The 288,358-nt window shown below is 46.0% G+C and overlaps 1 protein-coding gene across 1 annotated transcript; it reads left to right on the top strand.

Moving 5' to 3' along the window:
• The first annotated feature begins 60,157 nt into the window (after positions 1 to 60,157).
• LOC120940522 (C-C chemokine receptor type 3-like) lies at positions 60,158 to 235,031 on the top strand. Its single transcript, XM_040353439.1, has 3 exons — positions 60,158 to 60,350; positions 184,225 to 184,377; positions 233,505 to 235,031. The coding sequence occupies exon 3, from the start codon at positions 233,510 to 233,512 to the stop codon at positions 234,530 to 234,532; it is 1,023 nt and encodes a 340-aa protein (XP_040209373.1). The 5' UTR covers positions 60,158 to 60,350; positions 184,225 to 184,377; positions 233,505 to 233,509; the 3' UTR covers positions 234,533 to 235,031.
• The last annotated feature ends 53,327 nt before the right edge of the window (positions 235,032 to 288,358 follow it).

Genomic DNA, 288,358 nt, shown 5'->3' with positions numbered 1-288,358 from the left:
GGAATATAAATTGAACACCATTGTATTTGCCTGCTGCATTTTGCACAACTTTCTACGCAGGCACTCCCAGACGTACCTACCCGACAGCGTTTCTGAGGCAAGACTACTCTCAGATCCTCTCCCTGGGCTGGACACTGGTCGCGCTGGCTTTGCCACCCAATCAGCTCGTGCGGTACGCGACAGATATGTTGAGTACTTCATGGGTCGGGGGCCATTGCTATGCCAGATGATATTTCTTTCTAATTCGGCCCCCAAAAGAAAGAAATATTCACACAACTAATAAATAATTAGACCATTGGACTTTATACAGTTGTTTGTCATTACTGCTTTTTCTCTTTTTATCTGTCTTCCTGCTTCTCCCCAAAAATAGTGCAGTTCTAGTGCCAAATGTATGGTTCAGGTTTTAGTAAATCAACACAATCGCACATTATTCACTCATCTCCAAACTGGGTATTCAGCATATAAAGAAAAAAGCCACTCATTTTTAGGATTTTGTCAAAGCTTTATTTCTTTTCAGCTTGTTCATTATCCTTTTTTTTTTTTATTGTATAAAAAAACATGCCAATAATCTTTTGGTTTCTTGGCTATTTTTTTTTATTTTGTGTATGTTTTTTATAAAATCTTTTAATATAATTTTTTTTTTTTTTTTTGGTCATAACAATGTCTTCAAACTTTTTTTGGGTTCACATACAATGTAGTACAATTGTACCATTTTTCACAAAAATTGGCTAAGTTCAAAATGTAGACTTGCCCAAATATTTTTTTTTTTGGTTTTTGGTTTGAAGAATTTTTGTCCACAAATTTTTATTTTTTAGATTTTTAACGTTATTTTTTAATCCGTTTTTTTTTTTAGGTAAAATCTCTAATCAAATATTTACGCTAGATTTGTTACCAAATGTTTTAATTTTTTTTTTTCTAATATTTATTTTTCACAAAATATTTTTTGCGATTTTTGGATGTGATTTTTACAAATATTTTGTAAAATAGTTTTGTTTTCAAATATAGCTAACATTTTTTGGATCTATTTGTTACCAACTTTTTGATTTTGATGGTCAATTTTTTTTTTTTTTGCGGCTTGTTGATTTTAACCCTTTTTTTTTTGTGAAAAACGATAAAATGGAACAAAAATGTTCAATAAAAATGGGTCACTTTTACATTCACAATAAACAGTCATGGTGTAAGTTCACACCGGAACACGCCAAAATTTGAAGATGCACACATTCAGTGTAATTCGCCAAATGTCAGTTCTTCAACATAGAAACACAGACAAATGGCAACATGTGCTATTTGCCATCATGGCTGATCAATGTCTGTGTTTTGTGGGAGCAAACCCTTCCTCGAAAACTACTTGAGAATCGAGGAGGGGGTTGTACCCACAAAGCACATATATTCGATATTCTGTGATGGCAGATAGCACATGTTGACACACTGTGTGTGCATCTTCAAATTTTGGCGTGTTGCTGAGTCAAAAATTAAAACAGGTTGGGGGATGGGCCATTTGTTTTACTAGTGTGACTAGGAAGCCATCACAGCCATGCCTACTAATGGCATGGCTGTGATTGGCCAGTGCAGCATGTGACCCAGCATGTGACCAGCCTCTATATCAGATAGAGGCACACAGCACAGCTCGTCACTTTGCATTAGCTAGTGTAGGGAGAGGCTGCTGCTGATTGAGGGACAGTGTCAGAGAGGTGTATCCTGCTTCAGAAATCTACACAAGCACTCTTTATTTCTGTGAGATCTGCATCTTATAGTTTAGTGAGAGGTTCCAGCTATTTGCTATAGGGACAGGCTGCTGTTGATTGATGGACAGTGTCAGAGAGGTGTATCCTGCTTCAGAAATCTACACAAGCACTGTTTACTTCTGTGAGATCTGCATCTTATAGTTTAGTGAGAGGTTCCAGCTATTTGCTATAGGGACAGGCTGCTGTTGATTGAGGGACAGTGTCAGAGAGGTGTATCCTGCTTCAGAAATCTACACAAGCACTGTTTATTTCTGTGCGATCTGCATCTTATTGTTTAGTGAGAGGTTCCAGCTAGTTGCTATAGGGACAGGCTGCTGTTGATTGAGGGACAGTGTCAGAGAGGTGTATCCTGCTTCAGAAATCTACACAAGCACTGTTTATTTCTGTGAGATCTGCATCTTATAGTTTAGTGAGAGGTTCCAGCTATTTGCTATAGGGAGAGGCAGCTGTTGATCGAGGGACAGTGTCAGAGAGGTGTATCCTGCTTCAGAAATCTACACAAGCACTGTTTATTTCTGTGAGATCTGCATCTTATAGTTTAGGGAGAGGTTCCAGCTAATGGCTATAGGGACAGCAATCTATAGGTGACTCTGTATATTTCACCAGCACTGCACCTGTCCCCACCTGTGATATACTGTGTGTGTCCACCCCTTCGCTGCCCACCCCCCTCCTTACCCCTTTGCTGCCCCCCCTCCTCTCCTCTCCTCCATTTTTCTTTTTTTCCCGCCTTTTCTTGTTCACCCTTTCACTGCCCCCCCTCCTCTCCTCTCCTTCAAACTTAATCCTCCATTTTTCTTTTTTTTTTCCGCCTTTTCTTGTTCACCCCTTCACTGCTCCCCCCTCCTCTTCTTTACCTTAGTTACTTTCCTCTCTTTCTTTTTAACATTCTCTCCCGTTTTGCATAATTAATATTTCTGTTGGGGAGCTGGATTTTAGCCCATTGCTGGTGCATTAACTAAGGGAGGGTTGAGCATGGGGTCCCGACTTACTAGGCCAGCTGAGGGTACACTAGCCTATGACCTTGTGCTTCAGCGGGAGGGACAGCAGGGCGTGAAAGGCTGGAGAAAGTTAATGAAGCTTGGTGCAAACTATAGACCTATATCTCTAATTGGGGTCAACGTAAAAAATGTTGCTAAGATTCTAGCTAGCCGCCTACAACCATTATTGCCTCAATTAATAAATTTAGACCAGGTTGGCTTTGTCAGCGGTCGAGAGGCAAAAGATAACACGCTTAAAGCCCTCCTGCTGATGGACTTTGCCCGCACTCAAGATATCCCTCTTTGCTTGCTAACGGTTGACGCCGAAAAGACATTTGACCATGTTAGTTGGAAGTTTTTACGATCCTCCCTTCAACAGATTGGCATGGGTCCCTATATGATAGCACGGATTATGTCCTTATATCTATCACCATCGGCTAGAATTAGGGTGAATGGATCCCTATCCCCTGCTTTCCCTATTTTTTTTATGGAACACGTCAGTGACATCCCTTATCACCCCTGTTATATGTGTAGCACCCCCTTACTTTCAGTATGGGCACTACGCTTAAGTCAGTGGGGGAATGGGAGAGTTATTTTGCTCCTATTCGTAATTGGTTACATTTTGGGCTGCTGTCATTTCAGAACTGACCTGTAGGTCAGTCTGCGCTCCAGGGATGCGATCCCATCCTTGGGCGACAGTTGGCACTAGAGGGGTTCTTTTCCCCAGCAGCCAATTAGAGGAGTTTTCCCTCACGGAGCATGCTGGGGGAGGGTATATCTGGGGCGGATGCCATTTTTGTGTGTTCTTCACGGGTTCCTGGTTCCAGGTGCGGCACCCACCTTCAGGGTGTGTGCACATCGCGGGCCCCACCACTATAGCCTACCTGGCCTGGGGTCACGCGCTACGTGGAGGTCCAGACTTTGGGCCCTCCTTGCCTGGAGCAACTGATGCTACTAAGGGGCCCCAATGACTTACTGGGTCCCCCATCTACTAAGGAGATCCCAGGATGTATGCCGTTAGGTGGGGCTTGAGGAGAACCCGAAGGCAGGTTGTCCAATAGGGCTTGAACGAACCATCGGGGATCTGGTGACCGGGACACTGACAGGTACACTTCAACTGTCACCCGGTGACCCTAATTTAATCTACTGGGAGGATTCGCGCAATCCATTTAGCTCATTCAAGTACTAGGCCTGTGGCAGAGGTCCTTAGAGCCGGGTCTGTGGCAGAGACCTGTTCCTTCCAGCAACCTAAAGTGACAGAAAAATAGGTGAACTAAAGCGCTGGCCAACCGTGAAAATTAATATATAACCAGTGAACAAATATAAACAAATTGCTGCTCAAATCTAAAATGTGCTAACAACAAATAAAGGTATGAATAAAAGGTGATGAGCGCAAACTGCAAAATTAACAGTGAATAACAAGACAGTCCTTAGGGACTGATAACAATCTATTTATAAACCAAATCAAAAGGCTGTGTATTAAGGTGAAAAAACACCCAAATAAAAAACCAAATTCAATAATAAAGTCCAAAATTTAAGTGAATATCAAAGATGGACAAGTCTTCTGTCCTTGAATCATCAATGTGAAAAATCTGGATACACTTCGCTAAGCCTGGGCTCACAGAGCGCTTACCTCCAGTCACTGGGTAATGTGCATCAACAAAATCCTCCAAGGCCTGGGGCAGGATCCAAACAGTGGGTAACTTGTATTCCACAGAGTCTTCCAAGTGCTGAGGTGGAATCCAGGAACGTTCTCTGTGTCTACTGCCAGTACAGGTCCAGGCTAAAAGCGAAGTCAACTCAGCAGGATAGCCACACCATATATCAGGAGCAAATATGGAAATAAAAAGCTCTCATAGTGAAGTATGTAAGCACTTGTATGTTTAATAAAGGTAAAAATGTGCTTACATCAAGAAAAATAGGTAAAAAACGCCAAACAGCAGCACTTCCGGTGGACGGTCAGGGTATCGCGTCACTTCCGGTCACGTCTAACCTTACGCGTTATGTCACGTCACGTGACTTCATCAGAGGTTACTGAGTGACTATCGAATGCTGTCTTATATAGGTACAAAGAGGAAATGGATCCGCGGCCATTTTGGATTACAAAACGCCATTTGAACAATACTAAAATGCGGCCATTTTAAAGAAGGGCAAAGAAAAGGGAAAGGATTTAATCTATATTTAAATCGGTTACCGTAAAGTTAATACGGACCAGAAAATATTAGATTAAACGAGCAATCATCTAAATACATAAATAGAGTATCAAAATGCCAAAATGTGTATTGAATAGATAAAACATATTAAAAACTTGTCAACATAAAAATAATGTTAATATGACAAGATAACAGACTACGGATAATTGCAATTAGTTAATAAAGGTAACTAAACCAATAATTGACAATATCCTAAAAGTATGTGTACAATTGATTAATAGTCTGAATTTTAGTAACCTTTCAAGATGAAATTTAAAAAATTTAAAATGTTAAAAATTATATCAAATTGATGAATGTGACCAAATTGGGTACTGGACTAGACTGGAGTGAGTGATATCCCTTACGTTTACATCACAAATCAAAAAACCCCTCCAATCAATTAGTCATACAAATTCATTATATATCAATACATGGAACTTAAAACAACTAAAAATTACTTAAAAAACAGTTCACGTCGAACTCTACATTTAACCCATTGGGCACTAATGTGTTTAAGGAGTGGATCCACTGAGATTCCTTCTGGCTGATAGTCCTAACCAGAAGGGCTCCTCTCCAGGGTTTTTTAAATTTATCTATCCCCCAAAACGATAACTGTTTAGCATCTTTATTGTGTTTCTCCGCAAAGTGCCTACTCACGTTGTGCTTAGGAAAGCCATTTTCAATATTGACAATGTGTTCCTTTATTCGAACCATTAGGGCTCTCTTTGTTCTTCCTACATACTGTAAATTGCAGGAACACTGCAGAACATAAACCACCCCTTCAATATGACAACTGATGAAGTCATTTATAGTGTGACATTCATTTGTGTGGGTGGAAATAAACTCAGTCCTTTTCTTTTGAGGACCTTTAGAATGTTTACAGGCATAACAATATTTACAGGGAACGAAACCCTTAGTGTTAAAAAACGTATAGCCACTCTTGGGTGGAGGGTCAACCACATTTTTTACCAAGATGTCTCTTATAGTGGGAGCCCTTTTATACACAATATTAGTTTTTTCTGGCAGTATAGATTTTAAATGCCTATCTCCTTTCAAAATATGCCAGTGTCTTTTAACTACTTACCCCCCGGACCATATTGCTGCCCAAAGACCAGAGACCTTTTTGCGATTCGGGACTGCGTCGCTTTAACAGACAATTGCGCGGTCGTGCGACGTGGCTCCCAAACAAAATTGGCGTCCTTTTTTTCCCACAAATAGAGCTTTCTTTTGGTGGTATTTGATCACCTCTGCGGTTTTTATTTTTTGCGCTATAAACAAAAATATAGCGTCAATTTTGAAAAAAATTAATATTTTTTACTTTTTGCCATAATAAATATCCCCCAAAAATATATAAAAAAACATTTTTTTCCTCAGTTTAGGCCGATACGTATTCTTCTATATATTTTTCGTATAAAAAAAACGCAATAAGCGTTAATTGATTGGTTTGCGCAAAAGTTATAGCGTTTACAAAATAGGGGGTATTTTTATGGCATTTTTATTAATATTTTTTTTTAGTAGTAATGGCGGCGATCAGCGATTTTTTTCGGTACTGCGACATTATGGCGGACACTTCGGACACTTTTGACACATTTTTGGGACCATTGGCATTTTTATAGCGATCAGTGCTATAAAAATGCATTGGATTACTATAAAATGCCACTGGCAGTGAAGGGGTTAACACTAGGGGGTGGGGAAGGGGTTAAGTATGCCTGGGTGTGTTCTTACTGTGGGGGGGGGAGTGGCCTCACTAGGGGAAACACTGATCCTCTGTTCATACATTGTATGAACAGAACATCAGCATTTCCCCCGCTGACAGGACCGAGAGCTGTGTGTTTACACACACAGCTCCCGGTCCCCGCTCTGTAACGAGCGATCGCGTGTGCCCGGTGGCGATCGCGCCCGCCGGGCACACGCACGGGAGTCGGGGGCCAGCAGAGCCGACCTGCCGCCGTAGAATGACGGCGGCTGGTCGGCAAGCAGTTAATTAGTTTTTCCACATCCTTATGCTGAATATTGTAATCCAAAATGATGGCAGGGGCCATCATATCCCGCTGTTTCTTCATGTTTCCCTGTAGCATCATGTTTCGATCTGGACCCGCAACAGATTGGATTTGTTCATCGATAAAGTTATCTGAGTAACCTTTATTTTTGAATCTTGCACCTATAAACTCTGCTTGAGTCAAAAAATCTGTATTATTTGTGCAATTCCGTTTAATACGAACCAGCTGCCCCTTAGGGATATTAAGCAACCATGATTTATGGTGACAGCTATTTACTGACAAATAGCTGTTAGAATCAACACTTTTAAAGTGTGTTTTAGTAATCAATTTATTAGATGATATATTAATATCAAGATCTAAAAAGTTTACTGATTGATCACTAATACTAAACACCAAATTAATGTTTTGATCGTTCTTATTTAATTCTGCACAGAAATCTTCAAAAGTTTCCTTGGTACCTTTCCAAACCATAAGCACATCGTCAATGTATCTTTTGTAGAATACTAATTGAGTGGGGGTGTTTGAATATATAACACTCTCCTCCCACTGTGCCATAAAGGCATTAGCAACTGAGGGCACAAATTTTGCGCCCATGGCTATGCCAGTTCTTTGGTTATAATACGATTGATTGTACCAGAAATAGTTAGACTTCAAACAGAATTCCAAGCATTTGATGAGGAACTTGCGTTGCTTGCAAATCAGCATAGTATAGTTCCTTAGAAGCCATTTGGTGGCACTACAAGCTTGGTGATGTTTTACTATTGTGTATAAAGAGGATACATCCGCCGTGGCAATCCACGTTTGTCCCTCCACAACGGGTACCTCTTCCAATAGTTGCAAAACATGTTTGGTGTCTCTTAAGTAGGCTTTGGTTTGCTGAATGGCTGGTTGCAAAAATTGGTCAAGGTATTGACCCATCCTAGCTGTGAGTGAGTCAATACCATTCAATACTTGCATGATCACAATACACCTGGCAAAAAGTACAAATAGGTAGAGCATTCTTCACATCTAAGTGATGTGTGAAAGCATTGTGAGAAGTAAATACCGTTTTGGGGACACAAGAAACATAAGTAGCGTTAAAAGGGTGCAAACAACAGACAAAACCCCAATCCCATGGCTCTCAAGTTTCTAGGCCTCTGCTGATCCCATGTTGTAATTTCTTACCTTATTATTTCTAGCTCCTCGTGAAGCACGCTGAAATAATCTCCGCGTAACCTACGTACTCACGTAGGTTCCCTTTTATACACTCCGCGTGTGCGTGACACACCGCCTTCGTCACCTTTGCCATGCCCCCTAATCAATGTTAACTCTAAAAATATGGCGTTAACTGTGTAACTTCTGTCAAATGTTCTAATAATCTCCGCGTAACCTACGTAATCACGTAGGTTCCCTTTAATACACTCCGCATGTGCGTGACACACTGCCTTCGTCACCTTTGCCATGCCCCCTAATCAATGTTATCTCCAAAAATATGGTGTGAACTATGTAACTTCTGTGAAACGAGCGAATAATCTCCGCGTAACCTACGTAATCACGTCTTATTCATTCTCTACGCTCCGCGTATGCATGAACCGCCGCCCTCGTCCCCGCCCATGACGGGACATTTCCTCTTTTCCACGCCCCTAATCTCTGTGGGAAGGAAAGATGGCGATGTCACACAAGCGTGCACGGAGCTCTCAGGCCGCAAGTGAAGTGACAGAGGCAGGAACGTCGCGATCCAGGCCAAAACGTTATAAGGCCACTAATATGGCTTTTGCCGAAATGGTGGAGCTGGTCGAAATAATGCGGAGGAAGGACTATGATGGGCAATATGGCCCATACAAGACCCCAAACCGCAGGAAGGGGAAAATTATGGACAAGGTGGCAAGGAGAATGCAGAGGATGTTCGGGATCACCAGGTCCAAGGAGCAGCTACGGAAGCGGTGGTCCGACTTGAAACTCAGGGAGCCACATCAATTAAAGAAAATTAAAAAAATCCTCAAGAAAAGTAAGTTATTTATTTGTTTGTGGGGGGGGGTGGGGCCAATTTTATTAGTTTAATGTTTGGTCAGGTACATTTCTACATCTGTATCCTTGGCCTGGTTGTACTTCTGAACACATGTTGAAATAGAATGTTTTTTTAAAATATAATTTGCTTGGGCAACAAATGTTAATAGGAAACCTCGTTCACATCAGATTGCTTCTCACAAATACGATGTTGGCCCAGGAACAACACACCTGGACATGCCTCTCTGGCCAAAAACATTGTGTAAAAATATATTTTTATAAAATTCGAATCCTAGAATGGGAAATGCAAACAGTGCTACTAAGCAGGTGTTTTCATATCTGGAATCCAGAGCACCTGTGTCTCCCCCTAAATATTACACTAAAATTTGTATGGTCTCAGCTCCAAATTTTAAGGGGGGGACATCCATGTGTGTCACGTTGCTAAAAAGGGACTGAATCAGAGCTTGGCCTAGAAGTCATCCAAAAATGTAGGTTTGGGGTGATAAGACCCAAAAAAATAATCAATTAAAGCCTCTAAACTTCTATGCAATGTGTGCGATTTCTGCTCTACAATATCTGTGTGCTGATGAGTAAACATATTGGGGCAGATTCAGGTAGATCTGCGGATCTTTAGATCCGCTAGATCTACCTGGTTTACGATCCGCCGGTGCAATTTAGCGAGGCAAGTGCATGATTCATAAAGCACTTACCTCGCAAACTGCACCGTCGGATCCTAACTCCCCCCGGCGGAATGCAAATTCCGCGGCTAGGGGGAGTGTACAATTTAAATCAGGCGCGTTCCCGCGCCGATTTAACTGCGCATGCGCCGGGGCGAAAAAGCCTAGTGCGCATGCTCCAAATGACGTCGCTACGACGTCATTGTTTGCGGCGGGTACGTCGTTTGCGGCCATCGGTATTCCCGATCGCGGTACGCAAACGACGTAGAAAATTTAAAAATCGGCGCGGGAACGTCGGCCATACTTAACATTAGCTACCCCTCATAGAAGCAGGGGTAGCTATCCGCCGGAAAAACCCGAACGCAAACGACGTAGAAAACGAGCGACGGGCGGGCGTACGGATGTGAATCGGCGGTTTTCCTCATTTGCATATGCGACGGGTAAAAAATTGCGACGACACCTAGCGGCCGGCGGGAGATTACAGCCTAAGATTCGACTGGTGTAAGTCACTTACACCAGTCGGATCCAAGGGAGATCTATGCGGAACTGATTCTTATGAATCAGTCGCATAGCTCCGACGGTGGGATCTCACAGATCCGACCATCGGGTCTCATAGATACGACGGCGGATCAGGAGATCCGCCGGCGTATCTATTGATGAATCTGCCCCACAGTTTTTGTGTTATTTATAGGGGAAAGAAGACGCCAGCATTTTGAGGAGGCAGAGAGGGCCAGACACGCCCGGAATCTGCCATCTGGCCATGTGGAGGAGGAGGAGGATGTGGAGGAGGAGGAGGAAGGAAGAGAGGAGGATGTGGAGGAGGAGGAGGAAGGAAGACAGGAGGATGTGGAGGAGGAGGATGTGGAAGGAGAGGAGGAAGGAAGAGAGGAGGATGTGGAACGAAGAGAGAAGGATGTGGAAGGAGAGGAGGAAGGAAGAGAGGAGGATGGAGTCATTTTGAATCTAGTCGTAGTTGAAAATGAGGAGGAATTTGATGAAGATGAGTTGTGCGAATTTGAAGATGGTGGATTGATGGAAGAAGAAGAAGGAGGAGTGCTGGAAGATGAGGGGGAAGTGTTTGAAGATGGAGGAGTTATTGAAGATGGAGAAGTGGTGGAGGAGGAGGAAATTCGCACACCATCAGGTCAGTGTCACCCCAGCTTTATAGGGCAAAACAGATGTAGATAGGGTTGCCACCTCATCCCTTTAATCCCGAACACATATGGATTACACATGTTCTGTGGCTAATGTAATGCAGATATGGCACCAGGTGAGTTAAATTACCACCTTTTAATCAGCCACAGAACCTGTGTAATTAATATGTGTTCTGGTTTAAAGGGATGAGGTGGCAACCCTAGATGTAGATAGGCCGGTAAAATTGATATTTTTTTTAAATTCATTTTGTAGGGGATGAAGATGCTGTTCCGCATTTTTCTAGCGCAAGTGCGGGAATAATTATCCAGTAAGTGATGGAGTGCAGCAGTGAAATGGAGAATATGCGGCAACAGATGGTTCTCATGGAACAGAATGTCAAGACTGTAATTGGAGAGTGCTGCACAGAGCTGGACAATATGCGGCAAAGAATGCTGATTATAGAACAAAACTATAAAAACATCATTGACATGATGGGCCGTGTCAAAGACTGAACACACATTTGTGCAGCGCGCCATAAAATAGCCGAACTCCGAACCCGAACCCAAACTTTTTCCAATTATTTGGGTTCGGGAGCAAAAAAAACCAAAGTCCGTACCGAACCCAAACTTTACAGTTCGGGTTCGCTCAACCCTACTTGTAGTATATGTATACCAAGTCCCTATTTCCTATAGGGACAGCAACCTATAGGTGACTCTCTGTATATTTCACCAGCACTGCACCTGTCACCACCTGTGATATACTGTGTGTGTCCAGTACATACTTTAGGGAGAGGTTCCAGCTATTTGCTATAGGGACAGCAATCTATAGGTGACTCTCTGTATATTTCACCAGCACTGCACCTGTCACCACCTGTGATATACTGTGTGTGTCCAGTACATAGTTTAGGGAGAGGTTCCAGCTATTTCCTATAGGGACAGCAATCTATAGGTGACTCTCTGTATATTTCACCAGCACTGTGCCTGTCACCACCTGTGATATACTGTGTGTGTCCAGTACATAGTTTAGGGAGAGGTTCCAGCTATTTGCTATAGGGACATCAGTCTATACGTGACTCTCTGTATATTTCACCAGCACTGCACCTGTCACCACCTGTGATATACTGTGTGTCCAGTACATAGTTTAGGGAGAGGTTCCAGCTATTTGCTATAGGGACAGCAATCTATAGGTGACTCTCTGTATATTTCACCAGCACTGCACCTGTCACCACCTGTGATATACTGTGTGTGTCCAGTACATAGTTTAGGGAGAGGTTCCAGCTATTTGCTATAGGGACAGCAATCTATAGGTGACTCTCTGTATATTTCACCAGCACTGCACCTGTCACCACCTGTGATATACTGTGTGTGTCCAGTACATAGTTTAGGGAGAGGTTCCAGCTATTTCCTATAGGGACAGCAATCTATAGGTGACTCTCTGTATAATTGACCAGCACTGCACCTGTCACCACCTGTGATATACTGTGTGTGTCCAGTACATACTTTAGGGAGAGGTTCCAGCTATTTGCTATAGGGAAAGCAATCTATAGGTGACTCTCTGTATATTTCACCAGCACTGCACCTGTCACCACCTGTGATATACTGTGTGTGTCCAGTACATAGTTTAGGGAGAGGTTCCAGCTATTTCCTATAGGGACAGCAATCTATAGGTGACTCTCTGTATATTTCACCAGCACTGTGCCTGTCACCACCTGTGATATACTGTGTGTGTCCAGTACATAGTTTAGGGAGAGGTTCCAGCTATTTGCTATAGGGACATCAGTCTATAGGTGACTCTCTGTATATTTCACCAGCACTGCACCTGTCACCACCTGTGATATACTGTGTGTCCAGTACATAGTTTAGGGAGAGGTTCCAGCTATTTGCTATAGGGACAGCAATCTATAGGTGACTCTCTGTATATTTCACCAGCACTGCACCTGTCACCACCTGTGATATACTGTGTGTGTCCAGTACATAGTTTAGGGAGAGGTTCCAGCTATTTGCTATAGGGACAGCAATCTATAGGTGACTCTCTGTATATTTCACCAGCACTGCACCTGTCACCACCTGTGATATACTGTGTGTGTCCAGTACATAGTTTAGGGAGAGGTTCCAGCTATTTCCTATAGGGACAGCAATCTATAGGTGACTCTCTGTATAATTGACCAGCACTGCACCTGTCACCACCTGTGATATACTGTGTGTGTCCAGTACATACTTTAGGGAGAGGTTCCAGCTATTTGCTATAGGGAAAGCAATCTATAGGTGACTCTCTGTATATTTCACCAGCACTGCACCTGTCACCACCTGTGATATACTGTGTGTGTCCAGTACATAGTTTAGGGAGAGGTTCCAGCTATTTGCTATAGGGACAGCAATCTATAGGTGACTCTCTGTATATTTCACCAGCACTGCACCTGTCACCACCTGTGATATACTGTGTGTGTCCAGTACATAGTTTAGGGAGAGGTTCCAGCTATTTGCTATAGGGACAGCAATCTATAGGTGACTCTCTGTATAATTGACCAGCACTGCACCTGTCACCACCTGTGATATACTGTGTGTGTCCAGTACATACTTTAGGGAGAGGTTCCAGCTATTTGCTATAGGGAAAGCAATCTATAGGTGACTCTCTGTATATTTCACCAGCACTGCACCTGTCACCACCTGTGATATACTGTGTGTGTCCAGTACATAGTTTAGGGAGAGGTTCCAGCTATTTGCTATAGGGACATCAGTCTATAGGTGACTCTCTGTATATTTCACCAGCACTGCACCTGTCACCACCTGTGATATACTGTGTGTCCAGTACATAGTTTAGGGAGAGGTTCCAGCTATTTGCTATAGGGACAGCAATCTATAGGTGACTCTCTGTATATTTCACCAGCACTGCACCTGTCACCACCTGTGATATACTGTGTGTGTCCAGTACATAGTTTAGGGAGAGGTTCCAGCTATTTGCTATAGGGACAGCAATCTATAGGTGACTCTCTGTATATTTCACCAGCACTGCACCTGTCACCACCTGTGATATACTGTGTGTGTGCAGTACATAGTTTAGGGAGAGGTTCCAGCTATTTCCTATAGGGACAGCAATCTATAGGTGACTCTCTGTATAATTGACCAGCACTGCACCTGTCACCACCTGTGATATACTGTGTGTGTCCAGTACATAGTTTAGGGAGAGGTTCCAGCTATTTGCTATATGGACAGCAATCTATAGGTGACTCTCTGTATATTTCACCAGCACTGCACCTGTCACCACCTGTGATATACTGTGTGTGTCCAGTACATAGTTTAGGGAGAGGTTCCAGCTATTTCCTATAGGGACAGCAATCTATAGGTGACTCTCTGTATATTTCACCAGCACTGCACCTGTCACCACCTGTGATATACTGTGTGTGTCCAGTACATACTTTAGGGAGAGGTTCCAGCTATTTCCTATAGGGACAGCAATCTATAGGTGACTCTCCGTATAATTGACCAGCACTGCACCTGTCACCACCTGTGATATACTGTGTGTGTCCAGTACATACTTTAGGGAGAGGTTCCAGCTATTTGCTATAGGGAAAGCAATCTATAGGTGACTCTCTGTATATTTCACCAGCACTGCAACTGTCACCACCTGTGATATACTGTGTGTGTCCAGTACATAGTTTAGGGAGAGGTTCCAGCTATTTGCTACAGGGACAGCAATCTATAGGTGACTCTCTGTATATTTCACCAGCACTGCACCTGTCACCACCTGTGATATACTGTGTGTGTCCAGTACATAGTTTAGGGAGAGGTTCCAGCTATTTGCTATAGGGACAGCAATCTATAGGTGACTCTCTGTATATTTCACCAGCACTGCACCTGTCACCACCTGTGATATACTGTGTGTGTGTCCAGTACATAGTTTAGGGAGAGGTTCCAGCTATTTCCTATAGGGACAGCAATCTATAGGTGACTCTCTGTATAATTGACCAGCACTGCACCTGTCACCACCTGTGATATACTGTGTGTGTCCAGTACATACTTTAGGGAGAGGTTCCAGCTATTTGCTATAGGGACAGCAATCTATAGGTGACTCACTGTATATTTCACCAGCGCTGCACCTGTCACCACCTGTGATATACTGTGTCTGTCCAGTACATAGTTTAGGGAGAGGTTCCAGCTATTTCCTATAGGGACAGCAATATATAGGTGACTCTCTGTATATTTCCCCAGCACTGCACCTGTCACCACTAGGGATGAGCTTCGCGTTCGATACGAACGTATGTTCAACTCGAACATCGGTCGTTCGATCGTTCGTCGAAACTCGAACAAAACGGGTCGTTCGCGCCAAATTCGAATGACGCAAAACGTCCCATAATTCACTGCGGCGTTGAGCGCTGATGATTGGCCAAGCATGCTGTATGTCCCGCATGCTTGGCCAATCACAGCGCGCAAAAAACGAAGAGCCATAATTGGCCAAAGCCAGGCTGGCTTTGGCCAATTATGGCTCAGGGGGGGGTTTAGTACACGCCCCACACTATAAAAGGCAGCCTGCAAGGCAGCCTCGTGTAGTGTGTTCCGGCTTTGTTACAGAGAGGAGCAGTCAGACAGTTAGAGAGAGAGAGAGATAGATAGAGAGACAGATAGGTAGATTCACACACATTGGCCTAACTTTAGGGCGGCCTAGCCTAGCCTTTTTAGGCTACACCGCCGTAAATTAGTTAGGCTAGTAGTGATTCACAATCTACTTACCTGCTAATCTACGGCGGTGTAGCCTCATAGGTGGAATAACTTTAGGCCGCCTAAGGCCTTACGGAAACGACGTTAATCGACTGCGGCGGGCTCGCGTTCGGGAATCGTCGTAAAAGCTCATTTACATAATCTACGCCGGCCGCAATGGAAGCGCCACCTAGCGGTCAGCCAAAACATTGCAATCTAAGATAGGACGGCGCAAGCCATCCTATCTTATATATGTTTAAGTGTATCTCTGTTAGAGAATACACTTAAACAAACGCCGGCGTAGATTCAGAGTTAGGTCGGCTTATCTACTGATAAGCCGGCCTAACTCTTTGTGAATCTACCTAACAGTGTCTTTTCTACCAGATAGATAGATAGATAGATAGATAGATAGATAGATAGATAGATAGATAGATAGATAGATAGATAGATAGATAGAGCAGGAAGGCTAGTCAGTATAGTTAAATCTACAGTTTGTAGAGAATATATTCACATCCCTAGGAGTTGTCAATATATTTATAAACTGTATAGCTCAGCAAGATCTGCTATTAGTATCTGTCAGGCAGGAGATTGTGCTTGATGCAGTGCTCTAACGTGTTGTATTGCCTGCATTAGGGTTTAGCTTAAACATAGTACTCCGTGTTATTCAACGTGTGCTAGTTAATTGCACATACACGCATTACCTGTTACTGCACGTGTGCTATTTATTTGCACAGAAACGCAGTCGCTGTTAATGCAAGTGGGCTATTGAATTGCACAGAAACGCAGTCGCTCTTACTGTGCGTGTGCAGTTTAATACCACCTAAATGCAGTTGGTGTCACTGCGTGTGTGCTGTTACATACTACCTGAATGCAGTTGTTGTCACTGCGTGTGTGCTGTTACATACCACCTGAACGCAGTTGTTGTCACTGCGTGTATGCTGTTACCTAGCACCTGAACGCAGTCGCTCTTACTGCGCGTGTGCAGTTTAATACCACCTAAACGCAGTTGGTGTCACTGCGTGTGTGCTGTTACATAGCACCTGAACGCAGTTGTTGTCACTGCGTGTGTGCTGTTACATACTACCTGAATGCAGTTGTTGTCACTGCTTGTGTGCTGTTACATACCACCTGAACGCAGTTGGTGTCACTGCGTGTGTGCTGTTACATAGCACCTGAACGCAGTCGCTCTTACTGCACGTGTGCAGTTTAATACCACCTAAACGCAGTTGGTGTCACTGCGTGTGTGCTGTTACATAACACCTGAACGCAGTCGCTCCTACTGCGCGTGTGCTGTTTAATACCACCTAAACGCAGTTGGTGTCACTGCGTGTGTGCTGTTACATACTACCTGAACGCAGTTGTTGTCACTGCGTGTGTGCTGTTACATAGCACCTGAACGCAGTTGTTGTCACTGCGTGTGTGCTGTTACATACTACCTGAACGCAGTTGTTGTCACTGCGTGTGTGCTGTTACATACCACCTGAACGCAGTTGGTGTCACTGCGTGTGTGCTGTTACATAGCACCTGAACGCAGTCGCTCCTACTGTGCGTGTGCAGTTTAATACCACCTAAACGCAGTTGGTGTCACTGCGTGTGTGCTGTTACATAGCACCTGAACGCAGTCGCTCCTACTGCGCGTGTGCTGTTTAATACCACCTAAACGCAGTTCGCGTCACTGCTTGTGTGCTGTTACATACTACCTGAACGCAGTTGTTGTCACTGCGTGTGTGCTGTTACCACCTGAACGCAGTTGGTGTCACTGCGTGTGTGCTGTTACATAGCACCTAAAACGCAGTCGCTCTTACTGCGCGTGTGCAGTTTAATTCCACCTAAATGCAGTTGGTGTCACTGCGCGTGTGCAGTTTAATACCACCTGAACGCAGTTGGTGTCAATGCGTGTGTGCTGTTACATAGCACCTGAACGCAGTCGCTCTTACTGCGCGTGTGCAGTTTAATACCACCTAAACGCAGTTGGTGTCACTGCGCGTGTGCAGTTTAATACCACCTGAACGCAGTTGGTGTCACTGCGCGTGTGCAGTTTAATACCACCTGCGTGTGTGCTGTTACATAGCACCTGAACGCAGTTGTTGTCACTGCGTGTGTGCTGTTACATACTACCTGAACGCAGTTGTTGTCACTGCGTGTGTGCTGTTACATACCACCTGAACGCAGTTGGTGTCACTGCGCGTGTGCTGTTACATAGCACCTGAATGCATAAATATGTCTGGAAGGACAAAGAGAGGCAGAGAGTCACAAGGGCAAGCAGGCTCTGCATCTAGAGGTAACGCTGGTGGTGGATGTGGTGCATCCTCTTCAGCACTAGTGTTGAGCGGAATACGCCATATTCGATTTCGCGATATTTCACGAATATATAGACTAATTTTCGTGAAATATTCGATAAAATCGAATATTCGTGATATTTTATCAAAAAAATTTTTTGAGAAATTTCGCTAATGCGAATGCGAAATTGATTGCGAAATTCTCGTCCGCGCATGCGCGCGAAGAACACGCGAAAACGAAGATCATTTCCTGGATCTTTGCCAGTCGATTTTCGGATCGCTATTTTTTGCTGCCCAGCGAAGCGAAGATGGTGGGGAGTAACTTTTCATCCAGTGAGGAAAAACTGCTGATTAGTGTAAGTAATTTCACCACTGTTATTTCATTATCTTTAACTGCATTTTAGACTAGTTTAAAAGTTAGGATATAAGATTGTCAGGGCTCCATTCCCCGCTCCATTGAGCTCCCGCGCATGCGCGGGGCAACTGGGCACTGGCGCACGTCCGGGTGCAATATGTGTGCGGTACAGCGGCGCGCCGTGTGCGTGGACGCGCGCACGAGCGTGCACGTGACAGCTCTGTGGCCAATCAGAGGACTGACTCTCCTATTTAAACTGGCCTCATCCCCTGAACAAGTTGCTGGCTTGTCTTCAGCTCCTATGTGTTTACCTGTTGCCATACCTGCCTGTTTTGACCCGGAATTCCTGACGACTCTCCTCTCACCTGGAACCCCTGACCCTTTGGCTAACGTGACCCGGATTGCTGTTGTCTCCTGCCCCTTGACCTTGGCTTGCTCTCACGGACTCCCTCTGAACTCTCCTGCTCTTGACCCTCGGCCTGTGACTCGGATTTGCCTCTGTTTCCTGTGGACCCTACCAGACTTACCTACCAGTTCCTGCCTGACCAACGCTTGTCTCCAGTCTTCTGCACCTGCCCTGCTTCTGTCAGCTGCACCAGGTCTGCCTACCAGCTCCCGGCACCGGTGCCTCCTTGTGCCGTCCCTCCTCTGTCCCAACTCCAGGGAGTGGTCTGCACAGGGTCGCAAAGGTGAGCCGCCCTCAGCATCTCGGTCTCGGTGAGTACAGGTCCTGATAAAGATCAGATATTAGTATTTCCCAAACAGTGTGTCTCCAGCTGTTGCAAAACTACAACTCCCTGCATGCAACTGGCTGCAATAACCCCGCCCCCTCTCCCCCAATGTGAATGTACAGGGTACATTCACATGGGCTGGGGCTTACAGTGTGCTTCTAGCTGAAGCAAATTTGGCGCACATTTGGCGCGGGAAACTACTGTGAACCCCACGCCCCTCTGACTGTACCCTAAAAACACTACACCACACTAAATAAAAATTAAAAAACACAACATATACACATACCCCTACATAGCCCCCCTCCCCTCCACAATAAAAAAGAAAAACGTCTGGTACGGCACTGTTTCCTAAACGGAGCCTACAGCTGTTGCAAAACAACTCCCCAGTATTACCGGACAGCCATTGACTGTCCAGGCATGCTGGGAGTTAAAGTATAATTGTGGTACAGCTGGTGACGGTGAGCTACATGGTGTATCAGAGCATGCTGGTAGTTGTAGTTTTTAAATAACATCAACTCCATTATTTATTCAAAATTAATTCATCAAAAAGTCAAAAGAAACAAACATTATTGTTCATATATAAAGATAGGGATGAAAAAAAATTATCTATTGTACAGGCCCAGTATAAGGGTCAAAAAATAATTATAGCGGTCAGATGAATAGCAACTCATTTCTCCCCTATACCTGTATCCTGTGATGTTACTCATATATACACAATTATGCAAATGATAACGGCTGCTATATTTATGCAAAAAAGGTGGCGACCAAAATGGCAAGATTTAAAATCTGTCATGTTACCCCTGTCAGTGATTAATAAGGCGAGAATGCTTCCAATTGTTGAATACCATACATTTACGTCATATATCCATAAGGGTTTAAACAAAAGTATTATAATATACTTTGTTCTTCATCTTGCAGAGGTTCCTGCAACAGGGATATGATCAAACCCGGAGCCAGCAGGACAAAAAAAAAATAGTCCGCTCCCTATTTTTACGTAAAGTTCATGGCCGCACACATGACCACATGGCCATCCTAAAAAAGTGGTCTGACCTAAAGAGGCGCCACATGGCCTGGGTCAGACAGATCCGAGATGAATTTCATCCAGGTAAGTTATTGGTGACAGTTATGTAAGGTCATATGTAATTAACCTTAGGGCAGATGTTGTTAACCCAGACGCCATGTTGTGGTAACATATATCACCACTAGAGTTGAGCGGACACCTGGATGTTCGGGTTCGGACCCGAACCCGGACTTTGAAAAAAAGTTCGGGTTCGGGACCGAACCCGAACCCGGACTTTGACCCGAACCCGAACCCCATTGAAGTCAATGGGGACCCGGACTTTTGACTACAAAGATGTCTCTAAAAAACTAAGGGAAAGTGCTGGAAGGCTGCAAATGGCAGCAAAATGTCGGGAAGAGCATGGCAAGTACTCTGGAAATAAATGTGGATAGGGAAATAACTCAAAATAACCTAAAAAATATAAAAATAAAAAATATAATGATTTTGACCTTGGAGGACGAGGTCCATACAGTTTTGTTCAAAATTATTCAACCCCCAATGCTGTAAAGGGTTTTAGGGAATTTAGTGTACATTTGTAATTGTATTCAGAATGAAATCCTACAAGGACTTCATAAAGAACCATATGCACCTAAAATTATATCAATTGGTTTTGTAATACTGTAGTAAATGCAAAATTCAAGGCAATGGGCACTGTTGAAACGCTACCTGGTCGTGGCAGAAAGAAGATGCTGACTTTGACTGCTGTGCGCTACCTGAAGCGTAGAGTGGAGAAAAGTCCCTGTGTGACTGCTGAGGAACTGAGAAAATATTTGTCAGATGTGGGTACTGAAGTTTCTGCTCAGACAATACGGCGCACACTGCGTAATGAAGGCCTCCATGCCAGAACTCCCAGGCGCACCCCCTTGCTGTCTCCAAAGAATAAGAAGAGTCGACTGCAGTATGCCGAAAGTCATGTGGGCAAACCACACACATTTTGGGATTGTGTTGTGTGGACTTATGAATCAAAATTACAACTGTGTGGGCCCATGGATCAACGCTATGTTTGGAGGAGGAAGAACAAGGCCTATGATGAAAAGAACACCTTGCCTACTGTGAAGCATGGCGGGGGGTCAATCATGCTTTGGGGCTGTTTTGCTTCTGCAGGTACAGGGAAGCTTCAGCGTGTGCAAGGTACCATGAATTCTCTTCAGTACCAAGGAGATATTGGATGACAATGTGATGCAGTCCGACACAAACCTGAGGCTTGGGAGACGTTGGACCTTTCAACAGGACAATGATCCCAAGCATACCTCCAACTCCACTAGAGCATGGTTGCTGATTAAAGCCTGGAACATTTTGGAGTGGCCATCGCAGTCACCAGACTTAAATCCGATTGAGAACCTCTGGTGGGACTTAAAGAAAGCAGTTGCAGTGTGCAAGCCTAAGAATGTGACTGAAGGTGGAAGCGGCGGTGTAGGAGGAGGAGGAGGAGGAGGTAGCCAACACAGCAGGTTTTGGTTTTTAACTGATTTATTTTTTAAATTAGGGTAAACCCCAAAATAGTTAGACAGATCTAGGGTTGCTACCTCATCCCTTTAAACCTGAACACAGAGTTACACAGGTTCTGGGGCTAATTTAATGTCGATAGACTCGATAAGGCACCAAGTGAGTTTCATTAACAGCACCTTAATCAGCCAGAGAACCTGTGTAATTAATATGTTTTTGCTTTGAAAGCGATGAAATGGCAACCCTAGAAAGCTCAGAAAAAAAAATGGCTGGGTAAGGCCGGCCCGGTGTCTATTCTGCACAAGGTACGGACAACTCCTCTGGGATCCATGCCTGGTTCATTTTAATGAACGTGAGCTTGTCCACGTTGGATCTGGACAGGCGGCTGCGCTTGTCTGTGATAACGCCCCCTGCTGTGCTAAATACACGTTCAGACAATACACTGGCCGCAGGACAGGCCAGCACCTCCAAGGCGTAAAGGGCAAGCTCAGGCCATGTGCCCAATTTGGAGACCCAGAAGTTTAAGGGGGCACAGCCGTCATTCAGTACGTGTAGGGGTGTGCTCACATACTGCTCCACCATGTTGCTGAAATACTGCCTCCTGCTAAAACGTTCCATATCAGCTGGTGGTGCTTTTTGTTGTGGCGTGCTGACAAAGCTTTTCCACATTTCGGCCATCCTAACCCTGCCTTCTGAGGTGCTGGCGGTGCCCCTGCTGCGTTGGCGACCTCTTCCTCCTACTATTTTGCCTTCGCCTTCTGCTTCCACTGTGGCCCCGCTGCCAGGTGGGAATTGCACCAGCAGCGCGTCTAACAGTGTGTGCTTGTACTCGCGCATCTTCCGTTCACGCTCCAGTGAGGTGATTAAGGACGGTACATTGTCCTTGTAACGGGGATCCAGCAGCGTGACCACCCAGTAATCAGCACCTGTCATAATGTGCGAAACACGCCGGTCGTTGCGGAGACACTGCAGCATGTAATTGCTCATGTGCGGCAGGCTGCCCAGAGGCAACGAAAAGCTGTCCTCTGTGGGAGGTGTATCACCTGTTTCCTCTGTATCCCCCCAGCCACGCACCAGTACTGGCCATGAGCTGGTCTGGATGCCATCCTGCTGTGAACATGGTTCCTCCTCCTCCTCCATGTCTTTCTCCTCCTCATCCTCCACCGCGTCATCCTCCAGAACTGTGCCCTTGCTAGACAATTGTCTACCTGGCCTTTGTTGGTGCACAAACCCACCCTCGGAGCCACTTGTGAATGACTGCCCTGAAAGCCTTTCAAATGATCCCGATTCCTCCTCCTCCTCCTCCTTCTCCTGTGCCACATCCTGTTCCATCATCGCCAGTAGGGTTTTTTCAAGGAGGCATAGAAGTGGGATAGTCACGCTGAGAGCGGCGTCATTGGCACTGGCCATGTTGGTGGAGTACTCAAAACAGCGCAGCAAGGCACACAGGTCTCGCATGGAGGCCCAGTTATTGGTGGTAAAGTGGTTCTGTTCCGCAGAGCGACTCACGCGTGCGTGCTGCAGCTGGAACTCCACTATCGCCTGCTGCTGCTCGCACAGTCTGGCCAGCATGTGCAAGGTGGAGTTCCACCTTGTGGGCACATCACATATGAGGCGGTGAGCGGGAAGGCCGAAGTTACGCTGCAGCGCTGCCAGGCGAGCAGCAGCAGGGTGAGAACGCCGAAAGTGCGCACAGACGGCCCGCACTTTCTGCAGCAGCTGTGGCATATCGGGGTAAGTTTTCAGGAAACTCTGCACCACCAAATTCAGCACATGCGTCAGGCAAGGAATGTGCGTCAAACCGGCTAGGCCCAGAGCTGCTACGAGATTTCGCCCGTTATCGCACACCATCAGGCCCGGCTTGAGGCTCAATGACGTCAACCACTCATCGGTCTGTTGTTCCATGTCCCTCCACAACTCCTGCGTGGTGTGTAGTTTTTCCCCCAAACAGGAAAGTTTTAAAACTGCCTGCTGGCGTTTACCCATGGCTGTGCTGAAGTTGGTGGTGAGTTTCTTAAGCTGACTGGATGAGGAGGCGGCAGAGGATGAGGAAGCGGAGTAGAAGGAGTTAGGAACAGGAGGCAAACTGAAGCGCCCTGCAATCCTCGGTGGTGGAAGGACATGCGCCAAACTGCTATCGGCCTCAGGCCCAGCCGCCACTGCATTTACCCAGTGCGCTGTTAGGGAGATATAACGTCCCTGACCGTGCTTACTGGTCCACGTATCCGTAGTTAGGTGGACCTTAGGCGTTGCGCAGTGCACACCTGATTTTGTCCCCCACTTGGTTGTGCAGGGAAGGGATGGCTCGCCTGGAAAAGTAGTGGCGGCTGGGCACGGCGTACTGTGGGACAGCCAATGCCATCAGGCTTTTAAAACTCTGCGTCTCCACCAGACGGAATGACAGCATTTCAAAGGCCAGTAATTTTGAAATGCTGGCATTCAGGGCCAGGGCTCGGGGGTGGGTAGAGGGGTACTTCCTCTTATGCTCCAGTGTTTGGGAGATGGAGAGCTGAATGCTTCCATGGGACATTGTGGAGATGTTTGGTGACCCAGGTGGTAGTGTTGCTTGCCGGTCCTCTAATTGAGGGGTGGCAGGTGGCACTGTCACTACGGAGGTGGATGAAGAGGCAGAGAGGCCCGAGACTGATGCAGAAGAGGAAGCAGGAAGAGCCAGAGACCTTTCTTGGTTTTTGCGGTGTCTACTCCACTGCAGCTCGTGCTTTGCACTTAGATGCCTGGTCATGCAGGTTGTGCTCAGGTTGAGAACGTTTATGCCTCGCTTCAGGCTCTGATTGCACAACGTGCAAACCACGCGTGTCTTGTCATCAGCACATTGTGTGAAGAACTGCCACGCTAGGGACCTCGTTGGAACTCCTTGGACCTGGCTTTGGTGTGCTCGGACCCTTGCTGGGTTGGGCAGTAGCAGGTGTACTGTCTAGGGGACGGACGCTCTGCTTTGGCACCCTGCTCCCTCTTCTGCTGTGCTGGTGGCTCTGTGCGACCACCGCCTCTTCCTCCGAACTACATGGGTCACCTGCACGAGGTTGATTCCATGTCGGGTCGAGGACCTCATCATCCTGCACATCATCTTCCACCCCGTCTTCACCACTGCCCTCCTTGTCGCTCTGCACAATTGCAAAAGCACCAGCAGTTGGCAACTGTGTTTCATCATCATCATCATGCAAGACGTGCTGTGATGGCCCCCCCCCCATGAACTCATCCTGAAATAGAAGTGGTTGGGCATCAGTGCACTCAATCTCTTCCCCTTCTGGGCCTGGGCTAGTTGGATGGCCCTGGGAACACATGCTAACAGACTCATCAAAAAGAAGAAGAGACTGCTGCATGCTTTGGGGCTCAGACTGCTTGGCTGATTTGCAAGGGGGTGAAGTGAAAGACTGATGGTGGACATCGGCTGCAGGCGCCAACTCTGAACTTTCAGCACAAGACTGGTTGGAAAACAATGTGAAGGAACTGGAGGCACTGTCAGCAACCCAATCTACTACCGCCTGTTCTGCTCCTGGCCTCAACATTCGTAGAGCTGGATTAGGCCCGACCAAATACCGCTGCAGGCTCTGTCGGCTACTCGCACCTGAGAAAGGTGTTTCACTTGTGCTTGTAGCTGGCACAGATCGACCACGTCCTCCCCCTCTAACAGGAGCTCCACCAGCAGCACCACGCCGGCGGCCACGTCCCTTATTTGACGGTTTCCCTTATATTTCTCAAATTTAGGGTCTTGCCCTAATTTTGAGACATTTCAAATACAAAAAAGTGTAAGCTGGTGAAATAGGCAGAGATTCACCTATATATTTATCCACCTATAGCAAGAAGCAGGAAGCCAGCACTAAACAATGTACTGCACAGACAGTATATCACAGGGGACAGGTAGACTGTGCTGGTGAAATATACAGAGTCACCTATAGAGTGCTGACTGCCCCTACAGAAAATATATTTCAGGAAACTCTCCCTGACTATGGAACTTGACAGGAACACAGAATAGCACAGATGTGCACAGGTGGTGTGGCAGATGTACTGTTGATGAAATACTTGTCACCTCACCTATACAGTACTGACTGTCACTGGCACTACAGAACTAATATGTCAGCAAACAGTGCCTGATAAGGAACTTGACAGCAACACAGAATAGCACAGATGTGCACAGGTGGTGTGGCAGATGTACTGTTGATGAAATACTTGTCACCTCACCTATACAGTACTGACTGTGACTGGCACTACAGAACTAATATGTCAGCAAACAGTGCCTGATAAAGAACTTGACAGCAACACAGAATAGAACAGATGTGCACAGGTGCTGTGGCAGATGTACTGTTGTTGAAATACTCAGTCACCTTTAGTGCTGACTGCCCCTACAGAACAAATATTTCAGCAAAGTGTGCCTGCCTGCTAAGGTACTTGACAGAAACACAGTATATCACAGGTGGGGTGGCAGGTGTACTGTTGTTGAAATACTCAGTCACCTTTTGTGCTGACTGCCCCTACAGAACACATATTTCAGAAAAGTGTGCCTGCCTGCTAAGGTACTTGACAGAAACACAGTATATCACAGGTGGGGTGGCAGGTGTACTGTTGTTGAAATACTCAGTCACCTTTAGTGCTGACTTCCCCTACAGAACAAATATTTCAGCAAACTGTGCCTGCCTGCTAAGGTACTTGACAGAAACACAGTATATCACAGGTGGTGTGGCAGATGTACTGTTGATGAAATACTTGTCACCTCACCTATACAGTACTGACTGTCACTGGCACTACAGAACTAATATGTCAGCAAACAGTGCCTGATAAGGAACTTGACAGCAACACAGAATAGAACAGATGTGCACAGGTGCTGTGGCAGATGTACTGTTGTTGAAATACTCAGTCACCTTTAGTGCTGACTGCCCCTACAGAACAAATATTTCAGCAAAGTGTGCCTGCCTGCTAAGGTACTTGACAGAAACACAGTATATGACAGGTGGGGTGGCAGGTGTACTGTTGTTGAAATACTCAGTCACCTTTAGTGCTGACTGCCCCTACAGAACAAATATTTCAGCAAACTGTGCCTGCCTGCTAAGGTACTTGACAGAAACACAGTATATCACAGGTGGGGTGGCAGGTGTACTGTTGTTGAAATACTCAGTCACCTTTTGTGCTGACTGCCCCTACAGAACAAATATTTCAGAAAAGTGTGCCTGCCTGCTAAGGTACTTGACAGAAACACAGTATATCACAGGTGGGGTGGCAGGTGTACTGTTGTTGAAATACTCAGTCACCTTTTGTGCTGACTGCCCCTACAGAACAAATATTTCAGCAAACTGTGCCTGCCTGCTAAGGTACTTGACAGAAACACAGTATATCACAGGTGGGGTGGCAGGTGTACTGTTGTTGAAATACTCAGTCACCTTTAGTGCTGACTTCCCCTACAGAACAAATATTTCAGCAAAGTGTGCCTGCCTGCTAAGGTACTTGACAGAAACACAGTATATCACAGGTGGGGTGGCAGGTGTACTGTTGTTGAAATACTCAGTCACCTTTTGTGCTGACTGCCCCTACAGAACAAATATTTCAGCAAACTGTGCCTGCCTGCTAAGGAACTTGACAGAAACACAGTATATCACAGGTGCACAGGTGCTGTGGCAGGTGTACTGTTGTTGAAATATTCAGAAATAAGATGATGCAGATATCAAATTAATAAAGTGTGCCTCTTGATATTTCTGGATCAGTAGAACAGCATAGACCTAACACTTTCCCTCAGAACAATCAGGAACCTTCCCCTCACATAAGTGCAGCAGTGACAACGAGCCAGATACAATAAGATGATGCAGATATCAAATTAATAAAGTGTGCCTCTTGATATTTCTGGATCAGTAGAACAGCATAGACCTAACACTTTCCCTCAGAAGAACAATCAGGAACCTTTCCCTCACATAAGTGAAATCCAGCCAGATACACCTAACTTTCCCTATGCAGCAGATTCCACCAGCCTTTCCCTATCTACAGTGAAGCAGAGTGACGATCTGTGCTGTGTGCCTCTATCTAATATAGAGGCACGTCACATGATGGGTCACATGCTGCACTGACCAATCACAGCCATGCCATAAGTAGGCATGGCTGTGATCAGTTCCCAGTCACAGTTGTAACACGAATGGCGATTGGCTGCCGTGCAGCACGCCGAAACATACCCGAACACCGAACCCGAACCCAGACTTTTTCCAACTATTCGGGTTCGGGTCCGGGTTTGGGAAAAACCCAAAGTCCGTACCGAACCCGAACTTTACAGTTCGGGTTCGCTCAACCCTAATCACCACCCAAGGTATTCATAGTACTGTTGAAAAAAGACATTATTCCATCAAGTTAAACCATGGAATTAAAGTGGTGGTGTGGTGGGTTAAAGGGGAAGGGGTGGTATTTTATAACTCAATTACCACTAAATTCCTGTGCTAGGCGTGGGGTTATCATAGTAATACCGTGTACTCCATCAGGCCCTTTTTTTAACATGAGATTGTCAGAATAATACAAAGGAAACACAAACAGCTCATTTTACCATGGTGGCAGCCCAGCTCACACTCAGTCCCCTGTAGTGCCAGCAAGACCCTTTAATATAACATTATCCCATTGGTTAACTGTCTATATAAATAAATTTGTATTCATATACAATACAGCAGAGTACACAGAACTTGCATACGTTATTAGAAATCATTTTTACATATATGAACATTGTGTTATTATAGGAGCTCCCCTACCATCTGTGCGTCCCAAGCGCACAAGGCGACAGGCCACAGAGGAGGAGGAGGAGGATGAAGAGGAGGAGGAGGAGGATGCACAGGAGGAGCAGGAGGAGGATGCACAGGAGGAGAGGGATGAGGAGCAGCCAGGGCCCTCCCAGTGTTTACCACCCCCAACTCCTGTTGAGGAGCAAGAGGAGGAGCTGCAACCCCCCCCCAAACTGCTGGTGAATCGGGGGTCCCCCCCAAACTCCTGGTGAATCGGGTGATGGAGAAGAGGAGCAGGAGGATGAGACGGTTCCTGTGAGCCCCAGGCAGGAGGGTAAATATGTGCACAAAGATTAATAACATTTCAACAATAAGATGTAGATATAAAAATGGACAGCATTTAATCCTAATTTTTTTTTCTTATATCCTAACAGTTTTAAAAAATATGGAAGAAAACCACAGTCTCATCCAGAGGACCAATGACAAAATCCGCTCAAATCGCCGTAAAATGTGGATATTAGACCTCCAAAACCAACAGCTGGAGCAACAGCAGAGGAAGAATTTGGACGCGATGGCTGAGCTTCACAAGCTCATGCAAAAATATATGTACATTTTTTTTTCTTGTTATAAAAAATGTTATTCTTTTAAAATGTTTCAACACATCTAACTTCACATCTAACACATCAACATCAACATCAACATCAACACATCTAACTTCATAATAACCAAAAACATTTTATACTATTATTTTATTTAACACAAACCTAAGACAAACTAAAATACATGGACACAGACACTACTAACACAAACTAAACTGTTGAAAAATTACTATAACAAAAGCTACAATATATATATATAGAGAGAGCAAGAAAGAGAGAGAGAGTGCTGATTTGCTCTTGCAGACAGGCTAATGGTTGCAGTATAAAGGCCGCAAACCAGGGTTTAACATAAAGTTCAGTGTTTTAGTCACACTTGCTGTTACGATCCGGTCTGGTAGCTTGTAGCGGAGGCTGTTGGTGGATCCGCTGTGCCAGAGAGGTCATGAAGCATTACTCAGCATGAAGGCAGCAGCAGTAGTATTAAAATATAATGTAATTATCACACAGGCAACATTTACAAGCAGTAGTGGTAATAGTACTAGATAGCATCTAAACACTTGGGTAAGACTTGACAGCAGCAGTAGTGGTAATAGTAGTATATAGTGGCAAATAACTCGTGACATAGGTGTCGTGAGCAGCAGCAGTAGTAGTAATAGTAGACAATATAGTGTCAAATCACTCGGGCAAGAGGTGCCATGAACAGCAGCAGCAGCAGTGGTAATAGTAGTATATAGTGGCAAATAACTCGTGACATAGGTGTCGTGAGCAGCAGCAGTAGTAGTAATAGTAGACAATATAGTGTCAAATCACTCGGGCAAGAGGTGCCATGAACAGCAGCAGTGGTAATAGTAGTATATAGTGGCAAATAACTTGTGACATAGGTGTCGTGAGCAGCAGCAGTAGTAGTAATAGTAGACAATATAGTGTCAAATCACTCGGGCAAGAGGTGCCATGAACAGCAGCAGCAGCAGTGGTAATAGTAGTATATAGTGGCAAATAACTCGTGACATAGGTGTCGTGAGCAGCAGCAGTAGTAGTAGTAATAGTAGACAATATAGTGTCAAATCACTCGGGCAAGAGGTGCCATGAACAGCAGCAGTGGTAATAGTAGTATATAGTGGCAAATAACTCGTGACATAGGTGTTGTGAGCAGCAGCAGTAGTAGTAATAGTAGAAAATCTAGTGTCAAATCACTCGGGCAAGAGGTGCCATGAACAGCAGCAGCAGCAGTGGTAATAGTAGTATATAGTGGCAAATAACTTGTGACATAGGTGTCGTGAGCAGCAGCAGTAGTAGTAATAGTAGACAATATAGTGTCAAATCACTCGGGCAAGAGTGGAGGGAGAGCCAAGGAGAGGGAATGAATGACAAGGGACCCTTCAGCGCCCGGAACCGACGGCGGGTGCCAGAAAGTCACCGCCGATCCAGGACTCATTCATCTTGATGAATGTGAGTCTGTCCACGGAGTCTGTGGACAGACGGGTCCTCTTGTCCGTGACCACCCCACCTGCCGCGCTGAATGTCCGCTCAGATAGTACGCTGGAGGGGGGCAAGACAATAACTCCAGCGCATACTGAGCGAGCTCGCGGCAGGTGTCCAATCTGGCAACTCCATGGGGTCGTCGGTGCTCATACTGTCAGAAGCACCGACGGACCCCATGTAGTCTGCCACCATGCGGGCCAGCCGCTGGTGGTGACTGCTGCTCCTGCTGGTACTGGGTCGCTCAGATTGGAAGAACATCCTCATCTCACCCATTAGGTCCCCTGCTCGGCTGCTGCTGCTGCTGGGTGCAGCCACCTGCTGGGTGAGATGAGGGGGGACAACTGGAGGCCGGGGAGTTGCCTGCTCCAACCGGCTGACTATGCGTGCCTGCAGTTCCTCCATCCGGTGCTGCCTCTGGCTGGCTGGGAGGAACTGCTCCAGTTTCCCCTTGCATCTTGGATCTAAAAGGGTGGCCATCCAAAATTCATCCCTCTCCTTGATAGACTTAACCCGGGGGTCCCTCCTGAGGCATCTCAGCATGTGGGCAGCCATAGGGAAGAGCACAGCCCGCTGTGACTCCTCATGGCTGCCCGGGTCCATGACGTCTGACTCTTCATGCTGGAGGCGCTGCTGCTCGCGCTCAGAGATGCACAACCCCCGGACTATCGGTGCCCCCAACACTGGCTCTCCCTCCTGACCAGACCCTGACTCCAGGACGTCACCAGTAACCTCCTCATCATCATCATCATCCTCCTCCTCGTCCTGGGCCTGGTCTTGGTGGAGCAGTGTTGCCTCCTCCTGCTCCACCAAGGCACTCTCCCCAGCTTCGAGCAGGCGATCTAGTGCCCTGTCCAGCAGGAACACTATAGGGAGCACGTCATTGAGGACGACATGCTCCCTGCTGATCATCTTGGTCGCCTGCTCGAAAGGGGCCAACACATGGCAGACCTGGTGTATCTGCCCCCACTCCGCACTGGTGATGTACGGGAGTGTTTGTGATGGCCTGGCAGTGCCTTGCTCCAGCAGGTATTCCTTCACCGCCCTTCGCTGCTCCCACAACCTCTCCAGCATGTGGAGGGTGGAGTTCCACAGCGTCACACTGTCCACAATCAGCCTGTGAAGGGGCAGGCTGTTGTCCCGCTGCAACTTGGACAGGGACGCGGTAGCGGTTGGGGAGCGCCTGAAGTGGCTGGCAATCCTACGTACACTTAGCACAATGTCACTCAACCCGGGATAGGTGCGCAGGAACTTCTGCACCACGAGGTTGAGGACATGTGGCAGACAGGGCACGTGGGTCAGACTGCCAGCCTGGAGGGCGGAGAGTAGGTTGCTGCCATTGTCACAGACAACCATACCTGCCTGGAGCCTTCGGGGTGTCAGCCACTTCTGCACCTGAGCCTGAAGTGCGGTCAGCACTTCTTGTCCAGTGTGTCTCCGGTCCCCTAAACTAACAAGCTGGAGCACGGCCTGACAGCGCACGTTCCCCACACTTGAGTAGCTACGGGGGCGCTTGCTGCGAGGCTCAGCAGCTGCAGAGACAGTGGCTTGAGGAAGACCAGCAGTCCTCCCCTGGACACCCCGGGGCGGCACCACAAAATCTGATGCCGCCGATCCCTCCCCGGCGCCTCAGAGGGAAACCCAATGGGCCGTGAAGCTGATGTACCGACCCTGCCCATGCCTGCTGGTCCAGCCATCCATTGTGAGATGCACCCTGTCGCTGACAGCGTGATCCAGCGACAGGGTTACATTCTGCACAATGTGCTGGTGTAGGGCAGGGACACCAGTCCTGGCAAAGAAATGGCGGCTGGGGACACGCCATTGGGGTTGGGCCTGCTCCAACATCTGCCTGAAAGGGTTGCAGTCAACAATGTTGAAGGGAAGCAGATGTTGGGCAATAACCCTTGCCAGGAGCCCATTGAGGGAACGCACACGTCGGTCTCCAGGGGGGAAGGGAGTGGTGCTGTACCCTGCACACTTGTGGTGGTGGCGCTGCTACCACCACCACACTTCATCTGGTCATACTCCCGCCAGTAGTTGATTCGCAGATGCTGGTTCAGAGCTGTGGTACCCACCCGAGCCAAGCACTTCCCTCTCTTCACCCTGGCACGACAGATATGGCAGATGGCTATGGTCTGGTTATCTGCTACCAGGGTGAAGTAGGCCCAGACAGGTGACTTCAGCGCCGCCCTCCTGTCAGATGGGGTGACGCTGACTTGCACCTGCTGGGACTCGGTGCGCACAGGTGGAGCTGCCTGCTGCTGCTGCTGCTGCTGCTGCTGCTGACACCTCTTGCTGCCATCACCAGTGGAGACCCTGACGCTGGTCTCCCTGGTGACCTGGCGCACCGTTTCCCCAGGGTGCCTACCTTCCTCGTCGTCACTGCTGCTGTGAACGGACAAGGCAGGTGGCACCCATGTTGGGTCACCCTCCTCTTTGCCCCCAGATATGTCAGACCCAGGGCTGAAATGTGGTGGTCTGAGGGAAACAGCTGACATGGAGCCGCTAGCCTGGCTCCGCTGTCCCCTCTGCGACGCCTGGGTCTGACTAGGTGCGGGTGTTTCCTGCCCAAAAACACCAGCACCACTTGGAAGGGATGTCTCTGGGATACTGACAGCAGGTACCCCATCCTCCTCCTCCTCCATCATCCCTTCAAAAAGGTCCTGACTATCAGGACAGAACTGGATGTCTGCCTGATGCAGGGCCTCCCCCAAGATATCCCTCTCACTGTCGCTGTCAAACAGTAAGAGGCTGGACTCTTGGGGGCTGGGGGCGGGTCCTAAAGGCACCGGTGTACTGGTGGTGCTACTGGGAGTCGGGACTGACGACTCAGTGGCACTGCTGTGCCCCATATAGTCCAACACTACTGGAGCCTGAGAAGGCAATATCGGGCGGCTGCCCGAGGGAAAAAACTCGCGGATGAGGCGGACTCCCCTTCCACCTGATCCACTACCACTAGTAGGGGCGCGAGAGGTACCCCGTGCTGGCAGCGACCCAGCAGTGGGAGTAACTCCCCTACCCCTGCTGCCACGGCCACGTATGCTGCTCATACTTGCTGATGTGGGGGGGGTAAACTTTATTGGGGGGGGGAAATGTGAGAAAGGAGTGTTTTTTGTTTTTTTAGCAAGACAGGCACGCAGACAAAGACGCAGACAAAGACGTAGACAGCTACTAAACTAGAATAAAACTACTACACCTAAAACTTTTTTTTTTTTACACAGACAAAGACGTAGACTACGCTACGGACAGCTACTAAACAGGAACTAAAATACTACAGCTAAAACTTTTTTTTTTATTTTTTAGACTGAAGGACGCAGACAAGGACGAGGACTACAAATACTAAACTAATATGCACTAAACACTAACTCTACTTACACAAACTTATATGACTAAACTAAAGCTATTTTTTTTTTTTTTTTTTTTTTTTTATACACAAAACACAGAGACTAAACACACACTAAACTAAGCTACCTTAAAGAAATGTACACTTACACTAACTACACAGAAATCTATCTAACACTAAGCTACACTAACCTGGACAAAACAACACAAATCTGAGCTTTTAGAAAAGCTGTTGGGTCTTTTGCTTTGAAAAAAGCAGTTGATTATACAAGCAGGAAACTCAGAACTGAAAGCACTATAGGAAGCACAATGCTCTAAGCTCTAAGATCACAATGATGGTGGCTTCACATGTGGACTCTCTGATCAGAAGTGCATTCTTTGATCAAAAGTACCGGAGTTAAAAACCAGGAGTTGGCTATTATCTGCTTCTGCTTGCAGATTTTTTTTCCCCTCTTTTTCTCTGACACTTTTTAAACAGCTTTTTTTTCTTTTTCCTTTCTGCTAATTAAGGGGAGGGTTTAATTGTTCACAGGTGTGTGTTTGTTCACAGGTCTTCACAGGTGAGTATAAAGTGGCTGTACAAGCTCCCAGAGGAGCTGGCTCCCAATGATGGTGGCTTCACATGTGGACTCTCTGATCAGAAGTGCATTCTTTGATCAAAAGTGCCGGAGTTAAAAACCAGGAGTTTGAAACAGGAGGTAAGACAGGAGTCTTCATTATTTTTTTTCAATCACTGATCCAGAACAAGCTTGCAGCTAATAAAGTTGGAACTCTTGCTATATAGATTCAGCGGTGCAGCAGACGCTCTCATCTTAGTCTGCTCACCCCAGGGATAGTGAGAGCAGGATGCTCTCAAACGAGTCGGCTCTCCCCAGGGATAGTGCAGCCAGGCAGGGTCCTCCCAGCTCTCAGGTGCTGCAGACACAGCTCAAAAAAACAGGACTAAGCCCCCCCCCCCCCACACCCCCCTAGCCAATTGATCCAGGGTTGCACCGATCGCCGTTAAGGGGTCAGGAAGGAATTTTTTCCCCCGATTGCTGCAGATTGGCACAGCACGCCTGGGGTTTTTCGCCTTCCTCTGGACCAATCGGGTAGAGAAGACTCAACGAGTGACGGCTCACTTGGACAGTCTTCCACCCATCACGTCCGGCGTCTCGCGGCTCTTCCCGCATCCGCGCCAGACCAGGCCTCATTCGTGGCCGCCGCAATTAGGAAAGACTGACGACAATGTGACTGGCGACAATGGCTAATCTGCGATACTCTGCGGACTCTATTCGGGGTCTGAGACAATTCGCAACAGCATTACCAGCCGTCACCAAAAAGGCCTTAAAAATAGAGCAACTTTTGAGATTCGATCGACGATTGACCATCAAAAATGTAAACTATTTAACCCAGCTCAAGCACATATCATGTGCTTTGATCAACACAAGATCGGCAGTAAAACACCGATTAGAAATCCACGATTTCTTAATACAAAACGATCTAGACTGCCTCTTTATTACAGAAAGCTCGACAAATTCTCGGAGAATTGGTGCCAGAAAACTATCGCATTATAACGGAAAACAGAATAGGGCAAAGAGGAGGAGGCCTGGCGGTGATCCACAAGAATCACATTACAATCACTAAGCCAGCCCTTCAAAATCCTCTTCCATTCATGGAAACCCTTACTCTTCAACTTAAAATTTCCCCCCAGGAGACTGTTCACATTCTCCTCTGCTATAGGCCACCTGGGCCAAAATCGCAGTTTTTGCCATCTTTAACGGAGTTTATATCCACTTATACCCTTAACAGCAAACACCTTTTGCTGCTCGGGGACTTTAATCTGTGGGCCAACTCCGCACAGGATCCCATTGCGGACGCCTGCATCGATCACCTGGAGGGATTAGGGCTACAGCAACTTATATGCGGGCCAACACATGCTTCAGGTCACACACTCGACCTAATTTTCAGACAAAATCTGAAAATAAGCATTTTAGAAAATGAACCATTGCCATGGACAGACCACCATGCAATCAATTTCATAATCTCCAAAATTCCCCCAGTGATAAAAGCACCCAAGCCGGTGACAATACACTGGGCTAGATCTCAGAAGAAGCTCCATTCGGAACTCTTTAAATCTACCTTGGGAAACAGAATCAAAACAATCCATCCACATCAAACAGCCGCAGATACACTGGACGCCATAAATGCAGCCCTGCTACAGTCAGCCGATTTAGTAGCACCGAAACGCAAAGCCTGCATCCGAAAAAGAAAGTCTGGCTGGTTCAACAACCAGCTGTCGCTTCTGAAGCAAGAGCGCAGAAGGGCGGAAGCCGCCTGGAAAAGAAGCCCTGCAGAGGATAACCTCATCATCTACAAGGCAATAACAACACAATATCATAAAGAAATCTTCAAAGCCAAGAAACATCATTTTTCTATGGCGATTAACAGCGCCCTTAACCGCCCCCGCGAACTCTTCAAGATGGTCACCCAGACCATGAATCCAGGATGTCTTGAAGTCCCCAACTCAGACACCCAAGAGTTCTGTAATGAACTATCGGATTTCTTCATCAACAAAATTGAAAGAATCCGGGAAAGCATCTTGCAAAACAATACCCCCCTCAACCCCACCGTCAATCAACCACAAAACACCCACAGAAACGCTCTACAATCAACAAAGTTCACTCTGGAACCGATCTCCATCGATACCACAAAAAATATCATTGGTGCTTTGCGGAACAGCACATCGCCCAATGATATCATCCCCACCAAACTGCTGAAGGAATGTGCCGACATCCTGGCACCACCCATCACACAGCTTATAAACCAGTCATTTAAGGAAGGCACAGTGCCATCCCTGTTGAAAGAGGGCACAATCCAGCCCATCTTGAAAAAACCTAACCTGGATCCCAAGGACCCAACTCACCGCCGTCCCAAAACAGGCCTAAATGTTCTCTCCAAGATAATGGAGAAAGTAGTGGTACAACAGCTGCAACAGCATCTAGATACCCACAATCTACTGGATCCATTACAATCAGGCTTCCGTCCCGGACACGGGACAGAAACGGCCTTACTCAAAATATGGGACGATGCCCTCGAGGCCGCAGACGAAGGAGAATCTTGTCTCCTGGTTCTGCTGGACCTAAGCGCAGCCTTTGACACGGTAGACCACAAACTGTTACTGATGCGACTGGCCGAGGTAGCCAGAATCGCAGAAGGTGATTTACCATGGTTTTCTTCCTTTCTTGAAAACCGATCACAAACAGTTAAATTGGGTTCTTTCACGTCGGAAAAGCGCACGGTGTGATGTGGAGTCCCCCAAGGATCCCCCCTGTCACCAGTGCTTTTCAACATCTATCTTCGCCCTCTCTTTGATATTATCAGTAGCCAAGAACTACTCTATCACTCTTATGCAGACGATACGCAATTGTATTTTCGCATCTGCAACAAAAAGGATCATCATCTCAGTTTAGAGAAATGTCTCTCTTTGATAGAAAACTGGATGACAAAGAGTTATCTTAAACTCAACAGTTCAAAAACAGAACTCCTTATGTTTCACGCCAGCCGAAAGAGTCAACTGGCAACAACCTGGACACCGCCGCCCATTCTGGGCCAAATCATCACCCCTAGCTCCAAAGTCAAAAGTCTCGGGGTCATCTTCGACACCTTCATGACAATGGACGCACAAATAGGGTCAGTAGTCAGCGGAGCGCACCATCTGTTGCGCCTACTACGCAGACTTATTCCATTTATCCCCAAAGAAGACGTAGCAGTCGTGGTGGGAACAATCATGAATTCCAGACTGGACTATGCTAACGCCCTGTACCTCGGACTCCCAAAGTACCAAATCTCCCGTCTGCAAGTCGTTCAGAATACAGCCGCCAGACTGGTGACTGGGAAAAAAAAATGGGAATCAATCTCACCTTCGTTGAGAACCCTTCACTGGCTGCCAGTAAAAGACAGAATTGCATTTAAAGCACTCTGCCTGACACATAAGTGCATCCATGGGAAGGCTCCGCAATATCTTTGCGACAAGATAGAACCTCACAATTCGAATCGCGTTCTGCGATCCACCGACCAAAATCTGGTCAGGGTACCAAAAACCAAATACAAGTCCAAAGGAGAAAAAAGGTTTGCTTTTCAGGGTCCTAGACTATGGAACGCTTTACCAACCAGCATTCGGTTGGAGGAAAACCACCTGACTTTCAGAAGACAGATCAAAACTCTGCTCTTTTGATGTCATGAGACACGAACAACTAGCGCCCAGAAGCGATTCAGTTCGCATGCGCCGCGCTTTATACGTTTTTCATTCATTCATTCATTCACAATACACTGGAAAAACGCACAGAAACACTCCACTCTCTCTAGCCACCTTGTGAATCTGCACTGAAATACTGCTGGGAGTGATCTTATATACTGGTCGTGCAGGCAGGTTCCTATTGGTTGCTATGGAGGTTGCTAACCTCTGACAACTGTGGTAGGAGAACTCTGATTGGCTCTGATGCAAAAGAAGGGCGGAGAAAGTATTCGAATATTCGCAATACGAATATTCGCAAAAGCGAATATTCGTCAACATAAAAGGATCGCCTCAGCTACTCGGCCCAGGGTCTCTAATCCTACCAGCAATGCTTTTAGACGTCGATGGAGATCACTAGGATGTGATCTGTTTTAAAAATAAATTTGAAAAAATATGAATATTCGTAATAGCGAATTTTGGCCGCGATATTCAAGTTATTCGCGAATACTCGAATATGCAATATTCGTAACGAATATTCGCAATGCGAATATTCTTGAGCAACACTATTCAGCACGTGGCCGTGGCCGTGGCTGCTCGTCCTTCTTTTCGGGAGCTGGCCGCGTTAAGCCTCAACATGCAGAGAAATTAGTGGAGTGGATGACCAAGCCGTCCTCATCCTCCTCATCCTCTCTCACACAGACTGATCATAGTTTGTCTGGCAAAGCAGCTGCCAAGGCGTCCTCTTCCCTCTGCACAATGGCTTCACACAATCCTTCCCTAGTCCCACCATGTCCTCCTGAGGAGTCCCCCGAACTGTTTCAACACAGTATTGGGTACATGCTGCATGAAGATGCACAGCATTTTGAAGACTCCGATGATGGAACACAGATAGAGGAAGGCATTGATGTGAGCCCAGGGAGAGGGGGTGGCCAAGAGGGACAACAATCTGGGATCGATGTTCCCCCAGCTGGAGCATACTGCCAGGTTGTCGACAGTGATGATGAGGAGGGAGGGGATGATGAGGTCACTGACTCTACCTGGGTGCCTGATAGGAGAGAGGAGGAGGAAAAGGAGGAGGAGGAGGAGGACGAGGCACAGGCACATCTCCAAAGAGGCAGGATGCCCTCCAGGGGTCAGCTTAAGGGCAGCACACCAACTGCGTTACGTGGCACTGCTGTGTCTCAACGGTACAGCAAAAGTTCTTTGGTGTGGGCCTTTTTTGAAACATGTCCATCAGATCGTACCTTTGCTGTTTGCAACATATGTCTCAAGCGTATCTCGCATGGACAAAACATCACCCGCTTGGGCACCACATGCTTGTCCAGACATATGTCGAGCTGCCATGCAGCTCAATGGCAAGCATACCAGAAAGACCTACACCAAAGACCAAAGCGTAACTCCCCTTTCCCTTCTGTGACCTCCAACCCCATTAGACCCCCAGTCCTCTCTGAAGTCTGCACTGAAGTTTTAGAAATAGGTGTGTCACAACCTAGTAGTGGTAGTACATGCGGGCAATCTACTGATAGTACCAGACAAATTAACCTGCCCCAGCTGCTGCAGCGCCGAAAAAAGTACACTCCCAGCCATCCTCATGCCCAGCGGTTGAATGCTAGCTTAGCAAAATTGCTAGCACTTCAACTGTTACCTTTTCAGTTGGTATATTCTGCCCCCTTCCGTGAGTTTGTGGAATTTGCAGTACCTCAGTGGCAAGTACCCAAACGCCACTTTTTCTCACGGAAGGTGATTCCGGCTCTCTACCGTCATGTGGAAGGCAATGTCCATGCCTCGCTGGACAGGGCGGTCAGTGGTAAGGTGCATCTTACCGCTGACTCATGGTCCAGCAGGCATGGACAGGGTCGTTACCTGTCTTTTACGGCCCATTGGGTGACTCTGCTGGCAGCTGGGAAGGACGCAGGGCAAGGTACAGTAGGTTTGGAGGTTGTTCCGCCACCACGCCTCCAAAACACTACTACTGCTTGTGACACACCTCTCTCCTTCACCCCCTCCTCTTCTTCTTCCTCTGTGGCCTCTTCCTGTGGTGATGTTTCCTCAGAACCAGCCGTGCTCCGTAGCCGTACGAGGGGCTATGCAGGCCAAGAGATGCCATGCGGTGCTAGAGCTAGTGTGCTTGGGAGACAGGAGCCACACTGGGGAAGAGGTTCTTTCAGCTCTGCATGGGCAGGCTCAGAGGTGTGCCCTGTTTTGCGCATGTTCTCAATTTGGTGGTGCAGCGGTTCTTGGGCAGGTACCCGGGCTTACAGGATGTCCTGAAGCAGGCCAGGAAAGTCTGTGTGCATTTCCGGAGGTCATATAATGCCAGTGCTCGGCTGACAGACCTCCAGAGGGCATACAACCTGCCCAAGAACCGCCTAATCTGTGACATGCCCACCAGATGGAACTCTACGTTGGCCATGCTGCAGCGGCTGCACAAGCAGCAGAGGGCCATCAATGAGTGCCTGTGCCAATATGGCAGCAGAACTGGCTCAGGGGAGCTTGTTTTTTTTTCACCATGCCAGTGGGCCTTGATCAGGGATGCATGCACTGTCCTGTCACCATTTGAGGAGGCCACGAGGATGGTGAGCAGTGACAGTGCATGCATCAGTGAGACTGTCCCGCTTATTCACATGTTGGAGCACACCCTACGTGGAATAATGGACAGGGCCCTTGAGGCAGAACAGAGGGAGAAAGAGGAGGACTTCCTTACCTCTCAAGGCCCCCTTTATCCAGATACTGTTCCTGCTTGCCCACCTAGAACACAGGAAGAGGAGGAGGATGATTGTATCAGCAGCATGGAGGTGGAGCCTAGCAGTCAGCATCAACAGCAGCAGTCTTCAAGGGATCATTTACAGTCCCAAGGAACACGTGGACTTTTACGTGGCTGGGATGAGGTGGCTGCGGATCCTGTCGTCCTCAGTGACCCAGAGGACTCTGCCCCGAATGCCTCTGCAAACCTACGCTGCATGGCCTCCCTGATCCTGCAAAGCCTGCGTAAGGATCCTTGTGTACGTGCTATCAAGGAGAGGGATCATTACTGGCTGGCAACTCTCCTTGATCCACGTTACAAGAGTAAGGTAGCGGACCTTATGTTGCCATCGCAGAGGGAGCAGAAGATGAAACTTCTGCGGGAGGCCTTACAGAAGGGTCTGTACAATGCGTTCCCAGAACCGGGGGGGGATTACCAAAACCTGGCCCTGGGCAACGTCTTTCTGAGGCTTCGGTGAGTCAGAGAAGGAGCGGTGGAGAAGGTGGCCGTCTGACCGATGCGTTCAGACAATTTTTTAGTCTGCAGCCCCAAGGTCTGACCGGTTCCAGCAACCATCGCCAGCGTCTGGTTTACATGGTCCGGGAATACCTAGCGGCAAGATCCGACTTGGACACCTTCCCCACGGAAAATCCTCTGGCTTACTGGGTCTTGAGGATGGATCACTGGCCAGAGCTTGCACAGTACGCAATTGAGCTACTGGCTTGCTCTGCATCCAGTGTTCTTTCAGAACGCACATTCAGTGCTGCTGGAGGCTTTGTGACCGATCACAGGGTGCGCCTCTCCACCGACTCTGTTGATCGACTGACCTTCATCAAAATGAATCAGGCTTGGATCAACACCAGCTACCAAGCACCTGATGCTGATGTTTTTTGTTGAAATGTCAGATCCCTTTAAGACTGCCGATGCTGAGTGACTGTCCTGTTATGCTGCTGATGGAATATCCTTCTCCTCCTCACTTTTCTTGCTGATAGCTAGTAAGAAATTTTTGTTTTTCTGTGTTGTGCCTAAGGCCTAATTTTTCTGCCCCTGTGTAACAGGGGCGCCTGATAACAATTTTTGATGCAATACTTTGCACGTGGCTCCTTGTTGCGCTCCAATTACAGATCTTGGGAGGGGTTGCAGTGTTGTGTTGTGCCTACGGACACATTTTTGTGCCCCTGTGTAACAGGAGCGCCTAATAACAATTTTTGATGCAATACTTTGCACGTGGCTCTTTGTTGCGCTCCAATTACAGTATGTTTGAGGGGTGCCCTTTTTTCTACAATTTTGCTTTCACAAAAAAATAATGGCCCCCCCTACCACCCCTAAAATAATCGAGATATTCTTGCCACACAGCACGTGCGCAAGCAGTATTAAATTACTTTGTTCTTATAATAGTTTCATGTTGTGCAGGGACATTTCTAAACACGTGCCACTACTATAGACACACAGCAGGTGTGATATTTGAAGGAATTTTTCAAATTTTTTTTTCACTTTAAGCATCATTAAAATCGCTGCTCCGGAAAAACGGCCGTTTTAAAAAAAAAAAATTCCATTGATACATGTTCCCTGGGGCAAGACCCGGGTTCTGAAAGACGTTTTTCAACATTAAATTGAATATTGGTCTTTAAAATGAGCGTTTTTGAATTCGAACGTTCGAGTCCCATAGACTTCAATGGGGTTCTAAATGTTTGTGCGAACCCGCGGTCTGTTCGAACGTTCTGGTGCGAACCGAACCCGGATATGTTCGGCTCATCCCTAGTCCCTAACACACATTCATACATATTAGCAACGCTGTATCCTGGCCTATTGGCATGGTTATATTTTCTTAGGCCTCTCAATAAAACTCTCTGAAATTTGTGCTTAAACTAGAACTATAATCAACACTTTTTATTTTCTTTCATTTCGGATAGAGGGAGGGAGGGTTATAGCCCCTGTCAGTTTATTTTGGACCATCCCTGTCCAATTGGGGAGATTAGCCTTTACTTCCTGCCCCATAGCCAAACAGGAAGTGAGAGAAAAACTATGCAAATTAAGGGAATCCAGTGCCCCCTCCCCCCCAGAACTAGTGTGTGTGTCCCCTGAAAATTCCTGGGCGGGTCATACAAAAACAGGGTGTGGCCTTGACAGGAAGGGTGGGTAATTTTTCTATTAGGAGGTGCAGAAATGTAGTGAGGCCTAGGGCATTACAAAACCTAAATATACTACTGCATATTAGGGCTTATTTAGACCGGATCCGATTTACAGCATGTTTTTATAGTGTGGGAGGAAACCCACGCAGGCACAGGGAGAGCAAACTCCAGGCAAATGGTGTCACGGGCGGGATTCGAACCAGCGACCCTTTTGCTGCTAGGTCAAAGTGCTATACACTACACCACTGTGCTGAACGAACATGATTGCAGCTGAAAGCATGAGATCTTTTTTTTTTTCCAATACCATGCTTTCCAGCCTTATTGACCCTGCCTCTCTCCATAAAGAGGACCTGTCACACACTAGTCCTATTACAAGGGATGTTTACATTCCTTGTAATAGGAATAAAAGTGATCCAAAATAAAAAAAGGGACAAAGTGCAAAAAGAAAAATATTAGGTAAAATAAATAAAAAATAAAAAACGCCCCTGTCCCTAGTAGCTCGCACTCAGAAGCGAACATACATGTAAGTCCCACACACATGTGAGGTATTGACGCGTGCGTTAGAGCGAGAGAACTAATTCTAGCCCTAGACCTCCTCTGTAACTATAAACTGGTAACCTGTAAAAAAAAATCAAGCATCGCCTATGGATATTTTTAAGTCCTGAAGTTTGGCGCCATTCCATGAGTGTGTGCAATATTAAAGCGTGACAAGTTAGGTATCTATTTACTCGGTGTAACATCATCTTTCACATTATCCCTAAAAATTGGGCTAACTTTACTGTTTTGTTTTTTTTAATTCATGAAACCCCAAAAAAAGGCGTTAGAAAAATTATTGCGCAAATACCATTGGAAATCAAATAATAAATTACCGCCACTTTATTCCCTAGGGTGTCTGCTAAAAATATATATAATGTTTGGGGATCCTGAGTAATTTCCCAGGAAATAAATATAATTTTTACATGAAGGAGAGAAGTGCCAGAATAGGCGCGGTATGGAAGTGGTTAAAGTGAAACAATAAAAGTGAAATATTCCTTTAAATTTCATACAGGGGTGGAGGGGGGGGGGGGGTACACGCATGTTTCCCGTGCTTAGAACTGTCCCTGTACAAGATGTCATTTCTGAAGTGAAAAAAAAAGTAATTTAAAAGTACTCATGGCTATAAAGAATACAGTCATTGCTCATTAAAACTAAAAAAAAAAAATGTGTGGGGGTTCCCCCAAATTAAATTACCAGGCCCTTCAGGTCTGGAATGGATATTAAGGGGAACCCCGCTGTAAAAAAAAATGACGTGGGGTCCCCCTAAATATCCATACCAGGCCCTTCAGGTCTGGTGTGGATTTTAAGGGGAACTCCACCTCAAATAAAAAAAATGGCGTGGAGTCCCCCTAAAAATCCACACTAGACCCTTATCCGAGCACGTTAACCTGGCCGGCCGCAGAAAAGAGGGGGGGCAGAGTGCGGCCCCCCCCCCTCCTGAACTGTACCAGGCCACATGCCCTCAACATGGGGAGGATGTCTGCATGTTGATGGGGACAAGGGCCTCATCCCCACAACCCTTGCCCGGTGGTTGTGGGGGTCTGCGGGTGGGGGGCTTATCAGAATCTGGAAGACCCCTTTAACAAAGGGGACCCCAATATCCCGGCCCCCCCTATGTGAAATGGTAATGGGTACACTGTACCGCTACCATTTCACCAAAAAAAGTGTCAAAAGTGTTAAAAATGACAGTAGCCGGTTTTTGACAAATCTTTTAATAATATCTTCTTTCCGCGGTTCTTCTTCTTCTTTCATTCGGGTTTCTTCCTCTGCTTCTTTCTTGGGTCTTCTCGTCCACATCTTGCCCGACGTCTTCTCCCATCTTCTTCTCCATCCGTCGGCCTTCTCGTCCACATCTTCTTGTTGTTCTGGACGCTGCGCTTGAAATTGAAGACCCCGCCGTGTGTCGCTCCTGGGACCCCGCCCCCCTCTGACGCCACAGGTAAACTCATATGAAAGTCCGCGTGTGGTATATGTGCGTCAGAGGGGGGCGGGGTCACATGAGCGACACACGGCGGGAACTTCAATTGGAAGCTCGTCCACATAGTGCGGGGGCTTCTTCTTCTCTGGACGGCACGCTTGAAATTGAATTCCCCGCCGTGTGACGCTCTGTGACCCCGCCCCCCTCTGACGCACATGACTTTCTAATGAGTTTACTTGTGGCGTCAGAGGGGGGCGGGTCCCAGGAGCGGCACACGGCGGCAAATTCTATTTCAAGCGCTGCGTCCGGGGAAGAAAAAGATGTGGACGAGAAGGCCGACGGACGGAGAAGACACCGGGCAAGATGTGGACGAGAAGGCCGACGGAAGGAGAAGAAGATGGAAGAAGACGTCGGGCAAGATGAGACGAGAAGACCCAAGAAAGAAGCAGAGGAAGAAACCCGAATGAAAGAAGAAACGCGGAAAGAAGATAAAAGATTTGTCAAAAACCGGCTACTGTCATTTTTAACACTTTTGACACTTTTTTTTGGTGAAATGGTAGAGGTACAATGTACCCCATTACCATTTCACACAGGGGGGTGCCAGGATCTGGGGGTCCCCTTTGTTAAAGGGGTCTTCCAGATTCTGATTAGCCCCCCGCCCGCAGACCCCCAAAACCACCGGGCAAGGGTTGTGGGGATGAGGCCCCATCCTCCCCATGTTGAGGGCATGTGGCCTGGTACGGTTCAGGAGAGGGGGGGCCGCACTCTGTCCCCCCCTCTTTTCTGCGGCCGGCCAGGTTAACGTGCTCGGATAAGGGTCTGGTGTGGATTTTTAGGGGGACTCCACGCCATTTTTTTTCATTTGGGGTGGAGTTCCCCTTAAAATCCACACCAGACCTGAAGGGCCTGGAATGGATATTTGTGGGGACCCCACGTTATTTTTTTTTACGGCGGGGTTCCCCTTAATATCCATTCCAGACCTGAAGGGCCTGGTAATTTAATTTGGGGGAACCCCCCACACATTTTTTTTTTTTATGAATGAATCCTGTCAGAATTGTCAGAGCCAACAATTCATTATAGCCGCGTGTGAATTTTAAATGTCTTTTTTTTCTTTCAGAATGTCATTTTGTGCAGGGACAGTTCTAAGTGCGGGAAAAATGCGCTATTTCACATGCTGACTTTACACCCCCCCCCCCTAGGTACAAAATTTAAAGGAATATTTCGCTTATATTATTTCACTTTAAGCATTATTAAATTCACTGCTCCCGAAAAAACAGCCGTTTTAAAAAATAAAAAAAGCATTGATACATGTCCCCTGGGGCAGGACTCAGGTCCCCAAACACTTTTTAGGACAAAATTTGCATATTAGCCTTTAAAATGAACACTTTTGATTTCTCCCATAGACTTCTGTAGGGAGTTCGGCGGCGGCTTTACATATCACTTGCAATGCGCCGGCTGCTACGCTGGTTCATGCGCCTAATTAAGGCTTCACCCGGCGCACTAATTAAGGCATTAACCAGCGCAGCGCACAGAGAATAGTAAATCAGCCCCTATGTCCTTCTATTTTATTTTATTATCACTCACTTTATATTTTAACGTTTACTTTTAACGTTAATTTTTACTATTTTTATTTCTATTATTTTTATCTTTTATACTTTAACCCTCATGCTTATAGGTGATCTTAATAATAATGTGCATAATTTTATTTGTTATTAAGTTTTATAAGAATATTTATCCTGTTTTACTGTTTTATGGTATGTGATTAATATTGCAATCATGATCTATGTAATTTTATTATGGAGTTTTCATCATATGTGCCAACTTTTTAAGTGTCCATTACAGGTGTTATGTACAGGTTGTGGGGACAAGGGCCTCATCCCCACAACCCTTGCCCGGTGGTTGTGGGGGTCTGCGGGTGGGGGGCTTATCAGAATCTGGAAGACCCCTTTAACAAAGGGGACCCCCATATCCCGGCCCCCCCTATGTGAAATGGTAATGGGGTACACTGTACCTCTACCATTTCACCAAAAAAAGTGTCAAAAGTGTTAAAAATGACAGTAGCCGGTTTTTGACAAATCTTTTATCTTCTTTCCGCGTTTCTTCTTTCATTCGGGTTTCTTCCTCTGCTTCTTTCTTGGGTCTTCTCGTCTCATCTTGCCCGACGTCTTCTTCCATCTTCTTTTCCTTCCGACGGCCTTCTCGTCCACATCTTGCATGTGAAATAGCGCATTTTTCCCGCACTTAGAACTGTCCCTGCACAAAATGACATTCTGAAAGAAAAAAAAGACATTTAAAATTCACACGCGGCTATAATGAATTGTTGGCTCTGACAATTCTGACAGGATTCATTCATAAAAGAAAAAAAAAGTGTGGGGGTTCCCCCAAATTAAATTACCAGGCCCTTCAGGTCTGGAATGGATATTAAGGGGAACCCCGCCGTAAAAAAAAAAAATAACGTGGGGTCCCCACAAATATCCATTCCAGGCCCTTCAGGTCTGGTGTGGATTTTAAGGGGAACTCCACCCCAAATGAAAAAAAATGGCGTGGAGTCCCCCTAAAAATCCACACCAGACCCTTATCCGAGCACGTTAACCTGGCCGGCCGCAGAAAAGAGGGGGGGACAGAGTGCGGCCCCCCCTCTCCTGAACCGTACCAGGCCACATGCCCCCCCCCCTAGGTACAAAATTTAAAGGAATATTTCGCTTATATTATTTCACTTTAAGCATTATTAAATTCACTGCTCCCGAAAAAACAGCCGTTTTAAAAAATAAAAAAAGCATTGATACATGTCCCCTGGGGCAGGACTCAGGTCCCCAAACACTTTTTACGACAAAACTTGCATATTAGCCTTTAAAATGAACACTTTTGATTTCTCCCATAGACTTCTGTAGGGAGTTCGGCGGCGGCTTTACATATCACTTGCAATGCGCCGGCTGCTACGCTGGTTCATGCGCCTAATTAAGGCTTCACCCGGCGCACTAATTAAGGCATTAACCAGCGCAGCGCACAGAGAATAGTAAATCAGCCCCTATGTCCTTCTATTTTATTTTATTATCACTCACTTTATATTTTAACGTTTACTTTTAACGTTAATTTTTACTATTTTTATTTCTATTATTTTTATCTTTTATACTTTAACCCTCATGCTTATAGGTGATCTTAATAATAATGTGCATTAATTTTATTTGTTATTAAGTTTTATAAGAATATTTATCCTGTTTTACTGTTTTATGGTATGTGATTAATATTGCAATCATGATCTATGTAATTTTATTATGGAGTTTTCATCATATGTGCCAACTTTTTAAAGGGGTGGTTCCCCCTAAAACACATTGCTAACAATAGATTCCTAAGACCCGTTACACTGCGGGTAGGCTGGCTTTTTTTTTTTTTTTTTTTTAGTACATACCGATATCTCCCCGTCTCGTTCCTTGTCGGTGGGCGTTCCTAGTTGATTGACGTTCCTCGGAGGGGCGCGTACGTGACGTCACGACTTTCCGAAAGAAGCCGAACGTCGCTGCGCATGCGCCGTATAGAGCCGACTCTATACGGCGCATGCGCAGCGACGTTCGGCTTCTTTCGGAAAGTCGTGACGTCACGTACGCGCCCCTCCGAGGAACGTCAATCAACTAGGAACGCCCACCGCCTAGGGACGAGACGGGGAGATCTCGGTATGTACGAAAAAAAAAAAAAAAAAGCCAGCCTACCTGCAGTGTAACGGGTCTTAGGAATCTATTGTTAGAAATTAGTTTTAGGGGGAACCACCGCTTTAAGTGTCCACTACAGGTGTTATGTACAGGTTGTGGGGACAAGGGCCTCATCCCCACAACCCTTGCCCGGTGGTTGTGGGGGTCTGCGGGTGGGGGGCTTATCAGAATCTGGAAGACCCCTTTAACAAAGGGGACCCCAATATCCCGGCCCCCCTATGTGAAATGGTAATGGGGTACACTGTACCTCTACCATTTCACCAAAAAAAGTGTCAAAAGTGTTAAAAATGACAGTAGCCGGTTTTTGACAAATCTTTTAATAATATCTTCTTTCCGCGGTTCTTCTTCTTCTTTCATTCGGGTTTCTTCCTCTGCTTCTTTCTTGGGTCTTCTCGTCCACATCTTGCCCGACGTCTTCTCCCATCTTCTTCTCCGTCCGTCGGCCTTCTGGTCCACATCTTCTTGTTGTTCTGGACGCTGCGCTTGAAATTGAAGACCCCGCCGTGTGTCGCTCCTGGGACCCCGCCCCCCTCTGACGCCACAGGTAAACTCATATGAAAGTCCGCGTGTGGTATATGTGCGTCAGAGGGGGGCGGGGTCACATGAGCGACACACGGCGGGAACTTCAATTGGAAGCTCGTCCACATAGTGCGGGGGCTTCTTCTTCTCTGGACGGCACGCTTGAAATTGAATTCCCCCGCCGTGTGACGCTCTGTGACCCCGCCCCCCTCTGACGCACATGACTTTCTAATGAGTTTACTTGTGGCGTCAGAGGGGGGCGGGTCCCAGGAGCGGCACACGGCGGCAAATTCTATTTCAAGCGCTGCGTCCGGGGAAGAAAAAGATGTGGACGAGAAGGCCGACGGACGGAGAAGACACCGGGCAAGATGTGGACGAGAAGGCCGACGGAAGGAGAAGAAGATGGAAGAAGACGTCGGGCAAGATGAGACGAGAAGACCCAAGAAAGAAGCAGAGGAAGAAACCCGAATGAAAGAAGAAACGCGGAAAGAAGATAAAAGATTTGTCAAAAACCGGCTACTGTCATTTTTAACACTTTTGACACTTTTTTTTGGTGAAATGGTAGAGGTACAATGTACCCCATTACCATTTCACACAGGGGGGTGCCAGGATCTGGGGGTCCCCTTTGTTAAAGGGGTCTTCCAGATTCTGATTAGCCCCCCGCCCGCAGACCCCCACAACCACCGGGCAAGGGTTGTGGGGATGAGGCCCTTGTCCCCATCCTCCCCATGTTGAGGGCATGTGGCCTGGTACGGTTCAGGAGAGGGGTACTCTGTCCCCCCCTCTTTTCTGCGGCCGGCCAGGTTAACGTGCTCGGATAAGGGTCTGGTGTGGATTTTTAGGGGGACTCCACGCCATTTTTTTTAATTTGGGGTGGAGTTCCCCTTAAAATCCACACCAGACCTGAAGGGCCTGGAATGGATATTTGTGGGGACCCCACGTTATTTTTTTTTTACGGCGGGGTTCCCCTTAATATCCATTCCAGACCTGAAGGGCCTGGTAATTTAATTTGGGGGAACCCCCACACATTTTTTTTTTTTTATGGATGAATCCTGTCAGAATTGTCAGAGCCAACAATTCATTATAGCCGCGTGTGAATTTTAAATGTCTTTTTTTTCTTTCAGAATGTCATTTTGTGCAGGGACAGTTCTAAGTGCGGGAAAAATGCGCTATTTCACATGCTGACTTTACACCCCCCCCCCCCAGGTACAAAATTTAAAGGAATATTTTGCTTATATTATTTCACTTTAAGCATTATTAAATTCACTGCTCCCGAAAAAACAGCTGTTTTAAAAAATAAAAAAAGCATTGATACATGTCCCCTGGGGCAGGACTCAGGTCCCCAAACACTTTTTAGGACAAAACTTGCATATTAGCCTTTAAAATGAACACTTTTGATTTCTCCCATAGACTTCTGTAGGGAGTTCGGCGGCGGCTTTACATATCACTTGCAATGCGCCGGCTGCTACGCTGGTTCATGCGCCTAATTAAGGCTTCACCCGGCGCACTAATTAAGGCATTAACCAGCGCAGCGCACAGAGAATAGTAAATCAGCCCCTATGTCCTTCTATTTTATTTTATTATCACTCACTGTATATTTTAACGTTTACTTTTAACGTTAATTTTTACTATTTTTATTTCTATTATTTTTATCTTTTATACTTTAACCCTCATGCTTATAGGTGATCTTAATAATAATGTGCATAATTTTATTTGTTATTAAGTTTTATAAGAATATTTATCCTGTTTTACTGTTTTATGGTATGTGATTAATATTGCAATCATGATCTATGTAATTTTATTATGGAGTTTTCATCATATGTGCCAACTTTTTAAGTGTCCACTACAGGTGTTATGTAGTAAAGATAAGAGACATTACACATACAGGATAAAGGTCGCTCTAGTTTGGGTGGGTTTACACCCTACCCATATGTCATTGACTAAGAATAACTAATAATGCGGATAAAGGGGTTTAATTGGTTTTTCAATTTTATTTCTATTCTCACAGTGTGCCTATGCAGTATTAACATTTCTCCCATATTTTGTGAGATAATGTATGCGCATTGTTAATTGCCTTCTTCATCTTAAATCACTTACTAGATTATGATTTCAGATAACAGAAGATATATTTTAAAACCAAATTTCCAGACTTGCGATTCAGTGTACGATCCAATGTCTGCAATATATTGTTAATTTTATATAGATGGAACATTCTCTTCTGTATACAGAATGCCGTTGTCTGCAGTACCTGCTACAAATGTGAAAACACACTTTGCCAATACTGGTCTGCAGACTATTAGTGATTGTGGTCAATCACTGAGTCTACACAGGACGAAATTTCACTTCCGCCCATATCGGATCATGCCTTGGCTAGTGCGCATGAGCGTGATGTAGCGCACATGTGATCGGATTGACCCAATGGGCGGGGACCTTGCACTCCAAGGTACGTCCGCGACGCAGGGCTGCCTGTGTTCTCTCAGTCTAAACAGTAGGACGCACAGTGGGCATGGTGACGGCGGTGAGATCACTTCCGCCCATACCCTGACTTGGGTCTCAGGTTCACAGTGCGCCTGTGCGATAATATGCGCGCATGTGACCTGAATCACCCAATGAACGCGCAATAGGCGCTCGGCATTGTTGTATTTATATAGGTCAGGGATAAGCTTAGTCACGCCCTCAGTTGAAGTCTAACCAATGACGAAATGCGTCAGGGCATGGCGCTTATCCTCTGACCAGAGACGCTGTACAGCCCCCAGGAGCAGGAACTGTAGATTTTTGGCAGACATCTGCATCTTCACAGGCTCACAGGGAGAGGCATACAGGCACAGTACCGATAACGTTTTTATGCTTGAATACTTTTACATTATGGTACGCACAATTTATAAAGGGGATGTTTGGGGCTTAATAAATTAGTCTTTTTCCATTATATGTATGCGGTTTTGAACTTAACATACCTGCTGGTGGAGAGTGCATCTTCCGGGATATACACAGATATACTATCCAGGCCCTTTTATTTCAATCTTGTGGTGAGTGCATCCCCAACAGGGGAGTAAATATCCCCCCACGTGGTGAACACCCCCCTTGGTGAAAGGAGCACTTGTTTAAGGACTAGTCTGTGTGTGATCCATCTGCACTATCATCGAATGCCTATATTTTCACTTGATCTATAGAAGAATTTCAAACGTTGGTTTGAAAGTAGCGCTGCTACAGTTCTACATAAAACTTTGGGACTTTAAGTTTTAATTGTTTTAGTTTTACTGTTTTTATGATCGTTGTTATATTTTTTTAGCAGCTGCTGCAACTCATGCATATCTATTAATCTGTCGCTGATCACCTTGAATATACGTTCTTAAGCCCTGAGCTGTGCTATATTGAAGGAAGGGCGTTAGTAGCACTATTTTTGAACTAATTATAATCATGTGATATAAAAGGGAAAACCTCTTAGGAGGAACAAAAATCCTGTAAGGATGTTTCCAATCAGCATACCCCGCCTGTTCCAACAGTGGGTGTAAGGGGAAAGCCTGTGCGGCCTAAAAATGCCTCAGGGGCCCTGGAGTCTGGATCAAAATCCTCTGCGACTGAAAGGCCAACGAGATATCTTCTTGTCCAGATTGCTCAGAAGCAGACTCATCTGCCATGGCCCTCTGCAGAATCCTGCGCTTTTAGCTCTTCCCCCATCCTCAACCCATTCCAGCTCCAAACTAGGAGGCTCAGGAGAGGGGGATCTGTCATGCTTCTTGCCACCCTGCGGTATGGCGGCAATCATGCAAGCAATCCTGTGCTCTAACCCGGCTAGGGCTGAGGACAGGTTATCCTTGGTGATAAAGGGTGAAACAACAGTGTTGACTGTAGGCACAATACCAAATAGGTGCAGCGGCTCAGAAGCCTCTGGTCTTTCAGGGAATACAACTAGGTTCATCGGGAGCTACTGAGGACATAGGTGTGCGCTTCCCTGTAGTGTTAGTCCTGCTTCTCTTTTTTTAAGACATTTACAAGCCACAAAAAGAGAGTACCTGGGTGTAGTATTAAAAAAAACTCAGAAGGGAGACTCTTTGATAGGGCTCAACAAGCCCCTATGCAACAATCCTGCTAACCACCTTAGCCTGCCAAGCAACACCTGGAGACTAACGTGACCCGGGTAAGGATAAATGAACCACTGCAAATGCCTGGTTCAGAGCCTGCTCTGTGTCCCACAGCTGCCTTCTGAAAGCACCCCATGCTTGGCATACACAGCTTAAATAAGCTGGCTGTGCCCCTGGATGTTATGCACATGAATGCAAACGCACGTGCGTGGTCCCGGCAAACGGACGCGGCTGTATTCGCATATGATGCAAATTTAAGTGCACCCAGATTAGGCTATGGCGCGGCACACAATGCCTATGTCGAAGCCGCGTTTGCTAAATGCAAAAAGGCAAAAAAGGCAAAATGGCAAAATGGCGCACCGTCGTGCGCCATTATACAGGTAAAAAACAGCCAGACACAAGCAAAAAGGGTACGTTTTGCAAACACCCACAGCTTGCCCAAAACTCTCCCGCACACAGGTGTCCAGTCTCTAGCTTGACTGATCGTTCCAATCACTGGGACACCCCACAATACGTAAATAAGGAGGTTTCACTTACCCGTCCAGGCGCAGGACTGCTTAGAAACGAAGAGCCCGATCTTCACCCATCACACCGGGTTCCTGTCACTTGAGGACCTTCAAGGACTGGGTACCCTTTTCATGTTTAGGCCCCTTGGACCTGTACAGCACGCTGCATGAATGCCTTAGCACTCTGGTGTCCAGGATTCCACTTGGCAGGGTCCAGCACCCAGAGGTTGCATTACAGGCAAAACCTTGCAGGATCTTGTGTCTTCTTTACGAGGCTCGGGTACCATTTATCTAAGCATATACAGCCTGTGTCAAATTGATCCGATCGGTCAATCCCTTGATTCATTTAAGAACCGTTTGTGGGACTAGAGACCTGGAGCTCAGCGAGCTCAAACAAACATGCCCATCCACCTTGCAGACACTGTTAAAAAACGGATGTACTTCCTGTATGGGAGGGGTTGTATAGGGGATCACCTCCTGTCTAAGACTTTGTCTACCAGTGTCCATTCACTTATAGATGGCGTTTAACACAGTAGGTAATGAATATTAGCCTAACTCTTTGTCCCATGATGAAAATATAAGGATAGTAAAGAAGGGTGAGACAGTCATCTGGGAGATTTTTGTTCTGGACATTCATCGTATGAGCGCATATTACCAGAAATATTAGCTCTGGTTATCGTCCAGAAGCAGCAGCTTTCTGCCTCTCATATAGGCTGCAGACAGCTGGGCTGAATAGTGCACCTGTGTCTTCAGCCCGCTAAATGCCCTGTGTATAGGGGACATAACAGGTTTGTTGTTTTTTGCCAACAAAATATCTTATGAAAAATGTACCTTACCAGGAGCCGTGCAGCGTGGGCGGAGGAGGACGGTGTATGGCCTCTGGCAACCCTCGATGTGCAGAGGTGTCCCGGTTTCGGAATTCTTCTGTGCCCAGGCGTGGAGTAGGCGCCATTTCCTCATCCCCTTGGCGGCTTCGGCGGGGGGGGGGGGGCGTGTTCCTGCAGCTGACGCCGCTTGACCCGGAAGACGCAGGCGCGTCAATTCCGGGGCGGGGTGACGTCATCGGCGTGCGCCGGGGAGCTGGTCATTCCCCTTAAAGGCGCGGGAATTTCAAACAGGCCGGCGGTGCTATAAATGTGGATACGGCTGCAGGGGACAGCATAGGACGCCACAGTGTGCCAGGATGCTGGAAGAGGATGATATATCGTCGGGCCAGGAGGCGAAAGCACCAGCAGGATGCAGGTAGGCACCAGTGTGGTGACCTTTGTATTCGTTTATGTGGGACAGCAGCTAGATGGTGGTGGCACTAGCTTAGCTGGGGCTCACAGAGGTAGTGTCACCGGGTGTGCACTAGAAATGATGGTGGAATGAACTCTCACCGCCATGGGGCCCCTGTGTTTTCTCTTTTTGTACAGGTGAAAACACCTAAAGAGCCAAAGCCCATTCCCAAGAAGCGGTGTGCTAAGTGTAATACCAAGATGCCTGTGGAATACACTGAACCGCTATGCCAGACTTGCATGGACAAGCTGGTACAAAAACAATCTGACGCAGTTTATGCAAAAATTTTTGGATCCGTGAGGGAAGATATGGCTAACACCTTTAAGGATCTCAAAAAATTTATCTCAGAAGTCAAAACCCCAGTAGTTCCTTCTGGAAGTCCCTCTCCCATGGCTTCTCCCAGATCTGAAGTCGCATCAGGGTCGCATGAGTCTGTGAGGGAGCGAGCAGGCAGAAGCGCAACTAGCGTTTTGGCCAGTGATGACTCTGAACCAGAACAGGAGGAGGGGGGTGAAGAAAGAAGGAAGGCACCCAATTATAAATTGTCGCTGGAAGAGGTGGATGATTTACTTGGGGCCATTTATGAAACCCTAGAAATCGAACACGAAAGGGAGGAACCTTCCAAACATGATCTAATGTATCAGGGTCTGAGGAAGAAAAATTCCAAGGTGTTCCCAGTGCATCAGGTGATGTCAGACACAGTGATAAATGAGTGGAAAGATCCAGAGAAAAAAACATTCTTTGCAGCAAGCCACAAAAAACGTTTCCCTTTTAGTGACAATCCTAAAGAAGTGTGGAACAAAAATCCAAAACTGGATGCGCCACTTTCAAAAGTGTCAAAAAATTCTGCATTGGCCTTTGAAGACATGGGGCATTTAAAAGAGGCTATGGACAAAAAGGGGGATATTATCCTTAAAAGAGCCTGGGAAACAAGTGTTGCTAGCTTAAAACCTGCGCTAGCTACCACCTGTGTGGCAAGAAACATGGAATTCTGGCTAACCCAGTTACAAGAACATATAAAAAATGGCACACCTAGAGAGGAAATTTTGCAAACACTTCCAGTACTCTCTAAAGCTGTCTGTTATATTGCAGATGCTTCTGCAGAATCCGTAAAACTGGCAGCAAGGTCAGGTGGACTAGCTGTCGCAGCTAGGCGTGCGATTTGGATGAAGACCTGGACAGGTGACGCTGCATCCAAAAATAGACTTTGCAACTTGCCTTTCACAAGAGACTTGCTATTCGGGTCAGGCCTAGATGAGGCTTTGGAACGAACAGCAGATAGGAAGAAGTCCTTTCCTACGGAAAAGCGAAAATTTCCACAAAAAAGATTTTTTCAGGGGAAAAGAAATCGACCACAAGAAGGTAAAAAAGAGTACCCAAAGAAGAATTGGACAGGCCAAAAGGGAAACCAAAAGAGTAACCCACTCTTTGGCGCTGCTAACACAGCCACCAAACAATGACAACCAGATGCCAGTAGGGGGAAGATTGGCTGCCTTCCTACCACAGTGGCAAAAGGTGACAGCCAATCAATTTATTTTAGAAATAATCACAAAAGGTTACTCGCTGGAGTTCAGTTGTCCTCCCCCAGAGAGATTCCTATTGACGAAGCTTCCCAGAGATTCGGAAAAAGCAAGAGCTCTACCTCTGTTGCTGGGGGAAATGGTGGATCAAAATGTCCTTATCCCAGTTCCAGAGAAGGAAAAAAGAAAGGGTTTTTACTCTCACGTATTCATAGTCAAGAAACCCTCTGGGAAGTTTCGTCTAATACTGAATCTCAAACCTTTGAATCAATCGATTCAATACAAAAAATTACGCATGGAATCCATTTTCTCTGTCAAGAACATTCTGCAACCAGAAACATTCATGGCGACCATGGATCTCAGGGACGCATATCTTCACATTCCAATCAGAGAAGAATCCCAGAGATACCTAAGGTTAGCTGTAGAAATAGACGGGAAGGAATACCACTTTCAAAGCAGAACTCTTCCGTTCGGGCTGTCCTCATCACCAAGGATATTCACCAAAGTGTTGGCAGAGGTTCTAGCCCCTCTAAGGTTAAAGAAGATGACAGTAATTCCTTATCTAGATTACCTACTGTTCGCAGCTCCATCAGAAGCACAGCTGATAAGGAATCTCAACGAAGCCCTGGGTTGGATCCTAAACTTGGAAAAGTCAAACCTTTGTCCCACCCAAAACATTCGGTTCCTGGGGTATCTGCTCAGTTCCACAGAACAGAAAACATTTCTTCCACAGGAAAAAATTCAAAACCTCATCACGAGGGTAGGTTCCATTCAGAACAATCTACCGATCACAATCAGAGAACTGATGTCAGTCCTGGGACTGATGACGTCATCAATTCCGGCAGTCCAATGGGCAAAATTTCACCTAAGACCTCTTCAGATTTTCCTCTTAAAAAATCAAAGAGGAGATCTGGACAGATCCGTGCTGCTCCCAACCCCAGTAAAAAGTGGAGAACCCACACAAATCTAAACCAGGGTCTGGATTGGTCGTTTCAAATATCCCAGAAGTTGACCACAGACGCGAGCAGTTGGGGTTGGGGAGCTCACCTGGCAGGGCAACCTGCTCAGGGGAGATGGTCCCCAGAGGAAGCCAAAGAATTCTCAAATTGGAGGGAACTCATGGCGATAGCCAAAGCCATAGAGGTTTTTCAGACCCAGCTGAGAAGTCATCACGTCTTGGTACTCTCGGACAATGCCACAGCAGTGGCTTATCTAAACAAACAAGGGGGCACAAGAAATCTTTCCCTGAGTTACATCTCCAACCAGATATGCCGGTGGGCAGAAGGGAACTTACTTTCACTAAGTGCAGTTCACCTAAAAAGGGAGGACAACCAAGTGGCGGATTTCCTCAGCCGCCAGGAGATCTCCCAGGAGGAATGGGTATTGCATCCAGAGGTGTTCAAAGAGATTACAGTCCGCTGGGGAGTCCCAAGCATAGACCTATTTGCCTCACGGAAGAATGCTCAGGTGAAGTATTTCTTCTCGCTAAACCAGCAAGACCAACCGCTGGGAATAGATGCTCTCCAGAACCCCTGGAACTTCAAAATGTGCTATGCCTTCCCTCCAGTTCATCTGATCCCAAGAGTGATAAAAAAGTTTCTACAAGAACAAACGAAACTCATACTAGTTGCACCATACTGGCCCAAGAGAGCCTGGTTCTCTCAGCTCCTCAATCTCTCAGCAGAAGAACCATGGCTTCTACCTCACAGGACAGACCTGATGTGTCAGGGTCCGTTAACCGGCCTAAAACAAGAACATTTCAAGTGGGCGGCCTGGTTACTGAAGAGGACCTCTTGAGATCAAAGGGACTCTCAGAAAGGGTAGTAAAAACGCTTCTGAGTGCCAGGAAGCCAAACACCAGAGCCATCTATAGAAAGGTTTGGAGAAAATTCAACAGTTGGTGCACGGAGAATCAAAGACAGAGAATGGACACTCCAACTGTCCTTGAGTTTTTACAACAAGGCGCGGATAAGGGACTAGCGCTTAGTACGCTGAAGGTGCAGGTGGCAGCACTTTCAGTGTACCTAGAAAGGACACTACAAAAGGACCCATTGGTCTCTCGGTTTTGCAGAGCATTGGCAAAACATAAAAAAACAAAAATTAAAAATTGTCCCACATGGGATCTATCGGTGGTACTTAGGGGGATCATCAAAAATCCATTTGAACCACTTCAAGAAACATCCTTGAAATTACTAACCTTAAAGACGGTTTTTCTTGTGGCCATTACCACGGCAAGAAGAATTGGAGAAATTCAAGCCTTATCAGTAAAAGAACCTTTTTTAAAGATCTATGATGATAGAATAGTTATTCAAACTGATCCGGGATTTGTGCCAAAAGTGGCATCAACTTTTCACAAATCCCAGGATATTGTGTTACCTTCTTTTTGTACTTCTCCAAAAAACGACAAGGAACAAAATTTAAGTTTTCTAGACGTCAGACGGTGTCTACTTCAATATCTAGAAGTAACCAATGAGTTTAGATTATCAGATACTTTATTTGTTTTGTATGCCGGCCAACAAAAGGGCAAACAGGCATCCAAAAATACGATCGCCAGATGGATTAAGGCAGCTATCCTGGAGTGCTACAGTGTGATGGAAAAAACACCTCCAGAAGATCTTAAAGCTCACTCTACAAGGGCTTCAGCAGCCTCGTGGGCAGAAAAAGCAGGGGCCACTCCAGAACAAATATGCAAAGCTGCAACATGGTCAAGATTTTCGACTTTTGTACAACATTACAGGCTGGATCTGATTTCCAGCCAGGACCAGGCTTTTGGGAGGAAAGTCCTCCAGGCTGTTGTCCCGCCCTAGATCTGGTGAGTTCTTGATTATCCTCTCAAGGGCTGACTTGGAAGACGACTGGGGAAAAAGCAGAGTTAGATTCTTAACGGTAACTCTGTTTCCAGTAGTCTTCCAAGGCAGCACGATCCCATCCTTAAATGTCTAACCTTGTGGGGTTGTGTTGTGTATTCTATATCATTTCAGATTCCGGGCTTCGGTTCTCGGGGATGACTGACCAGGGACCTGAGGGACCGCCTCTTAAAGGGAGGAAAAAGAATTATTGGCAACGTGTTTCCTAATTGTGAGGAGGAGCTCCATCTCTCAAGGGCTGCCTTGGAAGACTACTGGAAACAGAGTTACCGGTAAGAATCTAACTCTGCTTTTTCCGGCGTATGAGATGACTTTTTGGATGCAAAAAAATGCATCCTAAGTCAGGGGTCGTCTTGTACGCCGGTGACAGTCTCTGTCTGCTGCGAGCATCCATGATTAGAAAGCCGCTCCTTCTCCTCAGAGTGTCCTGTGATAGGCGGAACACAAATCTTCCCAGCAGCGCCTCTGTTCTGTGTTCCTCCTATCACAGATGCCTTCACATCCTCGGACGAGAGGACGTCCGTGATAGGCGGAACACAGAACAGAGGCGCTGCTGGGAAAATTTGTGTTCCGCCTATCACAGGACAGTCTGAGGAGAAGGCGCGGCTTTCAAATCATGGACGCTCGCAGCAGACGGAGACTGTCACCGGCCTGGAAGTCAGAATCAGCAAAACGTGAGTGATGGCACTGTTGGCACAGTGGGGGGAAAGTGATGGCACAGTGGGGGGAAAGTGATGGCACAGTGGGGGCAAGTGATGGCACAGTGGGGGCAAGTGATGGCACAGTGGGGGCATATTATGTAATGGCACAGTGAGGCATGTAATGTAATGGCACAGTGAGATTTGAAAAAAGCCTGTTTCTGTCAGCGGTTCTGGCTACCCCTCAGCTTCCAGAAAGACTAGTAGGAAGGGGGTAGTCTTATATGGCGAGTATATCCCCAAACCAACATTTTTCCTGGAAAATTAGGGGGTCGTCTTATACACCGGCAAATACGGTAGGCACTTACATGCTTGTCTATTTACTATAGAAACCAATTATGTTTCTTGTATAATTTTCCCAGTGAACTAAAGATACATCAACCTTTGAGAATACTGTATATATTAATGATGAACTCATTTGTATGTAATTTATGTTGATTCTATTAAGAATTTGTTTTAGTTTAACCAGGAATAACCTTGAAAACATAGAATTTGCAGAAGCTTTACAAATGAATAGAAAGAGGAAACATAGTTTCAGTGGAGAACTGAAATTATAGACACAGCACATTTTACATAAAAACAGGATATTTGCAAACCGTTCTTTAAAAATAATTTACTCTGATATAAAGGAGAAGACAGATGCATAGACCTGGTGTCACAAATATTCAGATGAGAAAATATATCACCATTAACAGAGATCCCAAGAAATGAAACTAAAATTAAAGGTATGCATTTCCTAATTGCTGATCAACATAGGGCAAATATTTACTTTTGAACACATAATAAGTTAGCTAGATTTATCCCCGTTAAAAAGATCTATTTGAATGCTCATTAGGATGTATCATTTAGGATGTATCATTCACCCCCATCAAATCATTCTCTGCAGCTATTACCCTTTGTACCACCACCCCCTCCCTTTAGAATGTAAGCTCTACGAGCAGGGCCCTCCTGTACACTTTGTATTGAACTGTACTGTAATTGTGTTGTTCCCCCTATACATGGTAAAGCGCTGCGTAAACTGTTGGCGCTATATAAATTGTGTATAATAATAATAATAATAATAATAATAATTTAGGCTCATTATTGTTTATCTTCAATGTATAGCTTACAGTCAGAAGAGAAACTTGATTCCAGCATAATACAATACCTGTGGTTCCAAATCACAAGAGGGAGTATAATACATGCAAGGTTTTGCTAGTCCTGCTAAAAACAACATTGTTAAGCAACAATGCCCGTTTAGCATTAAGCATGTACTTTAAAAATCTACAGGTTGTAACAGAAAAAGGCAGGGAAAAAGTAGATATATTTTGTTTAACAAAAAGTTAATAACTATACTTTAATTTTAGCTGCAGTCTAATATGAAACATATTTATAAAGCATAGAATCTGACATTCAGCAAACATTCTCTGCAAGTGAATTTTCCAGGTACATGTATTTTAAAAGTGATATGACAATGATTAAATCTCCACCAGAGATATTTAAAAACCAGTCACATTCACTGGTTTATAAATAGACCAGGCGTCTTTTAATTTTGTTAAGCAGAAATTCACTCACAAATGTTCCCATATGAACAACTCAATAAAAGCTTCAGATTAACAAGTAAATTCAGTTTATCAAAGGTCACTATACGTATTTCACTGTGAATCCTGATCTTAAATGTACAGTAAAACCTTGGATTGCGAGCATAATTTTTTCCAGTAACATGTAATCCGAAGAACTTGTATATCAAAACGAGTTTTCCCCATAAGATTCGTTCCACAACCAATTATTCAGAAGTCCTTCAGTTTATAGTCCATATAAAAAGATTATAGCAGTGTGATAGGTTGTGTAACCATAAAATGTTCATCCACAAATAGAAGCCTCCACAAGGGGATTAGAAGCATAATCCAGCAGGAGCTACAGAGTATAAAAGAGAAGAGAGGCACCTCTAAATGTAGCAATATGTTGCTAAATGTTGTACCTTCATAAATGTAACCATATTTGCTACACTTCGAGGCATCTCTCTTCTCTTTTATACTCAGTTGTGATATGACGCTACTTGTCTATCAAGACAGCGCTTGTATATCAAGTCAAAATATTTTTTTTACATTTTGATTGTCTTGCAAAATGCTCTTAAACCAAGTTACTCTCAAACCAAGGTTTTACTGTATTCGTGTTTTCTAGCATCACTTGCTACTTACCTCAGGGAGAATAAAGATAACAGCAAAATCAAACATATATTTGATATTGTCTATTGAATGGCAGTTGGGAGTTTGCCTCTTTCTCTGATCTCTGATGAAGAGACTCATACCATTATCTGAGATAAGTTTAAATTCACAGATTTTAAAATTTTCTGCATATGTTCTGTTAACCACTAGCCGACCAGCCACCGTCATTATACGGCGGCAGGTCGGCTCTCCTGGGCGAGAGCCCGTAGCTATACGTCCGCTCTTCGAGCGGCCACTAGGGGGCGCGTGCGCGCCGCCGGAGGCGCGCGCGCACGCCCCCCGCTCGCCCCCAACTCCCGTGCGTGTGCCCGGTGGGCGCGATCGCCGCCGGGCACACGCGATCACTCGTTACAGAGCGGGGACCAGGAGCTGTGTGTGTAAACACACAGCTCTCGGTCCTGTCAGCGGGGGAAATGCTGATCTTCTGTTCATACAATGTATGAACAGAGGATCAGTGTTTCCCCTAGTGAGGCCACCCCCCCCCCCCACAGTAAGAACACACAAGGGACATACTTAACCCCTTCCCCGCCCCCTAGTGTTAACCCCTTCACTGCCAGTGGCATTTTTATAGTAATCCAATGCATTTTTATAGCACTGATCGCTATAAAAATGCCAATGGTCCCAAAAATGTGTCAAAAGTGTCCACCATAATGTCGCAGTAACGAAAAAAAATCGCTGATCGCCGCCATTACTAGTAAAAAAAATATATTAATAAAAATGCCATAAAAATACCCCCTATTTTGTAAACGCTATAACTTTTGCGCAAACCAATCAATAAACGCTTATTGCGATTTTTTTTTACGAAAAATATGTAGAAGAATACGTATCGGCCTAAACTAAGGAAAAAAAATGTTTTTTTATATATTTTTGGGGGATATTTATTACAGCAAAAAGTAAAAAATATTAATTTTTTCAAAATTGTCGCTCTATTTTTGTTTATAGCGCAAAAAATAAAAACCGCAGATGTGATCAAATACCACCAAAAGAAAGCTCTATTTGTGGGAAAAAAAGGACGCCAATTTTGTTTGGGAGCCACGTCGCACGACCGCGCAATTGTCAGTTAAAGCGTCGCAGTCCCGAATCGCAAAAAGTGCTCTGGTCTTTGACCAGCAATATGGTCCGGGGGTTAAGTAGTTAAACCGCAACAGTACTCAGCTTTACAAAGTGAGGTAATAGCAACCCTTTGTCATTTTAACCTAGTGCTTTTATAATCCTGTTTAGCTAGTTAAATTTTTTTGATAAAAACGAAGTAATCACACAGAATTACTTGCTCTGAGTAAGTTTTACTCTCCTGACAGACTCCATGGCAGCCTACGTGTGGGTTAATCCCGTCCCCTCATACCTCATAGAACCCCTCTCCCATAAATCTTTTTTTATTTTTTATTCCAACACAGGTGTGAGTTTGTTTATTTATTTTTTGCATCAAAAAGCTTTTATTGAGCAAATCAATAATGTACATGGTATACAAACAGCGTATAGTTACAGCAAAACATCAAGTGGTCACGAATAGAATGCTTGAGGGAAAAGAAAAAATAAATAAAAAAAAACAGAAGAGCAGACACTGCGACAACGCTTACATCTAAAATGTCCCGGGGTGCTAACATGTTGCATCGGATCAGCCATCTCTCTATCCCCAGTACCCCCCCCCCCGCTCCCCTGATCCCACCCATGGGCAAGAGATCCCTAGATACAGGTTGCAGGTGATTTCAGCCATTTGTCCCATATTTTTTCATATTTAGTTGGGCAGCCCCTATGCGAATAAACCAGTTTTTTGTACGGCAAAACATTGTTGACTTCTGTCAGTCAGTGGGACAGCTCTGGAGGGTCTGGTCTCATCCACACCCGTGCTATAACCTTCCGGGCCACAAAGAGTGTCTCATGTAAGAATACCTTGAGAAATGTATTCATTTCCGCATTTGGGAAGATTCCTAACAGGCATGGCTTTGGCTGTAGGGTTATGGGGGATCCCATCTTGTCGTGAAGGAACCTCACCACCTGTTCCCAGAAAGCCTGAATCTTAACACACTTCCACACCAGGTGGAAGAAGGTGCCCGTGTCCTGACAGCACATCGGGCAAGTGGCGGGAAAGTCTCTTCTGTATTTAGAGATCCTAAGGGGTGTAAGGTATGCTCTGTTTATAATAAAGGTTTGTGTGAGGCGGTCTGATAGCTTTGGGGATACGAGTTTACATGCATCCAGAGCATCGCTCAACTCGTCATCTTCCATTGGGCCCACCTCCCCCTCCCACCTGGATTTCAAGGCATAGACCGACGTAGTCGCGCTTGGGAGTGTAAGCATGGTGTGGAATTGGGTAATTAATTTTTTGGGGTCTGGATATTTAATCGTTGCCATTAGAGGGTTATCGGCCAGGGTCAAGTCATCCTGAGGGAACTGGGCCTGAAAAGCGTGTCGTAGCTGGGCGTAGCGAAAAAGCATATGGTCAGGTAAATTGTATTCAGTTTGTAACACATTAAAGGGTTTCAGCTTTCCACCTCTGGTGACGTGTGACACATAATATATCCCTCTAGAGCTCCATGCCTCAGTGTCCCGGATGCGCTCCAACTCCGGCATGGCAGCGTTGTGCCACAAGGAGGTGTAGCCATGCAGGGATGAAATGTTAAGCCTGTCCGAGACCACGCTCCACACCCTCCTGTAGTGATACAGCAGGGTGTGACGGTCCCCTGTAAGTCTCACCCCCCCCCCGCTATTGTCACCAAGTGCCAAGTGGACTGGGTCCACGCAGGGCACAGAACCTAATCCTGTCCACCTTGTCCACATGAAATAATTGCGCCAGCTGAGCAGCCAAGTAGTATGCATTGAAATCAGGTAGCGCCAGTCCGGCTAGTTCAGTCGGGTTCTTGAGTCTATGCCAGGGGAGTTTATGTCTCGTGGCGCCCCATATGAATGGCTTGAGGAGGGCTTCCAACAATTTGAAGCATCTGAGCACAAGATACACCGGAGAATGCCACACCATGTCTAGGACCTTAGGTAGCAGAACCATTTTCACCAAATTTATGCGACCCTCGCCAATGGGAGGCGAGCCCATTGCCTGGGTCCTCTGTTTTAGCATATCGAACAGTGGCGTGACATTCAGTGGGATATAGTCTGCCGGGTCTCTAGGGGTTCGGATTCCCAAATACTTAATTTCAGCGACTTTCTGCAGCGGAAGGAGGGCCCCATCTCTGGTCACCGGGTAGCTATCGAGTGGTAGTATCTGGGACTTGTCCCAGTTGATCCTGAGAAAGTGCCAAAGCGCTCTCAGGGCCAAAGCCAATGAAAGGGAGTCAGTAGAGTCGTCTAGGTACAGAAGAGTGTCGTCCGCGTATGTGCTTATCTTCTCCTCCACTCCCCCCTTCTGCAATCCCGTTATTGCCAGAGGTTCCACCACCAGCGCATATAGCAGCGGCGACAGGGGGCAGCCCTGCCTCGTGCCTCTGTGCAGGGGGAATTGGCCCGAGGGCCATCCGTTGGCCAAGACCCTAGTCACCAGAGCCTGGTAAAGGAGTCTCACCGAGTGAATAAATTTGGTGCCCAGTCCGAATTTTGCAAGACATGTCCAAAGGTACCGCCACTCCACCGAATCAAATGCCTTGGCAGTATCCAAGGCGACGATTATTCTAGAACCCAGGTTGTCATGGTTTGCCTGAAGGATAATAAAGAGCCTCCTGAGATTAAAGGAGGTGTTCCGACCAGGCATAAAGCCCGCCTGATCAGCGTGCACTAGGGAAAGGATTACGGTATTGAGGCGGATGGCAAGCACCTTGGCCAATATCTTGATGTCCACCTGTAATAGGGCGATGGGACGATACTATTCTGGCAAGTGGGGGTCCTTCCCTGGCTTGGGGGTCAGCTTCCCTCATCGAGGGCGGGAGTTCGGAGCTATCAGAAATGGAATTATAGAGGGCGAGAAGTCTAGGGACCAGTGTATCAGCGTAGGTAGAGTAGAACTCTGATGGCAAGCCATCAGACCCCGGTGCTTTGGATTTCAGGAGGCCAGCCAACGCATTGGAAATTTCCTCTGCCGTCAGTGGCTCCTCAAGTGTCTGAGTCTGCTGTGCGGTCAGTCGGGGGATTGGTAGGTCAGCAAGAAATTCCTCCGACAGGGAATCTCCATCGGGGCTACTGTGTCATATAGGGAGGAGAAGAAGTCACGAAACATAGCGGTCACCTGCTCCAGATCAGTCACAAGGTCGCCCCCGGGAGAGTGCAGGGAAATCACCACTGGGGGTCTCTCCTTGCAGTGTACCAAATAGGCGAGTAGTTTCCCTGCTCTCTCACCATGTTCAAACGTTCGTTGTTTAAGAAAGAAGAGCTTCCTTTTCGACTTCTCATAGTGCAGTTGGTCAACTGCCCTGGTACAGAGCTTAAGGTCAGCAGCTAAGTCGGCGGTCGAGTTGGCAGTGTACTCCGCCACCGGTGCGGCCGGGGCTCCAACCATCCTGTCTAGCACATTATTAAAATCACCCAGCCAAATTGCTGGTGTATCAGGATGAAGGGCCATATAGTCAAATCCTGCAACCAAAATAGTGGAGTGAAACGGAGGTGGGACATAAAATGCCATTATTAGAAGCAGATCCCCATACAGCTTAGCTTTCAAGAAGACATACCTGCCCTGCGGGTTTATCACTGAATCCTGGAGTTCAAAATGAGCCGTTTTGGCAATTAACAGTGAAACCCCTGGAGTGAGAGGTGTGGACTGAGTGGAATCCCCAGCCCACTCACGGCCGCCTGAGTGTCCTCTGGACTGAGCCCTCCGCATGTGTCTCTACCAGGGCCACCACATCTGCCCTCAGTTTTTTAGACACTGCAAAAATCGCAGAACGCTTGATCGGATCTCTCATCCCACGGACATTCCAAGTTAGTAACTTCAGCGTGGCCATGGGACAAGACAGGAGGAATAAATAACTCCAGGACTCAGACAACCCTCAATTACATTCATTAACACACCAGGACCATGTATACACATATCAATGCATGTCAGTACAAGCACATTTGAATACCATTCAGAGACTGTTTGCTCAATTAAAATATAAAGTAAGAGAAAAATAACGGAAAACATTTGAATCTGCCCAACCCCCCTCACTGCCCTGCACTGTCCCCAACTGGTGCGGGCTTAAACCCTCAACTGCCAACATGGCAAGAGCAGCACCCAGATCATAGCAGAAAAACTGAGTTTCAAAAATGAACAGGAGGTCACCAGCACAGTCCTAGATGGTATCCAAACAGACCTCCCAGGGAGGGCCCGTGCAGTGGCACCCCTCCAGTCCCGATTGTGGGGCGAAATTTCGCTGTGTGCTATGCCACAGTGTAGGACTGTGCTCGCTGTCCGTTGCCAGCCCTTATGTAGAGCGCCTCCCTCCGCCGGGGGAAGGAGAGTTGATGAGAGAAACAAATAAAAGTCCTTCAAAAAAAGAAAAAAGAAAAGAGTCCAGCAATAGAAAAATAGGATGAGTGATCGTCCCCCCATCCGGGTCCAAGGGCAACCCGTCTCCCCAGTAAAGGATCAGACTGCGTGGGCGAGGGGAGATCATAACCCTGCAGACACCATACACCCCTCGGGGGGTCACAGATTAGGGGAGGGTCACTCCTCTCGTGGTCGCATGGCCGCGGGGCCCCGAGTGTCAGAGAGCAATGTCAGAATGCTATTTGAAGCCCCCGCCACCACGTAGGGGGAGAGGAGGCAACATGCCAGGGATGGAGAGGGGACAGCAGGTGTCGGGATCAGTCACCCCAAAGGTGGCCAGCAGGGAGAAATGGGGGGGGACCCCCAGGGCATGAGGTGGATCAGGGATCACGGGTTCCCCGTGAGAACGGGCAAAATAAACTGCAGGACCAAGGCACTAGAAACATCAGCGTAGCAAACAGTATGGTACTTATCTGCGTCTTTCTTGTCGCTCCAGCCAGGTCAAAACCTCCTCCGGGTAATCGAAGAAGTGTGCTCGGTCCTCACCCTCCACACGTAAATGGGCCGGGAATAACATGGCGTATTTCACGTGTTTGACTCGTAGACGCCGTTTGGCTTCCATGAAGGTCTTCCTTCTGCGCTGGACCTCAGCCGAGAAATCCGGGAAGACAGCCACCATTTTGTTGTCAAAGGGAATATTGCCCCCCTCTCTGCTCAGCATCCCTATGCCTGTAGTTGAGAAATTTTCCTATGAATGTGCGGGGGGGGGGGGTGCCCCGGGTGGCGGCGGCCTGCCCGTCACCTGCGAACATGGGGGAGAAGGCCTCTCTGCCATAAGTGTCACATAGTAGTTTTTCCAGGAAGTCTTGCGGGTCTCTCCCCTCTACCCCCTCAGGAAGGCCGATGAACCTAAGGTTACATCTACGGGTTCTCGAGGTCGTCTTGTTTCTGCAGTAGCTGGTTAATCTGCAGCTGCATGGCTTCCGAGGAGTGTTGGAGGGGGGGGGGGGGAGGGAGTCCTCGACAGTGCCCAGTCTCACCTCTGCCTCGGTGACTCTCTCCCTCAGCTTCTGGATGTCCTGCCTCACTAGGGAGATATCCACCTTTACCTCCTCTATCTTAGCAGTGAGGGTGGTCTGACATGCCACCACTGCTTCTTCGCAGGAGGTGCTATCACCAGTACCTTGGCTATGTCAGCGCCGACCGCCGCCTCCCCGTCCTTGTGGCGCCACCATCTTGTCCCGGGGAGCCCTTCTCCTGGCGGAGATATTGCTTGATTTTGAAGCCAGCTGACTTGGTCGCCTTCGGCGGGCCATGATCACTGTGTTGCCCGGGGTCTGCTGGAGACTTTCAGCGCTTGGAATCGCGGGTGGAATGCCAGGATATAGCGGTAAGGATGATCGTCCGGCCACGCCCCCCTCCCATAAATCTTTGCTCCTTTTTTGTCCTTCTTATAGGACCAAGATGAAGCCTTACCTTTTCATTAAGTTTTCTGTAATCCAGGCATGGCAGTGTGCACAGTGATACGTTGGTGGTTAGCTGTGATCCTCTCTGAAGTCCAGCAATCCTAGCTATTAGCAGGCGATATGCCATGAAGAGCTTACTAACCTGGCCATTGGCAGACAAGTGGCAATATGGCCAAACGTCCCAGCTATTAGCGGGAGACCTTGTAAATGCCCCGGTCATGCAGTGGGTCGAGCGAACAGTTCCCCAGGTTCTGGTCCAGATCGTGCCGTGGTGGTGGTAATATACAAAGATATTCATTTTATATGGCAGCAATATCTCTGTGTTTTGTGTGTCTCCTTATTTGCTATCAAGCTCCAGTGATTGGCCATGGTGGCTTAAACGCAGCTGTGTTTCAGCTCGCCATTTCAGAAAGTCGCCTGGGACTTGTCTGCGCATCTGCAAGCTGCGAACAAAGATACTGTGCTTGGCTTGTGTAGGCGCGGTTTTGCCAAAATGGCCGGGTCGCACATGCACTCGGCTGCCGGATGGCAAAGTTTTCCAGCGCAGGGGCGCTGCGGAGCGGTGACGTCATCAACCGCAGCAAATTTAAATAGCTGTCAAAGGGGCTTATGCGGCAGTTTTCACAGGCACTGGCCTACGGTTTACAAGGTAAATTGTTTGCTGCAGGCTCCCTGGGTGCTGGCTGCTGGCTATGTTTGTTATGTGTTCTCTCATGCCTGTTGTCACTCCTGTTTCTCATAAGGCTTTGGAAAAATGGAAAGAAACTGCGCTAAAAAATACCAAAAAGATGAGAAAAAAGGCAAAAGAGAACTGCAGCGTGGTCACAGTCTAATCCCTCTAGGTGCTGCGATTATCATGTAAAGAATAACTACAAGAAATAAACATAAGAAAAATATAAATCGCGCTACCTTAACCACCCTTCTTGCCGGACACAAGCGTATGCAAGTGGGTGATCTACAGTTATATAAGTGAAAGGCTGGCTGCCATGTCAGGAGCGACCTACAGTAGGTGAACCCGATTTTGTGTCAATCTCGCTCTCTTTCTCGGCGAGATTGAGCACCTACGAGCCCCATCGCGGGAGCCAGCGCCGAGCTGGCTTGCCGCGATGGAGACAGAGCCGTCATAGAAGCGACGGGAGATCCGACTTGGATTCCCGCCAATTCTACACGTGTGCGGCGTTTGCTATGAATCCTGAGGGGGAAGTCCCCGCCGGATTTTAAATAAAAATCCGGCATGGGTCCCCCCCTCAGGAGCATACCGGGCCCTTAGGTCTGTTATGGGTTGTAAGGAGAGCCCCCCTACGCCGAAAAAAACGGCGTAGGGGGTCCCCCTACGATCCATACCAGACCCGTATCCAAAGCACGCTACCCGGCCAGCCAGGAAGGGAGTGGGGACGAGCGAGCGCCCCCCCCTCCTGAGCCGTACCAGGCTGCATGCCCTCAACATGGGGGGGTTGGGTGCTCTGGGGCAGGGGGCCGCACTGCGGCCCCCCCACCTCAGAGCACCCTGTCCCCATGTTGATGAGGACAGGGCCCCTTCCCGACAACCCTGGCCGTTGGTTGTCGGGGTATGCGGGCGGGAGGCTTATCGGAATCTGGGAGCCCCCTTTAATAAGGGGGCCCCCAGATACCGGCCCCCCACCCTAAGTGAATGAGTATGGGGTACATCGTACCCCTACCCATTCACCTGCAAGAAAAGTGGTAAAAACACAAATAAACCACACAGTGTATTAAAATATTTTATTAGTCTGCTCCGGAGGCCGCCCCCTGTCTTCTTTATTAGCTCTTTTACCAGGGGGGGCTTCTTCTTTGACGTCTTCGGGTGGGTGGGGGCCGCCGTCTGGTTCTCTTCCACCGCCGGGGGGGGGTGGCTTTTAAAAAAGCCCCCACCCCCCCGGCGGGTTTCCTCCGGCGTCTTCGGCGGGGCTCTTCTTCTTACGCTATCCCGACGGGTCTTCTCCGCTATCCGGGGGGTCTCGCCGCTCTCCGCTGTTGACTCGGCGCACCCCGGTTCTTCGTCTCGCAGTCCGGTCCCTTCTTCCGTGCTGTACGTCTTCTTCCGCGCTGTGACGTCATGATGCACGGGTGTTTGACATACTACCTGCTATCTAATGGACTTTCTGCTGTTAATATTTTGGACTATTAACTCTTTCATAGCCAAAGTTTATATTTAGCTAATGTCTTTTTAATTTAGGTGTTCTCCGTTTGTTTTTGGTTTTCACTTGTAAATCACCATCACCATCACTGGTCTGGGATTTTGAGGTGGCTGCATGCTGCACCCTAGTGGCCAATATAGGTCGCTCCTGACATAGCAGCCAGCCTTTCACTTATACAACTATAGATCACCCACTTGCATACGCTTGTGTCCGGCAAGAAGGGTAGTTGAGGTAGCGAGATTTATATTTTTCTCATAAGGCTTTAATGGTTCATTTCAGTTTCAAGTTGCCTTGCCATGGATCTGTCACCGCCCCCTGTGGCCAACCTTTGCGTGGCAGGTAGAATTTCGTTATTTTCTGCCTGTGATGCTTAGGTTCACTCATTCAGGAGCTCTTAACCCTTTATTTTTCACTCAGCCCTTCTAGGTCTGAATACCTAGATGACCCTGGTGCAGGATTTGAATTTGCCCTAGTACCACAGCTGGTCAAAGCTGTCAAAGAAGCTTTGAGATGGGAAGAGCCAATGGAGGCACCCTCCAAACAGAGAAAATATTTTAAACACCTCAAAAAATAAAGCCCTAATTTCCCCTTTTTGGGTGAACTCGGAAAAATAATGATGAATGGGGTGGTGTTGAAAGAAAGAATTCCCTGTTAACAAAGGTATCAAAGATGTACCCATTTAAAAGCGAAGATGTAAAACAGCTCCTCTTATTGACGCTCCTCTTATTGACGCAGCCCTAATGTGATTGGTGAGGCCCATCAACAGGGTCTACCAGAGGATCTGGAAAAAAATTTGCAGACTTGCAATGCAGGGTCTTGCAAAAATCCAAAGATAAATGATATCCTGGGCTTCCTACAATTGGGCTTGGATCTCTCCTTGTCAGTCAGCTTGCTGCAGGTTCAAATTCAATTTCTGCCTTTATGGGCTAGACACTAGGGATGAGCTTCGTATTCGAGTCTAAATCATGTTCGACTCGAACATCGTATGTTCGATCGTTCGTCGAATTATGAACGTTTTGGGCCGTTCGCGCCAAATTCGAGTTGCATTTCAGGGCCCATAATTCAATTGCTGGCTGATGATTTGCCAAGCATGCACTATGACCCGCATGCTTTGCCAATCACAGCTTGCAAAAAACAGAGCCATAATTGGTCAAAGCCAGGGTGGCTTTGGCCAATTATGGCTCAGGGGGTGTAGTACACACCCCACACTATAAAAGGCTGCCCGCCTTGTGTAGTGTGTTGCGGTGGTTAAAAGAGAGAAGACAGAGAGAGAGAGTGTCATTTTTAGTAGGTAGAAAGAGCAGGCAGGCAGGCAGGCTAGTCAGTTAAAGTTACGCCGTGTAAGTTCTGTGATGCGCCGTCGTATCTATGCGCCGTATTCAGGGAACAAGATACGCCTGAATTTTGCCAAGATACGACCAACGTAAGTCTCCTACGCCATCGTATCTTGGGTGCATATTTACGCTGGCCGCTAGGGGCGCTTCCGTTGATTTACGCGTCAAATATGTAAATGAGCTAGATACGCCGATTCATGAACGTACTTGTGCCCGTCGCAGTAAGCTACGCCGTTTACGTAAGGCGTACGTCCGGCGTAAAGTTTCCCCTGCTATATGAGGCGGTGCCAATGCTAAGGTATGGACGACGGAACAGCCGTCGGATTTTACGTCGTTTTCGTAAGTCGTACGTGAATGGGGCTGGCGTAGGTTACGTTCACGTCATTGCCATTGAGCAGTCATATCTTAGGGCGTAAATTCGACGTGATTCTGAGCATGTGCGCGCATGTGCCGTTCGTACAGCGCTTCATTTACATGGAGTCACGATTCATTTCAATACAACACGCCTACTACAAGCCTACTTTGAATTAGGCGGGCTTACGTCGGCCAATTTACGCTACGCCACCGTAACTTAGGGAGCAAGTGCTTTGTGAATACTGTACTTGCCCCTCTATGTTACGTCGGCGTATCGCATATGAGATGCGCTACGCCCGCACAGAGATACGCCGATCTCTGTGAATCTGGCCCACAGTGTGCAGAGGATATATATGCATCCCAGGTGTTGTATATATATTTTTGGGGCCAGATTCACAAAGAGATACGACGGTGTATCTACAGATACACCATCGTATCTCTGATTTTTACTGGTCCTATCTATGCACCTGATTCATAGAATCAGATACGCATAGATAGGGCTGAGATCCGACAGTGTCACACTGTGTTACACTGTCGGATCTTTTTTTGGATTTAAAAATGGCGCCGGGGGCGTTCCCGCTGATTTACACTGAATAATATGTAAATCAGCGAGATACGCGAAATTCACGAACGTACGCGGACCCGACGCTGTGTTCTTACGTCGTTTCCGTAGCGCGGTACCCGTCGTATACTTACCCCTGCTAAAAGCAGGGGTAAGTATTGTTAAGTATGGCCGTCGTTCCCGCGTCGAATTTGAAATTTCCTACGTCGTTTGCGTACGCCGATTCATGAACACGCGCGTCGCAAGTCCCGCTCACGTCGCAACCACTGACGTCCTATTGACGTCAGTGGGAGCAATGCACGCCGGGAAATTCCCCGGACGGCGCATGCGTATTTAAATCGGCGCGGGAGCGCACCTGATTTAAATAGTACACTCCCCCAGCCGCGGAATTAGAATTCCGCCGGGGGAGTTAGGATCCGCCGTCGCAAGTTTGGAGGTAAGTGTGTTGTGAATTTGACACTTTCCTCACAAACTTGCGATGGCGGATCTTAAAACACATAGGTTACACGGATCTAAAGATCCGCTAACCTTTGTGAATCTGGCCCATACACTGTATAGTTTAGCTAGATCTGCATTTCCTAATTTACTGGCAGGCAGGTGATTGTGCTAGCTGCAGTATTGTCACGTGGTGTACTGCCTGTGTCCTCTGCAGTGTGCACCTAAAGCTACGTGGTGTGTACTGCCTGTGTCCTCTGCAGTGTGCACCTAAAGCTACGTGGTATGTACTGCCTGTGTCCTCTGCAGTGTGCACCTAAAGCTACGTGGTGGTACTGCCTGTGTCCTCTGCAGTGTGCACCTAAAGCTACATGGTGTGTGTACTGCCTGTGTCCTCTGCAGTGTGCACCTAAAGCTACGTGTTGTGTACTGCCCGTGTCCTCTGCAGTGTGCACCTAAAGCTATGTGGTGTGTACTGCCCGTGTCCTCTGCAGTGTGCACCTAAAGCTACGTGGTGTGTACTGCCTGTGTCGTCTGCAGTGTGCACCTAAAGCTACGTGGTGTGTGTACTGCCCGTGTCCTCTGCAGTGTGCACCTCAAGCTACGTGGTGTGTACTGCCCGTGTTCTCTGCAGTGTGCTCCTAAAGCTACGTGGTGTGTACTGCCTGTGTCCTCTGCAGTGTGCACCTAAAGCTATGTGGTTTGTACTGCCTGTGTCCTCTGCAGTGTGCACCTAAAGCTATGTGGTGTGTGTACTGCCTTTGTCCTCTGCAGTGTGCACCTAAAGCTATGTGGTAGTGTGTAGAGGATATATATGCATCCCAGGTGTTGTATATATATTTATACACTGTATAGTTTAGCTAGATCTGCATTTCCTAATTTACTGGCAGGCAGGTGATAGTGCTAGCTGCAGTATTGTCACGTGGTGTACTGCCTGTGTCCTCTGCAGTGTGCACCTAAAGCTATGTGGTGTGTACTGCCTGTGTCTTCTGCAGTGTGCACCTAAAGCTACGTGGTGTGTACTGCCTGTGTCCTCTGCAGTGTGCACCTAAAGCTACGTGGTGGTACTGCCTGTGTCCTCTGCAGTGTGCACCTAAAGCTACGTGGTGTGTGTACTGCCTGTGTCCTCTGCAGTGTGCACCTAAAGCTACGTGGTGTGTACTGCCCGTGTCCTCTGCAGTGTGCACCTAAAGCTATGTGGTGTGTACTGCCCGTGTCCTCTGCAGTGTGCACCTAAAGCTATGTGGTGTGTACTGCCTGTGTCCTCTGCAGTGTGCACCTAAAGCTACGTGGTGCGTACTGCCTGTGTCTTCTGCAGTGTGCACCTAAAGCTACGTGGTGTGTGTACTGCCCGTGTCCTCTGCAGTGTGCACCTCAAGCTACGTGGTGTGTACTGCCCGTGTCCTCTGCAGTGTGCACCTAAAGCTACGTGGTGTGTACTGCCTGTGTCTTCTGCAGTGTGCACCTAAAGCTATGTGGTTTGTACTGCCTGTGTCCTCTGCAGTGTGCACCTAAAGCTATGTGGTGTGTCTACTGCCTTTGTCCTCTGCAGTGTGCACCTAAAGCTATGTGGTGTGTGTACTGTCTGTGTCTGTGCTATTTTTCTCAATGATTTTCATCCATATTGCACGGACCAGACATTACATTAAAGCCGCAAGCAGTTTTAAATTACTTTTTTCTTATAGTAATCTCATTTTGTGCAGGGACAGTTCTAAACATGTGGCTCTTCACAGGGGTATGATATTTAAAGGAATTTTTCATTTTTTTTTTTTTTTTTACTTTAAGCATCATTAAAATCACTGCTCGGGTTCTCAAGACGTTTTACGACAATAACTTGCATATTAGGTTTTAAAATGAGCACTTTTGAATTCGAACGTTCGAGTCCCATAGACGTCAATGGGGTTCTAAATTTTTTCGCGAACGGTCGGTCCGTTCGAAGGTTCTGGTGCGAACCGAGCGGTGGGGGGTGTTCGGCTCATCCCTAGTCCTGGACAATGTGTTGCTGAGGCTTCGGTCAGTCACAGAAGGAGCGGTGGAGAAGGTGGCCGCCTGACCGATGCGTTTAGACAATTTTTAAGTCCGCAGCCTCAAGGTATGATCGGTTCCAGCAACCATCGCCAGCAACCTGTTTTACATGGTGCGGGAATACCTAGGGGCAAGATCAGACTTGGACACCTTTCCCACCGAAAATCCTCTGGCTTACTGGGTCTTGAGGATGGATCACTGGCCAGAGCTTGCATAGTACGCAATTGAGCTACTGGCTTGTCCTGCATCCAGCGTTCTTTTAGAACGCACATTCAGTGCTGCTGGAGGCTTTGTAACCAATCACAGGGTGCGCCTCTCCACCGACTCGGTCGATCGACTGACCTTCATAAAAATGAATCAGGCTTGGATCACCACCAGCTACCAAGCACCTGATGATGATGTAACAGAATATTTTTTTTTTAAATGTCAGATCCATTCAAGACTGCCTATGCTGATGCTGAGTGACTATCCTGTTATGCTGAGTGACTATCCTTTTCCTCCTCAATGATCATGCTGATAGCTTGTAAGAAAATTTTTGGTCCTGGGCACCGCCACCAGTGGCTAAGGCCCAATTTGTGTGCCCCTGTTTAACAGGGGCGTGTAATTACAATTTTTGATGCAATACTTTGCAGTGGGCTCATTCCTGCGCTCCAACTAGAGTATCTGTGAGGGGTTGCAGTATTGTGGCACCAGCACCAGTGGCTAAGGCCAAATTTTTCTGCTCCTGTTTAACAGGGGCATGTAATTACAATTTTTGATGCAATACTTTGCAGTGGGCTCATTCCTGCGCTCCAACTAGAGTATCTGTGAGGGGTTGCAGTATTGTGGCACCAGCACCAGTGGCTAAGGCCAAATTTTTCTGCTCATGTTTAACAGGGGCGTGTAATTAAAATTTTTGATGCAATACTTTGCAGCGGGCTCATTCCTGCGCTCCAACTAGAGTATCTGTGAGGGGTTGCAGTATTGTGGCACCAGCACCAGTGGCTAAGGCCAAATTTTTCTGCTCCTGTTTAACAGGGGCGTGTAATTACAATTTTTGATGCAATACTTTGCAGTGGGCTCATTCCTGCGCTCCAACTAGAGTATCTGTGAGGGGTTGCAGTATTGTGGCACCAGCACCAGTGGCTAAGGCCAAATTTTTCTGCTCCTGTTTAACAGGGGCGTGTAATTAAAATTTTTGATGCAATACTTTGCAGTGGGCTCATTCCTGCGCTCCAACTAGAGTATCTGTGAGGGGTTGCAGTATTGTGGCACCAGCACCAGTGGCTAAGGCCAAATTTTTCTGCTCCCTCTCCTCTGCCAGACCCCCGTCCTCTGCCAGACTCGCCCTCCTCTCTGCCAGACCCCCTCCTCTCTGCCAGACCCCCCTCCTCTGCCAGACCCCCCCTCCTCTCTGCCAGACCCCCATCCTCTCTGCCAGACCCCCTCCTCTCTGCCAGACCCCCTCTCCTCTCTGCCAGACCCCCTCTCCTCTCTGCCAGACCCCCTCTCCTCTCTGCCAGACCCCCTCCTCTCTGCCAGAACCCTCGTCTCTGCCAGACCTCCTCTCCTCTCTGCCAGACCCCCCTCCTCTCTGCCAGACCCCCCTCCTCTCTGCCAGACCTCCCTCCTCTCTGTCAGACCCCCCTCCTCTCTGCCAGATCCCCCCTCTCTGCCAGACCTCCCTCCTCTCTGTCAGACCCCCTCTTCTCTGCCAGATCCCCCCTCTCTCTGTCAGACCTTCCTCCTCTCTGTCAGACCTCCGTCCTCTCTGTCAGACCCCCATCTTCCCTGTCAGCTCCCCATGTGGCAACATGTGGCAAGTGAAAATCCGTAACATGTGTCAGGTGACGTGGCAAGTGACAATCCGCAACTTGTGGCAGGTGACATGGCAAGTGGACAATCCGCAACTTGTGGCAGGTGACGTGGTAAGTGACAATCCGCACCATGTGGCAAGTGACAATCCGCAACGTGTGGTAGGTGACTTGGCAAGTGACAATCTGCATCTGGTGACAGGCGATGTGGCAAGTGACACACTGAATCTGGTGACAAAGAACCAGTGGCAAGTGACACGCTAAATCTGGTGACAGGGTTGGTGGCAAGTGACACGCTGAATCTGGTGACAGGGGACGGGTGGAAAATGACACGCTGAATCTGGTGACAGGTGGCAAGTGACACGCTGAATTTGATGACAGGTGACGGTGGCAAGAGACACGCTTAATCTGGTGGCAAGTGACACGCTAAATCTGGAAGCAGGTGACGATGGCAAGTGACACGCTGAATCTGGTGGCAGGTGACGGTGGCAAATAGGGATGAGCCGAAACATACCCACGTTCGGTTCGCACCAGAACGTTCGAACAGACCGACCGTTTGCGCGAACATTTAGAACCAATATGGATAAAAATCATTGAAAAAAATAGCATGAGTTTCCCCGCCACCACTCCCCCCAGGTCATTACAAGACCCAGTGCCGATCCTGACCTCCCTGGGGCCCTAAGCAAAATGACATGGCACATTAAAAATTAGAATCGGGGGGGGGGGCGCGCTGTCGACAGTGACATGTCACATTAACGAAAGTTGAGAAGTGGGGGGAGGGGGTGTTCTGCTGTCGTAAATGACTCAGGCCAGCCAGCGAGTTTAGAAGCGGGGTGAGGGTGCGAAAATGACTTCTCACCAGGCGGGGCCTCTAGTAATTTGGGGGGCCCTTTGCAGCTTTGCGTGGCCCTAAGCGGCTTGCATAGTGCACCTATAGGGAGGATCGGCCCTGACAAGACCCTTTGGCCCTATATACTTTGAACAGCAGTATACAGGCGGTGCAAACAAGACAAGGACTGTAGGTTTGTTATGTAGAATCTGAACCATGTCATACTTTGCTGCTGCATATTGCACAATTTCCTAAAGAGACCCTCAACAAACTACATGACACTTGTGCCTGGTGATGAGGCTATTGATGTTCCAGTGGTGGCCCGTGAGCCTGTGGCCATACAGGCTTGGCCCCCCAAAGAGCACGTGCTGTGTGGCAACAATATGTTGATTATTTTAGGGGTGGTGGGGGGCCATTACAATGCCAGATCTTGGCTCAATAAATTATTTTTTTGGGAAAGAAAAATTCTAGAAAAAAGCGGGGGTTGCCATTCGGGGTCCCCTTTGAACAAATTCTGTGAAGAACTCCTGTTCTCTGAAGGCCTCCATTATTTCTGCAAGTCAAAATTTAGCAAAAAAAACTGATGTCAGTCAAGCCTTAGCTTTCTCCCCATATCTAACCCACAAACTCATCCACTGATCATAAAGTCCAAAAATCAAGTTTCGTATCGTCATATTGCACGATCATTTTTCTGAAGTTTTCTACCGACTGTGAACGACGTTCTCATTCACGCAATATCCCTTTATACACTGCGCATGTGAGAAGCTCTGCACGTTTCCCCGCCCATGACGATCATTCTAGTGATTGCCACGCCCCTTTTTAGTCGGTCAATGCAAGACGGTGAAGAGTCTGAAGACATGATGGAGGAGAGACAGCAAGCTGCAACCAGGCAGGAGAGAGGCCAGGCACACACCAGGAGGAGCAGGAGGTACAAAGCCACCAACATGAGATTCGACGAGATGGTTGAGATGGTGGCTATTCTAAAAAAGGAGGACTACGCTGGCAAAAAAGGGCCTTACAAGAACCCCAATAAACTCAAGGCCCAGATCATGGATAAAGTACCGAGGACTATCCATGCAAAATTCGGGGTGCAGAGGTCCAGGGAGCAGTTGCGCAAGAGATGGTCTGATTTGAAAATCCGAGAGCCAGAGCAGCTGGAGAGAATTCGAAGAGTCCTCAGAAGACGTAAGTAATTTTCATGTGTACGCTGAATATTTGTTTTTATTATTTTGCGGCATGTGATTTTTATTGCAGGTTGTGTGTGATATATATAGAGTTCAAGAATAGATGTCTCAAGGTTCATGTTTGTGGGCATAATAATTGGTTGGTCATTCTATTTAAGATCTTTTTATGTGAGACCAATTTTTTATTTAATGTAGATGTGTTATTAACTAGATTTAAATAATCCAACTTAAGTCAATATACAGTAAAAGGAGAGTATGCTCAGCACAGCAGTTGATTACACATATGGACTCAGTAGCACAATGGTTGGCATGGCCAATCCGCACTATAGGCTCACTATGCAAGCCGCTTAGGGCCCCACAAAGCTGCGAAGGGCCCCACAAATAACTAGAGGCCCCCCGCCTGGTAAGAAGTAATTTTCGCCCCCTCACCCCGCTTCTCAACTCGCTGGCTGCATGCGCCGGCCGCGAATGAATCCCAGTGCGCATGCTCAAAATGACGTCGGCATTTTCGACGTGAACGTAAATTACGTCCATCCGTATTCGCGAACGACTTACGCAAACAACGTAAAAAATTCAAAACTTGGCGCGGGAACAACGGCCATACTTAACATTAGCTACGCCTCCTATAGCAGGGGTAACTATACGCCGGAAAAAGCCGAACGCAAACAACGTAAAAAAAAAGCACCGGGCGGTCGTTCATTTCTGAATCGGCGTAACTCCTCATTTGCATATTACTCGCGTATACAAACGGAAGCGCCACCTAGCGGCCAGCGTGAGATTGCAGCCTAAGATCCAACGGTGTAAGTCACTTCTATGAATCAGGCGCATAGATACGACGGCCGGACTCAGAGATACGACGGCGTTTCAGGAGATACGCCGGCGTATCTCTTTTCTGAATCCAGCCCTGTGTCTCTATCTATCTCTCTCTCTCTAACTGTCTTACTGACTTATTTTCTTTAACAAAGCCGGAACACACTACACGCGGCCGCCTTACAGGCCGCCTTATATAGTGTGGGGCGTGTACTAAACCCCCTGAGCCATAATTGGCCAATTATGGTTCTTCGTTTTTTGCGCGCTGTGATTGGCCAAGCATGCAGGGTCATGGTGCATGCTTGACCAATCATCAGCGCGCAGTGCCGCAGTGAATTATGGGCCAACGCGCGTCACTCGAATTTGGCGCGAACGACCCGTTTTGTTTGAAATTCGTCGAACGTACGAACAGACGATGTTCGAGTCGAACATACGTTTGAGTCTAACACAAAGCTCATCCCTAGTGGCAAATGACACGCTGAATCTGGTGGCAGGGGACAGTAGAAAATGACACGCTGAATTTGATGACAGGTGACAATGGCAAAACGACACGCTGAATCTGGTGGCGGGGGACAGTAGAAAATGACACGCTGAATTTGATGACAGGTGACGGTGGCAAGCGACACGCTGAATCTGGAGGCAGGTGACGTGGCAAGTGACATGCTTAATCTGGTGGCGGGGGACAGTAGCAAGTGACACGCTGAATCTGGTGGCAGGTGACGGTGGCAATTGACACACTGAATCTGGTGGCAGGTGATGGTGGCAAGTGACACGCTAAATCTGGAGGCAGGCGACGGTGGCAAGTGACACGCTGAATCTGGTGGCAAGTGACACGCTATATCTGGTGGCAGGTGACGTGGCAAGTGACACACTGAATCCGGTGGCAGGTGATGGTGACAAGTGACACACTAAATCTGGAGGCAGGTGGCAAGTGACATGCTGAATCTGGTGGCAGGTGACGTGGCAAGTGACACACTGAATCTGGTGGCAGGTGATGGTGGCAAGTGACACGCTAAATCTGGAGGCAGGTGATGGTGGCGAGTGACACACTGAATCTGGTGGCAGGTGACGGTGGCAAGTGACATGCTGAATCTGGTGGCAGGTGATGATGGGGCAAGTGACACGTCACCTGCCACAAGCAGTAAGACATAGAAAAGACACCTCATCAGACCAACGCTTCACAGAGCAATCCGCACACACGGTCAAGCATATCGGGCGTGTGTCACAGGAGCTCTTTACAGGCAGTCAGTCTGAGCATAGTGGTGGAGTAGGCGCTCCTCGAGTCTGCTCTCACCCAGGGACCAGATCGTTTAGGCAGGCAGGCAGGTTCCATCAGCCCCTTGCTGCGACTCCTACAAACCAGGACCAGCGGTCTCTTCCTCCCCCTGGATCTCCCCGCTTTACTCCGCAGACTTCTCCTCCTGGGAGCCCAACAAGGTAAGCCCCTGTTTTTCAGGGCCATCCGCCCTCCCGGACACCGCTGGCGGCCGTCCTCCTCAGAACAAGCCGCGGCAGCGGCCTAAATCTCCGCGGAGTAATAGAGCCATCTCCCACCACCCTCCCTGCCTCAGTTCTCTCGGTTCCCCAACCTCTATAATCCCTTACCTTGTCCCTCACGCCCCCCCGCCACCTCCTGGAAAGATTTGCGGTGGCCGCATCCAGGAAAGACAGCGGCTTCACCCGCGGCTTAGTGCCACGCCGCACCTACAGCCAGCAATCCCCCCTTAAACAGCTCAGAATTACCTAAGAGGATCCCCCTCCTCTCACAGATACCTCCGACCCTTTCACCATTCCCGTTAGTGGCTTGTTGAGGCCGCATACCTAGATAGGAAAGTCTGCGGCTTCAGCCGCGGCCTAGCATGGACCCTTGCGTCTACCCAGCCAAAGCCTCACCCTTAATTCACAAAACAACCAAAATCCCCCAACCCCCCTAGGTCTCCCCCCCGCGGTTTCTCCCCCGGATACAGGTAGATCGCCTGGGGCACCGATCCTCAGGGAGCGGCCATCCTGGTGCACCTGAAATTGGGGTACCTTTACCTCTCACCCCAGACCCAGGCCATAACCCAATAACTACCAATTGGGTGCCCCCCCCCACACCCCCTCTCCCTTCAAGGTCACCACTACTCGTCTTTTTCAGTATTTGATCCAGGGCCACGTCCGATCACCCCTAGGGGGGTCAGGAAGGAATTTTTTTCCCCTGCCACGGCACATTGGCATAGCACGGACAGGGGTTTTTCGCCTTCCTCTGGATCAAATGGGGGGGTAGGATTCAGTGAATCGTCCCCCCAGCATCGCTGGAAACCCCCCCCCCTTTATAGGCATCTGCCCCCCAGCACGTCAGTAACCATGACTACACTGAGTTACTCGGCAGCAGCCATCTGGGAACTAAAGTCCTTTGCCTCTATATTACCGGCCGCCACCAAAAAAGCCTTAAGGATTGAACGACTGTTTAGACTCGATCAACGATCGTCAGTCAAGCACTACACCTGCTTATCTAAACCAAAGCACATATCATGCGCTCTGGTCAACACAAGATCTGCATTAAGACACTGAGTAGAAATTCATCAGCTCATCCTACAATGCGATTTAGACTGTCTCTTTATTACAGAAAGCTGGCTCACAGCTGACTGTAACACCATTCTAGATGAACTGGTGCCAGAGAACTATCGCATAATAACAGAAAACAGAGTGGGGCAAAGAGGAGGAGGCCTGGCAGTGATCCATAAGAGTTGTCTCTCGATCACTAAACCAGTCCTTCAAAACACACTTCCATTCATGGAAACCCTCTCCCTACAGCTTCAAACAAATCCCCAGGAGACCATCCATATTCTACTCTGCTATAGACCACCGGGTCCAAAATCGCAGCTCCTCACATCCTTGACAGAATTCATTTCCACTTATACACTAAACAGCAAACATCTTTTGCTGCTTGGGGATCTCAACCTTTGGGCCAACTCCCCACAGGATCCAGTTGCTGTCGCCTGCATTGACCACTTGGAAGGACTAGGTCTGCAGCAGCTAGTATGTGGGCCCACACATGCTTCAGGTCACTCGCTCGATCTTATTTTCAGACAAGATCTGGAAGTAAAAATTCTGGAAAATGAGCTGTTACCATGGACAGATCACCATGTAATCAAATTCATGATTACCAATAATGCCCCTTTAACAAAAGCATCAAAACCAGTGATAACACACTGGACAAGATCTCAGAAGAAGCTCCATTCGGAACTCTTCAAAACAACATTAGGGAATAAAGTAAAAGCAATCCATTCACTTCAATCAGCCACGGAAACCCTGGATGCCATTAACACAGCTCTACTACAGTCAGCCGACTTGGTAGCGCCCAAACGCAAAACCTGCATCCGGAAATACAACTCCAGCTGGTTTAATGACCAGCTGTCGTTGCTTAAGCAAGAACGTAGAAGAGCGGAGGCAGCTTGGAAAAGAAGCACTACAAATGAAAACCACGTCATCTACAAGGAAAAAACTAAAAAATACCACAAAGAAATTTTCAAAGCCAAAAAAAAATAATTTTTCCAAGATCATCACCAATGCCCTAAACTGTCCCCGCAAACTCTTCAAGTTAGTCACTCAGACCATGAACCCAGTCTGTCTGGAATTCCCCAATTCTGATACCCAAGAATTTTGCAATGAATTATCGGATCACTTCGTTAATAAAATTGAAAGGATCCGTGAAAGCATTCAGCAAAACAATATCCCCCTCAATCCCCCCCTCAGTCAACCACCCAATTCCCACAGAAATCAGTTGCAATCAACAATGTTTACTCTAAAACCTATCTCCATCGAGGCCACTAAAAATATCATCAGCGCCCTGCGTAATAGCACAGCACCTAATGATATTATCCCCACCAAACTGTTCAAGGAATGTGCCGACATTCTGGCACCTCCCATCAAGCAGCTGATTAACCAGTCATTCAGGGAGGGCATAGTGCCCACCCTGTTGAAACAAGGTATAATCAAACCCATCCTAAAGAAGCCCACCCTGGACCCCAAGGACCCTGAACATCGTCGTCCCATAACATGTCTGAACGTCTTCTCCAAGGTAATGGAGAAAGTGGTGGTACAACAGCTGCAACAGCATTTAGACACCCATAATTTGCTCAATCCTTTTCAATCGGGTTTCCGTCCAGGGTACGGAACGGAAACAGCATTGCTCAAAATATGGGATGATGCTTTCGAGGCCGCAGACGAAGGAGAATCTTGTCTTCTAGTACTGTTGGACCTCAGCGCAGCTTTTGACACAATAGACCACAAACTATTGCTGACTCGGCTAGCTGAAGTAGCCAAAGTGACTTATCTTGGTTCTCCTCCTTCTTGGAAAACCGATCACCGATCACAAGTCATGCGGAGTCCCTCAAGGATCCCCTCTGTCCCCGGTGCTGTTTAATATTTATCTTCGCCCCCTTTTTGAAATCATCAGCAGCCAAAAGCTGCTCTACCACTCTTATGCGGATGACACACAATTGTACTTTCGCATCAGCAACAAAAGGGATCATCATCTCGGTCTAGAGAAATGTCTCTCTATCAAAGAGAGACATTTCTCTAGACCGAGATGATGATCCCTTTTGTTGCTGATGCGAAAGTACAATTGTGTGTCATCCGCATGACAAAGAGTTATCTTAAACTCAACGGTTCAAAAACAGAACTTCTCCTGTTTCACGCCAATCGAAAGAATCAACCGGCAACACCCTGGACACCTCCACCCATTCTGGGCAAAATCATCACCCCTAGCACCAAAGTCAAAAGTCTCAGAGTCATCTTTGACACCAACATGACAATGGATGCACAAATAGGGTCAGTAGTCAGCGGATCCCACCACCTGCTGCACCTACTACCTACCACCTGCTGCACCTACTACGCAGACTTATTCCATTTATTCCCAAAGAGGACATAGCAGTCGTGGTGGGAACAATTGTTAACTCCAGACTTGATTATGCAAATGCCCTCTACCTCGGACTCCCAAAGTACCAAAACTCGCCTGCAGGTCGTTCAGAATACGGCCGCGCGACTGGTGACTGGGGAAAAACCTTGGGAATCAATCTCACCCTCACTGAGAAGCCTTCACTGGCTGCCAGTGAAAGACAGAATCACTTTCAAAGCACTCTGTCTGACGCATAAATGTATTTTGGGAAATGCACCTAAATATCTATGCGAAAAAATAAAGGCTTACGACCCCAATCGCGTTCTGCGATCCTCCAACCAAAATCTACTCCAAATCCCCAAAACCAGATGTGACGAACGCGAGTGTCAGATCCCCGCCCTCCGCGCCAACTTGCGACGAAGGACAGGCCGACCTCACACCACGCTGTCACTTACGTAACAATGCCACTCTCAGCTGCGCCCAGCACAAAGATTTCCCTGCTTGCGGGACCACAATCTAAGTGCTAGTAGCCTGAGAGCGATTGTCACTGGGCTAATGACACAATTAACCCTTTAACTGCCACCACCAACATTGATAAGGAAGCGTTGGTACTCCCGTCAATTAACAATACCAATTAGGATTTTAGAATAAGCGTCTGCAACACACACTGTCACCACAGGCAGGTCTGCTCAGAGGCCTTACTCTACACCAGTAGCGCTCTTCAAAAGGCAGAGGTTCGTTCATAGCTTGCATTAAGAGTTTTAGAGACAAGGTTAACACTTTTCAACATAAAAGGTTTTTTTACGAAAAGGGCAAACTTGGTGCAATAAAGTGTTACAGAAAAATATGTTTTAAAGAGATAACGACAATATACAGCGACAAAGTAATAGGGTAGAATTGAAGAAGAAGAATACTTGCAATTAATGTCCAAGGTTGATCAGAGTTCGATCGATGAACTGGGTAATCGGTTCTCAAACTTGGCAGATGCTCTTGCTTGGATGGTAAAAAGAGCACTCCCTTAACTTGGCATCTCCTCTTTTCTGTCCCATCAAAAAGGGGTGTTGACACGACCAGTAACCAATTGTCTGGTCATCTGATTTAGGGGCTGGTTACTGGGAGGGTCCACATTCACGCCCATAACCCAGGTACACTTTGTGATACATATTCATATCTCTGCAGTTCTAATAGTTACAGACTACCAACATCCGTGTTATTGTAGAGTGTGATATTTGCTTTAAGAAAAGTCCAAACGTGACAAGTCTACCATGGTTAATCTACCTATGATGAATAAATGGGGCCAGGGGCCTTCCGTATGATTGATCATATTCATGTCTGGGCTCGAAACGTTACAAATTATCTGAGGAAACTAAATATGTCTGTTGTTGGGCTGTGCTATGAGTTAGCTGGAAGTTATGAAACATGTGTAACGTTCATACTTATTCCTTAGTCTTCAGCGTTTATGAGTCTAAGGCATTTACGACAGGGGTCTGTGGACTCTCTGAGGTGAGAGGACGACAGTTTTACGACAGGCCAGGAACCCTGCCAGGAGACATTAAGAAACCTAGGTTGCTCTGTTTCTCGGAGGAGATAACAGATCTTTTGAAGTAGAATGCCTATGAATTCCTGAGAATAAGGGAGGGAGGGAGTGAGTTTCTTTCCACTGCTTATACTGTTTTAAAACAACATGGCTGCTGTATGGTTCTTACACAACAGCTAGTCGCGTGTCCAGCGCGCAATATCGTTACACCAGATACAAGTCCAAAGGAGAAAGAAGATTTGCTGTCCTGGGCCCTCGACTTTGGAACACTTTACCAACCTCCATTCGGTTGGAGGAGAACCACTTTGCCTTTAGGAGAAAGATCAAAACCCATCTCTTTTAAGTTTAAAGGAGAACTGGTCAAAAAAGCGCCCAGAGGCGATTCAGTTCGCATGTGCAGCGCTATATACGTTTTTCACTCACTCACTCACTCACTCACTCACTCACTCACTCACGCTAAATCTGGAGGCAGGTGGCAAGTGACACGCTGAATCTGGTGGCAGGTGACGGTGGCAAGTGACATGCTGAATCTGGTGGCAGGTGACGGTGGCAAGTGACACGCTGAATCTGGTGGCAGGGGACAGTAGCAAGTGACACGCTGTAAAGTAGGAATATTGTACTTTCATTCTTGAGAGTAGGTGCGTAAATTGGGGCAGGCTTGTAGGGGCCCCATAGCATTACTTTGCCCAGGGGCCCATGATGCTCTTAAGATGGCCCTGAGCGGGCTCATTCCTGCGCTGTAACTAGAGTATCTGTGAGGGGTTGCAGTGTTGTGGCACCAGCAACACCACCACCACCAACAAAGGCCCAATTTGTCTGCCCCTGTTCAACAGGGGCATGTAATTACAATTCTTGATCTAATATTTCACAGCAGGGCCCATTCCTGTGCCCACCAAGAGTAACTGTGAGGGCTTACAGAGTTGTGGCACCAGCACCACCACCAACAAAGGCCCAATTTTTCTGCCCCTTTTCAACAGGGGCATGTAATTACAATTCTTGATCTAATATTTCACAGCAGGGCCCATTCCTGTGCCCACCAAGAGTAACTGTGAGGGCTTACAGAGTTGTGGCAACAGCACCACCACCAACAAAGGCCCAATTTTTCTGCCCCTTTTCAACAGGGGCATGTAATTACAATTCTTGATCTAATATTTCACAGCAGGGCCCATTCCTGCGCCCACCAAGAGTAACTGTGAGGACTTACAGTGTTGTGGCACCAGCGCCAGCACCAAAGGCCCAATTTTTCTACCACTGTTTAACAATGGCATGTAATTATAGTTCTTGATATAATAATTCACACAGCAGGGTGTTCCAGCGTCCACCAAGACTAACTGTGAGGGCTTACAGTGTTGTGGCAACACCAACACCTAGGGCCCAAATTTCTACAGAGTATATACGGCAGGCCCCTACTTTCAAACATCCAACTTACAAATGACTCCTACTTGCAAACGGAAGGAGACAACAGGAAGGGAGAGGAAATCTACCCCTAGGAAGGGAAATTCTCTTCTGTAAGAGGTGTCTCCTTCCACTGATGCTTTATCACCAATCCTTGTTTCACTAAAAAACCCACATTTTTAAAAAATCATTTGTCATTGGGACAGAAAGTGAATTGTAATCTTCTGAACAGATGCACACAGACAGCACAACAAATGTTACAGGGGTGATAACCCTTCTCTGTTTTAACAAAAGCTTAAAAATAGATTTTATGGCTGAAGCTACACTTTAAAAAAGTACCAGTTCACAATTACAAACAGATTCTACTTAACAACAAACCTACAGTCCCTGTCTTGTTTGCACCGCCTGTATACTGCTGTTCAAAATATATAGGGCCAAAGAAGCTTGTAATGACCTGGGGGGAGTGGGGGGAAACCCATGCTATTTTTCTCAATGATTTTCATCCATATTGCAGGGACCAGACATTACATTAAAGCCGCAAGCAGTTTTAAATGACCTTTTTCTTATAGTAAACTCATTTTGTGCAGGGACAGTTCTAAACACGTGCCACTTCACATGCATACTATAGACACCCAGCAGGTATGATATTTAAAGGAATTTTTCTTTTCTTTTTTCACTTTAAGCATCATTAAAATCACTGCTCCAGAAAAAAATGACCATTTTTAAAACTTTTTTTTCCATTGATACATGTTCCCTGGGGCAAGACCCGGGTTCTCAAACCCGTTTTATGACAATAACTTGCAAATTAAGCTTTAAAATGGGCACTTTTGAATTTGAACGTTCGAGTCCTATAGATGTCAATGGGGTTCTAAATGTTCGCACGAACGTTCGGTCCGTTCGAAGGTTCTGGTGCGAACCGAACGGGGGGTGTTTGGCTCATCCCTACTAGACACCCTCTTTACTCAGCAGTTTTTCAGAGGAGCAAGACCTCAGAAAAAGCCAAGATTCTCTAAATGGGCCTTTCATCTTGTTTATCTTTCTGGGAGTCCTAAACCTGTGATTTACAACCTGGGAGATGGCACAGATAGGCATCCAGTCTCTTGTAAAGACATAAGCCATTCTGGTAAAAAGGGCCTTATTCCCAGGTTTTGAACTGTGACTCAACTTAAGACACAAAATGGTGTCTCTTCTGCCAAATATATATGGATATGGGAAACATGAAAAATATGTAATATGCGTAATATAAAAAGGCCTGTACGTATAGTCTTTTAACCCCAAATGTCCTGACAAATCCCCCCCACGTTCCTTCATAGTGTGGCGAATAGCCAAAGACATATTAAGGACCGTGTTCGAAGAAGTATCACAGTTGTTTAAAAGATATGGTCACATTATTATTTTTCTTTATACTTGAAGAACGTTCCTTTCTTCATCCATATGATAAAGAATGTCCTTGTATGACTTGGATCTTCCTTGATGAGTTCAAGTCTTTATAAAAACAAAATGAACTGTTGCAGTGGTGGTGTCACCCCCCCCCCATTTCAAATGTAATAAAACAAAACTGATAAACCAGCAATTGAAGAAGCTCTTCAGTGAATCCATTCTTGTAGTGTTACAAGCTGTAAATGGATTTCAATATCCCTTCTTTCAAACAAGGGACTTCTGCAACAAATCTTTCTTTCCGACAATACGAATCCTGGAGCATCTTGCTTCACGACTCCTGATGAAGGATTCAATGTGGCGCCGGCATCACAGATTAACTTCATCTAGACGATCGCGGTGTCTTTTGGTGGTTAACTTCGCCTTTACCAATCAAAGATCGGGTCTGGAGTGTGGTTTGGTGACGGCTCCCTCCGGAACGGGATGCCAAGGATTAACATCATCCATACGATCGTTGCGTTTTTGGTAGATCACTTCACTTTTACCAATCAACGATGTGGTCTGGATTGTCAATCATTTTCTTTTTGAGTAAATAGACAGTATGGGCCAGATTCATGAAGCACTTACACCGTTTTTTTGGTAGATGCACGGCGTAAGTGCAGATTTGCGCCGGCGGATCGCTGCGCCTTACCCAGAGAACCAGATTACGCCTCCAAATAGACTTCATCGCCTCGGTGTAACCTTTCCACGCCGGCGCGGCGTTGGCACAGATTTACGCTAGTCGGATCTGGCGCGGCCATGGTTTTTGTGTTTTAAATATGCAAATGAGGTTTTTGGGCCGATTCATCAACTTAAAGGGGTTGTAAAGGTTCATTTTTTATTTTCTAAATAGGTTCCTTTAAGCTAGTGCATTGTTGGTTCACTTACCTTTTCCTTCCATTTCCCTTCTAAATGTTTTTTTTCTTTGTTTTCTTTGTCTGAATTTCTCACTTCCTGTTCCTCCTCAGTAAGGTGTTCAGTAAGCTGTTCTAAATGACTGTCCACCGCTCTGATGATGGTGGAAAGCTTACTGGAGAGAAACAGGAAGTGAGAAATTCAGACAGAGAAAAAAAACATTTAGAAGGGAAATGGAAGGAAAAAGTAAGTGAACCAACAATGCACTAGCTTAAAGGAACCAATTTAGAAAATAAAAGATGAACCTTTACAACCCCTTTAAAGCTTGACCGGCGCAGGCTACTCCCGGTGAGCGGAGCTGAAATTTCCGGTGCAAAGTTACACCTCATAAAAGCAGGGGTAACTTTGCACCAAACTTGCAGAGGTCAGCTGGAGAGCAGCTAAAGCAGCAGCGTTACAAACGAACTGAGCAACAACACTTGCTGAACAACACATAGAGGCGGTCCCCATGTTGGGAGAGGCCCTCAATAATTACAGCCCTCTCCTCTGGGCTGAAATTGGTCATCCGCCCACCTGAGGATTCCTCATCAGCAATAACTGCCCCACCACAATGCAAACGACCTAGCTTATAAAAAAAAAAGCTTCAGTACATTTGCACCTGCAGGGCGGAAGTCTGGGCTGATTCATGGACTGGGCTTTGGTAGTGGGTCGGCGTAGCTCAGGGATCACGCCGGGGCGCAGTTCTGAGCATGTGCAGATTGGGGCATTTACCCCTGGATGTCACTGAGCATGTGCGGTCTAAGATGCGCCCCGGATATGGACAGCCGCACTCCAGTAACTTGAAAAAAGACGTGCCCTTTATTGGGTACAGGAAAAAATGCACTACAGATATCAGCACACAGTGGGATAAACAGCTGACGCGTTTCGCATTGAGTGTCAATGCTTAATCATAGCTATAGATGAAATAAAAAATAACAGGTATACATATACACACAGAAATCTATGCTTAATTGGACCCACCCAGCATGTGATTGACTACAGCAATTAGCCAGTATCCAACACACATGCGGGGGGGTGGGGAGAAAAGGCATAGGTGAAAAAAAGCACACATGAAACAAACTGGCTTGCAAAGTGAAACAAATCTGTAAATACAAGTGTGGACAATAATAAATGTGACCAAAAAGGCAACACATAATTATGTAAAAATATAAATAGTAATCAAAGACATATTAAAAGCTGAGGTATGACAGGGATGTGGTGTAAATATAAATGTGAATAAAGAAAGTGAGTTGATGATTAATGAAAATGTATTATAAGCATGTGCTAAATGAAGACCGACAAGCCCATATAATCGAAGCATGTGATGTCACTTATATTTAAAGCAAGGACAGAATGATGTGAGCAAGGAACCAATTGCAATATGTATTATAATAGAAAAGATTGTGATTATTATGTTATGTTAATAAGTATGTATAAAATGTGAAAAGTATACATGGGTATATATACACAAATATATGTGTAAAAGATATATATGTATAAAAAGTGTCATAAAACTAATAATGAACCGGTAAAAGATTATATAAATGCAAAGGTGCCCAGTAGTGTGTGGTGTTGGAAAAAAGTAATAAGTAAAAGAATAGACAGAATTTCGAAAGGTACATCACTAAAGGGATGTATCACCTCCCTCAGTGTATGTGTATATGTATAGAGGTCCATTACCGTGTGCTGTGGAAAAGCCCAACAAGGGCAATAAAAAATATATATGTAAATAAATACATATATATATATATGCACAGAACGTATGAAGGCCGTACACATAAGGAGAGGGGGGGAAAGGGGTACCAAATGAAATGTGTCTTTGGAAGTAGTGAAATTTTCCAGATAAATAAAACCATGTTTTCTTCATTTTTGAAATTATAAGTAAAATATTAAATGATAATATTATTTATTTTACTTTAAGTCTTTTCTCATACATTACCTTCCAGCATTCTTGGTTGGAAACTAGGATGACAAGTATACAATTTCATATTTCATACCATACCCAAACCTGTCCTCAATTCACTGATATTGGCAGATACTCTTGACCTCATCACAGTCTCCATTTTATTCTTGTGCGAGACTTAGGCTGCAAACCGTAGGCCTCAGGAGATGAACCTTGGAGCGACACCATTGGTCTTCCTGAAATGAAATTTCAAACACCCGCCTCCCTCAACTGGTTAACCACTTAACCCCCGGACCATATTGCTGGTCAAAGACCAGAGTACTTTTTGCGATTCGGCATTGCATCGCTTTAACTGACAATTGCGCGGTCGTGCGACGTGGCTCCCAAACAAAATTGGCGTCCTTTTTTTTCCCACAAATAGAGCTTTATTTTGGTGGTATTTGATCACCTCTGCGGTTTTTAGTTTGTGTGCTATAAACAAAAATAGAGCGACAATTTTGAAAAAAAATTATATTTTTTACTTTTTGCTATAATAAATATCCCCCAAAAATATATAAAAAAAAAAATTTCCTCAGTTTAGGCCGATACGTATTCTTCTACATATTTTTCGTAAAAGTTATAGCGTTTTTTTCTGTACTGCTACATTATGGCGGACACTTTTGACACATTTTTGGGACCATTGGCATTTTTATAGGGATCAGTGCTATAAAAATGCATTGGATTACTATAAAAATGCCACTGGCAGTGAAGGGGTTAACACTAGGGGGCGGGGAAGACGTTAAGTATGTCCCTGGGTGTGTTCTTACTGTGGGGGGGGTGACCTCACTAGGGGAAATCACTGATTTTCTGTTCATACATTGTATGAACAGAGGATTAGCATTTCCCCCCCTGACAGGACCGGGAGCTGTGTGTTTACACACACAGCTCCCGGTCTCCGCTCTGTAACAAGCAATCGCGTGTGCCCGGCAGCGATCGTGCCCGCCGGGCACGCGCACGGGACTCGGGGGCACGCACGCCCCTAGTTGCCTGTGAGAGAGCCGACGTAGAGCTACGGGCTCTCGCGCAGGAGAGCCAACCTGCCGCCATAGAATGACGGCGGCAGGTCGGCAAGTAGTTAAGAACACATCTGAACTCTGGGATATGCTTTTCAAACATTTTGCTATTCAACAAAAATATCATCCACCTATGTTAAACTTTTTCTTGAAGGTATATTAGGCCTTGGCCTTATGTAAAATAACAAACAAAGACAAAATCAAAACATGAATTTATCTGACCAAGTTACATTCTGTTTCAGTTGCACTATTTCTTACCACCTTTAATTGCCAGCTTGTATGGGTCTTCTGGACTTACCTGACTGTTCCACCATCATTGAGCATGATTTAGTGTGGTGAAGTACATAGGGCCAGATTCACGTAGAGCGGCGCATATTTAGTTCGGCGTAACGCATGTCAGTTACGTTACGGCGGCTCAATTTTGTGTCGTAAGTGCCATATCCACAGAGTATTTGCGCCCAAATGTGCGCCAGCGTACCGTAAATTCCGAGGCGTAAGGCGGGGTAATTGAAAGTGGGAAGGAAGTGGGCGTGCTCCATTGAAATGAGCCGTGACCCCATGCAAATGAAGGGCCGGCCGTACTGCGCATGTGCGCACGAATCTGCACCTCACTGGGCATGCTCAGAACTCGGCCCGGCGCAATCAGTGAGATAGGAAATAGGCCAAGCATACTTAGTGAGATACGCCCTGTGTATAAATAGCCCCACACAAACGCCCTTCCATTGCAAAAGTACATCCCTGTGTTCCCCTTCCTAAAGCAAGGTGCTTTTGTTCTGTTGTTTGTTGGTGTTTGTTGGTTAGTGTAGTAGTGTTAGAGTAAAGATTTATTGAAGTAGGAGATTGTAGTAGCTGTGTTTTTTTTCTGAGTGTTTTTTGTGTCTGTTTTTTCTGTGTGTTTTTTTGATTTTGTATTAGCTGTCTGCTTGTGTTGTTTGATTTTGGTGTCTGTTTTTTGCTGTCTGATTTTTGGGTTTGTTTGTTCTGTGTCTTTTTGTGTCTGTTTGTTCTGTGTCTTTTTTTGTCTGTTTGTTCTATGTGTTTTTGTGTTTGTTTGTTCTGTTTGATTTTTGTGTCTGTTTGGTGCTGAGTGCTGTGTGGTGATATGGCACCAAAGAGAAGAAAGCTCAACTTCTCGGTGCATGAGAAGCAAATCCTTGCTCGGGCGATCACCCGATATGGGTGATATTTGCATGGCCCTGAGAGCCGTGACATCACCCCGGCCAGGAAGAGGGCGATCATCCAGAAGATTACGGATCAGATCAATGCGGGGGGGGGAGACGAGGACCACCAGTGGCATTGCAAAGAAGATCAATGATCTGAGGAGCCTGGTCCGTGACAGGGGCACTGGCGGGGGCCCACCTTGCACTGTCAGGTGGACAGAGGAGGAGCGTGCGGTGGCCCAGTGCTTCCACAGCCAGCAAGTGGTGGGCCTGCCTGGCTTTGACAGGTAAGTTATTTTATTTTTTCTATCTGGCGAGTAGCATGTGTGGGGGGGGGAGGGAATATGTGCCAAGTGTGTGGATCCTCCAACCTGTGTATGTTTTGTGTCATCCACAGATGGCCAGGAGGTTGCTCGGCCATCAGGCCAGTCTGCACCATGCCCCAGACTTCAGGCTGCTGAAGAGCCCCAAGAAAGGCAGGAGTCCCCAGGGCAGGGGAGTGGACACAACTCACCTCATGAGGAGTTTGAGGGGGAGGAGGATGAGGGGGGGAGGTTGTGGATGATCGGATGGACCTTGCCAGGGAAATCCTTTTGTCTTTGGATGATGCTCCCCCTGTGGCTCCCCCTGTGGCTGCCCCTGTGGCTGGCAGCAGTCAGGCCTCCATCAGGGGTAGCCCCTCCCACTCCTCCCCCAACAGGGCTCCCCCCCAGGGGGCTCCCCTCCTCCCAGGCCACAAGCCTCATCTTCAGGCAGAAAGGCCACCCAGAAGACAAGGGGGTGGCCGAGGTTCTGCCTGAAAATCTGCGGAGGGACCAGGCCCGTCAGACCCAACATCTGGGTCAGGTCACCTGGACTTTGGCCCAGATGGAGGACAGCCTGGCCGCCATTAAGGAGTCGGTCAATGATGTGGGCACGAACTCGTTGGCGGTCATAACTTGCTTTTGTGACCTGCAGACCGCCACAGCAGGCGTGGCCCTGGAGGTGAGTGCTCTGACCCAGGCTGTCAACGCCAATACCCAGGCTGTCCAGGCCAATACCGCAGCCCTCACTGTGGGCCTGAACAGGATAGCCGTGGCCTTGGAGGGCAGGCCAGCTGGTGGGCAGAGCCCAGGGGATGCTCCTCCTTCCCCTGCTTCCCCCCCATGAGTCTCCCCTGAGGGCCCGTGGCCATGGCCAGCCCAGGCGTAGCTCACGCCGACGGTAATTTAGGATGTTCTTTTGTTTTTTTTAGGAATTTGTACTGTGATTATAATTTGTTTTATGTGTGTGAATGATGTATGAATGTGGGGGTGACATTCCTGCTGAAAAAGGGTGTCACCCTCATTTTTGGTGGAGTAGGGATCCCCAGGACCAGGGAGAAGTGATCCCAGGTCCATGTGAATGGTGTATGAATGCACAGTGACATAATTGGAGCCTTGGCGTGGTGTTGCTGCTCCCTAGTACCGTGTGGGGTACTTGGGTCTAATCCAATTCAATGTGGATGTGGGGTGTGTGTGCTAGGGACCACAGTGGTGTGCATGCATGCATTCTCATTGTGCCATGTTTAATGTGTGTGTTTACTGTGCAAAGATGCCTTCTGCGAGGCGTCTCCTGGCTTCTGTTCCATCAGTAGACGGGGGACCCTCAGTCAGGGGGGGATTGTCGGGTTCAGGGGTCAGGTCATCACGTAGGTCAATCTCCAGGCCCCTTCTCACGGCGAAGTTGTGCAGCATGCAACATGCACCGATGATCTGGCACACAAAGTTTGGGGAATACAACAGGGTACCCCCAGACGTATCCAGGCATCGGAAACGGGACTTCAGGAGGCCAAATGTGCGTTCCACCACTGCACGGGTACGTATGTGTGCAGCATTGTAGTTTTCGTCTCCTGGGGTTTGGGGGTTCCGGAATGGAGTCATGATATGGGGTCCAAGTGCATATGCAGAGTCACCTGGAAGGGAAAAGGCAGGAGGATGTTAGTCATGCATGTGCCCCTCGTGATGTCTGCATCATGGGGGGGGACAGTCATACCTGACACCCATGTCACTCACCAACCAGCCAGCTGTCCCCATACATGTTCTGTTCAAATTGTCTTGGGATGTCGGATTTGACGGTGTCAGGAATGCTGGTAGATCAGACTGTGTGACCGCACAGAGGAACCAAACAAGGTGAGTAGTGAAATAAAGGTGTTTATTTACAAATGTGTGAACCACCAGTGCACAATAAAACGACAAAACAGTATGTACAAATAAAGGGGAATACCGTATTCATAAACGAGCCAAGCCAAGGTCATACACATGGGAGGTCAGTAGATGGGTAAGGATGGGGACAGGAATCAGGACACAGGGAGGACAAGTCCAGGCAGGGATCAAGGATCAGGTCCAGGGATCAGGTCCAGAAATCAGGGTCAAATACAAGCTCAGGTCCAGGAGGTATGACGATACCAGGGCGAGGAGTGATTACACACGCCGGGTATTTATAGAGGCGTGCTGATTGCATTCAGGTCACACCTGAACGCAGGAAGGGCTGTGTGCTCCACACTGCTAAGAACGCCCCGCTGGTGGACGCCAGTACTGCAGCCCAAGGATAACATAGCAGTAACACCAGCAGGGGGAACCTTCCCTGACAGTACCCCCCCCAAAGGAGCGGCCTCCGGACGCTCCAATTAGATGTTGCTGGGGAAAGTCCGTGGTGTCAAGCTGGGCAGCAGATAAAGTCACATCAGGTTGGGCCGGATGAAAGTCCATGACTTTTAACAGGGCAAAGTGCAGCTCAAGCTGGGCAGCGGGTACAGAAATCTTAAGTTGGGCAAAAAGTACATCAAGCTGGGATGCAGATAGGGGCAAATCAAGCTGGGCAGCAGACTCCGGGTCGTCGAGCTGGGCAGCAGGCTCCGGGTCGTCGAGCTGGGCAGCAGGCTCCGGGTCGTCGAGCTGGGCAGCAGGGTCCGGGTCGTCGAGCTGGGCAGCAGGCTCCGGGTCGTCGAGCTGGGCAGCAGGCTCCGGGTCGTCGAGCTGGGCAGCAGGCTCCGGGTCGTCGAGCTGGGCAGCAGGCTCCGGGTCGTCGAGCTGGGCAGCAAACTCCGGATCGTCGAGCTGGGCAGCAGGCTCCGGGTCGTCGAGCTGGGCAGCAGGCTCCGGGTCGTCGAGCTGGGCAGCAGGCTCCGGGTCGTCGAGCTGGGCAGCAGGCTCCGGGTCGTCGAGCTGGGCAGCAGGCTCCGGGTCGTCGAGCTGGGCAGCAAACTCCGGGTCGTCGAGCTGGGCAGCAAACTTCGGGTCGTCGAGCTGGGCAGCAAACTCCGGGTCGTCGAGCTGGGCAGCAGGCTCCGGGTCGTCGAGCTGGGCAGCAGGCTCCGGGTCGTCGAGCTGGGCAGCGGGCAGGGACACAACAGGCAGGGCAGATGGCACTGAAACAGGCAGGGCAGATGGCGCTAAAACAGGCAGGGCAGATGGCACTGAAACAGGCAGGGCAGATGGCACTGAAACAGGCAGGGCAGATGGCACTGAAACAGGCAGGGCAGATGGCACTGAAACAGCAACTTCAGGCTGGCAAACTGGCACAGCAACTTCAGGCTGGCAAACTGGCACAGCAACTTCAGGCTGGCAAACTGGCACAGCAACTTCAGGCTGGCAAACTGGCACAGCAACTTCAGGCTGGCAAACTGGCACAGCAACTTCAGGCTGGCAAACTGGCACAGCAACTTCAGGCTGGCAAACTGGCACAGCAACTTCAGGCTGGCAAACTGGCACAGCAACTTTAGGCTGGCAAACTGGCACAGCAACTTCAGGCTGGCAAACTGGCACAGCAACTTCAGGCTCGCAAACTGGCACAGCAACTTCAGGCTGGCAAACTGGCACAGCAACTTCAGGCTGGCATACAGGATCAGGCTGGCAAACTGGCCGCATAGCAGGTAGAGGTTTGGCAGAATCAGGTTCAGCTGGCATGCAAGCAGACTGGAGCAGGTTGGTTGGTGTGGAGACAGGTTGGGTTACTGGCAGGATCATCTTGGTTGGGAAAAACTTTCGTTTTTTCTTGGGCTTAGCCACAGAAGCTCTGTAGGTAAGGGGTGCAGCGGACTGGAAAGGAGGATTGGGATATGGCAGAGTAGAGGGAACAGTAGCTGGAGGAAGTTTTTGTGGGTTAGTAGGCGGCTGAGAAGAGACAGGTGGGTTGTATACAGGATAGGTACAGGGAGCAGAGACTGGATATTGGTATCTGGTGGGAAGCAGTGTATACTGAGCTTCAACTGGGGTTGCCATTGGTGATGGACAGATGGATCTTTGGGAAGGTGAGTGGTTAATGGCAGGGCTGGAAACAGGTGGATTTGCTGGAATCAGGAGATCTGACCAGGCCTGCAGCACAGGCTGAACAAAAGCAGATTCACACACACCTTGTCTAATCAGAGACTGCACTGAACTAATGCACTCAGACAACTTCTGCTGGGGACAGGAGGAATAATGTTCATCAAAAGAAACTGGATCATCCTCTAATAACCATATCAAGGATTCAACTTGGTCATGACTGAAGGGGGGAGAGAAATCGTCACTGCCATCAGGAATAAATGACAGAGCTGGCTTTACACACAACCGAATTAATGCCTGAACATCATCATAAGACATATAACCCTGATCCACCATGGAATGGGCTGATCGGATGGCTTCCATCAGCTGGTCACTTGTCCATCCCTCAAAAACCTGGCGACAATACTCCTCATCCTCCTCTGCCAGCAGAGAATAGTAAATGATTTCATTGAAATCCATCTTTAGAGCCACACACTACACCAGTATGGTTCCTCAAAGCAATCACGTCTGATCAAGGGAAGGCCCTGGTATACTGTCAGGAATGCTGGTAGATCAGACTGTGTGACCGCACAGAGGAACCAAACAAGGTGAGTAGTGAAATAAAGGTGTTTATTTACAAATGTGTGAACCACCAGTGCACAATAAAACGACAAAACAGTATGTACAAATAAAGGGGAATACCGTATTCATAAACGAGCCAAGCCAAGGTCATACACATGGGAGGTCAGTAGATGGGTAAGGATGGGGACAGGAATCAGGACACAGGGAGGACAAGTCCAGGCAGGGATCAAGGATCAGGTCCAGGGATCAGGTCCAGAAATCAGGGTCAAATACAAGCTCAGGTCCAGGAGGTATGACGATACCAGGGCGAGGAGTGATTACACACGCCGGGTATTTATAGAGGCGTGCTGATTGCATTCAGGTCACACCTGAACGCAGGAAGGGCTGTGTGCTCCACACTGCTAAGAACGCCCCGCTGGTGGACGCCAGTACTGCAGCCCAAGGATAACATAGCAGTAACACCAGCAGGGGGAACCTTCCCTGACAGACGGTATATTATGGCTGGATCCTGGGTGTTTGGCACGGACGTGCCATATGAGGCATTGGGCATACACTATCACCTGTACATTGATTGAATGCCAATGCTTCCGATTGCGGTACATGTGCTCTGTCTCATGGGGGGGCTGTAGTGCCACATGTGTGCAATCAATGGCCGCCACGGTGCGTGGGAATCTGGCAATTTTTTAAAAATCTGTCATTGTCTTCATCCGCAGGTCCTCCTGGGTGGGTTTGATGATTTGGTTGGCCATGCGTCTCAGGATTGCGGGGATAACCTGGTGCACACATCTGCTAATGGAGGATTGTGACATCCCAGCCGACAATCCACTTGTACGCTGAAAAGAGCCAGTGGCAAAGAAATGGAGTGTTGCCACTACCTTGACCAGTGGCTCCAGTGCATGTGAGCATTGTGTTGGGCTGGTGATGTCATCCTGCATGGTTCTGGTTAATTCCATGATGGCTTCAGGGGTGAATCTGAAGGTGCAATACACCTCAGAAGCAGCCATGCCAAAGACATCTAGGCGTGTGCGGTATATCCTCTCCTGTGCCCTCCTCCTCCTCCGTTCCCTCCTCCTTCTGCGTTCCTCTAAAGTCACTAGTATGGCTATGAGCATGGATGCCCCAGGCATGTTGGCAGACAGATTGTTGTCCTGCAAGTGTGTGTGCTCAGCTCTTCCCTAACGGTGTTGCTTTAGCTGACCTTTACACGGCTGGTGCAAAGTTAAGGCACCATTTATAAGGTGTAACTTTCCGCCGTGAAACTAGCAGATGCGCACAGGGCGTACCCTACGCCGCACAAGCGTACTTTTGTGGATCGCTGTATCTCCCTCATTTGCATATTTAACTAGCAAATCAGTGGTGTGTCTAGCGTATTTTGCGCTCCAAGATGCGCCGGTGTAATCGTTTTACGTCGGACGGAAAAAATGGTTTTCAGGCGTATCTTGTTTTGAGGATATGGCGCATAAATACGCGCGGTGCATTTTTCAATTACGCCGCGCATCTCTAGATACGTTGGCGTAAGTGCTTTGTGAATCTGGGCCTTGGTGCTTTGTATTTTAATATCAAGTGTGGGTCAATGTATGGCACAGCTTAGCTGTACATATAAACTCGTTTATGTAGCTGTCTTAGATCAGCATATAAACGCAATGACCATTTGGTTTAAGAATATCAAGTATAGGATTATCATAAGATCCGGTGCACTGATCCTACAAAGCTCCTCTCCTTTAAATTCTTAATGGGTCTCTACTAGCAAAATATAGCCAGCTTGGGAAAGACAACAATGTTTGATTTAAAACACAAGGTACGTTTTCACTTATATCAGATTGGATCCTGGCAATGTGTTTGTCTATTATACCACATCACAGGAATCTTTTCATAAACATATTTTCTTGAACTTCATGAAAACTTTTCATTCATAAGTGTGATTTACTGAAATCTTTTCTGTGTGCATCCTGACTGCGGAACATTTTAATGCAGCAGGGGTCTTTTAAAAACTTTCGGCCTATTTATACATGGCCATGTAATAATAAAAATGTATTAGTACCTGTCTGAATAATGACCTTTGTGGTACTAATGGGCCAGATTCACGTAGAATTGCGGCCGTGTAACGTAACCCGTAACGTAACCCGTACTGCGCATGCTCAGTTTTGAAATTCCCGCCGTGCTTTGCGCGATGTGACGTCATTTTTTAGAACGGCGACGTGCGTAGCGTCCATTCGTATTGCCGGACGTTTTACGCCAAAACAAAAAAAAATTGAAATTCGACCCGGGAACGACGGCCATACTTTAACATGGCTCGAATAAAGTTAAGCCATGTTAAAGCAGGTGTAAATTTGCGACGGGAAAAAATTACTAGCGACGACGTAACGACGGGAAAAAACTTTGTGGATCGCCGTAAATCCTCATTTGCATACCCGACGCTGGAATACGACGCAAACTCCCCCCAGCGGCGGCCGAAGTATTGCATCCTAAGATCCGATGGTGTAAGTCAATTACACCTGTCAGATCTTATGCCGCATACACACCATCACTTTATGTGATGAAAAAAAACGACACTTTCTGTGAAGTAAAAAATGACGTTTTTGAAACTTCAATTTTCAAAGACGAAGTTGCCTACACACCATCGTTTTTCTCACAATGTTCTTGCAAAGTGAGGTTACGTTCCACCACGTTCCACCACGCATGCCCAAGAGTAGCTTCTGGGCATGCGTGGATGAAAAAACGTCTTAGAAAACAAAGTTTTTTGCTACACACGGTCAATTTCTGTGAAGTAAAAAGTGCACTTTTGAAAAACGACACATAAAATTGAAGCATGCTTCAATTTTTTTTTTGGTCGTTTTTTACAAGACATAAAACAACGTTTTTCCCCACACACAGTCAACTAAAGTGACGTTTTTAAAAACGTCATTTTTTTTCATCACATAAAGTGATGGTGTGTACGCGGCATTAGGGCTATCTATGCGGAACTTATTCTATGAATCAGCCACATAGATACGACAGGAGATACTACGGTGTATCAGGAGATACGCCGTCGTATCTCCTCTGTGAATCTGGCCCAATATGTTTACTGCATCTGGCAGTAACCAAGATTGTTTAAAGGCTTCATGTTCATTTATAAAACTACCTGGGTTTTATTTTAATCTGGACCATATCTGTATTTACCAGATCAAAGCAATGTAATATATCGTTGCCAATGTACACATGATATATTGGGTCATTGATTATCAGGAACGAATGATTGACTGATTATTTATTTACTTATTTCCTGAGGGGTTTGAATACCTAAATATTTATTTTTAGGATTGATCAACTATTTTAATAATTTCTACTAATGTGAATATATTCCTGGCATAAATATGAACCTCATAATTATTCCCCAGGTCACTAACCTGTTAGGGAAAATACCATACAATCCCAGTAGGAATTACGTATAATTGCTAAGCTCAATAGAGTCAGCATACACTGTATGGATGTGAGAATATCATCTTCCAAGCAAATCTCTCAACTATATTCCAGGGGACATACACTTTAGTATGATCCTCCTGTCTGACCCCTTCTTTTTAGAGGAAATCGGAGATGCCTGTATGAGGGTGCCATCTAAATATGGATCTCAACTATACTCACTGATTGTGAGAGAACTGAGAAGGTTCACATGTATAGCCTTGTCACTTGAGACCATATAACAAAAATCACAATAGGATTTAAATATTTTAAGGAGATCGATACCAATATGTAATCGATCATGGGCATATTAGCTATAAATGCGGGAATATAAATTACTTCATTCCCTTTAAGTTGAAATACAATCGGGCTTTTTATTTTTATTTGATTTCAGGGCGATGCTGAAATATTTACCAAGTCAGCTTAAAATAAATTATTTTAGCTGATGTATTTTTCAGAAAATAAATTCTTGGATTTATTTTAAATATTTCTGAAACAAAATAATTGCTTGGATTTATTTTAACTGTTTCTTCTTATGGTATCCTGTTATTATAAAATACCTGTAAGGAAAACAATATAAAACAAACATATACTTGGAATGTATGACATGTGACAGTTTTTGTTTCACTTTGTCAGCTGGGTGTTTGTATAAACAAGAAGCAGTGCCCCCCCCCCTCCCAGGCATCACACAGACCTGCATTCCTTAAACCTGTCACGCCTAAACAAGGTTTTGGCTGCAGCAGAAATCATTCTGCTCTTCCCCCCCCCCTCCCTTTTTACAAAGGAGGGTGTGAAAACTCCTTTTAGAGAAAAGAAAAACAACATTTTAAACAGCCTTTGCTCGTGTTTTTTTTTTTTTTCTTGGTCAATTGCAGACATCTAAATATATGAACACCTCAGCTAGATTTCACTTAATTTTTAAACTGGGTGTAACTTTTAATTGAGAGGAGCTTCTTGCTCTTTTTAAGCCATTATTTGAGCAGGCTTTTTAAATTTATTCTTGAAGCTTCTGTTCTGTAGAACAGCAAAAGGAATGGTGCTCTGTTAGCAAAACCAATCCATTTTTGGGATAATAATCCCCGGCCATAATTTTTATTTTATTTGGCAAAGCCTTACCAAACAATTGGGAAAATTCATGGCTCTCAAAATCTGGGTTTTTTACAACAGCCAAGCAATGGGCTTTCTTGAGAACTTTTAAAAGTTCTGTAGTACTTTGATTGGGCTTCAATTTGAAAGTACCCATGGTCCTTCTTGCAGCATCAGCTGACTTATAGGGACCAAGCTCTGTCTTTATTACCCATACTTCTTTGATAGAAGACATTACCTGATATTTTGCAAACTGTCTGTGATGCAGACCAATTTCATTCTCTGCATCAGCAGGACCGGCTGCACTAAAAATAACTTTAGTCTTTGTCATTTTAAAATATTGCATCTAACAATGGCAATACAAATATTAATTTTTAAAAATCAATATTTGTTTTATTTTTTCCAAACAAAAATATGACAATAAAAATATATATAATTTTGCACAATTATATTACTTGTCTCAAACTTTGACAGATCCCGGATTTTTAAAAATCAATATTTGTTTTATTTTTTCCAAACAAAAATATGACAATAAAAATATATATAATTTTGCACAATTATATTACTTGTCTCAAACTTTGACAGATCCCGGACGAGCCCCCATATATGTCAGAACCATTGACGTATCTCGGCATAGAGCCTACATATACCGTCAGAATGTTTATACTGAACTATAAAATATTATTGTATTTATGGAAATATGGAAATCTGTGCTTTGGGAGATATACACTTTTCCTACAATACAAGATATCTAAAATTCTTTTATCCGTGCTATTTTAAGGACAAGCAATACAACTGAATATTTAAAATATATATATTTATTAACTAAAGATATAGTGCAAAAATGTAAATCAGGTACAATTTGTGATAAAACAAATAATTGATATGCTTCTACAATCAGAGATACATGATGTTTAAATGTTCAGATGATATTTACTTTATATGACAAGGTATAATCATAGCTCTTATTTAAATCATCCTGGAGTATTTAAAACCTGGTGGCTTGTACCTTGACATTGTATTATCTCTTCTCAATAACAAACAGATCTCTTGCTACTACTTATTATATATGTGTACAGAACAAACGCTGTCACCATAGGCTTCAGAACGACGCTGCAGCAATAATGAGCAATACCACAATGGGATGTATCAAATAATTCAAAATACTGTTGGCCTTACTGGAATGTCCAAATATTTCCTCCCACAAAGATCCTCCCGCATCAGTTTCTAGTTGATGTACTATCTCTTTAATTTCATTCTGATCGTGGTGGATGACTATAGTAGCATTATCTCTCTCTTGCTGTAGCGTCCTCATAAGGCTCTCATCTCTATCCCAATCTGTTAACCATTCCTGTATCTTCCTTCCCGTACCAAGGTTCAGGGCTCTCAGATTAGCAGGGCGGTTATGGTTAATATCCACAGACAGCTTGGCAATATGCGGTACCACATAATTCCACTCTTGTGTCTGGATTTCAGAGAAACCGCCAAGGGTACACCATGCTCCTCTGGCTAGTGTCATGTTCACAGAACATCCTAGTTCCATGACTAACGTTACATCAGTATCCTTTAGGACAAAGAAACAAACTCTCCCATGTCCCAAATAATACACCGGCGTTCCCTTCCTGGCGATGTTTTCCCCATCCAGAATACAGTGCGAGGCATCTTCCCAACACTTCTCATTCACCACCGTGTATTGACCTGGCATACACAGGATGTCATGGTCATACCTCCGACAGAGGGAAATATCAACCTGCCTCCAGCTCCTATCCTCTCTGTTCACATGTGGGTAATTTAGCCTCAGATGCAACAAGGTAGAATCCCCAGTCAGCAAGCCCATTGATACTACCGAATACACAGACTGAGTCTGTATTTCTGTATATGGGATCAATAAGGAAGCATAGCATCTCTCATAATCCAAATTAGTACAGCCCATTCAGGCATTTGACCACCACTTTGGATTAGTGAAAAAGAGGTGCTTTAGTAAAATCTTACTGAGCTGTGATGCTAACTCATAAGGCCACTGCCCCTCATACAGAGATTGTACAATCAGCTTGATGTTGGTTGACAATTCCGCCTGCCCCTGCGTGCATGCCAGAGCCCATAAAAATATTTTTGTCCTACATCACCACACTATCTACCAACCTCTTAAAATGGTGGATAAAATCTTGAGCCACTTTTACCTGGGTATTTATGTGACGCTGTTGAATGTTATCAAGAATGTCATTGATCTCTTTCTGAGTAACAAAGCTCTGCTTGCTGTCTGAAGCTATGGCTGAGAGTTTGTTCTTCAGGAGATCAATGTCCACTCCATTAACAATGCCCATTCCGGCTCCTACTCCCCCCAATAGAGTGCTGAATATATCCCTTCTCTTCCGGTTACTCCTCAGAAATAAGCGTCCTGCATGAGCCTCACTCTGCATTTGCACGTCTCTGGGAGCAAGCCATTGATATACTGACTGCACTTGATTCAGAGTATATTCAGCACATATAGGGTAATAGGATTTTATCAACCACTGCGAGACGTTGAAGTGCCATGTGGTGATGGCATAGTGTACCCTGGTAGCCAGCGTTTGGGACAAGCTTAAATCTACTTGTAGTGGTTCCCCTTTCTCTAATGGAGCATGTCCCCGTGTTTGGTCACTGGTATTCCTTGTGCAGGGTTTCAACCTCTCAGGTGAGACATCAACCAGGCGTATCTCCCCTACGTCCAATTTTGGTGTCCCACATGTCCAGTAACCAATAGCTTCTCTGTAGGACTGATAAGACTGGGATACCGCTCCCACAAGGAAGTTCTCACCTCGTTGATGTGTCATCCGGGGTTCCCTATTTTGGCCAACAGGCACCTTACTATGTCTAAGGCCGGGTACTAACGAGCAAACATGTACGATGAAACCGGTCCGTCGGACCGTTTTCACCGTACATGTCTGCCAGAGGGCTTCTGTACGATGGCTGTACTAACCATCGTACAGAAGTCCGCGCGTAAACAATACGTGGGGCGTGTCCGCGTCGTCGCCGCGACGATGACGCGGCGATGACGCGGCGACGTGGGCGGGCCTGCCATTTAAAGGCTTCCACGCATGCGTCAAAGTCATTCGACGCATGCGAGGGACGGCGGGCGCTCGGACATGTACGGTAGGTCTGAACTGACGACCGTACATGTCTGAGCGGGCAGGATTCCAGCGGACGGTTTTAAAACACGTCCAGGAATATTTGTCTGCTGGGAAAAGGCCCGGCGGGCAAATGTTTGCTGGAATTCGGCCCGCTCGCGCCTACACACGACCGAACATGTATGCTGAAACTGGTCCACGGACCAGTTTCAGCATACATGTTTGGTTTGTGTGTACGGGGCCTAAGTGTCAGCCTCCTGGGCCTCTGCACCCTATTAATTTGGTTCTTCCAATATATGGCACACATAAAAACATATTTCCCTTCTTTCAATTCTTCACCAACAACCACATATCCTACGTCCCTTGTTTCCCAAGGTTTGGATAGATTGGAATTTTTTCCTAACCAATAACCCGTTTCATTCATATATATAGTTGCATCCACAAATGGCTGGACGGACTCCGGTATGATATTTCGCAAGTCTTGTTTATACGCCAATACGTGTGTGTGCAATATTGCGCAAACCAAAATAGTGACTTGAATCAGGCTGCCAACATACCAACGTGGATGCTTAGTGAACGATATGTGAAAAAAATGTGGCGCCAAAAATGAGAAAGAAAACCCCAGGGGGGAAATCTGTGTAACAATAGTAAAGAGCAATTAGATGATAGGAATTCTCCCACCATCCAATGCTCTAACACAAAATAAACAACCGTGTGAGGTAAACCAGACAGCTGGAATGATTTAGGCTGTACCCGTGGTAGGTACCCCCATATGGTAAACAACCAAAATGTGAGAGTGTGTTAATTAATTCTATATCTCAGACACACCCGTGCTACTCAAATTTCAAAAAGAGTCACAGCCTGTGTCCCAGACCAAGAGGAAGTAACCCTGTGTAAGGCAAAAAATAGTGGTAAATGAGCGGTAGGTAAATCTAATTCAAGAACACCACACCTATCATAAACACCTGTAGTGTGTCATTGCATCCGTGGAAAGGAAAGGCAATTATAATATATAGATATGTGAGACTTATGTGATACATATAAAACTCAAAAAATTGCATTGTCCATTAAATTAAAAAACAGAACAATAGCAACAATCGGATCAGGAAGGCAATCTGGAGGCAATCCTTCAGAATGAATATTATGCTAACAATAAAATAGGCCTCAATGCAATGACATGCACCCAATCGTGCAAATAATTAGTCCTTGTGATGTTTAAATAGAAAGTAAATACACATATGCTTTCTTCAGGTATTTGAGTGGAGCAAATATCCTCAACAAGGCAATCTTCAATGCTGGACATATGAATATATGAGTGGGTACTCTTACCAGAACCGGTGGACCCTCTGACTCACCATACGGTGGGAGGGTCATCAGAGCTTAAGTAGACCGACTGTCTGGATGCGAGAGTCCTCACTGTGATGGTCCAAGCCAGGGATGGTCCCAGATGTATTCGATTGTCCAGAGGTTATGTTGGATCAGGGATCAACCTGATAACAGTTGCTCCAAACACCCCAAACCATATGGGAAAAAAGAAGAATAGAGGTGCTCCTCATAGTGTAAAACTATTATTTAATAGTAAAAAGTTCCAAAATTCACACAAGTGACAGGAATGCAATAAAAACCATAACAAACTTGCAAAGCCACACGTGGAGAAAAATCAGCAAACTAAAAGGTCATAAGTAGCAGCAAACTAAAAAATCATAAATAGCAGCAAACTCCCACCTTGGATAGGTGTATGGAGTGTTCCAAAAGAGTAGAATGCAGTGGAGATGCGATGGAACAATCACCCGACCGGTTTCTTAACATTAGAGAAAACGAAGGTAGCTCAAGACCCCAAATTTATAAATGCATTTTTTACCACTTTCTCCGGACAACACAAACAGATTAAAGACATCATTTACAAGCATTGGGGGATTTTGAAAGAGGATCAAGTCCTAGGACCCACCTTGCCCACCAATGCCACGGTGATATATAGGGGGGCCACCTCTTTAAAAAATCAAGTTGCCCCCAACATTATCGATCCCCCAATTAAACCTTCTTTTTTTCCTTTGTCCAAAGGTTTTCACCCGTGCAGAAAATGTAAGGTGTGCCTTAATAACACACATGGGAGAAGGAAAACTATTTGCTTTCAGTCAAGTACCACTGGGATAGAATATCCCATGAAACAGTTTTTTACGTGCGCTTCCACGCACATAGTCTACTTGATCACCTGCCCTTGTGGAAAACAGTACGTTGGTCGTACCATACAGAGCTTTTCCACAAGGGTAGGTGAGCATGTCGCGAAGATCAAGAAGGGATGTGATAAACACACAGTACCCAGACACTATTTACAGGTACACAACAAAAGATTGGAAGGCACCACCTTTTTGATTATAGATAAATTCGTCCCACACTGGAGGGGTGAGCCAAGTACCAGAGGGGTTTCAAAACTAGAAGTCTTCTGGATTTATTCGCTCAAAAGTTACGCGCCATTCGGACTTAATGTCGAATGGGACGTAAACGCGTTCATTAATCAGTCCTAAATCTAGGTTAATGATCATTATGGATCCTTTTTATATATTTTCATACATATTTTTTAATTAATTTTTAGAATATTTTTATACACATTATTGTGTCTATTTGGACTCCATATATATGTATTTCTGATATTCTTTTATATGGATCCACCTCCGTGAGAATCAGCCATTCTTTCCAGCCTATGAAATATATACTTTTTTAGGCCTGCCTGTTCTGGTTGGGGTGACCTAGGATGATCTCTTGTAACCCCTGTAGAGTGAGTGCTACCTCTGGGTATATACATGATTTAGCCTGTCCTGTTGCTAGTTATGCGTCTGCAGTCAAAGCAGGAGACGTATTGACAGGCATCCCTGGAACGCACCATGACACGCAGCGCTGACGCGCTGACGTCACTGCTCTGCGGGTAGGCTATTGAATGATGCCTATTGGCCGGCACACCTCTACGTCTCCACCTATCAGATAGGGAGGAGAGGGGGAGTGACTTTGTTACCCACACAGGAAGAACACATCAGCGTTAACCCCGCCCCAATACTTCCGGTCTCTGAAACGCAATTGGAGAACCAGATTAGTGCATTGCAACGCACGCCGAACTGGCATGGCGGAACAGACGGGGGCACTCACGGATCTGGACCACAGGTATTTAATGCAGGTGAGCAGCGATGGACAATCAGATACCCCAGTTGAAGTCCTTGTGCGACGAAACCGGTCGGGTGATTGTTCCATCGCATCTCCACTGCATTCTACTCTTTTGGAACACTCCATACACCTATCCAAGGTGGGAGTTTGCTGCTATTTATGATTTTTCAGTTTGCTGCTACTTATGACCTTTTAGTTTGCTGATTTTTCTCCACGTGTGGCTTTGCAAGTTTTTTATGGTTTTTATTGCATTCCTGTCACTTGTGTGAATTTTGGAACTTTTTACTATTAAATAATAGTTTTACACTATGAGGAGCACCTCTATTCTTTTTTTTCCCCATATGGTTTGGGGTGTTTGGAGCAACTGTTATCAGGTTGATCCCTGATCCAACATAACCTCTGGACAATCGAATACATCTGGGACCATCCCTGGCTTGGACCATCACAGTGAGGACTCTCGCATCCAGACAGTCGGTCTACTTAAGCTCTGACGACCCTCCCACCGTATGGTGAGTCAGAGGGTCCACGGGTTCTGGTAAGAGTACCCACTCATATATTCATATGTCCAGCATTGAAGATTGCCTTGTTGAGGATATTTGCTCCACTCAAATACCTGAAGAAAGCATATGTGTATTTACTTTCTATTTAAACATCACAAGGACTAATTATTTGCACGATTGGGTGCATGTCATTGCATTGAGGCCTATTTTATTGTCAGCATAATATTCATTCTGAAGGATTGCCTCCAGATTGCCTTCCTGATCCGATTGTTGCTATTGTTCTGTTTTTTAATATAATGGACATTGCAATTTTTTGAGTTTTATATGTAACACATAAGTCTCACATATCTATATATTATAATTGCCTTTCCTTTCCACGGATGCAATGACACACTACAGGTGTTTATGATAGCTGTGGTGTTCTTGAATTAGATTTACCTACCGCTCATTTACCACTATTTTTTGCCTTACACAGGGTTACTTCCTCTTGGTCTGGGACACAGGCTGTGACTCTTTTTGAAATTTGAGTAGCACGGGTGTGTCTGAGATATAGAATTAATTAGCACACTCTCACATTTTGGTTGTTTACCATATGGGGGTACCTACCACGGGTACAGCCTAAATCATTCCAGCTGTCTGGTTTACCTCACACGGTTGTTTATTTTGTGTTAGAGCATTGGATGGTGGGAGAATTCCTATCATCTAATTGCTCTTTACTATTGTTACACAGATTTCCCCCCTGGGGTTTTCTTTCTCATTTTTGGCGCCACATTGTTTATACGCCAGTCCTTGAGATGTTAAGTAACTTAGGACCCTCTGATATTATCCGGACCTTTCTCCTTCTCTCACCTCCCCCCTGCTCCCACCACTGCCCTAACAAGTCCAACATTGATGACAGAGCAGAAGTGGATGCATCATTTTCATCAGGATTTTCATTTTCCTCATCATCCCCTGAACGTTCGTCTTAATCAATTTGAGATGTTACATGGTTTAGATGGATCACCAACGTGACAATTATGATCCTTCTATCCATTCTCCAGAGACTTTGCAAATCTTCGCTCCACCAGGACTCTGGAAAAACAAGAACTAGAGCGGAATCAATTATTATCAGCAGTACCTTTTACATTGATCAGCATGAACCCATTTCTCTATCTCCCTCTTTTTCATGCCTTTTGTACCCTTATTGTCCATGAGCCGCTTTACCTTGACTACCTGATCACTAAGGCCCCGTACACATGGTCGGACAAAACCGATGAGAATGGACCGACGTTCAGTTTCATCTGTCCAAACCGACCGTGTGTATAACCCATAGGTCTGTTTTCCTTCGGTCCAAAATTTTAAAACATGCTTCAAAACCGAACCGATGGACCGCTGCCCGATCGGTCCAAACTGATGGTTAGTACAGAAAAGCATTGGTTCCAAACCCGCGCATGCTCAGAATCAAGTCGACGCATGCTTGGAAGCATTTAACTTTGTTTTATTTAGCACGTCGTGTGTTTGACGTCACTGCGTTCTGACCCGATCGGTTTTTGGAACGATGGTGTGTACGCACATCAGACCATCAGGCCACTTCAGAGGTGAACCGATGAAAACGTTCCGTCGGACCATTCTCATCGGTTTGGAACGACCGCGTGTACAAGGCCTAAGGGTCATAGTGACTGTGAACGGTCCGGTCCAGTTGGCGTCCCATGAAGATTTGGAAACAAAGTTCTTTAACATAACCCTGTCTCCAATCTTAAAGCTAACAGGAGGCCTTCCAGGCTGCTCCTTCTCTTTAGGTGCCATGTTATTTGCAGCAAATTGCAAATACCCCTGTACCTGTTCTTGCAGCTGGACCAGAAATTTGTTCCTTTACAGCACTCTCTCTCACTGGGGTGCTAAGTATTGGGTCTGCTGAATGGCTGAGGTTCATCATTCTTCCCGTCATCAACTGATATGGGGTTAATGATGTACCTTTTCGCTGCAGACCCTCATACAGCCATAAGGATTGAAGGCAGATGAATCAGCCAGTTCTTTCCTGATTGCAGTACCATCTTTTTAAGTCTCTCTTTCAGTGTTCGATTCATCCTCTCAACCATCCCTGACGATTGTGGATGGTATGGTACATGGAATCTCTCCCAGCAGTTCACAAATATTTTTAATGACCCTGCCGGTAAAGTGAGTCCCCCTATAAGATTCCAGGACTTTGGGGAACCCCCATCTTGAAAAGACATCGGTCCACAAAGCTTTAGCTGTGGCAGTAGCAGAGTCCTTCCTCAGGGGTAGAGCCTCCACCCACTTTGAAAAAACATCCACAACTACCAGCAGATATCTATATCCTCCAGTGGCACTTGGTAATTGACCAACAAAGTCAATCTGCAGGTTCTCCCAGGGTCCATCAGCTACCGGTACCATTGCTAAGACTGGTTTCTGTCCTTTTGGCCTAGGGTTCATTTGTGCACAGATCAAACATTCCTGCACTACCTGTGACACTGTGTTACCCATTGCCTCCCACCAGTATCTAGCTTGCACAAATTTCAAGGTACCCTGAACACCCATGTGGCCTGTTAACCTGATTCTCCCGGACTAAATCCTTCTGATGCTGGGAGGGTACTACAAACCGTCTTCCTTCTGAAGTCTCTCTTAATAGTAGATCGTCTTGCAATACATAATTTTGGGGAGCATCTGCCGCTTTTGTTCTAAGCTGCTTTTTGATTGAGCTCAAGGCCTCATCCTTATTTTGTTCAACTGCTAAACATGGAGTAGGCATCCTTAGCACTGGCAGGAGTTCATGTGAACCTGATTTTACCTCCTGCTCCTCAAAATTATGTTCCTCCCAGGCCTGTCTCCCTTCAGCATCATAGGGTGTCCACTTGACCCCTATCAAGGCTGCCTCCTTTGCCAGCTCATCTGCCTTGTTGTTGCCCACGGTAACCTCCTCTCCACCTCTTTGGTGAGCTCTCACCTTAATGATAGCCACTCTCTGAGGTTCCACACTTGCTCTTTCCCATATATCTCTTAGCACCGCACTATGTATCAAGTCTTTCCCAGAGGCATCACTGATGCCCCTTGACTGCCACAGAGGCATGTATTCGGTCAGAGGCTCCCAGTTGATGGTGGCTTCACATGTGGACTCTCTGACCAGAAGTGCATTCTTTGAACAAAAGTGCCTGGGTTAAAAAAACAGGAGTTTGCTATCAACTGCTTCTGCTTGCAAGGGTTGATTTTTTTTCCCCCTCTTTTTCTCTGACACTTTTTAAACAGCTTTTTTTTTCTTTTTCCTTTCTGCTAATTAAGGGGAGGGTTTAATTGTTCACAGGTGTGTGTTTGTTCACAGGTCTTCACAGGTGAGTATAAAGTGGCTGTACAAACTCCCATAGGAGTTGATTGGCACAGCACGCCTGGGGTTTTTCGCCTTCCTCTGGACCAATCAGGGAGAGAAGACTCAACGAGCGACGGCTCACTTGGACAGTCTTCCGTCCATTACCATATAACAGTGTTTCTCAACTCCAGTCCTCGGGGCGCACCAACAGGTCATGTTTTCAGGATTTCCCTCAGATCATACTGCTGTGGTAATTACTAAGGCAGTGAAACTGATAAAATCACCTGTGCACAATAATGGAAAGCCTGAAAACAAGACCTGTTGGTGCGCCCCGAGGACTGGAGTTGAGAAACACTGCCATATAAGACCCCCCAATCAACATTACTTCCCTGTGTTTTTTTCTGCGACCATGGGTTACCTAAAATACTCTGCAGAAACCATTCGGGAACTAAAACCATTTGCCTCTATACTCCCAGTTGTCACCAAAAAAGCTCTAAGGAATGAGCGACTGTTGAGAATCAATCGACGATCAACAGTCAAAAACTACGCGCAGGTATCCCAGCCCAAGCGCATAATATGCGCTTTGGTCAACACAAGATCGGTAGTAAAACACCGACAAGAAATCTATGATTTCATCCTTCAACATGATCTAGACTGCCTCTTCATCACAGAAAGCTGGCTCCCAGCCGATGCAACACCATTCTAACAGAATTGGTGCCAGCAAATTATCGCATTCAAATGCAAAACAGAGTGGGGCAAAGAGGGGGGGGGGCTGGCGGTGATCCACAAGACTCACCTCTCGATCACCAAACCAGTCCTTCAAAACTCGCTTCCATTCATGGAAACCCTCACTCTGCAGCTGCAAACAAATCCCCAAGATAAGGTCCATATGCTACTTTGCTATAGACCACCAGGCCCAAAAATGCACCTTCTCACGTCGTTGACGGAATTTATCTCCACATATACCCTAAACATCAAACACCTTTTGGTGCTTGGGGATTTCAACCTCTGGGCCAACTCCTCGCTGGACCCCGTAGCCGACGCCTGCATCGACCATCTGGAAGGATTAGGTCTGCAGCAACTAATACAAGGCCCCACTCATGCCTCAGGCCATACGCTCGATCTCATTTTCAAACAAGATTTGGAAATTGACGTCCTGGGAAATGAGCCGCAACCATGGACCGATCACCATGACATCAAATTCACAATCACCTTTTCTTAAAAGCGAAATTGAACGGCTACTGCTATACATTTGCCTCAGTGTATGCCCCAAACACAGGCACGGCTAACTTCCTGATAAAAACCTTGAAATCACTAGAGAAGTATAGAGAAGGATTTCTGATTTTAGGGGGTGACATTAATTTAGTATTAAATCCAAGTATAGACACATCAACAGGCAAAACACCCATATCATTCAAGGCTCTAAAACACATAAAACAGCTTTTACGGACTGCCCACTTGGTAGATGGATGGCGAGCAACGCATGAGGGGATAAAAGACTATAGCTATTATTCCAAAATACACAATATGTACTCTCGTCTTGATCTTTTTTTCGTGGACCAGTTCTACCTAGAAAGGAACAGATCTTGTACGATAGAATCAATAACAATTTCAGATCATGCACCTATCATTATGACCTTACATCCAGTATCATTGGGCCACTTGGAACGAACTTGGCGGTTAAATGAGACACTGTTAGACGACAGCCACGTTGTGGAAGATTTAACCATTAAAATCAAAACATATTTTGAAAGGAACGTGTCTGGGGAAACTTCTGAACAGGTTATTTGGGAGGCCCATAAGTCAGTGATCAGGGGGGAATTGATAGCATGGGGGGCAAGAAAAAAAAAAGAAAAACAAAAAGAAATAACAGATCTGCTGGAAGAAATAAATAAGATAGAGATAAAACATAAATCCTCCATGGACCCAGCAGACGCTAAGAGGTTGGAAGAGGCACGAAGTAAACTGACACAGTGTCTAGATCAGAAAACCAGAAATAAATATAGATACTACGCACACCGTTTCTATGAACAGGGAAATAAATGTGGTCGCCTTTTAGCTAGACAACTTAAAAAACAACAAGATTCCAGACATGTTCATAATTTAACTATACAAAATAAAAAAATTGTAGAAACACAGGCAATTGCGGCAGAATTTCATAAATTCTACGAGAATTTATATAATATTCAACAGGAATCGGCAAGCACCACTAATGAATTCCGAGTGGGGGAGATTAGGGAATATATTGCGGACTCAGAGTTACCTTCACTGCCATCTGAAGCTACGGAGATGATAAACAGGCCGATCACAGTAGAAGAAGTGCATGGAGTAATAGCAAATTTGACAATAGGAAAAAGCCCAGGGCCAGATGGCTTTACGAATTTATATTATAAAAAATGTTCTGAAAACCTGGGTGCCCCAATATGTGATTACTTCAATTCGATTAACATTCTGAATCCACTTCCTCCAGAAGCACTATTGGCACATATTACAGTACTCCCAAAACCAGGAAAAGATCCCCAACATTGTGCTAATAATAGACCAATTTCTCTGTTAAATTCTGATACGAAGTTATTATCAAAAATTGTGGCACTTAGACTACAGGATCATTTAGTGAAGCTAGTTCACCCTGACCAAACAGGCTTTATGAAGGGCCGTGAAGCTAGAGACAACACCATAAGAGCATTAAATGTCCTCCATTGGATGCAATACGGTCCGGACAAAGCCCCCAGAATAATATTATCTATGGATGCCGAAAAAGCTTTCGACAGGGTTAGCTGGATGTTTATGACTGAGGTTCTGAGGTGGATGAAAGTGGGAGAGCGTGTGATGGGTTGGGTGCTGGCGTTGTACGCGTCCCCAAGAGCAAGAGTAAAGGTGAATGGCACTTTGGCAGACTATTTCCAAATATACAATGGTACGAGACAAGGGAGACAAGACTTGTCTCCCTTATTATTTGCAATGATATTGGAACCCTTTCTCTGCAAAATAAGAAGAAATAACGGAATACAGGGAACATGTATTGGGCTGGATGAACATAAGGTCTCGGCATATGCCGATGACCTGTTGTTCTATCTATCCACACCACAGACTTCATTACCTGCTCTGATGGGAGAAGTATCTAGGTTTGGGGCCCTATCCAATTTTAAAATTAATTTTGAGAAGTCTATATTATTTCCTAGCCATGTATCTTTAAGTATGGCGAACACTCTACAAGAAGCATATCGCTTCATATGGAATAAAAAATCACTAGTGTACTTGGGGACGCATATAACGCCTGACCCTAAACTTTTATATGACCTGAATTATGGTACCTTAATGGAAGGGGTAAGAGAGGATCTTCAGAAATGGAAGGGGCAGTTTTTAACTTGGTTTGGAAGGGTGAACGCAATAAAAATGAACATACTACCTAAAATAATTTATGTCTTACATACAGTGCCAATTCACCTCCCACAGAGTTTTTTTAAGGGCATACGGAAGGCTTTTGTATCCTTTGTATGGAACGATAAACGCCCCAGATTAGCCTATGAAATTTTGTGTAGAGAAAAGTCAGAGGGCGGAGTGGGGCTGCCAGATGTAGTATCATATTATAGGGCAATGGCACTAGTACGTATACTAAATTGGAATCACGATCACTCAACTAAAATATGGGTAAAATTAGAGCAAACAATGGCAGGAAGGAACCTAGCAGGAGCTCCTTGGATACCGAAGACAGAAAGAGGGCTCTCAAAATGGATGTCACCATTAACTAATAATACACTAAGGATATGGGATAAAATAAATCAATCAGAAGATTATGCCCCAGGGATATCCCCCCTGGCTCCCCTGGAGGGATTCCCGTGGTTCCCCCCAGGCGAGGAAGTAGGATCAATGAAGGCCTGGGGGAGGGACACCACATGCGGCAAATTTGCCCCATGTGGAACCCTGACCCCCTTACCTGAATTGAGACAGAGCTTGGGAACAGCCGCAATGGTGGAGTGGAGGTATCATCAATTAGGGTGCTTCTTTCAAAAGTGGAAAACCAAGATAAGGCCTCTTAATTCGCTTACTATATTTGAAACCAGATGTGTAAAGATTGGGAGGGCCAAACACTTACTGTCTCAAATGTATAGATTAATCCTAGGGACACGGAGAAAAACAACACCTTATTATATTAGAGACTGGGAAGGAGAGCTAAATCACAGGTTTACCACGCAACAAATTAAAAAACTTATTGACTCCACACACTATACATCTGTAAGCTCACAGATTCAGGAGATGTCTTATAAATTTCTATCTAGGTGGTATAGAACCCCAGTAAGATTGGCACAGATGTATAGGCTTGCGGACAATAGGTGTTGGAGGGGATGTGGACAAGAGGGTACCCTACTCCAGCTGTGGTGGTCATGCCCAAAGATCAGAGGATTTTGGCAAGAGATTGCCCCTTGGGTTGGAAGGCTATCTCCTGAGGAAATAGAACTGACACCTTTAAACTTCCTATTCCACGGGTCAGCGAGGTCCATGGGATCATATAAGGAGAGTATTACGCCTCATTTATTAAATGCGGCAAAATTATTAATACCTAGATTATGGAAACAGGATAAAAGGCCAGCTATTCTTGAATGGAAGAGAGAAGTGAATTTAATTATGGAGGCAGAAAGATGGATTTCCAGGGTTAAAGATAGAAAGGAAAAGTTTAGAGTAATATGGTCAGAATGGGAAAAATGCTCGCTAGAGATTGAATAATTTAAATAATTTAAGGAGCTGTAGGAAAACGTAAGTGGATAGCCTGTGGGGGGGGGGGGGTGGAGAATAACTTGTTTGTCCTTTTTTTTTTTTCCGTACTTATTTATTTATTTATTTATTTTTAGCTCTCAATATGAAATCCCGTGCGGCACTGCTCCTAACCCCCACATGTACAGGTTTAAGAGAGGGTGGGCACAGAGGGTGGGATTGGGATATACTACATAATAAGGGGTCTTTTTTTTTTTTTTTTTGTTATTATATACATTTACTTATTTTCTTTCGGGGTTGGTGTGTGGAATAGGGAAGGGAGAAAGGGTGAGAAAAAAAAAAAGCGGGGGGAGGGGTTAAGTCATTAGTGGCTTTATGGCCTGATAGAGGCCTCAGATTTCAAACACTTGGTAAAAGTGTTTTTAGGGGAGGGGGTAACAAGGAATAATGAGCGATAAGCTATAGAATGGCTTTTTAGAAGCCTCATATCTAAGGGATCACTTTTTTTATTTTTATTTTTATTTATTTATTTATTTTATTTGGTGTTTGGAGGGGGGAGAGAGCCGCAGGGAATAAGTGAGGGTGGGGGGGATAATTTTTCTCCCCTTTTTATTTTATTTATTTCTTTTTTTTCTTTTTCTCCTTTTTTTTTTTTGATTTTTTATTTCCCCCGGGGGGGGGGGGTATGGGATACAGATAAGGGTGTTTATTGTATAAGGGTGTGATATAATGTAATATATTGTTAAATGGAAATGTTGAAAAACTAATACAAATTCACAATCACCAAAAATGCCAGCCCAAAAAAAACGACAAAACAGGTGACAACTCACTGGACTAGATCTCAGAAGAAGCTCCACTCGGAACTCTTCAAAACAACACTAGGGAACAAAATAAAAACAACCCAACAAAAACAAACAGCCACAGAAACACTTGACGCAATCAACAAGGCGCTACTACAGTCAGCTGAATTAGTAGCACCAAAACGCAAAACTTGCATCCGGAAAAACAACTCCAGCAGGTTTAATGACCAGCTGACGTTGCTAAAACAAGAGCGTAGAAGAGCAGAAGCTGCGTAGAAAAGGTGCTCTTCAGATAAAAACCACACCATTTACAAGATAATAACAAAGAAATATCACAAAGAAATCTTTACGGCCAAAAGAAATTATTATCCAACATCATCGCAAATGCCCTTAACCGCCCCCGAGAACTCTTCAAGCTGGTCACTCAGACTATGAATCCAGCTTGTTTAGAGGCCCCCAACTCTGATTCACAAGAATTTTGCAACGAATTATCGGATTATTTCATTAATAAAATTGAAAAAATCCGTGAAAGTATTCAGCAAAAGGGAACCGTACCCAACTCCCCCCCAAATCACAAACCTAATACCCACATAAATCCGCCACAATCACCAAAATTCACACTAAAACCCATTTCCATCGATGCCACTAAAAACATAATCGGGACTCTGCGTAATAGCACAGCACCCAATGATATCATCCCCACTAAACTGCTGAAAGAAAGTGCCGATATACTGGCACCAGCTATCACGCAGCTCATAAACCAATCATTCAAGGAGGGCATGGTGCCCACCTTGCTAAAACAAGGTACAATAAAACCAATTCTAAAAAAAACTACCCTCGCCCCCAAAGACCCAAACAACCGGAGGCCCATAACAGCTCTAAATGTCTTCTCCAAGGTAATGGAGAAAGTAGTTGTACAACAGCTGCAACTGCATTTAGACACCCATAAATTACTCGATCCGTTTCAATCAGGCTTCCGTCCGGGTCACAGGACAGAAACGGCGCTGCTCAAAATATGGGATGACGCTCTAGAGGCCGCAGACGAAGGAGAATCTTGTCTCCTGATACTGCTGGACCTAAGTGCAGCTTTTGACACTGTAGACCACTGACTACTACTGGCTAGGCTAGCTGAAGTAGCCGGAGTCGCTGAGGGTGTTTTACCCTGGTTCTCCTCCTTCTTGGAAAACCGATCACAAATAGTGAAACTGGGGTCTTTCACTTCTGAAAAACGTACGGTGTCATGTGGAGTCCCTCAGGGATCTCCCTTATCGCCCGTATTGTTTAATATCTATCTTCGCCCTCTCTTTGAAATCATCAGTAACCAGAAGTTACTTTATCACTCTTATGCAGACGACACGCAACTGTATTTCCGCATCTGCAACAAAAAGGAACATTCTCTTGGACTAGAGAAATGCCTCACTCTAAGGCCTCGTCAGACGACCGAACATGTCCGCTGAAACTGGTCCGAGGACTATTTTCAGCGGACAAGTTCGGTCGTGTGTAGGGCCTAGCGGACCGTTTTCCAGCGGACATTTGTCCAGCCACCGTTTTCCAGCGGACAAACATTTCTTAGCATGCTAAGAAACATGTCTGCTGGAAACCTGTCCGTCGGACATGTTCGCTGGTTAGTACACAAAAGCATCGTACAAAAAACCTGCGCATGCTCAGACAAAATGAGAGGACGGGAGCGCTCGTTCAGGTAAAACTCGCGTTTGTTTGGGACATTGCACATTCTTCATTTTAAAGATCTAGTGTGTCGTTTATTGCCTCGTTTTTTTTCTTCGTTCTCTTGCTAGAATAAACCCGTTCTCTTGCTGATGCTATTTAGACTGAGTTGTCCCATACTGAAATGTGACATTTGTTGCTTGTGATGTAATATTTTTTAAATGTTTGCTAGCCAGATGTTGCATCTTTTTTTTGGTCCTCCACATGTATATATTTATGTTATTTTTAGTTAATGTTGATCTTCTCTAATTTTTTTATTTTTTTGGGTTTCAAATTATGTCAACATTTTTTTTTTTGGTACTTGGTATATATATATTTTTTAATTGTTTACCATGTTGGCACACCAAATGTCTCCCCCCCCCACCAAGGAGTTTGTGTCCTTTGTAAATGACACATTGTATTTGTTTTTAATGTTTGATGCCTAATCACCACAGTATAACAAACAATAGACAAGGTTTTAACGTAAAGCAAAAAGCCATTTATTTTGGCAAATTCACAAAATAAAAATAAACAGAACGGCAGCACTTGATCAGATAGCAAAATACATGCAGACTTGGATTTCCAACATGATCAAGGATAAAATGGCAAACCTCAGGAGGCACAAAAAAATCAGAAGCAGCAGCACATAACCAAAGGAACCCAAGCTGTGGTAGTCCAAACAAGTTCACTTTTGGGGGGAATCAACTGGAAGGCAGGGAATCACTTTCTTGACTTCTTTGCAGCCTTCCTTCCAGGCTGCCTTACAGCGGATCTTCCACGGACCCGTACACGGCCCCTTGCAGGTGGGGATGATGTGGCAGCAGGAGGATGATATTGAGCAGGCCGGGTCACATAGCTCAGTGACCTGGTCAGCAGGTCCCTCTCCATCCACCAAAGGACCTGATTGATCAGGCCCTTTGCCAGTCTCCTTTGCTCCTTCCCCCTTGGTTTAGATCATGAGCCACGGAGGCGCTGTAGGCTTCAGTTGGGTTGAGGGGGGCCCTCATTAGAGCACTAGCCTCCCGAATCATCAGGAGGCTCTCGTCCTCCACCGGCCTGGTTGCCTCATCTGGAGGGGAGGAACTTGGCTGATGGTGCTGAGCCTGGGCCTGGGGACCTGCTGAACGCCACTGGGCCCGGCCTCCTCCTGGCTGCCACTGACCCCTTCCGCCTGGCTGTCATGTTCCTCATCAGGAGCTGCCATCTCCTGGCTGGTCTGTTCTTCATGTGTAAAAAAAAGGGACATGTAATATTTTGCACAATCAAATCACACACATTTTCATGCTCAAGACTGTTTTAGTTTTTCTTCATTTAACTTGAACAGACTCTCCTTCTGACCCCTGAAGTTGTCATCCCTGAACACCTATTTGTATGCCCACGACTTTTTTTTTTCCCCAGCTTGGCTTTTAGTTTACAATATCAAGTCAATAAACAAACAATAATTAGCAGCCCAGAAATATGTTGGAAACTACTATACCTCATCAGTGAAGACTCGCATATCTGGGTCCATGTCAGCCAGCCCCTCTGCGGACTCTGCAGGGCTGTGTGGATCTGGGGAAGTTCCGCTGTAAGGTAGCGTGGAAGGAAGGCTGGAAGGAGGACTCGAGATTGACACCCTGCCCTCCATTTGATCCCCCAAAAAAGCCATCTCTTTGTAGTACCACAGCTTGGGCTCCTTTAGGTGACTTGCTACTGCTCCTGATTTTTTTTGTTGATCTTTGTAAGATCTTCGATATGTGCTCCTGAGGTTCGCGATTTTATCCTTGACCATGTTGTAATTGCATTCTGGAACCCAAGTCTGCATGTAGGTTGCTATCTGTTCCAGTGCTGCCGCTCTGAGGTCTTTTCTGTGGTAGGAAGGCTCCCTTGTATCCCACAGGATGGGCATTTCCCGATATTTATGTATCAATCATACAGTAGAATGTTATCCTGTCCCTGTAATAGGTCCATCCTTATCCTTATTCTTTTTTTTTTTTTCTAATTTTAGTCTAGATCAACAAAAGACAAATAAACAGAAAACACGATTTAAGGCTCAGCTTTGACATTGTCGGAATATGTGCCCCCAAATTTTCTGACCTATTAATACAAACACAGTGTCTCCTGCTGCTAAAATGCTGGCCAGCTCTGCCCCATTGTTGTACCAAACATTGATTTTACATGCAGACCCTTTGGTTCCATTTCACTAAATACGTGGCATCTATAACCATCCACAATTATTATTAATGATAGCATTCATCAAGGAACTATTTCATGTGTAGATATCCTGCCCCTCAGCATTGATGACATAAGACACTTCCTAATTACCTCTGTCCAACCAACACAGAACAATACTTGCATGATCTGAATACACCAGACAAAAATTTAAAAGAGGTAGAGCATTCTTCACATCTAGATTTTGTGATGTGTCCAAGCATTTGGAGAACAAAATACCATTTTGGTCCCCAAGATACATAATAGCGTTAAAAAGGTGCAAACAACAGACCAAACCCCCATCCCATGGCTCTCAAGTTTCTAGGCCTCTGCTGATCCCATGTTGTAATTTCTTACCTTCGTCTCTGAAGCTCCTCGCTTAGAACGCTCGAATAATCTACATAATCACGTTGTTTTCCTTTTATACACTCCGTGTATGCATGAAACGCCGCTCTCGTCACCGTTGCCATGCCCCTAATCAATGTGAAACGGAAAGATGGCGTTAACTCTGTAGCTTCTATAAACGCTCGAATAATCTCTGCGTAACCTACGTAATCATGTAGTTTTCCTTCTGTACACTCCGCGTATGCATGAAACGCCACCCTCGTCACCGCCCATGACGGAACATTTCCTCTTTTCCATGCCCCTAATCAATGTGAAATGGAAACATGGCGTTAATTCTGTAGCTTCTATAAACGCTCGAATAATCTCTGCGTAACCTACGTAATCACGTCGTTTTCATTCTATACATAGTTACATAGTTAGTCAGGTTGAAAAAAGACACAAGTCCATCCAGTTCAACCACAAAAAATAAACAAACAAAATAAAAAAACACAATACAATCCCATACACCCAACTCCATACCCACAGTTGATCCAGAGGAAGGCAAAAAAACCCAGCAGAGCATGATCCAATTTGCTACAGCAGGGAAAAAAATTCCCTCCTGATCCCCCGAGAGGCAATCGGATTTACCCTGGATCAACTTTACCTACAAATCTTAGTACTCAGTTATTTTATGTACATTTAGGAAAGAATCCAGGCCTTTCTTAAAGCAATCTACTGAGCTGGCCAGAACCACCTCTGGAGGGAGTCTGTTCCACATTTTCACAGCTCTTACTGTGAAAAAACCTTTCCGTATTTGGAGGTGAAATCTCTTTTCCTCTAGACGTAAAGAGTGCCCCCTAGTTTTTGGGGTGTGGCCGGATGTAGGAGCGTGGAGAGTGAGTGAGGCGGAGATGTGAGAAGTGGAGAGGTGTGTGCCGAGTCTCCCATGGACCCCCCCACTTCAGGCATATGAATCCGGTCATGCTGGGAATGCTGCCTAAATTGTTGGAGTCTGTCCCCCGTTCCTGCTGACACCATTGACGCCATTGCTGTTTATCTCCATTGACGGAGGCGGTTACCTGCTTTGTCGGACGGGCGCTTTTGTGTCCTGTGTCCTGTGGGGGTCTGTGGCTGCCTGTCCTCCCCGCCCGGGGAGCTTCTGGAGACGGTGGAGAGAGCGGAGGAGACCCAGAGGTGGAGGCTTGGCTGTAGCAGGTGAGCTAAGCGCACGATTGGAGGACAGCGGTCAGCTGACCAGACCACGTGATCGGCCCTGTCAGTCCCGGCGTAGCTCAGTGTTCCTCGGCTGTAGGAGGCACGGGAGATAACCAGGGGGTTCCCCCCACTCCCCCACGTTGAACCTGCTTGACAAAGAGGATACATTCCCCCCCTTGTCTCGGTGTACTACAGGAGAAGGAGAAGGAGAGGGGAGAGGATATGATATCTGACTAAGTGGGAAGGAACGGTGTTCTTTTTTTTTATAAATTAAACCCACAGTCCTGCAGTTTGATCTGTCTAAAAGCCGTGGAGAAACCTTATAAAGCATCACAAAAGTGAGTAAATCTCGCACGACAGTGGCGATTGGTTGCATTGTGCCCTGAACTGAGCTGATCTGTGGTATGCTGTACTATGCATTGATGTATGGACTGGTTATATGCCTAATGAATTAACTGTGCTGTGCTGTGCATTGATGTATGGACTGGCTACATGCCTAATGAATTAACTGCTCAATGAAGTGAAGTGAGAGTATGCACATTGCACATTGCACCGAGGATAACTGGGATTTCTCCACCCTACACTTGTGATGCAGGGTTAGTGATCTACTATTTACTACCCACGGCCACTGATGCACTGCCGGTGTGATACCCTGCTTTTGGACTTGTTGTTTAGCATTAAGACACGGCGCTATTAATTTGCTCCCCTTTCCTTATGGTGGCTCTACATGAGATGGTTGACTTTTGATCCTGAGATAGAGCTTTAACAGAGGATAGAGAAAAACTTATTTTTTTTGTTTGGGTTTTTTTTTTGCTTTTGCCCATCTTCTCTAATTTTTTCTCCCGGTATTGTTCGTTCCAAGCCCTTCTGGCCTGCCCCGGATATAAAGGATATAAAGGATATACTGGTTTCTATATGACTATAAATAGCTTATCAGGATCAATTAGAGATTGAGCATTAGTGGTAAATTCACTCTTAATCTACCTTTAAACAGAAGTTTTTTTATTTATAATGTCTGGGCCGCAAACATTAAGATCAGCAAAGGACAAGGTGGGGGTAGCTGCTGCGGCAGCAGCCAAATTAGAAAAAATTGTCCTTTCAACAGAGCAAACCCCAAGTAAAAATGGCTCAATACCCCAGGCCTCTGCCAAAATAAACACAGATAGACGAAGTCAAGGTCAAACAGCGGCAGCAAGTAAAACTTCTGTTAACAAGAATACAGCTGCTGCAGTTATGGACCCAAAAGTAATCCCTATGTCAGAAGATGCTCCCACAATAAAAGATGTATTCTTAGTGGTGAATGAATGTAAAAAGGCATTAGGAGAACTGTGTGATCAAATGAAGGCGTTAAGGAGGAACTGGTCTCAGTGAGACAGGAGTTACGGAAAACCAACGAAAGGATATCAGAGGCGGAGGGGAGGATTTCACAAATAGAGGACGAAATGCACCCTGTCAAACAAGATGTTAAGAACATGAAGTCCCAAGTGGATATATTTGAAGAAAAAATGGACGAAATAGAAAATAGACTCCGGAGGGATAATGTTAGGCTGGTGGGACTACCGGAGAGATGTGAGGGGGCTAGACCAATAGAATTCTTGGAAAATTGGTTTGTAAAATTATTTGGTAAAGAAAGCTTCTCACAAGCATTTACAATAGAAAGAGCGCATAGAGTCCCCTTTAAGCCTCCCCCCACCGGGGGGCGCCCAAGATCAATGTTACTGAAATTATCGTGACAAAGAGGCCTTATTGAGAAAGAGTAGAGAAATGGGAGAGGTTTTTTTTGAAGGCTCTAAAGTCTCATTTTATCCTGATTTTTCCCCCCAGTTACAGAAGAGGAGGGCGGGTTTTTTGGAGATTAAACGGAAAATGCAGAAGGCTAAACTTTCATACGCTTTATTATACCCAGCGCGGCTACGGGTGGTTGCGCTGGGTACGACATTATTTTTTGATAAACCTGAAGATGCAGCATTATGGATGGAGAGGAAAAGGGACCAACTATCAACAGGGGGTGGAGGAGACACTTAAATTGCAATTAAGGGAAGGGGGGGGAGTTAGGAGTAAGGGGATTAATTTGTAATTTGTAAAAATAATGGGGGGGTGGGAGGAAGGGTGTACACCTAAATGAGGGAGAGGAATTGGTCAAGAGTGGAACAGAGATAGAGGGGGTGTGAATGGTGAGGGGAGGGAGGGGTGGGGGGTGGAGAGGGGGGGGAGTGAATGAGGGTGTGTCAAAAGAGGTTAGGATGGTGTGGGAAACGGCCATAGGAAACCCCTTAGGGGAACACCTGGGTAGGTGCAGAGGGGGGGAGGAGGGAGGAGGAAGGGTGGGAGGGGAAGGGAAGATAAGCACACGACACACAGGAAAGAATTGCTCACTGCAATAAGTAAAATATATGTAAAACACGAATCAAAGAAGAGTATAGAAAGTAATGATAATGCACAAAGGAATGGGAAAATGGGAAAATGGCAAAGTAATGCACAAGGGGTACAATTTTTTTTTTATGGGAAAATAAAGTTTGAAAACCTATATGGAAATAACACTGAATAGCACATACATTTTTTGGGGATGCTGGAGTATAAGTTCTAATAGACACGGTAATGGGGAAATTGGCGAGGATTACTCACAAACAAAGAAAATTAGGGTAAAGAATAGTTATATAATTATGTTTTGGGATTGGTACCCCCGACCCTTTATGGTATATCTTTGGTTGCTAAATGCAAAGTAACGCGCTAAACTTAAGCTCATGGAACGTTAGGGGCCTGGGAACCGCAGCTAAAAGAGCTGCGGTCTTTGCCACGATGGAAAAACATGGGATAGAGCTGATGTGTCTGCAGGAAACACATTTAATGAAGAATACAAGTTATTTATTACAGAGTAAAAAATACCCCACCCAGTACCACTCAGTACATTCCACATATTCTAGAGGAGTGAGTATTTTGGTGAGAGCTGGAGTGAGATTTTCCTGCAGACAGATCAGCATAGACGAGTGTGGTCGATTTATTTTCTTGCAATGTACAATTGACAATAAAATGTATGTAATAGCAAATATTTATGTCCCTCCACCCTTTAAAATAGATATTATGCTCAGATTAAATGAATTTATACTGGGAAAGGAAGAGATACCGGTGTTGGTAGTAGGAGATTTTAATGAGGTCTTGGACCAAGGGGTTGATAGGTTTCCCACGCCGTTGGGCCCAGACCTCATGAAAAATAGCCGCCTGGGTCAATTTATGGAAGAAGTTGGTTTAATAGATTTGTGGAGAGTGAGGAACCCGGGGAGTCAACAATATTCTTGTTATTCAAGTACGCACTCTACACTCTCTAGGATTGATATGGCCCTGGGAAATCATAAAGCATTACAGATTGTGGGAGAAGTAATATATTTGCCAAGAGGAGTGTCTGATCACTCTCCTATGGTTTTAACCCTAAATCTAGGCGGACAAAAAACTCAGAGAGATTGGAAAATCAATGCATACTGGTGTGAGTTAATAAAGAAGTCGGAAGAGGTTCTGCCTAAACTAAAGGAATTTGTAGATATTAATGAAGGCACCACGGGTACCGGGATATTATGGGACACCCTGAAGGCGTACCTTCGAGGGGTCCTGATCCAGCAGGTGGCAAAATGTAATAAAAAAGCCAGAGAGGCGGAGGAAAAATCCCGTAGAGAGGTGCTAGAGGCAGAAAATAATTATGTGGGGGACCCCACGCCGAAGGGGAGGAAAATATGGCTTGAAAAACAACAAGCATATAAGTCGGTAATTACAAGGGAAGTAGAGACTAGACGACTTTTCCTGCGACAATCTTCGTTTGCAGATGGTGAAAGTGTTGGAAGGATGTTGGCGCAGGTGGTAAAGTCTAATTCTTCCCCCTCCGGCGTTCGGTCCATCAGATTAATAAGTGGCGCGATAACATCAGACACCTCAGAGATAGTGCAGACCTTCTGGGCATACTATCAAAAACTGTATACTACACAGAAGGGGGGAATGGAGAAAGAAATGGAGGATTTCCTGGAGAGACTAGAAATCCCGATCAGAAAGGGAAGAATTAGAAACCCCAATAACCCCAATAACACTTGGGGAAATACAGCTGGCAGTAGCAGGTATGGCGAATCAAAAGTCGCCAGGACCAGATGGGCTCCCGGTGGAAATGTACAAATATTATAGAGATATATTGTTACCTGAGCTCATAAAAACATTAAATGGAGCGGCTATAGAAGGTAAACTCCCTGCTTCAATGCTGGAAGCAACTGTTATAATCATACCAAAAGATGGGAAAGATCCCCTGGACCCCGCGGCATATAGACCTATATCCCTTTTGTGCTCTGACGCTAAAATAATAGCCAAGGTCTTGGCAACAAGGCTTAATAGGGTTATTTCAAAATTAATTCACCCAGACCAGACGGGATTTATAGCTAATAGATCTACCAGTATGAACATCAGAAGGACATTTCTAAACCTACAAACCCCAACACAGATTGAGGGAACAAGGGCCGTATTGTCACTGGATGTGACCAAAGCCTTCGACAGCGTAGAATGGGGGTATATATGGAGGGTGTTGGATAAATTTGGGTTTGGCCCGATATTCTCGGGGTGGATAAAAATGCTCTATGACAACCCTAGTGCCAAGTTAAAAATAAATAATGAATTTTCAAAAAAAATGTCCTCGAGAGGGGGACGAGACAGGGGTGCCCTTTGTCACCCCTGATCTTCGCCCTAGCGATGGAACCTTTGGCAATCGCTATAAGGTCAAACATCGAGATATCCGGATTCCAGAGAACGACGGGAGATGAAAAAATCGCGCTTTATGCGGATGACATCCTGCTCTTCCTGGGAGACACGGAACAATCACTGACAAAAGCAATGAGCCTGGTGGAGGAGTTCGGGAGTTTTTCGGGATTAGAAATAAACTGGGGGAAATCCGAGCTACTCCCGATAGATCCACTCGGAGAAACGGCGATACGGGGATTGCCACAGTTAACGGTGGTGGATACAATGAGATATCTGGGGATATTGGTGACGAAAAATCACAATCAATACATTAATAAAAATCTCACCCCCCTACTTGCTAAGTTCAAACAAAAAATCTACATTTGGAAACGTCTCCATCTGTCAGTTGCGGGTAGATGTAGTTTAATCAAGATGATTTGGCAACCACAACTCCTATATATAATGCACAACTCCCCAGTATGGATCTGTAAAAAATGGTTCAATAAAATCGAATCTCTCTTCAGAGAGCTAATATGGAAAGGGGGACAGGCCAGGATACGTCTTCGCACATTGCAACTCCCGGTGGGGGAGGGAGGACTTGCAGTACCCCAACCCGAGATTTATTATTTATCTGCACAACTGCAACAAATAGGGGGAGGTAATATTCCAGGAGGAGGTACCCCCAACGGGAAGATAATGATGAATGGGGTTTCCCATGATACTATTTTTGAAGCACTAGAGGCTGATTCCTTTAGTCATAGGAACCCAACAATAAAAATGATAACTAAAACATGAAAAATGGTTAAAAAATTGATGGGATACACCGGGTTTTCTGAATACTCCCCACTGTGGAATAATACTAAATTGAAGGAAATCCTCCAGATAGGAAAGGTCAGAGCATGGGAAATAAATGGCATTAAAAGGTTGAAACAACTGTATAAAGAGGATAAATATAGGAAATTTCAGGATTTAAGAGAGGAATTTAAGATACCACAATATTCATTTTTTACTTATATACAGGTGGGGCATGCCCTTGAAGCCCAATTCAGGACACAAACCCTAGAGTGGTGTGAAATGCCCCTTTTCCAAAATTTAGGCAAGGTAGGACCAACTAAGGGACTTATCTCTGAACTATATAAACAGATAGGTAAAAAGGCTAATATGGGCTTGCATCTCCTAAAAATAAAAGAGAAATGGGAGGAGGATTTGGGGGAAGTGACACAGGATCAGTGGCGGAGGGTCTTGGAGATGGGACCGAAGGTTTCGGTCTCACCCCCACAAAGGGTCTCCCACCTGATGCTGGTAAATCGAGCTTATTATACACCCAAACGTCTGTTCAACTTTGGAAGAAGAACAGATGACAAATGTCCTAGATGCCAGGGGACTGGAGACCTAGTACACATGGTGTGGCGATGCCCAAAGTTGTTCCGATATTGGGAGGGAGTGATAAATGTCTTAGGGGAGACATTTGGTGTACCTCTGGAGGCGGAAGCCACACTATGTGTACTGGGATATAGGAGGGAACGGAAGGAGAAGAAAATCACTACAGTCGCATTATTGAGATGCTTGTTCCAAGCAAGAAAATTAATAATGACAAGATGACAGGCGATAACACCCCCGGCAATAAGAGAATGGATTGGAGCAGTAAACGAGACGATCTGTAAAGAAAGAGCAGTTTATACAAAAAGAGGTAACCTTAAGGAGTTTGAGGAGATGTGGAGGCCGTGGCTGGAAGAGAAGGGCCCGCCCCTCTAGTGGGTAAGAATTATAGCTGGGGTGAAGTAGAATTAAAAATAGCACCCTAAAATAAAGACATATGTGTGCCAACCCAGGAAAAACTAGGATTAGGCTGGCCCTGAAACCTCACCGGGGGAGAGAGGAGAACGGATGGAGGGACCAGTTATATAAAACTAAGGGTGAAGAAATTAAGTACTAACCACACCGTGAATAGGTATAAGAATAGTCCCCCTGATCAGTAGATGTGATCTGAGCATTTTTTCTTTTTTTTTTCCTTTTTTTTTTTTCTCCTTCTCTCCTTTCTCTTGGATGTTGTTTTTCCTTCCTTTTATATAAACAAGATAATCAATGTGTACTTACCTTTTATATTATCTGTATTTTATATTAAGATACATATAAGGAATGATGTTGGTTTTTTTATGAAGTTTTTTTTATGAATGTTTTGTTTAATAATCAAATGTGAATAAGAAAAAAGACAAATAAAGAATGAAAATTAAAAAAAAAAAAAAAAGAGTGCCCCCTTGTCCTCAGTGTTGACCGTAAAGTGAATAACTCAACACCAAGTACACTGTATGGACACTCGCGTATGCATGACACGCCGCCCTCGTCACCGCCCATGACGGAACATTTCCTCTTTTCAACGCCCCTAATCACTGTGAAGCGAAAAAATGGCGATGTCACACGAGTGTGCACCAAACTCTCAGCCTGAAAATGAAGGGACAGAGGCAGGAACGTCCCGATCCAGGCCCAAATGCTATAAGGCCACTAATATGGGTTTAGAAGAGATGGTGGAGTTAGTTGACATACTGCGGAGGAAGGACTACGACGGGGAACATGGCCCATACAAGACCCCTAACCGCAGAAAGGTGAAAATGATGGACAAGGTGGCGAGGAGAATTCATGAGATGATTGGTGTCACCAGATCAAAAGAACAGCTCCGGAAACGTTGGTCGGACTTGAAACTGCGGGAGCCACATCAGTTAAAGATGATCCTGAAAATTATTAAGAAAAGTAAGTCCTTTTTTTTATTTTTGGGTCAATTGTCTTTATTAATTTGTTGTCATGTATATTTCTACATCTGCCTCCTTGGCCTGGTTGGACTTTTGAACACATGTTGAAATTGTATGTTTTTTTGGAAAATAGCTATCTTTTTCAACAATCGTAATAGTAAACATCGTAACATCACATCGTTTCTCACAAATCCGATGTTGGTCCAGGAACAACACACCTGTACATGGCTATCTGGCAAAAAACAACGTTTGTAAACATTGTGGAAAAGATGTTTTTTTTTTTCAAAAAATAATAGAATGTTTTAAAGGCAAACAGGATTTATTCTCAACAGTGATAATAAGCAGCTGTTTTCACATCTGGAATCAAGAGCATCTGTGTCTCCCCAAAAAAATTAAAAAACTTTTTTATGGTCTCCGAGAAAGAATGTTTAGGGGAGACATCCATGTGTGTCACTTCGCTAAAAAGGGGCAGGATCAGAGCTTGGGCTATAAGTCATCTAAAAATTTTGTTTTGGCTTGGTGGAAGAAGACAAAAAACAATAAAAATGTTAAGCCTCTTCTAAGCAATGTGTGCGATTTCTGCTCTCCAATATCTGTGTGCTGATGAGTATACCTTTTGTTTTGTGTTATTTAGGGGAAAGAAGACGACAGTATTTGGAGGAGGCAGGGAGGGCCAGACACGCCAAAAAAAGACCATCTCGGCATGTGGAGGAGGAGGAGGATGTGGAAGGAGTGGTGGAAGGAAGAGAGGAGGAAGAAGCCATTTTGGAAGGAGGAGTTAAGGAAGATGATGGGGAAGTTGAGGAAGAAGTTGGATTTATGGAAGATGAAGGAGGATTTATGGAAGAAGGAGGAATTATGGAAGATGAAGGAGGAGTTGTCGAAGATGAGGGTGAAGTTGTTGAAGAAGGAGGAGTTGTTGAAGATGAGGGTGAAGTTGTTGAAGAAGGAGGAGTTGTTGAAGATGAGGGTGCAGTTGTTGAAGAAGGAGGAGTTGTTGAAGATAAGGGGGCAGTTGTTAAAGAAGAAGGAGTTGTCGAAGATGAGGGTGCAGTTGTTGAAGAAGGAGGAGTTGTCGAAGAAGGAGAAGTTGTTGAAGTTGGTGAGGTGGAAATGAACAGACCATCAGGTCAGTGTCACCCCAGCTTTCTAGGGCAAAACAGATGTAGATAGGTCTGCAAAATACAAATTTTTACTATTTTTTTTTTTTTTTTTAGGGGATGAAGATGGTGTTCCGCACTTTTCACGTGCAAGTGCACAAATCATAATACAGCAGGTTATGGAGTGCAGCACAGAGATGGACAATATGAGGCAAAGGATGTTAGTCATTGAACAGAATTTTAAAAATATAATCGACATAATGGGCCGTGTCAAAGACTGAACCCCCCCCCAACCATTTTTTAAGATTTTAAAAACAATACGCCAAAATTTGAAGATGCACACACAGTGTGCCAACATGTGCTATCTGCCATCACAGAATATCGATTGTCTGTGCTTTGTGGGTACAACCCCCTCCTCGCTTCTCAAGTAGGTGAGAGGAAGGGTTTGCACCCACAAAACACATACATTGATCACCCATGATGGCAGATAGCACATGTGGGCATTTGTCTGTGGATCTCTGTTGAATAAATCACATTTGGCGAATTACACTGAATGTGTGCATCTTCAAATTTTGGCGTGTTCCGGTGTGAAATCACACCATGACTGTTGTTGTGCATAGAGAAAAGTTTGAACTTTGTAAGTTCTAGTGTTTGTACATTTTAAGCTTTGTAATAAAACATTTTTTTGGAAAATCAACAACCAAATAAAAATAAAAAGAGAAAAAAAGATAATCAAAAAAAGAAAAACCAAAAAAAGAAAAAAAAAATATTTAAAAAAAAAAAATTAACAAATATATATATTTGATAATAAAAAATATCGTCAAAAAATATATATTTTAGTTAAAAATATATAGTAGGGGGCGTGGCCTGGACATGGCTGAGTGAGGACGCAGGAATCTCGAGCTCCCGGCCCTGTCCCCTCTTTCACCGGCCAAAACGCTGAAATCCTAGGCATGCAATCTGCCAAAAGAAACAAAAGCAGGACCGCAACCCGTACCACCCGATCAGGCGTGAAAACCAGTGATCTTCACTGCTATTTCAGGTCTCAGGCGCGGATCTCCCCGGGAGCGAGAGTGGCAGCGCCAAGAGAGAACCCACGTGGCAGCCCGGCGGAAAATCCAGGCCAGGACCTCTGGACCTTTCAGCCAGATGAGCAACCAGCACACCCTGCCACACCAGAAACACCTGTGGCATTGTCTGCGGACATGAAAATGTCGGCCCCGGCACCTGGAGGTATGTCGACGGAGCAGGAGATACGGGCGCTGCTTCAGGCCCTACCGACCAGGTCAGACATAGAGACTCTCATCCTCAAGCTGGAAGAGACCCACAGGAGGGACTTCCAGGAGGTTAAGGCGGAGGTATCTACGCTGTCCGACAGAGTATCTTCCGGTGAGGGGTCGTTGGCAGCGCTAGAACAGAGGGTGACCGGGCTTGAACGAGACAGAGATCACCATAGGGAGGCGGCAGTCGCGCACCAGCTACACCTCGAAGAGGTCGAGGACCGGAGCCGACGTAATAACCTGCGGCTACGGGGGGTCCCGGAATCGGTGGACTCGGAGGCTCCTGGGACTGTTCCGAGACGTATTGGGTGACCCGATGGCGGAGGTGGAGGTGGATCGTGCACACCGCGCTTTAGGCCCGAGATCGGCTGACCCGGACAGACCACGTGATGTAGTCTGCAGGCTCCTGAGGTACGCGCAGAAGGAGCGCATTATTCGGGAAGCGTGGGACCGAGAAGAGATCCGTCTGGGCGACTCAACGATCAAGATACTGCCTGACCTGTCCAGAGCAACGCTCCGCTGGCGAGCGATGTTAAAGCCAGTGCTGGATGCGGCGAGGCAACGTGGATTCACCTACCGTTGGGGCTATCCACTCGCGGTAACCTTCAAGAAAGATGGCGCCGCCTTCACCGTGCAGTCCTCAGCAGACCTTCCAGCCCTATTCTGGTTCCTGGGCACGGAGCAGATCCCAGTTCCAGACTGGCTACAACTCCTGCCCCGCATAAGCGGCCGATCGGGCCCTTCGGCACACAGACCTGGAGTGGAGGTTCGCCAGAGGGGTAGAGGACGGAGGAGACAACGCGCCCCCTCGGGAGAGGAGCACCGTGAGTAGGCCGTAGGCTGCAGTTTTCAGTCTCCAGCCCCCTGTACCCATACCAGGCAGTAACTCCTTCGCCTACCACCCCCCTCAATTGACGCTACAGGACCCTCTGTGCGGCACTCACACTGTGACCCAGCCAGTCACCCGCCTCCCCCCCCCTGTTTTTTTGTTGCGTTACTGTCACTTTTCTTTATTTTTATGGTTGTTGACACCCCGCCCGGCCCCCCGGCTCTGTCTGTCCACCTACCCACATAGGCCTGCGCTCATATTCCGGACTCGTTCTGGAGAGCGTTCTAGCTTTTTAAGCTAAATTAGTTTTTCCTCTAGGCCACACCTCCTGGTGCTGGCTTCCTAACACTACTTTTCTTACTCTTTCCCCTTAGTGATTCCTGATTCTTTGGGAGCCTCTGTCTACTTCCCCTCTGCTGCCTCTACCTCTCCCCACTCCTCTCCCCTCCCCCCCCAATTCGCGGACATGGATGTGCTGACAATTATCTCGCTCAATGCTAAGGGACTTAACACCCCCGAAAAACGCAGAATGCTGCTTCGTGACGTGCGTGCCCAGATGGCGGATATTGTTCTGCTCCAGGAGACGCACTTCAGGGAAGATAAGCTGCCGATACTAAAAAATAGGTATTAACCCACGGTGTACCATTCCTCCTACTCCAACTCGAAATCTAGAGGGGTCTCTATTCTGATAGCGGCCGGGGTGCCCTGGACCTTAGATGACATACAGAAGGACACGGGGGGACGCTTTTTGTTCCTTCGGGGACGGATTGGGTCGGTGGGAGTTACCCTGGCGAACCTCTACGCCCCTAATGACCACCAAGATGATTTTCTGACTAAACACCTAGAACGTCTGACGAAATTTGCCTCCGGACAGTTAATAGTGGGTGGAGACTTCAACATACCTCTGTCCCCCTTGGAAGAGACGTCCAATGGTACGTCCTCAACACCGGGGAAGACATGCGGACGTATACAGACAGCGCTCCACACCTGCCAACTGGTGGACACATGGCGCCTATTCCATCCGGGAGAGAAGGACTTTACCTTCTTCTCCAGGCCCCACCAAGTATACTCCCGAATAGACTACTTGATGGTCCAACATAGAAACCTGATTGCAGTCAAGGACGCTAGGATAGGTTCGATCACATGGTCAGACCATGCCCCGGTCGTGCTACTTTATGCCTTATCAGAGGCCGAGACTAGCAGGACGCACCCCTGGAGACTGAACGAATCCCTGTTGCAAGACCCGGACATCTTGGCAGATGTGGCGAAGGAGCTGGGGCACTACTTCTCCACCAACGCCACCCCGGATAGTGATCCCGGAGTGGTTTGGGAAGCCCATAAGGCGGTTATACGTGGTATTTTCATTAAACACAGGGCCAGACGGAAAAGATTGAGGACGGAGCAACTGACGACATTGATGACCAAATTACAGTCCCTAGAGACACAGCATAAACAGACACCGACGAAGCAATTGGGGTTGGAGTTGGATACCACACGACGACAGGTCACGGACATACTCACATACAAGGCTAAGGCTGACATTCAGATCTGCAGACGCAAGGTCTATGAGTCGGGGAACAAATGCGGGAAGATGCTGGCCCGTTCATTGCGGACGCAGAATACCGTGTCTTACATACCCCACATTGTGAACCAGACTGGGCAGAAAGTATCGGTCCCGCAGTCAATTGCCAGGGAGTTTAAAGACTTCTACCAGACCCTGTATAACTTACCCCATACGTCACCGGACCCCGATGAAGAACCCGCCCGAAACTACCTGACTACCTCGACTATGCCCACCTTGACCTCCGAAACCAGGGAACTACTGGAAGAGCCCATTACCCTACTTGAGCTCCAATCGGCTATAGGTACCACCAAGACGGGCAAGGCACCCGGTCCGGACGGCTTGTCCGTCTCATACTACAAAGCGCTCCTCCCCTCCCTGGGCCCGCACTTGGTGACTCTGTTTAACGGCCTTGGTTCGGGGCTGAGGTCACATATATCCACCTTACAGGCACAAATTGCCGTAATTCCTAAAGAAGGTAAGGATCCGAGCCAATGTGGCAGTTTTTGCCCTATCTCGCTCCTTAACGTAGACCTCAAGCTCCTAACCAAGATTGTGGCCACCAGACTCCAGCAGCACCTGACAGTCCTCATACACCTTGATCAAGTGGGGTTCGTCCCTACCAGAGAAGCCCGGGACAACACGGCCAAAGTCCTAAACCTTTTACACACAGCGAACGCCACAGGGACGCCATGTGTCTTTGTAAGCACGGACGCCGAGAAAGCGTTCGATCGCGTCAACTGGCAATTCATGTTTGATACACTACGACATATCGGATTGGGGCATAAAATGCTGAACTGGGTCTCGGCGGCGTATACAAACCCGACGGCCCGCGTTAGGGTGAATGGAGTCCTGTCGGACGCATTCCCGATTACGAACGGGACGCGACAGGGATGTCCCCTGTCGCCTTTACTATTCGCGTTGACCCTTGAACCCTTTTTGAGACATGTTCGTATGAACCCGGAGATATCCGGTTTACGGGTGGGAGACGGAGAATATAAGGTCTCCGCCTACGCCGATGACCTACTCTTCTCACTGACCAACCCCGCCATATCCCTCCCAGGCCTAATGCGGGAATCCGAGACCTACGGACGGCTGTCCAACATGAAAATCAACGTAGGAAAGTCAGTAGCGATGGGGGTGGGAGTTCCTGGCCCGCGTCTTGAGCAGCTCCGCAGGGGTTTTGGCTTACAATGGACAGACACAGCCCTGAATTATTTGGGCACCCGTATACCTACATCCTTTTCCCAACTTTTTAAGCTAAATTTTCCCCCACTGTTGAAAGCAGTTCAGAAACTGTTGGACCAGTGGACCACCGGCCTCCACTCTTGGTTCGGACGATGTAGCATACTCAAGATGTCCATCCTCCCCAAATTCACATACCTTATCCAAGCCCTTCCCATACACATACCGGCGGTTTATTTTCGGCAAGTGCAGTCCATGTTTAAAAACTTTTTGTGGGCTGGGAAACATCCTAGGATACACAGATCAGTCCTGTCCCTGCCCAAAATGCACAGAGGGTTGGCGATGCCCAACGTCCGTGCATACTACCACGCAGCACACCTAAACCGTTTGGTGGACTGGTGCCGACACGACAGTATAAAACTGTGGCCGCGCTTGGAACAGGCACAGAGTGAGATCCCATTACAGAGGGCTCCATGGTGCTCTGCGTCATTGCCCAAACCTATGCGCTCCCACCCGCTGGTGGGAACCACGATCAAAATCTGCGAGAGATTATTAGGCCAAATTACTTTATCACCACTCCGCCCGGTACTGGGCAACCCACAATTTGAGCCGGGCATACGAGACGTGCAGTTCCAAGCTCTGAGAAGATCTGGCACCTTTCAAGTCTCCCATTTTAGTGCTGCAGGCCGATGGACAACACTTGTAGAACTGACCGATCAGGAAGGGAGATATCAATTGGACTTTATGAGGGCCAACCAACTCAACCACTTCCTTCCTTCCCGGCGGGAAACCCCACCCTCACGCCCCTAGAGGAGTTATGCTCGGAGATGGGCCATTTACCGCACGCGCTCTCTATCATACACAATATACTGATCACGCCGCAGGAGGGTTACCAGATCCCCTGTATCAATAAGTGGGAACGCGAACTACGCTGCACATTTTCCGCTAAAAAGCGACAGCAGATACTCACTTTCACGCACAAGTCCTCCATCTGTACTAAAACTCAGGAGACAAATTACAAAATTTTGACTCGGTGGTACCGCACCACGGCCCTACTCCACAAACTGTTTGACACAACACCAGACACCTGCTGGCGCTGCCAGAAAGAGACAGGCACGCTACTTCATATCTTCTGGTCGTGCCCGCTGCTAGTGTCCTTCTGGGTGGAGGTCAGAAGGATATCGCAAGAATTCACGGAGCGCCAGATCCCGGACGATCCAGCGTTCATGCTATTACACGCCAACACCTACCCCACCCGCGTCTACAAAAAATCAATTTTCCGTCACCTCCTGGACGCTGCCAAAGCGTGTATTCCCATCTGTTGGAAGTCTACAAACCCACCGATGGTGGGAATGTGGCTGAAGAAGGTGGACGACATTAATAAGATGGAGGATCTAATCCTTACAGACCAGAGCAGTCAGGAGGCATATAAACAAACCTGGCAACTATGGAATATTTTCACCTATTCAGATGAGGGACAGACACTCAGGGGATTGCCCTAGGCCATCCGGCCCCGAGCGATCCCCTTGCCAGGAGGTGGTGGACCCGGTTAACTTATGGTGAAGTAGCAGGTCTGAAGGACGCACTGAACCATGCCCGCGAGATTCCCCCCCCCCCTCCCCCTTTTTTTTCTTTTCTTTCTCTTTCTCGCAGCTCTATTCTTCTCTCTCTCTGTCTCATCTCTCTCTTTAAACACTTTTAGAAAATTGGAAAAGAAGGAGAGCGCGTCTACGGATCCCTGAGTCAGTACTGCTCCCTACGGGTTGATCCGGCCCCGCTGACAAAGATAACGTCGAGAAGACACATTGGAATGGGTACTCTTGGGGCGGGCTGGGCCACATATCGCCCGCTTGTGTAGGTGGTATGACATGGAAACTAACTAACTTATTGAATGTATACGTGAAACCTATGACCTGCTGTACTCGTTTGGGTTAAGTTTGTACACCCGTCAATATTCCTGTATCTGTAATGTTGGTGTGATCCATGTGAACACGCTTCCTCCTGTAAGTAAATAAAGAATTTTGAAAAAAAAATATATAGTAAAAAAATAAAGATATATTTTCAAAAAAAAAAAAAAAAAGATATGAAAAAAAAAATATCTTACTAAATTGTGAAAAAATAAAAAAAAAGGCATGTTTTGATCAAAAAAAAAACAAATTTTGTGGGTAATGAACAAGCTGCAAATAAAAAAATTTACATCAAAATCTGAAAAATTAGTGGCTTTTATTCTTTCTATGCTCAATTGTTTGAAGATGAGTGAATAATGTGCAATTGTGGTTATTTACTAAAACATGAGAACTAAATTTGTCACTAGAAGTGCACTAGTTAGTCGGAGAAACAGGAAGACAGATAACAAGAGAAAAAGCAATAATGACAAACAACTGTATAAAGTCCAATGGTCAAATTATTTATTATTTCTGTGAATATTTCTTTCTTTTGGGGGCCGAATTAGAAAGAAATATGATCAGGCATAGCAATGGCCCCCCGACCCATGAAGTACTCAACATATTTGTCTGGTACCTCACGAGCAGATTGGGTGGCCAAGCCAGTGTGACCAGTGTCCAGCCCAGGAAGGGTATCTGAGGGTAGTCCTGCCTCAGCACCGATGTTGGGTAGGTACGCCTGGGAGTGCCTGCGTAAAAAATTGTGCAAAATGCAGCAGGCAAAAACAACGGTGTTCAATTTATATTCCGCCAGGTGTATCGCTGTCAGGAACAGGCGGAACCGGCTGGTGAGTATCCCAAAGGCATTCTCGACTACCCTCCGGGCTCTGGCCAGCCGATAATTGAACACCCTCCTCTCTGAGGTGAGGGTCCTCTGGGGAAAAGGCCGCATGAGGTGAGGTCCAAGCCCAAAAGCTTTGTCCGCTAAAAAAACAAACGGAAGTCCTTCCACATTGTCTTTATCCGGTGGCAGTTCAAGACCACCAGTTTGTAGATGCCTGTAGAATTCAGTCCGCGCGAACACTCCCCCATCAGACAGCCGGCTGTTCTTCCCCACGTCCACATACAAAAATTAGTAGTTTTCCCGACACCACCGCCATCAACACGATACTATGAAAACCTTTATAGTTAAAATAGTAGGACCCCGAACGGGGTGGCGGCACTATGCGGACGTGTTTCCCATCTATTGCTCCACCGCAGTTCGGAAAATCACACCGCTGGGCAAATTGGGAAGCCACAGTCTGCCATTCCTGTGGCATGGAGGGAAGCTGTGGGGACAAACAAATAAAGAAAATTAGTAATTTGGCACATAAACATTGCAAACATAATCCTACAAGCATCTTTGTGCAACATCACAGTATTCAAATTGCATCAAAAAATTGTGCAGGGAGAATTTCGGGCCACAAATATATAGGCCCACTTAATTAATAGACTCCACACCCCTCTGATGGGGAAATAAACAGTTTTAGGGGGGGGGGGCAGAACTACAATGGAGTAGCCCAAAAAATGTCAATATAAAAATAGGCTAGGTGTGTTTGTCCCTAGGATAGCATGCTGGACAGGTTAATAGGTTAAGGTAAAAAATATGCAGGTAGGCCAACAAAAATTACATGGAAAGCTTACAGTATATCAACATGCATAGGGAGAAAAGGAAACGTTCAACACACAGCATTTTACAATCATGGTTATTCTGGAAAAATCAAAAAAATAAAATACTTTTGCACACATTATTAAAGACAGATTGTGAGGTTAAAATGAGGAAACTTACCTTAATATACTCCTCCTGCAGAGCTTGTATGATGGCAGAACACGTCTCCGGTATGATGATCCCAAGCGCCTGGGGAGAGATGCCTGTCGAGAACTTGAGGTCCTGCGGGCTCCTCCCAGTTGCCAGGTACTGCAACGTGGCAATAAGCCTCTGCTTGGCCGTAATTGCTTGGTGCATCACAGTGTCCTGCCTCGTGATATAGGGGGACAGAAGATCCAGCAGACGGTTGAAAACGGGGTCCGTCATACAGAGAAAGTTCCTATAGTCATTAGGATTATTCTCCTGGATTTCCCTAAGCAGAGGCATATGAGAGAACTGGTCACGCTGGCGCAACCAATTCTTGGCCCAGGAACTCCTCCACCCCCTGTTCCTGGCCAAACTACTGGATCGATGAGCAAATCCAGAAGCAAGCCCATATCCAGCACCGATTCGCGGAAATCGACGCTGCTGCTCCACCATGGCTTCAAACCGGCCAGCTGGTCAGTCAAGAATGCACTCCAACAGAAAGCACCCCCAAATCCAGCACTACCTGCAAAGAACGCGCGACAAACAGATACGAGCGGACAGGACGCAACTGCAGAGCAGAAACGACCTGAAAGCCTGTACCTGATTGCCAACTACGATCCCGCAAGCACATGCACTGAACCCGAGAATACGACCTGTAAAGCGCGGAGACCGAAAAGCGCAAATCGGCGCTAACCAAACCTTCGCTAACACAAGGGAAGACGTAACTAGCAAAAGCGGAACAGAGGGCGGCGCCGTTGACTTTGGTCTTTCCCTTATAGTGATGTTGTACGTGGTTTACGTGCCCGCGTTCTGGTCCGACGGAATTTTTGTCCGCTGGTGTGTACAAGCCAGCGGACCAACGGACAATTCAGCCTTGTCCGCCGGAAACTGTCCGTCGGACAGGTTTCAGCGGACAGATCCGGTCGTCTGTACGAGGCCTAATAGATAACTGGATGACAAACAGTTATCTTAAACTTAATGGTTTGAAAACAGAACTTCTCCTGTTTCACGCTAACCGGAAAAATCACCCCGCGTCAATATGGACTCCCCCACCCATTCTGGGTAAAACTATCACCCCTAGCACCAAAGTCAAAAGTCTCAGAGTCATTTTCGATACCTACATGACAATGGATGCACAAATAGGGTCAGTAGTCAGCGGATCCCACCATCTGCTGCGCCTACTACGCAGACTCACGCCCTTTATCCCGAAAGAGGACATTGCAGTCGTGGTGGGAACAATCATCAATTCCAGACTCGACTACGCAAATGCCCTCTATCTAGGACTCCCCAAATAACAAATCACTCGTCTGCAAGTCGTTCAAAATACGGCCGCTCGACTAGTGACTGGGAAAAAACCATAGGAATCAATCTCACCTTCACTGAGATCCCTTCATTTGTTGCCAGTAAAAGACAGAATCACTTTCAAGGCACTCTGCCTAATACATAAGTGTATTCAAGGCAACGCCCCCCAATATCTATGCGAAAAAATAAAAGCCCATAACCCCAATCGCATTCTGCGATCCACCAATCAAAACCTCCTCCAGATACCCAAAGCTATACAAGTCCAAAGGAGATCGAAGATTTGCAGTCCAAGGTCCCCGCCTGTGGAATGCACTACCAACCACCATCCGACTGGAGTCGGACCACTTGGCCTTCAGGAGAAAGATTAAAACCCATCTCTTCTGAGGTCAAGGGGTTCTTTACCCATGAAACCCCGTCCACCTTTTGAGGATCCATTCCTTTCTTCAGCAGGAATTGATGTATGATCCTGTCCAAAAGTCTTATGAACTCTGACATTTTCTCTCCTTCTTTCTGGTAACAGTGCTCCAATTGATAAAAGTGACAAGTGCTTTTGCGCTAAAATAGATCCTAAATGAGTAAATCCACCAAAAGTTAAAATAAGTGCAGCAAAACCTAGTTATGATTACATGACATAAAATAAGAATATGAATAAAATGTGATTCTGCGCAACAAATCACGCTAATAAATAGTAATTTCACATAAATAAATAAGTGTAAGAGCTGACAATAATCAGCATAAGCTATCAAAGTGGTGAAAAAGTGACGAAGTGACAGTGAGTCCAAAAAATGAATCAATAAAATAATAATGAGTCCAAAAAAAATATTCAAAAAAGCAAAGATGCAGTGATATGAATATTGTGTGCAAAAATATGGAATAAAAAGGTTCAATCCCAGAGTGCAAACGAAATAAGCTGTCCGGACTGAAATGTGAAATGGCTGAATGGAAATGAGCACCAGCTCTAAATGTAGATGCACAGCCGTGCGATGAAAGGTAACCAAATCCCTAGCTGAGCTCCCGGGACTCTTACCTCTCGGCCCTCCTTAATGGGCAATAGTGTGTAAGTCACTCGCAGCCTTCTATGGGTGGTCACTGTTGTTCCAATTGATAAAGGAGTTCAGTAACTTTCTCAGCGCGACCATACACATCTTGGAGGGCGCTCAGGTAAGTCTTGTGCAGTACAATGCTTTTTACTGAGCTTTAAGTTACGTATGATCTATAAGGCGGGCCCCTCAAGCTCTCTGTGACCCTTTGTTTCTTCTGCGGTTCAGGGATCTCCCATTCCTCCAAAGCCTGAGTGGCACAATCCAACCACTCTTCGAACCCATCTTCCGCTGAAGGCACTGGCTGTCTTCCTAAAATGATTCTGAGCTTCCAGTAACTGTAAACAGGTTTGAATAAAATCCTGACCCCTGATCCTCTGGGGCTAACTCCAAGATTACCCCTACTGACAGAAAAACGCGCTCCCGGCATGCAAACAAGGAAGAGGGAGGAGAGATTACTGGGGGGCATCTTGTGGACCCCTGTATGTGTATCATGGCAGAGCCTGCAGCGGAAGGTGGTGAGTGCTGTTATATTTGACCGACTTCACTGAGCATGTTATCCTGGAAGGCTATGTAAGAAAACACCAGGTTGCACTTACTCCCTCCAGTGGTGAGAACCAGGAAAGACATCCTACTCCAAAGAAAATACATAAATAAAAATTATCTTCTTACCTGATCCACGCCGCAGGAAAGCTACTAAAAGTAGTTCCAGCTTTAACCCGTCATAGCGATCAAGTTGTGCCAACTTATAGTGACATAAGATCCATAATAATAAATACAAAAAATGTGACTTAATGAATAATGAAAAAAAAGTCCATGTGCAAAGACCAGACACCACAAACAATGTGATGCTGGAAGGAAGTGTACACAATACACTATATGTGAAATAGTCTGTGTACAGAAATGTGTATATCTTTCCAATCGCTGACGTAGACTGATAAATATCTAGTTGTCTGCAGGAATCACCAAGGCAACAAGTAAGTCTAATACGCTTGATGGCCTCTGTGGACCTGGATCACTGCAACAAGGACTCCAAGGTGCGCTCTAAATAACTCAGGAGAGATGAATGCCAGGGACGACGGGAAACCAAACCGATGGACCTTCAGATGCAGGATACGTGGGAAAAGACAATTCCACCAGGCTCGGAAAGGCAAAAATAAACAGAGTGCTCCAGATGGTGCAGGTCAAAAATAAACCATGACAGGTCCAACATCCTCAACAACGGCTCAATTACACAAACAAATAAAACAGGCAATAACGGGCATCCCTGTCTCACTCCAGACCCAATGTCTATATCATTCGTCATCCACCCAGAGCTGTATCCTGGCCTAGGCCAACAAGGCCCAGGCCTAGGGCAGCACTTTGCAGGGGGGCAGCACGGAAAGTGTCCCCGCCGACTTGTGCTACACTGTTAGTGTAGTGCCAGTCTTATGGACCGGCAGGGCTGCCATCAGGGGGGTACAGGCATTTTTTTTGTTTCATTACACATGTAAGGGACCCAATGGTCCCCAGGGCCCCTTACAGACCTGGCCTGCCCCCCTCATTTTTTTTTTGCATTACACCTGTAAGGGGCCCGATCGTCCCCAGGGTCCCCCCCGCTTACGCTTATTATCTTGCGTCAGGAGAGAAGAGATTACACTGTTTTTTTTTCCTGCTCCAGGGGGGTCCTGCCTAAAGCTGTGTAAATTTGTGATGGCTGCCCTCTGGGTCGGATTGGGCTGAGAGGCAAATTAGTCCAGCGCCCCCATAAAGCGGGCGCACTGCCCCTGTCAGTTTATTTTTTACCATCTATGTCCAATTGCAGAAATTTCCCTTCACTTCCTGCCCCATAGCAAAACAGGAAGTGAGAGGAAATCCCTGCAAATTAAGGGAATCCATTGCCCCCCAGGCCCTCAGAACTAGTGTCCCCACTCGAAAAGTGGGGCAGGTCTAGGGTGGGACTTAAACAGAAAGGGGTGTGGCCTTGACAGGAAGGGGTGGGTCATATTTAAATTAGGGGGTGCACAAGTTTAGTCAGGCCTAGGGCAGCACAAAACCTAAATACACCACTGCATCCACCCATTCATCAACACTTTAAACATAAACTCATGCGACACTCTATCATACGCTTTTTCAAAATCCACAGCCAACACAGCCACCTCCTGCTTCCTCTCCTTACATAACCATAACACATCCCTCAGCCTAGGTTCACACTGCTGCGAATTCAAAATCGCGGTAAAATGCGCGATTTTACCGCGATTTCGCGGCCGCGGTTTTGCCGCGATTTTGCCGCGATTTCGGCCGCAATTTAATGTAAATCGCGGCCCGAAATCGCAAAAAGTAGTACAGGAACTACTTTTTGAAATCGCAGATGCGGCGTCGCACTGATTAGGACAGTGCCATTGCCGACAATTGCCGCCGATTTGAGATGCGATTTGACATGTCAAATCGCATCTCAAATCGTTCCAAATCGTACCCAGTGTGAACCAGGGCTAAAACTCACCAGACTTTCTGAAATCGACCTCCCAGGCACCGCACACACTTGCTCCTCTCCCACCAATTTCTCCACCACCGCACGCAACCTATTCGCTAACACCTTATAATCCACATTCAACAATGATATAGGCCTCCAATTTTTCAACTCACGCTTATCACCTTTTTTGTACAATAAAACAATCACACTTTTCAACATAGACTCAGGCATCCTTCCAACTTCCAGAACTTTCATCACCATCTCATACACACAATCACCAATCACATCCCAAAACGCACAATAAAACTCAACTGGAAAACCATCACTACCAGGCGTCTTCCCTTTCTTCATACTTCCAAGACATTCATCAACTTCACCCTTACTCACTTTCTCCTCTAACATACTCTTATCATCCAAATCCAAACACATCTCCACCTGCTCCAACACATCCTTCTCAACTCTCGCATCCCTCTTCTTTTCCTTATACAACTCAGAATAAAACTTACACATTTCTTCCCCCACTCTCTCCTTCCCATTCACTTCCTGTCCATTCTCATCCAACACACTTGACAACTCCACCTTTCCACCATACACCTTTTTAAAGAAAAACCTCATACACTTTTCATCCTTCTCTTTCACAACCATCCTCGCTTGAACATTCTCAGCTTTCTTCTTGCTTCCACTAATTCACACCCCACATTCTCTCCCCATTCTCTCAGTTCTTCCGAATATTCCAACCTCTTCGGCCACCATTCATACACCTCACGCTCCTTCCTCGCAATCTCACAACCCTTTCTCACAAAAAAACTTTTTGTCTGCACTTTCACCCACTCCCACCACTCAATCACACTTAAAAAATCATTCCTCCTCCTCTTAAGTTTTTCAAAAAACTCACCATACTCTCTTTTCACACCCTCATCTTCCAATAACTCCACATTCAACCTCCACACACCTTTACCATACGTTACCTCCGGGTCCATACTCACAACACATTCGATCCTACCATGGTCCGAGAAAGGCTCCCGATGCACGGCAAAGAACTCCGCCTGCAAATTTTTAGAAATAAAACAAAAATCAATCCGTGACTGTACAGTACCCCGATCACTAAAAAAAGTAAACCCACCACCCTTAAACCAAATAAATGAACAATCTCACCCAACTCCTTCCCAGATTTGTCAACATCCCCACCACCACCTCCACCCCCACACCTATCCCCACTACGTATAATACAATTAAAATCCCAACACACAATAACCGGATCCCTCACCCCCCAAAAAAAAACATAATTTTCTCCCACAGGTCCAGCCTTCCCTTTTTATCCACAGGTGCATAAACACAAAACAACTTAAAACAAACACCGCCATATTCTAAAAAAACACACAAACATCTCCCCACCTCCACCTCCACCTGCCTTAATATCTTGATCCTATTATTTTTAAAAAGAATCCCCACACCACTGTTCCTGCTTCAGCCCAAGGACCACAACGCATCCCCCTGGGTCCATTTAGCGGTGGGCGGGTCTTCCTTCAAATTGCAGTCCTGTAGGCAAAAAAATTTGGCAGCATACCCAGACAAGATCTTAAAAATTGCTGCCCGCCTACAGGTTGTCCCAATACTTCTGCAATTGAAGGAAGATACCCGTAAGACCGTAAAATATTAAGAAGGGATCATACTCCTGTCATTAATTTTTTTTCTTCTTTTTTCCATCTGGTTTGGTGGCCCGCCGGTCTTCTTCTCCTTCTCCTTCTCCTCCTTAGGACTGGGCCTGCAGTACCCCATCACCTCCTGCAGGCTGGACACCTGACCAGTGCTCGTAAGATGGTGCTTGTGAGGAGTCCGAGTCGACTACTGCTTCAGATGACCCGGGGTCCGGGGAGTCTGGAAAAGAGCCAATGTCCTGGGAGGAAGTATGGGCCGCAGGGCCCCCCATCTTCCCCTCCGCCTCTGGCTCCTCCGACTCCATACCGCTCCCCTCCGCCTCCCCCTCAGCCATGAGGTGTTCAGGGACACTCCTCTCGGGAAGAGAAGAGGTCCCTTCCTCCCCAACGGCGTCCAGAGTGGAGGGATCTGGCTCACCCTCCAAGTGGTCATCAGCCCGCACCACCACTTCCTCAGGTAGCCCTTTGGTCTGATCTTCAGAGTTTTCCGCGGCAGCCGGAGGACCACCTCTGGCCACATCTGCGTACAACAGTGCCCTTCTCTCCACAACCGCTTCTGGAGCCTCCACCACCTTAATTTTTGCCACCACGGTTGTGGACTCAGCTGTTTTTGAAACCTTTGGGCACTGCCTAGCCAGGTGGGTACGGCTCCCACAGATGTGGCAGCTCTTTCTCTCTGGACATTGGCTCGCCCCGTGACCCTACTTAAAGCAGCTGCGGCAAGTCAACCCGGCCTCGCACCGGTCCTTGGTGTGCCCAAAGGCGAAGCACTGCCTACAGAAGAGTGGCTGGCCAGGGTACCACAGGTATCCGTGGTTTCGCCGGATGGAGAAGGATTAAGGGGGGGGTGCCGGACACCACCGACCCCTTCCTTGTCCGCCTGGAAGGTGATCCAGAATCTACGATGCCCATTGAAGGTACCGAAAACATTTGTCAATTTCACGCCCGCAGAAACTGACTCGCAGTACCTATGTACAAAGGCAGCGATCTCCCCATCCTTATGGCCAAGTAGGCTAAGGGTTTAGAGTAAATGGGCAGTCTCCCTCCACGAGAAGGGGATTATTGTCGTCATTTTTATACTTATTGAGATTTCCCAATCTTTTTATTAATAATGTTAATCCTATGTTTTTTATTTATATTTTCTATGCATGTTCGCTGTGACAGAACCCACTGTCACTGTGTGTTTTGGAAGGGACTGGGGGCGGGCCTCCAACCGACAGACTATGGGCCAGAAAAGATACTGGGGACCCGGGACATGCTGGCACTGAGACCGGAGGGGTTACCCCGGCAGACAGACCTGAAACCTTAAGACTACTTTTCCAACATCCTCGGTTTGACCCGTTCGGGGTCCCACTGTGGCTGTTGGACTGTTGCCCAGGGGAAGTATTGTCATGGACCTTGGAATGCGGAAGTGTTCCCCCTTGAAATCTGTTACACAGTGGGGGGTCTTCTGCTCTGTCTTAAGGCTCCAGATGGCTTCATTGTTCTCTGTCTGGCTATTGTGTACATTGATTACCCCCTGGGGCTTCTGTCTCAATACACATAGCAGTCCTTCTAATCAAGCTATCGGACCAATCCCTGCTGACTCATTTTCAAGTCCTCATTTGCATGGCTAAGAGGACCTGAAGGAAGACTACATGTACTTTACAATTGACCAATAGGAAAGCGGTTGTTGGGGGCGGGATGTTCCAAATTCTGTACAAAAGTGTGTTGTGTGCTTCCAATAAAGGTCTTCCTGTTTGAACTTACATACAGCCTGCCTGGTGTTTGTTCTAATGGATTCCAAACGGTACATAGCTGTAGTTCGGATCCCGGAGCCTTGGATGACCGAACCATCAGACGTTGCGATCTGCAAGCTGACTCAATAGTAGCAGAGGTGTGTCGGGAGAGCGGAAGCGAGCGAGCAAGGGTCTCGTTACATGCGCTCTATCATGTTTTTTCTTTAAGCTAACATGTATAGGTATGCCAAGTGTCTCTAAGAGATCGGTTGTTTTAATGTTATGCATTGGCAATGCCGATTTCCGGGACTGCGGCTGCATATGCAAATTTTTCCCATTCATTTCCTATTTAAATCGTGACCCCGAGTGACTAGGTACGCTTCCTGAGGACGTTATTACGAAACGTATGTCGAGGCGGTACCTGGTCACGCTACGTACTTCATTTCCGGCCCTGCTGTTTGTTGGTTCCTGTGAGGTGGGAGGCGGTGGGAGCACAGCAGATCCCCAGACTACCGATTAGAGCCAGCAGCCCCAGTGCCGGGATAGGCACTTTTAAATCTGAGTAGCCATTTGGCTATGTTTTATCTTTGCTCATTTTTTAATAAACAAAATTACGCTATGGATGTTTCCATTGTTATTTCATATCCGGCCGAGACCTTTAAGGAGGAAGTCGCCTAATATCTCCATTTCAGTCTATGTGAGTAGACTCTCTTTGACTCTCATTGACTCTCTTTTTGAGTAAAGGAGTCAATGTGCTCTGGTAACAGATTACTTATCCAGTCACTGTGGGTGCTTATTCAAGTTTGGTGAAGGATCACTCCTCTATCAGTATATCACAGCAAGCACGGAATGGACGTTTGGTGTTTTACGGACTTTGATTTATTATCATAATATTTTTTTGTGCTTAACCACTAGCCGACCGCGCACCGTCATTATACAGCGGCAGGTCGGCTCTCCTGGGCGAGAGCCCGTAGCTATACGGCGGCTCTTCGAGCCGCCACTAGTGGGCGCGTGCGCGCCGCCGGAGGCGCGCGCGCCCACCGCTCGCCCCCGACTCCTGTGCGTGTGCCCGGCGGGCTCGATCGCCGCCGGGCACACGCGATCGCTCGTTACAGAGCGGGGACCGGGAGCTGTGTGTGTAAACACACAGCTCTCGGTCCTGTCAGCAGGGGACAATGTATGAACAGAAGATCAGTGTTTCCCCTAGTGAGGCCACCCCCCCCCACAGTAAGATAACACACAGGGACATACTTAACCCCTTCCCCGCTCCCTAGTGTTAACCCCTTCACTGCCAGTGGCATTTTTATAGTAATCCAATGCATTTTTATAGCACTGATCGCTATAAAAATGCCAATGGTCCCAAAAATGTGTCAAAAGTGTCCGAAGTGTCCGCCATAATGTCGCAGTTCCGAAAAAAATCGCTGATCGCCGCCATTACTAGTAAAAAAATATATTAATAAAAATGCCATAAAAATACCCCCTATTTTGTAAACGCTATAACTTTTGCGCAAACCAATCAATAAACGCTTATTGCGATTTTTTTTTACGAAAAATATGTAGAAGAATACGTATCGGCCTAAACTGAGGAAAATTTTTTTTTTTTTATATATTTTTGGGGGATATTTATTATAGCAAAAAGTAAAAAATATTCATTTTTTTCAAAATTGTTGCTCTATTTTTGTTTATAGCGCAAAAAATAAAAAACACAGAGGTGATCAAATACCACCAAAAGAAAGCTCTATTTGTGGGGAAAAAAGGACGCCAATTTTGTTTGGGAGCCACGTCGCACGACCGCGCAATTGTCAGTTAAAGCGGCGCAGTCCCGAATCGCAAAAAGTGCTCTGGTCTTTGGGCAGCAATATGGTCCGGGGGTTAAGTGGTTAAGATTGGGACTGAATATTATTTGCACTAATTGATATTTCACAATATTTTTTAATCATATGTTGTTTGATAATGTTTTGTGCACATTTGTTTATTTGATGAGGATTAGTGACTTCAGGAGTGCAGTCCTATGATTTTCGTTGTTATTTTTATTATTATTAGCGCCCCCCTATCTTTTACCCATTAGACTTACTGTTGCAAAACAGCTGAGTCAACACCCCATGGTAAGAGTACCTCATTATTCATACTTGTTGCCTTGGTGATTCCTGCAGACAACTAGATATTCATCAGTCTACGTCAGCGATTGGAAAGATATACACATTTCTGTACACGGATTATTTCACATATAGGGCCAGATTCTCGTAGAACTGAGGCGGCGTAACGTATCTCCTTTACGGTACACCGCCGCAAGTTTTACGGGCAAGTGCTTGATTCACAAAGCACTTGCCTGTAAAGTTGCGGCGGCGTAGCGTAAAGTCCACCGGCGCAAGCCCGCCTAATTCAAATGATCCAGGTAGGGGGCGTGGATCATTTAAATTAGGCGCGTTCTCGCGCCGATCGTACTGCGCATGCTCCGTCTCGAAATTTCCCGCCGTGCATTGCGCAAAATTACGTCGCAAGTACATCATTGGTTTCGACGTTAACGTAAATGGCGTCCAGCGCCATTCACGGACGACTTACGCAAAACAACGTACAATTTTCAAATTGCGACGCGGGAACGACGGCCATACTTAACATTGGATACGCCACCTAGGGGGCATGTTTATCTTTACGCGCGTATCTCTTACGGAAACAACGTAAATTTACTACGATGGGCAAGCGTACGTTCGTGAATCGGCGTAACTAGTCATTTGCATATTCTATAAAGAAGTGAAAAAAATGCGCATACCAAAGTAACCTAATAAATAAGCAGCAAACTCTAAATGTTATACAACACAAAAACAAACTAGAAAATGCATTTCCTGAGGAAAATGCGAGTGGGAATGCTGAATAGCTGAGCCCGCACCAAAGCCATGCACCATAACCACTACACTATCTTTAGGACACACAGCTCCTTTCTCTATCTGCAAAGCAGAGAGTATCCTGACTTCCTGGTCGCCCCTCCCCCCTCAAGAGGTTTCCCCTCCCCCCAGGTCAGTGAGGAGGAATATTGCACTGAGGTAAGGAAAGCTATTTATGGAAAGAAATGCCATTACAAACGCTTTTTAATTCACAGACCAATACATGAATTACGCCTTCAAACAAAACGTAATAAATCCACAACCGTACATGCAATCGATACAGCGACTTCACCGTTTGAAAGACACAGCCCTTGTGAACGCATCGATATGAAATTTATGTTGATAAACTTAAAATTGTGGCCATGCCAGCAATTTAGAAAAGAGCGTCTTTGTGTGTTTTGCAGGAAAATTTTTAAAATTTTTAACATGACGGTCAATGGGAGGGCGTTTGAGGCACTTGTCCTTTAGAAGCTCCTGGAACTAAAAGTCAAATGCCTATCGCAAAACTGATCACATTGCCTGAAACCAGACAAGCATACCTACGTTTTGATATATAAATTGTGTATGACAAGTAGATCTTGTGGGCGTGAGAGCAATTTGTTCGCCCTTTTTTTAAAGATAATTTTTGTTTTCAAAGATCTCCACTCTAAAGGTCACATGACACACTCTAAACCTGCTCCATAGGATTACATTATAACCGATAAAAAAATCACTAAACGTAAATTGCGTTTTCACAAAAACCGTATAAGATATCAATCTAAAAAGTCATGTTTGGATAGCTGAATATTTTGTGACCGCTTTAAAGTTTGTTTGGTGTCTGTAAGTGAAAGTATGAAGGAGCTGAAACTTTTGGCAGAACGTGTGTTTTGAAGCAGGAAAAAGGATGTTCTCATTGACTTCAATGTTAAAAAAAGTGTCTAAAAGCTTAATATTTTAAAAAGTATAAATAGTACAAAAAAACTTGAAGAAGTCCCATCGTTAGCTGAACGAGATGAACATTTTAAAAGTTGAATGGTCTCAATAGCTGAAAGTATGCAGGAGTTACGCAGAGCCAAAAAACGTACGGAATAAAATTAAAATTAAGAATAACTAGAAAATGCATTCCCTGAGGAAAATGCGAGTGGGAATGCTGAATAGCTGAGCCCGCACCAAAGCCATTCACCATAACCACTACACTATCTTTAGGACACACAGCTCCTTTCTCTATCTGCAAAGTAGAGAGTATGCTGACTTCCTGGTCGCCCCTCCCCCCTCAAGAGGTTTCCCCTCCCCCCAGGTCAGTGAGGAGGAATATTGCACTGAGGTAGAAAGCTATTTATGGAAAGAAATTCCATTACAAACGCCTTTTAATTCACAGACCAATACATTAATTACGCCTCCAAACAAAACGTAATAAATCCACAACCGTACATGCGATCGATACAGCGACTTCACCGTTTGAAAGACACGGCCCTTGTGAACGCATCGATATGAAATTTATGTTGATAAACTTAAAATTGTGGCCATGCCAGCGATTTAGAAAAGAGCGTCTTTGTGTGTTTTGCAGGAACATTTTTAAAATTTTTAACATGACGGTCAATGAGTGATTTTGTCGCTCTTGTCCTTTAGAAGCTCCTGGAACTAAAACTAAAATACGTATCACAAAACTGATTGCCTGAAACCAGACAAGCATACCTACGTTTTGATATATAAATTGTGTATGACAAGTAGATCTTGTGGGCGTGAGAGCAATTTGTTCGCCCTTTTTTTAAAGATAATTTTTGTTTTCAAAGATCTCCACTGTAAAGGTCACCTGACACACTCTAAATCCCTTCCATAGGGTTACATTATAACCGATTCCATTTTCTGAAAAAATCGCTAAACGTAAATTGTGTTTTCACAAAAACCGTAAAAGATATCAATCTGAAAAGTCATGTTTGGATAGCTGAATATTTTGTGACCGCTTTAAAGTTTGTTTGGTGTCTGTAAGTGAAAGTATGAAGGAGCTGAAACTTTTGGCAGAACGTGTGTTTTGAAGCAGGAAAAAGGATGTTCTCATTGACTTCAATGTTAAAAAAAAGTGTCTAAAAGCTTAATATTTTAAAAAGTATAAATAGTACAAAAAAACTTGAAGAAGTCCCATCGTTGGCTAAACGAGATGAACATTTTAAAAGTTGAATGGTCTCAATAGCTGAAAGTATGCAGAAGTTACGCAGAGCCAAAAAACGTACGGAATAAAATTAAAATTAAGAAGAAGAACTAGAAAATGCATTTCCTGAGGAAAATGCGAGTGGGAATGCTGAATTTCTGAGCCCGCACCAAAGCCATTCACCATAACCACTACACTATCTTTAGGACACACAGCTCCTTTCTCTATCTGCAAAGTAGAGAGTATGCTGACTTCCTGGTCGCCCCTCCCCCCTCAAGAGGTTTCCCCTCCCCCAGGTCAGTGAGGAGGAATATTGCACTGAGGTAAGGAAAGCTATTTATGGAAATAAATGCCATTACAAACGCTTTTTAATTCACAGACCAATACATGAATTACGCCTTCAAACAAAACGTAATAAATCCACAACCGTACATGCGATCGATACAGCGACTTCACCGTTTGAAAGACACGGCCCTTGTGAACGCATCGATATGAAATTTATGTTGATAAACTTAAAAATGTGGCCATGCCAGCGATTTAGAAAAGAGCGTCTTTGTGTGTTTTGCAGGAATTTTTTTTAGACTTTTTAACATGACGGTCAATGGGAGGGCGTTTGAGGCACTTGTCCTTTAGAAGCTCCTGGAACTAAAAGTCAAATGCCTATCGCAAAACTGATCACATTGCCTGAAACCAGACAAGCATACCTACGTTTTGATATATAAATTGTGTATGACAAGTAGATCTTGTGGGCGTGAGAGCAATTTGTTCGCCCTTTTTTTAAAGATAATTTTTGTTTTCAAAGATCTCCACTCTAAAGGTCACATGACACACTCTAAACCTGCTCCATAGGATCACATTATAACCGATACAAAAATCACTAAACGTAAATTGCGTTTTCACAAAAACCGTAAAAGATATCAATCTGAAAAGTCATGTTTGGATAGCTGAATATTTTGTGACTGCTTTAAAGTTTGTTTGGTGTCTGTAAGTGAAAGTATGAAGGAGCTGAAACTTTTGGCAGAACGTGTGTTTTGAAGCAGGAAAAAGGATGTTCTCATTGACTTCAATGTTAAAAAAAAGTGTCTAAAAGCTTAATATTTTAAAAAGTATAAATAGTACAAAAAAACTTGAAGAAGTCCCATCGTTAGCTGAACGAGATGAACATTTTAAAAGTTGAATGGTCTCAATAGCTGAAAGTATGCAGGAGTTACGCAGAGCCAAAAAACGTACGGAATAAAATTAAAATTAAAACTAGAAAATGCATTCCCTGAGGAAAATGCGAGTGGGAATGCTGAATAGCTGAATTGCTGAGCCCGCACAAAAGCCATTCACCATAACCACTACACTATCATTAGGACATACAAGCAGTGTTCCTTCAGTACTTATAAAGCCTAATATCACACAGCTCCTTTCTCTATCTGCAATATAGAGAGTGTCCTGACTTGACTGGTCGCCCCTCCCCCCTCAAGAGGCTTTCTCCACATGAGGTGGGGGAGGAGGACTGCACTGAGGTAAAGAAAGCTATTTAGGGAATCAAAATACCATTAGAAACGCTTTCATCCACACACAAAATCAGTTATCGAAGCCTTCAAACAAAACGTAATAAATCCACAACCGTACATGCGATCGATACAGCGACTTCACCGTTTGAAAGACACGGCCCTTGTGAACGCATCGATATAAAATTTATGTTGATAAACTTAAAAATGTGGCCATGTCAGCGATTTAGAAAAGAGCGTCTTTGTGTGTTTTGCAGAAACATTTTTTAGACTTTTTAACATGTCTCTTGTCCTTTAGAAGCTCCTGGAACTAAAACTAAAATACGTATCACAAAACTGATCACATTGCCTGAAACCAGACAAGCATACCTACGTTTTGATATATAAATTGTGTATGACAAGTAGATCTTGTGGGCGTGAGAGCAATTTGTTCGCCCTTTTTTTAAAGATAATATTTTTTGTGGATGATCTGCACTCTAAAGGTCACATGACACACTCTAAACCTGCTCCATAGGATTACATTATAACCGATAAAATATCACTAAACGTAAATTGCGTTTTCACAAAAACCGTAAAAGATATCAATCTAAAAAGTCATGTTTGGATAGCTGAATATTTTGTGACCGCTTTAAAGTTTGTTTGGTGTCTGTAAGTGAAAGTATGAAGGAGCTGAAACTTTTGGCAGAACGTGTGTTTTGAAGCGGTAAAAAGCATGTTCTCATTGACTTCAATGTTAAAAAAAAAGTGTCTAAAAGCTTAATATTTTAAAAAGTATAAATAGTACAAAAAAACTTGAAGAAGTCCCATCGTTAGCTGAACGAGACGAACATTTTAATAGTTGAATGGTCTCAATAGCTCAAAGTATGCAGAAGTTACGCAGAGCCAAAAAACGTACGGAATAAAGGATAAGAATAAAAAGAACTAGAAAATGCATTTCCTGAGGAAAATGCGAGTGGGAATGCTGAATTGCTGAGCCCGCACCAAAGCCATTCACCATAACCACTACACTATCTTTAGGACACACAGCTCCTTTCTCTATCTGCAAAGTAGAGAGTATCCTGACTTCCTGGTTTCCCCTCCCCCTCAGGAGGTTTTCTCCCCCCCCCCAGGTCAGTGAGGAGGACTTCGCTGAGGTAAAGAAAGTCATTTAGGGAAAGAATTACCATTACAAACGCTTTTAATTCACATACCAAATACGTGAAATACGCCTTCAAACAAACCTTAATAAATCCACAACCGTACATGCGATCGATACAGCGACTACACCGTTTGAAAGACACGGCCCTTGTGAACGCAGCGATATGAAATTTATGTTGATAAACTTAAAAATGTGGCCATGTCAGCGATTTAGAAAAGAGCGTCTTTGTGTGTTTTGCAGAAACATTTTTTAGATAATTTAACATGAGAGTCTATGAGAGAAGATTTCAGGCACTTGTCCTTTAGAAGCTCCAGGAACTAAAACTAAAATACGTATCACAAAACTGATCACATTGCCTGAAACCAGACAAGCATACCTACGTTTTGATATATAAATTGTGTATGGCAAGTAGATCTTGTGGGCGTGAGAGCAATTTGTTCCCCCTTTTTTTAAAGATCATTTTCTTTTTCAAAGATCTCCACTGTAAAGGTCACATGACACACTCTAAAGCTGCTCCATAGGGTTACATTATAACCGATTGCATTTTCTGAAAAAATCGCTAAACGTAAATTGCGTTTTCACAAAAACCGTAAAAGATATCAATCTGAAAAGTCATGTTTGGATAGCTGAATATTTTGTGACCGCTTTAAAGTTTGTTTGGTGTCTGTAAGTGAAAGTATGAAGGAGCTGAAACTTTTGGCAGAACGTGTGTTTTGAAGCAGGAAAAAGGATGTTCTCATTGACTTCAATGTTAAAAAAAAGTGTCTAAAAGCTTAATATTTTAAAAAGTATAAATAGTACAAAAAAACTTGAAGAAGTCCCATCGTTAGCTGAACGAGATGAACATTTTAAAAGTTGAATGGTCTCAATAGCTGAAAGTATGCAGAAGTTACGCAGAGCCAAAAAACGTACGGAATAAAATTAAAATTAAGAAGAAGAATAATAAAAAACGAATATCAATACTGGGAATGCTTATTAAAGCATTCCCACTAATAACTAGACAATGCATTTCCTGAGGAAAATGCGAGTGGGAATGCTGAATTGCTGAGCCCGCACCAAAGCCATTCACCATAACCACTACAGTATATTTAGGACATACAAGCAGTGTTCCTTCAGTACTTATAAAGCCTAATATCACACAGCTCCTTTCTCTATCTGCAATATAGAGAGTGTCCTGACTTGCCTGGTCGCCCCTCCCCCCTCCCCCCTCAAGAGGCTTTCTCCACATGAGGTGGGGGAGGAGGACTGCACTGAGGTAAGGAAAGCTATTTAGGGAATCAAAATACCATTAGAAACGCTTTCATCCACACGCAAAATCAGTTATCGTAGCCTTCAAACAAAACGTAATAAATCCACAACCGTACATGCGATCGATACAGCGACTACACCATTTGAAACACAAGGCTTTTGTGAACGCATCGATATGAAATTTATGTTGATAAACTTAAAAATGTGGCCATGTCAGCGATTTAGAAAAGAGCGTCTTTGTGTGTTTTGCAGGAATTTTTTTTAGACTTTTTAACATGACGGTCAATGGGAGGGCGTTTGAGGCACTTGTCCTTTAGAAGCTCCTGGAACTAAAAGTCAAATGCCTATCGCAAAACTGATCACATTGCCTGAAACCAGACAAGCATACCTACGTTTTGATATATAAATTGTGTATGACAAGTAGATCTTGTGGGCGTGAGAGCAATTTGTTCGCCCTTTTTTTAAAGATAATTTTTGTTTTCAAAGATCTCCACTCTAAAGGTCACATGACACACTCTAAACCTGCTCCATAGGATTACATTATAACCGATAAAAAAATCACTAAACGTAAATTGCGTTTTCACAAAAACCGTATAAGATATCAATCTAAAAAGTCATGTTTGGATAGCTGAATATTTTGTGACCGCTTTAAAGTTTGTTTGGTGTCTGTAAGTGAAAGTATGAAGGAGCTGAAACTTTTGGCAGAACGTGTGTTTTGAAGCAGGAAAAAGGATGTTCTCATTGACTTCAATGGTAAAAAAAAGTGTCTAAAAGCTTAATATTTTAAAAAGTATAAATAGTACAAAAAAACTTGAAGAAGTCCCATCGTTAGCTGAACGAGATGAACATTTTAAAAGTTGAATGGTCTCAATAGCTGAAAGTATGCAGAAGTTACGCAGAGCCAAAAAACGTACGGAATAATAAAATTAAAATTAAGAATAACTAGAAAATGCATTCCCTGAGGAAAATGCGAGTGGGAATGCTGAATTGCTGAGCCTGCACCAAAGCCATTCACCATAACCACTACACTATCTTTAGGACACACAGCTCCTTTCTCTATCTGCAAAGTAGAGAGTATGCTGACTTCCTGGTCGCCCCTCCCCCCTCAAGAGGTTTCCCCTCCCCCCAGGTCAGTGAGGAGGAATATTGCACTGAGGTAGAAAGCTATTTATGGAAAGAAATTCCATTACAAACGCCTTTTAATTCACAGACCAATACATTAATTACGCCTCCAAACAAAACGTAATAAATCCACAACCAAACATGCGATCGATACAGCGACTTCACCGTTTGAAAGACACGGCCCTTGTGAACGCATCGATATGAAATTTATGTTGATAAACTTAAAATTGTGGCCATGCCAGCGATTTAGAAAAGAGCGTCTTTGTGTGTTTTGCAGGAAAATTTTTAAAATTTTTAACATGACGGTCAATGGGAGGGCGTTTGAGGCACTTGTCCTTTAGAAGCTCCTGGAACTAAAAGTCAAATGCCTATCGCAAAACTGATCACATTGCCTGAAACCAGACAAGCATACCTACGTTTTGATATATAAATTGTGTATGACAAGTAGATCTTGTGGGCGTGAGAGCAATTTGTTCGCCCTTTTTTTAAAGATAATTTTTGTTTTCAAAGATCTCCACTCTAAAGGTCACATGACACACTCTAAACCTGCTCCATAGGATTACATTATAACCGATAAAAAAATCACTAAACGTAAATTGCGTTTTCACAAAAACCGTATAAGATATCAATCTAAAAAGTCATGTTTGGATAGCTGAATATTTTGTGACCGCTTTAAAGTTTGTTTGGTGTCTGTAAGTGAAAGTATGAAGGAGCTGAAACTTTTGGCAGAACGTGTGTTTTGAAGCAGGAAAAAGGATGTTCTCATTGACTTCAATGTTAAAAAAAAGTGTCTAAAAGCTTAATATTTTAAAAAGTATAAATAGTACAAAAAAACTTGAAGAGTCCCATCGTTAGCTGAACGAGATGAACATTTTAAAAGTTGAATGGTCTCAATAGCTGAAAGTATGCAGAAGTTACGCAGAGCCAAAAAACGTACGGAAAAATAAAATTAAAATTAAAATTAAGAATAATAAAAAACGAATATCAATACTGGGAATGCTTATTAAAGCATTCCCACTAACTAGAAAATGCATTCCCTGAGGAAAATGCGAGTGGGAATGCTGAATTGCTGAGCCCGCACCAAAGCCATTCACCATAACCACTACACTATCTTTAGGACACACAGCTCCTTTCTCTATCTGCAAAGTAGAGAGTATGCTGACTTCCTGGTCGCCCCTCCCCCTCAAGAGGTTTCCCCTCCCCCCAGGTCAGTGAGGAGGAATATTGCACTGAGGTAGAAATCTATTTATGGAAAGAAATTCCATTACAAACGCCTTTTAATTCACAGACCAATACATTAATTACGCCTCCAAACAAAACGTAATAAATCCACAACCGTACATGCGATCGATATAGCGACTTCACCGTTTGAAAGACACGGCCCTTGTGAACGCATCGATATGAAATTTATGTTGATAAACTTAAAATTGTGGCCATGCCAGCGATTTAGAAAAGAGCGTCTTTGTGTGTTTGCAGGAATTTTTTTTAGACTTTTTAACATGACGGTCAATGGGAGGGCGTTTGAGGCACTTGTCCTTTAGAAGCTCCTGGAACTAAAAGTCAAATGCCTATCGCAAAACTGATCACATTGCCTGAAACCAGACAAGCATACCTACGTTTTGATATATAAATTGTGTATGACAAGTAGATCTTGTGGGCGTGAGAGCAATTTGTTCGCCCTTTTTTTAAAGATAATTTTTGTTTTCAAAGATCTCCACTCTAAAGGTCACATGACACACTCTAAACCTGCTCCATAGGATTACATTATAACCGATAAAAAAATCACTAAACGTAAATTGCGTTTTCACAAAAACCGTATAAGATATCAATCTAAAAAGTCATGTTTGGATAGCTGAATATTTTGTGACCGCTTTAAAGTTTGTTTGGTGTCTGTAAGTGAAAGTATGAAGGAGCTGAAACTTTTGGCAGAACGTGTGTTTTGAAGCAGGAAAAAGGATGTTCTCATTGACTTCAATGTTAAAAAAAAGTGTCTAAAAGCTTAATATTTTAAAAAGTATAAATAGTACAAAAAAACTTGAAGAAGTCCCATCGTTAGCTAAATGAGACGAACATTTTAAAAGTTAAATGGTCTCAATAGCTGAAAGTATGCAGAAGTTACGCAGAGCCAAAAAACGTACGGAATAAAATTAAAATTAAAACTAGAAAATGCATTCCCTGAGGAAAATGCGAGTGGGAATGCTGAATTGCTGAGCCCGCACCAAAGCCATTCACCATAACCACTACACTATCTTTAGGACACACAGCTCCTTTCTCTATCTGCAAAGTAGAGAGTATGCTGACTTCCTGGTCGCCCCTCCCCCCTCAAGAGGTTTCCCCTCCCCCCAGGTCAGTGAGGAGGAATATTGCACTGAGGTAGAAAGCTATTTATGGAAAGAAATTCCATTACAAACGCCTTTTAATTCACAGACCAATACATTAATTACGCCTCCAAACAAAACGTAATAAATCCACAACCGTACATGCGATCGATACAGCGACTTCACCGTTTGAAAGACACGGCCCTTGTGAACGCATCGATATGAAATTTATGTTGATAAACTTAAAATTGTGGCCATGCCAGCGATTTAGAAAAGAGCGTCTTTGTGTGTTTTGCAGGAAAATTTTTTAAATTTTTAACATGGACGGTCAATGAGAGTGGTTTTGTCACTCTTGTCCTTTAGAAGCTCCTGGAACTAAAACTAAAATACGTATCACAAAACTGATCACATTGCCTGAAACCAGACAAGCATACCTACGTTTTGATATATAAATTGTGTATGACAAGTAGATCTTGTGGGCGTGAGAGCAATTTGTTCGCCCTTTTTTTAAAGATAATTTTTGTTTTCAAAGATCTCCACTCTAAAGGTCACATGACACACTCTAAACCTGCTCCATAGGATTACATTATAACCGATAAAAAAATCACTAAACGTAAATTGCGTTTTCACAAAAACCGTATAAGATATCAATCTAAAAAGTCATGTTTGGATAGCTGAATATTTTGTGACCGCTTTAAAGTTTGTTTGGTGTCTGTAAGTGAAAGTATGAAGGAGCTGAAACTTTTGGCAGAACGTGTGTTTTGAAGCAGGAAAAAGGATGTTCTCATTGACTTCAATGTTAAAAAAAAGTGTCTAAAAGCTTAATATTTTAAAAAGTATAAATAGTACAAAAAAACTTGAAGAAGTCCCATCGTTAGCTGAATGAGACGAACATTTTAAAAGTTAAATGGTCTCAATAGCTGAAAGTATGCAGAAGTTACGCAGAGCCAAAAAACGTACGGAATAAAATTAAGAAGAAGAATAATAAAAAACGAATATCAATACTGGGAATGCTTATTAAAGCATTCCCACTAATTAAGAAGAACTAGAAAATGCATTTCCTGAGGAAAATGCGAGTGGGAATGCTGAATTGCTGAGCCCGCACAAAAGCCATTCACCATAACCACTACACTATCTTTAGGACATACAAGCAGTGTTCCTTCAGTACTTATAAAGCCTAATATCACACAGCTCCTTTCTCTATCTGCAATATAGAGAGTGTCCTGACTTGACTGGTCACCCCTCCCCCCTCAAGAGGCTTTCTCCACATGAGGTGGGGGAGGAGGACTGCACTGAGGTAAAGAAAGCTATTTAGGGAATCAAAATACCATTAGAAACGCTTTCATCCACACACAAAATCAGTTATCGAAGCCTTCAAACAAAACGTAATAAATCCACAACCGTACATGCGATCGATACAGCGACTTCACCGTTTGAAAGACACGGCCCTTGTGAACGCAGCGATATGAAATTTATGTTGATAAACTTAAAAATGTGGCCATGTCAGCGATTTAGAAAAGAGCGTCTTTGTGTGTTTTGCAGAAACATTTTTTAGACTTTTTAACATGACTCTTGTCCTTTAGAAGCTCCTGGAACTAAAACTAAAATACGTATCACAAAACTGATCACATTGCCTGAAACCAGACAAGCATACCTACGTTTTGATATATAAATTGTGTATGACAAGTAGATCTTGTGGGCGTGAGAGCAATTTGTTCCCCCTTTTTTTAAAGATAATATTTTTTGTGGATGATCTCCACTCTAAAGGTCACATGACACACTCTAAACCTGCTCCATAGGATTACATTATAACCGATAAAAAAATCACTAAACGTAAATTGCGTTTTCACAAAAACCGTAAAAGATATCAATCTAAAAAGTCATGTTTGGATAGCTGAATATTTTGTGACCGCTTTAAAGTTTGTTTGGTGTCTGTAAGTGAAAGTATGAAGGAGCTGAAACTTTTGGCAGAACGTGTGTTTTGAAGCAGGAAAAAGGATGTTCTCATTGACTTCAATGTTAAAAAAAAGTGTCTAAAAGCTTAATATTTTAAAAAGTATAAATAGTACAAAAAAACTTGAAGAAGTCCCATCGTTAGCTGAACGAGACGAACATTTTAAAAGTTGAATGGTCTCAATAGCTGAAAGTATGCAGAAGTTACGCAGAGCCAAAAAACGTACGGAATAATAAAATTAAAATTAAAATTAAGAACTAGACAATGCATTTCCTGAGGAAAATGCGAGTGGGAATGCTGAATAGCTGAATTGCTGAGCCCGCACAAAAGCCATTCACCATAACCACTACACTATCTTTAGGACATACAAGCAGTGTTCCTTCAGTACTTATAAAGCCTAATATCACACAGCTCCTTTCTCTATCTGCAATATCGAGAGTGTCCTGACTTGACTGGTCACCCCTCCCCCCTCAAGAGGCTTTCTCCACATGAGGTGGGGGAGGAGGACTGCACTGAGGTAAAGAAAGCTATTTAGGGAATCAAAATACCATTAGAAACGCTTTCATCCACACACAAAATCAGTTATCGAAGCCTTCAAACAAAATGTAATAAATCCACAACCGTACATGCGATCGATACAGCGACTTCACCGTTTGAAAGACACGGCCCTTGTGAACGCATCGATATGAAATTTATGTTGATAAACTTAAAATTGTGGCCATGCCAGCGATTTAGAAAAGAGCGTCTTTGTGTGTTTTGCAGGAAAAATTTTTAAATTTTTAACATGGACGGTCAATGAGAGTGGTTTTGTCACTCTTGTCCTTTAGAAGCTCCTGGAACTAAAACTAAAATACGTATCACAAAACTGATCACATTGCCTGAAACCAGACAAGCATACCTACGTTTTGATATATAAATTGTGTATGACAAGTAGATCTTGTGGGCGTGAGAGCAATTTGTTCGCCCTTTTTTTAAAGATAATTTTTGTTTTCAAAGATCTCCACTCTAAAGGTCACATGACACACTCTAAACCTGCTCCATAGGATTACATTATAACCGATAAAAAAATCACTAAACGTAAATTGCGTTTTCACAAAAACCGTATAAGATATCAATCTAAAAAGTCATGTTTGGATAGCTGAATATTTTGTGACCGCTTTAAAGTTTGTTTGGTGTCTGTAAGTGAAAGTATGAAGGAGCTGAAACTTTTGGCAGAACGTGTGTTTTGAAGCAGGAAAAAGGATGTTCTCATTGACTTCAATGTTAAAAAAAAGTGTCTAAAAGCTTAATATTTTAAAAAGTATAAATAGTACAAAAAAACTTGAAGAAGTCCCATCGTTAGCTGAATGAGATGAACATTTTAAAAGTTAAATGGTCTCAATAGCTGAAAGTATGCAGAAGTTACGCAGAGCCAAAAAACGTACGGAACTAGAAAATGCATTCCCTGAGGAAAATGCGAGTGGGAATGCTGAATTGCTGAGCCCGCACCAAAGCCATTCACCATAACCACTACACTATCTTTAGGACACACAGCTCCTTTCTCTATCTGCAAAGTAGAGAGTATCCTGACTTCCTGGTCGCCCCTCCCCCCTCAAGAGGTTTCCCCTCCCCCCCAGGTCAGTGAGGAGGAATATTGCCCTGAGGTAAGGAAAGCTATTTATGGAAAGAAATTCCATTACAAACGCCTTTTAATTCACAGACCAATACATTAATTACGCCTCCAAACAAAACGTAATAAATCCACAACCGTACATGCGATCGATACAGCGACTTCACCGTTTGAAAGACACGGCCCTTGTGAACGCATCGATATGAAATTTATGTTGATAAACTTAAAATTGTGGCCATGCCAGCGATTTAGAAAAGAGCGTCTTTGTGTGTTTTGCAGGAAAATGTTTTAAATTTTTAACATGGACGGTCAATGAGAGTGGTTTTGTCACTCTTGTCCTTTAGAAGCTCCTGGAACTAAAACTAAAATACGTATCACAAAACTGATCACATTGCCTGAAACCAGACAAGCATACCTACGTTTTGATATATAAATTGTGTATGACAAGTAGATCTTGTGGGCGTGAGAGCAATTTGTTCGCCCTTTTTTTAAAGATAATTTTTGTTTTCAAAGATCTCCACTCTAAAGGTCACATGACACACTCTAAACCTGCTCCATAGGATTACATTATAACCGATAAAAAAATCACTAAACGTAAATTGCGTTTTCACAAAAACCGTATAAGATATCAATCTAAAAAGTCATGTTTGGATAGCTGAATATTTTGTGACCGCTTTAAAGTTTGTTTGGTGTCTGTAAGTGAAAGTATGAAGGAGCTGAAACTTTTGGCAGAACGTGTGTTTTGAAGCAGGAAAAAGGATGTTCTCATTGACTTCAATGTTAAAAAAAAGTGTCTAAAAGCTTAATATTTTAAAAAGTATAAATAGTACAAAAAAACTTGAAGAAGTCCCATCGTTAGCTGAATGAGACGAACATTTTAAAAGTTAAATGGTCTCAATAGCTGAAAGTATGCAGAAGTTACGCAGAGCCAAAAAACGTACGGAATAAAATTAAGAAGAAGAATAATAAAAAACGACTAGAAAATGCATTCCCTGAGGAAAATGCGAGTGGGAATGCTGAATAGCTGAGCCCCCACCAAAGCCATTCACCATAACCACTACACTATCTTTAGGACACACAGCTCCTTTCTCTATCTGCAAAGTAGAGAGTATGCTGACTTCCTGGTCGCCCCTCCCCCCTCAAGAGGTTTCCCCTCCCCCCAGGTCAGTGAGGAGGAATATTGCACTGAGGTAGAAAGCTATTTATGGAAAGAAATTCCATTACAAACGCCTTTTAATTCACAGACCAATACATTAATTACGCCTCCAAACAAAACGTAATAAATCCACAACCGTACATGCGATCGATACAGCGACTTCACCGTTTGAAAGACACGGCCCTTGTGAACGCATCGATATGAAATTTATGTTGATAAACTTAAAATTGTGGCCATGCCAGCGATTTAGAAAAGAGCGTCTTTGTGTGTTTTGCAGGAAAATTTTTTAAATTTTTAACATGGACGGTCAATGAGAGTGGTTTTGTCACTCTTGTCCTTTAGAAGCTCCTGGAACTAAAACTAAAATACGTATCACAAAACTGATCACATTGCCTGAAACCAGACAAGCATACCTACGTTTTGATATATAAATTGTGTATGACAAGTAGATCTTGTGGGCGTGAGAGCAATTTGTTCGCCCTTTTTTTAAAGATAATTTTTGTTTTCAAAGATCTCCACTCTAAAGGTCACATGACACACTCTAAACCTGCTCCATAGGATTACATTATAACCGATAAAAAAATCACTAAACGTAAATTGCGTTTTCACAAAAACCGTATAAGATATCAATCTAAAAAGTCATGTTTGGATAGCTGAATATTTTGTGACCGCTTTAAAGTTTGTTTGGTGTCTGTAAGTGAAAGTATGAAGGAGCTGAAACTTTTGGCAGAACGTGTGTTTTGAAGCAGGAAAAAGGATGTTCTCATTGACTTCAATGTTAAAAAAAAGTGTCTAAAAGCTTAATATTTTAAAAAGTATAAATAGTACAAAAAAACTTGAAGAAGTCCCATCGTTAGCTGAATGAGACGAACATTTTAAAAGTTAAATGGTCTCAATAGCTGAAAGTATGCAGAAGTTACGCAGAGCCAAAAAACGTACGGAATAAAATTAAGAAGAAGAATAATAAAAAACGAATATCAATACTGGGAATGCTTATTAAAGCATTCCCACTAAATATCAATACTGGGAATGCTTATTAAAGCATTCCCACTAATAAAATTAAAATTAAAATTAAGAAGAAGAATAATAAAAAACGAATATCAATACTGGGAATGCTTATTAAAGCATTCCCACTAACTAGAAAATGCATTTCCTGAGGAAAATGCGAGTGGGAATGCTGAATAGCTGAATTGCTGAGCCCGCACAAAAGCCATTCACCATAACCACTACACTATCATTAGGACATACAAGCAGTGTTCCTTCAGTACTTATAAAGCCTAATATCACACAGCTCCTTTCTCTATCTGCAATATAGAGAGTGTCCTGACTTGACTGGTCGCCCCTCCCCCCTCAAGAGGCTTTCTCCACATGAGGTGGGGGAGAAGGACTGCACTGAGGTAAAGAAAGCTATTTAGGGAATCAAAATACCATTAGAAACGCTTTCATCCACACACAAAATCAGTTATCGAAGCCTTCAAACAAAACGTAATAAATCCACAACCGTACATGCGATCGATACAGCGACTTCACCGTTTGAAAGACACGGCCCTTGTGAACGCATCGATTTAAAAGTTATGTTGATAAACTTAAAAATGTGGCCATGTCAGCGATTTAGAAAAGAGCGTCTTTGTGTGTTTTGCAGAAACATTTTTTAGACTTTTTAACATGTCTCTTGTCCTTTAGAAGCTCCTGGAACTAAAACTAAAATACGTATCACAAAACTGATCACATTGCCTGAAACCAGACAAGCATACCTACGTTTTGATATATAAATTGTGTATGACAAGTAGATCTTGTGGGCGTGAGAGCAATTTGTTCCCCCTTTTTTTAAAGATAATATTTTTTGTGGATGATCTGCACTCTAAAGGTCACATGACACACTCTAAACCTGCTCCATAGGATTACATTATAACCGATAAAATATCACTAAACGTAAATTGCGTTTTCACAAAAACCGTAAAAGATATCAACCTAAAAAGTCATGTTTGGATAGCTGAATATTTTGTGACCGCTTTAAAGTTTGTTTGGTGTCTGTAAGTGAAAGTATGAAGGAGCTGAAACTTTTGGCAGAACGTGTGTTTTGAAGCGGTAAAAAGCATGTTCTCATTGACTTCAATGTTAAAAAAAAGTGTCTAAAAGCTTAATATTTTAAAAAGTATAAATAGTACAAAAAAACTTGAAGAAGTCCCATCGTTAGCTGAACGAGACGAACATTTTAATAGTTGAATGGTCTCAATAGCTCAAAGTATGCAGAAGTTACGCAGAGCCAAAAAACGTACGGAATAAAGGATAAGAATAAAAAGAACTAGAAAATGCATTCCCTGAGGAAAATGCGAGTGGGAATGCTGAATAGCTGAGCCCCCACCAAAGCCATTCACCATAACCACTACACTATCTTTAGGACACACAGCTCCTTTCTCTATCTGCAAAGTAGAGAGTATGCTGACTTCCTGGTCGCCCCTCCCCCCTCAAGAGGTTTCCCCTCCCCCCAGGTCAGTGAGGAGGAATATTGCACTGAGGTAGAAAGCTATTTATGGAAAGAAATTCCATTACAAACGCCTTTTAATTCACAGACCAATACATTAATTACGCCTCCAAACAAAACGTAATAAATCCACAACCGTACATGCGATCGATACAGCGACTTCACCGTTTGAAAGACGCGGCCCTTGTGAACGCATCGATATGAAATTTATGTTGATAAACTTAAAATTGTGGCCATGCCAGCGATTTAGAAAAGAGCGTCTTTGTGTGTTTTGCAGGAAAATTTTTAAAATTTTTAACATGGACGGTCAATGAGAGTGGTTTTGTCGCTCTTGTCCTTTAGAAGCTCCTGGAACTAAAACTAAAATACGTATCACAAAACTGATCACATTGCCTGAAACCAGACAAGCATACCTACGTTTTGATATATAAATTGTGTATGACAAGTAGATCTTGTGGGCGTGAGAGCAATTTGTTCGCCCTTTTTTTAAAGATAATTTTTGTTTTCAAAGATCTCCACTCTAAAGGTCACATGACACACTCTAAACCTGCTCCATAGGATTACATTATAACCGATAAAAAAATCACTAAACGTAAATTGCGTTTTCACAAAAACCGTATAAGATATCAATCTAAAAAGTCATGTTTGGATAGCTGAATATTTTGTGACCGCTTTAAAGTTTGTTTGGTGTCTGTAAGTGAAAGTATGAAGGAGCTGAAACTTTTGGCAGAACGTGTGTTTTGAAGCAGGAAAAAGGATGTTCTCATTGACTTCAATGTTAAAAAAAAGTGTCTAAAAGCTTAGTATTTTAAAAAGTATAAATAGTACAAAAAAACTTGAAGAAGTCCCATCGTTAGCTGAACGAGATGAACATTTTAAAAGTTGAATGGTCTCAATAGCTCAAAGTATGCAGAAGTTACGCAGAGCCAAAAAACGTACGGAATAATAAAATTAAAATTAAAATTAAAACTAGAAAATGCATTCCCTGAGGAAAATGCGAGTGGGAATGCTGAATTGCTGAGCCCGCACCAAAGCCATTCACCATAACCACTACACTATCTTTAGGACACACAGCTCCTTTCTCTATCTGCAAAGTAGAGAGTATGCTGACTTCCTGGTCGCCCCTCCCCCCTCAAGAGGTTTCCCCTCCCCCCAGGTCAGTGAGGAGGAATATTGCACTGAGGTAGAAAGCTATTTATGGAAAGAAATTCCATTACAAACGCCTTTTAATTCACAGACCAATACATTAATTACGCCTCCAAACAAAACGTAATAAATCCACAACCGTACATGCGATCGATACAGCGACTTCACCGTTTGAAAGACACGGCCCTTGTGAACGCATCGATATGAAATTTATGTTGATAAACTTAAAATTGTGGCCATGCCAGCGATTTAGAAAAGAGCGTCTTTGTGTGTTTTGCAGGAAAATTTTTTAAATTTTTAACATGGACGGTCAATGAGAGTGGTTTTGTCACTCTTGTCCTTTAGAAGCTCCTGGAACTAAAACTAAAATACGTATCACAAAACTGATCACATTGCCTGAAACCAGACAAGCATACCTACGTTTTGATATATAAATTGTGTATGACAAGTAGATCTTGTGGGCGTGAGAGCAATTTGTTCGCCCTTTTTTTAAAGATAATTTTTGTTTTCAAAGATCTCCACTCTAAAGGTCACATGACACACTCTAAACCTGCTCCATAGGATTACATTATAACCGATAAAAAAATCACTAAACGTAAATTGCGTTTTCACAAAAACCGTATAAGATATCAATCTAAAAAGTCATGTTTGGATAGCTGAATATTTTGTGACCGCTTTAAAGTTTGTTTGGTGTCTGTAAGTGAAAGTATGAAGGAGCTGAAACTTTTGGCAGAACGTGTGTTTTGAAGCAGGAAAAAGGATGTTCTCATTGACTTCAATGTTAAAAAAAAGTGTCTAAAAGCTTAATATTTTAAAAAGTATAAATAGTACAAAAAAACTTGAAGAAGTCCCATCGTTAGCTGAATGAGACGAACATTTTAAAAGTTAAATGGTCTCAATAGCTGAAAGTATGCAGAAGTTACGCAGAGCCAAAAAACGTACGGAATAAAATTAAAATTAAGAATAATAAAAAACGAATATCAATACTGGGAATGCTTATTAAAGCATTCCCACTAATTAAAACTAGAAAATGCATTCCCTGAGGAAAATGCGAGTGGGAATGCTGAATTGCTGAGCCCGCACCAAAGCCATTCACCATAACCACTACACTATCTTTAGGACACACAGCTCCTTTCTCTATCTGCAAAGTAGAGAGTATGCTGACTTCCTGGTCGCCCCTCCCCCCTCAAGAGGTTTCCCCTCCCCCAGGTCAGTGAGGAGGAATATTGCACTGAGGTAGAAAGCTATTTATGGAAAGAAATTCCATTACAAACGCCTTTTAATTCACAGACCAATACATTAATTACGCCTCCAAACAAAACGTAATAAATCCACAACCGTACATGCGATCGATACAGCGACTTCACCGTTTGAAAGACACGGCCCTTGTGAACGCATCGATATGAAATTTATGTTGATAAACTTAAAATTGTGGCCATGCCAGCGATTTAGAAAAGAGCGTCTTTGTGTGTTTTGCAGGAAAATTTTTAAAATTTTTAACATGGACGGTCAATGAGAGTGGTTTTGTCACTCTTGTCCTTTAGAAGCTCCTGGAACTAAAACTAAAATACGTATCACAAAACTGATCACATTGCCTGAAACCAGACAAGCATACCTACGTTTTGATATATAAATTGTGTATGACAAGTAGATCTTGTGGGCGTGAGAGCAATTTGTTCGCCCTTTTTTTAAAGATAATTTTTGTTTTCAAAGATCTCCACTCTAAAGGTCACATGACACACTCTAAACCTGCTCCATAGGATTACATTATAACCGATAAAAAAATCACTAAACGTAAATTGCGTTTTCACAAAAACCGTAAAAGATATCAATCTGAAAAGTCATGTTTGGATAGCTGAATATTTTGTGACCGCTTTAAAGTTTGTTTGGTGTCTGTAAGTGAAAGTATGAAGGAGCTGAAACTTTTGGCAGAACGTGTGTTTTGAAGCAGGAAAAAGGATGTTCTCATTGACTTCAATGTTAAAAAAAAGTGTCTAAAAGCTTAATATTTTAAAAAGTATAAATAGTACAAAAAAACTTGAAGAAGTCCCATCGTTAGCTGAATGAGACGAACATTTTAAAAGTTAAATTGTCTCAATAGCTCAAAGTATGCAGAAGTTACGCAGAGCCAAAAAACGTACGGAATAAAATTAAAATTAAAACTAGAAAATGCATTCCCTGAGGAAAATGCGAGTGGGAATGCTGAATTGCTGAGCCCGCACCAAAGCCATTCACCATAACCACTACACTATCTTTAGGACACACAGCTCCTTTCTCTATCTGCAAAGTAGAGAGTATGCTGACTTCCTGGTCGCCCCTCCCCCCTCAAGAGGTTTCCCCTCCCCCCAGGTCAGTGAGGAGGAATATTGCACTGAGGTAGAAAGCTATTTATGGAAAGAAATTCCATTACAAACGCCTTTTAATTCACAGACCAATACATTAATTACGCCTCCAAACAAAACGTAATAAATCCACAACCGTACATGCGATCGATACAGCGACTTCACCGTTTGAAAGACACGGCCCTTGTGAACGCATCGATATGAAATTTATGTTGATAAACTTAAAATTGTGGCCATGCCAGCGATTTAGAAAAGAGCGTCTTTGTGTGTTTTGCAGGAAAATTTTTTAAATTTTTAACATGGACGGTCAATGAGAGTGGTTTTGTCACTCTTGTCCTTTAGAAGCTCCTGGAACTAAAACTAAAATACGTATCACAAAACTGATCACATTGCCTGAAACCAGACAAGCATACCTACGTTTTGATATATAAATTGTGTATGACAAGTAGATCTTGTGGGCGTGAGAGCAATTTGTTCGCCCTTTTTTTAAAGATAATTTTTGTTTTCAAAGATCTCCACTCTAAAGGTCACATGACACACTCTAAACCTGCTCCATAGGATTACATTATAACCGATAAAAAAATCACTAAACGTAAATTGCGTTTTCACAAAAACCGTAAAAGATATCAATCTGAAAAGTCATGTTTGGATAGCTGAATATTTTGTGACCGCTTTAAAGTTTGTTTGGTGTCTGTAAGTGAAAGTATGAAGGAGCTGAAACTTTTGGCAGAACGTGTGTTTTGAAGCAGGAAAAAGGATGTTCTCATTGACTTCAATGTTAAAAAAAAGTGTCTAAAAGCTTAATATTTTAAAAAGTATAAATAGTACAAAAAAACTTGAAGAAGTCCCATCGTTAGCTGAATGAGACGAACATTTTAAAAGTTAAATTGTCTCAATAGCTCAAAGTATGCAGAAGTTACGCAGAGCCAAAAAACGTACGGAATAAAATTAAAATTAAAACTAGAAAATGCATTCCCTGAGGAAAATGCGAGTGGGAATGCTGAATTGCTGAGCCCGCACCAAAGCCATTCACCATAACCACTACACTATCTTTAGGACACACAGCTCCTTTCTCTATCTGCAAAGTAGAGAGTATGCTGACTTCCTGGTCGCCCCTCCCCCCTCAAGAGGTTTCCCCTCCCCCCAGGTCAGTGAGGAGGAATATTGCACTGAGGTAGAAAGCTATTTATGGAAAGAAATTCCATTACAAACGCCTTTTAATTCACAGACCAATACATTAATTACGCCTCCAAACAAAACGTAATAAATCCACAACCGTACATGCGATCGATACAGCGACTTCACCGTTTGAAAGACACGGCCCTTGTGAACGCATCGATATGAAATTTATGTTGATAAACTTAAAATTGTGGCCATGCCAGCGATTTAGAAAAGAGCGTCTTTGTGTGTTTTGCAGGAAAATTTTTTAAATTTTTAACATGGACGGTCAATGAGAGTGGTTTTGTCACTCTTGTCCTTTAGAAGCTCCTGGAACTAAAACTAAAATACGTATCACAAAACTGATCACATTGCCTGAAACCAGACAAGCATACCTACGTTTTGATATATAAATTGTGTATGACAAGTAGATCTTGTGGGCGTGAGAGCAATTTGTTCGCCCTTTTTTTAAAGATAATTTTTGTTTTCAAAGATCTCCACTCTAAAGGTCACATGACACACTCTAAACCTGCTCCATAGGATTACATTATAACCGATAAAAAAATCACTAAACGTAAATTGCGTTTTCACAAAAACCGTAAAAGATATCAATCTGAAAAGTCATGTTTGGATAGCTGAATATTTTGTGACCGCTTTAAAGTTTGTTTGGTGTCTGTAAGTGAAAGTATGAAGGAGCTGAAACTTTTGGCAGAACGTGTGTTTTGAAGCAGGAAAAAGGATGTTCTCATTGACTTCAATGTTAAAAAAAAGTGTCTAAAAGCTTAATATTTTAAAAAGTATAAATAGTACAAAAAAACTTGAAGAAGTCCCATCGTTAGCTGAATGAGACGAACATTTTAAAAGTTAAATGGTCTCAATAGCTCAAAGTATGCAGAAGTTACGCAGAGCCAAAAAACGTACGGAATAAAATTAAAATTAAAATTAAGAAGAACTAGAAAATGCATTCCCTGAGGAAAATGCGAGTGGGAATGCTGAATTGCTGAGCCCGCACCAAAGCCATTCACCATAACCACTACACTATCTTTAGGACACACAGCTCCTTTCTCTATCTGCAAAGTAGAGAGTATCCTGACTTCCTGGTCGCCCCTCCCCCCTCAGGAGGTTTCCCCCCCTCCCCCAGGTCAGTGAGGAGGAATATTGCACTGAGGTAAGGAAAGCTATTTATGGAAAGAAATAACATTACAAACGCCTTTTAATTCACAGACCAATACATGAATTACGCCTTCAAACAAAAGTTAATAAATCCACAACCGTATATGCGATCGATACAGCGACTTCACCGTTTGAAAGACACGGCCCTTGTGAACGCATCGATATGAAATTTATGTTGATAAACTTAAAAATGTGGCCATGTCAGCGATTTAGAAAAGAGCGTCGTTGTGTGTTTTGCAGAAACATTTTTTAGACTTTTTAACATGTCTCTTGTCCTTTAGAAGCTCCTGGAACTAAAACTAAAATACGTATCACAAAACTGATCACATTGCCTGAAACCAGACAAGCATACCTACGTTTTGATATATAAATTGTGTATGACAAGTAGATCTTGTGGGCGTGAGAGCAATTTGTTCCCCCTTTTTTTAAATATAATATTTTTTGTGGATGATCTCCACTCTAAAGGTCACATGACACACTCTAAACCTGCTCCATAGGATTACATTATAACCGATAAAAAAATCACTAAACGTAAATTGCGTTTTCACAAAAACCGTAAAAGATATCAATCTAAAAAGTCATGTTTGGATAGCTGAATATTTTGTGACCGCTTTAAAGTTTGTTTGGTGTCTGTAAGTGAAAGTATGAAGGAGCTGAAACTTTTGGCAGAACGTGTGTTTTGAAGCAGGAAAAAGGATGTTCTCATTGACTTCAATGTTAAAAAAAAGTGTCTAAAAGCTTAATATTTTAAAAAGTATAAATAGTACAAAAAAACTTGAAGAAGTCCCATCGTTAGCTGAACGAGATGAACATTTTAAAAGTTGAATGGTCTCAATAGCTGAAAGTATGCAGGAGTTACGCAGAGCCAAAAAACGTACGGAATAAAATTAAAATTAAGAATAATAAAAAACGAATATCAATACTGGGAATGCTTATGAAAGCATTCCCACTAATAATAAAAAACGAATATCAATACTGGGAATGCTTATTAAAGCATTCCCACTAATTAAGAAGAAGAATAATAAAAAACGAATATCAATACTGGGAATGCTTATTAAAGCATTCCCACTAATTAAGAAGAAGAATAATAAAAAACGAATATCAATACTGGGAATGCTTATTAAAGCATTCCCACTAATAATAAAAAACGAATATCAATACTGGGAATGCTTATTAAAGCATTCCCACTAATAATAAAAAACGAATATCAATACTGGGAATGCTTATTAAAGCATTCCCACTAATAATAAAAAACGAATATCAATACTGGGAATGCTTATTAAAGCATTCCCACTAATAAAAAACGAATATCAATACTGGGAATGCTTATTAAAGCATTCCCACTAATTAAGAATAATAAAAAACGAATATCAATACTGGGAATGCTTATGAAAGCATTCCCACTAATAATAAAAAACGAATATCAATACTGGGAATGCTTATTAAAGCATTCCCACTAATGATAAAAAGAAGGAGTTGCGCTAAAAGCCTTATGGGTATAATAACCATAAGATCAATCAAATGTGTAGTCCCACAGTGATGTGAACACAAAAAATAATAGGGAATGTCCAATAAAGAAGTCCGTGAGGACTTGACAAACGATGTGAAGTGAAGTAGGAGACCACCACCATAAGAACTCACTGACCCTTACCAGAACTTAGCGACCCTCAAGGGATCAATCAGACATGGGAGCAGTGTGATGCAGTTCTAGGGCTGCAGAACTGATCCTCAAGCTGCGGGTATGGCACTGTCCTGTCAGCTTTTATAGCTGTGACTTCATCATTCATTGCAGTCAATCAATCGAGAACCTCCATCCTGCAATAACTGTCAATAACGCCTCTATGGCAACTCAAAGCTGCCGCCGCCCAGCTGAGGAACAGGCAAGGTAGCGCGGAGAGTGCCGGGAAACGTAGTGCGGGGGGCGGGAGTCTGACCTGACGGAGGCGGGTCATATCTACGCCGACCGCAATGGAAGCGCCACCTAGCGGTCAGCGTAGATATTGCACCCTAAGATACGACGGCGCTGGCCGTCGTATCTTAGGCATGTTTAAGTGTATCTCAGTTTGAGAATACATTTAGACATACAACGGGCTTAGATTCTGAGTTACGTCGGAGTATCTGCTGATACGCCGGCATAATTCTATGTGAATCTGCCCCATAGTGTATTGTGTACACTTCCTTCCAGCATCACATTGTTTGTGGTGTCTGGTCTTTGCACATGGACTTTTTTTTCATTATTCATTAAGTCACATTTTTTGTATTTATTATTATGGATCTTATGTCACTATAAGTATTGTGTTTTGACACGTCTAGCGCTGCACTAATTACCCATATTTTTATTAGAGAAAACCTCATACCTGGACCTGTAGAAGACTCTGCCAGAAACTTTTTGTGCCACATATGTATTAGTACACCAAAGTCTGGATCCCAGAGCCCAGACCTCCGCAGAGAGACATTACAGGCAAACCTTGTTTCTTCTTACATGAGGCCCGGGTACCAACCATCTTAGGCCTTTGATATCAGCCTGAGGAATGGATCCGGTTATAGCTCCAAGGTCTCCGCAGCCAGACCATCAAAAGTGCATTTTTCTTCTTGGCACATGTTGAACATGACCAACCACCTTAACAATGGTGAAAAAACTGAGGTACTCTCCATCTGGGAGGGGTTATATAGGGGAGGAACTACATTTTAATTGGGTTTGCCAGTGTCCAATCGCCTGTGGTGACTACATAACCCATTAAGTAATTAAGGCTCTGTGTCCCGTGATGTATGATCAAGAAAAAAAATTGTTTCCATTTTTTTTGTGCACAACTTCTGTTATGGACCTGGGATGTGAGCCTGATGTGCAGAGAAAGGCCTCTCGTACAACGCCGGCTCGTGGACTACTGGCAGTGATACAGCAGCCACAGGAGCGCAGTGGGGTAAGAGTGCCTGTAAACAGTTCAATAGTCCCTGTAGTAGCGGTGGTCAGCAGGCAGATAGTATATGAGCTGACACAATGCTTGACTGGTGGCAGGCTGGGATGAACCACGGAGCAGTACCAGATATAGGCTTGCGGGGCTGGGAGCTGTAGCAGGCTGGATGAGCGAGATGCAGGGTCAGACAGGCCAGGTCGGTAATAATCAGGCAGATCAGGCATAGACGGTAGGCAGAAGAGAGGTCAGGTAGGGTGACCACATTTCCAAACTACCATTCAGGGACACCCCATTCCCAAAAATCAACTTGTGCTAATTGGACACAAGAGGAGCGATTTATGATTTTTCCAATCACATGCAGGGGGCAGGGACTGTGCTCCTCCAGGCATTCCCGGCCAGGACAAGTACTGTCAGTGAGTAAAGCAGTAATGTGGCAGCCTTTTTTGAAGGCATTAGATTGGCCCTGGGGGGTGGCTGTGTCAGTTTCTTTCCGGGACACTGTATTGTCCTGGAATGATGGTGCCAGGGACAGACCTTCAAAATGCGGGACTGTCCCGGACAGTCCAGGACACGTGGTCACCCTAAGGTCAGGTCACAAGCTGAGTAGTACTGGAAGATCATCAGACAGAATCAGCAGGCAGGATCAGAGTCTAAGGGAAGCCGGGATCAGAACAGGCAGCAAGCACTCACAGGTAACAACAAGCTGGATCAGAATCAGAGGTCACACAGTAAACAGGAAATGACACAGAAGCTGCAGACCAAACAGCAAGGAACCTCTGTAGGAGCCTTGCTTAAATAGCCTGCCTTACTTCAGTATTAGTGACAGGTGTGTGTCTTAACCACTTAAGGACCGCCTAACGCCGATATACGTCGGCAGAATGGCACGGCTGGGCACAATCACGTACCTGTACGTGATTGTTAAATGCCCAGCCGTGGGTCGCGGGCGCACGCCCGCGACCCGGTCCGAAGCTCCGTGACCACGGCCACGGGACTCGTGGACCCGATCGCCGCTAGAGTCCCGTGATCGGTCCCCGGAGCTGAAGAACGGGGAGAGCTGTGTGTAAACACAGCTTCCCCGTTCTTCACTGTGGCGCCATCATCGATCGTGTGTTCCCTAATATAGGAAACCACAATCAATGACGTCAGACTTACAGTAGGTGAACGCGATATTGTGTCAATCTCGCTCCCTTTCTCGGTGAAATTGACCACCTACGAGCCCCATCACGGGAGCCAGCGCCGAGCTGGTTTGCCGCGATGGAGACAGAGCCGCCATAGAAGCGACGGGAGATCCGACTTGGATTCCCGCCAATTCTACACGTGTGCGGCGTTTGTTATGAATCCTGAGGGGGAAGTCCCCGCTGGATTTTAAATAAAAATCCGGCATGGGTTCCCCCCTCAGGAGCATACCGGGCCCTTAGGTCTGTTATGGGTTGTAAGGAGAGCCCCCCTACGCCGAAAAAAACGGGTCCCCCTACAATCCATACCAGACCCGTATCCAAAGCACGCTACCCGGCCAGCCAGGAAGGAAGTGGGGATGAGCGAGCGCCCCCCCCTCCTGAGCCGTACCAGGCTGCATGCCCTCAACATGGGGGGGTTGGGTGCTCTGGGGCAGGGGGGCGCACTGCGGCCCCCCACCTCAGAGCACCATGTCCCCATGTTCTTCTTCCGTGCTGTGACGTCATGTTCTTCACTTCTCTCCTCCTCCCGATGTTGACACGTCGCCTTTCCTCGCTGCAATGAAGGATGCGCGGCTTGCATCGGACCTATATAGACCTCACAATCTCATCATGCTCTGGTACCTACCCATGTGATACCTACCCACGTGGGTAGGTATCACATGGGTAGGTACAGAGCATGATGGGACTGTGAGGCCTATATAGGTCCGATGCAAGCCGCGCACACGTCATTGCAGCGAGGAAAGGCGACGTGTCAACATCGGGAGAAGGAGAGAAGTGAAGAACATGACGTCACAGCACGGAAGAAGAACTCACAGCACGGAAGGAGAAGAAGACGTACAGCACGGAAGAAGAAGGCACCGGACAGCGAGAGGAAGAACCGGGGTGCGCCGAGTCAACAGCGGAGAGCGGCGAACATAGAAGGAGACCCCTGGAGAGTTGAGAAGACCCCCCGGATAGCAGAGAAGACCCGTCGGGATAGCGGAAGAAGAAGCCCCCCCGCCGAAGACGCCGGAGGAAACCCGCCGGGGGGTGGGGGCTTTTTTAAAAGCGACCCCCCCCGGCAGTGGAAGAGAACCAGACGGCGGCCCCCACCCACCCGAAGACGTCAAAGAAGAAGCTCCCCCTGGTAAAAGAGCTAATAAAGAAGACAGGGGGAGCCTCCGGAGCAGAAAAATAAATTATTTTAAAAACCCTTGTGTGGTGTGTTTATTAACTTTGACATTTTTCCTACAGGTGAATGGTTAGGGGTACGATGTACCCCATATCCATTCACTTAGGGTGGGGGGCCGGTATCTGGGGGCCCCCTTATTAAAGGGGGCTCCCAGATTCCGATAAGCCTCCCGCCCGCATACCCCGACAACCAACGGCCAGGGTTGTCGGGAAGGGGCCCTGTCCTCATCAACATGGGGACAGGGTGCTCTGAGGTGGGGGGGCCACAGTGCGATCCCCTGCCCCAGAGCACCCAACCCCCCCATGTTGAGGGCATGCAGCCTGGTACGGCTCAGGAGGGGGGGGGGGGGCGCTCGCTCGTCCCCACTCCCTTCCTTGCCGGCCGGGTAGCGTGCTTTGGATACGGGTCTGGTATGGATTGTAGGGGGACCTCCTACGCCGTTTTTTTTTTGGCATAGGGGGGCTCTCCTTACAACCCATAACAGACCTAAGGGCCCGGTATGCTCCTGAGGGGGGAACCCATGCCGGATTTTTCTTTAAAATCCGGCGGGGACTTCCCCCTCAGGATTCATAACAAACGCTGCACACGTGTAGAATTGGCGGGAATCCAAGTCGGATCTCCCGTCGCTTCTATGACGCGCTTGCTGGGATGTGCTGTCACTATTCCAGTGAGTGTGAGATGTCGGCGAGATCTCGGCACCATGTCGCCGAGAATCAGCGCGATGCTGTCGTGCTAAAAACACAATATCACAAACACCTACTGTACATCCACACCCCCCTACAGTTAGAAACACAGATGAGGTCACACTTAACCCCTTCAGCGCCCCCTTGTGGTTAACTCCCAAACTGCAATTATCATTTTCACAGTAAACAATGCATTTTTAATGCATTTTTTGCTGTGAAAATTACAATGGTCCCAAAAATGTGTCAAAATTGTCCGATGTGTCCGCAATAATGTCGCAGTCACAAAAAAAATCGCTGATCGCCGCCATTGGTAGTAAGAAATCACTGATCGCCGCCATTAGTAGTAAAAAAATAATAATTAATAAAAATACAATGAAACTATCCCCTATTTTGTAAACGCTATAAATTTTGTGCAAACCAATCGATAAACGCTTATTGGGATTTTTTTACTAAAAATAGGTAGAAGAATACGTATAGGCCTAAACTGAGGAAAGTTTTTTTTTATATATTTTTGGGGGATATTTATTATAGCAACAAGTAAAAAATATTGAATTTTTTTCAAAATTGTCGCTCTATTTTTGTTTATAGCGCAAAAAATAAAAACCGCAGAGGTGATCAAATTTTGGTCCGGGTCTTAAAGCGGGGGGTTCACCCGAAAAACATTTTTTAACATTAGATTGAGGCTAATTGTGGGAAGCACATCGGGTGTTTTTTTTTAAATCAATGCAGTACATACCGTTTTAGATATAGATGTTCACCACGGCTTCCGGGTATGATCTGCAGGACTGGGCATTCCTATTTGATTGACAGGCTTCCGACCGTCGCATACAACGCGTCACGATTTGCCGAAAGAAGCCGGACTGCGAGTCGGCTCTATAAGGCGCCTGCGCACCGACGTTCGGCTACTTTCGGCAACTCATGACGGCTGTATGCGACGGTCAGAAGCCTGTCAATCAAATAGGAACGCCCAGTCCCACAGATCATACCCGGAAGCCACGGAGAACATCTATCTCTAAAACGGTATGTACTGCATTGATTTAAAAAAAAAAACACCCGATTGTGCTTCCCACAATTAGCCTCAATCTAATGATAAAAATTTGTTTTTTGGGTGAACCCCCGCTTTAAGTGGTTAAAGTGCTGTGGTGTCCCAGTACAGGTATTTGCTGTAGGCCCTGTCAGATTGAGGCCCTCAACTTGTGGGGTCTCCCCTGCAGGGACTCAGCTAGTTATGATGTGATTTATACTGTTATGGTTAATAATACGTTTATTAGGTGTGTATAGCTTTAAGAGGTTTTAGTCAGCCATCTCATGTTCAGTCAGAGTGTATTACCATCTCATGTTCAGTCAGAGTGTATTAGAGTCGGGAGGATTAAGTGCTAGACAAGACCTTATTGTGTTGTGTTATACTACAGGTCAGTCTCTATGATCCACAGCTCTCAACCAATAGGCTTCAGTCTGATCAGGCCCTTATAAGGGATTGTACTTCCTGTTTAAGCCAGTCTAGACTACACACAATTCCTGGCAGAGCAGAGCACAAGACAGTCAGAAGAGAAGCAGTGCAGGCCAGAAGTCTCCAGTTCAGGAGAAAATACAACAAAGAGTGGAGTATCCCTAAACATTACAGAACCAGTACTTCAGCTCATTTATTGGATCAATCCGTTATTCCGGCGAAAAGCCTCAAGTCTACAGACTATATATGAGCAGCCAAGCTCAAGCATTATTAGCTGTGTGGTCCTCTAGAGACTGTCTGCAGAACCCTTGTGACACTCTGTTTAAACGCTGTGAAGATTTTGACACCTGCCTTCATGCCAGTAAAGCCTTCGTTGTTTTAACCCCTGTTGTGGACTGTGTTATTACCATCCTAACTAGCGGGGATACGGAGGCCCCCGGAGCTGTAGTTTCCCGGGGTATTCCAAGACTACAGTGGCGTCACGTGACAGAGAGGGTTAATACCATCTGGCCCTCACTAAGGGTTAATACCACCTGACCCTGGGCTCCTAGCCCCAAGAACCAAGTAGCTAACCATCAAGCGCATGTGTGTGGCCGTGGGGCTCACCCTCCCCGGTCACCACAGTGCTAGTATGCATGCTTGAATGCCTGGCGCTTACATGGAAAGCCTGTCTTCCTTGACAACTTCCTTTGCTCATTCGCATAAATTTCCTTGAACTATCACAGGGAGCCACACTATACGATATTATTTGGGTTTATCTTGTTGTTGATATTTTACAATGTGCTGGTCTGTGTGCTGAGGAGGTAGAGGCGAGAGACCTGACACATGAGATATAGGAATAAAAGATGATCAGGACAGCAGCACTCCAATCCAACGTAACTTTAATTTAAAAAACTGGAAACAGACACTACAGGTCACAGCAACGAAACCTAGGACACATAGATCTCTGTGGGGTGTTTATGTTAATTATTCATGCAAAATAATACATGGGGCAGATTCATTAATTCAAAACTGAGTTACTTATGCAATTTTCAGTAAACATATTTGGTTTGCTTTAGTGATATTATGTGAGTCTCTATTTACTATCACAGCTGGAGACAGGATGGAACCCAAGGTGTCAGAGGATTTGCAGAGTAAAGCTAACCAATGGGGTACAGAGTCTATTAGCAGCCCTTAGGGGGGTACCGCTACACAAACAAACTAAAGCAACTTGTCTTTGCCTTGCCAACTTGTCTGGGCAAAATTGCCCAGTGCAGCTCAACACAAATGGTGTGATCAGGCCCTGAAAGTTGAACTGTCATTTATTTTTTGAACATTGCTAGGAGATTTCCTCGCTTCTGCTTAATAAAAAACATTTTCCCCTCTCCCACAGCAATTGCCAAAGCAATGTCCAGCAATGTCCAATAGCTGAAGAGAAGTGATGTGGAAGCTGTAAAAATTAACAGAAAAGGTGAAAGTACTGAAGGACAAGGTGGAAAGGGACAGAGAGGCACAGCTCAGGCTTGTCATTACTGAAGCAAGGCAGGTGAGTTTGCCATAATATGCAAGCATGCTTAGTATACTTATTATCACATGACTGGTGCACTGCTAGAGTCCTAGCTCATTACCCCTTAACTAAACACCACCTTTGTTGTGTTGTTAACCTAAGTTAACAACACAACACCTTCTTGATTAAATGGCCACTAAAGGCCCCTTTATTAATTCCAAAAGGTAACATAAAATAAACTATAAAATAACTTTTTTTAATAAATATATATAATCCTTTAAATAAATATATATATTTAAACATAACAACTTTTTATTAACCCAAATAACTTTTTCCAAAGATTACGTAAGAGGTTCCTAAGAGAAGGTTAACAAGGCTATGTCATGGGCTGACACCATCTCCAAAGTATTCTGGCCTCCAGCCATGTTCCTACCAGCTCCGAGACTCGATCGATTCCTTCACTGTTCAGCCCGATTGACCACTAGCCCACTTAACCCGATAGGGAAGGTGCACTGCCCATCCCGAGAACAGGCCCCAAACCCTACCAACAATCTTTGATATATACCACCAATATATATCTACCCACCACCAACCAACCAACCTTCAGGAACCCCATACCCCTGCCAATACCACCTGAAATGAAAAGACACATTAAAAACACATACCCATACCAGACAAACTTCCACTAGGGAGGGAGGGAGGGGAAAACAATCTGTGTGTTACCCCTTCCTGTCCTTTTTTGCCCGAATGCCTAGCTCCGCCCGCCTCTGCACTTATAGAGAGCTGCCTCGTGTAGCCAGCCCCACCCCCTTACCAACTACTGACCCACCTCACATCCTCTTCCTGGAGCAACCTTCTCAGCGTTCCCCCAGTCATATGGCCCCTCTGCCTAGGTTCCCTTTACGCCAGGGCATTCTTGACTGGTGCACTGCTAGAGTCCTAGCTCATTACCCCTTAACTAAACACCACCTTATATACCCCTTAACCTAAATTAACAACACAACACCTTCTGGATTAAATGGCCACTAAAGGCCCCTTTATTAATTCCAAAAGGTAACATAAAATTATAAAATAACTTTTTTTAATAAATATATATAATCCTTTACATAAATATATATATTTAAACATAACAACTTTTTATTAACCCAAATAACTTTTTCCAAAGATTACATAAGAGGTTCCTGAGAGAAGGTAAACAAGGCTATGTCATGGGCTGACACCATCTCCAAAGTATTCTGGCCTCCAGCCGTGTTCCTACCAGCTCCGAGACTTGATCGATTCCTTCACTGTTCAGCCCAATTGACCACTAGCCCACTTAACCCGATAGGGAAGGTGCACTGCCCATCCCGAGAACAGACCCCAAACCCTACCAACAATCTTTGATATATACCCCTGCCACAGGCGCCCACCAGTGACCCCGTACCCGGAACAGCCTTAAGGCCAGCTGCAAACCATCCTGGAGCCCCAGGACCCACATATCGATCCCCACCGGGGTCAAATGCACCCCATCCCCCCTCAGGAAAAGGCCAAAGTCCCCCTCCAGTTCGCAATGGCGAACCACCAACCCCCCATTACGGACTACGAACTTAGCCACTGCTTTATTAACCTTCACCCTGGCCTTGTTAATCTTGCTAACTGACTGGGCCCCCCCTCCATGCCAACCTCCCCACCATGTCAGACCAAATCACAATGGTCTCCGGGAAAGACGACCGAAGTCGCATAAAATCCCACCTGATGTTTTTGATCAAGTCCCGGGATGCCCTAAGACATAGGTCGTTCCCCCCGACGTGTAATAACAACACATCCGGGGGCCAAGCGAGCGTAACGCTGAACTTCCGCCAGCACCCTGGACCAGAGCATGCCCGGGAACCCAATCCACCTGACTGTAGCTTCAGCCCTGGAAAAACCCACTTGTCTCCCCTCAGGCCTATCCAACGCCCTCTGAGCCCCCCAATGAACGTAGGAGTGGCCCAGGATCCACATCAAGCATACGGGCCTGCAAGAAAAGAATAGGGAGAATATGGAAACAGAAAAGAACAGCACCACACAAACTCCCCCAACACTGCACACCCCAGAGGAAATTCACAGAACACCACGAAACACAGACAGTACCTAGAAGAAAAACATTAACCCCTTCAGCCCCCTCCCCCCCCTCACAACAAGTGAGGGCGAACATAAAGTCTAAAAAGCCGTACGAAACAACCGGACTTCAAACACAGAGGAGCACACCTGAGGCAGCACCCCCACCAACGTTTCCAACATATGTAACGATACTGGCCATCTGGAATCCGGTCAAGAGTGACCTTTCCTGTAACCCCTCAACGCCTTCTTTACCACGAAAGCCTTCGTGACATCCTCCACCCCGTTCAACTGAAACAGAAATGCCAAACCTGCCATTTTTACATTAAGCGACGCTACTGACACACCCCCTTCACAGTTCCTACCCAAGAAGTATAATAAAACATGAAGCCAATCCTCAGACGAGGAGCCAACCCCAAGTTCACTCACCAGCTCACACCACTCACGCCAAACCCGCTCATAAGCCCGCCAGGTAGAATCAGCCACCGACTGCCGAACCAGAGCCATTACCTTTCCAACACGAGGTCCCACAAGCCAATGGGGCACGGAACCCCGACCTGCTCCACCTCCGGAGCTAGCCGCTGAAATCGGTTCCACTGCAAACGAGAGAGCTCATCAGCCACCTCATTCTCAACCCCTGGGATATGTACAGCACAGATAAAAATATTTAGCTCCAGACATTTCAAAACTAACGCCCGCAACAACCGCACCACCGGCAAGGACGATGCCGTCAGAGAAGTAATCGCTTGCACCACTCCCAAGTTGTCGCAATGGAAGCGAACCCTCCGTTTCCGAAACTCCTGTCCCCACAACTCTACAGCCAACACAATGGGAAACAATTCCAATAGCATCAGGTTCCTAATCAGCGCTGACTCGGCCAATTCCGCAGGCCGTTGCCCCGCACACCAACGCCCTTTGTAATATGCAGCAAAACTGACAGAACCTGCCGCATCCGTAAACAGGTCCAGGTCACTCGCTTGAACCACCGGGCCCAACCATAAGGACCTACCATTGTAGTGCTCCAAAAATGAGTCCCAAACCTTCAAATCCTCCCTATGCTCCCAGCCCAACCACACAAAATGGTGCGGGGCCTTGATCCCCGCCGTGGCCATTGCCAATCGTCTGCAGAAAACTCTCCCCATAGGCATAATTCGACAGGCAAAGTTGAGTTTCCCCAACAATGACTGCAAGTCCCGTAACTTCACCTTAGGACAACGAACTGCCAACGCCACAGCCTCCCGAAGGTCAGACAACTTGTCGGCCGGGAGACGACACTCCATCCTCTCGGTATCAATTATGATACCTAGAAACTTCAACTTAGTTACCGGCCATTCCGTCTTGTCCTGCGCCAGCGGAACCCCAAAGACCTGGAAAACATGCTAAATAGTAGCCAGCAGAATCAGGCACGATCAATCGTCCGGCGGCCCTATCACCAAGAAATCGTCCAAATAGTGCAACACTGACGCCAACCCCGCCAAATCCTTGACCACCCACTCTAGAAACGAACTAAACAACTCAAAATACGAACAGGAAATCGCGCAACCCATAGGCAAACATCTATCCACAAAAAATTCACCTTCCCAACAACATCCCAACAAGTGCATGCTATCCGGGTGCACCGGCATCAACCTAAACGCGACTCAATGTCAGTTTTAGCCAACAGCGCCCCCTTTCCTAAACGCCTAACCCACCGCACTGCTTCATCAAACGATGCATATGAAACCGTGCACAAAGCGGGATCGATGGCATTATTTACCGATCCCCCTTTCGGGTGAGAAAGATGGTAAATGAGCCGAAATTGATTCAGCTCCCGCTTAGGCACCACGCCCAAAGGCGAAACCACCAAATCCTCCACCGGCGGCATTGCGAACGGCCCAGCCATCCTACCCAAGCCAACTTATTTTTTAAGTTTTTCTGATACCACCTCCGAATGCTCAAATGCCGACCGCAAGTTAGCCGCAACGGGGGGGACAGTGTCCAATTCACTAGGAATCAGAAACCCCTCCGTAAAGCCCAACCATAACGGTCGCGCCGCCACCCTGTTCGGGTACGTACTTAGGTACGGCGCCATTTTTTCCGCCTTCACCAGCGTCCTCCCTCTTTCCAACATCAGCAAACTTCTTTCCTTTCTTAAAGCACTTGGACAAGGGGTGGGCCCCCTCACATCCGGAGCACTCGTGGCGGAAACAACAAGAGCCCCCAAACTTGCAGGCACCCTCGTAGAACTGCCAGCAAAACCCCTTGCACTTTTTGGCTGTAGGTGAAGAGGCTTGGGCTCCCCCGACTCCTCCCTGAAAGGGCTGTGGCACGGTCTTAGCCTGAGTCATTAGCCTCATCCACACGCCAATGTCCTTCTGATCCCATCTCAAAGATGGTCTTAGCGCCTTTCGCTGCCTGAACTGCTCGTCATAACGCAGCCACGCACCCCCCCATAAACCCTCTGAGCTTCGCTAATGGCATCAATGTAGCAAAATAAACCGGAACAATTTTCCGGCGCCTTTTCCCCAATAACACTAGCAAGGATATAAAAAGCCTGCGCCCAATTGGCAAATGTACGCAGGATAGAGCCGATACCGCCGCTTCTCCTCCTCATCCTTTTTACTCTCGTCCGGCTTTATCTTATCCAGGTTGAACTTCTCCAAAGGAAGCAACGAGAATATCTCTACAAACTCCCCACTCGCCGACCCCGAAGAAACAGTTAAAGGATTAGTAGGCAGCCAAGAGCCAAGAGTAGGCACCGGAGCCACCAAAGTGGATGGGAGGGGCATCCCTCCCCCCCACTCGCTAAGTCCCTGCAACCCTGCAACATGGAAGCGAACAGCTGCTGCATGAGAACTGCACCCACATTGAAAGCACCCCCCCTACAGACATACCCGCCCCATCCCCCAATAAAGCCACCTGCCCACCCCCCAACACAGAACCAGGAGAGGACAACAAGGGAGAAGGTGAAGGAATGGAAGGAGCATGGGAAAGGAGGGGGGAGGAAGGGGGGCAGGAGGGAGGGGGGGGAGATGAAGCAAACAACATGGAAACAGGAGAAAGAACAGCAGAAACTACCAAAGGTGACTTACCGGGCTTGCAGGCTTTCATTATTTGCGTCAAACGGCAGAAATGGGTTTCGCCCTGAGAATTGTGTCAGGGGTCTCATCTTTATCAATTGGCTTCCAACGTGCGGCTTTGTTTTCTTCACCAGACACAGCAGAATTGAGAGTTGGAAGGAGCGAAATTTTGAAAATGAGCGACCCTGTTTGGACAAAGGAGATTCATTACCTCCTAAGCACACGGTGAGAGAAGTTTATTTTTTCTTTCACCGTGTTCTAAACCGTATACAGGCTATTTCTCTCTTTCACTCATGTTTTTTTTTCTCCCTCCATGCTGCTGTTCCTGGTTAAGCAAAGATGGATCATTTCTTGAACAAAGTTTTTTAAAGAGAATCCATCATCCCTATTCTGCCGGGTTGAAGTTTTATGTTTTATGTTGGTTTGAATGTGGCTATTTCAGGTGTATGTCTGTAGGAGGCGGGTGGACAGTATCTTCTCTTCAGGGGTTCCTGGGCCGGTGACGCAAAAATGGCGTGTCTCAGGGTAGAGATGTCTATGTGTGAATGCACATATGGATATGTCTGGTCTGAAGAGAGGGGTCTCGAGGAAATGAGGTTACGGTTAGACACAGAATTTCGCCAGTCTGGTCCTTTTAGTAAAGCTCTGGGCTCTGCGAGGTGTCAAAATAGGCTGAGGATTAGGATGAGGTGTTTTGGTAATGAAGTAAACCCGGTAATAGCCTTCCCAGCTTACTTGTGTATTACCTGCTTACTGGCCACTGGTTCCGTGAGCATGTGATATATCTTTTTTTTTGTTATATATATATGTTTCAGAATTAGCGCCCTGCAGACAGAGGGGCTGAATTAGTCATATTGCGTGTGTTGTTTTACTGTTTGTTTGTGTCGTAAACTGCGTCCTTACATGCATTTTTTATGGGAGACGCAAGCAGCCCAAAAAAAAAAAATGGGAGACTGCACACTGCAGCCTGTTTTCTTTTTTCGTTTTTTTTCACTCCCACTCATCCCCTCCCTCCCTTCTCGGGGGTTTCCTATTCCTATTGACGAGCTTGGAGTATCAGGTTTCGTCTGTCTGTAAGATTCTAGGAGAAGCTAGGTTAACCATATAGTGGCCGGGACATACAAAATAACACATTGGGAAAAAGGTTTTTAAAAGTAGGACGGATTGCAACTGTTTCTTTGTTAGATAAATGTATATGAGTTTTATATGTTTTATGTTTACAGCAACTGGTTATGTTAATGTATAGGAAGGAATTATAGTAACTCACAATGCTTATCTTTGAAGCTTATTTTCTTACGCTGAGCTTAATTTAGATGTTAAATGGGGACTAGCCTTTAATGATTTTTATCATTTTATCGGTTAGATTGTGTGATCTGTGGGACCCTGCCTGTATTTATCACTGAGTTCCAGGCCAACCTCCCCTTTTGCCACCCAACGCCCCTGCCACATCAGCTGAGACAGCCTTACATTACCTACCTACCCTGATGGTGGTATGTGCCTCACGACCTGATACATAAAAGGCTTGTTGCCTGTTATACTGTTATAGTATGGTGCCCAGGAGCTATTGTACAGTGGTTATTGCCCCTTCAATACCATGCCTGATGTCCATTTATGGACTGGTGCCCCGGCTGCTTTCCCTGTCACCGGCTGTTGTGCAGAGTGGTGATCTGCCCAAGGTTTAGCCTGCTGTGTGTATGCTGCAAGGGCTCCGCCCACATGCTGTTCTCTGCTGGAGGCCTCTTCCCCTGCAAACAGGCCTTGCTCCAACCTGCCCGTCCTGTCCCAACCCCATGTGCTCAGTGTTACACTATCCCCTGTGAACGCAGATGGCATCCTCTCCTGCCCGCCGCCCATTGCCCATACCGGATTTTGTGCTCTGTGGCCCACCGGCCCTTCTTCTCTCCTTCGTTTTGTCCAAAGGGGGTATTGTGCCATGTTGTTGGACAAACACGGAAGGAAGAGAATGATACAGACCTACCTGCTCCTACCCTGGATGAACATGATTGTTCTGAGCTCATGAAGGTGTAATCCGCTCATGTACCCTCTGTCCTGTGTGCCCTGACCCCAATGCCTTAACTCGCCTTGTATGTTGATGGCTCCATGGGGTAACTGAGGTGGTAGAGAGTGAGTAAGGCCCTGCGTTCACGGCTACAGTTACAAAACAAATATTAAGAACGTTTTACATACCACATTTAACGTTTTTTTCACATACCATGCCACCCTCAGAGTTAGTGGGAAAGTTTACGGTATTCCCCAAGGGGAGAGCATTTATTATCCCCTTGTGAAATCTTGTTTGAGACAGTTTCTAGATTAGGTTGTTATAATCCATGACAGTTACAATTACAGTCTGATACTTTGAGAAATTATGTGACCGCTCTTGAAAAATAATTAACTAATATCCGTGTACGAGTATTTTCTCGCATTTCTGATGTAGGTACCGATATTAACTGTATACTCCCTGGGTGATAGATAAGAGGTTCCTTCGAAAACATTCTCTGGAGATGAGATATGATGGACTGTGTGTTACGGAACCATGAACCAGACGTACAACGAGAGATAAGTGAAAATTAGAAGGCTTTATTGAAAATCAAGCTGTAAAGCAAAAGTCCAAACGGATGGTGAAACAGAGTCTTGCGAAGCCAGAGGTCAGGAACCAGAAGGGTAGTCGGACGAAGCCAGGATCAGGAACCAGCAGGGAAGTCAGACGAAGCCAGGATCAGGAACCAGCAGGGAAGTCAGACGAAGCCAGGATCGGAACCAGAAGCAGCAGCAGTCTTAGAAGCATGTGAACACAGGAGGACCAAGCAAGGAACTGAAGCCACAGACCTCCTATATATATGAGCCAGGCATCCAGCTCCTCCCAGTGGGAAGGAGGAGCCGCAGGGTGGGAGGCTACAAGAGTCCCAGAAACCAAGATGGCCGCCAGCACATGTCAAACGAAGGAGACAGGAGAGAGGTAAGACCATGACAGTACCTCCCCCTCAAGGGCCCCTCCTCCGCGGTGCAAAAAACGGTTTCTGAGGGAAACGTGCGTGGAAGGCTCAGAGCAAGGCAGGAGCATGGACATCTGCGGAGGGAACCCAGGAATGCTCCTCTGGACCGTAACCACGCCAGTGGACCAAAAACTGCACCCGACCGCGGACCAGGCGTGAGTCCAGGATATTGCTCACCTCATACTCCTCATGATTGCCCACTTGGACCGGACGAGGCCGAGGAACCGAGGAAGTGAAGCGATTGCACACCAGTGGCTTCAACAGGGAGACATGAAACACGTTGGAGATCCGCATGCCAGGAGGAAGCGCAAGGGCATAGGCTACCGGGTTTACCCTGCAAAGCACTCGGAAGGGACCAACAAAGCGAGGAGCCAGCTTGGGAGTGGGCACTCGAAGGTTGAGGTTGCGAGTGGACAACCATACACGGTCTCCGACCTGGTAGGAAGGAGCAGGCGCTCGTCTGCGATCAGCCTGGAGTTTCTGGCGCTGCGCAGAGACCTCAAGGGACTTCTGGATCTGTACCCAAGAGGCGCGTAGGACGGAAAGGTGATCCTCCACAGCCAGGATATCCTGGGGAGAGAATGCCTCCGGTAACACGGCAGGTTGGAACCCATAATTGGCCATGAAAGAAGACGTCCCAGAGGAAGAGTTCACCGCCGTGTTCCTGGCAAACTCAGCCCAAGGCAGGAGGTCAACCCAATTGTCCTGGTGATCGGAGACATAGCAACGAAGGAATTGCTCCAAGGCCTGATTGGATCGTTCTGCGGCCCCATTGGACTGAGGGTGGTAGGCCGAGGAGAAGGAGAGATGAATCCCCAACTGGGAGCAAAAGGCGCGCCAGAACCTGGACACAAACTGACTCCCCCGATCCGACACTATCTCCTTGGGCAAACCGTGCAACCGGAAGACCTCCCAGGCAAAAATCGTGGCCAACTCTTGTGCAGAGGGTAACTTCTTGAGAGGAACACAGTGGCACATTTTAGAAAACCGATCCACAATCATGAGAATGACCGTATGGCCTCGGGATGCAGGGAGGTCCACAATGAAATCCATCCCCAGGTGTGACCATGGGCGCTCCCCGGTGGCTATGGGTTGCAGCAGGCCCAACGGAAGGTGCCGAGGGGACTTACTCTGGGCACAAACGGAGCATGCCGCTACATATGCGGCGATGTCGGAACGTAGGGAAGGCCACCAGAACAGACGTGAAACAGCCCAGGACAGCTGATTCTTACCAGGATGCCCCGCAGTCTTGGAGTTATGGTAGGTTCGCAACAACCGAGTGCGCAACTCCTCAGGCACAAAACATCTGCCGTTGGGTCTCCCAGAGGGAGCACCAGATTGAGCCGCCAAAATCTGCTCACCAAGGGGAGAGGTCAGGCTGGTGCGAATGGCGGCCAGGATCTGATTTCGGAGGTATGACCGAAGTCGGTATAGATTCCTCCCTGGACAGCTCGGAGTACTGCCGTGATAAGGCATCCGCCCTGATGTTCTTGGAACCGGGTAGGTAGGAGACCACGTAATTAAAACGTGACAAGAACAGAGCCCATCTGGCCTGACGTGGTGTCAATCTCTTGGCCTCAGAAAGGTAGGTCAGATTCTTGTGGTCCGTCAGGATGAGAACCGGAACCACGGAGCCCTCGAGCAAGTGCCTCCACTCTTTGAGAGCCTGCACTATGGCCAATAACTCCCTGTCACCAATCTGATAGTTGCACTCCGCGGGTGACAGTTTCCGGGAGTAAAACCCACAAGGAAGCAGCGGACCCTCTGGTGTTCTACGCTGAGACAGAAGGGCGCCTACTCCCGTCTCAGATGCGTCCACCTCGAGGACAAAGGGCAACCCAGGGTTGGGATGAGACAGAATCGGGACCGACACAAAGGCGGATTTTAGGACCTCAAAAGCCCGGATGGCCTCGAGCGGCCAGACCTGGGAATTACTGCCCTTCCTGGTCAGATCCGTGAGAGGCTTGGCCAGCATGGAGAAGTCCCTGATGAACTTCCGATAATAATTGACGAAGCCCAAAAAGCGCTGCAAGGAACGAAGACCACTGGGCTGAGGCCACTGTAAGACAGCCGAAACCTTCTCAGGGTCCATGGAGAACCCCTCAGCGGAAATGATGTAACCTAAGAAGGTTACCTGGAATCGGTGAAATTCGCATTTCTCAAGCTTACCGAACAGCTTGTTCTCTCGTAACCGTTGCAACACTCGCTTGACATCCAGAATGTGGGCCTCCATGGATTCAGAGTATACCAAGATGTCATCCAAATAGACCACCACACACTGCTGCAACAGGTCACGGAAAACATCGTTGATGAATTCCTGAAAGACTGCGGGCGCATTGCACAACCCAAAGGGCATAACCAAGGATTCATAATGACCGGTCCTGGTGTTAAACGGGGTCTTCCACTCATCGCCCCCCTTGATCCTTACCAGGTTATATGCCGCCCTCAAGTCGAGTTTGGTAAAGACCGTGGCCCCCTTAAGGCGATCGAACAGCTCGGAAATCAAGGGTATCGGGTAAGCGTTCTTGATCGTGATGCGATTAAGGCCCCTGTAATCGATGCAAGGCCTCAACTCACCGCCCTTCTTTTTCACAAAGAAAAATCCAGCCCCTGCCGGGGACGAGGATTTGCGAATGTGACCACGGGACAGCGCCTCCATCACGTACTCCTCCATGGCCTCATTCTCCGTAACCGACAGTGGATAGACCCTGCCGCGAGGAGGAACGGCACCAGGTTGTAACTCTATGGCACAATCGTATGGGCGGTGCGGAGGTAGGGCAACTGCGCGCACCTTATCGAATACATCCCGGTACTCCTCGTATTCAGGAGGCAACAGAGAGTCCGAGGAAGTACACAGCAACTTGACAGGCCCATGGATGCAACTAGCCCCACACTGTGGTGACCATGAGAGGATCTCGGCCGATCTCCAGTCAAAAGTCGGATTATGCTTCTGGAGCCAGGGGTACCCCAAGACCACCGAGTAGTGTGGAGACGAAATAACCTGGAAGCAGACCGACTCTCTGTGAACGGCACCAATGGCTATCCCCACTGGAAGGGTCTCATGAGTCACGTGTGATGGCTGGAGGGGTCTGCCGTCTATCGCCTCTAGAGCCAGCGGGGAACCTCGAGCCTGCAGAGGAATGGAATTGGCGGCAGCGAACTCACTATCAATGAAAAAACCACCAGCACCAGAGTCCACCAACGCCTGGGTCGTCACCGAGCCCCCGACCCAGGAGAGGACAACAGTGATCAGTGGTTTATCAACACGGGAAACCGGGGACGAGGAGACTCCACCCAAGATCTGCCCCCGACAGGATCTCAGGTGCGAGCGTTTCCCGGACGGTTCGGACATGCCAACCGAAAATGCCCACCGAGACCACAGTACGTGCATCGGCCCTCGCGTCTCCGGAGTACCCTCTCCCCCTCGGACAGGCGAGCAAACCCCAGCTGCATGGGTTCACCCCCAGACAAGTCAACCCCAGGAGGCGTGGGAGGAGAGGGAGGCACGGGTGGGACAGCAAACGTAGGCGCCAAACTGTTAGGAGGCCTCCGCAGGCTCTCCTTAAAGGAAGGTCTCTCCCTGAGTCTGGTGTCAATCAAAATCAGGAAAGAAATAAGAGCCTCGAGCTCCACTGGTAGGTCCTTAGCTGCAACCTCATCCTTCAAGGTATCCGAGAGACCATGAGAGAAAGCAGCGACCAGAGCCTCATTGTTCCAGCCCACCTCTGCTGCCAGGGTACGAAACTCAATGGCGTATTCGGCTACGGATCGTGAACCCTGTCTGACGGACATAAGGAGCTTCGCAGCAGAGGCGGCGCGAGCCGGCACATCGAATACCTTCCGAAGAGAAGCAACAAAACCGGAAAACTCGGCAACCACCGGATTGTTGTTCTCCCATAAAGGGCTGGCCCAGGCCAAGGCCTTGTCCGAGAGCAGCGAGATCAAGAAGCCCACCTTTGATCTCTCAGTGGGAAAGGCATGTGGCAGCAACTCGAAATAAATGCCCACTTGGTTAAGGAAACCTCGGCACTGAGTTGGCTCTCCCCCAAATCGCTGTGGAAGGGGGGCAGAACCGGTCATACCCTGAAACACCGCAGGCGCAACAACAGGTGTCGGGGTAGACTCTGGCGCAACAACCGGAGCGGCAGTAGGAGCGGGCCCAGGAGCGACAACCGACCCATCGGCAACGGGAGCGAAATGAGCCGTGCGTTCAAGCAGGGTTTGCAACGCCACGGCGAACTGACCCAACAGGTAATCCTGCTGATCAAGTCTGGCAACCAGCGTGGGTAGCGAGGATGGCCCTGTACCGTCAAAATTCATGGCTTGGTCCTAATGTTACGGAACCATGAACCAGACGTACAACAAGAGATAAGTGAAAATAAGAAGGCTTTATTGAAAATCAAGCTGTAAAGCAAAAGTCCAAACGGATGGTGAAACAGAGTCTTGCGAAGCCAGAGGTCAGGAACCAGAAGGGTAGTCGGACGAAGCCAGGATCAGGAACCAGCAGGGAAGTCAGACGAAGCCAGGATCAGGAACCAGCAGGGAAGTCAGACGAAGCCAGGATCGGAACCAGAAGCAGCAGCAGTCTTAGAAGCATGTGAACACAGGAGGACCAAGCAAGGAACTGAAGCCACAGACCTCCTATATATATGAGCCAGGCATCCAGCTCCTCCCAGTGGGAAGGAGGAGCCACAGGGTGGGAGGCTACAAGAGTCCCAGAAACCAAGATGGCCGCCAGCACATGTCAAACGAAGGAGACAGGAGAGAGGTAAGACCATGACACTGTGCCACCCGCATCAGAATTAAACTATATGGGCCAGATTCTCATAGGAGCGCGTATCTTTGCGGTGGCGTAACGTATCCGATTTACGTTATGCCTACACAACTTAGACGGGCAAGTGCTGTGTTCTCAAAGCTTGTGCTCCCTAAGGCCCCGTACTCACGACCAAACATGTCTGCTGAAACTGGTCCGCGGACCAGTTTCAGCAGACATGTTTGGCCGTGTGTAGGCCCGAGCGAACCATTTTCGGGCGGATCGGACAGGTTTCCAGCGGACAAGTGTTTCCTGGACTTGCTTTAAAACAGTCCGCTGGAAACCTGTCCGCCCGGACATGTACGGTCGTCTGTACAGACCTACCGTACATGTCCTGCCGCCCGCCATCCCTCGCATGCGTCGAATGACTTCGACGCATGCGTGGAAGCCTTTTAAAGGCAGGCCGCCCACGTCGCCGCGTCATTGTCGCGGCGACACCACGTCATCGACGCGGCGACACCGCGGACACGCCCCGCGTATTGTTTACGCGCGGACCTCTGTTCGATGGTGTGTACGGCCATCGAACAGAAGTCCCCGGGCAGTCCCCGGGCAGACATGTCCGATGGAAACGGTCTGCAGACCGTTTTCATCGGACATGTCTGGCCGTGAGTACAAGGCCTAAGTTGCGGCGGCGTAGCGTAAATCGGCCGGCGTAAGCCCGCCTAATTCAAATTTGGATCAGGGGGGCGTGTTTTATGTAAATGCACTGTGACCCGACGTGATTGAAGTTTTTCCTGAATGGCGCATGCGCCGTCCGTGGAATTTCCCAGTGTGCATTGCTCCAAAGGATGTCATTGGTTTCGACGTTAACGTAAATGATGTCCAGCCCCATTCACGGACGACATACGCAAACGACGTAACTTTTTCAAATTTCGATGCGGGAACGACATATACGATACGACGGTGTAACACAGTTACGCCAGTCGGATCTACGGGAAATCTATGCGTAACTGATTCTAAGAATCAGGCGCATAGATACGACCGCGCAACTTAGAGATACGACGGCGTATCTGGAGATACGGCGTCGTATCTCGTTTAAGAATCTGGCCCTATATATTTTTTCATATATGTGTGATTGTGACCACTGGGAATTTGTGGGTTGGAATATAGTTGATATATGTGTGATATATGCCCTGATATATAGAGGAGTCCCAAGTGGGGTCCCGGATGAGTTTAAAGCAAGAGACCAAGTAACTACGGGTTTTGAGTCCCATAATCACTGTGATATATTCCATAGGGTAATTAGTTAATTAATGTCAGAGTGTAAAGAAGTTCTTTAATGAGGAAATTAAGTTTAATATTGCCTGTAAATGTTTATGAATATTTTAGCCCTAAACAACTGAAAATGTATTATCATATGTCATTCAAAGCACAAACATGGGATCAGAACAAAGTTTTAAGAGAAAATTATTTATTAAGATTGTGTAAAGAACTGTATAAAATTCAGATAATGGTAAACAACATGGTATTTTGTATTTAACAGAAAATCCTACAGATTTGGTTGCAAGAATTAATAATAAGTTGAGGATTGAGCAATTTTTTACAAAATATTCTAAACTGGGGTTTGGTTGTTAAATTAAGGTAGTTAATTGTTCTAATTTACTCAAGGTTCCCGGGAAAATTTTTAAAATATTAAAATGTGAAAGATATGTCCAATCTAAAAAATTATAAAAATTGTAAAAAAAACAAAAAAAACAAACGAGTGTTAAAAGTCTTTGTAATGTGATGTTTGACAAGAGTGGAGGCTTTGGTTGGGAAGAGGAGTTTCTCGTGAAAATGGCCAATTCACAGTTCATTAGGCTGGAACTAGTCTGTGAATTTGACGAGTTTGTCCACTAAACGATCTTTTGTCGCTGCTGTAGTCAAGAAATTTCATATTATAATGTAATGTACATGATTTTTGGCAAATGTACAAACCAAATATGTTGAAAAATTATAAAAAAAATGGTTAAAAAATGAGAAAAACAATAAAATTTGATTGTAGTCACATTGTATGATGTATGGTATATAAAGGTTGTACGATCTGTTCTAAGCAGTGAGGAACAGATGTTTTCCTTTAAGAGGTCATTAAGGAGATGCCCCTCTTAGAAGAGATGCAGATCAGGTTACACGCTGTGGTAAATTACCCTTCTGTGAGTTTGTTGAAAGTAATGGGTTTAAAACATTTTTGAGCCTAAATAACTTTCCTTGAGAGTTCATTGAGATTTTTGAAGACAAAAATATCTGTCTGAGTGAATATTAAGCTTTTTATAGGACAAGTCTTTCTTTAAAAATATAGATTTCTTTGTCTCTCTCTCTCTCGCTCTCCCTCTCTCTCCCTCTCCCCCTCTCTCTCCCCTTCTCTCCCCTTCTCTCTCCCTCTCCTTCTCTCTCTCTCTCTCTTTTTTCTCTCTCCTTCTCTCTCTCTCTCTCTTTTTCTCTCTCTCTCATTGGAATTTTAGTAAAATGTGTGGGTTTTGATGATATAATTTTGTTATTATGAGAGGAAAACATGAGGTGTCAATTTGCATGGCTTTGACTAAGCTCTGTCTAGTGACAACTGGATGTTAAAAAGAAAGGTCGGTTAAAATAGTGAAATTATAGATACAATATGAACAGATGATGCAGTATGATAAAGCCACAGTGGTGAATCAAAAAGTCACTTTTTAGGCTTTGGATTGACGGATGTATTAATCAGGAAGGAATATTGTGCTTTTGTAGATGGATCCCTATATGAGCACGGTGGAACTTTCTGTATGTCTGCCTACACTGAAAAATGACCTTGAGGCCCCGTACACACGATAGAATCTATCCGCAGATAAATCCCATCGAATGGGTTTCTGCGGATAGATTCTATGGTGTGTACACTCCGGCGGATATTTATCCGCGGATATTTCCAAATTCCAGCAGATAAATATTTGTCGACATGCACAGCATATCTATCTGCTGGAATCGGATCCCACGGATGGATCCGCTCGTCTGTACAGACTCACCGGATCCATCCGTCCAAAGGGATTCCCCGCACGTGTCGTAATGATTTGACGCATGCGTGGAATTCCTTATATGACAGCGTCGCGCCCGTCGCCGCGTCATAATAGCGGCGACGGCGCGACACGTCATCGCCAGAGGATTTCGGCGCGGATTTCAATGCGATGGTGTGTACACGCCATCGCATAGAAATCTGCTGAAATCCTCGAGAGGATTTATCCGCGGATACGGTCCGCTGGACCGTATCCGCGGATAAATCCTCTCGTGTGTATGGGGCCTAAGACTTGTGTTTGTTTAAACAGTCATGGTGTGACAAGGGCACATGTGGTTCAGTTGATCATACTGTATGATTGGTTCTGAAAACTAGTGTAATTCAATATGAATAAGTTTCTTTAGGAAATAAAATATTTAGGAAAAAGCCCAATATAAAATTAATGTTCTTCTACAAAATTAAAATGCTTATGATTGGAAGTATAGGAAGAAGAAAAATACAGTAATCTGGTGAAACTGATGCTCTTATGAAATTTAATTTAGTAATGGGATAAAGAAGGTTCCAATGGAAATGTAGATTGGATTAATTATATTTGTTATGGTCAACAGAGGTTCGTTAACTGTAAACAGGGATGCACTCCAGGGTATAGCTGAACAACTAGAGGCCACTACACAAATGACTTTGTAAAACATATGGCCCTAGACATGATTTAAGTTAACCAGGGGGGTGTATTTGGGATGTTACCTGAGGACAGTACTGATAAAATAGTCATTTTAAGGGGGGACTGTGATGGAAGTACTAAAATTCCTATTTTGTGTTAAGCTAATTCTTTTAATAGAATCACTGAATTGTTTTTCATTATATTGTTTATTTGTTTTATTTCCTTTTATTGCTTGATCTATATAAGATATATATATGCATATATGCATGGGTATATGTTACAATAGTGTTATATTCCTTAAATGAAGAAACATATATAATGTTTTAAAGTTACAAGTACATCTTAAACTTTGAGTGAGGACAAAAAACTATTATCAAGTACAGATGTGTTCAAACCCCTCCAAAACAGCTCCTCTCATCACTCCCTCCGTCGAGTAAAACAAATATGGCGATTGTGGAAGGAACTTTCATGCCTGTATGACACAAGGCATTTGTGCTAATTTAAAGCGGGGGTTCACCCCCAAAAAATTTTTTAACATTACATTCAGCCGAGTTGTCAGATCCCCGTACATACCGTGTTTTCACCGCCACTTCCGGGTATGTCTTCTGCGGGACTGGGCGTTCCTAATTGATTGAAAGGCTTCCGACCGTCGCATACAGTGCATACACCTGAACGCAGTTGGTGTCACTGCGCGTGTGCTGTTACATAGCACCTGAACGCAGTTGGTGTCATTGCTGTTACATAGCACCTGAACGCAGTTGGTGTCACTGCACGTTTGCTGTTTAATAGCACCTAAACGCAGTTGGTGTCACTGCACGTTTGATGTTACATAGCACCTGAACGCAGTTGGTGTCACTGCACGTTTGCTGTTTAATAGCACCTAAATGCAGTTGGTGTCACTGCGCGTGTGCTGTTACATAGCACCTGAACGCAGTTGGTGTCACTGCACGTTTGCTGTTACATAGCACCTGAACGCAGTTGATGTCACTGCGCGTGTGCTGTTACATAGCACCTGAACGCAGTTGGTGTCACTGCACGTTTGCTGTTACATAGCACCTGAACGCAGTTGGTGTCACTGCGCGTGTGCTGTTACATAGCACCTGAACGCAGTTGGTGTCACTGCACGTTTGCTGTTTAATAGCACCTAACTGCAGTTGGTGTCACTGCATGTTTGCTGTTACATAGCACCTGAACGCAGTTGGTGTCACTGAGCGTGTGCTGTTACATAGCACCTGAATGCAGTTGGTGTCACTGCACGTTTGCTGTTACATAGCACCTGAACGCAGTTGGTGTCACTGCACGTTTGCTGTTTAATAGCACCTAAACGCAGTTGGTGTCACTGCACATTTGCTGTTACATAGCACCTGAACGCAGTTGGTGTTACAGCATGTTTTCTGTTTAATAGCACCTAAACGCAGTTGGTGTCACTGTGCGTGTGCTGTTACATAGCACCTGAACGCAGTTGGTGTCACTGCACGTTTGCTGTTACATAGCACCTGAACGCAGTTGGTGTCACTACGCGTGTGCTGTTACATAGCACCTGAACGCAGTTGGTGTCACTGCACGTTTGCTGTTACATAGCACCTGAACGCAGTTGGTGTCACTGCACGTTTGCTGTTTAATAGCACCTAAATGCAGTTGGTGTTACTGCACGTTTGCTGTTACATAGCACCTAAACGCAGTTGGTGTCACTGCACGTTTGCTGTTACATAGCACCTGAACGCAGTTGGTGTCACTGCACGTTTGCTGTTTAATAGCACCTAAATGCAGTTGGTGTTACTGCACGTTTGCTGTTACATAGCACCTAAACGCAGTTGGTGTCACTGCACGTTTGCTGTTTAATAGCACCTAAACGCAGTTGGTGTCACTGCACGTTTGCTGTTACATAGCACCTGAACACAGTTGGTGTCACTGCGCGTGTGCTGTTACATAGCACCTGAACGCAGTTGGTGTCACTGCATGTTTGCTGTTACATAGCACCTGAACGCAGTTGGTGTCACTGCACGTTTGCTGTTTAATAGCACCTAAACGCAGTTGGCGTCACTGCACGTTTGCTGTTACATAGCACCTGAACGCAGTTGGTGTCACTGCACGTTTGCTGTTTAATAGCACCTAAACGCAGTTGGTGTCACTGCACGTTTGCTGTTACATAGCACCTAAACGCAGTTGGTGTCACTGCACGTTTGCTGTTTAATAGCACCTAAATGCAGTTGGTGTCACTGCATGTTTGCTGTTACATAGCACCTGAACGCAGTTGGTGTCACTGCACGTTTGCTGTTATATGTAACAGCAAACGTGCAGCGTGCTATGGCACCTGAATGCAGTTGGTGTCACTATACGTTTGCTGTTACATAGCACCTGAACGCAGTTGGTGTCACTGCACGTGGGCTGTTAAATAGCACCTGAACGCAGTTGGTGTCACTGCACGTTTGCTGTTTAATTGCACCTAACTGCAGTTGGTGTCACTGCACGTTTGCTGTTACATAGCACCTGAACGCAGTTGGTGTCACTGCGCGTGTGCTGTTACATAGCACCTGAACGCAGTTGGTGTCACTGCACGTTTGCTGTTACATAGCACCTGAATGCAGTTGGTGTCACTGCATGTTTGCTGTTTATTAGCACCTAAACGCAGTTGGTGTCACTGCACGTTTGCTGTTACATAGCACCTGAACGCAGTTGGTGTCACTGCGCGTGTGCTGTTACATAGCACCTGAACGCAGTTGGTGTCACTGCACGTTTGCTGTTTAATAGCACCTAACTGCAGTTGGTGTCACTGCATGTTTGCTGTTACATAGCACCTGAACGCAGTTGGTGTCACTGAGCGTGTGCTGTTACATAGCACCTGAATGCAGTTGGTGTCACTGCACGTTTGCTGTTACATAGCACCTGAACGCAGTTGGTGTCACTGCACGTTTGCTGTTTAATAGCACCTAAACGCAGTTGGTGTCACTGCACGTTTGCTGTTACATAGCACCTGAACGCAGTTGGTGTTACAGCATGTTTTCTGTTTAATAGCACCTAAACGCAGTTGGTGTCACTGTGCGTGTGCTGTTACATAGCATCTGAACGCAGTTGGTGTCACTGCACGTTTGCTGTTACATAGCACCTGAACGCAGTTGGTGTCACTACGCGTGTGCTGTTACATAGCACCTGAACGCAGTTGGTGTCACTGCACGTTTGCTGTTACATAGCACCTGAACGCAGTTGGTGTCACTGCACGTTTGCTGTTTAATAGCACCTAAATGCAGTTGGTGTTACTGCACGTTTGCTGTTACATAGCACCTAAACGCAGTTGGTGTCACTGCACGTTTGCTGTTTAATAGCACCTAAACGCAGTTGGTGTCACTGCACGTTTGCTGTTACATAGCACCTGAACACAGTTGGTGTCACTGCGCGTGTGCTGTTACATAGCACCTGAACGCAGTTGGTGTCACTGCATGTTTGCTGTTACATAGCACCTGAACGCAGTTGGTGTCACTGCACGTTTGCTGTTTAATAGCACCTAAACGCAGTTGGCGTCACTGCACGTTTGCTGTTACATAGCACCTGAACGCAGTTGGTGTCACTGCACGTTTGCTGTTTAATAGCACCTAAACGCAGTTGGTGTCACTGCACGTTTGCTGTTACATAGCACCTAAACGCAGTTGGTGTCACTGCACGTTTGCTGTTTAATAGCACCTGAACGCAGTTGGTGTCACTGCACGTTTGCTGTTATATGTAACAGCAAACGTGCAGCGTGCTATGGCACCTGAATGCAGTTGGTGTCACTATACGTTTGCTGTTACATAGCACCTGAACGCAGTTGGTGTCACTGCGCGTGGGCTGTTAAATAGCACCTGAACGCAGTTGGTGTCACTGCACGTTTGCTGTTTAATTGCACCTAACTGCAGTTGGTGTCACTGCACGTTTGCTGTTACATAGCACCTGAACGCAGTTGGTGTCACTGCGCGTTTGCTGTTACATAGCACCTGAACGCAGTTGGTGTCACTGCGCGTGTGCTGTTACATAGCACCTGAACGCAGTTGGTGTCACTGCACGTTTGCTGTTACATAGCACCTGAATGCAGTTGGTGTCACTGCACGTTTGCTGTTTATTAGCACCTAAACGCAGTTGGTGTCACTGCACGTTTGCTGTTACATAGCACCTGAACGCAGTTGGTGTCACTGCGCGTGTGCTGTTACATAGCACCTGAACGCAGTTGGTGTCACTGCACGTTTGCTGTTTAATAGCACCTAACTGCAGTTGGTGTCACTGCATGTTTGCTGTTACATAGCACCTGAACGCAGTTGGTGTCACTGAGCGTGTGCTGTTACATAGCACCTGAATGCAGTTGGTGTCACTGCACGTTTGCTGTTACATAGCACCTGAACGCAGTTGGTGTCACTGCACGTTTGCTGTTTAATAGCACCTAAACGCAGTTGGTGTCACTGCACGTTTGCTGTTACATAGCACCTGAACGCAGTTGGTGTTACAGCATGTTTTCTGTTTAATAGCACCTAAACGCAGTTGGTGTCACTGTGCGTGTGCTGTTACATAGCACCTGAACGCAGTTGGTGTCACTGCACGTTTGCTGTTACATAGCACCTGAACGCAGTTGGTGTCACTACGCGTGTGCTGTTACATAGCACCTGAACGCAGTTGGTGTCACTGCACGTTTGCTGTTACATAGCACCTAAACGCAGTTGGTGTCACTGCACGTTTGCTGTTTAATAGCACCTAAATGCAGTTGGTGTTACTGCACGTTTGCTGTTACATAGCACCTGAACGCAGTTGGTGTCACTGCACGTTTGCTGTTTAATAGCACCTAAACGCAGTTGGCGTCACTGCACGTTTGCTGTTACATAGCACCTGAACGCAGTTGGTGTCACTGCACGTTTGCTGTTTAATAGCACCTAAACGCAGTTGGTGTCACTGCACGTTTGCTGTTACATAGCACCTAAACGCAGTTGGTGTCACTGCACGTTTGCTGTTTAACAGCACCTAAATGCAGTTGGTGTCACTGCATGTTTGCTGTTACATAGCACCTGAACGCAGTTGGTGTCACTGCACGTTTGCTGTTACATAGCACCTGAATGCAGTTGGTGTCACTATACGTTTGCTGTTACATAGCACCTGAACGCAGTTGGTGTCACTGCGCGTGGGCTGTTAAATAGCACCTGAACGCAGTTGGTGTCACTGCACGTTTGCTGTTTAATTGCACCTAACTGCAGTTGGTGTCACTGCACGTTTGCTGTTACATAGCACCTGAACGCAGTTGGTGTCACTGCGCGTGTGCTGTTACATAGCACCTGAACGCAGTTGGTGTCACTGCACGTTTGCTGTTACATAGCACCTGAATGCAGTTGGTGTCACTGCACGTTTGCTGTTTATTAGCACCTAAACGCAGTTGGTGTCACTGCACGTTTGCTGTTACATAGCACCTGAACGCAGTTGGTGTCACTGCGCGTGTGCTGTTACATAGCACCTGAACGCAGTTGGTGTCACTGCACGTTTGCTGTTACATAGCACCTGAACGCAGTTGGTGTCACTGCACGTTTGCTGTTACATAGAACCTGAACGCAGTTGCTGTCACTGCACGTTTGCTGTTTAATAGCACCTAAATGAAGTTGGTGTCACTGCGCGTGTGCTGTTACATAGCACCTGAATGCAGTTGGTGTCACTGCACGTTTGCTGTTACATAGCACCTGAACGCAGTTGGTGTCACTGCGCGTGTGCTGTTACATAGCACCTGAACGAAGTTGGTGTCACTGCACGTTTGCTGTTACATAGCACCTGAACGCAGTTGGTGTCACTGCGCGTGTGCTGTTACATAGCACCTGAACGCAGTTGGTGTCATTGCTGTTACATAGCACCTGAACGCAGTTGGTGTCACTGCATGTTTGCTGTTTAATAGCACCTAAACGCAGTTGGTGTCACTGCACGTTTGATGTTACATAGCACCTGAACGCAGTTGGTGTCACTGCACGTTTGCTGTTTAATAGCACCTAAATGCAGTTGGTGTCACTGCGCGTGTGCTGTTACATAGCACCTGAACGCAGTTGGTGTCACTGCACGTTTGCTGTTACATAGCACCTGAACGCAGTTGGTGTCACTGCACGTGTGCTGTTACATAGCACCTGAACGCAGTTGGTGTCACTGCACGTTTGCTGTTTAATAGCACCTAACTGCAGTTGGTGTCACTGCACGTTTGCTGTTACATAGCACCTGAATGCAGTTGGTGTCACTATACGTTTGCTGTTACATAGCACCTGAACGCAGTTGGTGTCACTGCGCGTGTGCTGTTAAATAGCACCTGAACGCAGTTGGTGTCACTGCACGTTTGCTGTTTAATAGCACCTAACTGCAGTTGGTGTCACTGCACGTTTGCTGTTACATAGCACCTGAACGCAGTTGGTGTCACTGCGCGTGTGCTGTTACATAGCACCTGAACGCAGTTGGTGTCACTGCACGTTTGCTGTTACATAGCACCTGAATGCAGTTGGTGTCACTGCACGTTTGCTGTTTATTAGCACCTAAACGCAGTTGGTGTCACTGCACGTTTGCTGTTACATAGCACCTGAACACAGTTGGTGTCACTGCGCGTGTGCTGTTACATAGCACCTGAACGCAGTTGGTGTCACTGCACGTTTGCTGTTACATAGCACCTGAACGCAGTTGGTGTCACTGCACGTTTGCTGTTACATAGCACCTGAACGCAGTTGCTGTCACTGCACGTTTGCTGTTTAATAGCACCTAAATGAAGTTGGTGTCACTGCGCGTGTGCTGTTACATAGCACCTGAATACAGTTGGTGTCACTGCACGTTTGCTGTTACATAGCACCTGAACGCAGTTGGTGTCACTGCGCGTGTGCTGTTACATAGCACCTGAACGCAGTTGGTGTCACTGCACGTTTGCTGTTACATAGCACCTGAACGCAGTTGGTGTCACTGCGCGTGTGCTGTTACATAGCACCTGAACGCAGTTGGTGTCATTGCTGTTACATAGCACCTGAACGCAGTTGGTGTCACTGCATGTTTGCTGTTTAATAGCACCTAAACGCAGTTGGTGTCACTGCACGTTTGATGTTACATAGCACCTGAACGCAGTTGCTGTCACTGCACGTTTGCTGTTTAATAGCACCTAAATGAAGTTGGTGTCACTGCGCGTGTGCTGTTACATAGCACCTGAATGCAGTTGGTGTCACTGCACGTTTGCTGTTACATAGCACCTGAACGCAGTTGGTGTCACTGCGCGTGTGCTGTTACATAGCACCTGAACGAAGTTGGTGTCACTGCACGTTTGCTGTTACATAGCACCTGAACGCAGTTGGTGTCACTGCGCGTGTGCTGTTACATAGCACCTGAACGCAGTTGGTGTCATTGCTGTTACATAGCACCTGAACGCAGTTGGTGTCACTGCATGTTTGCTGTTTAATAGCACCTAAACGCAGTTGGTGTCACTGCACGTTTGATGTTACATAGCACCTGAACGCAGTTGGTGTCACTGCACGTTTGCTGTTTAATAGCACCTAAATGCAGTTGGTGTCACTGCGCGTGTGCTGTTACATAGCACCTGAACGCAGTTGGTGTCACTGCACGTTTGCTGTTACATAGCACCTGAACGCAGTTGGTGTCACTGCACGTGTGCTGTTACATAGCACCTGAACGCAGTTGGTGTCACTGCACGTTTGCTGTTTAATAGCACCTAACTGCAGTTGGTGTCACTGCACGTTTGCTGTTACATAGCACCTGAATGCAGTTGGTGTCACTATACGTTTGCTGTTACATAGCACCTGAACGCAGTTGGTGTCACTGCGCGTGTGCTGTTAAATAGCACCTGAACGCAGTTGGTGTCACTGCACGTTTGCTGTTTAATAGCACCTAACTGCAGTTGGTGTCACTGCACGTTTGCTGTTACATAGCACCTGAACGCAGTTGGTGTCACTGCGCGTGTGCTGTTACATAGCACCTGAACGCAGTTGGTGTCACTGCACGTTTGCTGTTACATAGCACCTGAATGCAGTTGGTGTCACTGCACGTTTGCTGTTTATTAGCACCTAAACGCAGTTGGTGTCACTGCACGTTTGCTGTTACATAGCACCTGAACACAGTTGGTGTCACTGCGCGTGTGCTGTTACATAGCACCTGAACGCAGTTGGTGTCACTGCACGTTTGCTGTTACATAGCACCTGAACGCAGTTGGTGTCACTGCACGTTTGCTGTTACATAGCACCTGAACGCAGTTGCTGTCACTGCACGTTTGCTGTTTAATAGCACCTAAATGAAGTTGGTGTCACTGCGCGTGTGCTGTTACATAGCACCTGAATACAGTTGGTGTCACTGCACGTGTGCTGTTACATAGCACCTGAACGCAGTTGGTGTCACTGCACGTTTGCTGTTACATAGCACCTGAACGCAGTTGGTGTCACTGCGCGTGTGCTGTTACATAGCACCTGAACGCAGTTGGTGTCATTGCTGTTACATAGCACCTGAACGCAGTTGGTGTCACTGCATGTTTGCTGTTTAATAGCACCTAAACGCAGTTGGTGTCACTGCACGTTTGATGTTACATAGCACCTGAACGCAGTTGGTGTCACTGCACGTTTGCTGTTTAATAGCACCTAAATGCAGTTGGTGTCACTGCGCGTGTGCTGTTACATAGCACCTGAACGCAGTTGGTGTCACTGCACGTTTGCTGTTACATAGCACCTGAACGCAGTTGGTGTCACTGCGCGTGTGCTGTTACATAGCACCTGAACGCAGTTGGTGTCACTGCACGTTTGCTGTTTAATAGCACCTAACTGCAGTTGGTGTCACTGCACGTTTGCTGTTACATAGCACCTGAACGCAGTTGGTGTCACTGCGCGTGTGCTGTTACATAGCACCTGAACGCAGTTGGTGTCACTGCACGTTTGCTGTTACATAGCACCTGAACGCAGTTGGTGTCACTGCACGTTTGCTGTTTAATAGCACCTAACTGCAGTTGGTGTCACTGCACGTTTGCTGTTACATAGCACCTGAACGCAGTTGGTGTCACTGCGCGTGTGCTGTTACATAGCACCTGAACGCAGTTGGTGTCACTGCACGTTTGCTGTTTAATAGCACCTAAACGCAGTTGATGTCACTGCACGTTTGCTGTTACATAGCACCTGAACGCAGTTGGTGTTACTGCACGTTTGCTGTTTAATAGCACCTAAACGCAGTTGGTGTCACTGCACGTTTGATGTTACATAGCACCTGAACGCAGTTGGTGTCACTGCACGTTTGCTGTTTAATAGCACCTAAATGCAGCTGGTGTCACTGCGCGTGTGCTGTTACATAGCACCTGAACGCAGTTGGTGTCACTGCACGTTTGCTGTTACATAGCACCTGAACGCAGTTGGTGTCACTGCGTATGTGCTGTTACATAGCACCTGAACGCAGTTGGTGTCACTGCACGTTTGCTGTTTAATAGCACCTAACTGCAGTTGGTGTCACTGCACGTTTGCTGTTACATAGCACCTGAACGCAGTTGGTGTCACTGCGCGTGTGCTGTTACATAGCACCTGAACGCAGTAGGTGTCACTGCACGTTTGCTGTTTAATAGCACCTAAACGCAGTTGGTGTCACTGCACGTTTGCTGTTACATAGAACCTGAACGCAGTTGGTGTTACTGCACGTTTGCTGTTTAATAGCACCTAAACGCAGTTGGTGTCACTGTGCGTGTGCTGTTACATAGCACCTGAACGCAGTTGGTGTCACTGCGCGTGTGCTGTTACATAGCACCTGAATGCATTTGGTGTCACTGCACGTTTGCTGTTACATAGCACCTGAACGCAGTTGGTGTCACTGCACGTTTGCTGTTTAATAGCACCTAAACGCAGTTGGTGTCACTGCACGTTTGTTCCGTGACCAGAACGAAAACCCGATTGAAATGGATCGAGTAATTTATGAGTGTCTAAATGATGTTGTAGCTGTTGTACAACTTCTTTCTCCATTACCTTGGAGAAGACATTTAGGGCTGTTATGGGTCGACGGTTGTTTGGATCTTTGGGGTCGAGGGTGTTTTTTTTAGAATCGGTTTTATTATACCTTGTTTCAGCAAGGTGGGCACTGTACCCTCCTTGAATGATTCGTTTAAGAGCTGCGAGATAGCTGGTGCCAAAATATCGGCACACTCTTTCAGCAGTTTGGTGGGGATGAAATCATTGGGCGCTGTGCTATTACGCAGAGTACCGATGATATTTTTTGTGGCCTCGATTGAAGTGGGTTCTAGAGAGAATTTCGTTGATTGAGGTGGTTTTGCGTGGGTGTTTGGTTTGAGCTTTGGGGAGGGGTTGATGAGGGGTCTATTTTGCTGAATGCTTACACGGATTCCTTCAATTTTATTAATGAAATAAGTTGGAATCGGGGGCCTCTAAACAAGCTGGGTTCATCGTCTGAGTAACCAGCTTGAAGAGTTTGCGGGGGCGGTTTTGGGCATTTGTGATGATGTTGGAGATATGATTTTTTTTGGCCATAAAGATTTCTTTGTGGTATTTCTTGGTAATTATTTTGGTGTGGTTTACCTCAGAAGAGCTTATTTTCCAAGCAGCTTCTGCTCTTCTACGCTCTTGCTTTAGCAACGACAGCTGGTTATTAAACCAGCTGGAGTTGTTTTTCCAGATGCAAGTTGTTGATGGCGTATAGAGTTTTTGTGGCTGTTTGCTGTTGTTGGATTGTTTTTATTTTGTTCCCTAATGTTGTTTTGAAGAGTTCTGAGTGAAGCTTCTTCTGAGATCTAGTCCAGTGAGTTGTCACTGGTTGTAACATATTTTTTGAGGGGGGCGTTTTTGGTAATTGTGAATTTAATATAAGAAGTCTTAATTTTCCCAAGAATCGTGGGAAAAAATTACAACTTCAAAAAACGTACCATTAGGGCTGTGGAAATGAACTATTTATTCCTTGATTAATCATTAATTCTTTTGATCGGTACTAACCTCTCCGCCGGCTTCTGGGTCTTCAGGGAGTTCTATCGGAGATCCGGTGATGTCATGTACACTCTCAGGGCTTGCCGTGTCCATCTAACATTTGCTGTGCTTTCATATTTGCATGCCGGCGGGATCTTACTATCTGCCACATGCATGTTAAGCCCTGTACACATGATCGGATATCTGATGGAATCTAATCCGATGGCCACCCCGCAGTGGCCCTGCCCCCTTCCACGTGAGCCCCACCCCTCCCCCTTAACTCCGTTTGTTTTGTCCTCCGAGCCATGTACTTCTCCTCCTCTGGCTCCTCTGTGGGCGGCTGCGGGGTGACTGATCTGCCTGGTGAGTAGTGTGTCCTGCACTGAGCCAGGCTTTGCTTCTCCCACATCTGATGACTTTCCCTAATGCCGCGTACACACAATCGTTTTTCGGCATGAAAAAAACCGACGTTTTTAAGCATGTCAAAAAAACGACGTTTTTCCAACTTCATCATTAAAAACGATGTTGCCCACACACCATCGTTTTTGAAAAATGATGAACAAACGGCACTCTAAAGGGGAAGTTCTATTTGCCTTTGGGCTGCTTTTAGCCGATTCCTTGTTAGTAAAAGATGATTCGCGCTTTTTTGTCTGTTACAGCGTGATAAATGTGCTTACTCCATTATGAAAGGTAGTTTTACCTGAACGAGCGCTCCCGTCTCATAACTTGCTTCTGGGCATGCGCGGGTTTAAAACGTTGTTTTAGCTCACACACGATAATTTTTTACAACCCGAAAAACGATTAAAAAATGCAGCATGTTCGAAAAATTTTCAGAAGCCGAAAGGCGATGTGAAGCCCACACACGATCATTTTAAATGACGTTTTTAAAAACGTCTTTTTTTTTCATGCCGAAAAACGATCGTGTATACATGGCATAACTGTCTCAGCTGCTGCAGAACTTCTTGGAGGGGGAGGGCAGGTCTGCTGAGTGTTGTAGTGCAGGGCAGTGATTGGCAGCTGTAGCATTCCCAAACACCCCCCTTCCTCTCCTCCCTCCTTTCCTGCATTTCCCCTCCCCTCCCTTCCTGTACATACAAACAATAACCCCCCCTCCCCACCTCGTACCCTAAACAATAACCCCCCTCCCCACCTTGTACCCTAAACAAAAACCCCCCTCCCCACCTATCCACCCTAAACAATAACCCCTTCTCCCCACTCTAAGCAATAACCAAATAGAGAAAGGGATAACTCCCGCTCCAGGTGGATATGCTTATGTGATAAATGTCCTCTCAGGAAATCAAGGGTGTCATCAATGCACAAGGCAAATGATAGAACAAATATATGGACAGCCGCACTCAAAAAAAACCTTGATAGTTGTCTTTATTGTAAAAAAGGATAAATAAGCACTACAAATCACAGCAATAATAGGGGATAAACTACTGATGCGTTTCGCACTATTAACTAGTGCTTAGTCAAAGATAGCACTAGTTAATAGTGCAAAACAATAATCCCCTCCCCAACTCTCCACCCTAAACAATAACCTGCTCCCCATCTCTCCATCCTAAACAATAACCTCCATCTCCGCCTCTCCACCCTAAACAATAACCTCCTCTCCACCTCTCCACCCTAAACAATAACCCCCTCTCTCCATCTCTCCACCCTAAACAATAACCCCTTCCCCACCTTTCCACCCTAAACAATAACCCCCTCCCCAACTCTCCACCCTAAACAATAACCATCCTCCCCACCTCTCCACCCTAAACAATAACCCCTGTTTAGGGTGGCCTAAACAATAACCAACCTCCCCACTCTAAACAATAACCTCCCTCCCACCTTTTTAATTCCCCTGTCCCTTGAAGTTTTAGTCCTATGTCGTGCCCTGATTTCTCAGTGTGAAGTGCTGCTACTAATGCTGCCCAGCTCTGCCCTATTGTTGTGTACAGACGCTCACCTGCAGACCCTGTGTTTACATGTAAATAACATTCATATGTAAATAGCGGGAGCATTCATATGTAAATAGCTGAGGCCCGGCGGCATTCATATGTAAATAAAGGCGGTATTCACATTACTGTACAGTATTACTGCTCACTGATTGGTTGCTAGAGGTTACAGCACATCATCTCTTCACTGCAGAGGGGCATGATATACATATGTATATCATGCCCCTCTGCAGTGAAGAGATGATGTGCTGTAACCTCTAGCAACCAATCAGTGAGCAGTATTACTGTACAGTAATCTCTAGCAACCAATCAACAAGGTGAAATCATGTGCTGTAACCCTTAGCAACTATTCAGTGAGACATAATGTGTGCTGTAACCTCTAGCAACCAGTCAGTAAGTGGTAATGATATGCTGTAACCTCTAGCAACCAATCGCAATCACTGCCTGATCTGATACAGTAAATTGATTTTAAGTCTAGCTGATATTTATTGTATGTCTCAGAGCAGGTGGAGAGCAAAATTGCATGGGGGGGGGGGGGGGCAAGGGTTGATTTGCCCAGGGTCAAATCAACATTAAAGACGGCCCTGGTCTCTCCACCCTAAGGCCCCTTTCACATTGAGGCGTTTTTCATGCGGTACAGCGCTAAAAATAGCACTGCTATACCGCATGAAAAAACCTGCCCTGTAGTGTTCAATGTGAAAGCCCAAAGGCTTTCACATTGAAGCGGTGCGCTAGCAGGAGCGCTCCAAAAGTCCTGCTAGCCGCATCTTTACCGCGGTATAGGAGCGGTGTGTTCACCGCTCCTATACTGCGCCTTCCCATTGAAATCAATGGGAAAGCGCAGTATTAACCCTTTTTCGGCCGCTAGCGGGGGTTAAAACCTCACCGCTAGCGCCCGAATATCGCGGTAAATACGACGGTATAGCCGCGCTACAAATAGCGCGGCTATACCGTCACCGCGGCTCCACGCCTCAATGTGAAAGGGGCCTTAACAATAACCCCCTCTCCTCATCTCTCCACCCTAAACAATAACCCCCCTCCCCACATTTCCACCCTAAACAATAACCCCCCTCCCCAACTCTCCACCCTAAACAATAACCCCCTCCCCACCCTAAACACTAACCCCCTCCCCACCTCTCAACCCTAAACAATAAGCCCCTCCCCTCCTCCCCACCTTAAACATTAACCCCTTCCCCACCTCTCCATCCTAAACAATAACCCCCTCCCCACCTCTCCACCCTAAACAATAACCCCTTCCCCACCCTAAACAATAACTGTAACGAAACATCCGACACTCCTCTTGAGTGTTTTCGTCATATACCACTTCCTCCCAGTCTGAATATAGATATCAGATATTCCAACCGCTATCAACGACAAACAAGACGATACTTGCTTGATTGCTAAACATGAACTGTTTTATTTGAGATGACACACAAATATATACAGCAGGCTTACAATACAAAGTGTAACCAGAAACCTAATTAACATGGGCTAGTTTACTAAATCATTTACCCAGACTAAGTGACTCAGAGATATGACCTTTTAGGGTAGACTTCACATTTCCCAGTTTACCGGCTATACCAGTGGTTCTCAACCTTCTAGTGCTGTGACCCCTTGATAAAATTTCCCAAGTTGTGGGGACCCCTAACAGTAAAATTATTTTCATATCGTGGGTTGAAAACACCATAGGCAAGACAAGTAATTTGCGTCCCTAACATTTAGCGTTCCCTGAGTGCTTTCCACTCGTACAGTATTAAAACCCCTTATAGTAACCACCCCCAATACTTCGATAAAACTTTTAATCAGCTTCATTACACCACATTCTCTAATAAATCACGTGGAGTTGCAATCTTTATAAAGAATACTGTTATATTTGAAATACACTCTGTTTTTAAAGACGTAGAGAGCCGATTCATTATTTTAAAGGGCAGTATTAACCGTCGCAATATAACCATTGCTTCATTATACGCCCCTAACGAAGCTCAAACCTCTTTTTTCACTAAATTTTTTGACACACTTGACCTCTTCACCTCACCCCACATGATCATTGGTGGGGACTTTAACCTAGCGGCACACCCCACCCTTGACAGAAACAGAACATCCCCTTCCTCAAAAGCATTTACTAAAACCATAAATAAAATTCTAAACAAATCCCAATCGATAGACACATGGAGAGCCCACAACATTGGCATCAGAGGCTATACACATTACTCTTTCCCCCACGACTGTTTTGCCAGATTAGACTATGTATTCTGCACCCCTATCCTTTTGGCCAATTCCTCCAAAGCGTCCATTCACCCCTGTCCTTGGTCTGACCACAACATTGCAGCCTTCGAGACATCCCACATTGGACTTGCTCCAACCACATTCAACTGGCGTCTTAATGACTCCCTCCTTTCTGACCCAACTACTTACCAACAGATTAGAACCCACATTGAAAATTATTTTCAAGAAAATATCCCTGGAAATGCTCTCCCATCTTCCACCTGGGCTGCTCACAAAGCGGTCCTGAGAGGCCACATTATCAGTATAGCGGCAGCAAAACATAGATCCAAACTCACAGACATAAAGGCCCAGATTCTCAAAGGCGTTATGCCGGGGCACCTTGATTTGCGCGGCGCAATTGAACAGATGCGCCGTCGTATCGGTGCGCCGTACCCACAGAACCAGGTACGCCAGAAATTAGTCTTGTTTCGATCGGCGCAACGTTTGTGCGCCGGCGTAGCGTAGGCGCACATTTACGCCGAGAACGCCCAGCGCTACCATTGATTTCATAATCAAATATGCAAATGAGGGATATACGGAGATTCCCGAACGTACGACCGCCCGACGCAGGCTACGAGCGGTGCGCGTAAGCTGTTCGTCCGGTGTAAACTTGCCCCTCATAAAAGCAGGGGCAACTTTGCACCAGACGTGTGCAGGTCAGCTGGAGAGCAGCTTTAGCAGCACCCTTACGGACGAGCTCAGCAACCACACTTGCAGGACAAGACTTCTGTATGCCAACATGCCAGGGGCAGGCATGGTCATAGCACAACTAGTGTGCGCCCAGGCGCTTCGAATGAGAAGGAGAAGGAGGAGGGCACGGCAGCGTTTTTACCGAACGCCATTAGACGTCTTGGCCATCGGGGAAGCAGAGGTGTATCGCCTCTTCAGATTTAATACTCAAGCCATCCAGGAAATAACCACAATCCTGCAGGATGACCTTACAAGCCCAACACACCGCTCACATGCAGTGCAGCCACTGATCAAGGTCCTGGCAACACTCCACTTCCTGGCCACTGGATCTTTTCGGCGCACAAGTGGAGGTGTGGCTGGGATGTCACAAACCAGCATGAGCAGATGTGTGCACCAGGTTGTACCCGCAATCCTGAGACACATGTCCAACCAAATCGTCAGACCCACCCAGGAGGTCCAGCGGAATAAGGCAAGGGCAGATTTTGTCAGAATTGCAGGATTCCCACGCACCATCGGGGCAATTGATTGCACCCATGTGGCACTACAGCCCCCCCGTGACACAGAGAACCTATTCCGCAATCGGAAGCACTGGCATTCTATCAATGTCCAGGTTATCGTGGATGCCCATGGCCTCATATGGCACGTACGTGCCAAACACCCCGGATCCTCTCATGACAGCTTCATCTACCGCCAAAGCGACATCCCAATGGAGTTTGACCAGAATGTGTACGGGGACAGCTGGCTGGTTGGTGAGTGACATGGGTGTCAGGTATGACTGTCCCCCCCATGACGCAGACATTACGAGGGACACATGCATGACTAACCTCCTCCTGTCTTTTCTCTTCCAGGTGACTCTGCATATGCACTTGGACCTCATCTAATGACCCCATTCCGGAACCCACAAACCCCAGGAGAGGAAAACTACAATGCTGCACACATAAGTACCCGTGCAGTGGTGGAACGAACCTTTGGCCAACTGAAGTCCCGTTTCCGATGCCTGGATAAGTCTGGGGGGACCCTGTTGTATTCCCCAGACTTTGTGTGCCAGATCATCGGGGTATGTTGCATTCTGCACAACTTCGCAGTGAGAAAGGGCCTGGAGGTTGAACTACGTGATGACCTGAGCCCCCAACCCGACAATCCCCCCCTGCCTGAGGGTACCCCGTCTGCTGAGGGATCAGCAATCAGGAGATGCCTCGTTGAACGTCTCTTTGAACGTTAAACACACACATTAAAAATGGCACAATGTGAATGCACACGTGCACACCACTGTGGTCCCTAGCACACACCCCCCACATGCACATCGAATTGGATTAGACCCAATCAAACCACATTGTTTTAGGGAGCAGTAACGCCGCGCCAAGGCTCCAATTATGTTACTGTACATTCATACACCTTTCACACGGCAGAGGGTGACACCCCTTTGCTGGCAGGAGTGTCAACCCCCCCCCCATTCTCACACCAGTCACACTATTCTGCACGCCTCACCGTGTGCATTTGTCAACACTAACTTAAAAAACTCTTTACCAGAGCAATACTTTGAAAAATAAATAAAAAAACTCTTTACCAGAGCAATACTTTGAAAAATAAATAAAAAAACTCTTTACCAGAGCAATACTTTGAAAAATAAATAAAAAAACTCTTTACCAGAGCAATAATCAACACGAAAAACTAATTGGCCTGCCTTCGGCCACGGCCCCGGCCCCGGCTCCTCAACTGCCTGGTTGAGGGGGGGGGGGGTTTCATCAGGCAGAGGAGCATCCACCGTGGCTGGAGGCCTGCCCTCTAATGCCACCGCTATCCTCCTCAGGAGGTTATTGGTCTCGGTTTGAACACCAACAATGGCAGCTGTGTGCCCCTGGACGGACTCATTTAGGGTCTGCACCTCTTTCACCAGGCTTGCTGTGGTGGTTTCGAGATCCCGCAAACATGTGATAATTGCAGTGGTGTTGCCTGCAATGTCCTGAATCACATCGGTGACATGTCCCCTCTCCCCTAGGCTGTCAGCCACTCGAGTGAAGTCCTGGCCCATCGCACCCATAAGGCGGGTCTGGTCTTCCTGCGCAGTGGTCAGGGTCACAGACAGCAACTCGGGTACCCCCCTGGTTCTCGGCGTTGACCTCCTTGGTCCACGAGAGGCTTCAGGCCTGGCATAGGGTGAGGGATTAGATGGAGGGGGTGGGTTGGAGATGGAGACAGAGGGAGTGGCTGGGTTGGAGATGGAGTCCGAGGATATGGAGGATCGTGGGCTTGAGGTCCGGGATGGACCAGCCAAGCTTCCCAAATCCTCCAAGAAAAGGGACAGTGACACCTCCTCCCCCAAATGCTCTGCATCCTGCAGAACCTCCTCAATGGAGGCGTGGCCACCACTCTCCTCCACCAATGCCGCTTGCCTTCCCTGGGGGTCAGGGGCATCTTCATCAGATGAAGATGGTGTGTGACGGGCAGGGACATCAGCATCAGGGGATGGTGTGGGACGGGCAGGGACATCATCATCAGGGGATGGTGTGGGACGGGCAGGGACATCATCATCAGGGGATGGTGTGGGACGGGCAGGGGCACGAGACGGGCCAGCTTCATCCTGGACACCTGTGGATGACACAAAACATTCACATGTTGGTGGACCCACAAACTTGTCACATATTCCCTACCTCCCCCCACACACATGCTACACACCAGATAGTTGAAATAAACACTTACCTGTCCTCAAGGGCGGATGAACAGAATCATAGCCCGGCATTCCCTCAACTTGAACCCTGGTAAGGCACCGGGCAACTACCTCCTCATCTGGTGTCAGACGGATCCTTGAGGCAGGTCCCCCACCAGTGCCCCTGGCATGCCTCGCCATGAGGGCCATCTTGTCCTTGACCCTCCTCCTAAGATCATTAATTTTTTTGCCTATATGATGGGGCCTCCTCGCCTCATTGCCCACAGCATTCACTTGATCCGTTATCCTCTGCAGGATCTCATCCCTTCGCCCCTTGCTTGTGGTTTTACTCCTGGACCCATGGAGGCGGTCATAGTGCCTCTCCATGCCTGCGAGAATGATGGCCCTCTCATCATGAGAGAAATTCTTTTTCCTTCTACTTGTACGCTCAGCAGACATGGCAAAGCACTGCAAAAGTAAGCTCACCACCAACAGTAAACTAACAGGTGTACTTTTGCACATGATGGGCGCATGTCTGGGCGTATTTATGCACTTGTTTGGAGCAACTCGCCAATCGCGTTGTGCGCATGCGCATAGGGGCGGGGGACACCCGGTCACGTGACGGCGCATGCGCCGTCCGTTCAGACCATCATTTGCATAAGGTCACGGTTCATTTAAATGTATCACGCCCACTTCCTTCCTACTTTCACTTACGCCCACATACGCCCACGAATTTGCACTACGCCGGCGCAAATTTGAACGCCGGTGCTTCGGGAATACGGAGCTTACCTCTCTAAGTTAGGAAGGCGTAGCGCATCTTGGATGCGCTACGACCACATAAGGATGCGCCGATGTACGAGAATCTGGGCCAAAGTGTCTCACCAGAGAATTGAATGTTCTATACAATAAGATTAACTCCTCTCCCTCCAAATCCTTAACGGATCTTATCTACTCTAAACGTCAGACCCTTAATACTCTCCTCTCCGAGGACACAGAAAAATCACTCAGATTCTCTAAAGCAAAATTTTTGCTTCATGGTAATTCTGCATCCGCAATGTTTGCCCGCAAACTAAATCAAGATGCCAAACCCCCTCACGTTTTTAAATTAAGAGACCCAAAGGGAAATATGGTTACCCACCCTCAAGATGTCCTACAAATCTTCACTACATTTTACAAAAACCTTCTCTCTGGCCCCCAATCTCACCCAAAAGTTTCGGCCATGGACTGGCTGAATTCTTTACATCTCCCTAAACTAAACGAGGCCCAATCCTCCTCATTAAATGACCCATGCTCAGAGACAGAAATTGCAGACTTAATAAAATCCATTAAAACTTCAACAGCCCCTGGCCCAGATGGTTTTTCAGCCACCTATTATAAAAAATACTCCGCCCTACTTGTACCCAGTCTTACTCGTCTCTTTAACTATGTACTTCAGGGAGGCTACTTTCCAGAAGAAATGTTACTAGCAAACCTATCCTTAATTCCCAAACCCCAAAAAGACCATTCCCTTCCCCAGAATTATCGCACAATCTCAGTCCTAAACAATGATCTCAAACTATTCGGTAGACTACTTGCTAACAGACTCTCCTCAGTAATCACTTTCCTCATCCACGTTGACCAAACGGGTTTCATCCCAGGACGACAAATCGTCGACAACATTAGATTAGTCACTAACGTTATACAAGACGCCAACCTTCGGTCCCACCCCTTATGCCTTCTCAGTCTCGACATCCGCAAGGCCTTCGATAGCGTTAACTGGTCCTACCTCAACCACCTTCTCCCTAAATTCGGCATTTCACAAAAATTCATCCATGGCTTTAACGCTCTATACCACTTCCCCAAAACCAGAATCAAAATCCCCGGCAGTAATTCCGACTTCTTCCCCCTTAGCAGAGGTACTAGACAAGGTTGCCCCCTATCCCCCCTCCTCTTTGCTCTAGCCATTGAGCCTCTTGCCCATGCTATCAGGTCAAATCCAGATATCCAAGGTTACCTTAAAAACTCCCACCAATATAAACTAAGTCTATATGCAGACGATGCCCTTGTGTTCTTAACAAACCCACACACCTCCATCCCGAATCTCCTCTCCGTTCTCAACAAATTTCACAAACTTTCTGGCCTATCCATTAGCACCAACAAGTGCTCCATTCTCCCTATCAATTGCCCCCCCAATCTTACGAACCTATTGAAACAAAACTTCAATTTTATATGGTCCCCCACCTCTTTTAAATACCTCGGGGTCAACATAACATCCTCTCACAACCAACTCTACAAATCCAACTATCTCCCCCTGTTTTCAAAGATCAGCGCTTTACTCAAAGTTTGGTCCTCATATCATATTTCCTATCTAGGTAGAATATGTGCCTTTAGGATGACTATACTACCCAAGCTTTTATACTTCTTTAGGGCACTGCCAATTAATGTCCCCAAAACCCGTTTAGAAGCTCTACAAAGAGAAATCAATAAATTCATATGGTGTGGCAAAAAGCCTAGATGCAGCTACTCTCTCATGCACCGTTCCCAGACCAGTGGTGGCCTTGGCCTACCAAACCTATGGCACTACTATTTAGCAGCTAAACTAGTACAAATAGCCCAGTGGTTCTCCCCAGATGCAAATATCCCCTGGCTCCGTTTTGAAATATCCTCGATTCAGCCCTTGTATCTTAAAGGAATTCTGTGGTCTGGGGTAGCACATTCCCAAACTCTTTCCAAAAAAAACACTATAGTTGCTCAGATGTTACAGACTTGGAGAAAGATTAGTGTTAATCTACTCCTCTCCTCCCCTACCCCTCCCCTCGCATCATACCTAGGTGACCCCAGATTTTCATCTTCCCCCACAGACATGTCTACTTTCAATAAGTGGATTGCTGAGGGTCTTACCACTCTCAAATCACTCACCTCTAACTCATCTTTTCTCCCCTTCTCTACACTGCAGACCAGACATAATTTCCCTCCCTCCGCCTTGCCTCAATACACACAAATTCATAAATTTTATACCAAATACTTCTCCACGTGCATTTCCCCTCCTAGCACTTTATTCGAACATATCTGCATATCCAACCCCAGAGACAAAGGCCTAATATCCTATCTCTACAAATATCTCAACTCCATGCACCAACCTGAAAAATCAGGCCCCATGGAGCGTTGGGAACTCGAGCTCAACTGCTCCTTCTCTGTAGACCAGTGGTTGGTCATGACAGATAACCTAAGGAAAAGTAACCATGCTGCAGCCTTCAGGGAGACTCCCTTAAAGATCTTCACCAGGTGGTACATGACCCCTGCTAAAATTCACTCCTTTTACCCCAATGTCCCCTCGAACTGCTTTAGAGGCTGCTCTGACGTTGGCAATTACTTTCACATATTCTGGGAATGTAATAGATTACAACATATATGGCAAGCGGTTGTAGACAGTCTAGAGACCTCTCTTAAGAAAAAAATTACTCTTACCCCTCATGTGTGTCTATTGTTTGCCACGGTCCCTGATGTTCCCACCCCTTGTAATAGATTGATCCACTCCCTTATCAGCGCGGTACAATGGATGATTGCATGCAACTGGAAATCACAGTCCCTCCCATGGCCTCAAGTCGTTTCCAGAATGGAATCCATCAAACTCTCTGAACGCATCCACCACACCTTATTCGATAGCATGCATATTTTTACTAGTAAGTGGCTCTACTGGTCAACACCTTCTATATAATTTTCTCTATAATCTCCTTTCACATGCAGCACTTCTAAATCAACATATCTACCCTCCCCCATGATAATACTGACTTAGAGCATTCTATATTGATTTACCCTGCTGTTCTCTGCTGCATATTTGATCCCCTTTTTCTTAAGTATACAAGTTGTTGTTCTCCTCCTTGTCATACTCTCTATATGTCATCCCCTTGATCATTGTCTCCATCTTATTACTCCCCTAATTGCTGATCCCTTACACACTGCACTGTATTGTACTGTTTTATTACCTGTCTTCCAAATAAAACTTTTTCGTAAACAAAAAAAAAAACCCTTATAGTACATTTTAGGATGTACCACTCTTTCTTTGTTCAACTTTCTTTCCCTTTCATCTCTCTCTATCCTAATTCCTTGTTTTTTCCCTCCATACCTCCTTCTGTCTTTCTTGCTCTCTCTTTTTTCCCCCTTTCTCTCCCTTTTTCTTTGTTCCTCCCCCTCTTATCATCTCCCTTCCCGGGAGAACTGTGCGGTCTTCAGGAAAAGCCCAGGATTTGGTGACCCCTGGCAAATCATCATTTGACCCCCGAGGGGGTCCCGACCCCAGGTTGAGAACCAATGGACCTGAATCCAAAGTAACACCACCTCAAGGGTCCCCAGGCATACAGCTCACAAAGAGTACGTTCCCCCAAATGCCAGGGACCATGATCACAAAGCAAGAGGCTAGCATTCAGTCCTCTCCAAAAGCCTCTGTCCTGACTAGGTCTGTCACAATAACCCCCTCCCCACCCTAAACAATAACCCCCTCCCCACCTCTCCACCCTAAACAATAACCCCTTCCCCACCCTAAACAATAACCCCCCTCCCCAATTCTCCACCCTAAATAATAACCCCCCTCTCTACTTCTCCACACTAAACAATAACCCTTTCCCCACCTCTCCAACCCAAATAATAACCCCCCTCCCGCCTCTCCATCTGTGTCCCATTGGGGTGATTGCCCTTAATTTCCTGTCTCATAGCCAAACAGGAAGTGAGGAGAAATCCCTGCAAATGAAGGTCACCAGAACTAGTGTCCCCATTGGAAGATTTCCTCGCCATTACTTTTCTGGGGACAACCCAAAATTTTGAATTTTCTTTTACGTTCACTTTCAAAGTCAATAGTAAACAGAGCCAATATAGAGGGTGAATCTCCTTAACAGGGACACAGACACCAATAAAAACTGACACGTGTTCTAATCCCTCTCCATTCTATCCAAAACTAAAAAAAAACTTTTGCCTTTAAGGCCCATACACACGGTCAGACTTTTTGCCAACAAACTTCAAAATTAGCAAGTTTTCAAAATAGTCCGACCGTGTATACGCTCCATCGGACAAACTATTTCGGGTTTCATCGGACAAAAAGTTCGGTCTGCAAAAGGACAAACTTTACATCAACAAGAGTCCGATGGTGCCTAGTCCGACCGTGTGTACAGCAAGCAATCGGACTTTTGTACAAAGTACAAACGCGCATGCTCAGAAGCAAAGACCAGCCAGAAGCTTTCTGTCTGGTAGAACTAGCGTTCGTATTTGAAAGAGCACATTCGTGACGCGGCAAGTTCTGAAATCAAGAAAAGCAGCGCACATTATCTTCTTCTTTATAATGTGATAATACTAAAAGCTGCTTTGCTGGTGATACTGACGGAGTAAAAACAAATGTCTTTACTTTGGATTAGTGTATTTTGGTTATATGAATCAAACATATTTCTATATTTTTTTGTGGGTCAAGTTAGCACAAGCCCATTGCGCAACATGTCTGCTTGCACAAAACTGAAAATCGCGAATGCACACAGACGAAACCTCTACTAACTCTCGATTAGCAGAAGGAGCCCAAAGGGTGACGCCGGAGAAATTAACTTCCTCTTTTAAACTCATGGCATGGCTGCATTTGTGGGGACACATAGCTGCATTTGTGGAGACATGGCTGCATTTGTGGGGACACATGGCTGCATTTGTGGGGACACATGGCTGCATTTGTGGGGACACATGGCTGCATTTGTGGGGACACATAGCTGCATTTGTGGAGACATGGCTGCATTTGTGGGGACATGGCTGAATTTGTGGGGACACATGGCTGCATTTGTGGGGACACATGGCTGCATTTGTGGGGACACATGGCTGCATTTAGGGACACATTTAAAAAAAAGTATCGGTAATCGGTATCGGCGAGTACATGAAAAAAAGTATCGGTACTTGTACTCGGTCCTAAAAAAGTGGTATCGGGACAACCCTACTTTAAAGGTTTCAGTGTTAAAAAAAATGTAAAAAAAAAAAAAAAAAATAGGTATCAGTAATTGGTATCGGCGAGTACTTGAGGAGAAGTATCGGTACTCGTACTCGGTCTTACAGAACTGGCATTGGTGCAACCATAGTTATCACTCTCTAAAACGTTCAAGCCATTAAATGTGTAACACCATGGCACCTGCTGATCAAAACAGAGGCTAAGATGGCAGATTCTTTGGCTGTAAAGGATACGGTTTTGTTCTGATTTAACCACTTCCGGACCCACCGTCGTTATACGTCCTCTGTTTGAAGAGGAATACCATTGTTATGGTAGCAGCTAGTTACACTTCTTTAACGGGCGGTCCACTACAAGATAAAAGTGTTCTCTGCAGCCCCCCTCCCGCCACTCTCCGGTGCCCTCCGCCGCAGTTTTAAAATCAATAAAAAAGTATAAATAAAAAGTAAAATAAATAGGATTTTTTTTTTTAAAGCGCCCCGTCCCGATGAGCTCACGCGCAGAAACGAAACGCATGCGTGAGCATCGCTCGCATATGAAAATGGTGTTCAAACCACAAACCATGTCGCGATCGTCAGAGCGAGAGAAATAATTCTATCCCTATACCTCCTCTGTAACTCAAAACATGCAACCTCTAGAATTTTTCAAACGTAGCCTACGGAGATTTTTAAGGATAAAATTTTGACGAGCGAGCACAATTTTGAAGCGTGACATGTTGGGTATCAATTTACAAATTTACAAATTGGACTAACTGTTGTCTTATTTATTTATTCAGAAAAGTGTTTCCCCCCCCCAAAAAGTGCACTTGTAAAACCGCTGCACAAATACGGTGTGACAAAAAGTATTGCAATGACCGCCATTTTATTCTCTGAGGGGTTTTAAAAAAAATGTATAATGTTTGGGGGTTCTAAGTAATTTTCTAGCAAAAAAAAATATATATTTTTTAACTTGTAAACATCGAGTCTAAAAAACAGGCTCGGTCCTTAAGTGGTTAAGGCCCCTTTCACATCTGCGGATCCCGTGAGGATCCGTTTTTAAACATCCGCTTGCTCAGCAGGGATCGCTCCGTTGATCCCCGCTGACCCGGCAGATGACAGGCCTGTCTCTGGTCTCTGCACACTGTGCAGTGACCGCCCTGTCAGATCTCCGCTCTCCTCTATGGGGGATCAGATAAAAACGAACCGTCTGTTCGTTTTCATCCTATCCAGTCTGCCAGACGGATGCTAAATAGGGTTTGCATCTGTCACATTTTAGCGTAGAGGATCAGATCGGGGCAGATCACCATTGACATCCGACGCTCCATAGAGATAAATGGAGCGCCCGTTCAGAACCGCCTGAAAAAACTGACAGGCGGATCTGAACGGTCCGCAGGTGTGAAAGGGGCCTAAGTCATTTTTCTATACCCCAACGGAATGTAAGATCTTCTTCTTTCTGTATTACTTTCTTTTATATTAAATATTTTAGATTCTGCATGCTGGGGCTTTGGCAGCCATTTTTTATAATGCCTTGCTTCATGAGTCATACTGCATACAGACAACCCGGAGCTAGGACCAAGGGGACTCGGTGTAGGGCACACATGACACAGTTAACAGGGCACAAATTAACCATTGGCTCTCAGGGGGCGGGGAGCGGAGAGAGGAGTTGATAAAAGGGCAAGTCCCCGCCCCCAGGGCAAGCAGAGCGTGCAGGAAAGTTTAGGGAGAGACACTATGGCTGATCTTGCCAGTATTTGGGCCCAGCTACAGGCGGAAGCGGCGATCCACGGCCCGGATTGGCTCCAGGAGCAGCTGCGGCCGATACTAGGGGGGACAGCAACGGCAGGTACCGAAGGGGGGCGGGATTCGGGACGAGCTCGGAGGTCGCGGCCTCCGGAGCGCTTCTCCCCGGATTCATCTCCCAGAGCCCACGTGCGGGCCCCTCCGGGCCCCCCCGCTAAGCGCGCGGCAGTGTCAGGCAGGGGAGGACCGGGAGGAATCCCATCCGGGGACGGGGCTCGGCGGGCGGCCGCTCCGTCAGCCCTGGGGTGGCCCCTACTCCCGGACGACGCATGGAGTCTGAATCGGTGGGCTCCTCCCCCCGCGTTGCAGCGCGGGGTGCGGGGCCTCAGCGTGGGAGGACGAGGAGCGCTGCTGCTGGGCCTGCATCCTCCACGGCCTGCAGCATGGCTCAAGGGGGGACGGATGGAGAGGTCGCGAGTGGCAGCAGTGATCGAGGCGTCGGGGCTGGGGGCGCCCTCCCCCCGGCCCGCGGAAAGCGACGGAGAAATCTGTGAACGGGTCTGGCGTGGGTGCTGCCGCCAGGCTCGCGGCAGCCAGGGACCCTTCCCCTGGCGGGCCGTCTGAGGAGGGCGAAGAGCCTGCTGCGGTCCGATCGGAAGGGGAGCTGAGCGAGTCCGAGGAGGATCTCCCCCCCAGGAGGGGGGTGGCGGCGGTGGAGACTGGAAGATCGGCTAGTGGTCCAACCCCTAGGCAGCATGGTAAGCCAGCTTCTCCTGCTATTTTGAATGATGTTGGGGCAGGGGGTGACCGGGGTAGCGGGGGCGGCGGGGGGTTCCCCCCCTGGCATGGGGTTAGGGGGGGGTGGACCCGGGGTTGGGGGGGTTTGCGGGTTTCTTAGCAGGCATAAAGGCACTAGTGGGTAAGTTTGAAGGCACGGGGGGAGGGGTACCGGGTCCGGCGTCCGCCTGGGTAGATCCCGCCGGGGCGGGGCCTAGCACGGTGGTGGCTTCTGCGGCTCCGCCGGTGGTGGCAGTTCTGCCCCCGCCGGTGGTAGCCCCCGCTGTGGCCCCGGCAAGTACGGCGTCACCTGGTGTGTCCGGGGAGGGAAAAGGGGCGGGAGATGCGGCGGCAAAACAAGAGATAATTCGCCTAGCAAAGTGTGAGGTCTACGTCTGTTACGAGGCTTCGTTAGGGACCCATCTCAAGGCGGAGGCCAGGGAAAAAATATGGAAGGGTGAGTATGTGGAAATTTTCTCTCTCCTTCCGTTAGAGAAATTTAATTTGGATAGGGGGAAGCCTGATGAGTCCAAAAAAGAGGAGGAGGAGGGGCGTAGGTATCAGTTGATCCCGCGCACATTCGCCAACTGGCTACAGGCTTTTAGTATCCTGGCCTGTGTGGTGGGTGAGAAAAAGCCGGAGTGCTGTTCAGGTTTGTTCATTTACCAAAACGCAATCGGGGAAGCTCACAGGGTCTACGGGGGATCGGCGTGGCTACGCTATGACGAGCAGTTTCGTCAGAGAATGGCCGTGCGACCTGACCTGCGCTGGAATCAGAAAGACATGAACCTCTGGTTGTGCTTAATGACAGCGCCCAGGGCCCCGGGGCAGTTTTTTCAGGGAGGGGACGGGGGTCCCTCTACCCAGGGGCAACCGGCCAGTCGGGCAAAAGGGGTGTGCTGGCAGTTCAACTCTGGCACCTGTAAGTTTGGGGGCAGCTGTCGGTACAAGCATGAGTGCTCAGGTTGCGGAGGCTCCCACCCACTTGCCAAGTGCTTCAAGCAAGCCAAGGGGCGTGGAGGAGAGCCTGCGAACAAGAGGGAAGACTCCGGTGAGGGTGGAAAGGATGCGGCCGTTTCTCGGTAGATATCCTGACAGGGGGGCAGCGGGCATTTTAGAGAAGGGTTTTCGGTGGGGTTCCTAATTCCGTGTAAGATGGAGGCGGTCCCTCCGGTGCCGCGCAATCTGAGATCGGCGTTGCTTCATCCGGAAGTGGTTTCAGAAAAACTGCGGAAGGAGGTGGCTCTTGGGCGCATGGCCGGTCCATTTCCGGCAGCTCCATTGGGGGGGGGGGGACTTGGTAGTCTCTCCGTTGGGGGTGGTACCCAAAAAGGAGCCCAACAAGTTTAGGTTAATACATCACCTCTCGTTTCCAAAGGGTGGGTCGGTCAATGATGCTATTGATCCGGAGGCCTGTACAGTTAGTTACACGTCGTTTGATGCCGCGGTGCACTGGGTTCGGCGGTACGGGCAGGGGGCTTTGATGGCAAAATCTGACATCGAGGCAGCGTTTCGTTTGTTGCCAGTACACTCGGACAGCTTCCGTTTGTTGGGATGTCAGTGGGAGGGGCAGTTTTATGTAGACCGGTGCCTTCCCATGGGGTGTTCTATCTCCTGTGCGTTTTTTGAAAGGTTTAGCTCCTTTTTAGAGTGGGTGGTGAGGGATGTGTCGGGTCTCAATTCAGTTATCCATTATCTGGATGACTTTCTGTGTGTAGGGCCGGCTTCCTCCAGAGTGGCCGCGGTACTCCTGGCCACTCTGGAGCACATGGCTGACCATTTTGGGGTTCCCTTAGCCCCCGAAAAAACGGAAGGTCCACGCACGGTCATGACGTTTTTAGGGATCACGTTGGATTCCGAGGCGATGGAATGTAGGCTGCCGGAGGACAAAATGATGGCGCTCAAGGCGGAGGTAAGGGGCATGTTGGGGGTACGCAAGGTTCGGCTTAGGGAGCTTCAGTCTTTACTGGGCAAGCTGAATTTTGCGTGCCGCATCTTGCCTATGGGAAGGGTTTTTTGCCGACGGCTGTCGGCCAGCACGGCGGGGGTGGAGTCCCCGAACCACTTCGTTAGACTGCAAAAAATACACAGGGAGGACTTGCGGGTTTGGCATTCCTTCTTGGAATCTTTCAATGGTAGGGCGTTATGGATGTCCGGCCCGGTCAGCAATTTTGACTTGGAACTCTACACTGACGCGGCAGGTTCCACAGGCTTTGGGGCTTTTTTTCGGGGCAGGTGGAGCGCGGGCCCGTGGCCAGCGAGCTGGGTGGAAGCGGGATTTACAAGGAACTTGGTGTTGCTGGAATTGTTTCCGGTAGTGCTGGCAGTGAAACTGTGGGGGGCAGAGTTCAGGGACAAAAAGGTGAGGTTTCATTGCGACAATCTGGGGGTGGTACAGGCGATTAATCGTGTATCGGCCTCCTCGCCGCCGGTGGTGCGATTTCTGCAACACTTGGTACTTAGATGCTTGCAATTGAATGTCTTTATTCATGCAGTTCATATCCCGGGGGTGGAGAACGTCATTGCTGACGCCTTGTCTCGCTTTCAGTGGGACAGGTTCCGAGAGTTGGTGCCGGAATCGGAACAACACGGAGTACCTTGTCCGGAGGGGCTATGGAGGATTGCTTTGGCGTGATCTCTGGTTGGCTCAGAAGGTCGGTGAGCGAGGCCACATGGGTGGCTTACAGCAAGGTATGGCGGGAATGGGAGACTTTGGCAAGCTGGACAGCAGCGGAACCTTTTGGGTCGGAGGCGCGGGGTTTGTTGTTCTATTTTGTATCTAGGAACATGGAGGATGGGGTGTCAGTGGCGGCGTTAAATAAAAAAAATGGCAGGGCTGGCGTTCCTATTTAAGCTACGGGGTTGTCAGGATTTTACCAAGGATTTCTGGGTGAGGCAAGCGCTCAAGGGGTATAGGAAGGCGAATTTTTCCAGGGACTCGAGGCGCCCGGTGTCATTTTCGGTGCTGCAGGGACTATTGGAGAAGTTGCCTTCAATATGTTCGTCGGAGTACGAGGTGGGGCTATTTAAGGTGGCTTTCACATTAGCGTTCTTTGGGGCTTTTAGGATAGGGGAACTGGTTAGCCCGTCTAGGAAGAAACATGGTGGCTTGGGAGCGCATGAGGTAAGTTGCGGTAGGGACAGGGTGTCAATCTGGCTGCGCAGGTCTAAGACGGACCAGGCAGGTAAGGGACGGGAGGTGCTGGTCTTTGCGTTACCAGGTTCTCCGTTGTGCCCAGTGGGGGAAGTGCGGGCATTCCTAAGTATGCGCACTGAGGCGGAAGGTTAGTTTTTGATACATGGGGATGGGTCTCCCCTGTCTAGGTACCAATTTGTGGCCAATTTTAAGAAAGGTTTACGTGCGTTGGGAGTTGATGAGAAAGGCTTTTCTTCTCACTCTTTTCGCATTGGCGCGGCAACTGAAGCATCTAGGAGTTTAGGAGTAGAGGTGGTAAAGCAGATTGGCAGGTGGGAATCCAGGCGATTTCAGAGCTATGTGCGCCCCCACCTCCTGGACGGATAATTCCCGGTAGGGAGGGAAAAGGGGGGAGGAGGGGGGAGAGGTGCATCTGGGATTGAATGTGGTGATGTGTGTGTGGCGGTATGAGGATGAGCAGTGTATTACCCCGTTTGTACATATCTCTCTTTCAGGTGGGATTCCGGCCCTGGTGTGGATTTTGGGCCACTCCTATGTGGCATGGGGAGCTAGGCGGGCGGATGTCAGGCCGGAAGGTCGGCAGCTGGGCTTCCCGAGGGAGGAAGCCTGTGTGCGCTGGCTGGGGGTCCCAGGAATGCTGTGGGGAAGGATGGTGGGAGAGGTGCATCGCTATGCGCGCCTGGACCGGCCACCCGACGTGCTATTGCTGCACGTAGGGGGCAACGATCTAGGGGTCAGATCCATGCTGGAGATCACCAGGGACATCAAATTTAATGTCCTTAGATTGAGGATGGCTTTCCCGGATATGGTCATAATTTGGTGCGACATGATTGCTCGGACCGCCTGGAGATTAGCAGGGCCCGACGGAAGATCAATCGTGACGTGGGCAGGTTTGTGGTTCGGAATAGGGGACTAGTAGTCCGGCATATGGAGTTGGAGGAAGAGACCTGGAGGTACCTGCGGGGCGATGGGGTGCACCTTACGGATGTGGGTATAGATATGTGGGTTCTGGGCTTGCAAGACGGTATACAGAGGGCCATTAGGGTGTGGCACCCAAAGATAAGGTTTTACCCTTGGGTGCTGTGGCGTGGTTTGGTCTCTGCGGGTGAAGGAGGAGCCGGGTTAAAATAAAGGTTTGAAGACCTGTCGGTGACAGGGGATATGATGATGCCCAGAGAACGGAGGTTACCTGGGGAATGAGTATGGAGCACTGCGGTCGGGAGGGTCTCTGAGCCAGCATCGGCTTGATGCCTGTCAGAAGGGCACGAGGGACCGCAGTGCAATTAGAGAAGTTATATATATATATATATGTTGATATGTATATATGTTTATATATACATTTAGTGTTTTACAGTTATAGGCTTTCGCCTGCGGAGACCAACAGCAGTTAAAAATGTTAAATTATTATTACCTTTAATAAAGAAGGCTGCTACGGCCTATTATTTACCCAACAAAATGGTGTGGTCTCCATGTTAATGGGGGAAGAAGGTTGGGGTAGGTTATGGGTTTAAAATTAAGTTGGGTTAGTAGTACATCTGTTATACTTGAGTCAAGACAGCCCGGAGCTAGGACCAAGGGGACTCGGTGTAGGGCACACATGACACAGTTAACAGGGCACAAATTAACCATTGGCTCTCAGGGGGCGGGGGGGCGGAGAGAGGAGTTGATAAAAGGGCAAGTCCCCGCCCCCAGGGCAAGCAGAGCGTGCAGGAAAGTTCCCACCCACCCTCCCCTGTTTGTAGTTGTTCCTTTCGGTGGTTAGGATTGTATGTCAGTGTTGTGGTGTTGCGTGTTGTTTGTGTTTGCTTGTTTCTCCATAGGTTTGCAAAGGATTGTCGTGGCAGCGTGGTTTGGTCTCTGCGGGTGAAGGAGGAGCCGGGTTAAAATAAAGGTTTGAAGACCTGTCGGTGACAGGGGATATGATGATGCCCAGAGAACGGAGGTTACCTGGGGAATGAGTATGGAGCACTGCGGTCGGGAGGGTCTCTGAGCCAGCATCGGCTTGAGGCCTGTCAGAAGGGCACGAGGGACCGCAGTGCAATTAGAGAAGTTATATATATATATGTTGATATGTATATATGTTTATATATACATTTAGTGTTTTACAGTTATAGGCTTTCGCCTGCGGAGACCAACAGCAGTTAGTTAGTATGACAGGTGTTTACGTTAAAAATGTTAAATTATTATTACCTTTATTAAAGAAGGCTGCTACGGCCTATTATTTACCCAACAAAATGGTGTGGTCTCCATGTTAATGGGGGAAGAAGGTTGGGGTTGGTTATGGGTTTAAAATTAAGTTGGGTTAGTAGTACATCTGTTATACTTGAGTCAAGCGCATTTTACCAAAACCTATTGACATGAGCCATCTTGTTATCAGTAAAACTCATTATCATTTTTTTTTAGTTATGAGGCAGAGAGGTAAAGCAAACTCATTTGGTTCCTTATGACCTAGAGGGGCCTGCATTATGAATTTGTACTATAGATGTCTATAGATGTACTGACTACAGGGACACCTTAAGTATGAATTTCTTTAATAACGTTATTTTTCTTTCAGTTAGAATGGAGGATGATTCAACAGATGTAATGGATTACAGTTACACTTCCGGCACAATGCAACCAGAGCCAATATGTGAACAAGAAGAAACTAAAAGATTTTTAACATATTATATAGCTCCTCTTTTCTATGTACTGTTCTGTTTAAGTGTGATTGGTAACTGTGTTATTCTAATTATTCTTTTTAAGAAGGAAAAGTTTTATTCAGTTACTAATATTTTTTTCTTGAATTTGGTTGTCTCTGATTTAATATTCTCTACTACATTGCCTTTCATAGCAATTGATCATACTCATGACTGGATTTTTGGAGAGCTGTTATGCAAAATGCATGTAGCTGCTTTTCAGATTGGTTTTCAAAGTTTTGTTATCTTCATTACACTAATAACAATTGATCAGTACTTTACCATAGTTCACTCTTGGTCTACAACTTCAAGATTAAGAGTCAAATGTGCTGTTTATGCAAGTTGCTTTGCTTGGTTACTTAGTATGCTTTTTAGTATCCCAGACATTAAAATCTATATAGTAGCAAACAATGAATATGGGGCAGCAGTTTGCAAAGCTCATATTAGTGTGGAAGAACAAGCATACTGGTGGTTTATTTTAGGTCATTATAAACATTTTTTTCTGTTTTACATTTGTCCTCTAGCCATTATTATGATCTGCTATCTTGGAATAGCAGTAAAATTGGCCAAATGCCATGTCAGAAAAAAGGCCAAAGTTATAAAAGTTATCTCTTTTATTGCCATACTTTTTTTCCTTTGTTGGACTCCATACAACATACTTATGTTTCTTATGTTTAAAAAGCATATTGATTTGTTTGAACATTGCAACAGCACTCTACAGTATACATTTAATATCTGTCAAGCTCTCGTTTACATTCATTGCTGCATGAACCCATTTATGTATGCTCTTTTGGGGACAAAGTTCAGACGACATTTAAACTGTACTTTTAAAAGATTTAAATTAAAAAGTGTATCACAACAGCAAGACCTGAGCTTAAAAACTAGCATGGTTAATGGACTTTATTAAAACAAGCATTTTTTTAATCATCAGTAGTCAGTACATTATAGTGATCCTACTTCAGCATGCTCTTTGAGGCCATATTTACTCTTCCCCATTGCAATAATACACATTGCTGAATTTTGGTGCCAATCATTTTGAACACTCCCAACACACCTGCATTAAAGCATGCGGCGATACACAGTAGTGAACTGACATATATTGTATCCCAAAATAAGAGTCAGATACATTTTTCAGCCCACAAGGTAGTTAATGAGCCCTAAAAAACTAATATGTGTGAATTGCCCATGCAGGAAATTAACTTGTGCCTTACCCTGTGAAGAAAGAAAGCACTGTATAAACTCCAAGTTGTGATTTGCTTGCACAGCAATGTGACCTCTCCCCTCTTTCATGTGACAACACCCCTGCTGTCATGTAGCAGAAAAGAGTGATGCCGTACACACAACCGTTTTTCATGAGGAGAAAGATGGCATTTTTTAAATTGGTCATTAAAAACGACCGTGTGTAGGCTCCAGAGCATTTTTCTCGTTGTGAAAAATGGTCATTAAAAATTTAGAACATGCTCTAATTTTTCACGTCGTCCTTTTTCACCTCGTGAAAAATGGTCGTTTGTAGACTTTAACGACGGGAAAAAAACGTGCATGCCAAGAAGCAAGTTATGAGACGGGAGCACTCGTTCTGGTAAAACTTGCATTTGTAATGGAGATAGCACATTCGTCACGCTGTTACAGACTGAAAAGCACGAAGACTGAAAAGCGCGAATCGTCTCTCACCAAACTTTTACTAACACGAAATTAGCAAAAGCAGACAAAAGGGTGGCGCCACCCTTTATAGTGCCGTTTTATGTGTTGTACGTCACCGCGCTTTGCTCAAGCATTTTTTTTTTCACGATCGTGTGTATGACAGGCAGGCTTGACAAGAATCACGTTGAGAAAAACGTTGTTTTTTCCATGACAAAGCATGACAAAAACGGTTGTGTGTACACGGCAAGAGAGTCTCACGATCCCCTCATGTTGAAATAATGCTCTGATTTCTCTGTGTCAGTCAGCAGCGACTGAAGGGGACAGGAGGGAATGCCGATAATGGCTGGGAAATGGAAGCCTATGAGTGATGTCACATTTCCCAGAATTACAAAACGTCGTTAACCACTCCCTCATCTCCACTGCCGCTGCCACTCACTGACACAGAGGATCACAACACAATACCAAAGCAGACTACATATAGGTAAGTATACGCATCTTTTTTACACAGGTCAGGCAGTATAGATATCAGGTGTGATGAGAACATTTTTAAGATTAGTTAATGTTAAGCTGACTACACATGTACTGAAATTCATCCAGTTCAACAGCCAGATCATTAGGCTGGCTTCTGTCAAATGTTCCTGCTGGAAAACCAGCATTCAATCAGCCACTGCAGCCAATGGCTGTAGAATTGATCAGTGTATTTTGATGGCGGATGGGGGGGTCCCTGTTGCCAGAACAGAAAAACACAGTGGGGGCGATTCCTGCATCCATATTGCTTGTGTGGATACAGGAATCTGTGTTTTTTTTTTTCGTTCAGCCTCCTGGTTGTCGTAGCTGTATGTCGGCCCTTTAAGCGGGGATAGCAGCTGCAGGGTGAGGGTGCTGATGCGCGTGGCCCACGGTCGTGATGACCGCCGGCCACGCGCAATTGCAGGCACAAGAGCCAGAACAGGGACGTGTGGATTTTGAAAAAGCGTTCGATACAGTTCCCCACACACGGCGCATGTGTAAAGTAAAGTCGCTAGACTTGGAAATATCAGTTTGTAAATGGATAGAAAACTGGCTAAAAGACAGAATTCAGAGAGTAGCGCAGGGTTTGACAAATTTGCTTGGAATCTAGGAGCCAGCAAAAAAAGTTAGGAGCCAGAAAACGCGCCCGTCCCGACGAGCTTGCACGCAGAAGCGAACACATACATGAGTAGCGCCCGCATATGTAAACGGTGTTCAAACCACACATGTGAGTTATCGCCACGATCGTTAGAGCGAGAGCAATAATTCTAGCCCTAGACCTCCTCTGTAACTCAAAACATGCAACCTGTAGATTTTTTTAAACGTCGCCTATGGAGATTTTAAAGGGTAAAAGTTTGTCGCCATTCCACGAGCGGATGCAATTTTGAAGTGTGACATGTCGGGTATCAATTTACTCGGCGTAACATTATCTTTCACAATATAAAAAAAAATTGGGATAACTTTACTGTTGTCTTATTTTTTTATTAAAAAAAGTGTATTTTTTCCCCAAAAAGTGCGCTTGTAAGACCGCTGCGCAAATACGGCGTGACAGAAAGTATTGCAACGATCGCCATTTTATTCTCTAGGGTGTTAGAATAAAAAATATATATATAATGTTTGGGGGTTCTAATTAGAGGGAAGGAGATGGCAGTGAAAATAGTGATAAATTACACTTTTAGAATTGCTGTTTAACTTGTAATGCCGCATGGAGACACAGGATCCTGTGCCTCCGTGCGCCCCCACCTTCCCCGCCGCAAGATTGCGATGGGCCCGCGGCGGCAGGTTACACTTTCTTGTTGCAATTGCGACCTGGCGCCCGGATATTGTCGACCCCTGGAGTAGCGGTTAATGATTCTTACTCTGAATGGTCTAAGGTTATCAGTGGGGTACCCCAAGGTTCAGTGCTGGGACGCTTAATTTTTAATATCTTTATAAATTATATAGGGTCTGGGTTAATTTCTGTCTTTGCAGATGACACTAAGCTATGAAGTGGAATAACGTCCTTACGTCTCTAATTTACAAGCCGACCTCAATGCTCTGTCTAATTGGGCGACTATGTGGCAGATGAGGTTTAATGTTGATAAATGTAAAGTTATGCACTTGGGGGCTAAGAATATGCATGCATCATACATACTGGGGGGGTCCGTAGTGGAGAAGGATCTGGGGGTTTTGGTAGATCATAAGCTCAATAATGGCATGCAATGCCAAGCTGCGGTTTCCAAAGCGAGCAAAATCCTGTCTTGTATTAAGAGAGGTATGGACTCCAGAGAGAGAGATATAAGTTTGCTCCTGTTCAAATCATTAGTAATTTTTAAGTGGACCTTGCCAGGATATGCATAAAACACAGGGCGACTAGTTACTGTAAATGCAACTGTTTGAGTGTACCAACGTCCCGATAATATAGAAGTGGGAATTAATCTGGACTAATAAAATGGACTTTTGACGGTACAAGTAATTAATGTAAAAAATCTAAAAAATATTTATTCATAAAAAAGGCATATATGAAGAAAATTGTATCCATAACTTTGTGAAAACAGTACAGTATCAGCATATTATCTCAGTACATATTACAAATAATATTTAAAATAAAGCTTATACTTATGCAAATATACTCATAACATGAGAACATATAGCACCAGGGAGTGTATATACACTTTTAATCCTTGAAACTGAGTTTGATATGCGAAATGGTAGATCTTGCTTTCACTCTCGACATGTTTCGCGTACAGCGTGCTTCATCAGGAGCATAGAGGTCTAATGACAAACATACATAACACAAACAAAGAACATCAGAAGATGTCAATTAGTTAAACCAGTTTATACATAAAACACGTAAACAAATGAAAAATAAAAAATATTATATTAAAATCTGCCAGTCATTGATGCCAGTGCACTACATCAGGGTGTCCCGCCTCCCAAATGCACCCTCAAACAAACTAAATCCCCCCACCAGACCAACAGCCCTTGAGTAGGTGTAAAAACCAATTAGAAAATTTAGAAAGCAGAGAAAAAGGAATTTGGGGTTAAATGTGGTTTATGGTTGTAATAGGGCACCCATCAGTAAAGTGCCAGCAGGGGGAGTCCAATCCGGCAATAAGAAACTACAAGAGGGGGAGGGGGGCGAGCAGTCAAATAACCACAACCAGCGCAGTGCACAGGCAACAACAGGGCAGCATACAGAAACTAATTAAAAGCATGGTCAAATAGATGTAAAAGGATCACCTAATAAGGTAGATCTATGTAGATACATATTGATATATGAGAGTAATCAGGGAATCTCTGACTACAAAATAAATAAAAATATGAAATGAAAAATAATTAAATAATAAATGATAAAAATAAATATAAATAAATAAAAAATAAAAATAAAAAAACACATGTACATATATAGACATGAATATTGTCGATAATAGGTATTGAATCACAGATATATCTTTTGGGCAGACATATGTATAGCAGTGTGTTTTTATTGTTAACTGGGTAGTTTGCCAATATATCTTAGGATAATCCCGTAACAGCAGGAATAGTAATAATACAGAGCTATTCAAAGAATGAGAAGAGTGACCTATTATCGACAATATTCATGTCTATATATGTACATGTGTTTTTTATTTTAATTTTTTATTTATGTGTAGCTCCTGATAAAGCGTCCTGTACGCAAAACATGTCGAGAGTGAAAGCAAGATCTACCATTTCGCGTATCACACTCAGTTTCAAGGATTAAAAGTTTATATACACTCCCTGGTGCTATATGTTCTCATGTTATGAGTATATTTGCATAAGTATAAGCTTTATTTGAAACATTCTTTGTAATATGTACTGAGATAATATGCTGATACTGTACTGTTTTCACAAAGTTATGTATACAATTTTCTTCATATATGCTTTTTTTATGAATAAATATTTATAGATTTTTTACATTAATTACTTGTTCCGCCAAAAGTCAATTTTATTAGTCCAGATTCATTCCCAAATCATTAGTAAGAAATCATCTGAAATATGCAGATCAGTTTTGGGCACCAGTTCTCAAAAAGGATATCGGGGAACTGGAGAAAGTGCAGAGAAGGGCAACCAAACTGATAAGAGGCATGGAGGAGTTCAGCTATGAGGAAATATTAGAGGAACTGAATGTATTCACTCTTGAGAAGAGGAGATTAAGGAGGGATATGATCAACATGTACAATATATATAAGGGGTCCATATAGTGAACTTGGTGTTGAGTTATTCACTTTACGGTCAACACTGAGGACAAGGGGGAACTTTTTACATCTAGAGGAAAAGAGATTTTATCTCCAAATATGGAAAGGTTTCTTCACAGTAAGAGCTGTGAAAATGTGGAATAGACTCCCTGCAGAGGTGGTTCTGGCCAGCTCGGTAGATTGCTTTAAGAATGGCCTGGATTCTTTCCTAAATGTACATAATATAACTGGGTACTAAAATTTATAAGTAAAGTTGATCAAGGCAAAATCTGATTGCCTCTCGGGGGATCAGGAAGGAATTTTTTCCCCTGCTTTTTCTCCGTAAGTTTTAGTTTGCATACGCAAAATTAGGGCTGCTTTTACATGGTGTAAAGTTAGTACACCATGTAAAAGCAGACCTTTCTGTCCAGCGACGCGATTTTTTTTAAATAAAAAAAAAAAAAATTCCTGCCGTATCTTTTTTTTTTCCCGACACAACTTTATTGACCCGTCGCAATCCACAAAGCTCGGCGTAACGTAATTTCGCGCTATGCACGTCAGGAAAATGACGTCACGAGCATTGCGCAGTACGGCCGGCGCGCGCCTAATTTAAATGGGAATCGCCCCCATTTGAATAGGAACGCCTTGCGACGGCGGAATTTAAGTTACACAGCCCAAAATTTCTAGGTAAGTGCTTTGTGGATTGGGCACTTAGGTAGAAATTTTAAGGCAGTGTAACTTAAATGAAAAAAATTAAGTTAGGCACGATCTTTGTGGATTTGGCCCAAGGATCTGTCATTTCCTCTAGTCAGTCCCATCCCCCTACAGTTAGAACACACAAGGTAACACAGTTAACCCCTTGTTCGCCGCCTAGTGTTAACACAGTACACAGTAAATAGTGCATTTTTATAGCACTGATCCCTGTATAAATGTCAATGGTCCAAAAAAAGTGTCCGATCTGTCCGCCATAATGTCGCAGCCCCGATAAAAATCGCTGATTACCTACATTTCTAGTAAAAAAAATTATAATAATAAAAATGCCATAAATCTTTCTCCTATTTTGTAGACGATATAACTTTTGCGCAAACCAATCAATATACAGTATGCTTATTGCGATTTTTATTACTAAAAATATGTAGAAGAATAAATATAAAACTGAAAAACGCCTGAACTGAGAAAAAAAAATTTTTTTTTTTTATTTAAATTGATATGTATCATAGTAAAAAGTACAAAATATTGTGTTATTTTTTTAAATGTATGCTTTTTTTTTTGTTTATAGCACAAAAAATAAAAACCGTAGAAATGATTAAATATGACCAAAAGACAGTTCTATTTGTGGGGAGAAAAAGGACAATTTTGTTTGGGTACACTCAGAGCATTTTTCGGGTTCTGAAAAACAGCCAAATTTTTTTTCGAACATGCTCTATTTTTTCACGACGTTTTAAACATTGTCGTTTTTCGGGTTGTAAAAAATTATCGTGTGTGGGCTTTAACGACGTGAAAAACCTGCGCATGCTCAGAAGCAAGTTATAAGACGGGAGCGCTCGTTCTGGTAAAACTACCGTTTTACCGAGTAAGCACATTCATCACGCTGTAACAGACAGAAAAGCACGAACCGTCTTTTACTAACACAAAATCAGCTAAAACAGCCCAAAAGGTGGCGTCATCCGAATGGAATTTCTCCTTTATAGTGCCGTCGTACGTGTTGTACGTCACCGCGCTTTGCTAGAGCATTTTTTTTTAACGATCGTGTGTAGGCAAGGCCGTTTTAATGATGAAGTTGAAAAAAACGTCGTTTTTTCTAGAGCCTGAAAAACTTTGTTTTTTACAACCCGAAAAATTATCGTGTGTATGCGGCATTGAAGTGATACAGTGCCGTATTACAAAAAATAGCCTGGTCATTGAGCAGCCAAATCTTCCAGTGCTGAAGTGGTTAAATATGCAGAGAATCCAGGGCCGTCTTTAATATTGATTGGACCCTGGGCAAACATTTTCTTGCCCCCCCCCCCATGCAAATTCACTTTCCACCTCTGCTCTGAGACATACAATAATATTGTGATTGGTTGCCAGTGGTTACAGCACACATGACGGCTCACTGATTAGTTGCTAGAGATTACAGAACATGATTTCTGCTTGTTAATTGGTTGCTAGAGATTACTGTACAGTAATATTGCTCACTGATTGGTTGCTAGAGGTTACAGCACATCATACACATAAATGCTGCCTTTATTTACATATGAATGCTGCCGGCTGCAGCTATTTACATATGCATGCTGTCATTATGTACATATGAATGCCTTCACTATTTACATATGAAGACAGGTTATTTACATGTAAACACAGGGTCTGCAGGTGAGTCACCTGTACACAACAATAGGGCAGACCTGGGCAGCATTAGTACCAGCACTTCACACTGAGATATTGGGACACAGCCCAGGACTAAAACTTCAAGGGAATTTAAACTGGTATAGTTGGCAAGTATGAGGCAGCTGCTTTGGGCCCACAACAATGACAGGGCCCAGGGCAGCTACCCCTTTTGTCCTGCCTTAAAGACGGCCCTGAGAGAATCAAAACTGGCATTCCTCAATGATCCTTTGATAGGCATGCATGGATATTCAAGATGATTCCTGCTATATCACACACTGTACCGGATAGCTGTATATTTACTTATAACGCAAAATGTAAAAGTTCCTTATACTGTACAGTATATCAGGATGATCTTGTTTTATCTGTCTCACATTGAATTAATAAAATGGTGCTTTATAGGAGACCGCCTTCATGCAAATCTGCATATTGTACTTTATACCGGATTTGTATTCCCTTTCGCCTCTGAAACTTTTGGCATGTTTGTACTGCTTCATCTTCTGTTATTGTCTGTGTATCCTTTTACTCCCAGTTATGACACGGTCTATTCCCTTCTATTCCCTGTGTACATCCCCTGTGTACTGACTCTGGTACTCTGGTCTTGTCTCTCTCTGGTCTTGTCTGACTGTCTGCCGACATCAAGCTAGGCATTATGGGCCAAATCTTCAAAGGAGATACGCAGGCGGAACTGCTGTTCAGCCTGCGTATCCCTGTGGCTATCTTTGGAAACGATCCTCAGAAGGATTTTTCCAAAGATAGTCAGAAGATCCGACATCTGTAAGACACTTACACTGTCGGATCTTAGGATGCAGTACCGCATCCGCCGCTGGGGGCATTTCAAGTCGAAATGCCGGCTAGCGTATGCAAATAAGTACTTAAGCAGATCCACAAAGCTTTTAAGCTTTGTGTTTTCTGCGTAAGTTACGATTTGCACGCGTTAAATTAGGGCTGGTTTTACAATGTGTAAAGTTAGTACACCATGTAAAACCAGACCTTTTTTTCGATCACCGCAATTTTTTTTTAAATTTGAATTTTTTTTCCCGGCGCGTATTTTTTTTTTCACCCGTCGCAACTTTATTGTCCTGTCGCAATCCACAAAGCCCAGCGTAAATTACGTTCGCGCGCTGCACGTCGGGAAAAATGATGTCACACGCATGCGCAGTACGTCCGGCGTACTCATTTGAATAGGAATCGCCCCCTCGAGGAGACGACCGCCTTGCGACGGAGGCACTTAGGTTACACGGCGTGTAATTTCTAGGTAAGTGCTTTGTGGATCGGGCACTTAGGTAGAAATTTAACGCCTGTGTAACTTAACTGCTGAAAGTTAAGTTAGGCAGCGTTTTTGAGAATTTGGCCCAAAGTCTCCACAAAATGTATTCTAAATCCCAGGATCTGTCTAGCAGTACCCCGCTAGACAAGTACAAATGGCAGCAAAAGTTGTATGCAACATGTAATATAGTAATTGTGCATAGCAATTAATATGTGGAAAATAATTAATTATTTATTACTTTTTATATCTGTTCATAGATTGCCTAATCAGCTGTTGAACTTTGAATCTGTGCAAAACAATAAATTATATTGTGGCATTTATCATATTGTATGAGTTTAATTTGTTAACCTTTTTTCCAGATGATTTTGCATAACAAATAGGTGAATGGAAATAGAACAGATTACAGAAAAGGGCAATCAAGAAGATTATTCTCTATTTCTTTTACAGAGTTGATCTGAAATTTCTTGTAAAACTACAGTAGATAATGTGTAGCCCATGAGAAATGACAGTCCCCAAACAGGATATTGTGGTAAACTTATAGGTAATAAATAATTTAAATACTTTTGCCAGTGCATAGGTGTGCACAGCCTATTGCACACCCTAAAGCAGTGGTCACCAACCTTTTTGGCACCGGGGACTGGGCGTTGTTAAAGAAAATTGTGCCAAGGCCCGGGGGGGGGGGGGGGGGTGTATGCGCCTTTTCGCAGGCAATTTATCGGGGTAATGGCTGGTGTGAGCGCTTCAATCATCCCGGCACAATGATGTCAGGATGATTAAAGCGCATTATTTCTATTATTAAATTGTAATATACAATGAAATAGTTCAACTCACCATAATGCAGAATGTGCCAGAGTGTCACTCGCCACGTCACCTGCCACTCGATACGGATTGTCACTTGCCACATCGCCTGCCTTACTATGCAGCTTGTCACTTGCCACGTTGCCTGCCACCAGATGCATTTTGCCACGTCGCCTGCCACCAGATGCATTTTGCCACTTGTCACGTTGCCTGACACCAGATGCGGAGGGTCACTTGCCAAGCTGCCTGTCACCAGATGCATTTTGTCCCTTGCCACATCGCCTGCCACCAGATTCAGATTGTCACTTGCAGCGTCACCTGTCATCTCACCCCACATAGTGTGAATTCAGCCTTATAGGTGTATGCCCAAAGGGAGGCCTTTTTAAAAGCTTTGCCAGTGTGTAATCACTTGAAGGTAGCATCCTACAATCCACCCTGTGTCTTGTACTTGCCTGTGAAGTCAGTTCTTTGTCTTCCTCTGGATCAAGCACAGGTGTAGGGTTGTGTGCATACAAAGTCTTTTTTTTTTCCAGCATTATGTGAGCGTGTTTTTTTTTCAGCATTATAGCAGCCCCACTGTGAGTGGGGAAGAGCGGCAATGCAGGCGGGCGGTGAGAGATGATCTCATCTCTCTTCTTGCTCGCCTCAGTAAAGGGGCCCCGCTGTGAGCACGGCACAGCAGTGATGCGGATGGGAGATTATGTCATCTCTCTGCGCTGCAGTGTGTGGGCGGATTATTTAAAGTTCCTCGGGCGGCCCGGTACCGTTTGATCCACGGACCGGTACCGGTCCGCGGCCCGGGGGTTGGGGAACACTGCCCTAAAGCTCAAACACAAATGTCTTTCTGTGCAGCCTCAACTATGCGGGGCAGTGAATGAATGGGAAATTTACAAAGTGAGTGCAGCGCTAAACATATTGAAAAACCATGTGAATATATAAATACAATAATGCAATCATTGACAATTAAATCAAAAAGGAAAAAAAATTCAAATTGAAAAACAAAAACATTTTTGAAGGGAAAAAGGAAAACGAAAGCAGAGTCCCAATCAGCAATTCAAATCGGTTAAAGTCTGTGAAGGTTTAGGGGCAGATCCACGTAGATCGGCGCTTCTGTCCGCGGGCGTAGCGTATCTAAGATACACTACGCCGCAGTAACTTAATTAATTTTTTTCGAATCCTCAAAGAATTTGCGCCGTAAGTTATGGCGGCGTAGTGTATCTTTGGCGGCGTAAGGGCGCAGAATTCAAATGGATGTGATGGGGGCGTGTTTTATGCAAATACGTCGTGACCCAACGTAAACGACTTTTTTTTGAACGGCGCATGCGCCGTCCTTGGGGGTATCCCAGTGCACATGCTCGAAATTAGACCGGAACAAGCCATTGCTTGTTCAAAATTCGACGCGGGAACGACGGCCATACTTAACATTGAGTACGCCTCATAATAGCAGCTTTAACTATATGCCGGAAAAAGCCGAACGCAAACGACGTAAAAAAATACGCCGGCCGGAAAGTACGTTCGTGGATCGCCGTAACTAGCTAATTTGCATACTCGACGCGGAATTCGATGGAAACGCCACCTAGCGGCCGGCGGAAAAAATGCACCTAAGATACGACCGCGTACTAAGACGTATGCCTGTCGGATCGATCCCAGATGCAGCCGTATCTTGCTTTGTAGATACAAAACAAAGATACAACGGGAACTTTAAAATTACGCGGCGTATCGATAGATACGCCAGTGTAATTCTTTTGTGGATCTGCCCCAAGGGCTCCTGAACATCTTTGGGAAGATTGGTGTCACAACTATTCTTACCTGCTACTTATTTTCGTTTGGAGTTTAAACCTTCACAGACTTTCACCGATTTGAATTGCTGATTGGGGCTTTGCTGTAGTTTTCCTTTTTCACTTCAATTTTATTTTTTTCTATTTTTTCTTTCTTTCCTTTTTGATTTAATTGTCAATGATTGCATTATTGTATTTATATATTCACATGGTTTTTCAATATGTTAAGCGCTGCACTCACTTTGTAAATTTATCTTGTTTAACCACTTAAGCCCCGGACCTTTAGGCAGCTTAATGCCCAGGCCAGGTTTTGCGATTCGGCACTGCGTCGCTTTAACAGACAATTGCGCGGTCGTGCGACGTGGCTCCCAAACAAAATTGGCGTCCTTTTTTCCCCACAAATAGAGCTTTCTTTTGGTGGTATTTGATCACCTCTGCGGTTTTTATTTTTTGCGCTATAAACAAAAATAGAGCGACAATTTTGAAAAAAATTCAATATTTTTACTTTTTGCTATAATAAATATCCCCCAAAAACATATATAAAAATGTTTTTTTTCCCTCAGTTTAGGCCAATACGTATTCTTCTACCTATTTTTGGTAAAAAAAATCGCAATAGGCATTTATCGATTGGTTTGCGCAAAATTTATAGCGTTTACAAAATAGGGGATAGTTTTATTGCATTTTTATTATTTTTTTTTTTTACTACTAATGGCGGCGATCAGCGATTTTTTTCGTGGCTGCAACATTATGGCGGACACTTCGGACAATTTTGACACATTTTTGGGACCATTGTCATTTTCACAGCAAAAAATGCATTTAAATTGCATTGTTTATTGTGAAAATTACAGTTGCAGTTTGGGAGTTAACCACAGGGGGGCGCTGTAGGATTTAGTGTTCACTTAGTGTGTGTTTACAACTGTAGGGGGGTGTGGCTGTAAGACTGACGTCATCGATCGAGTCTCCCTACATAAGGGATCACTCGATCGATGCAGCGCCATAGTGAAGCACGGGGAAGCCGTGTTTACATACGGCTCTCCCCGTTCTTCAGCTCCGGGGAGCGATCGCGACGGAGCGGCTATAAACGAATAGCCGCGCCGTCGTCCCGGATCGCTCCCCGCGGGAATCCGACCGCCGCATGTAGCGGGGGGTCCCGATCGGACCCCCCACCCGCTAGAAGGCAAGGACGTACATGTACGCCCATGTGCCTGTACGTGCCATTCTGTGGACGTACATTTACATGCGGCGGTCGGGAAGTGGTTAAGTTTTTGTATCGAACTTACAGGTGCTTTAGTTTGCTTTTATTCACATTTTAGCGCAGCATTAGCCTTCGGGTTTCTTTTTTATATTAATGAATGAGAAATGCTTGTGCTGAGTGGTTTCTTGCTCATTCATAAACTGAAGCATAGTAAACACAGTTTCACTGTGTTCTTTAAGAAAAGGAACTATTTACTAGCCCCTTCCTTGCTCTCCATCCTGAAACATCTCCCTCATGAACCGGTGAGAGAAGAGAGGAGGGAAGCCAGCGGCACTGCAGGGTGGGGGGGCCAACAAGAGGGAGGGAAGCCTGGGAAGTAGGGGGAATTGGGAATGCACATAGTGATTAGGGTGTGCCCAGGCACACCTGGCACACTCCCTGCGCACACCCATGTGCCTGTGCCTCCCCCTAGGACAGGGATTATGTGAGCAGAGGGAACTCCCTTCCTGGAAAATCAACCAGTAATCTAATCAAAGTAAGTTGGGGCAGATGAACTATTGCAGCCAGTGTATAACATTAACCATAAGTATATACAGTGGGGGAAATAATTTTTTGATCACCTGCCGATTTTCTACATTTTTTCACTTGCAAAGAAATGAAGGGTCTAATTTTTCTAATAGGTGTATTTTAAATGATAGAGACAGTGGGCCAGATTCACAAAGGAGATCCGACGGAGTATCTCAGATACTCCGTCGTATCTCTCAGAGTATCTATTCAACTGATTCATAGAACCAGTTACACATAGATATCCCTAAGGCCCCATACACACGAGAGGATTTATCCGCAGATACGGTCCAGCGGACCGTTTCCACGGATAAATCCTCTCAAAGATATCCGCTGATTTCGATGGGATGGAGTGTACACACCATCGCATTGAAATCCGCGCGGAAATCCTCTGCCGATGACGTGTCGCGCCGTCGCCGCGATTATGACGCGGCGACGGGCGCGACGCTGTCATATAAGGAATTCCACGCATGCGTCAAATCATTACGACGCGTGCGGGGAATCCCTTTGGACGAATGGATCCGGTAAGTCTGTACAGACGAGCGGATCCATCCGTTGGAATGGATTCCAGCAGATGGATATGTTGTGCAGCACAGCAAATATCCGATCTGCTGGAATCCATCCCAGAGGAGATTTCTCCGCGGAAACAGATCCGCTGGCGTGTACACACCATAGGATCTATCCGCAGAAACCCATTTGCTGGGATTTATCTGCGGATGGATTCTATCGTGTGTACGGGGCCTTAGATCCGACAGGTGTAATTGTGTTACACTGTCGGATCTTAGGATGCAGTACCGCGGCCGCCCCTGGGGGGAGTTCGCGTCGTAAACCAGTGTCGGGTATGCAAATTAGCAGTTACGGCGATCCACAAAGGTTTTTCCCGTCGTTACGTCGGCGCAAGTCTTTGTTTCCCGTCGCAAAGATAGGGCTGCTATTAACATGGTGTAAAATTACTCCACCATGTTAAAGTATGGCCGTCTTTCCCGCATCGCTTTTGAATTTTTTTGTCTTCCCGGCGTAAGTACGTTACGCACGTCGCGATTCTCAACACGTCGGCGCGTCGTAATTTCACGCAAAGCACGTCGGGACATTCGCGAACGGAGCATGCGCAGTACGTCCGGCGCGGGAGCGCGCCTAATTTTAATGGTACCCGCCCCATTCGATTTGGACCGCCTTGCGCCGGACGTGTTTACGATACACCGCCGCAAGTTTCCAGGTAAGTGCTACTGGCTGCAGTAGTTCATCTGCCCTGACTTACTTTACACCAGTATGGAAACAATATCAGCATTATACTAAAAGATTAATATTAGTACATACATCCAATGTACAAACAGGTATTATTAGCAAAGGGGCCCAACATGAGTCCTGGTGGAACTGTGCATATATACCCAGATGGATATTGCAGCAAAGTCCAGTTGCATGGACCCCTGAGGATGATCACGATGCGTCTCCATCTTGGTGCTGACAACCTAATATAATGATCAGCGATATCACAAGGGAGATCCTCCAACCATTCTCCATCAAGCCTAGAACGCAGCTTGTCACCAGCAGAAGCCTTGGTGTGATATTGGAACCCAGAGTTAGCCTATTTACTCTGCTTCTTTGTCTCTAGTAGCTTTCAATCTGCCATGTAACTAGACCTCTAAATAGGGATGAGCCGAACACCCCCCAGTTCGGTTCGCATCCAGAACATGCGAACGAACCGAAAGTTTGTGCGAACTTTCGAACACCGTTAAAGTCTATGGGACTCGAACGTGAGAAATCAAAAGTGAAAATTGTAAAGGCTAATATGCAAGTTATTGTCCTAAAAAGGGTTTGGGGACCCGGGTCCTGCCCCAGGGGACATGTATCAATGCAAAAAAAAGTTTTAAAAACTGATGTTTTTTCGGGAGCAGTGATTTTAATGATGCTTAAAGTGAAAAAATAAAAGTGAAATATTCCTTTAAATATTGTGCCTGGGAGGTGTCTATAGTATGCCTGTAAAGTAGCGCATGTTTCTCGTGTTATAAACACGAGAAACATGCGCCACTTTAAACTGTCCCTGCACAAAATGAAATTTCTAAAAGGAATAAAAGTCATTTAAAACTGCTTAAGGCTTTAATGTAATGTCTGGTCCCGGCAATATGGATTAAAATCATTGAGAAGAAACGGCATGGGTACCACCCCCCCAGCCCATTACCAACCCCTTTGGGTCTTGTATGGATATTTACCCTGCACCCAAATAAAAAAAGGAAAGGCGTGGGGCCCCCAAAGTATATACTCTGAACAGCAGTATACAGGCGGTCCCAAGAAAGACAGGGACTGTAGGTTTGTTCTTAGGGGTTGTAAAAGAAAACATTTTTTTTTCATAATAAGCATCCTTTACCTGCAGACATTCCTCTTTTCACTTCCTCATTGTTGGTTTTTGCTTAGAAGTTGCTCTATTTCTTCTCTGTTCTGTTCACTTCCTGCTTGTCTGATTTTACTGTCCACCGTGAAGGGAGGCTTTACTGCGGTGGTCGGTAACGTGCTCACCCCCTCCTGGGAACTACATCTGTGTGGCAGGATGCTCTCTACGTGTTAGAGACTTCAAGGAGGTGTGAATTACTGGGCGTGCCGCAATTCATACTGGGAAATGTAGTTCTTACATGAACGAGCGATGCAAACTAGGAAGTGAATGAGAGAACAGAAACTAGAACGCCGGAGGTGATATAGATGAAGGAATTTAATAGGTATTTACTCATTTTTTAACAGAATCATTACACTATTTGCAGACATTAATTTTAGGCAAACATTTTTTTTTCCTTTACAACTCCTTTAAGTTTAATCTGTTTGTAATTTGGAACAAGTACATTTTTTAAGTGTAGCCCCAGCCAAAATATCTATTTTTAAGCTTTTTGGAAAACATAGGGAAGGATTATCACCCCTGTAACATTTGTTTTGCTGTCTGTGCACCTGTTTTAGAAAATTTCACCTCACTTTCTGTCCCAATGACAATTGGATTTTGGCAAGAAAACTGCAAGAAAACTGCTGGCAGAGCTTTGAGGTTTCTCGTTAAGAAAACTGCCCAGAATCTAAATGAGAAAAATAGAGAACCTGCTCTCTATTTTCTCGTTGTGATTCTCTGCAGTGTTTTTCTGCAGAGAAACCCGAGCACCTGTATACTTACCTGCCTCCATGGAAACCTGTGCATGCTCGAAATGACTTTGACGCATGCACGGTAGCTTCCAAGGCATAGATAGGGTGAAGCAAGATGGCGGCGACTAAATTTAATGTGAAGGCGTTCGTGCCATTCAAAAGAACGGCGATTCTTTTGAATCGTACGTCTGTACACTCGGCCGGCAAGAAAATCTCTTCCTGCTCTGCCCACCTTTATTGGGAGCTGTGAAAGCCCAGACTCAGCCAGAAAAACGAGTACCAGAGGAGAGAGACAGTTTTCCCATTGTAAGCTGTTTTGGTGGCAACAGGAGGCATGGGCTCTGCTAACTCCTGTGAGGACTGCAGCCACCAGCTGTGGAGTAAACAGGCATGAATTATCCCATGCTGCCTCTGTAGTCCCGGATACAGCATCCCTGATAGCAGGTGGCAGAGTGATATTCAGCTTTCAGGAATGCTGTAGCCGGGACAATAGAGACAGTATCGGAAAATGCGGCTGCCTGCTTGCTCACTCCGCTGCCAGTGGCTGCAGTTCTGACAGGAATTGTACATTCAACTAATAGCCATACTGGCAGCGCTATTAGTTAGCAGGGGTGCCAAACTGGAGTTGTCACACATTGTGACAGTGAAAAAACCCTGGGGTGTGCCTGGGCATTAGGGTGTGCCCAGGCACACCCCCTGCGCATGCCTATGTTAATGATAAACTATTTTATAAGCATATTTTCCTCAAATTATATATACAGTGTATGTGGTATGCATTTATGGAATGATTGTATGTTATTTCTCATATTTCGTTTATGAGATTAAAAAAAGATACTTCTAAGAAAAGCCCGGAGCAATAGAATGCAATGGCATATGCGCAGGGCGGACATGACGGGGTTAACAGGGGAAGTGAAAAGTTAGAGGAGTTTCTGAAATGAATTCAGTGGGAGGGGTTGAGAGGCATATAAAAGCTGGCCCCTCCCTATCCTAGCAAGCACTTCCCGGGGGAAATTTTCAGCATGTCTGGCATGGAGCAGCTCCTGGCTCAGCTCAGGGATCAGGCCCAGGTTCGGGGGGAGGATTGGCTGCAAGGGGTGCTCGGTCCCGTCCTGCTACAACCGGAGGGGGAGATCCAGGCTGTGGTTCCCACTCCCAGCAGGGCTGGTATTGCAGGGCAGGGGGCCCAAGGGGGGGTAATGTCTCCAGTGGTGGGAGGGGCTGCTGGGGATAATGTGGGGATGCTGGCCTTTTTGGAGGGTATCAAAATGCTGGTGCAGAGGTTTGAGACGGTTGAGAAGTCGCGGATGGGTCCGGCGGCTGCCTGGGTCCCACCAGTGGGGAGGGGGCCCGGTTCCTGCTGTGGCTGCGGCTGTTGTGTTGCCGGTGGGGGATTCCCCTCCACCGGTGGCTCAGCAGGGTCCGGCCAAGGTGACGCCGGGAGAGTCGGCCAGTAGGCAGGACATTGTCAGATTGGCTGACGCGGCAAAATGCAAGGTTTACTTGTGCTACGAGGGGCCTTTGGGGTCACATTTGAAGCCAGAGGTTCGCGAAAAGTTATGGAAGGGGGAGTACGTGGACATATTCTCACTGCTGCCTCTGGAACAGTTTAATTTGGATAGGGTGAAGCCCGACGATTCCAAAAAGGAGGATGAGGAGAAGCGGAGGTACCGGCTGATTCCTAGGATGTTTGCCAATTGGCTGCAGGCGTTTGGGATCTTGGCCAGCGTGCTCGGGGAAAAACATCCGGAGTGGTGCTCTGCGCTTTTTTGCTATCAAGGGTCGATTGCGGAAGCATACAGGGTGTATGGGGGCACGGGTTGGCTCCGTTATGATGAACAATTCCGGCAGCGTAGGGCTGTGCGGCCTGACCTGAGCTGGGATCACAAGGACATTACAGTGTGGATGCGGCTTATGACGTCTCCGCGTGGTCCGAATCGGTCTTTTCACGGGGGGGCCAGGGGATCTGCTGCCCAGGGTCAGTCGGCCGGAAACAAAAAAGGGGTGTGTTGGCAGTTCAACTCGGGTACCTGCAAGTTTGGCAGTTCATGCAGATACAAGCATGAGTGCTCTGGGTGCGGGGGGTGCTCACCCCGGCTCACAATGTTTTAAGCAGGGCAAGGGTAAGACCGGCGATTCTGGAAACAAAAGGGAAGACCCCGGTGAGGGTGGAAAAGATGTTGCCGTTTCTAGGTAGGTATCCTGATAGGGCGGCTGCCAAGGTTCTGGAACAGGGTTTCACAGTGGGTTTCAAGATACCGTGCAATTTGGAGGTGGTTCCTCCGGTGGGTCCTAACCTCCGTTCTGCCATGCAACATCCTGAGGTGGTTTCTGAGAAACTGAAGAAGGAGGTTGCGTTGGGGCGCATGGGTGGTCCTTTCCTTGCTGCGCCGATTTCTGGCTTGGTTGTGTCCCCGTTGGGGGTCGTGCCCAAGAAGGAACCCAATAAGTTTCGCCTCATTCACCACCTTTCCTTTCCCAAGGGCGGGTCGGTTAATGATGCGATTGATCAATCGATGTGTTCGGTGACGTATACGTCTTTTGATGCCGCTGTGGGATGGGTTCGGCGTTATGGTAAGGGTGCCTTGATGGCAAAGGTAGATGTGGAATCGGCTTTTCAGCTGCTCACGGTGCACCCGGATAGCTTCCGATGGCTGGGATTTTGCTGGGAGGGTGAGTTTTACGTTGACAAATGTTTGCCAATGGGTTGCTCGGTGTCCTGTGCCTTATTTGAGCTGTTCAGTTCATTTGTGGAATGGGTGGTGCGGGAGATTTCCGGGGTAAATTCTGTGATTCATTACCTGGATGATTTCCTGTGCATTGGGCCGGCTTCATCCAGAGTCTGTGGGGTGCTCCTGGCTACTCTGGAGCACGTCTCGGAGAGGTTCGGTATTCCGTTGGCTCCTGAAAAAACTGAGGGGCCGCGTGCGGTCATCAAGTTTTTGGGCATTGTCCTGGACTCCGAGGCTATGGAGTGCAGGCTGCCGGAAGACAAGCTGTTGGATTTGAAAAGGGGGGTGGCGGAGCTTATGGGTCTGCGCAAGGTTCAGCTGCGAGTATTGCAGTCTTTGCTGGGCAAGCTGAATTTTGCGTGCCGCATTTTGCCAATGGGGAGGATTTTCAGTCGCAGGCTTGCGGCTAGCACGGCTGGCATTAAGTCCCCGAGACTTTTTGTTAGTTTGTCCAAAGAGCACAGGGACGATTTGAAGGTGTGGCACACCTTTCTGGGGTCCTTCAATGGTCGGGCGCTGTGGATGGCGGGCCCGGTGAGTAATTTTGATCTTGAGTTGTTTACGGATGCTGCAGGCTCTTTCGGTTTTGGGGCATTTTTTCAGGGCCGTTGGAGCGCGGGCCCGTGGCCGAGTTCATGGGTGGAGGCTGGTTTCACGAAGAACCTGGTGCTGCTGGAACTTTTTCCAGTGGTTCTGGCGGTGGAATTGTGGGGTGCGTCTTTCAGGGATCTGAAAGTGCGTTACCACGGTGACAACATGGGTGTAGTACAGGTGATTAACAAGTTTTCAGCGTCTTCTCCTCCGGTTATAAAGCTTCTGCAGCATTTGGTTTTGCGTTGTTTACAACGTAATATCTTTCTGTACGCGGTGCACATCCCGGGGGTTGATAATGTGGTTGCTGATGCTTTGTCTCGCTTCCAGTGGGACAGGTTTCGGGAGCTGGCACCGACGGCGGAGGAACAAGGCATTCCGTGCCCCGAATGGTTGTGGGAGGTGGCATTCACCTCCTAGAGGGATGGATATGGAAGTCTTTGAGCTCGGGCACTTGGTCATCCTATGCGAAGGTATGGCAAGTATGGCTGGATTTTGTAGGAGAGTCGGGTGAGGAGCCGGTGGGTGGTCAGGTGCGTTGGCTCTTGTTCTGTTATATCGGTAAGTGGCTTGAGGTCGGTGTGTCGGTGGCGAAGGTCAATAACACTTTGGCTGGTTTGGCATTTTTGTTTAAAATGCAGGGACAGACTGACTTCACTAAAGATTTTTTGGTTCGCCAAGCAATGAAAGGATACAGGAAGGCGGTGGTACGCCGGGACACTAGGAGACCGGTGACGTTCGAGATTCTGGGGGGCATTGTGGAACAGCTGCTTGGGGTTTGCACTTCAGCTTATGAGGTCACCTTGTTTAAGGTGGCGTTTTTGTTGGCATTTTTTGGGGCCTTTCGCATTGGGGAGTTGGTCAGCCCTTCCAAGAAGGTTCAAGGGGGCATTGGTTCCCATGAGGTGGTGTGTGGTGATGATGAGTTGCGGTTGTTTTGGAGCAGGTCTAAGACGGATCAAGCGGGTAGGGGGCGCTCGGTGCAGGTTTTCTCTATCCCGGGTTCTGAGTTATGCCCGGTTCGGGCGGTGGGTGTTTATTTGCGGTTGCGGCCGAATTCAGTGGGGTCGTTTTTGATACATTCGGATGGTTCTCCCCTGTCTCGTTTTCAATTTGTGGCGGTTTTTAGAAAATGTTTGGGGTGTTTGGGGTTGATTGGTATGGAATTTTCCTGGCACTCTTTCCGTATAGGGGCAGCAACTGAGGCCGCCAGGACGGGTATGGGTGAAGAGGTGGTAAGACGTATTGGGCGGTGGGAATCCAGGAGGTTTTTGTTATATGTCCGTCCTCACTTAGTTGTGGGATTGTGAGTGGTGGGGGCTGGACTCTGGTGTGGGGTGCATGTCGTTTTGCATTGGGTGATCTGTTGTCTCGGTGCCCGTTTTTCCTGTTTTTTTTCTTCTTTGTTTTTCAGGTGATGTGCCGGGACTGGTCTGGATCTGTGTGCTGGGGGGCTCGGAGAGGTGATGTCAGACCTGGGGGTAGGCAGTTGGGTTTGTCCAGACAGGAGGCCTGTGTGCGATGGTTGGGGGTCCCGGGTATGTTGTGGGGGAGGATGTTTTCGGAAGTACAGCGTTTTACACGTTGGCGGTAACAATTTGGGTATCAGGTCCATGATGGACATCATGCGCGATATCAAAATTGATGTTGAACGACTGATGTTTGAGTTCCCGGATACGGTCATAGTCTGGTCGGACATCGTGGCGAGGACGACTTGGAGAATGGCTAGGTCTGTGGAGGGAATTAACAGGGCTAGAAGAAGGATCAACGATGTGATCAGTAAATTTATGGTGGAAAAAGGCGGTCTGTCGATTAGACACCGGGAATTGGAACAGGACACGTGGAGGTATCTGAGGAGTTATGGGGTCCACTTAACTGATGTGGGAATTGATCTGTGGGTGTTGGGGTTGGAAGATGGAGTGCAGAGAGCCCTTCGAGTTTGGAGGGGCGCCCAAGGGTAAGGGGTTTCCCCTTGGGTGCTGTGGCGGGTGTTGGTCTTGGCAGGAAAGAAAAGATATGGCAGAAGGAGGAGTTTTGGGAACCCATCGTTGCTATGGGTCCCGATAATGGTTTCCAGCTAACGGAGGTTAGCTGGGAAGTGATAATGGGGCACTGCGGTCTGTGGCTGTCTCCGGGCCAGTTTTGCGGCAGGAGGCCTATCATACACTGTTAAGTACCGTCAGTGCATTATGGTTTTTCCCCTCTAGGGGTATTGAGTCCCTGCTGAGACCAACACCAAGTTAGATTATGGTTCATATTGGGTTTTATGTTATTTTATGGTATTCTTGTTATTTATGTTATTATTTTATATAATTGTTTTAATAAATCGGTCTGCTACGACCTTTTTATAACTCCAACACTGGTGTGGTCTTGGTTACTATAGTTAATGGTAAGAGTGGGAGTATAAGGTGTTAAGGGGGATAGTGGTTCCATCTGTTATACAACAGTCAAGAATTTTTAGGGATATGACTTCCAAATGTTAGCAGTGCGCTAAAGTATGCAGGGCCCATAACCTACAGAATGCAGGGCTCAGTGGTGCGTTACCTACAGAATGCAGGGCTTATCGGGGTGCTACACACAGAATGCAGGGTTTACCAGTGTGTTACACACAGAATGCAGGGCTCACAACTGCGTTACACACAGAATGCAGTGCTCACCAGTGTGTTACACACAGGACGCAGGGCTCACCAGTGCGTTACACACAGAATGCAGGGGGCTCACCAGTGCATTACACACAGAATGCAGGGGGCTCACCAGTGCATTACACATAGAATGCAGGGGGCTCACCAATGCATTACACACAGAATGCAGGGGGCTCACCAGTGTGTTACACACATAATGCAGGGGGCTCACCAGTGCGTTACACACAGAATGCAGGGGGCTCATCAGTGCATTACACACAGAATGCAGGGGGCTCACCAGTGCGTTACATGTAAACCGTCTACCGGGGTGGGCTCTCCAGGATACAGCGAAGTCACGAATGGGGAAAGCAACTTTGACACCAACTTTTGTGAAACAGTTCTTTTCTTTTACTGTAACAAGGTACCCCAAAACCCCAAAATGAACACAGAATAAGGTTACATACACCCAGCCGTAGCTGAGAACCCCTGTGCTGCACAGCAATATGCCCCCCCGGGTGGATACCAAGGCACTTTGCTGTAATTTGCCTATTGACGGGCACAACTAGGACTGTCCCACCGTACCTGTTATTACCCTTGTCTACTTCAAGTTGACATGTTGGTCGTGTTTGACTGAGAGAATAAAGCATTGAAAATGTCAACCAACACCCTGGACATTCTATTATTGCTCTCATCACTACCATCACCCCTAGACACCACATGAGGTAACTTAAATACGCCGATCCCAAATCTAACCAGCGGCTCCTCCGGGGGTAGAGCTACATGTAGGGGCTCGTCCGGGATTAGACTGTTACCTCTAGCAACGGAATCGTGAGTAAAGACTTTATTGAGGCAAAGAGTGTCGTGTGTTGAACTGTCTGGCAACAAGGGAGTTAACCTCAAACAGCTAAAGCTTGGGCGTACGTGCGACAGAACACGCGCCTGCAACGTGTCCGGACAAGTTCTTCAAGTGGGAGGAGTCACCCACCCTTGCGTGAGACGTATAGCAAAGTCTTCGCGCCAAAATCAGCAGACCAACGCCTATCAGCGAGAGAGAGAGACCACGTGCATGATGTCCGCTTCCTCTCTGCTACAACCTCACCGGGAGTCTCCAACATGCTCACTTCTCCCGGAATACCCCTCACAGACACGGGTATCCGGATGTCCACAGAGGGACAGTTTGTTCTTTTATCGAGCGGAGGATCTGAGACTTTGGGACTGTCCTGCCCTCGTTGCGAGGAGTTGTCAGTGCGGATCCTGCCATTTGCTCGGTGCCAGAAATGCCGGGCCTACTTATTCGCAGTGAAGCCACCCGCTAAAATTCCTCGGGAGTACCGGGTGAACTACATCACTGGGGTCGTCACCGCGGAGGAGGAAGCCACATGGTCGGAAACCCTCCCCGTTGGTGGAGATTGTGGAGTCGGAGGCTCAAAATCCTGAGGTCATCTCCATATCGTCTACCCTGACCCTGCCGTCGGCTGCCTTGCCATCTCGCTCACCGGAGGTAAGCCCCATAGACGAAGATGACCACCCGACCAGTACACAGGCCGAAGCCACCTCTGAGACCACCACCTCTACAGCGGTCTCCGTGTGGCGTGCCTCCATAGGAAAGGGCCCTGCTCAGGCCTCCCGCAGCTGCGGTCAAGGCCTACCTGCCCGTCGCTCCTTACCAGATTGGCCAAGAGACCCTGCGGCTACCTGCCTGCGGAGGAATTAAACTCCTCCGACTTTAACTCTTATTCGGATGATGACACTCTGGAGCAGCTATTTGAACCAATGTTCCCGGAGCAAAAGGGGTTCGGAGGATTCCGTGCCCCCTACCCTACGCGAAGAAAGAAACGCTCCGGCAGGAGAGCACCGCGTGGGACTGAAGTATCGTCTCGGGACGTCCCGCAGCTGCCATGGAGAGACGGTGAGTTTCAGTTCTTTCCCTCACCGCTCCCATGCCCTTTCCCGTGCCTGCTTTGAGAAGGGCATCGGACGCTATAGTGCTGCCGGGACGCAGAGACCCACGCACGCTGCCCAATTTAGCCAGGCTACAGCGCCTGGTAATCCAGAAGGTTGCCACCAGATATGGGTATGAGTACCCTTACGTGCCATCCCCTCTCCTGCATCAAGTTGACCAAGAGCGGGAGGCATGGAGCCATGAAGCTATTTTGGCTCATCTGAAAGTACCCTGGGTCGTTAAAATCACGGACTTGAACTTGGCCCATTTGAACCCTCGATTTGAGCGTTGTCTCCGGGAGTGGAGCTGGGGCCGGCACATTTGTCCTGGTTGTGCTAAAGTGTCCTGGAAGAGAAGACCAGGGGCCGGATTCACAAAGAGTTACGCCGGCGTATCAGTAGATACGCCGACATAACTCGGAATCTAAGCCCGTCGTAAGTTTAAGTGTATGCTCAAACTGAGCTACACTTAAACCTAGCTTAAATACGACGGCCTGCGCCGTCGTATCTTAGGGTGCAATTTTTCTGCTAGCCGCTAGGTGGCGCTTCAGTTGATTTTGGCGTAGAATATGTAAATGACTAGATACGCCAATTCATGAACGTACGCTTGCCCGTCGCAGTAAAGATACGCCGTTTCCGTAAGAGATACGCCGCGTAAAGATAAAGCTGCCCCCTAGGTGGAGTAGCAAATGTTAAGTATGGCCGTCGTTCCCGCATCGAAATCAAAATTTTTTACGTTGTTTGCGGAAATCGTCCGTGAATGGGGCTGGACGTAATTTACGTTCACGTTGAAACCAATACGTCCGTGCGGCGTACTTTGGAGCAATGCACACTGGGATATGTACACGGACGGCGCATGCGCCGTTCGTAAAAAAACGTCAATCACGTCGGGTCACCAATAATTTATATTAAACACGCCCCCTTATCCTCATTTGAATTAGGCGCGCTTACGCCGGCCCCATTTATGCTGCGCCGCCGTAACTTAGGAGGCAAGTGCTTTGTGAATACAGCACTTGCCTCTCTGACTTACGGCGGCGTAGCGCAAATACGATACTCTGTGCCGCCGTAAAAATGCGAGGATCTACGTGAATCCAGCCCCAGGTCTTTTCGGCCACCTCTACGACTGCAGGGGGTGACATTGTTATCCTGCCAGACCCGCGTTTTTATAAGTAAGTCGTATGCCTGTGCTACCTGACCTACTCTTTTTAAGAAGTACATGGACAAGGGTTCTCGCCCCCACTCACATTTGTTCTTTAGTTTTTTTTCCTGCCTTTCCGGATCCACATTATTTTGTATGTGAAGAACTTCGGGGGGTGGGTTCAGCCAGTTAGAGTGGGACCTTGCCAACTTCTTCACAGCATCGAAAGAAGGCTCAGCGAAGGGAATGCTTTATTTTTTATTTCCCTCTTTTGAATTGAACTTGAACTGCCAGTGATACTAGCGCACTGACCTTTAGGGGCAGTGTTCTGCAACGTTCTTCTTGCAGGACTGAAATGTACATGTTGTGTTTTATTTCTTGCAATCAAAAAAAAAAAAAAGTAATGCTCAGCACTTATGGTTAAAGCGGATGTTCCCTGTAAAAAAAATATTAAAAGCCAGCAGCTACAAATACTGCAGCTGCTGACTTTTAATATTAGGACACTTACCTGTCCTGGAGTCCAGCGGCGTTCACAGCAGAGGACGAGCGATCGCTCGTCACCCTGCTGCTCCCCCTTCCATTCACGGTGAGGGAACCAGGAAGTGAAGCGCTCCGGCTTCACTGCCCGGTTCCCTACGGCGCATGCGCGAGTCGCGATGCGCCCGCCGATTGGCTCCCGCTGTGTGCTGGGAGCCGAGTGTTCCCAGCACACAACGGGGGGGGGGGCGACGGGATCTGACGAAATGCCCGTCTTTTGCCCGGAAGTGGGTGCAAATACCTGTCTTTAGACAGGTATCTGCACCCCCCTCCCCCTGAAAGGTGTCAAATGTGACACCGGAGGGGGGGAGGGTTCCGATCAGCGGGACTTCACTTTAGGGTGGAGAACCGCTTTAAACTCCCTGGGAGGAAGGGAAATTTCAGTTCCAATCTTGGAGATTGTAAATAGTAACATTATTAATATATCAGAGTATATATATATATTGTATGTATGTTTTTTTTTAATTATATTTTCTCTGCAGGTTGTTGGACCCACCTACTATCAACACTGTTGGAAAATGGGCAGCATAGATAGATAGGGCTGTGTATGTGATTATAATGTCGTGTAATGTCATAGGCCCATATTCTCGTAGATTGGCGCATATTTAGTGAGGCGGAGCGGATCTCCGATGCGCACCGCCGGCTTAACTTGGTGAGAGCCGAACCATATTCCCGAACCACCTGAGTCATACGCTGCGCTCGCGTAACTTAAATGTGTTGGCGTAAGTAGGCGCAAGTGACGGTAGGAGGGATGTGGGCGTGAATCATTATAATGATCCGTGACCCCATGCAAATGATGTCCAGACCGAACGGCGCATGCGCGGGACGTGCTCCGCCCTCTGCGCATGGGCACAATGACAATAGGCGTAAATCCATGCTGAGTTGGGCCGGCCCAGTGTATAAAAGCTTCAAGCATCCGCCCAGCTAGTGCAAAGTGACTCCCTTGTATTTCCCTATTGGAGTTTTCACTTTGCTGCTGCTTCTATGCCAAGGAAAGACCGCAGGGAAAAAAACTTCAGCCCTGCTGAGAGGGAAGTTATTATCTCAGCAATGGAGCGCTTTGATGCCAGGCTCCATGGTGCTGAGAGTGGCAATACCAGCAAATTAAAAACGGAAAAAATCTTACGCAAAGTGACGGCACAGGTCAATGCCCTTGGCCATGAGGTGAGGACCCCCCAGGACATCATGAAAAAAATGAATGACCTGCGGGGGGTGGTCAGAAATAAAATGGCCACCATTGCCAAACATGCCAGGGGCACTGGAGGTGGGCCACCCTGTCCGATCCGGCTGTCAGAGGAGGAGGAAATTATTGCCAGATGCCTGCGGAGGGAGCAGGTGGAGGGCCTGGAGGGCCATGACTCCAGTGACCCACCCATGAGGACAGGTAAGTGTGTTTTATCTTCTATATGGTGTGTAGCATGTTTGGGGGGGGGGACATGTGACAAGTGTGTGGGTCCACCAACATGGGATTTTTTTGTGTCATCCACAGGTGTGCAGGAGGGAGCTGGGCCGTCTTCTGCTGTCCGTCCAACACCGTCCCCCCAGCAGCCTGCTACAGTGGCTGACCCCCTGGGAAGCCTACAGGCTTTTTTGGAGGGGAGTGGTCAGTCCTCCACACAGGAGGTGGTTGAGGAGGATATTGCCCATGAGGAGGTGGTGAGCAATGAAGAGGAGGTGGTCCAGAGTGTGCAGGAGGTCATTTTATTTCTTGACGACTCACATGAGATGCCTGGAACATCACACCACCACCGAATCTCCAGCCCCTCAGGGTCTTCCATCACCCTCTCCAGCCCCTCCCGTCCCATGTTCCTCACCACCAGCCCCTCACGTCCCATGCCCCTCACCACCAGCCCCTCACGGCCCTCCCCCTCTTCCAGGGCCCCAGGCACTCCTGGCCCAAGGAAGGCCACTCATAAAAGCAGGGGTGTGTCAGGAGTCAGTGAAAAGCTGGCCAGGCAGCAGGACCAGCAGAGCCGCCATATGGGGGACATTTTGGAGGAGTTGAGGCGGCTCAATAATAGCCTGTCCTCCTCTGGAGCAGTGCCCAACGCTCTGCAGGATGTGGCAGGAAACTCTGCAGCCACCATTACAAGTCTGGGTGAGCTGCAAACCACCACAGCCGAACTTGTGGGGGAGGTCAGGGGCCTGCGGATGGCTGTGCAGGCCCAGACTGCATGCCAGGAGGCCCTGCTCAGCCGTATAGCAGTGGCTCTAGAGGGCAGACAGCCAGCCAGGGAGGCACCTGGGGATGTTAATCCACCGAGGGAGGCTCCTCCACCTGATGCCCCACCACCCCCAAATGAGGCTCCCCCAGACAAGCGAGGGCCAGGAACCTGGGCACCAGGCGGAGTCCGCGCCGGGGCCAGTGATTTATTTGGGCTTCTTTATGCTCTAAGTATGATTTATTTTTTATTTTTTGTTTTATGCTCTAAGTAAGAGCTTTTTGATATTTTTGTATTTATGCTCTAAGTAAGAGCTTTTTGATATTTTTGTATTTATGCTCTAAGTAAGAGCTGTTGTATTTTTTGTGCTGCACAAAGTAGTGCATAGCACAGTGTGAATGGTATGTGAATGTGGGGGGGGTGACACTCCTGCCAGTAAGGGGTGTCACCCTCGGTCGCTGGGGATAAGTTCTCCCCAGGTCCGTGTGAAAGGTGTATGAATGGACAGCAACATCATTGGAGCCTTGACGCGGCGTTGCTGCTCCTTAGTACCGTGCGGTGTACTTCGGTCTAATCCAATGGGATGTGCATGTGGGGTGTGTGTGCTAGGGACCACAGTGGTGTGCATGCGTGCATTCTCATTGTGTAATGTTTAATGTGTATTTTTATCGTTCAAAGATTCATTCCACTAGACATCTCCTGATTGCTGATCCCTCAGAAGACGGGGTACCCTCGGTTAGGGGGGTAATGTCTGGTTGGGGGGTCAGGTCATCACGTAGATCAATCTCCAGGCCCTTTCTCACTGCAAAGTTGTGCAGCACGCAACATGCAGCGATTATCTGGCACACAAAATTTGGGGAATACAGCAGGGTACCCCCAGTCTTATCCAGGCATCGGGAACGTGACTTGAGGAGGCCAAATGTGCGCTCCACCACTGCATGGGTGCGTATGTGTGCAGCATTGTAGTTTTCCTCTCCTGGGGTTTGGGGGTTCCGGAATGGGGTCATCATGTGAGGTCCCAGGGCATATGCAGAGTCACCTGAAAGGGAAAAGACAGGAGGATGTTAGTCATGCATGTGCCCCTCGTGATGTCTGCATCATGGGGGGGGGGACAGTCATACCTGACACCCATGTCACTCACCAACCAGCCAGCTGTCCCCATACACGTTCTCTTCAAATTGTCTTGGGATGTCGCTTTGACGGTAGATGAAGCTGTCATGGCTGGATCCTGGGTGTTTGGTCACGGACGTGCCATATGAGGCCATGGGCATCCACGATCACCTGGACATTGATGGAATGCCAGTGCTTCCTATTCACATAAATGTGCTGTGTCTCATGGGGGGCCTGTATTGCAACATGGGTGCAATCAATGGCCCCGATGGTGCATGGGAATCCAGCAATTTGGCAGAACTCACGCATTAACTTCGCCTGCTGGACCTCCTGGGTGGGTCTGATGATGTGGTGGGACATGCGTCTGAGGATTACGGGGACAACCTGGTGCACAACCTGCTCATGCTGGTTTGTGATATCCCAATCACGTCTCCACTTGTTCTTTGAAAAGAACCAGTGGGTAGGAAATGCAATGTTGCCAGGACCTTCACCAGTGGCTGCACTGCATGTGAGCGTTGTGTTGGGCTGGTGATGTCATCCTGCAGGGCTCTGGTAATTTCCAGGATGGCATCAGGGCTGAATCTGAAACGCCGATACACCTCCACATCAGCCATGCCAAAGAGGCTAATGCGCTGTGGGTATACCCTCTCACGTGCCCTCCTACGTGCCCTCCTCCTTCTACGCGCCTCTTCCTCTTCCTCTGCATACACTAGTAGTGCTAAGACCTCGCCTGCCCTTGGCATGTTGGCATACGAAATGTATTTAAGGAGAAGCAGCAGAATGTACCGAAACGAAATTTCGAATGTACCGAAACGAAATTTCGGATCTAGACTTGCTTAGCAGGTACGCCATTCAGTTGCAGCGCGGATTTATTTAGCGTGACAGCAACAACATTTGCTCCCACGATATATAAAGCCGCGACTCCAATGCTGTAGGAGGTGATTTCACCACCACAGTTCAAAAAAGAGCATATATGCCGAAGCATGGGGGCATTAGGGGCGGAGGAGCGATTTTGCTCCTAATGCCGCGTACATACGGTTGACATTCCTACGGAGGCTTTCCCGTGGAAAAGTCTGACCATGTGTACACGGCATAGAAAAGTCAGACCGTGTGTACGCGGCATAGAAAAGTCCGACCGTGTGTACGCGGCATAACTTTTTTGCGGGAGGATGCCCCCATGCTTCGGCATATATAAATGGTGCATGTATGCCCATCATTAGAAGTGGGTGGATGAAGGGAGGTATTCTAATGGTGGGCATACCAACCGATCAATCTTTTTTTCGTTCAGCCAACAGGCTGCATGAAAAAAAAAGGTTACAATACATGTCCAACAAGAACCATCAACGTACTGGTATGTTGCTGGACTTTGAATGGTTATACCAGAATGATGCCTGCGGGTTTAGGCATCATCTTGGTATCATTCTTTTCAGCCAGCGGTCGGCTTTCATGTAAAAGCAGTCCTAGCGGCAGTCTTGCTTTTACATTCAGTGGGAGGGAATGTCCCCCCCCCCGGATATAAACAGCGCCATTGGGAATATGGGAAAGCATTTTATCACACCGATCTTGGTGTGGTCAGATGCTTTGAGGGCAGAGGAAAGATCTAGGGTCTAATAGACCCCATTTTTTTTTAAAAAGAGTACCTGTCACTAACTATTGCTATCATAAGGGATATTTACATTCCCTGAGATAAAAATGGTAAAAATTTAAAAAAATGGAAGGAACAGTTAACAAATAAAATAAAAAAAGCGAAATAAATATATAAAAAAAAAAAAAAAGCATCCCTGTCCCCCCCCTGCTCTTGCGCAAAGGCGAACGCAAGCGTCGGTCTGGAGTCATATGTAAACAACAATTGCACCATGCATGTGAGGTATCACCGCGAAGGGCAGATCGAGAGCAGTCATTTTAGCAGTAGACCTACTCTGTAAATCTAATGTGGTAACCTGTAAAGGCTTTTAAAGGCTTTTAAAAATGTATGTAAATTTGAATGATAGAGCAAATCCTCCCAGTATGTCTTTGGGGTCACCGACTGACAGTCTGAATGTAACCTGTCACCCAGATCCCCGGTGGTTCGTTCAAGCAATAGGATCACCTGCCTCTGGGTTCACCTCAGACCGATCCCCCACCGAACGGCACCCAGCTTGGGATCTTCTCAATAGAAGGGGAAACCCAGTAAGTCACTGGGGTCCCCTGGCAGCATCAGTTGCTCCGGGCTATGAGAGCCCAGAGTCAGGAACTCCGCGAAGCACGCGACCCCGGCCTGGTAGTGGTGAGGCCTGTAATGTGCGCACACCCTAAAGGTGGGTGCCACACCTGGAACCAGGAACCCGCAAAGACCCTGAACAATGGCCTCCGCCAAAGAAATACCCCTCCCCAGCATGCACAGCGAGGCAAAACTCCTCCAATTGGCTGCTGGGAAGAAGTGGCTCCGTCTGGACCCCTCTGGCGCCACCTGCCGCCCAGAGATGAGACTGCATCTCTGGTGCACAGACTGACCCACAGGACAATCCAGAATTGGCGACAGACAAATTTAACAAATAAAATGAATGAGAGCAACATAACTCTCTCATTCCCCCACTAAGTTTAACCACTTAAGCCCCGGACCAATACGCTGTCTAAAGACCCAAGGTGTTTTTACAATTTGTCACTGCGCTGCTTTAACTGGTAATTGCGCGGTCATGCAATGTTGTACCGAAACGAAATTTGCGTCCTTTTCTTCCCACAAATAGAGCTTTCTTTTGATGGTATTTTTATTTTTTGCGATATAAATGGAAAAAGACCGAAAATTTTGAAAAAAAATGATTTTTCTTATAACAAAAAGTAAAAAATATCGAATAAACTAAATTTTAGTCAAACATTTAGGCCAAAATGTATTTAAGGAGAAGCAGCAGAATGTATTTTGGGGTGCAATTCCACATATAACCATGGCATGTGTGAGAAATATATCATTTAGTGACAACTTTTTGTAATTTTTTTTTTTTGTCATTATTCAATCACTTGGGACCAAAAAAAAAAAAAATTCAATGGACTCAACATGCCTCTCAGCAGTTTCCTTGGGGTGTCTACTTTCCAAAATGGGGTCATTTGGGGGGGGGGGGTTTTGTACTGCCTTGCCATTTTAGCACCTCAAGAAATGAGATAGGCAGTCATAAAATAAAAGTTGTGTAAATTCCAGAAAATGTACCCTAGTTTGTAGACGCTATAATTTTTGCGAAAACCAATAAATATACGCTTATTGCAATTTTTTTTACAAAAGACATGTGGCTGAATACATTTTGGCCTAAATGTTTGACTAAAAGTTATAAGAAAAATCATTTTTTTTCAAAATTTTCGGTCTTTTTCCGTTTATATCGCAAAAAATAAAAATCGCATAGGCAATCAAATACCATCAAAAGAAAGCTCTATTTGTGGGAAGAAAAGGACGCAAATTTCGTTTCGGTACAACATTGCATGACCGCGCAATTACCAGTTAAAGCAGCGCAGTGACAAATTGTAAAAACACCTTGGGTCTTTAGACAGCGCATTGGTCCGGGGCTTAAGTGGTTAAACTTAGTGGGGGAATGAGAGAGTTATGTTGCTCTCATTCATTTGATTTTTTAAATTTGTCTGTCGCCAATTCTGGATTGTCCTGTGGGTCAGTCTGTGCACCAGAGATGCAGTCTCATCTCTGGGCGGCAGGTGGCGCCAGAGGGGTCCAGACGGAGCCAATTCTTCCCAGCAGCCAATTGGAGGAGTTTTGCCTCGCTGTGCATGCTGGGGAGGGGTATTTCTTTGGCGGAGGCCATTGTTCAGGGTCTTTGCGGGTTCCTGGTTCCAGGTGTGGCACCCACCTTTAGGGTGTGCGCACATTACAGGCCCCACCACTATGGCCTACCAGGCCGGGGTCGCGTGCTTCGCAGAGTTCCTGACTCTGGGCTCTCATAGCCCGGAGCAACTGATGCTGCCAGGGGACCCCAGTGACTTACTGGGTTTCCCCTTCTATTGAGAAGATCCCAAGCTGGGTGCCGTTCGGTGGGGGATCGGTCTGAGGTGAACCCAGAGGCAGGTGATCCAATAGGGCTTAAACGAACCACCGGGGATCTGGGTGACAGGTCACATTCAGACTGTCAGTCGGTGACCCCAAAGACATACTGGGAGGATTTGCTCTATCATTCAAATGTACAAGCACTAGGCCTGTGGCAGAGGCCTCACCTTAACTCAATTAGATCCAAGTCGGTGTCAGAGACTTGTTTTCCTTCCCAGAAGCTTTAAGTGACGCTCTGGCTGCCAGGCCTGTGAGAGAGGTCTGTCCGGGGGCACTTTACCCACTCTGGCTGGAGTGGCGACGAGAAGAATGTAATTATAGGAGGCAGGACTGCTTTCTCTATCCATAGCCTGATTCTGCAAAGTTAATCTTCTTTCATCAACCTATCCTGTCTACTTCAAGTTGCCATGTTGGTTGTGTTTGACCGAGAGAATAAAGCATTGAAAACGTCAACCAATGGCCTGGACATTCTATTATTGCTCTCATCACTACCATCACCCCTAGACACCACATGAGGTAACCTAAATACGTCGATCCCAAATCTAACCAGCAGCTCCTCGGGGGGTAGCGCTACATACACAAGGAGTGAACAATGGGATCTGCTTCACAATCTCACATGCCACCCCACTAGAAGTTGTCGTCCTCTGCAACTTTCCCCATATAAACTCATCCTGGGCATAGCGCTGTGGGGGCACACCAACATTGGGCCTTGTTGACCTTCTTAGAGAAAGGGACTCAGAACTACTGGGGACATCAGGCATATCTGTCAGGGGAGGAGCTACTACTGGTTCAGCACTCTCTCCGGGTGCAAACCTGCCTCAGCTGAGGTCTCGCTGGGTACCTGGGCAGGAAAAACCCACCATTTCCCTTCCTCCTCCTCTTCCTCCTCCTCTTCCTCCTCCTCCTCTGTACTCTGAGCGTGAGAAAGCATCTCCTCCACACACACTGGTTCATCAAAATTACAACGTCTTAACATATTACGGTGCAAGTTTCGTGAGGGTCCCCCAGTCCCCACTGGCTCTACTTCATAGACTAGTAGGGATGAGCTTCGCGTTCGATACGAACGTATGTTCGACTCGAACATTGGTCGTTCGATCGTTCGACGAAACCCGAACAAAACGGGTCGTTCGCGCCAAATTCGAGTGACTTAAAATGTCCCATAATTCACTGCGGCGTTGAGCGCTGATGATTGGCCAAGCATGCTGTATGTCCCGCATGCTTGGCCAATCACAGCGCGCCAAAAACGAAGAGCCATTATGGCTCAGGGGGATTAGTACACGCCCCACACTATAAAAGGCAGCCTGCACGGCGGCCTCGTGTAGTGTGTTCCGGCTTTGTTAGAGACAAGTCAGAGAGACAGTTATAGAGAGAGAGAGATAGATAGAGACAGAGGGGCTGATTTACTATTGTCAGTGCGCTGCGCTGGTTCATGCCTTAATTAGTACTCCGGGTGAAGCCTTAATTAGGCGCATGAACCAGCGTAGCAGCCGGCGCATTGCAAGTGATATGTAAAGCCGCGCCAAACTCCCTATAGAAGTCTATGGGAGAAATCAAAAGTGTTCATATTAAAGGCTAATATGCAAGTTTTGTCCTAAAAAGTGTTTGGGGACCTCAGTCCTGCCCCAAGGGACATGTATCAATGCTTTTTTTATTTTTTAAAACTGCCGTTTTTTCGGGAGCAGTGAAATTAATAATGCTTAAAGTGAAACAAAAAAAGTGAAATATTCCTTTAAATTTCGTACCTAGGGGGGGTGTAATGTCAGCATGTGAAATAGCGCATTTTTCCCGCACTTAGAACTGTCCCTGCACAAAATGACATTCTGAAGGAAAAAAAGTCATTTAAAATTCACACGCGGCTATAATGAATTGTCGGCTCTGGCAATTACAGAGAGGATTCATTCATAAAACAAAAAAAAAATGTGTAGGGGGTCCCCCAAATTAAATTACCAGGCCCTTCAGGTCTGGAATGGATATTAAGGGGAACCCCCCCCCCCCCCCGCAAATATCCATACCAGGCCCTTCAGGTCTGGTGTGGATTTTAAGGGGAACTCCACTCCAAATTTAAAAAAAAATGGCGTGGAGTCCCCCTAAAAATCCACACCAGACCCTTATCCGAGCACGTTAACCTGGCCGGCCGCAGAAAAGAGGGGGGGACTCTCCTGAACTGCACCAGGCCACATGCCCTCAACATGGGGAGGATGTCCCCATGTTGATGGGGACAAGGGCCTCATCCCCACAACCCTTGCTCGGTGGTTGTGGGGGTCTGCGGGCGGGGGGCTTATCAGAATCTGGAAGACCCCTTTAACAAAGGGGACCCCCAGATCCTGCCCCCCCCTGTGTGAAATGGTAATGGGGTACACTGTACCTCTACCATTTCACCCCAAACAAATTTCAAAAGTGTTAAAAATGACAGTAGCCGGTTTTTGACAAATCTTTTAATAAAATCTTCTTTTCTTCTTTCATTCGGGTTTCTTCCTCTGCTTCTTTCTTGGGTCTTCTCGTCCACATCTTGCCCGACGTCTCCTCCTATCTTCTCCGTCCGTCCTTCAGCCTTCTCGTCCACATCTTGCTCGGTGTCTTCTCCTGTCTTCTCCGTCCGTCCTTCAGCCTTCTCGTCCACATCTTGCCCGGTGTCTTCTCCTGTCTTCTTCTCCGTCCGCCAGCCTTCTCGTCCACATCTTTTTCTTCCCCGGACGCAGCGCTTGAAATTGAATTAGCCGCTCCTGGGACCGCTCCTGGGACCCGCCCCCCTCTGACGCCACAAGCAAACTCCTTAGAAAGTCATGTGCGTCAGAGGGGGACGGAGTCACAGAGCGTCACACGGCGGGGGAATTCAATTTCAAGCGCGCCGTCCGGAGAAGAAGAAGCCGCCGCACTATGCGGACGAGCTTCCAATTGAAGTTCCCGCTGTGTGACGCTCTGTGACCCCGCCCCCTCTGACGCACATATGCCACACGCGGACTTTCATATGAGTTAACCTGTGGCGTCAGAGGGGGCGGGTCCCAGGAGCGGGAACACGGCGGGATCTTCAATTTCAAGCGCAGCGCCCAGAAGATCAAGAAGATGTGGACGAGAAGGTCGACGGACAGAGAAGAACATGGGAGAAGACGTCGGGCAAGATGAGATGAGAAGACCCTAGAAAGAAGCAGAGGAAGAAACCCGAATGAAAGAAGAAGAAGGAACCGCGGAAAGAAGATTTTATTAAAAGATTTGTCAAAAACCGGCTACTGTCATTTTTCACACTTTTGTCACTTTTTTTTGGGTGAAATGGTAGAGGTACAATGTACCCCATTACCATTTCACATAGGGGGGGCCGGGATCTGGGGGTCCCCTTTGTTAAAGGGGTCTTCCAGATTCTGATAAGCCCCCCCGCCCGCAGACCCCCACAACCAACGGGCAAGGGTTGTGGGGATGAGGCCCTTGTCCCCATCAACATGGGGACATCCTCCCCATGTTGAGGGCATGTGGCCTGGTGCGGTTCAGGAGAGGGGGGGGGCCGCACTCTGTCCCCCCCTCTTTTCTGCGGCCGGCCAGGCTAACGTGCTCGGATAAGGGTCTGGTGTGGATTTTTAGGGGGACTCCACGCCATTTTTTTTATTTGGGGTGGAGTTCCCCTTAAAATCCACACCAGACCTGAAAGGCCTGGTATAGATATTTGGGGGGACCCCACGCCATTTTTTTTTGTTTTTACGGCGGGGTTCCCCTTAATATCCATTCCAGACCTGAAGGGCCTGGTAATTTAATTTGGGGGGACCCCCATACATTTTTTTTTTTTAGTTTTAATGAGCAATGACTGTATTCTTTATAGCCATGAGTACTTTTAAATTACTTTTTTTTTCACTTCAGAAATGACATCTTGTACAGGGACAGTTCTAAGCATGGGAAACATGCGTGTACCCCCCCTCCCCCCTGTATGAAATTTAAAGGAATATTTCACTTTTATTATTTCACTTTAACCACTTCCATACCGCGCCTATTCTGGCACTTCTCTCCTCCATGTAAAAATTATATTTATTTCCTGGGAAATTACTCAGGACCCCCAAACATTATATATAATTTTTTAGCAGACACCCTAGTGAATAAAGTGGCGGTCATTTTTTATTTGATTTCCAACGGTATTTGCGCAATAATTTTTCTAACGCCTTTATTTTTTGGCCCAAAAAAAAAATGGTTCATGAATTAAAAAAGAACAAAACAGTAAAGTTAGCCCAATTTTTAGGGATAATGTGAAAGATGATGTTACACCGAGTAAATAGATACCAACATGTCACGCTTTAATATTGTACACACTCATGGAATGGCGCCAAACTTCGGGACATAAAAATATCCATAGGCGATGCTTGATTTTTTTTACAGGTGACCAGTTCAGAGTTACAGAGGAGGTCTAGGGCTAGAATTATTGCTCTCGCTCTAACGCACGCGTCAATACCTCACATGTGTGGTTTGAATGGTGTTTACATATGTGGGCGGGACTTACATGCATATTCGCTTCTGAGTGCGAGCTACTAGGGACAGGGACATTTTTTTTTTTTTTTTTTTTACCTAATATTTTTCTTTTTGTAATTTTCTGTCCCTTTTTTTTATTTTTGATCACTTTTAGTCCTATTACAAGGAATGTAAACATCCCTTGTAATAGGACTAGTGTGTGACAGGTCCTCTTTATGGAGAGAGGCGGGGTCAATAAGGCTGGAAAGCATGGTATTGGAAAAAAAAAAAAGATCTCATGCTTTCAGCTGCAATCATGTTCGTTCAGCACAGTGGTGTAGTGTATAGCACTTTGACCTAGCAGCAAAAGGGTCGCTGGTTCGAATCCCGCCCGTGACACCATCTGCCTGGAGTTTGCATGTTCTCCCTGTCCCTGCGTGGGTTTCCTCCCACAATATAAAAACATGCTGTAAATCGGATCCGATATAAATAAGCCCTAATATGCAGTAATATATTTAGGATTTGTGCTGCCCTAGGCCTGACTACATTTCTGCACCTCCTAATAGAAAAATGACCCACCCCTTCCTGTCAAGGCCACACCCTGTTTTTGTATGACCCACCCAGGAATTTTCAGGGGACCCACACACTAGTTTTTCTCTCACTTCCTGTTTGGCTATGGGGCAGGAGTGAAGGCAAATCTCCCCAATTGGACACAGATAATACAAAATAAACTGACAGGGCCAAAATTAAAGAAAATAAAAAGTGTTGATTATAGTTCTAGTTGAAGCATACATTTCAGAGAGTTTTATTGAGAGGCCTAAGAAAATATAACCATGCCAATAGGCCAGGATAAAGCGTTGCTAATATGTATGAGTGTGTGTGTGTTAGGGCCCCCCACAAACACCACCCAATGTTAAAATTATTAATTTGCAAATAAGTATTATCTGCTCATTTTTTGGGGATGTCTGCACTGATAGTGACAACATTTGTGAGGTGTCTTCACCCTTTCTAATTCAAATTCATTCACTTCCTGTCACATAGCCAAACAGGAAGTGAGGGTAAAACCTTAATAATATATTTTCTTGGGGACACAGAGATCAATCTAAATAGTTTCCCATTATGTAAATTGCACTCTAGCATTTTGCTGTGTACACCCCAAATTATTAGGGATCTTGGACTTTGGGGTCCATTTACTAAAGGCAAATCCACTTTGCACTACAAGTGGACAAGCAAGGAAGAAAACAAAACAACTTTGCTTCTACAAGATTGGATGTTAAAACCATCAGTGCTTCCTCTCTGATTTTCAGCGACTATGCTTGTACTGCAGAGTGGCTTTGCCTTTACTAAACCCCAAACTAAATAATCATTTGGGGCAGGGATCCTCAAACTACGTCCCTCCAGCTGTTGTAGAACTACACATCCCATGAGGCCTTGTAATGCACTGACATTCACAGACATGACTAGGCATGATGGGAATTGTAGTTCCTGAACAACTGGAGGGCCGTAGTTTGAAGACCCATGATTTGGGGTGTACACATAAGTGCTGGAGTGCAATTTGCTTAATTGGGGACACTATGATCTGTGTCCCCAAGAAAAGACATTGGTAGGGTTTTAACCTCACTTCCTGTTCAGCTGTGTGACAGGAAGTGAAGCCAATTTTAAGAAAAGGGACACAAAGCTCAACCCAAAAAAAACACAAGCAAGGGTTCTAACACTCACTTGGCTTCCCTCAAACACCCACAATTAGAATAGGATTGCCTTGCGCTAGATTTAAGCACAGTGCTGTAAATCAGCACTTCAAGCCTGTCCACCAATACCCCCCCCCCCCCCAACAGGCCATGTTTGCAGGTTTTCCTTCATCTTGCACATGTGCTTTAAAAGACAGTCTGGACAGCAATTATTGATAAGAGAAATCCACAAAACATGTCCTGTCGGGGGTACTTGAGGGCTAAGGACCACTGCAGTAAAAAGAAAATACTTACCACGTTGTCTTTAATTTCCTGGAGATTAAACATGGCAAACATTTCATGCCTACACACCAGGAAAGAAGCAAATCACACCTAATTTGTTATGCCCAAACCTATTTCAGCTGCAGCTGTCAAAATATGTAGCATGAAAAAGTAACAAAAAACAAACTTCAAAATTTGAAAGTAATTTTTATTGGTCAACAAAACAAGGAAAGCAAAAAAGACAAACAAACAAACACACAAACAAAAATACATTTCAAAAATCAAAATAAACATAGGTTAACCGTCCCAACATCTTCAGAAATGTTTATCAAAATAAGGCAGCAGAGACAAATACATCAAAGTGAACATCATTTAAAAATAAACAAAAAACATTGGCAAAATAAACATGCCCCAAACCACATTTCTGTTTACCAGCCAGCCAGCCAGCCAGCCAGCCTGCCTGCCTGCCTGCCTGCCTGCCTGCCTGCCTGCCTGCCTGCCTGCCTGCCTCTGAGGGCAGCTGAGGACTGATCGATCCACGCTTTTTATAACATGTGTTCTAATGAAGCAATTGAAATCACATGAACAAATTTCAGTCTCTAGTTTGGGTGAGCTTGTAAGTGCTTAATTATTATTATTAATATTATACTGTCTCCAATACCCCCTACACTCTACAATACCCCACCACACTCTGCAATCCCCCCCCCCATACTGTCTGCAATACCCCCTACACCCTGCAATACCCCCCCACACTCTGCAATACCCCCCCCCCCCCACACTCTGCAATATCCCCCCACACTCTGCAATATCCCCCCACACTCTGCAATACCCCCCACACTTTGCAATACCCCCCATATTGTGCAATACCCCCCATAATCTGCAATAACCTCAATACTCCACAATACTTCAATACCTTGCAATACGTCACCTATGGTGATTTTGAAGTAGCGAAGTTTGGCGCAATTCCACGAGCGTGTGCAATTTTGAAGGGTGACATGTTAGGTATCTATTTACTCAGCGTAACTTCATCTTTCATACTATGCAAAAACATTGGGCTAACTTTACTGATTTTTCTTTTTTTTTAAGCACAAAACATTTTTTTTTTAAAAACACGTGTTCAAAAAACTGATGCGAAAATACCGTGCAAGATAAAAAGTTGCAACAACCACCATTGTATTCTCTGGGGTCTTTCACAAAAAAAAAAAGCATATATAATGTTTGGGGGTTCAATGTAATTTTTTAGCAAGTAAATGATGATTTTTACATGTAGGAGAGAAATGTCAGAATTGGCCTGGGTGCTCAAGAGCGCCTGATGGTGTTCCCTGCATGTTGGGAGTCTCTATGTGGCCACGCTGTGTAAAAGTCTCACATGTGTGGTATCGCCATACTCGGGAGGAATAGCAGAATGTGTTTTGGGGTGTAATTTGTAGTATGCATATGCTGTGTGTGAGAAATAACCCGCTAATATGACATAAACTAGAATTTATTTATTTTTTTTACAGAATTTTCAGTCTTTTTTCATTTATAGCGCAACAAATAAAAACTGCAGAGGTGATCAAATACCACCAAAAGAAAGCTCTATTTGTGTGAAAAATGACTAAAATTTCAGACGGGTACAATGTTGTATGGGTTTAAGTGCCCAGTGGTCAAGACTGATGCTGAGTGACTGTCCTGTTATGCTGCTGATTGAATATCCTTTTCCTCCTCACTGATCTTGCTCATAGCTATTAAGAACATTTTTGGTTCTGGGCTCCGCCACCAGTGCCTAAGGCCCAATGTTTCTGCCCCTGTTTAACAGGGGCGTCTAATAACAATTTTTAATGCAATACTTTGCATGTGTCTCTTTTCTGCGCTCCAATTACTGAGGGCTTGCAGTGTTGTGATGTGACTAAGGCCCAATGTTTCTGCCCCTGTTGAACAGGGGCGTCTAACAACAATTTTTAATGCAATACTATGCATGTGTCTCTTTTCTGCACGCCAATTACAGTATCTGAGGGGTTGCAGTGTTTTGGCCCAATGTTTCTGCCCCTGTTTAACAGGGGCGTCTAATAACAATTTGTAATGCAATACTTTGCATGTGGCTCTTTTCTGCGCTCCAATTGAAGTATCTGAGGGGTTGCAGTGTTGTGATGTGACTAAGGCCCAATGTTTCTGCCCCAGTTGAACAGGGGCATCTAACAACAATTTTTAATGCAATACTATGCATGTGTCTATTTTCTGCGCTCCAATTACAGTATCTGAGGGATTGCAGTGTTTTGGTGTGTGCCTAAGGCCCAATGTTTCTGCCCCTGTTTAACAGGGGCGTCTAATAACAATTTTTAATGCAATACTTAGCATGTGTCTCTTTGCTGAGCTCCAATTACAGTATCTGTGAGGGGTTGCAGTGTTGTGACACCGCCACCAGTGACTAAGGCCCAATTTTTCTGCCCCTGTTCTAGTAATTTTCTTGGTTTGCTTCGTTTCTAATTTGAGTTTATTCTAGCTTTCTCCTACGTTCTCATAGTGTCATGTTTATTTTCCTTAACTAAATACTCATCATTGTCAATGGAAACACCACAAATCTAGATTTGTTCTTTTAGGCAGCATTGATATAATAAGAAGCCAGACATTGTTTAGTATCCAAAAATATTTATTGTATCACACTTAAAATGTGTCATTTTTTATATCTATATATATATATATATATATATATATATATATATATATATATATATATATATATATATTTTTTTTTTTTTTTTTTTTTTTTCATTTATTTATTTATTTATTTTATTTTATTTATTTTTTTAAACCCTCCCCAGAACATCAAGAATATTCTTGAGGTCTTGGTTGGTCCACCTTCTTATTGTTCCTTATGATCTTCTCCAGGGCGATGTTTGTGTCCTCTATTTGTGCCCTGCAGGACATTATCTCCCCAATGAGCACCTGGGCACTGTCACTGTCTAAGCCACCACCAACAGCTCGTACACCTGAAATTTGTGAAAAAACATGTATTAAAATTATGCAGGCCTACATGTATTACCTGAAGCTGTGCTGTATGACACTGACCTGATGTGGTGGCATTTTGCACTTCCTGTACATCCGGCGAGGGTGGGGCTTGGCTGTGTGTGGGGTTGGTCTGCTCCATTGCTGCAGCTTGATTGCGGCCTATGAGATTGTAAAAAAAAGGGATAGATGAATGAAAAAGATTAGAATGAAAGTGGAATATCAATCATCCTTTTTATAAAGTGTAGTACAATTGTCTGCTTTTATAATCCTTCTAAGCTTAACACTGGATTTTATCCATTACCGAAGCTGCTGCATTTCTCTATCTTTGGACAAGTTTCCTACATGGAAAAACAACAAGTATACACTGAATCACCTCTGTGTGACACGCTAACTAGGTTGTTGTTGTGACCAACACTCAGTGCCGATCATGACCTCCCTGGGGCTCGAAGCTAAATGACATGGCACATTAAAAATGAGAAGCGGGGGGCGCCGACGACAGTGACATGTCACATTAAAGAAAGTTTAGAAGTGGGGGAGGGGGTGTTGTGCTGTCGGAAATGACATCTTACATTACATTGAGAAGCAAGGGGTGCTGACTTCTTGCCTCTTCTCCCATGCAGTCAGCAAGTTGAGAAGCAGGGTGAGGGGGCGAAAATGACTTCTTACTAGGCGGGGCCTCTAGTTATTTGGGGGGCCCTTCGCAGATTTGCAGGGCCCTAAGCGGCTTGCATAGTGAGCCTATAGGGCGGATCGACCATGCCAACCATTGTGCTACTGAGTCCATATGTGTAATCAACTTCTGCGCTGAGCATACTCTCCTTTTACTGTATAATGACTTAAGTCGGATTATTTAAATCTAGGGCCATATTCTCAAACAAGTTACACCGGCGTATATATGCAGATGCGCGGCGCAAGTGTAAAGATGCGCCGTCCTATCTATGCGCCGTAGTCACAGAACCAGATCCGCCAGAAATCAGGCTACTCCCGTCCGTCTTAACTAGTTTAAGTTTACGCAGCGTAGGCGTATATTTCAGCTGATGGCATCCTAGGCTGCCATAGAATTAGTATTCAAATATGCAAATGATGTAAATGCGCTGATTCCCGAACCTACGCGCGATCGGCTTAGGCTACACGCTGTGCGCGTAAGACGATTGTCCGGCTTAAAGTTACCCCTTATAAAAGCTCGGTTAACTTTGCTCCAGACCTGAGTAAGTTAGCTTGAAAAAAGCAAATACAGCAGCACTATCCCGGACGAGCTGAGCAACCAAATTTATCGGACAACACATTCGTATGCCAACATGCCAGGGGCAGGCGTGGTCTTTGCACTGCTAGTGTGTGAAGAGGAAGAGGCACGTAGAAGGAGGAGGGCACGTAGGAGGGCACATGAGAGGATCTACCCACAGCACATTAGCCTCTTTGGCATGGCTGATTTGGATGTGTATCACCGTTATAGATTCAACCCTGATGCCATCCTTGAAATTACCAGAGCCCTGCAGAATGACATCAGCAGCCCAACACAACGATCCCATGCAGTGCAGCCACTGGTGAAGGTCCTGTCAACATTGCATTTTCTTGCCACAGGCTCTTTTCAAAGAACCAGTGGAGACGTGGCTGGGATATCCCAAACCAGCATGAGTAGATGCGTGCACCAAGTTGTCCCCGCAATACTCCGACGCATGTCGCACCACATAATCAGACCCACCCAGGAGGACATGCGGCTGAAGGCAATGAGAGATTTCTGCCTAATTGATGGTTTCCCACGCACTGTGGGTGCAATTGATTGTACCCATGTGGCAATACAGCCCCCCCACGAGACCGAGCACATATACCGCAACAGAAAACATTGGCATTCCATCAATGTCCAAGTGATCGTGGATGCACATGGCCTCATATGGCACGTCCGTGCAAAACACCCCGGAGCCAGCCATGACAGCTTTATATTCCGGCAAAGTGACATCCCAAGACAATTTGAGCAGAATGTGTATGGGGACAGTTGGCTGGTTGGTAAGTGACATGGGTGTCAGGTATGACTGTCCCCCCCCATGATGCAGACATTACGAGGGGCACATGCATGACTAACATCCTCCTGTCTTTTCCCTTCCAGGTGACTCTGCATATGCCCTGGGACCTCACATGATGACTCCATTCCGCAATCCGCAAACACCAGGAGAGAGAAGATATAACGAAGCACACGCACGCACCCGTGCAGTAGTTGAGCGAACATTTGGCATCCTTAGGTCACGCTTTCGATGCCTGGATAAGACTGGGGGTACCCTGCTGTATTCCCCCAACTTCGTGTGCCAAATCATCGCTGCATGTTGCGTGCTGCACAACTTCGCAGTGAGAAAGGGCCTGCAGATTGACCTACGTGAGGACCTGACCCCCCAACCACCATGTCCCCCCCTAACCGTGGCTACCCCGTCTGCTGATGGTACAGCAGTCAGGAGATGTCTCGTGGAGCGAATCTTTGAACGTTAAACACACACATTAAACATGGCACACAGAAAATGCATGCATGCACACCACTGTGGTCCCTAACACACACCCCACATGCACAGAACATTGGATTAGACCAAAGTACACCGCACGGTACTAAGGAGCAGCAACGCCGCGTCAAGGCCCCAATGATGTTGCTGTCCATTCATACGTCATTCATACGGACCTGGGGAGAACTTATCACCAGCGCCCGAGGGTGACACCCCTTACTGGCAGGAATGTCACCACCCCACATTCACACACCATTCACACTGTACTCTGCAACACTGCCTGTGTGCAGCACCCAAAAATAAAAAAAAACGCTTAACCAGAGCAAATAATAAAAAAAGCTCTTAACCAGAGCAAATAATACAAAAAGCTCTTAACCAGAGCAAATAATAAAAAAAGCTCTTAACCAGAACAAATAATAAAAAAAGCTCTTAACCAGAGCAAATAATAAAAAAAGCTCTTAACCAGAGCAAATAATACAAAAAGCTCTTAACCAGAGCAAATAATACAAAAAGCTCTTAACCAGAGCAAATAATACAAAAAGCTCTTAACCAGAGCAAATAATACAAAAAGCTCTTAACCAGAGCAAATAAAGAATAAACAATCACTTGCCCCGGCGCGGGCTACGCCTGGTGCCCAGGTTCCTGGCCCTCACTTGCCTGGGGGGAGCTGGGGCATCAGGTGGAGGAGCATCTCCAGGTGGAGGAACATCCACAGGTGCCTCCCTGCCTGCCTGTCTGCCCTCCAAAGCCAGTGCTATGCGGGTGAGCAATGACTCCTGGGTAGCTGTCTGGGCCTGAACAGCCATTCGCAGGCACCTGACCTCCCCCACAAGTTCTGCAGTTGTAGTCTGCAGCTCACCCAGGCTGGTGATTGTGGCTGCGCTGTTTCCAGCCAAATCTTGGAGAGCATCTGGTACTGCTCCCGAGGAGGCCAGGCTGTCGGACAGGCGCCTCAACTCCACCACCATTTCCCCCATATGGCGGCTTTGCTGGTCCTGCTGCCTGGACAGATTCTCATGCAGCATTTCTGCCGCACCCCTTGTCCTGTGGGTTGCCCTCCTGGGGACAGGAGTGGCTGGGCCCCTTGCATAGGGTGAGGACCTTGAGGGGCTGGAGATAAGGGGGATGGGACGGGAGGGACTGGAGAGGGTGTTGGAGGACCCTGAGGGGCTGGAGATGCGGTGGCTTTGTGATGGTCCTGCCACCACATGCGACTCCTCCAAAAAAAGGAAGACCTCCTGCTCGCTGTGGACCACCTCTTCCTGGACCACCTCTTCCTGGACCACCTCTTCCTGGACCACCTCTTCATGGACCTCCTCCTCAACAACCTCCTGCGCGGAGGACTGACCACTCCCCTCCACCAAGGCCTGTTGGCTTCCCAGGAGGTCAGTCACAGAAGCAGACTGCTCAGTGGATGATGGTATGTGACGGCCACTGGCAGCATTGGACGGCCCCGCTTCATCCTGCTCACCTGTGGATGACACAAAACATTCACATGTTGGTGGATCCACACACTTGTCACATAACCCACCACCCCCACCACACATGCAACACACCAGATAGAAGATAAAACACACTTACCTGTCCTCATGGGTGGCTCACTTGAGTCATGGCCCTCCAGGCCCCCCACCTGCTCCCTCCGAAGGCAGCGGGCAATCACTTCCTCCTCTTCAGTGAGCCGGGTAGAACAGGGTGGCCCCCCTCCTGTGCCCCTGGCATGCTTCGCAATGATGGCCATCTTGTTCCTGACCACACCACGCAGGTCATTCATTTTTTTAACAATGTCCTGGGGGGTCCTGGCCTCATGGCCTAAGGCATTGACCTGGGCAGTCACTTTCTTAAGGATCTCCTCCTTTTTTGTTTTACTTGTGCTGCCACTGTCAGCACCATGGAGTCTAGAATCATATTTCTCCATGGCAGAGACTATGATGGCCCTCTCATCTTGGGAGAAATTTTTCTTCCTCCTTTCCTTCCTGGGTCCAGGCATTGCAAAGTTCACACTCCAATATATCACACCACCAACAGAATGAAAATGGAGTCACTTTGCACTTGTTGGGCTCATGTGGTGACGTTTTTATGCACTGGGCCGGCCCAACTCAGCAGGGATTTACGCCTACTGTTGTTTTGCGCATGCGCAGAGGGCGGGGCACGTCCGGCGCATGCTCCGTTCGGTCTGGACATCATTTGCATGGGGTCACGGTTCATTAGCATTCTTCACGCCCACATCCCTCCTACCGTCACTTGCGCCTACTTACGCCAACACATTTCAGCTCCGTGAGCGCAACGTAGGACGCATGTGGTACGGGAATATGGGAGAGCTCTCTCCAAGTTAAGCCGGCGTAGCGCATCTATGATGCGCTACACCTGAGTAAATATGCGCCGATCTACGAGAATATGGCCCCTAGTTAATAACACATCTACATTCAATAAAAAAATTGGTCTCACATAAGAAGATCTTAAATACAATGAACAACCAAGTATTGGGGAGCTGCGGTGGCACGACGCGATTGGCACTGCGCTGACAAGCCATTCACCTCTGCAGCTAGAGGTTTGGATCCCGGTCTCATCTACATGTGAATTGAGTTTGGTGGTCTCAGCCCGGCGCCCGGTGGGTGTGCTATGCGAGGTAAGCTTGCGCTTAGTACGCCCACCCCCCTCCCACAAAAACCACCACACTTACACGCACTCTAAATTGGGTTAACATGCATGCACTTTGACCACGCGGTCTCTAAAAAGAGAGGCGAAGGACTAACGGGGCTGGTTGAGCGGGCTAGATCCTCTCACTCCCTTATAGGGAGTCCCTCTGCCCCGTTGGGCTTCAAAGCAGAGCAGGTAGGGCAGGCTGTGTGGGAGGACCCCCTCACACACCCACCATTGCCACCCGGGGCATGGAGAAAGGTGGCAAATTGCCTCTGGGGGAGGCCTGCCTACTCCCAACTCCTGCAGTCCGGCTCCTCTCTCGAGTACACGCACAAAATACACTTAAAAAAACAACAAAAAAAAAACAACCAAGTATTATGCCCACAAACAGGAACCTTGAAACATCTATTCTTGGACTGTCTATATACACAACCTGAAAGAAAACCAAATGACGCAAAAGAATTAAAACAAATATTCAGAGTACACATGAAATTTACTTACGTCTTCTGAGAACTCTTCTAATTCTCCCCATCTGGTCCTGCTCTCTGATTTTCAAATCAGACCATCGCTTCCGCAGCTGCTCCCTGGACCTCTGCACCCCGAATATTGCATGGAGAGTCCTCTGCACCTTCTCCATGATCTGGGCCTTCTTTTTATTGGGGTTCTTGTAAGGCCCTTTTTTGCCGTCGTAGTCCTCCTTTTTAAGAACAGCCACCATCTCTACCATTTCTTCGAAGCTCATGTTGGTGGCTTTGTAACTCCTGCTCCTCCTGGTGTGTGCCTGGCCTCTCTCCTGCCTGGTTGCAGCTTGCTGTCTTCCCTCCATCATTTCTTCTGACTCTTGCATTGAACGACTGAAAAGGGGCGTGTCAATCACTCAAACGATCGTCATGGGCGTGGCAACATGCTTCTCACATGCGCAGTGTATAAAGGGATATTGCGTGAATGAGAACGTCGTTCACGGTCAGTAGAAAACGTCGGGAAAACGATCGTGCAATACGACGATACGAAACTTGATTTTTGGACTTCATGATCAGTGGATGAGTTTGTGGGTTAGATATGGGGAGAAAGCTAAGGCTTGACTGACATTAGTTTTTTTTGCAAAATTTTGACTTGCAGAAATAATGGAGGCCTTCAGAGAACAGGAGTTCTTCAAAGAATTTATTCAAAGGGGGCCCAGGATGGCAACCCCCCTTTTTTCTAGAATTTTACTTTCCCAAAAAAATAATTTATTGAGCCACCACCACTGGAACATCAGTGGCCTCATCAGGCACAAGTGTCATGTAGTTTGTGGAGGGTCTCTTTAGGAAATTGTGCAATATGCAGGAGCAAAGTATGACATGGTTCTGATTCTACTTAAGAAACCTACAGTCCCTATCTTGTTTGCAATGCCTATACTGCTGTTTAAAGTATTGTAATGTTGGGGTGATTTAGCATCTGGGTAGAGCATACCAGTGAGCAGCAGAGTCCACGCCAGTTGTGCTTTTTAAGGGTTTGTTGACCCACTTTTATTAAAAGAAAGAAAAACGTCCATCCAAAATTCCCACACAGGGGGTTTCAAGTTTCTACAGCATTAAAGAAATGGTCAAACGAAAATGCCAAGCCACCTGGCTATCTTCAGAAATACAGCCCCCTAGGCTTACACTTCAGCCCTCTTGGCCACCTACCAAAGTACCTGTACAATCACTGTACCTTCTCTCAGCTTCTGTGCTGCTCAGCCCACAGCTTTGGGTCCTCTGTCTATACCATGCAGACATGCATGCTTCTCCCTTGCTTGCCTGGACTCCTCGGGAGGGTGGAGTCCAGAACACTGGTCTTGATTCTACTATAAGCCCAGGACCCACCTGCTCAATCAACCAGTCAGACTCCTGGCTGTTTCCAAAACCCGGTCCCAGGATTGGAGATTCCTGCCTATTGGAGAGCCCTGGGCGACCATTACCAGGACAGGGAACTGTACTATCACAGTATATAGGGCAAAACGGTCTTGTCAGGGCCAATCCTCACTATAGGCTCACTATGCAAGCCGCTTAGGACCCCGCAAAGACGTGAAGGGCCCCCAAAGTACTAGAGTCCCCGCCTGGTGAGAAGTCATTTTCGCCCCCTCACCCTAAACTCGCTGGCTGAGTAATTTCCGACAGCAGAACACCCCCTCCTTCCGCTTCTCAACTTTCTTTAATGTGACATGTCACTGTCGTCAGCGCCCCCCCCCCCCCCCGATTCTCATTTTTAATGTGCCATGTCATTTTGCTTAGGGCCCCAGGGAGGTCAGGATCGGCACTGGGTCTTGTAATGACCTAGGGGGAGTGGTGGCGGGGAAACTCATGCTATTTTTTTCAATGATTTTTATCCATATTGCAGGGACCAACCATTACATTAAAGCCGCAAGCAGTATTAAATTACTTTTTTCTGAGAGTAATCTCATGTTGTGCAGGGACATTTCTAAACACGTGCCACTACTATAGGTACCTTTTCTAAAACCATTTTTTTTTTCACTTTAAGCATCATTAAAATCGCTGCTCAAGAAAAAACTACAGTTTTTAAAACTTTTTTTTTCCATTGATACATGTTCCCTGGGACAAGACCCGGGTTCTCAAAGACGTTTTCCATCAATAACTTGCATATTGGACTTTAAAATGAGCACTTTTGAATTCGAACGTTCGAGTCCCATAGACTTCAATGGGGTTCTAAATGTTCGTGCGAAACCGCGGTCTGTTCGACCGTTCTGGTGCGAACCGAACCCGGGTATGTTCGGCTCATCCCTATAGACTAGAATGGCTGGGTCTACCCTCCCTTTCACAGTGTATGGGACTGCCTCCCACCGCCCATCCAACTTCCCAGATGGCCATTTGGCTTTGACCATCACCCGATCACCCGAGGCATACCCATCACTCTGCACTAGTCTCGGGTTGGGGTGTACCACTTGCCCCAGGCGCTCCCCTACAATCTTGTGGATAGTTCTCAGCCGGAGGCGGTGTTCCTGCACCCATGCGGTGGTACTTCTTGGTGGTAGCTCCATCGGGTCGGGCATGTGAAGGTCTTCAACCTCCCGTCCGACTCTCCCAAACATAAGCATATGGGGAGAGTATCCAGTGGTACTGTGAACCCTGTTGTTATAGGCCCACATTAGTTCAGGTAGGTATTCGGGCCACTGGGCCTTTAGGCTATCCTCCAGAGTCCGCAGCATCTGGAGCAAGGTGCGGTTAAAGCGTTTGCACGCCCCGTTTCCTTGGGGATGATATGGAGTGGTGCGGGAGCGTTCAATCCCATACAGCTGGTACAGTTCATACATTAGAGTACCCTGGAAACACGTTCCCTGGTCCGAATATATTCTCTGTGGGCAACCGAAAAAACCTAAATAAAGTGTTTGCAGACCGCTTCAGCGTCTGACTCTGCTGTCTGGTCTCTGGTGGGTACAGCCACTGCATACTTGGTGAAGTGATCTGTCATGACTAAACAGTACGAGTTTCCTGAGGTAGAGTATCCAATCTGCACATAATCAATAATCAGAAGCTCCAGGGGCGCTGAGGTCCGGATGATCTGGACAGGGGCCCGCTGTTCAGTACTCTTACTCAACCCTCAGGGTCGACACTTAAGACATGCCTTGGCCACCATGTCAGCCAGATCTGGACAATATACCAGCCATTGGAGCCACATGAACGTTTTGTCGCTCCCAAAATGGGCTCCCCTTTCATGGGCTTCCCTGGCGGCTTCCAGTCCCAGTGACATGGGGATGACAATCTGTTGTCGGTACTGCAGCTCTGTCTGTAAATATATGGTCCGGCACAGGAGTCTCTGGGTAATGGTCAACTTGTCCCACTGTCTCAACAACTTTTGGCCCTCTGGGGTCAGTCTGGCTCGCTCTTCTGGCCGTGGCCAGATCTTAGTCCGAACCCATTCCTTCACTTTCCACAAGTCCGAGCAGCCATTCTGGATTCTCTCCCAATCGGCCAATGACTTTCCCAGCATCAGAGACATCCCGGAAGCCACCCCACTTGAATGTGCCACGCCCTGGAACAGGGGTAAACGACCAAGGTCAGGCGTTTCAGTATCTTCCAGCTCCTCGTCGGCACTCTGAGCCGACAACCCTACAGGGACTCAGGAGAGTGCATCAGCATTGCTGTTCTCCCTACCTGACCGAAACTTGATGCGGTATTGGTACTTAGAAAGGCAAGCCATCCACCTCTGTTCAAGCGCACCGAGTTTGGCTTTCTCCAGATGTGCTAACGGGTTGTTGTCCGTCATCACGGTCACCTCTGCACCTGTCAGGTACTCTGCAAATCTTTCGGTCATGGCCCACACCAGCGCCAGTAGTTCCAATTTAAAGGAGCTGTAATTGTCAGGGTTGCGCTCTGTTTCCCTCAGAGACTGGCTGCCATAGGCAATGACCCTCTCACGTCCATCCTGGACTTGGAATAACACGTTCCCCAGACCATGTAGACTTCCGTCAGTGTACAACAGGAATGAGGTGTCGAACTGAGCATAAGCTAGAATCGGGGCTCTGATCAGCACCTCCTTCACTGCTTCAAAGGCCTCTTGCTGTCTGGATCCCCACTTGATGGGGCAATTCTTTGGGCCCCCCGCAGTGCCCCTTAATAATTCATCTAACGGGCCCACCAAATGAGCAAATTTGGGTATGAACCTCCGGTAGTAACCGGTCAGTCCCACGAGTGCCCGCACCTCTCTCAGTGTCCGCGGTTGGGGCCACTTCTGGACGGCCTCTACCTTACTGGGGGCCGGCATTACCCCCTCCTGGGTGACTACATTTCCCAAATACTCGATCCGTTGCTGAAACAGTTGGCACTTCTTGGGCTTAATCTTGAGCCCATGGTCTCGTAGCCATCCTAGAACCTGTCGCAGCTTCTGGGGCTGGTCTTCAAAAGAGGCACCAAACACTACTATGTCGTATAGGTATATCAATACTGACTCGAAGTTGAGATCCCCCAGGCAGTACTCCATCAGCCGCTGGAATGTTCCTGGGGCATTGGACAGGCCGAATGGCATCCGGTTGAACTCGTAGAGTCCCATAGGTAGAATGAAAGCAGTCTTCGCTTTGTTCTTCTCAGCCATCAGGACCTGACAATATCCACTGGCCAGGTCAAGAGTCGAGAAGAATTTTGCATGGCTCAGGGCTGACAACGACTCCTCAATCCGCAGAAGCATCCGGGACGGTCTGAGCATTCAGTTTCTGATAATCGACACAGAACCAGAGACTCCCATCTTTCTTCCGCACCAAGACTACTGGAGCAGCCCAGGGACTTTGACTCTCTTGGATCACCCGGTTTTCCAACATGCTGGCTACCATATCCTTCACCTCCTGGTACATTTTAGGTGGGATTTGCCGGTAACGTTACCTGATTGGTGCCACATCGCCAGTAGGGATTTTGTGTTCAATGGTGGACGCACACCCGAAGTCCTCATCATGTCGCGAAAATACCTCTTGAAATTCCCAGAGGGTGTCTTCCAGCAACTTTTGTTGTCCGGGAGTCAGAGTCTTGCAGTCCACCCCCATTCGGTCCATGATCACTCGACCATTCCACTCCATCGTCGGGGCCTCCCTTTGTTGAACCTCTATAGCATAGGTCCAGGCTGATCTCCTATCAGGCTGTAGCGTGAAACCCCGTCGTCGAGAGACATCCCCTTCGGACACTTTGGCCCGGATTCACGTAGCACTTACGCCGAAGTATTTGGAGATACGCCGCGTAGGTGTAAATGTATGCCGTCGTATCTCTGCGCCGTACCCATAGAACAAGATACGCCTGAAAATGAGCTTCCTCTGATCGACGTAACTTTCCTACGCCAGGGTATCGTGGGCGCATATTTACGCTGGACGCATCTGGCGCTCCCATTGATTTCCTATTCAAATATGCAAATGAGGGAGATACGGCGATTCACGAACGTACGTGCACCCGGCGCAGGCTACGTGCGGTGCGCATAAGTTCAACGTCCGGCGTAAAGTTTTTCCACCTAAAGCAGGTGTAGCAGCACCGTTACGGACGAGCTGAGCAACCACACTTGCAGGACAACACTTCTGTATGCCAACATGCCAGGCAGGGCCGCCATCAGCAATTTTGGGGCCCCTTACACAGCTTCAGGCATGGGCCTGGGGGGTGCTGCTGCGAATTGAGAAAGACGAACTAAAGAAAAATATATAGAAAAAAAGGAACTAAAAAGATTAACAAAAAAATTAAAAAAAATCCAATTTTTTTTTTATTTTTTCTAATAAATTTAAAAAAAGGGGGCTTGCCATCTGGGGTCCTGTGCTAACACACACCACATCCACTTCACATTGGATTAGCCCAAGTCCACCATGCAGGACTTGGGAGCAGCAACGCTACACGCCAAGGCCCCAATGGTATTGCTGTCCATTCATACCACATTCACACGGTCGTGGGGATAACCTCTCCCCGGCGACCCAGGGTGACAGACCTTGCTGGCAGGAGTGTCACCCACACATTTACACACCAGTCACACTGTAGCCTGC

Source organism: Rana temporaria, chromosome 5 (assembly GCF_905171775.1).
Source record: "Rana temporaria chromosome 5, aRanTem1.1, whole genome shotgun sequence".
Lineage (NCBI taxonomy): Eukaryota > Metazoa > Chordata > Amphibia > Anura > Ranidae > Rana > Rana temporaria.
The sequence above is the reverse complement of the archived record's forward strand: the minus strand, read 5'-3'. Positions and strand labels throughout refer to the sequence as shown.

Coding starts and splice junctions, on each gene's coding strand:
- LOC120940522 (XM_040353439.1), top strand. CDS start 233,510: ATGGAGGATGATTCAACAGATGTAATGGATTACAGTTACACTTCCGGC.